General features: G+C 46.2%; 4 protein-coding genes and 2 non-coding genes across 7 annotated transcripts; 3 read left to right on the forward strand and 3 right to left on the reverse strand.

Moving 5' to 3' along the window:
- Positions 1 to 13532: 13532 nt before the first annotated feature.
- ABHD2 (abhydrolase domain containing 2, acylglycerol lipase) lies at positions 13533 to 127616 on the forward strand. Of its 2 annotated transcripts, XM_052659481.1 has the most exons (11): positions 13533 to 13659; positions 42090 to 42193; positions 45196 to 45395; positions 83528 to 83703; positions 87166 to 87333; positions 103954 to 104137; positions 112735 to 112827; positions 115990 to 116100; positions 117622 to 117691; positions 119175 to 119259; positions 121418 to 127616. In XM_052659481.1, exons 3-11 carry the CDS (start codon positions 45202 to 45204, stop codon positions 121612 to 121614), a joined length of 1278 nt encoding a protein of 425 aa, XP_052515441.1. In that variant the 5' UTR covers positions 13533 to 13659; positions 42090 to 42193; positions 45196 to 45201; the 3' UTR covers positions 121615 to 127616. The 2 variants fall into 2 exon arrangements, with proteins under 2 accessions (XP_052515441.1, XP_052515442.1); XM_052659482.1 differs by lacking the exon at positions 87166 to 87333.
- Positions 46775 to 46847, reverse strand: TRNAG-CCC (transfer RNA glycine (anticodon CCC)). The gene has a single exon. It is a non-coding gene; the product is annotated as a tRNA-Gly (tRNA).
- A 4953-nt stretch (positions 127617 to 132569) lies between the features above and the next one.
- RLBP1 (retinaldehyde binding protein 1) lies at positions 132570 to 143702 on the reverse strand. Its single transcript, XM_052660080.1, has 7 exons — positions 143675 to 143702; positions 143298 to 143426; positions 141133 to 141337; positions 139099 to 139277; positions 134781 to 134939; positions 133043 to 133153; positions 132570 to 132728 (listed from the first exon to the last, which is right to left on the reverse strand). Exons 1-7 carry the CDS (start codon positions 143684 to 143686, stop codon positions 132570 to 132572), a joined length of 954 nt encoding a protein of 317 aa, XP_052516040.1. The 5' UTR covers positions 143687 to 143702.
- A 15612-nt stretch (positions 143703 to 159314) lies between these two features.
- On the forward strand, positions 159315 to 219145 carry FANCI (FA complementation group I). The gene is made up of 37 exons (XM_052659434.1): positions 159315 to 159398; positions 164700 to 164772; positions 169306 to 169436; positions 169866 to 170022; positions 170103 to 170160; positions 171651 to 171692; positions 172019 to 172142; positions 172555 to 172640; positions 174190 to 174316; positions 177455 to 177544; positions 178180 to 178316; positions 181248 to 181428; positions 182770 to 182857; positions 188358 to 188488; positions 188954 to 189024; positions 189818 to 189932; positions 191434 to 191556; positions 195280 to 195348; positions 198803 to 198904; positions 199812 to 199982; positions 200059 to 200180; positions 200699 to 200863; positions 201430 to 201609; positions 206094 to 206260; positions 206592 to 206665; positions 207652 to 207768; positions 210143 to 210194; positions 211024 to 211151; positions 211251 to 211319; positions 211505 to 211598; positions 211882 to 212069; positions 213464 to 213517; positions 213600 to 213659; positions 216016 to 216084; positions 217591 to 217686; positions 217982 to 218092; positions 219019 to 219145. Exons 1-37 carry the CDS (start codon positions 159315 to 159317, stop codon positions 219097 to 219099), a joined length of 3987 nt encoding a protein of 1328 aa, XP_052515394.1. The 3' UTR covers positions 219100 to 219145.
- POLG (DNA polymerase gamma, catalytic subunit) lies at positions 218935 to 235143 on the reverse strand. The gene is made up of 22 exons (XM_052659433.1): positions 234393 to 235143; positions 231346 to 231541; positions 230301 to 230465; positions 230058 to 230204; positions 229830 to 229909; positions 228834 to 229016; positions 228574 to 228728; positions 228223 to 228349; positions 227072 to 227308; positions 226037 to 226157; positions 225799 to 225885; positions 225392 to 225499; positions 224493 to 224653; positions 223730 to 223783; positions 223516 to 223633; positions 222991 to 223126; positions 222647 to 222893; positions 221561 to 221683; positions 221275 to 221443; positions 220943 to 221151; positions 219967 to 220127; positions 218935 to 219443 (listed from the first exon to the last, which is right to left on the reverse strand). The coding sequence occupies exons 1-22, from the start codon at positions 235001 to 235003 to the stop codon at positions 219385 to 219387; spliced, it is 3654 nt and encodes a 1217-aa protein (XP_052515393.1). The 5' UTR covers positions 235004 to 235143; the 3' UTR covers positions 218935 to 219384.
- A 1146-nt stretch (positions 235144 to 236289) lies between these two features.
- TRNAR-UCG (transfer RNA arginine (anticodon UCG)) lies at positions 236290 to 236362 on the forward strand. Its single transcript has one exon. It is a non-coding gene; the product is annotated as a tRNA-Arg (tRNA).
- Positions 236363 to 287028: the final 50666 nt, after the last annotated feature.

Raw genomic sequence — 287028 nt, forward strand, 5'->3', positions numbered from 1 at the left:
CTATTTAATTCTGACTGTCAACCAGGTTTGGGATCTACTGATCTCAAATTTTAAAGCACACACAGGGGCTTCCTTGGTGGTTCAGTGGTTAAGATTCTGCCCACCAATGCAGGGGATACAGGGTTGGTGTTCTATCCCTGATATGGGAAGATTCCACACTCCGCAATGCTGTGGGGCAACTAAGCCCAGGTGCCATAACTACTGAGCCCAAATGCTGCCGCTGCTGAAGGCCGCGTGCCCTAGAGCCCGTGCTCCACAGCCAGAGAAGCTGTCACACTGAGAAGCCTGAGCGTAGCAACTAAAGAAAGCCCGTGAGCAGCAACGAAGACCCAAAAATAACTTTAGATAAAGAAGTGGCTAATAAAGTAAATAAATAAAAATAGAGCACATGCAAAAAAGATGGGAACATGACAAAACCAGAGACTGGATCACTGGGTCTGGGGTAGGACCTGAGGTCCCACATTTCTAACACATTCCCAGAAGCTGCTGATGCTGTGCACGTGTAGGTCACAACTTTGCTTTGAGTAGCAAGGCTTTGGGGGCTTCCCTGATGGCTCAGTGTTAAAGAACCTGTCTGCCAATGTAGAATATGTAAGAGATGTGGGTTCCATCCCTGGGTCAGGAAGATTTCGCAGGAGAAGGGCATGGCAGCCCACTCCAGTGTTCTTGCCTGGAGAATCCCCATGGACAGAGGAGCCTGGCAGGTTATAGTCCATGGGGTCACAAAGAGTCAGACAAACTGAGCAACTTACCACTCAGGCAAGTAAGCAGTGGTTCTCCCATTGGATTGTGCACCAGAGCTACGAGAGGGCTGGCTTTACCAGATTGCTAAGCCTCCACCCCCAGAGTTTCTGATTTAGTAGGTTAACAGGTAAGTAGGGCCCCCACTTTCTAGAAGAGTTTCGGGGGCCTCACACTGAGAATCGCTGCCCTAGGGGAAAGCATTCTGGCTTTGGAATCAGGCTGACCAGAGTCGAATTCCATCCCAGCAAGTGAACCACCTCCAGCAAATTCCTTACATGGTACTCCACTCTGACTATACAGTAGTGTCACTTGAGGAGCTTAAAAAATTTAGACACCAATGTCTTATCCCAGATCAAATGAAGTCAGAGAAGCTGGAATACCTAGAGTCACAGTTTAGGTGATTCTAATGTATAGCCAGAGGGGAGAGTCACTGAGATGCTTTGAGCCAGGCATCCCCAACCTCCAGGATCTAATACCTGGTGATCTGAGATGGAGCTAATGTAATAATAATAGAGTGAACAGTAAAGGTGATGTGCTTGAATCATCGTGAAACCATCCCTCCCACCCCCAGTCCATGGAAAAAATATTTTCCATGAAACCAGTCCCTGGTGCCAAAAAGACTGGGGATCGCTGCTTTGAGCCATGCTCCTCATCTGAAAATGAAGAGTGTGTGGGGATTAAGTGAAATTAAAATGTAAAGGACCTGGTACAAGGGAGGTATTACAAGCAGTTGCTATTACTTGTTCTTTCTCTATTGATTTCTTCCTTCCCTTCCACCTTAGAGGAAGGGTTATCTCCAGGCCTGTGCAAGATCCATCTGGTCTGCTTTCTTTTCCCCACTTTGACGCTTTGCTTCTGTCATTCAGTTCCGTTCATTTTAGTCACTCAGTCGTGTCAGACTCTTTGCAACCCCACGAACCACAGCACGTCAGGCCTCCCTGTCCATCACCAACTCCCAGAGTCCACCCAAACCCATTTCCATCGAGTCGATGATGCCATCCAGCCATCTCATGCTCTGTCATCCCCTTCTCCTCCTGCCCTCAATCTTTCCCAGCATCAGGGTCCTTTCCAATGAGTCATCTCTTTGCAATCAGGTGGCCAAAGTATTGGAGTTTCAGCTTCAGCGTCAGTCCTCTCAGTGAACACCCAGGACTGATCTCCTTTAGGATGGCTTCTGTCATTGACCCCACTCAAAAGCATCTTTTTTTTTTTTTTTTTTTAAATTTTTGGCCTCACTGCACAGCATGGGAGACCTTAGTTTCCCAACCAGGAATCAAACTTGCACCCCTGCATTAGAAGGTGGAGTCTTAAACTCTGGACCCCTACGAAGTCCCTCACCAGCATCTGAAGTCTATTTCCCATGGGCTTTCCCTATGTCTTTTAAAGTCCTCTGAACACCCTCATCACTCAGTCTTGCTGCCATCCTGTTTCCTACCCTTTCTCATGAATGTACTTGTCAAGCATGTGGCTACAGCTGGACCAATTCCTAGGTTCTCCTTAACCCCTGGGGAGGAGGAACTCATTCTCTCCATCCCTGACCCTAAATTTGACCATGTAGACATCCAAAGATTATCAAAAGCATTTGAATGGTCAACCCCAAAGGCCTTTTCTCAGTAATCATTCTCCTTTAATTCAATTGAACAAACATATTTAGTACCTTCTATCATTGGGGTTCAAAGATGAATAAGTCATCATTCTTGCCCTCAAGGTATGACTATAGAAGTAGCTATTAATGTAAATAGGTCAATAGTATTGATGAGATAAGAACTATGATATAAAGTGTGAACTGTGAGGATTCTTGACCTCAGCACTCAAACTTAGTTCAGGGTCTTGAACATAAATTTTTTTTTAATGAATGATTGAATGAATGCATGAACTCCACAGGAAGGTGAGAGAAGGCTTTATGAATGAAGTGACCTCCAAGCAGTGTCCCAAAGGATGAATAAGGTTTTCCAGGTAGAGAAGGGTATAGATAGGTCTTCCAGCTGAGGTCAAAGGTGTGGGAGCAAGAAATAGCATGGCACATTCCAGATACAGTGATGATGTAACTGGGTGACGTGGAGCTATGAAGGAGAGTGGGAGGAGGAAAGGCTTGGGATGGAAGGTGATTAGGAGGTGGAGGTGCAAAGAGATGCTGAGAAAAACCTCCTGTGCCTCCAGGAAGAGTTTGAATGTTATCACTCAGGTAATGGAAGCCATTCCTGGGTTTTATTTTAACAAGGGAATCAGTTGATTAGGAGTGCATTTTGAAAGACAGCCTGGCAGCCACTTAAGCTACTAGAAGAGGATGAAACACTTGGAAAGAGTATATGGGAGAGAAAAACAGAAGGCTGAGGACAGACATGTGGCTGAAGAGTCAGACACGGGAAGAAGAGTCCACAATACACGCTAACAGGGAATGTAGGGAAAACAGGGGTGCCTACCACCAGAGTCCCAGGCTACCAAGAAGTCGAGAAAGGGTGTCTGAAAGCTGACTGCAAGACGTGGCAGTAAATGGGGGCAATAGTGACCTTGTCAGAGCCCGTCCAGTGGAGCAGCAGGGGCAGAGCTAGAACTAGGGCAGTGGGCACTGCGAGACCACCCCCTCCCCGCTTGACCTCTATGACCACGCGCCTGCTCTCTCCTGTCTCTCTCTCAACGGAAATACAAACTTAAAAATATGAACCCATGGAATCAATTTCTTTGCCAGGGCATTGAGTGTTAGTTTTCTTCTTCTTCTTCTTCTTTTTTTAAAGCTTCTTATCTAAAAAATGTTCAGGGACTTCCCTGGTGGTCCAGTGGCTAAGACGCCATGTTCCCAATGCAGGTCACCTAGGTTCGATCCCCACACATGTACTCACTGCTGTATCTAAAATGGAGAACAAACAAGGACCTACTGTGCAGCACAGGGAACTCTGCTCCATGTATGTGGCAGCCTGGCTGGAAGGGGAGTTTGGGGAAGAATGGGTATATGTATATGTATGGCTGAGTCCCTTCACTGTTCACCTGGAACAATCACAGTATTGTTAACTGGAAATACACCAATACAAAATAATAAGTTTAAAAAAGACAGAGAGACAGGGTCAACACGATCAGGGCGACATGCAGGTGCCTGGAGTTTGGGATGCCTGAGGTGCGACTTGCGCTGAACTAGGATAACCAAATCCTCAGGCAGAGAAGATGAAGCCATCAACTTCAATGAAAGAGTAACCAGCCTCTGTCCCTGGCCCGTTCTCTCTCTTCACCTTCTCTATTGATTTTCCACTTGGACTCTGCTCTGGACAAATCAAATTGCATTCTTCCACTTAGAGGCCTCTGTCCCCGTGTCCTCCCCACTCCCCGAGTGCCATGACACCCTCACCCTGACCTCAGCCCACAGACCTTCAAGCCCCAGTTCATATCTCTAAGAATCAAAATCAGAAGAAATTGTTCCCTCTGTGGAATAATTGCTCATGATATCAATTACACTTTATCACTCACTACTCAGTCCTTTTTAGTGAGCTCTCCAAGTATTTCCCCTTTGGCCTACACAGGACTGGGCTCTCTGATTCTCTCTCTGTAATACTAAATGTCTTGCTCGGTAAAAATATTTGCTCTGTTATTAAATCCAATATATGGTGAAACCATATAGGGATTTCTGGCAGGATGTAAACAGCTTAAAAATAGCTCAAGAGCATGAAATTATTCAGGAAAGGCTTGTAAAGCACTTACTTAATGCACAAGTTTTACTGACTCCTTTGGAGTTAGCAGCATGAACAGCTCAATTTTTATTACTGTAATTAAGGATGACGTCAAGAAAAGGAATGCACAGTGACTAAGAAGTCATCTTTAGCCAATCACCTGTATTAATCACTCTGATTATGTATCTGATTATAACGCTGAAACAGCTTTTCATCTGTGTGCGTGTGTGCATGTGTGTGTGTGTGTTACATAAACAGTTACAGTCCTGGGTCCTACGTGTGTAAGTACAAGTGTCCCCACATTATTTATCATTCAAATTGAGACCATTTGAGAGTGAACAGGGGACACAGTTGCAGTGAAAAGGAAAAAAGGGGAATGAGTTTTTCTTTCTTTTCTTTCCCTTTCTGAGAACAAAGAAGACAAAGAGAACAGTGAGCAGGCTTGATCATTCTTAGTTTTCACTTTAACTATTCCTAATCTGTGGTTTGTAACTAAAGTTGCTTTTCTCAAAACTAACCTGACACTATGTAATTTACATCCTGCATTTAACTCAGCATGACTTACATTCTGCATCTGTTATCCTTTAACTCTGTGCTAATTGCATCCTGTACCTGGTGCTCACCTTTACCTGGGACCACCTTTTGTAGTTTTATTTTTTATCTTTTTGCATTTTTAGCCAGAAAGCCACAGTACAAAAATCCAGAGACAAACAGACCCAATTACTAGGCTACACTGGACTGCCACACTCAATTTCTGGGCTACCTGATGCCAGATAAGAGTTTTGAAACACAGCAAGAACAAAAAAATGCAAACCTTCATTACTTTGAGCCTTATCATTTATCTAAAGACCAGAGACCCAGGCTGTGGAAAGTCCCTCGGTCCCCTTGGGGCAGGGAGCCTAGCCTGCTGCGTACTCCTCTCCACTGGCTGAGAATTGAGGCCACCTTTCTTTTTCCTCCACACTCTGTCTCTGTAATTGTTAAATTTGGCTTCAGTGGGCAGAGAAAGCCAAGATTTGGGGGATAACAACACGGTTAAAATTCTACTGGGGCAGCAGGCATAAAACCAAGATTGTCCTGGACATAAAAGCACGCTGTGATTTGACCACAGACAGCTTCACAAGTAAGTTTAAGGAAGCAGTCCAAATCACAGACAGGGTTCTTGTTCAACCAGCCAGCAGGAAGCTTTACTGATAACAGAAGAGGCTAAACCGTTGAATTTCACCATAGTTTGTCCTCATGGAACTATTGAGTGTGGGAACTTAGATCTTCTAAGCAAAATTCATCTGGGTTATCAATCAGAAGCTAGCCAGGAGGCCTGGCCCTGGGGCATTCTGAACACATTGCCCAGACTTTACACACAGGCAGCACTGGGTATGAAAATAAAGTGACAGTGTTGGAGTCCTTAGAGCCTGAGCTACCTCAGGCCTTGAGGGGAATCTCAGGAACACCCAGGTTGCAGCCACAAGCTTTCACCTTTCCCTCAGAGGGATTATGCTGATGAGATCTAGTCTCAAAAATGTTAACTCATGGTGCGGATATAAACTGGTGCAACTGCTATGGAAAGCAGTATCGAAATTCCTCAAAAAACTAAAGATAGAATTGCCATATGATCCAGCAAGGGCTTCCCCGGTGGCTCAGCAGTAAAGAATCTGCCTGGCAATGCAGGAGACATGGGTTCCATCCAACATGTCCATCACAACAGCTGGACACAACTTAGCGACTAAACAGCAGCAACAGCAATGATCACACTCCTGGGCATACATCCAAAGTGAAAGAAAGTGAAGTCACTCAGTCGTGTCTGACTCTGCGACCCCATGGACTGTAGCCTACCAGGCTTCTCCATCCATGGAGTTTTCCAGGCAAGAGTACTGGAGTAGGTTGCCATATCCTTCCCCAAGGGATCTTCCTGACCCCGGGATTGAACCCGGGTCTCCCGCATTGCAGGCAGATGCTTTACCATCTAAGTCACCAGGGCATATATCCAAACGAAACTATAATTTGAAAAGATAGATGCACCTCTATGTTCATAGCAGCCCAATAGCCAAGACGTAGTTCACAATAGCCCAGAAATGGAAACAACCTAAATATCCGTCAACAGAGAAATGGATAAAGACGATGGGGCACATATATACGGACTATCACTCAGCCATGGAAAAGAATGAAATAATGCCAGCAACATGGCTGGACCTGTAGATCATCATACCAAGCAAAGTAGGTCAGAACGAGAAAGACAGATACATGTCACTTATACATGGATTCTAAGATATGCCACAAATGAACTTATTTACAAAACAGAAACAGACTCATAGACACAGAGAACAGACTTGTGATTGCTAAGGGGGAGGAGGGGAGGAGAAGGTTGGGTTAGGAGTTTGGGATTAGCAGATATAAACTATTATATATAGAATGAATAAACAATAAGATCCTATTGTGTAGCATAGGGAACTATTTTAGATATCCTGTGATAGGGCTTCCCTGGAGGTCCAGTGGTTAAGAATCTGTCTTGCAATGCAAGGGACACTGGTTCAATCCCTGGTCTTGGAAGATCCCATATGCCGTGGAGGAGCTAAGCCTACATAACTAATGAGCCAGCATTCTAGAACCCTCCAGCCACAGCTACTGAGCCCACGAGCTGCAACTACTGAAGCCTCAGTGCCTAGAGCCTGTGCTCTGAAACAAGAGGAGCCACTGCAATGAGAAGCCTGCACACCACAACAAAGAGTAGCTCCTGCTTGATTTCATGCAGCAACAAAGACCCACCACAGCCAAAATAAGTATTAAATAAGTCTTTTAAAAAATGTCCTGTGATAAACCATAATGGAAAGAAAGATGAAAACCCCCCTTAACTCAGTCCTCTGAACCTTCTCTGGTAAGGAGAGTCTGAAGGAAAACCTTCTCTTACCATGTGGCAGGTGGTAGATAAAACTAGCAAAAAAAAAAAAAAAAAAAAACCCTGCATGTGTTAGGGTGATGGGTAAATGAGAATTTTCTGTACTGTCTGTCCAATTTTGCTGTGAATCCAACATTATTTTTTATTTTTATTTATTTGGCTGCACTAGGTCTTAGTTGCAGCATGTGAGATCTTGTTCCCTGACCAGGGATTGAACTTGGGTCTCCTGCATTGGGAGCTCAGAGTCTTAGCCACTAGACCACGAGAGAAGTCCCCAAAACTATTTTTTTAGAATAAAGTCTATTCGGGACTTCCTTTGTGGTCCAGTGACTAAGATTTGACCTTCCTACTTGGGGAGTGTGGATTCAATTCTTGGTCAGTGAGCTGGGATCCCATATGCTTGATGGCCAAAAAATCCAACAAATATAAAACAGAAGCAATGTTGTAGCAAGTTCAGTAAAGACTTAAAGAAAAAAATAAAGTCTCAGTTCAGTTCAGTTCAGTTGCTCAGTCATGTCCGACTCTTTGCGACCCCATGAACCGCAGCACACCAGGCCTCCCTGTCCATCACCAACTGCCCGAGTCTACCCAAACCCATGTCCATTGAGTCGGTGATGCCATCCAACCATCTCATCCTCTGTCATTCCCTTCTCCTTCTGCCCTCAATCTTTCCTAATATCAGGGTCCTTTCCAATGAGTCAACTCTTTGCATCAGGTGGCCAAAGTATTGGAGTTTCAGCTTTAGCATCAGTCCTTTCAACAAACACCCAGGACTGATCTCCTTTAGGATGGACTGGTTGGATCTCCTTGCAGTCCAAGGGACTCTCAAGAGTCTTCTCCAACACCACAGTTCAAAAGCATCAATTCTTCGTCGCTCAGCTTCCTTTATAGTGCAACTCTCACATCCATACATGACTACTGGAAAAACCATAGCCTTGACTAGATGGACCTTTGTTGGCAAAGTAATGTCTTTGCTTTTTAATATGTTGTTTAGGTTGGTCATAACTTTCCTTCAGCAATACGTGAACCATGAACTTCCTGATGTTTAAGCTGGTTTTCGAAAAGGCAGAGGAACCGGAGATCAAATTGCCAACATCTGCTGGATCATGGAAAAAGCAAGAGAGTTCCAGAAAAACATCTATTTCTGCTTTATTGACTATGCCAAAGCCTTTGACTGTGTGGATCACAATAAATTGTGGAAAATTCTGAAAGAGATGGGAATATCAGACCACCTGACCTGCCTCTTGAGAAATCTGTATACAGGTCAGGAAGCAACACTTAGAACTGGATGGAACAACAGACTGGTTCCAAATAGGAAGAGGAGTACGTCAAGGCTGTATATTGTCACCCTGCTTATTTAACTTCTATGCAGAGTACATCATGAGAAACGCTGGACTGGAAGAAACACAAGCCGGAATCAAGATTGCCGGGAGAAATATCAATAACCTCAGATATGCAGATGACACCACCCTTATGGCAGAAAGTGAAGAGGAACTAAAAAGCCTCTTGATCAAAGTGAAAGAGGAGAGTGAAAAAGTTGGCTTAAAGCTCAACATTCAGAAAACGAAGATCATGGCATCTGGTCCCATCACTTCATGGGAAATAGATGGGGAAACAGTGGAAACAGTGTCAGACTTTATTTTATTGGGCTCCAAAATCACTGCAGATGGTGACTGCAGCCATGAAATTAAAAGACGCTTACTCCTTGGAAGAAAAGTTATGACCAACCTAGATAGCATATTCAAAAGCAGAGACATTACTTTGCCGACTAAGGTCCGTCTAGTCAAGGCTATGGTTTTTCCTGTGGTCATGTATGGATGTGAGAGTTGGACTGTGAGGAAGGCAGAGCGCTGAAGAATTGATGCTTTTGAACTGTGGTGTTGGAGAAGACTCTCGAGAGTCCCTTGGAGACTGCAAGGAGATCCAACCAGTCCATTCTGAAGGAGATCAGCCCTGGGATTTCTTTGGAAGGAATGATGCTAAAGCTGAAACTCCAATACTTTGGCCCCCTCATGAGAAGAGTTGACTCATTGGAAAAGACTTTGATGCTGGGAGGGATTGGGGGCAGGAGGAGAAGGGGACGACCGAGGATGAGATGGCTGGATGGCATCATGGACTCGATGGATGTGAGTCTGAATAAACTCAGGTCGTTGGTGATGGACAGGGAGGCCTGGCCTGCTGCGATTCATGGGGTCGCAAAGAGTCGGACACGACTGAGCGACTGAACTGAACTGAACTTTCCTTCCAGTGAGTAAGCGTCTTTTAATTTCATGGCTGCAATCACCATCTGCAGTGATTTTGCAGCCCCCCCAAAATAAAAAGTCAGCCACTGTTTCCCCATCATTTCATGGATCCTGAATTCTGTGACCACTACTTTTGAGGCACAGAACTTGAAAAATGAGTTAGCACTTAGAGAAATGTTCTTAAGTGAGTTCCTATAATAACTATGGCAGGAACTTCTCTAGCAGTTCAGTGGTTAAGACTCTGGGCTAATAAATAAATAAGGCACACATTTATTAAGAGCTAAATATGTGACAGGCACTGTTTGATGCACTTTACATCTATTAACTTGTTTGCTCCTCACAGCACCCCATGAAGGAAGCACAAATACCATCATCTGAATTTTATGGAAAAAAAAGTGGACACACAGAGGTGCAGAACTTGCCCAAGATCACAAACCTGGGAAAGGAGGAGCCAGGATTCAAGTTCCAGGGGAATAGATGCCAAATCCCACTGCTCTCAATCATTCAATAAGGATACAGGATGATGAAAACGACAGACTGAGTGAATCACTGACTGCCATAAGAGAATGAATAGAGCTCACTACCTGCTCTGACCTCTGGTGCCTTAGATCTCTCTGAAGACCTCAGCGACTTGGTCACAAATCCTGCTGAGAGACCCCAGGTGAGTTTAGAGTCAGTTCGCCTGCAGTAAAGTGATGGAGCTTTAGTCATTCTGGAATGTGAGTGGGTGCACACCCTCTCCCTCATTCCCTTTATAACAAGGCACTCTCATGCTTTCAGAAATGCATCTCATAGCCACGTGCTAACCAATGGTTACCGCAAACCAAGCCATCCCAGATTCTCAATCCCAGCAGGCTACTAAACTTAAAGGCAAAACTGAGTCCATTCTCTTCCCCTAATTGGCCTCCCACAGAAAAGCTTTATAGAGGGAAATCGACAGAATATGGCAAGAGCCAAAGCTGAGCAGAGGAAACAGAAACCAGAGACCAATAAGAAAGCAGTCCTATTTGTTGCAAATGGTAATGGATCATTACTTAAACCAGCCAGAGCTGCAAAGGAAAAGATGGTCATGTCCTTTCCCTTGTTCTTCTCTGCCTGGGCTCATTCTGCACCTCCCTTGGAGCTTCAGTGACACAATTGTGCTTTAGAATTCCTGAACTGGATGGACATCCCTTTCTGGAACTCTTGGCTGAAGCTTTGTTCCTGACCTGTGTGGAAAAATCCATTTGCACAATGATAAGTCTATCTGCAATCTACTCCCAACAGCTGCAATCTGTGGCTCTAAACCAAGCTGGAAAAGTCTTCCCGGATCTTGGGAGCCACTTCATGCCTTTCAGAGCCTAATGAAACATCTCAATCTCCTTCAGCAAACACCAGCAGGAGCAAACCTGTTCCCCCAGCACATGTACAGACATATGTATGGCCACCAAGCAGTACTATTTAAAGACACAACAACTGGAAAACTGTGGAACAGAACCAAGTGCACACACACACACACACACGTGCACATACACATGAACACATACACATATCCAACTGGCCACAGGTCTAAAGCTCCTTTCCTGCAAGCACAAAGTTTTAAAATTTTTATTTTATTTTTAATTAGAGGATAATTGCTTTACAATATTGTGTCGGTTTCTGCCATACATCAACATGGGTCAGCCATAGGTATACATATGCTCCCTCACTCTTGAACCTCCCTCCCACCTCCCACCCTATCCCGCCCCTCTAGGTTGTCACGGAGTACTTGTTTGATCTCCCTGTATCATACAACAAATTCCCACTGGCTATCTATTTTACGTACAATGGTGTATATGTTTCCATGCTACTCTCTCCATTCATCCCGCCCTCTCCTCCCCACAAGTCTGTTCTCTGTTCTCTACGTTTGCATCTCTATTGCTAACCTGCAAATAAGTTCATCAGTACCATCCTTCTAGATTCCATATATATGTGTCAATATATGATATTTGTTTTTCTCTTTTGGACTTACTTCACTCTGTATAATAGGCTCTAGCCTATTATAGCCTCTAGCGAGATTCATCCACCTCATTAGAACTGACTCTAATGTGCCCCTTTTTATGGCTGAGTAATAGTCCATTGTAAATATGTACCATAGCTTCTTTATCCATTCATCTATTGATGGACATCCAGTTTGCTGGAGGCACAAACAATTAACATAAAGAGTTAGAACTATGAGGGGGGTGGTCCCTCACTATAATCCTTTGAGTTTTTCTTTCCCAAAATGAAAAGAATATAGAGGAATAAATAAATGTTGGGGTTAAAACACTTTTTTAGGTAGCATGACAACAGAATGAAAAATAGAGCATCAGTGAAAGATTTTTTTTCTCTTCCTTCAACCTATATGTGAATTCTCTCAAAGGCAGACCCAAAGATCTGGGGCTAACTTCAGGCTTGAAGGTTTATTTCTGTTCACATTTTAGGACTTCCACACCTTCAGAATAGGCAAGGCGCTTCAGGAATTCCTGACAGATTTTATGCAGCAGTTTTGGGTCCAGTGCTGATTAGCCTTCCAAAGGATGAAACATGAGCCACTGCATGCTTGGATGGGTGAATAGGAAAAAGAAAGCTCCATTTTTCCTTGTCCTAATCCTGAAATGTGTCGGAAAAAATTTAACATTGATACAAATACCACTGCCCATCTCTGGCTAAATCACCATTCCCATCTCACCCTGTGCTCTCTTTCTTCCAGCTCTATGATGCTTTGGTAGGGTGGCCCTGTCTGCCCTAGAATAGTTGCCTTTCAAGTCAGTCAAGTGTTCTATTCTTGGTAAAAGCACATGCCAATGCAAAAGCAGTTTCAGACTCATAGAATGTTAGAGCTGGTTCTAATTCCATAGACCGATGTGTCAGTGAGTGGGGAACTAGTCTTGCCTGAATGCCTGCCTGCTCAGTGCCAGGCACTGTTAGTGTTTTGCTGTTGAAGTTAAGTCACTAACTCAAGTCCAAATCTTCTGCAACCCTTGGTGAGTAGCCCTCCAGGTTCCTTTGTCCATGGATTTCCCAGGCAAGAATACTGGAGTGGGCTGCCATTTCCTTCTCCAGGGGATCTTCCTGACTCAGGGATCGAATCAGGACCTCCTGTGTTGGCAGGCAAATTCTTTACCACTGAGCTACCAGGGAAGCACAGGGGGTTGGGGAGTGGAGAGTTATTAAATCTTCTAATCAAATACTGTTCATTTCAGTTGCCAAAGCAAAAAATCTGGACCTAAGCCGAAAGGTTAAATGACTTGCTCAAGGCCATGTAACCTGCACATACCATCAGAGTTCTAGTTATGATTCAAAAGGCCACATTCTTCCAGGCTGCCTTCAACTGGGCGAGGGTCGTCTTAAGGACAGAAAGAACAGTGGGACAATAACTGAGATCCACACTGCCCCGCACGTCCCAATCACACTTCCCTAGCTAGAAGAGGCCAGAGACGGTTACCTCCTCATCCTTTCCTCCCCTTGTGGCTTGGTGACTAACCTGCCTCCTTTCTCGTGGGACACGACCCCAAATTTTGCCCTGGTGTCCTGGACTACAAGTGAGTCCATTGGTCGGCCTGAAGCCTTCGGACCCAGCGTGCCTTCCTCCTCTCAAACCCAGACGACACTTGACTCTACCCCGCCCAGCAAACCAGCTTGTGGTCACAATTGCGTCCCTTTTTGCACCCCGCCTCAATCAGCATCATACAAGACCCATCTTTTAGCCCTCCTCTCTTTTCCCTGCCCCCTCCGCGCTGGCTTTATCCTATAGTTCCTTGGCCCATGGGCTAAAGACGTCAAAAATAACCAATTGTCTTGGAGTTCTTAGCTAAGGGCTCCGCCTCCGCTCTGAGGAGCAGGTCCGCTGACCAATGGGCTGCCCTCCGAGTGCAATGTGAGCGCGGGGCTAGCAGAGCAGCCGCTGGGCTGTCCAATGAACAGGCGTGTTTCCCCTGTTAGGGGCGTGGCAGAAGCGGTCGTCAGGGGCGTGGCGGCAGTTGCTTGGGCGGGGCCGGTAGCGGCGGGAGCTGCACTGGCTAGGGGTTCCGGCTGCATTTCCATGACCGCCGGCGACCGCCGCGGAGCTGCGGAAGCGCGACCGGGGGCGAGCTGGGCCGCTGTAGTCAACCAAGAGCAGGTAAAGCTACGGCCAAGCGAGCTCCGCTTTGCCGCGATCGAGCTCGCGATCAGTTGGGTCAAACCTCTGAGCCTCGAGATCCCTTGTCCTGGCTCGGCCCATCGCGCAGCTGCCTGAGAGCCCCGGTTCCTCAGAGAGCCTGTTACCTGGCGCTGCGGGGGTCCCTAGGGCCGGCGGGGAGGGAGGCAGCCTGGATCACATAGGGTGGGATACGCCTTCCTGAAAGCCCTTTGTCCCTTGAAGCTTCAGATACCGAGGTTGGGGACATCCCCGAATGCGGCCTCCCTACCGGCCACTGGTCCATCAGTGCGCACTTGGGGGGTCTGGCGAGGGGGCTCTGCCAGGCTTTGTGATGGAGATCTGGCATCCGCATCTGTAAGGAGAGGGCCGAGGAATCTGATTACAGCCCGAATATACGAAGGGTCTCTGCGTTTGGGGACTCCAGGGGCACACTCCTGACTGATGGGTTCACGTTGTAAGGAGGCAGCTTTTGACCCACTTGGAGGCGCACTTACTGAGCTCGGCTCCTTGCCAGGCACTGTTCTAGGCGCTTCGTGGTCTTTCCCCACAGTGAGAGCTGTCCAGCAGCACAGGCCCTGCTAGGCGGGGCAGCCGGCATCTCGACCTTGGAAGTGACCAGGCAGAGCCCAAGTGACAGCCACCTGCCAGGGATGCTTGGACCGGACTCGCAAGGGAGGACTGTGCCACCGACCTGTAAAGGCCCTTCTTCATGCATAGATGCACTCTGACTTTGAAGGCCTACCTCCAGAAGAATACTGCTGGGGCCTCACTAGTTTGAAAGAGGATGTTGAATTCATTCCTAATGAACTGGTGGTCTCACTCTCAAGAGTGGATGTTAGCAAAGAGAACAGACCATAGCCAGAAGATAAGGTTTATTTAGACATCACGAAACTCCTTCCTTTGAACTCTCTTAATCTTCCTGATTCTTCTCTGGTCGCTTCACCTCCAGTGTGTCAGTTTCACCTGCATTCCAGTAATTGGATCCAAAGGCAGGCTCCAAGATCAGACTCCTGAGAGATGGTGGGTGGGAGGGACAGTAGATTTAGTAGAGTTAATGTGACCTGGCCCAGAGCTTTTTGAGGGCCATTTCACTGCAACCACACAAAGCAGAGTCCAGAAGAGACCATACAGCCTCCCTTTCACTACCCTCTTTCATTTGCCTGAATGGAGAGGACATAATAATCTTCTGAAGGTCAGGAGACAGAGGAGGAACCTTAATAGCAAGTGTGCTGCCTGTTTTAGGGTGAATTCGCCTTTGACTAACCCAGTCAGAAAGCAGACTGGTCCAAACACTGCTGATTGCCAGCATGGACTTGTGGAATTTTAAAGCTGAAGACACCTTAGGTAGAGCTCATTTAATCAGCCTTCCCAATGCACAGGTGAGGGATTGAAAGCTTGGGGAGGTCTCAGGACTGACTGGTCATCACAGAACCATGACTGAAGGTTGATCTGTTGACCCTGGGTCTAGCAAGTGCATGACTTGTATTTCACTCCTAGCTACTTTTCTCACTCTTCTGAGTTGAAATTCTAGGGGTGGGGTGCAGAGACGTTAAGGGCACAGATTTTGAGGCCAAGGTGTCTGGATTTGAACCCTAGCCTTGCTTTTTACTGGCTATCACCTTGGGCAAGTCACTTAACTTCTCTGTGCCCCTGTTTGTTGTTCGCTCGACTCTTTGTGACCCCACGAACCGTAGCATGCCAGGCTCCTCTGTCCACGGAATTTTCCAGGCAAGAATACTGGAGTGGGTTGTTGCCATTTCCTTTTCCAGGGGATTTTCTCAACCTAGGGATCGAACCCACATCTCCTGCATTGGCAGGTGATCCACCAGGGAAGCCCGTACCTTTGCTTGTTCACCTCTGAAACAAGAAAAATAATGGTACTTAGATTAGAGGTTGTTTTGAGGTTTTGATATCAGAAGCAGTTAGAGCAGTGCCTGGCACACAATAAGCATTATGGATTTGCTAAATATGGTCTTCTATTGTCTTTTTAATCCTTATTTTCTTCATACTTACCCCCCAGTATTTTCTATCAGGCACTGATTTTTTCCTCTGCCTCCACTCACCCCGTTCATTAAACATATTCCAGATTTCATTGTACCACAGATGTCTGTGGGGTTTTCCAAGTAACATCACATTTTATTTCTTATGTATTGCTTATTTTTCTGTCTTTTATTGAATCAGGTAATTCATTGTCTCCGTTAGTCCTCTCCTTGTAATTATACTCTTTTTCAGACTCCAAATCTCGTTCTTGTTAAAAGAGGGAGAAAAACCCCTCAAAGTGATAAACAAAGTCCCTGATGATATCAGTCTCCACGGCATTCTTCCAAATATCTCTCCCCTCTGCTCGGCCCTTCGTCCCAGTTGTCAGTGTGATGCAGCGTGATTATAAATGGGTGAACATTTTTAGATTAAGATTTCATGAGCCACTGTATTAAGTGCTTTTCGGAAGTTCAGGGATCGTGTGTCAAATGCATTTAAGTAAGTTACTTAGTCATGGGAGCAGGGAGAGCACCAGCAGCCCCTGCCTTCCCTGGCAGAAGCACAAGTGTATGACTGATTCTTGCTGGTAATCTAGCTCTTTCGCTAATTTCACTGCGTTTTCCCTGTTCTTTTCTTGAGCTTGAAATAAACCAGATGGCATGGGGCAGTGGAATGGTTCTTTTCCTCTTGTGTTAGTTAGGGAAATCCCCTTTCTTTTTCTTTGCTTTCACCTTTACTTCCTTTATCAGCCTCACAGGTCTGATAAATATCTACTCTCAATCTGCCAGCCAGTTCCCTTTTCATCGGAAGATAACCTGTCATCTTTATTTCTTGCAGGAATCTGGTCACTTTTGGTTTTTCCCTTCTCTGTTTTTACATGTTTTCTAGAATGAACCAAAGATGATCATTGTTCATTGATTGGCACCTTCCTTACAGTTGATTCTGAGTTTGGGTTTTTGTTTGAGTTATTTTGTTTAGGACATTCTAGACCTCAGCCATCTTAATAATTATTGTAATTTCTTTGTGTATTAATACAGGCCCTTTTCTCTCTTGCTTTCTTTTCTCGTAACATCTGGGTGAAAGGGCTTCTCATTTGCTGTTGTTTCGTGTGTGTGTGTGTGTCTGAGTTTCTGGGTCATGTCCAACTCTGTGACCCCATGGGCTGTAGCCCTCCAGTCTCCTCTGCCCATGGATTCTCCAGGCAAGAATACTTACCTGGGTTCCATTTCCTTCTTCCATTTCCGCTTTTTTCTGGGAATCTCTGGCAGGGACCATGGAGAGTACAGTGGTTCCCCACCACCCTTGTCCCAAGCTCCTGTCCACACCTCAAAATAATTTCTTTGGTCCTAGGGAAGATTGTGGTGAAGTCTGTCTTATTCTTTGCCTGAAACCTGGCTCTTTGAAAAGCCCTAGGAGAGAGAGCCTTCTAATACAATGGAAGTCATGTGGCAGAATTTCTGCTACAACCTTCTGCTTACAACAGTCAGATTTTTTTTCTTTTTTTTTTTTGCAGTGTGGGTTTTGAGTACTTTTTGACCAATTCAGGAGTATAGATGACTGGGGCAAGGGTGTCTCAGCCTTCCTGTATCATCTTGGGCTGTACTGTCCCTAGAAACAGAGCACAGGGCGTTCAGGCCACCTATTCTTGTGCTCCGGCATGAGGATTTCATAGCGGCTCTGCATGTTCTAGCCTTTTTGGCTGGTGCTTGACGTTTTTTAACCCACAAGCTGCTATTTCTGTACTGATACCCTGCAGGTGCTGACATCTCCCTTCAGGATCATTTTTCCTATCTGCACGTTTGTTTTTGTGGTCTTGGCTCCAAGGCATCATGTTTTTGGATTATACGTTTTCTATTTATAAAAGGGCTGGTGTGGACAGGCCACCAGACCTATTGTTACCCATGAGGCTGGCGCACTGGACCCAGCTGGGTGCAGAGCCTGTGACCCAAGGACCTGTTTTCTGATCTTTTGCAGTAGTTAAGTAACAGCCAGGTAAAGAGCTTATTAAAGAATTAGAACTGATACCCTTGGGTTTGCCTGGTTTCTGATTTTCTTTTGTTTCCTTTTAAGCGGAGGTTCATTAAATTCAACAAACTGAGCATCTGGTGTGTGCCGGGAAGACAGCTGTCCAGATTAACAAGGGTGTTTGGTTTTGCTGCAGAAAGACTATTCTGGTGTTTTTTTATTATTATTATTTTATATTTTTCAGTGTTTTTAATGCAAAAAAAAATTTAGTAGGTAACGCATCTACGTGATGAAAGAAAACATTCGAAAGGCACAAAAGTGAGGCAGGAACTACATCTCTGTCCGTCCCTGACTGCCGCCACCTGAGAGGCACCACTGTTACTGGTTTTTTCATCCTCCAGAGGTGTTCTGGGCACAGCCAAGATATTTTATAACATCTATTAGCAAATCCATTATGATTATCTTTCCCTTTTACACAAATGGTAGCAGACGATACATGCTATTTGGAACCCTGCCCTTTTCCACTTAGTGTTTCTTTGCAGGACGGGAAGAGCTTCAGTATCCTTTTTCACAAAGGTGATCTATTTTAAATATTCAATTCTGTTTCCAAGGCTGCTAAGAACCATTCTTATTTAGGCAACAGCTTCACATGGAGATCCTAAGGCATTTCTGTGGATGTTTGAGGGCAAATATTTTTCTCCTCTATGTCCTATAGCTCTGAGCCTTAGAGGAGGCTAGGTGAGGGGGAGGGCCTCTCCTGAAGGTCCTCCTATGAAGGGAGAGTGGGGAACACTGAAAAATGAGCATTGGGCCTTAGGCCCTTGGCCTGCCCTCTGGGCAGAATGTGCTGGAATCACCTGGGAAAGCTTGCTGTGCTTTCTGTGGTCTCCAGGGAAAGCTCTGGGCCTTCCTGATCGGCCTTTAGGCATCTCTACCACATCTAATCCGTCTCCCACACCCCAGCCCCAGCTCTGTGTTCGCCTTAAGCATCAGAAGGGGATCCCTCCCTTCTTGACACAACTTCCTGTCTGGTCAGCTTTGTTAAGCCCTGGCCCTTCCTTTCTCTCACCCCAGGAAAAACCAGCTCTCACACCTGTGCCTCTGTGAAGCATCCTTCCCAAACAATATTTGGGAATATAGTTTTTTTCTCTCCTCAGAATTCTTTCCCATTCTCCATATCACTTTGTCATCTCCAAGGCCTCAGACTCACATGGCCTTGCTAGGCTCTTGATGATTACTCTAAAGAGAGTTTAGGGGGTCTTTGTGTTTGAATTTTCTCTGGCTGCAATTACGTTTTTATAACCACACTGATTTAAACATGGTCTTATGGTCCTTAGTGGCTTCCATCTTGCCTGCTGCTTTATTTTTCCCTTTTCTTTAAAATGTGCCTTAATCTTCATCTTGTTTTTATTTCCCTCCAAATCTAATTTAGAGTCACCTTGACCTTGCTTTGAATCTTCATAATGTCAGTCAGCCAGTCTAACGGAGAATTGTTGCATTCTGGTCTTTGCTCCTTGCTAGGCGTCCGCGTTCTCAATCAGTTGTGCCATAGCTACTGTGTGATGTAATATGAGAGGGGGTGATGTTATCTGTCAGCTTCTGGAGGTAGAATAGTTAGAAGCTTTGAAAAACCACCCCATTTCTGCATAGTCACTCTAGGCATGAATTTGTATACCGTTTACTTAGTCATGTCAGTGACAGCAGTTAAAAAAAAATCAGGAAGTCCAACACAGGATTGCCAAATTTTGCTTTTCAAATAGGGAAATAAAAAAGCTCTGTACTCTTCCATCATCACCATCATTTAAGAAAAGACATTTTAACACCAAAAATGGGGGAGGGTCCACCTCCCAGAATAAAGAGTAGCCTTCTAAACAGAACATATTTAGATTGATTAAAAAGGTGGAGGGCTTCTCTGGTGGCCTAGTGGATAAGAATCCGCCTGCCAGTGCAGCAGTGTGTGTTAGTTGCTCAGTTGTGTCCGATTCTTTGCGACCCCATGGACTGTAGCCCACCAGGCTCCTCTGTCCGTGGGATTCTCCCAGTGAGAATACTGGAGTGGGTTGCCGTTTTCGCCTCCAGGGTATCTTCCCGACCTAGGGATAAAACCTGGGTCTCCTGCGCTGCAGGCAGATTCTTTACCATCTGAGCCACCAGGAAAGCCAGTACAGGGGACACTGGTCAGTTGCTGGTCCCGGAAGATCCCAGATGTCGTGGGGCAGCTAAGCCCATGAGCCACAGTGAGAGAAGCCACCACAGTGAGAAGCCCAAGCTCCCCTCGAGAGTAGCCTGCGCACAGCAGTGAAGACCCAGTGCAGCCAAAAGTTGAAATACATAAATAATTGTTTGAAACAGTTTTGCTAATTGAAATTGAATCATGGCATTTGAGAGGGTCTGAAGTAGAGGATTCTATTCAAGGAAGGTTCCACTTTTTCAGTGTCCTTAAACAGCGCCAGCTTTTCTTCTGCTGGGAAACAAGGCCATTCGCTTAAGCTAACCTAGCTGTGGCATCATTTAGTGGAGTTTTGTGCCCAGTTTCTTTGAGGGGATACAGACCACACAGTGTCAATATGCGATGGTGCCATCAGAGTGACGCGAGCTGACTCATGGGAGTCAGGGTACGTTCACGCCTTCCATATGTTCTCTGGTAGTTCACTGCTTCGGGCTCGGCGCTCCCACTGCCAAGGGCCTGGGTTCAATCCCTGGTTGGAGAACTAAGATCCTGCAAGCTGTGGCAAAAAAAAAAAAAACAAACAGAGTGATGAAGTGCCATGTTGTAGTTCTTAAGGATGAGGCGTGGGGGAAGCCAGGGTGGGACCTCTACAGCTTGGAATGAGGCCCTTTGATGTGATGTCTTTCGAAGCATATGCTTACACATATTAAATTCTTGATGTAATATGTCAGGGGGTGGCTCATATTGTTTCTGAGATGCAATGTGACTTTTTATTTGCATCCCCATGGTACCCTCTGCTCTCCTCCAGCAGTCAGTACCGTGGCATTCCTTCTGGGTTACAGATATTTCCCAATCCAAGACCAAGGATATGTCCTTGATTTTCTTTGAGTTCTCCTTAAATTAAGAACACTTAGACTTTTAGAGTTCATGTTAATGATAACTGGTAATATTTTAAAGGTATGCCTGGATCACTGGGATGATCATATTATATTAGGGTCCAGCCAGGCCACCCTAGTACCTCTTATTACTTTTTTAAAAATTTTTAAAATTTCTATTTTTATTTATTTATTTGGCTGCACCAGGTCTTAACTGGACTCTTAACCACTGGACCTGGAGAAGGAAATGGCAACCCACTCTAGTATTCTTGCCTGGAGAATCCTATGGGCAGAGGAGCCTGGCAGGCTACAGTCCATGGGGCCACAAGAGTCGGACACGACTTAGCAGCTAAACAACCAAACAATCAAAATCAGCCACTGGACCACCGGGGAGGTCCCTCAGTGCCATTTGTGTGTAAATTTCTGATAAGTTAAAGCCAGGTTAACCTACTGTGAGAAAAACACAGAGACAAACTTAGTGGAGAAAAGATAGCGTCAGGTGAAGCCAAGTGTGCAAATGAAGGTGGACACAGGGGTTCCAGCAGAGGAAAGTAGTGTAGTCAAGTGTAGTCAATCTGAATTATACTCTTTGGGTAATTTTATTTGTATTTATTTGTACATTCATTTTAGTCTCCATAATTGGAAAAGTGCTAAGGTAAATTTATGTCTGGTTTTATGTTTATATATTTTAAGAAATAGTATAGGAAATAATAATTGAATAAAATAATTGAGTGTAAAGACTTCCCTGGAGATCCAGGGATTAAAACTCTGGGCTCCCAAAACAGAGGGTTCGAATTCTATCCTTGGTTGAGGAACTAAGATTCCCACATGCTACTCAGTGTGTCCAATAAATACATAAATTAGAGCTCCTTTCTTCTGGGGTCCCTGCATTTAAAAAAGAAAAAAAAGCAATTTAATGTAAGAATTGAATCAAAGGCAGGACTATTTTTTTTCCCATAGAGGGGCCCACGTGGCCCCTGAGTTTGAAATACCCCAGTGGAAATCTAACCTCATGACAGAGATTTCCAGTCGTGTTTGTGTCATGCATGGCTCCTTTCCACGTGCTTTTGTTGAACACTTTAGAAATACCTTTTGAGTCTGTTCCTTGTGTTTTTCACTTAACGAGGAGCAATGCATTTTAGCAAATCTCTGCATGTATTGTTTGGCATCCTGTTCACTTTTCTCCAGTATCCAGCTATGACATTACTGCTCTCAAAAAAGTCAGGAAAGCACAGTATTCCCAGGATGACGTGATTGCACTGAAGTCTTTTTTTTTTTTTTTTTTGGCCACATCACAGAGCATGTGGGATCTTAGTTCCACAACTGGGGATCAAACCCTCACCCCTGCCTTCAAAGCTCGGAGTCTTAACCACTGGATCTTCAGGGGCGTCCCTGCTCTGGCGTCTTTCGATAAACATTTACTGAGCCCTCTCTTCGGTGAGCCTCTACCATCCAGGCTCCTCTCTGGGGACTGGACACCCTCTGCCCCACTGTTGGCCTCTTGTTTGGCCCAGAGGTGGATTTCCATGAATGCTTGCTGAGCTTCCAGCTCCTCCCAGCTATAGCTTCCTGTGTGTCCTGGACTGTAGACTTCAGCTTCTCAGATTCCGAATCCCCCAGCTGCAATTCCCATTTCTATTCTGATCATGTAAATAAAGTGTTCACTCACTTTTGTCAATGACATTGAAAAATGTGCCCTTCTAAATAGTAAGATGATGGAAAATGCCAAGGAGATGATAGTCAAGCATACTTTTTTCCCAATTTAGAAAAGTCAGTCCCTTTCACTTGGTCTGTCATTAATGTCACCCATCACTCTATTTATTGCCTCTGCATAGAAAGCTGGATGTTACCCTGAAATTGCGAGAGAAATCTTGACTTTGCCACCACAAAGCCTGTGAGGGGAATGCAGATTTCCAGAAGGCCCTCTTTGAATGGGAGAGGATGTGCAGAGCTGCTGTCAGTGGAGCCAGAGGGATCAGGATGCATCCAGCTCTGTGAAAGCTCTCCAAGACAGACAGGTGGCTTGTTTCTCTGTATTCCTAGAGCCCTTCCCAGGCCTGGCCCAGGGTGGGTCTCCAGGCCTCAGACTCCTCCTCCCTGGCATTAGTAATAACTCACAGAACTGTCGTAAGCACCAAGTGAGGTAATGTCTGAGGACGCCCTCTGTAAACAATAAATTCCATCTAGGTCTCCACTGTCGACACCGGTGCACTTTGTGACTTGTTTGAGGATTAACCAGTGTAATGTATTAATATTTAGCTCACAAGCATTTGATTAACTGTAGAGATACACAAATAGGAATTTTGTTTTCATCTGGTTCTGCTCCTTCCTTTTGAAGAGACAGTGACTTGTTAGTTAGAATTAGCCAGAGAGCACTTACTGGATTTCAGAGTGAGGGTCTTCGACCCCTAATCTGTGAATCATAAACTTTATAAACTCTCTGGGGGAGCTGATAGACAAGCTACTGGTCAGGAATGGGTATGGGAATGTGTAGAATGTCTGTGATCTGCTCATCACCTGCATGAGATGGTTAAATTGGGGTTGCTGGTGATTACTCACAGGCAAGTTCAGGACCTGGACTAATCAAGCTTGAAGAGACCCACACTTTGGGCTCTGCCCTGGGACCCTCTAGTCCAGTTGGGTAAATCGATTCCCTCTTTTGCCACATCTGGTGGACACACCATTGCCAAGTCATCGTGTTTGCATCTGACGTTTTTGTGGTAACAGCAGGACACTCTATCATCCCCATTTTAATGGGTAAGAAAACTGAGGTGCAAAGAGGTTAAGAAACTTGCCCAAAGTCATACAACCAGTTAGTGGTAGGACTGTGATTCTGGACAGATCTGTCTGCCCCCAAAGCCTGTCACCCTACTGTGAGCAGCCTCACTACCCCGCCACCCCTACACACCTATGGGAGCATCTCCATGAAGCAGAAATCTTTGTAACAAGACTTATTCTGACCTATTTACACAAACCTGTTCCGAATGTCACAGATGTTTAAGGAAGCATTTTTCCATTTTTCTTAGGTATTAAAAATGATCTTGGGGACTTCCCTGGTGGTCCAGCGGTTAAGACCATGCACTCCTAATGCAGGGGGAGTGGTCAGAGATTCCTGGTCAGAGAACTAAGATCCCACATGCCATAGGGAACAGCCTAAAGAAAAAAAGATCCCTATTTTTTAAAATTCCATCAACCTCTCAATGTGGGTTAACCTTAGGATTAATTGTATTCAGATTTAAATTTTCTAGCTCAAATAAGCTTATGTCAGTTGGCAAAAGACATAGACAGTTTTGCTGCATTGGATGTTTTGGAGTAAGAAACAGGAGCCATGAGTCTTCTAACGGTATTTCAGTATTTATCTGAATGCCAACAATTAATGAGTAGTTTTCTGCCTACCTTCTCTTTGGGCATCTTTCCTTTCTTCTGCTACAAAGAACAGCCTGTTTGTTTGTTTGTTTTGCTTCAAGTTCTCTTCTTTTCCTTATTTATGAGCAGTTTCTGAAGTAGATTTATAATTCTCTGAACCTTTAGATAAACAGGGAGAAACATAAAGAGAAGCATGGCATTGGACATTAGCATGTCTGAGTGACGAAAATGGAAAACTTTCACTTAAATGGATAATTATTTTCCTGAACTTAAGTGTGTTCTTTCAAATATCCAAAAGCTCCTGACAGCCCACGTCACACTGAGCTTTTTCTCTTGACCCACTGTAGCATGGCGTGCATGCCTGTGTGCCCAGCAGTGAAGTCCTCTCTGACTCTTTGCGACCCCATGGACTGTAGCCTACCAGGCTTCTCTGTCCATGGGATTTCCCAGGCAAGAACACTGGAGTAGGTTGCATTCCCTTCTCCAGGGGATCTTCCCCACCCAGGGATGGAACCCATGTCTCCTGCATTGCAGGCAGATTCTTTACCACCGAGCCACTAGGGAAGCCCCTGTGGTATGGCAGTTACTCATACTGGCCTATATCTCAACCTAATGTAATAATCTCATGGAAAAATTCTGCTCAAGGACCAGAAAGGTGATGCATTAGCCCTTTTCCCCAGGTTCAATCCATTAATAAATATTTACAGAGTGCTGCCCCCTCCCTCACTCCCATGCTCCACACTCTGAATTGAAACTTGTATAGAATTGTACACTGAGGATTGAATTAGCAGGGCATGGACCAGAATCCCCAGCAGAGATCAAAGGGACATGAATCATCACTTTTATGTGACAGTGAGGCTTGCTGATTTTCTAGTCATGAAGAAGTATATGCAACACACAAAGGTAGGAAATGGGACTTTTTGAGGGCCTGGAGGGGATGGTCCTCAACTGAAGACTCCTGTATACTTCAGCAGACTGTCCAAAAACTACTGCGATGTCACGGCAGCTTGGGGTGATGTACATGAGGTGAATGACAATGCTTGTCCAACATCCTACGGGTCGGGTTACACCCACCCAAACAAGGGCTTCTCATATCTACCGAGGCACATCCGTCCCCCAGTGGGCCAGCCCACTGGGCTCCACCAGGGCACCATCTTCCAAGCTGTTGTCTGGAACTCCCCCTGGAAGTAAAGCCCTGAAGCTTCTTCCACAGTGACCCACTCCCACTGCTCCCAGGCCCATTCCTCCTGCCCTGCCTGCCAATTTCCTGGTTGTCCAGCGTGTTCAGGCCTTGGCTTCACTCCTGAGCCCAGCTTGAGGTCTGCACCCACCCCTGCTTTCCCTCTTTTCTGTCCCCTCCCTTCCCTGGATGGCTCTCTCCATCTGAGTCCCCCTCCTTCTTCTTGCCTCCTTTGAGTTCCTCCAGTATTCATAGTTGGAACTTTAGGATTTCATTCTTCATTATATATGGGTTTGCACTGTTTGCTCATTATTTCCTGGACGCCATGCATTGTACTTCTTTCATAGTCCCCATAGGGCTTAGAATGAAGCTGATGCCTTTGGTACCTGTGGGGAGCAGAGTGGAATGTCAGAAGTGGGATGTAGTTTTGCAAATAGCTCCCCCAGTGATACTGACCCTTTGGGTGGTGGGAGTGGGGTGTCTGTCCCCTACTTTTACAAAGTGAAAAGTGAAATTGTTAGTCACTCAGTAGTGTCCAACTCTTTGCAACCCCACGGACTGTAGCCTGCCAGTCTCTTCTATCCATGGGACTTGTCAGACAAGAATACTGGAGTGGGTTGCCATTCCATTCTCCAGGAGGATCTCCCCGGCCCAGGGATTGAAGCCTGGTCTCCTGCATTGCAGGCAGATTCTTTACCGTCTGAGCCACCCAGGAAGCCCCTACTTTTACAAACCACTGCTTTATCCTTGAGGGTGCATCCAGCTTATACAAGTAAATCAATTTTGGGGAAATGGGATCACTTTCCCAATAATGGAGAAACATTTCCCTCATTTCCAGTGAAATCTAACTTACCTTCCAGGAAACTAATGTTTGGCATCACACAGGCACAGGGAAAGCCCAGCAGAGGAAAACTGCCTGTAAACTGAGCTCGTGGCTGAGTCTCTGCTCCCTGGGAGGCTCACCTGCCTTGGGTGGAGGTGGAGATGGACTCAGATCAAATGCCTGCCTGAACAGGCAAACTTTAACCAAAACCCGAAGGAGGAAGGCTGCTGGGCGACTAGGAATAACAGTGGAGACTTGCCTTCAGGCTTTAAAGAAGGCAGAGAACTCTCACTTGCTTAGTGGGAGGACTGGGAGGAAAGTGCAGAACAACAGTGGGATGTTTGTGCTGGATGGACGAGGAGACAGGAACTTTTGAGGATGTGAGCCTCCTGTTTCTGTTTAGCTAAGACCCCAAAATATATCAACCCAGAGAGCTGCCCTTTTCATGTCAGAGCCTCTGAATTTTTATTCTAGATTTTCAGTGTCCTTGGTAGAAAGATCTGACGAAGTCAAGCTGAAGACTGCCTAGGGACCAACTCCCCTGTTCCTCATATGTTGAGAACTCCCTAGCTCGCTCTTTCTTTAAACAATTGTATTTATTTATTTTTGACGGTGCCGCCCCTCCTTGCGTGGGCTTCCCTTTGTGGTGGCTTCTCATTGCAGAGCACAGGCTCTAGGAGCATGGGCTTCAGTAGTTGTGGTGCCCAGGTTTAGCTGCTGCACGGCGTATGAAATCTTCCCAGACCAGGGATCGAACCTGTATCCCTTACATTGGCAGGCGGAGTCTTATCCACTGTGCCACCACGAAAGTCCTCGAGCTGTTTCTTTACATTCTTATAATCTTGAAATATATAAAAAGGCAGATTTCCTGTAAAAAGCTCTAAGCATTTTGCGAACCATGTCTTGAGTGTATCGGTATTTTATAACTACAAAGCATTTTCTTAACCAACATAATTTCACCAGCTTCTCTCCCTCCATAGTCTGTAAGGTAATCTCCCCTCCCCTACTTGATAGAAGAAAAAGTGAATCATGAAATGTAAGCAGTTCACTCAAAGTCACTTGGAACAACCTAAACTCAAACCCAAGCCCTATGACTCTAAAATCTGTGTCATTTGAACTGAATTTTTTAGACTGGACAAAGGTTCTGAATAGACGTTTTTTTCGAAGAAGATATGCAGATGGCCAACAAGCACATGAAAAGACACTCAGCATTGCTAATCATCAGATATATGCAAATCAGAATCCCAGTGAGACATCACCTCGCACCTGTCAAAATGGCTGTTATCAAAAACAGAACAAATAAATGTTGGGGAGGATGTGGAGCAAGGGGGATCCTCACGCACTGTTGGTGGGAGTGTAAACTGGTGCAGCCACTGTGGAAAGCAGTTGGAGTTTCCTCAAAAAATTACAAATAGACCTTCCATATGATCCAGCATTTCCATTTCTGGGTATATATCAGAGGAAAACAAAAACACTAATTAGAAAAGATATATGCACACCGATGTTCCTTGCAGCATTATTTACAATTGGATTTCCCTGCTGGCTCAGTGGTAAGGAATCCAGCTGCCAATGCAGGAGACTCAAGTTCAATCTCTGGGTCAAGAAGATCCCGTGGAGAAGGAAATGGCAACCCACTCCAGTATTCTTGCCTGGGAAATCCCGTGGACAGAGGAGCCTGGCAGGCTACAGTCCATGGGGTCACAAGAGTCAGACACGACTTAGTGACTAAACAACAAAAATATGGATGTGGTCTAAGTGCCCACCAATAGATGAATGGATTAAGAAGATATAGTATATATGCACAATGGAATATTACTCAGCCATAATAAAAAATGAAATCTTGCCATTTGCAACAACATGGATGGATCCAGAGGGGTGAGATATGCTAAGTGAAATAAGTCAGCCAAAAACAAAACACTATATGATTTCACTCATATGTGGAATCTAAAAAACAAAACAAATGAAGAAACAAAACAGAAACAGAGATAAAGAGAACAAACAGGTGGTTGCTAGAAGGGAGGCGGGTGGGGGGAAGAAAGAAATAGGTGAGGGAGATTTAAGAGTACCAACTTCCAGTTGCAAAATAAATGAATCACTGGTGTGAAATGTACGATGTGAGGAACCTAGTGAATGACTGTTTAATATCTCATGTGGTGATATATCATAACTAGATTTAAGGTGATCGTTTTTTTAAAGTATGGACATATTGAATCACTTGGTTGTATAACAGGAAGTGATATAGTGTTACAGGCCAGTTTTACTTCAAGAAAGTATGGGCAAACTCATGGAAAAAGAGATCAGATGTGTGCTTACCAGAGGCAGGTGGCAGGAGGAGGGGAAATTGAAGAAGGGCAAAAGGTACAAACAAAGGCCATAAGATTAAAAACACTAGGGGTGTAATATACAACATGATATATGAAAGTTGTTCAGAGAGTAAATTCTAAAAGTTCTCATCACAAAGAAAAGTTTTTTTTTTTCCTATTTCTTAATTTTTGTTTCTGTATGAGGTGATGGAGCTTCACTGAACTTATCGCAATCATCATTTCATGATGTAAATCAAGTCATTATGCTGTACACCTTAAACGTACACAGTGCTATATGTCCAATACATCTCAATAAAGAATAAATGGAAGGGAAAAAAAATCTTTTGTCATTTGATTATACCACAGTGGCTCTTAGGGTAAACTTCAAAATCCCCAGAGAGGGCAAGTGATCTACTCAGAGCTGCACAGCACAGCCCATGCTCAGAGCAGGGACTAACACCACATTACCCCCGGAAGTACGTCGTGTGGAGACGCCAATGGGATGGGATCCCCTTCCTCTTCTGAGAGCCAGAATCCAGCACATCTGGGTCCTTCCACTTGAGCTGTGACCTGGACTCTGGGGCCGAAGCTCTGTTTAGCTCTCAGAAACAGCAGAACCGATGGCAGAGGCTGGGTAGGGGCCCCCTGGAGGCTTGTGCAGCCCCAGAAGGGTGACTGTCTCGAGATACCCTGTCCTTCATTTTTAGCCTAGAGGCCTGAGTGTGAGTCAGTGCTTCCTATGGGTCTGCATTTAGCTGGTGGATTTTGTCTTCAGGGACTTGGGCACTTGTCTCTGTGGAATCCATGTGATCTTTAAGCATACTGCTCCAAGCCTGCAGGAGATCCTGTGTCTAGTCCCAGAGCCCGAGCTATATATTAATAAAACAGAAGTAAGTAAAGCATGCCTTATACTGCATACCCTTGCCCCTAGAACCTTCTCTCCCTCTTGGAAGGACAGGGAGCCCAGAACCTTTCTTGCTTTCTAGGCCAAGCCCCGAGGGGAGCTACTGTTCTCACTACTGGCAGAAAGCTGAGCACCAAAGAATTGATGCTTTTGAACTGTGGTGTTGGAGAAGACTCTTCAGAGTCCCTTGGACAGCAAGGAGATCAAACCAGTCAATCCTAAAGGAAATCAACCCTGAATATTCATTGGAAGGACTGATGCTGAAGCTGAAGCTCCAGTACTTCAGCCAGCTAATGCGAAGAAGTGACTCATTGGAAAACACCCTGATGCTGGGAAAGATTGAGGGCAGGAGGAGAAGGGGCGATCAAGGGTGACATGGTTGGATGGCATCACCAACTCAATGGACATGAGTTTGAGCAAACTCTGGGAGATGGTGAAGGACAGGGAAGCCTGGCGTGCTGCAGTCCTTGGAGTCGCAAAGACTGAGTGACTGAGCAACAACAATGGGCAGAATTCATCATCAGAGCCCAGAGCTGGGAGAGGCCAGGAGTGGATGAGCCCAGCCTGGCCCTGTGGCCATGCGAGTGGGCAGAAGTGTCTCATCCTAGGGGAGGGGCAAGGGGCTCGACCTGTGGGTTGGTTCTCCTCACAGACCTACTTCTTGCTGCCTGCGTGGTGACAGGCAAGCGTGAGGATTATAAAGGGCCGCACGGTGTCGTCATGTTCCTATTACAGGTTCAGAGTATGTGTCTTAGCCAAGTACTGTGCACCAATCTGGCTCTGGGGCCTTTGGGACAGAATGCTCAGGAATGGGGACTCCCGATTATTTTTATTTTCTCATTAACTGAAGGTGGCTGTAAGTGCTTTGTATTGCAGGTCTGGGTGAAACTTTCTTCTCTATTTTAGTGAGTTCCCCGGGGTCAATGATTCTTCTTCTTTTTTTTTAATAAGTTAGAACCTAGAGTTTCTTTTTAAATAAATATTTATTTATTTGGCTGCGTTGGGTCTTGGTTGCAGCATGTGGGATCTTTCTTTGGCAGCACACAGGTTCTCCAATTGTGGCATGCAGGTTTACCTGTTCCGTAGCATGTGGGGTCTTAGTCCCGTGACCAGGGAACGAACCCACGTTCCCTGCGTTGCAGGGGCAGATTCTTAACCACTGGACCACCAGGGAAGCCCCAGGGTCAGTCACTGTTCAGCCAAGGGCTGTGCCAGGCACTAGGTCTTGCCCTCCCACCCCATCCCTAGTTTCCTCCATCTAGAAGCTTGTTTGTTGGGTGGGATCTTTGCCGTTCCCATCACATGCCCTGGAAGTTTCTTCTGTTTAATAAATCCGGAGATGCCCTTCTCTTCAGTTGTACCTATCTCTTAAAAATTCCAGGGACTTCCCTGGTGGTCCAGTGGTTAAGACTTCACCCTCCAAAGCAGGGGTCGATCCCAGGTCAGGGAGCTAAGATCCTACATGCTTCCTGGCCAAAACATAAAACAAAAGCAGTGTTACAACAAATGCAATAAAGACTTTAAAAACGGTTCACTTCAAAAAAATCTTTAAAAAAATTCCAGTGTACTAGGCAATTGGATTTGTTGGTTTCTGATAAACTGAGGTTTTCTTTTGATATTACAGACTTGAATTATGGTATATGTTTTTTTTTTTAAGTGTTTTTAAAATTATTTATTTATTTAGGCTGCACTGGCTCTACGTTGCTGTGCATGGGTTTTCTCTAGTTGCAGTGTGAGGCTTCTCGTTGCAGTGACTTCTCTTGTCACGGTCTCTCGGACTCTCGGGCTTTAGTCGTTGTGGCATATGGGCTTAGTTGCCCCATGGCATGAGGGATCTTCCTGGACCAGGGATCGAACCTGTGTCCCTTGCATTGGCAGGGAGATTCTTAACCACTGGACCACCAATGATGTCCCACAGTATATGTTTTTAAATACAATGTTGGAGTTACCAAATCTCTCCATTAAAATGCCTGTCATATTAGAAAACTATTGGATCTCCATAGAGGAGACCCCTGGGTTTGAATTTGGGGTTTGTCCTCAGGTTGGCATTGAATGATTTCTTGACTGTAGAGAAAACAATTTTTCCTGTAATTTCATTAAGTGCTTTACTCATTGTCTTCCAATAGAAAGTGCTACTCTTTGAGGAAGGCTATTTGCTAATGGGAAAGGCCAGCTCCCTTTCGGTAATTTAGTAAATGCATGTAAAAGGGCTCAAATCAACGTGCCTGCTTAACTGGTGACACAGTCTCCAGCTATTTTTGGTTTCAGTTCAGTTTAGTTCAGTCGCTCAGTCGTGTCCAACTCTTTGCGACCCCATGAATCGCAGCACACCAGGCCTCCCTGTCCATCACCAACTCCCGGAGTTCACTCAGATTCACGTCCATCGAGTCAGTGATGCCGTCCAGCCATCTCATCCTCTATCGTCCCCTTTTCCTCCTGCCCCCAATCCCTCCCAGCATCAAAGTCTTTTCCAATGAGTCAACTCTTCACATGAAGTGGCCACAGTACTGGAGTTTCAACTTTAGCATCATTCCTTCCAAAGAAATCCCAGGGCTGATCTCCTTCAGAATGGACTGGCTGGATCTCCTTGCAGTCCAAGGGAATCTCAAGAGTCTTCTCCAACACCACACTTCAGAAGCATCAATTCTTCAGTGTTCTGCCTTCTTCACAGTACAACTCTCACATCCATACATGACTACTGGAAAAACCATAGCCTTGACTAGATGGACCTTAGTCGGCAAAGTAACATCTCTGCTTTTGAATATGCTATCTGGGTTGGTCATAACTTTTCTTCCAAGGAGTAAGTGTCTTTTAATTTCATGGCTGCAGTCACCATCTGCAGTGATTTTGGAGCCCCCAAAAATAAAGTCTGACACTGCTTCCACTGTTTCCCCATCTATTTCCCATGAAGTGATGGGACCGGATGCCGTGATCTTTGTTTTCTGAATGTTGAGTTTTAAGCCAACCTTTTCACTCTCCTCTTTCACTTTTATCAAGAGGCTTTTTAGTTCCTCTTCACTTTCTGCCATAAGGGTGGTGTCATCTGCATATCTGAGGTTATTGATATTTCTCCCGGCAATCTTGATTCCAGCTTGTGTTTCTTCCAGTCCAGCGTTTCTCATGATGTACTCTGCATAGAAGTTAAATAAGCAGGGTGACAATATACAGCCTTGACATACTTTCTTTTGTGAAACCTATGGGTTAGTAGTCACTCCTGATACTTAAGCACAAGGTTCACACTTTCTCTCATAGGATGACTTTGCTCTTACTAGACACTTGTAGGACACCTTCTGAAATTGCAGCAGGATGAATGCATGAGCTTATGACTTTGTGGAAGAATATGGTTAAATGAAACATCACTTGGGTGAGTTTTCACAAAAAGGCAATTTCAAGCTCTCCATTTTGAATGCAACTGAGAGTGAGGTTAGCCTAAATGTATTTAATCATTTGGAAATCCCCTTCTCTTTACCAAATTGCATGTGACTCAGAGCATTCCCTTCCTCTCATAGGACCTGATTTGTGAGGAACTAGCAGTTGGATCTTCCTGTCACCACCCACACCCCAGCACCATAACCTGGTCCCAGGCCGCCAGAGCTGGTCCCTGGTTTGATCTGCTGAAGGAAAGGGCCTGGGTACTCAATGCTTAGTGTTCAGAAATCAATCAATTAATTAATCAATGCGTCTTGGCATATCTGGAAAATACAGTTACCCCTGTCATTGCCAGGGTTCTCCATCAATTTGAGGCTTGAGGTGGTGGCAGTGGTGAGACGCGGAATTTCAAAACTGGGTTACCCTGAAGACTCAGCCCACAGAACTCTCCCTGGGAGGAGGACACACAGGATTGGAACAGCCTGGCTGTGCTGAGAGGCAATTCTCTGAGCTGCTGGCCGAGGCACTGACCCAGAGAATTGAAATCTCACTGTGAGATCAGAATGGGGCCGAAATCAGCTCGGGTTATCAAGCATGCACACCTCTGGGTTGACTAGGACATACTTCAGAACCTTCCGTCTCAGTCCTGAGTCACTGAGCACTTAACAAGTGCAGAGAAACAGCTCCCAAGGGGTGGCCAGGCTTTGTCCCAGCAAATCTGCTCTGCGCGTGTTTCTCCCCTTCTGTGTGATTGTGTGTGGTGTGTACAACAGCCCCAATTTCCTTAGTTAAATGGCAGATAAAGTAGGGAGAAACTGGCCCTTTTCCTCCCTGCTTTTTCCCCAAATATGTCATATTGCCTCCATTTAGAGTTGACTACTTTTATCTAAGGGCTTCCCAGGTGGCTCAGTGGCAAAGAATCTGCCTGCCAATGCAGGAGACACAGTTTAATCCCTGATCCAGGAAGATCCCCTGGAGAAGGAAATGGCAATGCACTCCAGTATTCTTGCCTGGGAAATCCCATGGACGGAGGAGCCTGGCGGGCTCCAGTCCTTGGGGTCACAAAGAGTTGGACTGAACATAGCGACTGAACAACTTTTTTCTAAGTTGTCACCAAAAGGTGGACAGATTAGAATGACCTGACCACCATATGATATGGCCCTTGCCTTCTCATATACTACTCACAGGGCCTTCTGGAGGAAGCAAGCCTGCCCCAGGCTTACTGTGCTGGCGTGCGGTTTTATTTCAAGGCGTTGAAGAGGTTTGCTATGAAAGCCGAGCAAGAGTAGATTTACAGGCAGGAAGGAGGTGCAGTTGGAGGAATGGTCTCTGTGGGAAAGGAGGGGTCCCTTGGCAGGAGAGAGGGCATATGTGTCAGAAGTAGAGGTCCAGGCTGTGGACTGCCAGACCCTTTCAGCATAAACGAAAATGCACCTTGGAACTGTTCATGAACCTTGGTGATGAACATTTACTATCCAGAGATTTATTAAGTGTGTAACACGATTCTGCATTAGAAGAATCGAAAGTGTGTCCTGGGATTAATTTGAAACTTGTTGGAAGAGCCCAGGCAGTGGATCCACTAGTTATTTCATTGTTGATGAGGCCTCTGTGTCAGTTGGGAAAAGAGCATCTTTCGTGGTACTTGCTACCTGTCAGATTAGTGTTTACTAAGGCGAGATGGAGGAGAGTTTAATGGTGGTGATGGGGTAGCCAATATTTGGGGTTCATTTACTGTATACTGACTTTCCTGGTGGTTCAGTTGGTAAAGAATCTACCTGCCCATGCAGGAGACCCAGGTTCAATCCCTGGGTCTGCAAAATCCCCCGGAGAAGGAAATGGCAACTCACTCCAGTATTCTTGCTTGGGAAATCCCATGGACAGAGGAGCCTGGTGGGCTACAGTCCATGAGGTTGCAAAGAGTTGGACACGACCGACACTTAACTTACTGTGTGTCAGGGACTGATTTAAAATTAACAGCTTTGGTTTGCAGACAAGGCCCACAGGAGGGAAGAAATGTGGCCCAAAGACAAACACCAGACCTGGGAGGGTCAGGGTTTGACACTGGGTCACCTTACTCCAGGGAATGAACCTAAGCATTATCTACTTCAACCAGACTGGATTTGAAAGAGAGAAATCCTTTAAGAGTTTGGTTTCGTTCTCCTTGAGGTGTATTTGACGCGGGACCCATGTCTGTGTTGAAGTTTGCTCGTCAGGTCCTTTGGATGGCCAGGAAAAGGGGGCCCTCCATTCCCAGCCTGTGATATTTCATCTCTGGGCTCCCTCACTTCACTTCCCTAGAACAGAAGAGGAAAGGATGGTCCTAACAGCTGAATCTCAGAGGCAATGAGGCCAAGCCAGTGAACACTTGGGCCCAGAGTACAGTTTGTCGTGTGTTATGCAAGTAGCCTGGGAGTATCGTGTTTTTATTATGGTTTGTATCAGTTAGAACTTGTCTGGGTGACTTTGGAAAGAATGTGGCAATGGTTCTCGTCCACCTCTTCAGGACAAGGGTGTGGAACAGCTGAGTCAGGAGAGGTGCTTTGGATCTGTTCTGTCACAGTTCTGGAGGTTAGATGTCTTAAATCAGGTGTCAGCAAGGTTCTTTTTTTAAATGAGTTTTTATTTTTTTAGCCCCATGCAGCAAGTGGGATCTTAGTTCCCTGACCAGGAATTGAACCTGTGGCCACTGCATTGGAAGCGTGGAGTCCTAACCACTGGACAACCACTTCCCTGTTGCAAGGTTCTGAGAGCCGGCCAGGTTTTTCTTGAGAGCTCTGAGGGAAATCTGTTCCCTCTGCCCCTCCCCTAGCCTCTGGGGATTGCTGGCAATCCTTGGTGTCCTTGGTTCAGAGAGGCATGACCCTCGTGTCTACATCCATCTTCATTCACGTGGCCTGTCCTCTGTGTCCTGTGTCCAGATGCCTCTCTTCTTTCATGGACACCAGTTGTGGGATTAAGGGTCACTTGAACCAGTGTGACTGCACCTTAACTTGATCATATGTGCAAAGACCCTATATTCAAATAAGGTCGCATTCACAGTTTCCTGGTGGCTGTGGATTTTGGGGGAACGGTGTTCACCCCATTATTACCAGCCATTGAGTCTTCTACGTGTGCGGTCTCTGCTTGGTGCTTTTCTCCTTTTCTTCAGTGTAAGTTTTAGGTTTTCAGTAAACGTTAGTATTCCAAGGCTGAAACCCCACTCATGGAGTTGGAATGAATAGGATGGAATTATTGGCGTAAATGGCACAGCTGAAAATATATTACTGTTTAACTTTTTGCAGGAAGAACAGAGGCCCTGAGGGTTGTTAGTTCTTATGAGTTTCATTGTTTAATGGTCCACAAAGTAGACTGAAAACAGGGCTGTCTCCTGTTACCGAGCACAGAGAGAGTGTTTCCTGTGCTCTGAAGCCAAGGACTGCAACTCTATCCCTCAGAATCTCAGAAATTTTGAGCTGAGAGAGACCGTTGGCATCATCAACTTCTAATCTAGTCCTCTCCTTTTACAAATGAGTTCTTTAGGGCCCAGCAAGGTTAAGTGACTTCTTCAAGGTCACCAGCTAAGAAGGAGCAGAGCAAGCACAAAGACCCAGGTCCCAGACTGGGACATCTCTCCTGGAATCTGTACCTCCATCTGAAAATAACACCCTTCGTCATGGGGGAGCAGTGAGAAGCACAGGCCCTCGCACCGGTGGTGTTGGAGGTGCCCCAGCGTGTCTTAGAGACCAAAGACGATACTGAAAGTTCTTTTCCTGTTGAGCCTTTGGCAACACCTTGGATTACTTTTTAAATGTCAAGACGACAGATGGAATTTTAACTATCGTTTACAGCACCAAAATCCCGCTCATAAAAAGACTGTGTTAGGGGACCTCCCTAACAGTCCAGTGGTTAGGACACCAAGCTTCCACTGCAGGGGGCATGGGCTCCATCCCTGGTCAAGAAACTAAGGTCCTAGATGATGTGTGGCGCAGCCAAAAAAAAATAGAAAAGAAAAAAGACTGTGGTGGGAGCAGAGAAATGTGGGGCTTGGAGTGAAGGAAGCACTGATCAGGTGCACCCGTAGGTGGGGTGGGGAAGGGAAAGTGTCTGCTTTCCGTCTAATGCATACTCAGCCCTAGGCTGCCAGAGGTCCATGGTAACTGAATTTCACTTGCCCAGAAAGGGAGAGGGGACACACAAAAAGTACGTATGTGCTTAGTCGTGTCCTACTCTTTGCGAGGCCATGGGCTGCAGCCCACCAGGCTCCTCTGTCCATGGGATTTCCCAGGCAAGAATACTGGAGTAGGTTGCCATTTCCTCCTCCAGGGGATTCTCCCAACCCAGAGATTGAACCCGTGTCTCCTGTGTCTGCTGCATTGCGGGCCAATTCTTTACCCCCTGAGCCATCGGGGAAGCCACCAAAAGTTCACTAGAAGCTAAGTTTGATATGGCTGAGACAAGTGCAGAATATTAATTTTTAGTGGCAGGTCGAACTTAGAAAGAAAGAAGACCATAAAATAAAATGCAGTGAGAGAAATGAACATGAATATCAAAGAGTTAGTCCACAACTGCCAGTTAATTCCTGGTATAATGTATACAGTGCACATGTACGCATGCACACACATAAAGAATCTCCCTCACACAGACTTACACACACACTTCTTCTAAATCTACACTTCACTAAGGCCCAGTTCTAATTCTAGCTGCGCCATAAGTCCTTTCCCCACGTATTTTTTTTTTTCCTGGACTACTTATTCTTGTCCCCAAGTTTCTAAAGTCACTGTAGCCCAAATGCAGACTTCTTTACCCCCCAGCTAAAATGAGAATTCTATTTGATTGTGGTTCTACACAATGCTTAGCACAGTTCCAGGCATACCGTACATAGGTCCTCAGGTCTTTAAGTCCCCTGAAGTTCAAGGAAGGTGGCCCTAGCCATGTACAGTAGAACCACCCTGCTTCTCGGAGCTTCAGCTCGAGGCTCCGCATTTGGACCATAATAATTAGAAACCTCTCATAGGATTGCCTTCAGAAATTAAATCCAATTTTAAACCCTTGGTGTTTTTAAAGGGTTGAGGAAATTAATTCTCTACTGCATTTGCTATTAAAAAATCTTGTAGGAGGACATTGCCTGTCACATTACTCAAGGTCCCCTTATGTAAAGTCTTGAAGAATTTTTTTTTTTAAATAAATTTGTGCCAGAAAAATCCCTCTTTTCTCTGAGTGTCTTCCTGGGAGATAAGGGTGTAACATATGTGCATTTTGGAGACTCTCAAGTCTAGCTAGGTTTCCCTTTTCCCCCTGGCAGTCAGAAAGCTCAGATACAGTCTAGACTTAGTCACATGCTCAGTTTTATACATCTTGACGTAGGTATTCTCCTTGTTCAGAATTTCTTTTCGTTTTAGATTTTGTTCATTGCCATTTTGAAGCTATTTTTGGTAATAAAAGAAATTGTAGTCATTATGAATTTTGGAAAAGAGAAAGAAAAGTTTGCCTATGCTTTAATAATAACCCAGCCAGGGGAACATCCATGAAGATTTAGGGAGATAGTAATTCCTCCTGTGTAATTAGAAATTACAGACTGAGAGAGTCTAGAAATAACAGTGGTTGAAACGTGCAAGGGTTTATTTTCTCACAGAAAAGAAATCCTGAGGTAGGCAGTCTAAGTCTGATGTGGTGGCTCCATGGAATCATCAGGGACCCCGGCCTCTGTCTTTCTCCTCTGCTGTCCTCTCAGTGTGGCTCCTGGAGCGACCTCATGGTCCCTTCATGGCCCAGGATGGCTGTCGGAGTTGCAGCCCTCTTGCCTGCATTCCAGGGAGGCAGGGAGGGAAAAAGGCAGAACAGTTAATGCCCTGCCTTTCTAGGCATCTCCCCAGAAAGCAGACCAGCCCCTTCAGAACAGGCCCACATTTAGTCACGTGGACTCTCCTACCTACAACATAAGTTGGGATCTGTAATTGTTTTTTTCTAGCTAGGCACGTTTTCTAGGTTTCTGTTCCGAAGAAAGCAGAGACTTCTTTTGTTCTTTTTTCTTCCGGGCACTCCACAGGGCATATGGGATCTTAGTTCCCTGACCAGGGATTGAACCTATGTCCCCTGCTTTAGAAGCATGGAGTCTTAACCACTGGACTGACATGACAGGGAAGTCCTGGGACTTCTTACTGGGAAGCACTCAGCAGTTAACTGCATTTCTGAATCTTTCTCTGTGCACATCCATCCAGTATTCATTTGAAGCTATCTCAAATACTTTGTGGAAAGAGTAAAACTGCAGGAGGCTTCCCTGGTGGTCAAACGACTAAGACTCTGTGCTCCTGATGCAGGAGGCTCGGGTTCAACCCCCGATAAGGGAACTAGATCCCACATACTACAACTAACAGTTCATTTGTCCCAGCTAAGTGTTCTTTTGTTTTAACTAAAGATCCTACATTAAAAAAAAAAAAAAAGAAACCACATGCCACAACTAAAACCCAGCACAGCCAAATAAATAAATAAATAAAAATACGCCTTTCCATAATTCTTTTGTATTAACTTACCATTTATACATATACTGATAGTGTATGTTTTGAATATTCAATCAACATAGACTTATTCAGGGCTAGTAGGGACCTTGGTCTTCCCTGGTGGCTCAATGGTAAAGAATCTGCCTGCTAGTGCAAGAAATCAGAGTTTAATCCTTGGATGTGGAAGATCTCCTGGAGAAGGAAATGGCAACCTACTCCAATATTCTTGCCTAGAGAATCCCATGGACAGAGGAGCCTGGTGAGGGCTACAGTCCTTACCATCGCAAAAAACTGGACATGACTCAGTTACTAAACAACAACAACCCTTTCCCCAAGGGTTGCATATTCGGATGCCTATAGCAACCATTCAGGTACCATCAGTGATTAAGGAGGTCAAAGATCGTTGTTGAGGACCATGTGGAAACGGTGGCCACCTGGAGAGAGCACACTCTGTCTAGAGGGTCAGCCCCACTCAACGCCACTCATTGCTGCCACGTGAGAATGCTGCATCAGTTTCCCAAACCTTTGGATTTTTTTTTTCTTCTCAAGAGAAACCAGAGATTCAGATTTTTATCTGCAAACTCCTGGTGTTTATAACTTTGTTCAGTTCAGTTCAGTCGCTTAGTCGTATCCGACTCTTAGTGACCCCATGAATCGCAGCACGCCAGGCCTCCCTGTCCATCACCAACTCCCAAAGTTCACTCAAACTCACGTCCATCGAGTCTGTGATGCCATCCAGCCATCTCATCCTCTGTCGTTCCCTTCTCCTCCTGCCCCCAATCCCTCCTAGCATCAGAGTCTTTTCCAATGAGTCAACTCTTCACATGAGGTGGCCGAAGTACTGGAGTTTCAACTTTAGCATCATTCCTTCCAAAGAACACCCAGGGCTGATCTCCTTTAGGATGGACTGATTGGATCTCCTTGCAGTCCAAGGGACTGTCAGGAGTCTTCTCCAACACTACAGTTCAAAAGCATCAATTCTTCGGCGCTCAGCTTTCTTCACAGTCCAACTCTCACATCCATACATGACCACAGGAAAAACCATAGCCTTGACTAGACGGACCTTTGTTGGCAAAGTAATGTTTCTGCTTTTCAATATGCTGTCTAGGTTGGTCATAACTTTTCTTCCAAGGAGTAAGCGTCTTTTAATTTCATGGCTGCAGTCACCATCTGCAGTGATTTTGGAGCCCCCAAAAATAAAGTCTGACACTGTTTCCACTGTTACCCCGTCTATTTCCCATGAAGTGATGGGACCAACTTAGCAGCTAATAAATTCAATTAAAAAAAAAATGCCAACCAAATGCAGTGCCATCCCATGGGTTGCCAGTTTAAGGTCTCTGATCTGGCACGTCCCTTGTTTTTTAGTGGACAGCCAAGCCCTGGAAAGGTCAGGTGGCTTGTGATGTGGCTGGAGACATGCTCCTTAGTACCCTGCCCCTGCCCCCCCAACAAAGCCTGGTCCTCTGTGTCTAATTTGTCTCAGAATAGGAAAAAATAATAAATATTTGAATTTGAGCAAGGCTACTGTGAAGGTTAATTGAATCTCCCCTCCAACTGGCTTTCATTTTCTTTTTAAATCATTTCGGTTTGATGGAATCAGAAAAAAACTGGGCTTGAATCCCAGCTCTACTATGTTACAGCTTCATGATTTTTTGCAGGCTCTTGGTGTCTGATTTGTGTTTTCCTCTACCATCCACTTTCGTTCTTATTTCTCTTTTTCTTACTTTTCCTCTTTTCAAGTAGCACAGCGTGGTGGTTAAAAACACGCTTTTTGAAGCCTGATATGTATCTTAGTTTCTCTACCTGCTACCTGTGTGACCTTGAGCAAGTCCCTCAAGTTTTCCATGGCTCAGTTTCCTCATCGGTTGTCGTTGTTCAGTCGCTCAGTCATGTCCAACTCTGTAACCTCATGGACTGTGGCACGCCAGGCTTCCCTGCCTTTTACCATCTCCCAGAGCTTGCTCGAACTCATGTCCATTGAGTCGGTGAAGCCACCCAACCATCTCCTCCTCTGTTGCCCCCTTCTCCTCCTGCCTTCAGTCTTTCCCAGCATCAGGGTCTTTTCCAGTGAGTCAGCTCTTCCCATCAGGTGGCCAAAGTATTGGAGCTTCAGCTTCAGCATCAGTCTTCCAATGAATATTCAGGGTTGATTTCCTTTATGATTGACTGATTGGATCTCCTTGCAGTCCAAGGGACTCTCAAGAGTCCTCTCATCTGTATAATGGAATAATAATAGTACCTACCTCAGAGGTACTCTTAAAAGCATCAGGATGTGTTTTACATGAAATATAAGGGGAGCTCTGTAAACACTGCTGTCTCTCCCCCTCCCCGTTTCTCTTTTTGTTTCCTCTGCTGCTTTGGAAGCCACGGGTCTTTAACCCAGAGGGCCCGGCTCTGGTTCCCCATCTCACAGTGAGCGCTTTCAGCCCTGAATGGCCCAGCACAGCCAGCCTCCAGCCCGCAGTAAGCCCCAGATCTGGCAGGTGCTATGGCTCCCCACTCATTACTTTCAGTTCTGTTCCATTTCTGGAACTGCATTTTTGAGCCCATCTGTGCCCTTTTACTTTTCTCAGCTCCTATTTTTTCTGTCATTTCTGTATATTTGGAAGAGATGAAACAAGTCAGCTGCCTGCTATCTCGACCTAAACCCGGCTAAATTATTTCATCAGTCACACAGAGATGATCCTTGTCGTCGTTGGGTATCTCTGGAAATGATGTTATGAGATAAAGGACAAAAGCAGCATGAGTTTACATTAGCCAGAGTTGTGAACGCGGCAGATAACTCGTCCTGGAAACCACAGAGCCCGCCGGTCTGTGGGTTCACCAAGATTTCCGCCAGCAGGTCTGGCCAAGAGTGCGTCACATATGTTAATTAAAGAAATCGTTTTGGGTTTTTTTTTTCTAACGAATTTAAATGCAAAAAACTTAGACTATGCTTATATTTCAATTAAATTGCTTCTTTCTCAACCTGTAAAATGTCACTATCCAATCTTTTCAGCTTTTAGGTTAAATCGAATAAGAGATCTGACCTGACCAGCCCAGCTGTTCAACTCTTCTTCAAGATCAATTTGTATTCGCAGCAGAGAAGAACTGGTGACGTAGGTACGTATTGGCGAAACTCTTATTTTTGCTTCTTCTCCCTACCTTCCCAACATTCATAAGTGGTGAGTGAAAGTGGGGGTGGAGGGACTTATTTTATGTTTTTAATTCAATGTGTCTACTCTAGATCAGCCAGAAAACTGGTCAAGCCACTCAGTGTGCCTTCTCCTTTCTTTGCAATTAAGAGGACAAGGAGGATGTCTATTTCAGTTTCATATCACCAGCATCCTGCCAGAAAAACTAGAAATCCTCCTAGGTTTTGGTTTCAGCCCCCTAATCACTACACTTAAAAGTCTCTATGAAAATTAAGACAACACTATTTCAATCAACTGTACTTCAGTAAATAGCAAGCTGTGTCATCTTGGATATTTGTTTCGAGTTGGTTCAACTGGCAGGTGGCCGGGTTTTGGAGATATGAGGACAAGGACACAGGTGGGACCGCTAGAGCATCTTTGAGTGTGGTGTTGTGTGCTTGCTTAGGTCACAGGCCTCCTGGAGAATCTGATCATATCTGCAAGCCCTCTTCCCAGAAAACTGTACAAACACACACACTTTCACACATAATTTCAGGAAGTTCCCAGAAACCCACAGGGGACCTATGGATCCCAAGTTAAAAGAATCCTTGTTTTAAAGGTTTGGGGAACAGCCTTTGAGAGACATGACCCCAGAAGTTAAGTTTTAAGGAAACTGTCAGCTCATAAAAGGTCAAAGGTTGATGCAGCTGAAAAGTATATTCTGAGATTCAGCCTTGATTCTAAACCATGCCAGATAAATTAAAAAAAATTATTTTCTTGCCCTGATGGTGAGTTAAGGAACTGGGTTCTTTTTTTCTTTCCAACTGGACTATAGTTGATTTATAGCGTTGTGTTGATTTCCCATGTACAGCAAAGTGATTCCATTATACATATACATACATTCATTATTTTGTAGATTCTTTTCTCATATAGGTTGTCACAGAATGTTGAGTCGTGTTCCCTGAGCTATAAAGTAGATGCTTGTTGGTTATCTTATATATAGTAGTGTGTGTGTGTGTGTGTGTGTGTGTGTGTGTGTGTGTTTATCCCAAGTTCCTGATTTATCCCTCCCCCACTCACATTTCCCGTTTGGTAACCATCAGTTTGTTTTCAGTATCTGTAAGTCTGCTTCTGTTTTGTAAATAAGTTTATCTGTTTCTTTTAAAAAATTAGATCCCACATATGAGTGATATCATATATCTAAAAAATTAGATCCCACATATGAGTGGGATCTTTGATTGCCTTTCCTCACTCAGTTGGAACCCCCTGCCAGAGATGGTCTGCCCTGTATTTGCCACAATCGCCTTGATTTTAGCAAAGGGCTTCCAAGACCTCTCTGGCCTGACCGTGGGTCTCAGCTGAGTTCGTTTGGTTCTGCCCCAAACACATTTTTGAGAGATCGTTTCGTCCTGCCTCTTTTCTCTGTACTGCTGGCCACTGGGCTTGTCCTGCTGTTTTCAGCAGAGGCTACTTGAAACCATTCCAGGGGAAGCTGTTGCCATAGCGACCTTGGCTGCCAGGAGTTACCATTTTCTTCTTTTTGTTAGCTTGTGGTTTCCCTGAGTTTGAAGGTAACGGCTGATGTTCTGATTTCCTTCAGTGCAGCGAGGAAAAGACTGGATTTTTGTTATTGTTGTTGGTGTTTGTTTTTTTTAAAGTTTGGAGGGATATATGTGAGTGTGTGTGTATGTGTTTTGTGTACAAGATAAAGCTACCTGAAAAGATGAAAAACTAGATATGCGTGTATATTTTCCATACTCCAGTTTTTAATTTTGGTCTAGCAGTTGAATGGTGGTCCACTTTTAGCCCAGTTTTGGAGACTAATGACTATAGGCAGTTGCCTTCAGTAGGGGGAAAAGGTGACTGAGTTCCATTTCACACCGCCTGCGACTCCCAGGAGTAAAGACCTCTGGGAGCTCGGCTTAGTCTGAACTTGACTCTAGCGCCAGGACTGCCTCCAAGGAAGCAGGTGGCTGAATCAGGCTCTTCTTGCTCTGAAAACAAAGGTGGGGCCCACAGGCATGACAGCCACACCTGGTGGCCACACAGTCCCATCTCTCGTCTGTCCAAGGCTGTAAACATGACACCTGATGCACGGCCGGGGCACCAGGTGCAGGTGAAGTCTGAGGAAAGTCAAGGCTGCCTGGTAACAGAAATCAGAGCTAGTCTCCTGGTCCCTCTTGTGCCTTTCCAGCTGGACTTCTTTCTCCTGCTCTCATCAGGTTTTATTTATTTCTTTTTTAAACTTTTGGTCCTGCCACACTGCATGTGGGATCTTAGTTCCTAGACCAGGGAGGTCAGACCTGCACTGCCTATGTTGGAAGGTGGATTCCTAACCACTGGGCCACCAGGGAAGTCCTCTCCTACGCTCAGCAGGACGCTATTCTCAGCATTTTCCAGTTTGCCCATCTTAGAAATAAATGTTCATTTGTTGTTTTCAGTTGCTAAGTTGTGTCTGACTCTTCGCGACCCCATGGACTGCAGAACCCAGGCTTCCCTATCCTTCACTATCTCCCAGAGTTTGCTCAAACTCATGTCCATTGAGTCTGTGACACCATCCAACCATTTCATCCTCTGTCACCCCCTTCTACTCCTGCCCCCAGTCTTTCCCAGCATCAGGGTCTTTTTCAGTGAGTTGGCCAAAGAATTGGAGCTTCAGCTTTAGCATCAGTCCTTCCAATGAACATTCAGGGTTGATTTCCTTTAGGATTGACTGGTTTGATTTCCTTGTAGTCCACGGAACTCTCAAGAGTCTTCGTTGGCACCACAGTTTGAAAGCCAACACCCAGCCCAGTTTATCAGTGCTCAGGATTTTTGTGACGTGGGTTGTTGCCAGTTCATTGGCGGCTATAAGGGCACTGATAGGAATCAGTCAGGGTGGGTTCTGTGGGCCCTTCTGGATTGTCGCCGTTCCCCACTGACTTTGTCTCTGTGTGGTGAGGTCTTCCCTCTATACATGCTTCTAAACCCACCTGTGCCCCTGCTCCCCAGATCAAGATGAACGCCATGATGGAGACCTCCGAGCTCCCGGCCGTATTTGACGGGGTGAAGCTGGCCGCGGTGGCTGCCGTGCTGTACGTGATTGTCCGGTGTTTGAACCTGAAGAGCCCCACAGCTCCGCCCGACCTCTACTTCCAGGACTCGGGGCTCTCGCGCTTCCTGCTCAAGTCCTGTCCTCTCCTGACCAAAGAGTGAGTAGCCCTCAAACCCACCTGTACACCTGCCTGCTGATCTGCCTGTCATTGCACTGTTCAAAGAAGAACCTTCTCCCCATGGGTCCTCAAGGCATCTAAGTGAACTAGTGTCACTGATGGTAAAATAGCCACCAGCTCTGTAGGAGTCTGGCGCTTGAATCCTGGTGGGTAGGGGACGACTCAGATCTTTGTTGCCCGAAGTCATCCTTTCTTCCACAGTGCGGTGTCATCAACCATGTCAAGGACTTTGCAGAAAACTGTTGTCGTTTTTAGGTGGATGCAGAAAACTTGGACAGTATTTTGCGTGTGTGCGGACTCAGTCATGTCCGACTCTGTGTGACCCCATTGACTGTAGCCCACTAGGGTCCTCTGTCCGTGGAATTTTCCAGGCAAGAATACTGGAGTGTGTTGTCTCTTCCTTCTCCAGGGGATCTTCCCAACCCAGAAATCGAACCCGGGTCTCCTGCATTACAGGCAGATTCTTTACCACCTGAGGCCAGTTCTAAGATGGAAGTCTTCCTGACCCCAAATAATTAATGAGAAAAAAAAAGCATAGGTTTCTTGGGTACCTTTGGTCTGCCCTATTGAAAAATATACATTAGCTAAGAGAATCCACTCTAAGAGAAGGTTTTCATTCCAGTTCAGTTCAGTTCAGTCTCTCAGTCGTGTCCGACTCTTTACGACCCCATGAACTGCAGCACTCCAGGCCTCCCTGTCCATCACCAACTCCCGGAGTCCACCCAAACCCATGTCCATTGAGTCGGTGATGCCATCCAACCATCTCATCCTCTGTCGTCCCCTTCTCCTCCTGCTCTCTATCTTTCCCAGCATCAGGGTCTTTTCCAATGAGTCAGCTCTTTGCATCAGGTAGCCAAAGTATTGGAGTTTCAGCTTCAACATCAGTCCTTCCAATGAACACCCAGGACTGATCTCCTTTAGGATAGACTGGTTGGATCTCCTTGCAGTCCAAGGGACTCTCAAGAGTCTTTTCCAACACCACAGTTCAAAAGCATCAATTCTTCGGTGTTCAGCTTTCTTTACAGTTCAACTCTCACATCCATACATGACCACTGGAAAAACCATAGCCTTGACTAGATGGACCTTTATTGACAAAGTAATGTTTCTGCTTTTGAATATGCTATCTAGGTTGGTCATAACTTTCCTTCCAAGGAGTAAGCGTCTTTTCATTCCAAGTGAACCAGATTTCCCTGCAGAAGCCCCAGCTCTGTGTTTTGGAGGTGACGGGTGAGCACAGCTTCTGACAGAAGTAAAACAGTAGTTGTGAAAGAGACAGAATCTGTGTTCCACACCACACATGCTGTTTATTTCCAGGAGACGGATTTGACAGGATCTTCATTGAGGCACGTGGAATCTAGTTCCCTGACCAGGAATCAAACCTGGGCCCTCTGTATTGGGAGCACAGAGTCTTAGCCACTGGACCACCAGGGACGTTCCTGAATGATTCTCTTCAAAGGGCAGATGGGCATCAGAGAAACCTGAGAGTCTGGGCTCTTACTTTGTCCTCTTTGGTTGTCTAGTTCATTTCCACAGCCAAGAGTAAAGAGCTGTGGGCTATGGATATTTTGGGCGTCTGTGTACAGTTTGCTTGTTAGTCGTAATGCCGTGACCTTAAAAAGCTGTAATTAAGTTGAAAGAGACTTATAGCTCAGTTATATTCCCTAACACCTGTGAACTGCCATGTACAATATAAATTGCGGTGAACTTGGACCCGTCCCTGCTGAGGGGATTCCACGCCATAGTGGGCTCCACAACTATGATCAAGGGCGTGGTGTTCTTAGTAAGCAGTGTTTGCCATGGAAACTCTCCTCTGAGGAGTGTGCACAGCATTGGTGTGTTTTCAAAATCATCCAGCGTTTTTCTTCCATGTTTAATTTAGATAATTCACTCATCTGAACTGGCAAGGAACATTTGCACCCCCTACTTTCAGATGGGGTGGGATGCAGCTGGATCCAGTTCCTGGGTCTCTGTTTGTAGAGAGCTTTTGAAAAACCAAGGTGTTAAAAAGCCCTATGAGATTATAGGCAGATGAGTACAAATTTCCACCCAGCATCAGTTCCTGAGTAATTAGAGGAAGCCCTGGGAAAGCTTCTCCCCTCTAGGCTCTTTGGAAAACATCACATAAAGTTTCAGTTAGTCAGTCGCTCAGTCGTATCTGACGCTTTTGCAACCCCATGGACTCTAGCCCACCAGGCGCCTCTGTCCATGAGGCAAGTACACTGGAGTGGGTAGCCATTTCCTACTCCAGGGGATCTTCTCGAGCCAGGGATCAAATCCGAGTCTCCTGAGTCTCCTAGGTTTGATTTCACACTAATTGTTCAAAGCATTAAAAAAAAAACAAACTGATTTTTTGCAAGGTTTTTCCTAACCTGGTTTCTTGGTTTCCTTTGAAATACAGCCTGGAGACATAAGTCCAACAGTTTCTCTTTGCTTTTTCTTCTTCCTGTACACTTTCTTGATGACCCTATCGAACTTCAAGATTGGATTTGTTTTCCTCTCATTTTAAGGATGGGGAGATGAGGAGTAGTAGAGGGGGGGCCTGGACCCAAGTCTGTGACCCCAGAGCTGGCTCCTTTCTTGTCCACAGGGAGGGGGAACAGTGACCTTTCTCGGGGTGCAGGCGAGGGACGGGAAGCAGAGAGCAGTAAGGGGCCAGTCTGAGACAAAAGTCTTTAGCTGGGCTAGCCCTGGAGTGGCCTTCCGATTTCTGCATGACCCTCTTGCTATTTTAATCATTGTCGGAAGCTGGTGGCCTTGATGTTTTTTCTCTGTGTGGCCTTTCTGGCAACAGCCTTCTGTGTATTTGAAGCCGAGCTCAGGAAGCTTATCTGTTATGGGTAAAAGTGCTTCTCCCAGGACTTTGAAGATTTTTTTTTCCTACAGGAAGCCTGTCTACAGCCTTCACAAACAACTGTCTCGGCTAAAAATTTCACTTAACTGATTTAAAACAAGCTGATGGGGTTATTCAGTAACCCTGACGGAAAGCAGCCGGTTAATCATGACTTACGTGTGAAATCATGGACATAGCCTTTTGATGTTCTGGTACAGGAAAAAAAAAAGTCGGTGAAAGGTGAACAGTGAAAACATGTTAGGAGAACAGGGATTTTTTTCCCCCCTCTTTTCAGCGTTACAGTCAGTTTTTAAGTCTGTCTTGAGATCACCTACCCAAAGATACATCAGAAATGAATTTTTCAATGTCTCGAGGGAAACTTTTCTAAGGTGAGGTGATAAGTCTCTTGTTCACTTAGCAACAGGTCAATATTTACCTAGTGGTTCAATTTTTGTTCTCAAAAAGTGTTCGATTTCAGTGAAACAGGCAGACTAAAAAGCTCGAATCAGGATTATGAGAAAATTTAGATGGTGATACAGATCTCCATTTTTTTCTCAAATAAAAAATTTAAAGCATGTTTGTTTTTTCCTAAACGGAGAATAAGGTGAAAAGTCTCCTCCTCGGGGATATACATCACTACTATGCTGGTCATCATGCCTGCTGGGTTTTTGCTGCTGCAGATCATTTCCCCCAACAAAATCAGGGGCATATGTAGCATTTGGTAACCTGCTTTAACACTTAGCATACCATGGGGACTTCTCTGGCGGTCCAGTGGTTAAGAATCTGCCCTTCCAACACAGGAGCCAAGGGTTTGATCCCCGGCGGGAGAACTTAGATTCATAGGCCCTATGGTGTGGCCCAAAAATTTAAAAACAAACAAAAAACAAAACAGTATGCCATGGACATTTATCCACACTACTACATATCTTCTAACATTTGGTTTTTAGCAGGTTCAGAATTCTGTCAACTGTTCAAGTTTCCTAATGGCTGTTGGCCACAGTGGTGCAGAGAAAAAGCCTTCATCTGAAATGTGGATTAGGGTGCAAACTGAGATCTTCTTCTAAACAAGGTGGACCCCTGGACCACGTGACAGGCCCTCTGGTCCTTGGTTTCCTTGTGTGTGAAATGAAGCAATCTTACAAAGCCCCTTCTCATCATGAAGGTGTGACCAGACAGTACTATCCAAGAAAGCATCAATTTTTTTTTAATTTGTACATGTGGCACACACTACATAGACTTCTAATGCCCCAGCTCTTTGTTGGGGTGAATGACTCAATGACTAGAAGTCACAGAGGGTGTGAAGAGATAAACATTCTAGAGTTCTGCTTTACATATATCTCTAGTTTTAAGCTGTGAAGAAAAGGCTGAATGTTTCTGATGGTAGTTCTTTAATTGTAATGCATGAGAAAAGCCAGGGCCAATTGACCCCATCATTCTAGCTGTGTTTCCTGCCCTTTCTCCCATCCTAACTCGGACTGAAGCATCCCAGTGTGGCTTGGAAAATGAGTTGTGCTATGGACTGAATTATGTCCCCCCAAAATTCATATATTGAGGACCTAACTCCTTATATGATCATATTTGGAGATGGGGTCTCTAGGAGACTATATGGTCTAGATAAGGTTGTATGGGTGGGACTTTTATGATAGGATTAGTGCCCTTATAGGAAAAGGAAGAGCACCAGTGCTCTGTCCGTATCATATAAAGACACAGTCAGAATGCGGCCTTCCACAGGCCAGGAAAGGCGCTCTCACCAGGAATCAAATTGGCTGACACCTTGATCCTGGTCTTTCATCATCTAAAATTGTGAGAAATAATTTCTGTTAGTTAAGCCAAAAAGATAAGTAAAAATAAATGAGTAAAATGAAACTGGCCATTCTCCTGCAGTACCCTTTCAACACCAACATCCTCTGAGTCTAGGACCACTGCGTCATCACCAAGCATTGAAAGAGTTTCTTAGAAGGACCCTGGGTTGGGAGCCCTAGTGACCAGGTAAGGACAGGAACCCAAAGAGAAGGGTTTTCTTGTGTATCTGCCCACTCCTAACCATTCTCACCCCCTTTGCTCTAGGACAAGGGGACGCTGGACCCCGTGGACCTTTGCTTTTTTAAGGACTTTGTTGAGCTATCATTTACATATGGTAAAATACACAAACCCTAAGTATACAGCTCAGGGCCTTTTGCATATATATTTACCTATGTAACTGCCACTCCCCTGTGCTTCACAGGAATGTCCCAAGTCACCTCTTGCCTCTGACCCACTTTGTCACTTTACCACTTGAGTTGGGTTCTTTAAGCAGGCCAGCACCCAGAGTGCAACACTGTGACCCTAGCCTATCCTAGCCTCACCACCCATGGCATTTTGCATTGCCCATTAAGTGCCTGCCCCTTAGGCGCTCGTCCCTGGCTCCCCCAAATCTCTTCTTTCTCTCCACCAAGATGCCTTCTTACCCTGCAAGAAAAACTTAACTAGCATGACTTCCCTGGTGGTCAGAGAAGACTCTGAGCTCCAATTCAGGGGGCCAAATTCCCTGTTTGGGGAACTAGATCCCACACGCTGCAACTAAGAACTGGTGCAACCAAATAAATACATTTTTCTTTTTTGAGTATGTCAGAAAAAAAGAAAAAACTTACATAGCTTCTATTCTGAGAAACTTTGCCTGACTACCCCCAGCTCCTCTTCAGTCAGAATGAGAACAACATTTCCATGGGATTCTTGTTTGGAGTCTACTCTCGTGAATGAGGAGAGAGTACACTCCAGACACCTCCTTTGCTTCTTCCTGCCCGAGTTTCCCCAGCATGTAGCTTCTGTGTCCATTCAGCATATTTCATCTTTTTCTGTAGGGCTTCCCTGGTGGCTCAGTGGGAAAGAATCTGCCCGCCAATGCAGGAGATGTGAGTTTGATCCCTGGGTAGGGGAAGATCCCCTGGAGAAGGGAATGGCAACCCACTCCAGTATTCTTGCCTGGAGAATCCCACGGACAGAGGAGCCTGGTGGGCTACTGTCCATGGGGTCGAAAAAGAAATGGGCAATGGGTTGGACATGACTTAGTGATAAACAACAACAGTCTTGTTCTCTAGAGGTTCGTACCTGTCTCTTTTCTTCACCAGTGGAATATATGTACCCCAAATCAGGATCCATAGTCTTGACCAGACAGAACAGGATTCTAAGCCATTCCAAGTCTTAAATATAATGCTGCTTGTTGACCTTGCCCCTTGTTTTCCATAGACAGGTGTAGTTGAGGGATGTTCCCATTTTGGTTTGGTTTGGTTTGGTTTCCCACTCCAGCTTAAGCAATCAGTGCTGCTCAGGGGCGCTTCAGGGAATCAGGTGTACCTTCAGCTCCGAGCTTAGGGCTTCCCTCGTAGTTCAGTCAGTAAAGAATCCGCCTGCAGTGCAGGAGACCCAGGTTCAGTCCCTGGGTTGGGCAGATCCCCTGGAGAAGGAAGTGGCAACCCACTCCAGTATCCTAGCCTGGAAAATCCCCTGGACAGAGGAACCTGGTGGGCTGCAGTCCATGGGGTTGCAGAGTTGAGCACGACTAAGTGACTAACACTTTCTCAGCTCTGACCAAGTTTTGCTTATTAGGAAGTCACTGTGCTGTCTCTGAAAGAGGATGGATTGGTTGTTTGGTCTTAAGTCAGGGCACACCCAGGTACATCCAGAAAGGCGGTTTGCAGCCTCCGCCCTCGCCTTGTAGTTCCCATCACCAGCCCTGGTTTAGAAAGTGAAGACAGGAGGCAGGCGCCCTGTCTGTGGAAGCTGTTATTAGAATGCATACATTCCCTCTGAGAATCCAGGCTTCTACTTTTTCACTCATTAGTGGGCTCGTCAGTATGGATCGTGCTAGAGCTGAAGATGAAGGCTCCTAAGAAGACTGTGATGGAGCACTTAGCTAGTAGACAAGCCTAAAAACAGATGACCAAGGTGTTTTTATGAGATGCAAGAGGCATCTGTGAAGCCCTGCACAGTCCAGTGAAGGGACACAGTGAGGTCTAATAATCAACCATATGCTTGTGGGTCCTTTCTTCCCCAGAGGCAGAAAAGGTAATAGCTTCCTTCTGTAACCCACTGCTGCCTGTATTAATAAAATCTGGATTTTGTTACTCTCCATGGGTTTGAGAGACACCTGAAACTTGGAGTAGAGGGTCACACCCATTCCAGCACCAAGCCAAAAATACTAGCTGACTCATCTCTGCCAGTGGTGCCCTTTCTGAGCACTTCCTCTTTGAAGCTGCTTCAGACACTCATCAAACAACAGCAGAAACCCTGTGACCTTTCCATGGATTGTAGTGGGTTCATCTTCTGTGTTTTTTTTTTTCTTTTCTATTTCTCTCCTCATTCACGAGAGTAGACTCCAAACAAGAATCCCATGGAAATGTTGTTCTCACTGTAATTAGCCCCTATCTTCGTTTCCTGCCAGTGGTCATTCGTTAGTCTGGGTTAATGAACATCGGAAGATTTACTTCTCTGAGGCTCTGTTGTTGGGAGGTATTTTCAAAAGATCATTTATTTTAAAGCCATTTCATTGTGGGGAAAAAAAATTTTTAGGGACTTTCCTGGCAGTCCAGTAGTTAGGACTCTGTTCTTCCTGCAGGGCATGGGTTGCATCCCTGGTCTAGGAACTAAAATCCCATATGACACGTGGTATGGCCAGAAAACAGAAACAAAAAATTTTATTGGTTTCTGCACACCTGTGCTTAATTATTTCTTCTCAGAAGCAATACCAGTTCCTTCCCTACGCAGGCATTCACACTCCCTTTCTAGCAGTAATACTCACTTTTCTTTTATTTATCTCCAATAAAGGCCTTTTTCTATACATAAAAATACCATATATATATATATATATATATTTTATATATATACGTAGTTGCTGTTGTTTCGTCGCTAAGTCATGTTCAACTCTTTTTCGACCACGTGGACTGTAGCCATCCATGGGATCCTCCAGGCAAGAACTGGAGTGGGTTGCCATTTCCCACTCCAGGGGATCTTCCCAACCTAGGGATTGAACCTGCCTCCTGCATTGTCAGATGGATTCTTTTTTTTTTTTTTTCAGATGGATTCTTTACCACTGAACCACCGAGGAAGCCATTCACACATGTATATATCTGTGTGTGTATATCTATATCTCCTAGTATACCAAGGACATATTAAAAAAAGTACAAGTACTCAACAGAAAAGCACTAAATTCAGATCAGTCTGATATTGCAATATACGAAATTATTTTCCAGATCTAAAGAACAAAGGACTCAGTGTGTAAATTCCTACTCCCCTTTGCATCTCCTGCCTTGCCTCCTTTTTATTTTACCGTCTCTTCTTAGTGGTGGTGTCACAGGGGAAGCTAGGACAAGAATCTTGGATGTGAACAATTGGTGTTTTCTCAGTCTTAAAGGAAATCATGCAAAAGCAGCTCCACACGTTCCCTTCCGGTCACATTGCCATCCCTGGGCCCCTCCTGGGTAGAAATTCCGGAGCCAGCATGGCTTATTTATAGTGAGTTAAAGATGAAAAGAATTTCATTATCTTGGACTTAAATTCTTAATTCCTTCTTGTTCACAGAGACATTCCAAATCAGATTTAGATCCTTTCCTTCTTGGCTGCACACTCAAGCTTTGTCCTTTTTATAGGATAATCTCCTAATTGCCAGGAGCCTTAATTCTATTGACCTGATTTTACCCATTTTAAGAACTGTGCAGATATTTCCAAAGATGCTTGTGGTAAACCATTAACAATTGATAAGTGGATCTGGCACGCTCTAATGGGCTTACTATGTACGCACCAGACCTTCAGAGCACATTTGTTGAGAAACTTACATTGCAAGAGAGTCCTTGAAAGATGAAAGACTCAGAAAGCATCTCTGTTGAGACTGATAATTGGTGGTTAGCTCCCGTGAGGTCGCCTTTTCAGGGGCCTTCATCTTAAAATGGCTTGTGTTTTTGATGACAGTGGCTCAAACCCAAGCTGTCAAGGTGAGAAAGTTGAATTGCTAAAGCTGGGTTACTGTCCTGTCATTAGGCTGACCAAACATCCCGATTTTCCTGGGACTTGATAGGGTTCCCAGAGTATGGAACTTTCCCACTAAAACCTGGGAAAGTACCAGATAAACAGGGATGCGTCGGTCACTATCTGTTTGTCACTGTCTTCTGTGACCAGATGGTGAGGTTTTCGTAAGTGGGTGCGATTAGGGGTAAGTGTTTAGTTCGCCAGAGGTCAGGTGTAATTTAACCCTTGGATGTTGCCCACCTGTACTGTCTCTGCCCTAGCAGCTCAGTTATCCAAGAGACCAGGAGGAAAGTGCTGCCGCCTCTGAGGCCTCTTGTATTGACTTAAGACAAGAAAACTGTGAGACCGTGGAGAGATTCGTCCGCCTTCCTCTAACCTCGGGACAGGTTGTAGCCTCTTGTTAGAGACTCTGTGCCTTTGTGGAGGAATTGCTGAAAGCTGTAAAAGGTTCAGAATCTAGAATATTTGAAACTCTCTTGATTTGGTTCAGATGGAAAGAACATCTACGTGCCATCCACTCCCTAAAAGCATTCATTTTCAGTTTCTAAGAATGTATTACCTACCTGTTCCCCTGTTCATCATGCTTGAGTTTATCCTTTGGGGCCCTACCATGCCTTCAAAAAGGGAAAAGAAGCACGTGCTACAGCTGATTCTATCACATGGTGTCAGACCCAGCACATCTGGATGGGCCGGTGGGCCTCTGCTTTGTGCCAGGCTGGCTGCATTGCCAAGTCACTTTCTCTTTCAGTTTTTTCCCAGACTAGGCTCCAGGGTCAATCTTTGTCCATCAGTCAGCCTTAATTTTATTTAAACTACTTTAAACCTAATTTCCTCTATGGGATTTGCCTGGGATTCGGTCCACTTTTGTGGTCCTTCTCGATATATAGTTGACTGAAAACAGGTCCAACATCCAGGAGCAGGAACAGGCTTCATTTTCTAGAAACTGTGAAATTTCCAAGCGTAGCCAACTTTTGTCAGTTTTTCTTGTTCTATTGATCCTGTAAATTTATTGCTAACGAATTTTGATCTCAAACTATTCCTTTTCTCTGCCAGCTCCCTGGCACAGCTCCCCTCACTGCGACAGTGCACTCGATACTACGTACGCTTTATTAATAAAGTATAATTAAGACAGCAACTTGATTTTGAACGTGTGTTCTAGGGACTTCCCTGGTGGTCCAGTGGTTAAGACTTCACCTTTCAATGCAAGGGGTGTGGGTTCGATCCCTGGTTGGAGAGCTAAGATGCCACATGCCTCGTGGCCCAAAAACCAAAACATAAAACAGAAGCAATATTGTAACAAATTAAATAAAGACTTTTAAAAATCTTAAAAACATGTTCTAGAGGGTTCAAGTTAGGGATCGAACCAGGGTCTCCTTATTGCAGGCAGTTTCTTTACTATCTGAGCCACCTCCAGGGAAGCCTCCTCTGGAGGGTTAATAAATATGGTTTCTAAACTCTAACTGCCCTCATCAACATTCAGTGGTGTGGAGGGTAAAAAACTGACTGCCATTTTACTTCATCTTCATACAAAGCAGCAGCAAGTGACGCAACCAATTTTGGAAGCCCAGTCCTCTTCAGCCACCTCGAGGATGCCTTCTGTGCAAATGGAGCCTGTTGGGGGGACGGGGTTTTAGGATCAGAATCTGCTAAGTGGTATAATATTAATTCAAGGTAACCATCTTCCAGGGTTTTTAAGGAAACCTATCCCTCTGTGAAATTCTGGAAAGTGAAGCTTTTACTCCTACAGAAAACGGTAGTCCTTGACTAATCGATGTTTCAGATGGTTGGATAAGATGCCAACCCTGTCACCACTCCCAAGTGACGGTCTGCCAGACTGAGCGGCGCCATCGCCCAAGGGCCATGTCCTTCTGGGAGTGCGTCCTCTGCCCAAGGTGACTCCCAGTGGTACCACGTCCCCATGAGCCTCGGAAATGAGTCAGCCCTCCTGGCAGCTTGTGAACCAGCCTAAGTCTCCACCCTGTGCCGTCTCTAATCATAGAGTGAGGACCCAGTCTGCGTGGGTGCAAGTTGGACGGCTTAACTTGTGACGTGGCCAGTAAGAGTCTGTAAGCCGGAGCATTTGGGAAACCTTCTCGCCCGGAGGTCAGCAGTTGATCCCTCCCAGAAAGGGAGAGGTCCATGAGAGGTGGCAGGTTGTGTGTTTTCCATCTTTTGCACTGGGTACTAAAGCCATTGCCAACCAACCCCACTTCCTTGTTGAACGGTGGTACCAAATTCTCCAACAGTGGCATTTTCAGCCAGATAGCAAAAGCTTGAACAGTAATTCCTTTTCTTTTTTTTTTTAAGATTTTAAAAACAGTTTTATTGATTGATTTATTTTTGGCTGCCCTGGGTCTTCGTTGCTGTGTTGGCTCTCTCTAGCTGTGGCGAGCAGGGGCTGCTCTCCAGTTGTGGCACTCCGGCCTCTCCTGCTGTGGAGCACGGGCTGTAGGGCGCATGGGCTTAAGTAGTTGCAGCTCCTGGACTTAGTTGCTCCAAGGCAAGTGGGATCTTAGTTCCCTGACCAGGGATGGACCTTAGCGCCCAGAAGTGAAAGAGCTGAGTCTTAATGACTGGACCACCCGGGAATATTTTAAACTTGAAATCCACCAAGCCATAACAATACAGACTTTTCCTTCCTTAGTATTTCCATAAAGGACAATTCTTCTTCTCAGTGGACACACAAAGATATATATATATATATATATTTTAAGTTAGTCAATTAATATAGAATAACATGCTCTTCCAGTCTGTTCTTTTGTGTGCACACCACACTCACCCCTTCCCTTACACGCAGAATCCTTCTGCTCGTATTTCTGTCTCCTCTGTCTATCAAAATCCTCTTCATCTCTCAAGGCCTCCTCACATCCTAGCTCTTCCAGCATTCTCTAACCTTTACTCTTCTTCTGTCTCTTTGGCTCCTACTTATCAGCAGGACTATAAATGATATCTTTTCCTGTGTGTATCTCTCTTCACCCTCAGCTGTGTTCTGAGAGGCTTAAGGGCAGAAGCCATCTTAACATTTTCTGTATTCTCTATGGCCACTGCTTTGCATAGAGTCAGTGCACTCTGACACGTATAGGTTGTTTTGGTAGGAACCCAGGTGATTAAGGGTCAGAATGAGTAATTCAGATAAGTGATTAAGGAGTGTAGAGGAAGAAGGAGATGGTGCTGTGGCGGCTTGGATGAAGTTTTGTGGGATCCTGAAAGATGAGTTGGTTTGGAAAGAAGACAGAGCGGTTGGCATGATCATGAGCCAGTGAAATCCATCATTTAAGCAGGTACTTCCGGTAGAAGACTGCCTTTGCTCCCCAGGCCAACGCTCTTCACCCACCCACATTTGTTCCTTGGTCCTGTTGGCCTTCCAGCCAGCCTGCCTGTGTAAGGAGATGATGGACGCGCCATCGACTTGGCCTGTTTCCTCATTGTCACTTTTGCCCTGCCCCCACAGCCTCTCTTCTCCTGTTGCCCATGTTCCAGGATCTTTATTTGGCTAGACTTGGACCATCTGTCTTGCGATTCCCAAACATTTCTTTGATGCTCTTTGTTTAGCATTTGGGTCTGCTGCTGTCTCTGCCCTTTGTTCTCTGTGCCCTGGATTTTGCTTGCTAATGTCCTTTGGCCCCGTCACTGGCCTCATCTCCATATCTGCTTCCTGGCAAGCTCCTTGCTGGATCCCTATGCCGTGATCCAGTGTGACAAGAGCTGTCTGATTACAGCAGACAGCCCCAGGTCACCAGGGGAGAAAGAGGAGTCTCAGATTCCCAGAAAGGAAGTGTTGGCACTTGATCCCATGAGCGCTAGTGGAGGGAGCAAAGGGAAGGATGAGACATGCTCCAGAGGCCTTTCAAGGTAGAATCAATAGGTGCTGGTAGATAATGGAATAGCCTTGAGTGGTTGGAGGGAAGGGCTGAGTAACAGAAAATGCCAAGATTACTGAGCAGTTGAGAGAAGAATAGAGCCATTGACACAAATAAAGGAGTCCAATGGGGAAGCTGCTTTCTCAGGGAAAGTCGTTTAGTTTGGGACAGTCTATGCGACATGCCTGGGCAACGAAATTTAGGTGTGAGCTTAAGGCCAAGTGGTTCAGATGGTTAAGTGTCCACCTGCAGTGCTGGAGACGTGGGTTCGGTCTCTGGGTTGGAAAGATCCTCTGGAGAAGGGAATGGCAACCCACTCCAGTATTCTTGCCTGGAGAATCCCATGGACAGAGAAACTTGGCAGGCTACACTCCATGGGGTCGTAAAGAGTCGGACACGACTAAGCAACTAACACTTTAAGGCCAGGCATGCAAAGTCCAGAGCAGCTATCAACAGGGGAGAGAAAGGCAGATGGGGAGAGAGCTGAGGACTGATGGCCGTGGCAGGTGAGGGTGGGAGGAAGAGCCAGTGAAGAACCAGAGATGGGCAGTTCTTGAGGAGTACTGGGAGCCCCAGGTGTCACAGAAGCCGGAGAAGGAAGACTTTGAAGCAGACCATGTCAGAAGCCACAAAAAGGCAGGAAAAGGGAGGGCTGACCAAAGACCTTGGGGCTCAGCCAGAAAGAAGCAGGGATATTTGAGGATGAGTTTTCTTTCTTTGGGGTTGTTTTTTTTTGTTTGTTTGTTTTTAATTGGAGTATAGTTGCTTTTGGGTTTCCCTGGTGGCTCAGCAGTAAAGAATCTGCCTGCCAGTGCAGGAGATTCAGGTTCAATTCCTGGGTCTGGAATTGACCTGGAAGAGGAAATGGCAACCCACTCCAGTATCCTTGCCTGGGAAATCCCATGGGCAGAGGAGCCTGGCAGGCTACAGTCCATGGGGTCCCAAAAGAGTCGTACAGGATTTAGCGACTGAACAACATAGGTGCTTTACAATGTTGTGTTGGTTTCTGGTGCACAGCAAGGTGAGTCAGCTATACATACACATATATCTCCTCTGTTTTGGGTTTCCTTCCCATTTAGAACAGACCACATAGCGCGAGGCTGAGTTTTCAGTAGTAGAGTCAGAAATGAAGTCAGTTCATAGAAACTGCAGGAGAAACAACAACAACAAAACAAGTGTGGTAACCAAAGCTGAGAGGGGAAGGGGGGAAATAGGAAGCTAAAAGCGAAAGTAAAGTCACTCTTGTTAGTTGCTTAGTCGTGTCCGACTCTTTTCGACCCCATGGACTGCAGCCCACCAGGCTCCTCTGTCCATGGGATTCTCCAGGCAAGAATACTGGAGTGGGTTGCCATTTCCTGTGCCAGGGGATCTTCCCCATCCAGGTACTGAGCCCGGGTCTCCCACATTGCAGGCACATTCTTAACCATCTGAGCCACTAGGTTAATCCTAGGAAGCTAGAGGAGAAAGCCAAACTGGATGAAGGTCTTCCCCAGGATCAGGAAGGTGGGTGCTGCGGTGCCAGGCAGAGGGAGAAGTTAACAGCTATTGCTCATGGAGCTCTGGAGCCCAGCTCTGTGGCAAGACCACCTGGGTTCTCATGCCAGCTCTTCCCCCGCCTGGCTGGGCCACTTCCCCTTGCTGAGTCTCTGTTTCCTCATTTGTTAACTAGCACTTGTCTCATAGGTTCAGTATGAGAAACAGCATGTGAAATGGTTTACAGTCTGTTTAGCATGTGTAAGAAGTCAATAAGCATATATTGCTGTGAGTGTTGTTATTCTCTACCTCTGTCCTCCAATTTTTAACTCATAAGTAAGTGCAACTCAACAAGGTAATTGACTTGAGCAAAGTTGCAGAGCTATCAGGAATGAGATTGGACCCTGGTCTCTCTGACAACCTGGTTCTTGTTGTTTTCTCTCTGCCATGTGTCATGACTGCCCAGTATTGTGTCCAACACATAGTAGGTGCTCCACAAATGTTTACTGAGTGAAAACAAGAATACACAGATCACAAATAAAGGAGCAAAAATATTAATTCCACTGCTATGAATCTAACACAAAGAAATCATTTAAACAAAGAGAGAACTTCCCTGGTGGTCCAGTGATTAAGAGTCTACCTTTCAATGCAAGGGACGTGGGTTCCATCCCTGGCCTGGGAACTAAGATTCCCCCATGCCTCAGGGCAACTGAGCCCACCTGTCCCACCTGCCACAACTAAGACCCAACACAGCCAAATAAATATTTAAAAATAAGATAAACAAAGAGAAATGCTGAAAGGCTTATTAAAAGTGGCAGATTGAACACATATTTACCTTCACCTCTTCTCGAATCCCCACTAAAATGACAGCAAAGGAAAACACGGCACGAATTTTTAAGAACGTAGAGACTAGAAGGGGGGATGGGGGCAGATGAGTGGAAAGGAGACAGACCAGTGGTGGACACTAAGTCAGAGAAGCAGAGAAAGCTGAAGCCCAAGCCTGCAGACTGGGAACTCCACAAGAGTCAGGCTGATTTGAAAGCTCAGGAACTAGAGGCACCTCTGAGGTTGGGGTGTGAAATATGTCTGAAACCACGAAGACTGATGGAGAGTCCCCCAATCTCCTCCTATCCCACGCAACCAAGTGAGCACCCTGCCTCTGCCTGTTGGGAGACTGGCAGACTGAGAGCGGGAGTGAGGTGCCAGGTCATAGCGTCTGCCCACAGAAAGTCCCAGCCGTGCCTAGGTTCCCCAAGGAGTTGGGAGGACTGCCCTCTGGGGAAACTGACCTGCCCAAGAGAGAAGTCCAAAAGACCTTTATCTGGGGGTCCTCTAACAAAGGAGCTGGCACCCACAGATTGACAGGCCCTGCTTAAGTAAACAGATAGCTGGGCATCAATTTTCCTGCCACAGGAGCAGACACAACCAAGAGTCCCTGGACATTCGAAGAAAATCTTGAACATGAAAGCCAAAGATATAAAGCAAGCAGATGAAAGGCTAGGGAGGAAACACAATGGGAAGGAACCAAAGTAAACTTGAGAAAACCTGTAATGAGCATAAGCAGAGGGAAGAGAAAATGTACATCCTTGTGGCAGGAAGAATTGCAACATCAGGGAACAGGAAGAGCTTTGGGAGCACAAATGAAGATTAATAAAGGAATTAGGGGAGATTAAAGGAAGATCTCTCCCAGAAGGTAGAATAAGAAGACAAAAGATGGAAAGTGGAAGAGATATTAGAGGATCAGTCCAAGAAATCTAATATCCAAATAATAGTAGTTCCAGAAAGAGGCGAGAGAAAGTGGAGGGGAAGAAATTATCAAAGAAATATCCCAATATCCTATAAGTATGAAGTGAAGTCACTCAGTTGTGTCCGACTCTTTGCGACCCCATGGTTGTAGCCCACCAGGCTCCCAAAATCCATGGGATTTTCCAGGCATGAATACTGGAGTGGGTTGCCGTTTCCTTCTCCGAGGAATCTTCCTGACCCAGGGATCGAACCTGGGTCTACCCGCATTGTAGGCAGATGCTTTACCATCTGAGCTGCCAGGGAAGGACCTAAAAACTCTTAATTGGAAGAGCCTCTAAAATTCTAGCTCAGAGAAACAGACCTAATCAAGGTTCTTTGTAAAACTTTGAACCACTAAAGCAAGATCCCCAAAATTTGCAGAGAGTAAAGAATTAGATACTTTGGCCTCCTGATTCAAAGAGCCCACTCATTGGAAAAGACTCTGATGCTGGGAAAGATTGAGGACAGGAGGAGAAGGGGGCGACAGAGGATGAGATGGTTGGATGGCATCATCGACTCAGTGGACATGAGTTTGAGCAAACTCTGGGAGACAGTGAAGGACAGGGCAGCCTGGCGTGCTGCAGTCCATGGGGTCACAAAGAGTCAGAAATGACTGAGCGACTGAGCAACGACAAAAGAAACAGGACGCACGTAAGGACCAGGCATCAGCAGAACGCCAGCTCTCAGTGGCGGATCAGAAGCTGGAGGACAGAGGATCGAGGCTTCAAACTCCTGAGGTGTTAATAAAATGGCTTTTAACTTAGACTTCCATACCTGCCAAACTAAACCTACTGTGAAGGTGAAAATAAGACATTTTCAGGGACTTCCCTGGTGGTGCTGTGGCTAAGACCCTGTGCTGCCAAAGCAAAGGGCCCAGGTTCAATCCCTGGTCAGGAAACTAGATCCCACACACTGCAACTAAGACCCAGCACAGTCAAATAATTTTTTTTTTTTAAGTCATTTTCAGATATGATGAGTTGGTCTCAAAAGGTTTTTTTTTTCTCCCCAACTTACTCTTTTGCAAGAAACTAGTCAAAGCTATTGTTGTTCAGTCTCTAAATTGCATCCAACTCTTTTCGACCCGATGGACTACAGACGCCAGCTACCCTGTCCTCCACTGTCTCCTGGAGTTTGCTCAAACTCACGTCCATTGAATCGGTGATGCCATCCAACCATCTCATCCTCTGTCGCCCCCTCCTCTTCCTGCCCTCAGTCTTTCCCAGCATCAAGGTCTTTTCCAATGAGTTGGCTCTTTGTATCAGGTAGCCAAAGTATTGGAGTTTCAGCATCAGTCCTTCCAATGAATATTCAGGGTTGATTTCCTTTAGGATTGACTAGATTAATAGAAGCTGTTAGTAGAAGCTGACCTCCACCAAAAGAAGGAAGTAAACGAAGGCAGAGTAGCCATGGCATCCCTACTGCAGGAAAGAGGCCAAGAGGCCTCACAGGATGGAGGCCCTTTCAAAGGGGTGTGGGGGCAGAGAGGTCTTGAACAGTGTCTCCAGGATAAAGCAACACTGGTGATGCCTGATCTCTTTGTCCAGTGGTCAGGGAACTAGATCCCACACGCGACAATGAAGATCAAAGACAACCCCCCCACCCCCGCCATACTGCAACTAAAACCCGATGCAGCCAAATAAATAAATAGTTTTTTAAAAGGCATCCCCAGTGGAAGCAGAAGCACTATAATGCACGGTTAAGAACGTGGGGTATCAGGTTAAGAGACACAGAGTTCAAATGCAAGGTCTGCTGCCTACTGTATCTTTGGACCCTGCTTCCTGGACTATAAGGAGAGGTCCTGATAATAAATGTTGCTGTGAAGGATAAATTGTATTATGTAAATGTGCCCATAGAAGGTACAAGATAAATGTTTGCTCCCTAAACTACAGCTAATAAACAGGTTAAAACTGTATGCAGTCATTCAGAACTTAGTATTATAACTATATGTACAAACAGGGATTAAGTGAAGAAAGCAGAAGATATTAATAAAATTATATATCAAGAGACCAATATTATAATTATATAAATACTCTTCAAACAGATACAGGTAGAAAGGAAATGAAAAAAATAGAAATAGTTCTTGTTCTGTAAGGGTTGTGAGGATATGGATTTTCTTTTAACTTTTGGCTTCTTCTAACTGTTTCAAATTGATATGAAATAAAATGAAGGGACTGTGAGTATACATTTCATCCTCCATAGTTTTGAAAGTCGTTTGTAGTTCATTTGCTAATAATAAGGATAGGCAGTGATGCCAGCCACTGTCTTTTGAATCTGTCCTTCATGTGTAAAGAGAGATGTGCTTTGCTTTAGCAGAACTTTCTAGAATATGCTTATCTGTACAGTTTTGTGATGCTCTCTTGTCACACGGACAAGAATGAAGGTTCAGTGCCTAAGTTGCCGTGAGTTTTCACAAGGGTGGAGCTGTTGACTAGCTGAGGAAATATTTTTCTGTTCTCATGTCATAGGAAAGAGCTGCCATTTCATCAGGGCTAAACCACAGCCCTCAACAGTGGCCTCTTTCAGCTCTTTGGAACCGCGTTCCTCTTACAGAAAGCTCCAGGGCAGCTGCATCATTTCCTTCCTTTTACATTTCTGCTCAAGAAGCAGTGTCTGCATTTCCCGGTCGTTCTCTCATCACCCAGGAGCGTCCATGACCTCGCTCTGTCCTTCAGTGTTTGCCTGGCCATCGGTAGGCTCTGAGGTTCATCAGGGTAAATTTATAATAGTCACACGCATCATAAACATCCTTAACTCCTGGGTAGCGTATATTTGTTTTTAAAAGACGGGTTACATCCCCATGAAGAGACTCCCACAGACATCATCCAGTTACCTTCAACCGATGTTTCCAGTTTCTTGACTGTTTTTCCAGACATATTTTTAAAATTTATGTTTTAATTGGAGCATAGTTGCTTTACAATGTTGTATTAGTAATAGTTTCTGCTGCACAGCAATGTGGATCAGCTCTAAGTATTCATATATCCCCTCCCTCTTGTGTCTCCTTCCCAACCCCTGATGCCCACCCCTCTAGGTCATCACAGAAAACACCAAGCTGCGTTCCCTGTGCTCTGTGGCACTCCCCTCTAGCTCTCTGTTTACACACGCTACTGTATATATGTCAGTACTACTTGCTCAATTCATCCAGACATATTTTATGCAAAAACAGTTACACAGACACACACTTCTTTTCCTCTTATTGCACAACTAGTAGTACGCTATATACGCTTCTGCACTTGGTTTTTCTTCATGAAATACCACCGAGAGCTTCTTCCATATGAATGTAGGAAGAACTTCCTCCGTGTATGTCTCAGCTGCTCAGTATGCCATTAGTACTGCCAATCTGATGAGTAAAAAAGTGTTTTCTCACTGTGTGTTTTAATTTGTATTCCTCCTGTCAAAGAGGCTGTGCATTTTTTTTACATCTAAGAACTATTTTTATTTCCTTTTCTGTTGACCTTCTATTGGTAGCCACTGCCCAGTCTTCCAGTGGTCATTGGTTTCTTCAGAATCATCTGAAAAGATGATTTTTGTTTTGTTTTTACTTGGGCAAGATTTTTATTTTCAAATTATTGGTGATACCAATAATGGTTATACCAATGGTACTTACAACATTTAAAAAAATCTGCAAATAGAATACAAAACAGTGGAAACAAGTTCTTAACGTGTGATTGTAGTTACCTTTGGTATAAATTCCTCAATCTAGAAGACAGTTGATGATCATACCTTTTTCAATTATCAAATCTCCTAGACAGGCTCCTGTTTTGAAAAAATGTATTTTTTCTTCCTTTTCTTTTAGAATGTATAAATATTTTCCTTCTGTAGTCTAACTATGCATCCTTTTATTTCTGGGGGGAAGGGACACCTCTGTCTCCTATAATATCACTTAAAGTATATTTTTTAACTCCTGTTAGTTTTCTCTGTATTACTTTAGCCCAGAGATCTTTGGATGGGGTAATGGAAACTAGTTCTGTAATGGATCCTTTATGTATGATGGAGATTAGCCCTTTGTGGTATGGGCTGCAAATATTTGTTCTCAGTCTGCCATTTGTTTTTGTGACTTTGCCCATGGTGGTATTTGCCATGCAGATTTTTTTCCTTAATATTTGCATAGTCAAATCTTTGGATCGTTTCTTTTGGCTTCTGGGATTTCTGTTTTCCTTTGAAAGATCTTCTTCATTGTGATGATTTTAAAAACTGCCAGACTTTCTTTGGGGTCTCCCTGGTGGCTCAGACGATAAGGCATCTGCCTGCGATGCAGGAGACCCGAGTTTGATCCCTGGGTCAGGAAGATCCCTTGGAGAAAGGCATGGGCAACCCACTCCAGTATTCTTGCCTGGGAAATCCCATGAACAGAGGAACCTGGTGGGCTACAGTCCGGGGGGTTGCAAAGAGTTGGACATGACTGAGAAACTAACAGTTTCTTTTCTTTCACTAATCTTTCTTTGGGCACATGTATTCTTTCATTTCCTATTTTAAAGTGTTTGATCTCTCTGGGATTTGTCCTGATATGAAGGGTGACTCCAACTTAATTTTTTTCTAGATGGCTACCCTTTGCCCATAGCCACTTATTGAACAAGCCATCTTTACCCCATTTATTGAAGTGCCACCTTCCTCCTACTAAATTTCCTGGATGCATTTAGGCATATTTCCAGTCTGTTCCACTCTGTTGATAATCCTGAATATACATCATTAGCAGATTTGTAGCTTTTAGATACGTTTTGCTGTGGGCAGAGGGGATGGTACTAGTGCCTTGTCACCTTGACTATTACAGCTGGTTCTTTTTTCCCATATGAACTTTAGAATGCTTGTTTAATTCCAAATATACAAATCCTGCTATTTTTACTGTGTGTCTATGACATTTATAGATAATTTAGGGAGAACTGGCATATTTGTGATGCTGAGCTTTCCCATGCAAGCGCATTTGTTCTTGTTTCCTAAAGCCCTAAAGAGCTTCATACACTTTCCTTATTATCTCCTTTTCATGTCTGTGAACTTCCTGGGAACAAGAACGGAGCCAGATTTTGAGTGTAGGGTAGTAACAATGATATATGTATATTGCTGACCAAAAAAAAGCATATTTTTAATTAACTAGTTTAAGAACCTGTCTTCTTCTAATGTCAGTTTGCCATTTTTTGAATTATTTTCTACATATCAAGGAAAGGCAAAATACATGCTGTTGTTGAATGTTGATACTTTTAATTCTTACAGTAATCTCTTGATTAAAGTGCTCCTAAAAGGGCACTCCATGTGGATAATCCAGGAACCTCACATTTCGGTATTCCAGTTCCCCCCACACTAGGAATAGTAGCAGATATGATGTGACATTTCAGCTCTTATCTTCCCTCCTGTCTAGCCCTGGCATAAATTTTGAGGTGACCTTGGCCTGAGATGTGAACAAAGAGGTTGGGCGAAGAGCAGACTATTGCTGTCTCTGTGCCTGTCCTTCAGACAGATGACGGGTGACCGGGGAAGTCAGGGGCAAAAGGAAAGTGTTCCGTGTGCTGCGTGTCACTACAGGTCCAGTGTGGTCAGCAGAGGCAGCTTTTCCAGAGCCATTTATTCATTTTTCCCTTTTGGCCACGTCGCATGGGTTATGTGATCTTAGTTCCCCCACCAGAGGTTGAACCTGGGCCCTCAGTAGTGAAAGTGTGGAGTCCTAGCCACTGGATCGCTAGGGAATTCCCAGAGGCAGTTTTTTTCAAATCCACGATTTAGTAATAAGAAAGGTGAGGTGGGGGAACAGTTTAGCATCTTGGGTGCCAGACTCCAGGAGCTGTGATGTAGTCTCCCAGCAGAAAAGTGGAAATGTTAGTTGCTCAGTCGTGTCCGACTCTTTGCGGCCCCATGGACTGTAGCCTGCCAGGCTTCTCTGTCCATGGGATTCTCCAGGAAAGAATACTGGAATAGGTTGCCATGCCCTCCTCTAGGGGATCTTCCCAACCTAGGGATTGAACCCAGATCTCCTGCATTGCAGGCAGATTCTTTTCCATCTGAGCCACCAGGAAAGCAACTAATATTTGACTGGTTATTGCAGGATATTCCAAATATCATTTAATAGGTGATATTTGTTGGTGGAACCCCCAAGCCTCCTGATAAACTACAAGCCCACGTACAGCATAGTGTCCAAACCAGGTCGAGATATACATGAGGAGAGAGGACTGAGCTTCCTCCCTTCTATGTACAGAGGCTGGTGACCAGAGCTAAATGTGCAGGAAGATAATGGGACCAGAGACATTGAACATGTGAGTACAGTTCAGAGGGGTTTTAATTGGTTTTATTTGGACTTTAAAATTGAGTTTATTTTTCCTCAGAGTAAAAAAATGTGTGGTTTCTTTTTAAGTGGTTTTTTGGTCACTCATGAGCTTCCCCAGTGGCCCAGTGGTAAAGAATCCATCTGCAACGCAGGAGACTCGGGTTCAATCCCTGGGTTGGGAAGAGTCCCTGGAGGAGGAAATGGCAACCCACTCCAGTATTCTTGCCTAGAAAATCCCGTGAACAGAGGAACCTGGTGGGCTACGGTCCATGGGGTCGTGAAGAGCTGGACAAGACTGAGCGACTGAGCCCACGTGCACACACATTGTCACTCGTGTGCTCCTTCCTGCTAACATGCGTTCCTCGTGGCTTGCACAAGGTACATAATGGTCCAGAGATGTGCCAAGGTCCTGTATATATTTAGAAACCAGGCCTAGGAACGGAAGCCGATTTCTCTGTTTTCTTCAGCCACTTTTGGTCACTTCAGGCAAAAACAGCCCTCTCTGCACTGAAATTTTTCTGCGCACCATCCTGTAATTCAGGAACAGAGCAACAACCGTTTCAAAAATGTAGCGTGTGACAGCTGTAAAGAGGAATTCACTTCCAGTGGGGGAAAATGCTGTATTCCAAGCACACTGCTGATGAGCCTATTAATGGGGCTTGGGGAAGCTGAATGTGCCATTTTGGGATAAAACGCCCAAGATGTTGATTTCCAAAGCCAGTGATGAAGTCCCTTCCCAGCCTCAGCCTCGCGTCCCCAGCAGGACTGGTGTCACGTGGGGCAGGGTCTCCTCCACGTCTGGGCCTCCTGCAAAGAAGGGCCCTCCAGGGGGCTGTGTCCTAGCGGAAAAGGGTGAGGTCCAGTGTGGGGAGAGCACAGAAGACCTGCTGGCTTTGGGCCAGCCAGGCTGGATGCAGAAAGAGAGGGGGGACCCAAGGGCTCTGCGGTAGGAGCAGCAGCAGTTCTGTGTTCAGGGTCTGTGAAGGAGAGGCTCTGGTAGTTCAGGATCCAGAGCAAGTGTCTGTAGGATGTTCCCCTAAACTCTAAAGGGCTCTGCCCCTTCCCCCCTCCTCTGTGTGGACACAGGCTTGTGCACACACACAGGTGCTTACACACAAAGGCCTGACGTCAATGTTCTGACATCTGGAGCTGCCACAATCTTCACTCCCGATGTCCTCCCCCACCCCACCCACACCTGCCCCAGTGATCCTTGTCTTGATTAATTTATCCTCACTCAATTAAAGCAGGTAAAAATGATTCCCCAAACCAGACACCTCTCACCTTTCCAGAAGTACCTCCAGCCTCTTGCTCTACCATCCCTCTCCTGGGTCTCACTATCTTCGGGGAGATATTCAGTATGAGTTTATTAACACTCTGGCCCCATCTTGAAATAATCCATGTAAGTATTCAAGTTAATTACCCCATAGATGAATCTCCTGCAGGAAAAAAAATAAAAGCTTCACTAACCTGACGTAGTTGGTTACAGTTGTGAAAAACATGTAAAATCAAAGAAATTTCTTTTGTTTAATGTGTGCTTAGAACACCAAAGAGAAGTCCCAACAAATTCAATTATCAGATTGGAAAAACATGATTTAACCTAACATTCTGCCAGTTGATCAGAGAGAAAAGAGCTGACACAAAACTGTTTGGTGTTTTAACTCATAGATGAGGGAGTTGAGAAAGCTCAACATTCAGAAAACTAAGATCATGGCATCTGGTCCCATCACTTCATGGGAAATAGATGGGGAAACAGTGGAAACAATGTCAGACGTTATATTTTTGGGCTCCAAAAGCACTGCAGATTGCAGCCATGAAATTAAAAGATGCTTACTCCTTGGAAGGAAGGTTATGACCAACCTAGATAGCATATTCAAAAGCAGAGACATTACTTGGCCAACAAAGGTCTGTCTAGTCAAGGCTATGGTTTTTCCTGTGGTCATGTATGGATGTGAGAGTTGGGCTGTGAAGAAAGCTGAGCGCTGAAGAATTGATGCTTTTGAACTGTGGTGTTGGAGAAGACTCTTGAGAGTCCCTTGGACTGCAAGGAGATCCAACCAGTCCATTCTAAAGGAGATCAGTCCTGGGTGATCATTGGAAGGACTGATGCTGAGGCTGAAACTCCAATACTTTGGCCACCTCATGCGAAGAGTTGACTCATTGGAAAAGACCCTGATGCTGGGAGGGATTGGGGGCAGGAGGAGAAGGGGATGACAGAGAATGAGATGGTTGGATGGCATCACTGACTCGATGCACATGAGTCTCGGTGAACTCTGGGAGTTGGTGATGGACAGGGAGGCCTAGCGTGCTGTGATTTATGGGGTTGCAAAGAGTCGGACACAACTGAGCAACTGAACTGAACTGAACTGAACTGAACTGGGGGAGTTGATGCATCTGGAGTGTGGCATGGTAAGAACAGCTCTGGACAGAAGGCAGAGGTCTGTGCTCTAATCCTGACTTCCTGATGCCAAGCAGGTCAAGACTCTATTTTTCTCATCTGTAAAGTGGGGGCAATACCATCACTCAGAGATGTTGTAAACACTGCAAGACATGACCAGCCCAGTCCTTTATCAGCGGTTGGAAGCTCAGAAACTTGCCCACTCTCTGGAAACAGACTCCGTGTCTTAGTTCAGGCTGCTGTAACATAATACCATAGACTTGGATGCTTAAACAACAGATAGTTACTTCTCAAAGTTCCAGGGGCTAGAAGGCCTGTGATCAAGGTGCCAGCAGGTTTGTTTCCTGGTTTGTTTCCTGGTTTGTTTCCAGGGCTCTCTTCCTGGCTTGCAGGTGACCCCTTTTTACTGTGTCTTTGCATGGCAGAGAGAAAGAGAGCAAGCTCTGGTCTCTCATCCTCTGCTTATAAGGACACCAATCCCATCATAGGGGCTCCACCCTCATGACTTTGTCTAAGCCCAGTTACATCCCAAACATTCCACTTCCAAATACCAACACAGGTGGTAGGAGAGCCAGGTAGGGCTTCAGTATGTGAATGTTGCGGGGGAGGGGGACACAAACATTCAGTCCTTAACACTCCCCATCAGGTACTGAGTTAAATTGGTACTTCTCAGTCATGTGACTCAGTCTGCCCAAACATCCCCCATCCTGCCTTTCTGACCCTGGTGCCCACGCCTCCTCTCTGTGAGTAGTTGTCTATGTTTCCCTCATGTGCTTCCACCCCCGGGATGTGAGCTGTCTAAGGTCAGGCACTGTGTCTCGCTAACCTCTGAACTGTATTGACTCAACATGTAAGAGCCAAAAAAAAAAAAGCAGGGCGCGGCTGGCTCAGTTTCGATGACGTCTCTGGTTGGGTCCCAAGTACCAGCCACGCGCTCCTAGAGCCATTTCTGGTCCATGTGCTCACTCTCCAAACAAATCTCCTGGTCAGAATAAAGGTCATCTCTCTTCTCAGTGGTCAGATATTTTTGCTGAAATGGAAAATTTGTTTTTCTTTACCTGAGGCTGTGCTCTGAGGGCCTGTTGAGAAGAGCACTCTCTGCAGAGGCTGAGCGAAGGGCCCCCAGCACCTGCCCCAACCCCTGGCTGGCATCTTGGCTCAGGACCAAGGAAGGACATTATCAGCCACTCGAATGAGAGGTTCCCAAGAGAGAAACAGGAGCAGCTGTGAGGCAGTGCCCTGTGGGCCTGATGTGAGGGGAGCTCGTCCCTTGGGAGGGTCTCCCAAGGCACCATGACCCCTCCCTTTCTGCCCCTGCCACTGAGGCGTTCCCTGGGATTGGGCTCTGCAGAAGGAGAGCGAAGCTGAGGGCAGACTGGAGTCTGTGGAGTGAGCCGCTGGGTTGGGAACGCAGTCAGGGCCATGGACGGGTTGGGCCTCCAGCCAAGTGCTGTGTTCACAGATGCTGACATTCAAAAGTCACCAACCCTTGAGAAGGTGTCGTTCATTTTACCAAATGACCTTTTTTTTTTTGAATTGGAGTATAATTGCTTTAAAATGCTGTGCTAGTTTCTGCTGTACAATAAAATGAATCAGCTTTATGTATACATATAATCCCTTCCCTCTTGAGCTACCTCCCACCTACCCCCATCCCATCCCACCCCTCTAGGTCATCACAGATGACCCTTTAAACCTAAAGAGCAAGTTCTAGGTGAATCCCCGAGGTGACCGTGGATGCCTGGGAGAATCCTGCAGACAGATCTGCTCAGTGTCTGGAACTTAGGCAGGGAGTAAACTAAGTTACTGCTTCCCAGGTGGCTCAGTGGTAGAGAATCTGCCTGCAATACAGGAGATACAGGTTCTATCCCCGGGTCGGGAAGATCCCCTGGAGGAAGAAATGGAAACCCACTCCAGTATTCTTGCCTGGAGAACCCCATGGACAGTGTAGCCCCCTGGCAGGCTACAGTCCATAGGCTGACAGAGTCAGACATGACCTAGCAACTGAGTGTGCTCAAACAGAATTACTACTTTAAAAAAAAAAATGTTGTTTGCAATATGTAAATTATTACTCCAATATGCTTTCTATTCTTCAGTTGGAGTTGTATCATATATATTGGGTTGGCCAAAAAATTCATTCAGATAGTGAATATGTTGTTCAATACAGTTCTTGGTGTACATGAAAAAGTATGTATTTTATTTTTACTTAAAACTGAACTAACTTTTTGGCCAGTCCAATAACTCAACTTGCGTAGATTCAGCTCTTTATATCAAGAACGACAGACACTTACACACACACACACACACACACACACACACACACACACACACACACTCTTCCTTTGTGCTGGTCCCGCAGACATCTTTACTCAGACGCACTCAGCCCCATCTTGTGTAGGTTGGGAGCTTCACAGCCCCACCAGCAGTGGCAGGGCCTGTGTGCTTCTCCTGCAAGGGAGGAGCATCATGCTATGTCCTTGCGTTTAAACATTTGGGATTTCCTGGTTTCACAACACAACCCTAACCTCAGGTCACCAGGGCCATCTGCGTTAATGCCGTCCCAGCCACCCGCCCGGCACTGGACGAGAGCTGCTTGGACTTCATGGACAAGCAGTGTCTTCCTGCCTGTAGGGTATTCAGAAGGTGATTTGACTTTAGCTGGTGCTTTGAACGTTTAATTTGAAAATCAGACTACTGGTGAGACGTGACCCCACTACACTAACAGAATGGCCTGCGGAGGAGAGAGCAAAGTTGAAACAGGAGGGATCACTTCGGAATGACCCCTTTGCCATGACTTGCACTCTCCGAAGACCCAGCATGTGGTCCGAGCCTTTGTCCTTTCTCCTGGGTGTCGCCAGCTTCTGACTCAATAAGTGGATTTATATCAGGAGTAGCTACCAGGGCTCCCCGTGTTGCTAAGAAGCCCCTGATTGGCCATAGCCTTAAAAACCGACAATTCTGGAATACGCATATGCTAATTTGATGTATTTTTAAAGCTAGAGAGTGCCTGTTGACTAAGATATGTTAAGGTTCATTTGCACTAGTTCTCGATAACTGTAATATTTTTAAAGGATGACTAAAAGAATCATAGGAGTATCTGGAATGAAAATATCTCTTTTTCATCATCGTGCCTGTTTTATCATCCAGATCAGCACTAGACACAGTGGATCAAGGTCTCAGTCGAAGTCCCGACTCTGCCCTTGATTAGCACAGTGACCATGGCTAAACTCTGGGCATCAGGGTCCCCATGGTTGACAACAGCGACCCATTGCACAAACTTGGTATCAAAGGCAAACGAAAACAAGATCGGACTGTGCAGCACAGGGAACTCTATTCAATATCCTGTAATAAAGCATAATGGAAAGCAGTATGAAAAATAATACATATATATGTGTGTAACTGAATCACTTGGCTGTACAGCAGAAACTAACACAACATTGTAAATCAACTATACTTTAATTTTTAAAAATTATTTCATTTGGGACTTCCCTGGCAGTCTTGTGGTGCTTTCAATGCAAGGGGCATGTGTTCAGTCCCTGGTCAGGGAAGAAAAAAATCCCACATACCGCATGACCAAAAAAAAAAAAAAACCAACTTTTTTTTTTTAATAACAAACAGCCCTGTGATAACATAAATAAAAAAACAGTTACAATTATTCTTAAGAATAAAATTTTAAAAGGCAAGTGAAATCCTGTACAGAAAAGATTTTGACAAATTGTGAAGTGCTGTAAGTAAATGAAATGTTCTGCGTTGAAAGCAGGAAATAAATGTGGTGATGGAACCAAAGATATTCCTGACTCCTTTGGAAAAGCCTTGGGGGGGAGGATCCTTAATGTGCCTAAAGTCATGGAGGGTTTCAGTCCTGGTGATGTTTCTTTGCTCTAGTAAGCTTCCAGACCTCTGTCTCCACAGATATCTCATTCTTGCAGATAATTAGAGTCTGGTGACTCTTCCCTCCCGCTTCCTTTTTCTCTGTGAAATCACTGACCTTCCTACTTCCTTATGATGGCGGAGAAGCAAGACTTCTCCTATGACTCCCACGGATCTCCACGGCCCCCAAGTGGACCCTGCACTGGGGATCTTGTCTTCACTGCCTCCTTACTTTTCAGTTCATATCATCTACTTTGGTGGTTCTGGTCTTGTCTGGATCGAGCTGGGAAGAAGGACCTCTAGTTGGGTTCTAACCACCTGCACTCCCACAGGGAGAAGGCTCAGCAGAGGTTGAACCCAAGGACATTTTAAATGCAAGTACTTTCATCAGAGTTACGTTACCATGAAAGAATTTTAGAGAACCTATCTTTAGGAACAAATTCTACCGAACCAGTTTGGTTTCATGTTGATTTTTAAAAATATAATACAATTGAATTTGATCTCCGTCAGGTTTATTTTCCATTTAACTTTTACTACAAAGCTTGGATTCAGTTTTTTGTTCATATTATGTGTTACTGACCATAGCTTCCTCTATAGAAAGCTCTCTTGTGGCTTTTCATCAAGACCAATTCTCTAGGTTAAATTTTGCAAGTCTAAATGCTTTTATGAAAATGGGTTCTTTTGTCAAAATTTAGACAATGCAAAATAATTGTTGTTGTTTAGTCACTAAGTCATGTCCCACTCTGCGACTCCGTGAACTACAGCACATCAGGCTTCTGTGTCCTCCACTGTCTCCCAGAGTTTGCTCAAATTAATGTCCATTGAGTAGGTGATGCTATCTAACCATCTCATCCTCTTTCACCCCCTCCTACCCTCAGTCTTTCCCAGCATCAGAATCTTTTCCAGTGAGTCAGCTCTTCACATCAGGTGGCCAAAGTATTCGAGTTTCAGCTTCAGCATAATGTAGTATCCAACATAATACTAAATTATACCACATGCCATTTTAACTGTTACCAATTTTACTCTGATTTGATTCTTTCTACTGGTAGTAGCCAAATTATGATTAATATTAGAGATAGAGATAGAAGCAGAGATGGAGTGGAAGGAAATAGCCTGGAGTCAAAATGGTAGGGCTTTTCAGTGCCATTAATCATTAGGGAAATGCAAATCAGACCACAGGAGATGCCACTTCATACCCACTAGGGCGGCTGTAATAATTTTTCTCATGGAAAATAACAGGTGTTGGCAAGGATGTGGAGAAATTGGAACCCTTGTATGTTGTTGATGGGAATGTAAAAGTGTTTCAGCTGCCATGGAAAACAGTTTGGAGGTTCCTCAGAAAGTTAAGCACGCAATTACCAGATGACCCAGAAATACCACTCCTTGGTATTTCCCCAAAGAATTAGAAACAGGTATTCAGTCAAAAACTGGTACACAAATATTCATATCAGCACTGTTCATGATAGACACAAGGTGGAAATAATCCAAGTATACATCAACAGATGAATGGATAAGCAAAGTGTGATATATCCATGCAATGAAATACTATTCAGCCATAAAAAGAATGAAGTGCTGACACATACTACAACATGAATTAGCCTCGAAAACATAATGTAGGTGAAAAGTCACAAGACAAAAAATCACATATTGTATGGTTCCATTTATGTGAAATATCCAGACTGTACAAATCCATAGAGACAGAAAGCAGATAGAGAAGTGGTTGCCAGGGGCAGGGGGAGGGGAGGAAGTGATTATGTAACGGGTGTAGCCTTTCCTTATGGAGTGGTGAAGTGTTCTGAAACTAGGGAAAGGTGATAATTCCACAATGTTGTGAATGTACTGAATGCCACTGAATTATAGACTTTGAGGTGGTTAATCCCATGTTGTGTGGATTTTATGTCAAAAAGATGAAAGTGAAAGTCACTCAGTTGTGTCCAACTCTTTGGGACCCCATGGACTATACAGTCCATGGAATTCTCTAAGCCACAATACTGGAGTGGGTAGCCATTCCTTTCTCCAGAGGATCTTCCCAACCCAGGGATTGAACCCAGGTCTTCCGCACTGCAGGCAGATTCTTTACCAGCTGAATCACAAGGGAAGCCCAAGAATACTGGAGTGGATAGCCTATCCCTTCTCCAACATATCTTCCCCACCCAGGAATCGAACCGGGGTCTCCTGCATTGCAGGCAGATTCTTTACCAGCTGAGCTACTAGGGAATCCCGGCAAAAGATAGTGGGGGCAAAATGACGGGTTATGTAACATGTATTAATTTAAGGCCAGTAAAATCACTGACCAGGAGTCATAAAAACTCTACTTGATGTCTCCTTTAAAGAAAACAACACCAACTTTATATATATGATACTTGCTTTTATAAAGACAGGTGTGTGTGGGAAAAAACACACTTGAGCAAGTTGCCTGTTTCTGAGCTATGCTATGTCATAAGTGAAGCAGATACTTCAAAGTAGATACATTTGAAAATAATGGGAAAATACTGAGTTGGGACCAGGTTTGGGGAACAGGAACAAAGAGAAAGGGGAGACTTTGGGAGAACTAGAAGAAGCATTGTGGTTTGATGGGGGCTGTGGGGTGTCAGGGGCACTGAAAAAGCCTCCTTTTTAATATTATTTATTTGATTGTGTCTCTTGTGGTGTGTGGGCTCCAGAGCAGGCAGGCTCAGTAGTTGGGGCGCATGGGCTTAGTTGCCCCGTGGCATGTGGGATCTTAGTTCCCCAACCAGGGATGGAGCATATGTCCCCTACATTGGAAAGCAAAGTCTTAACCACTTGACCACCAGGGAAGTCCCTGAAAAAAAGCTCCTGAAGCAAAGACAAGTCCAGCTAAAAGCCTTGAAAATGATGTTTGTCACTTTTCTGCCACCCAGCGTCCATGCCTCCTCTCCAAGGGCACACACATTTCCTTTGGGGGGACGTTCTTCTCTCACAATGCACATAAGTAGTAATTCAAGGTGCCCTGCCCACCCACTCTGAAATTCCGTGCTTCTAGGCGTCTCCCTCCGGGGACATTGGCTCTTTGCAGGGAGTGATACTGCTGACTGTGTAAAGAGCACATTGCTTGAGCAGCCCCCTGGTTTCCTTCCTGGATCTGCGCTCTTCAAGCCTGCTCCGGCCTCTCGTCCATTTGGGGGAACATCCCAGCATCCCTCTAACATAAGAGGAGTTAAGTTAGTCGGGGCTGGGTTGTTGCTTTAACCAAAGTATCCTGTTTGATACAAAAATAAAACCCCAAGAAGTAACTGCTAATGGGCATTTGGTTCACTGGGAAAGACTTGGTGGGGGAGTTAATCTCAGACAACATATCCTGAACATCTGTTGTGTGCCAAGCCTGGAGCCAACTTGGTAGAGAGGTGCTGGAGAGAATCAAAGGGAATAATAGCTAAGTCTAGGTCCCATAGCTATAAAGTGGTTTGATCTATTAATACATCCAAGGGACCCAAGTCCCATAAGGAAGAATTGGTCACCCACAGATTTAGGGCAAAGATGAGCATTAGTCAGCTTTTTTTCCAACTGTCTTATAAACAGCCCAGCAACCATCTGTCCTTGTTCATGTGAACTCCATCTGCCCAAAGGTGGTGTGTTTGTGTGTGTGCCTGTCAGGAGGGATGTGGGTGGGAGGGAGGTCTAAATTGTCCCTTGAGTGCTTTTCCTTTGGGCAATTCTGTTAGTATAGCCAGATGTTGATTATAAGTATGTTCAGAAGATAAAGACATACTGGCCTCTAGATTTTATTGTGGTCTTCCAACTTCTTTCTTAGTAACAGGATTCATTAACCACTGACCACAGCACGACATTGGACAAAATACCATCTAGATAAGTAAAGAAGTAGAAGACATCACTTCAGCTTCCTGGGAGTCAGGAGGAAAACATGCCCAGATGCTAACTGTTGAGAGTAACTTTTAAAAATGTAGATATGAATGCAAATTTGTATAGTGAAAACTCAGTATTGAAACATGAAGCAAGCTATAAAAGTTTTACTATAAGACAATAAATACCTGAATAATGGAGAGATACACCATGTTTTTGAATGAGGCAAGTCAAACTGTAAAGATGTCAATTCTTCCCAAAGTAGTATGTGTTTGGTGTGTTTTCAATTTTAAAATCCTAAATTTTTCATAGAGCAAGCTAATCCTATAGTTCATCTGGAAACTAAAATGCCAAAAGTCTGCCAAGAAAATGTTGAGTGAGGTAGGCCTGTACTATCAACTCTCCAAATACTCCATAAAGCTATGTTAATTAAAGGGATACCATATTGGCACAAGAATAGACAAAGAAATCGATGAACCAGAATAGAAAATGCAGAAACAAATCCAAATATTTCATTGAGAACTTGGTATATATATAAAATGACAGTCAAAAACAGTAGGGAAAGGATGGGCCATTTATGGTGTAAAGACAATTAGCTGTCAGGAAAAAAAAATGAAATCTTCACATCATTTTCAAAAATAAGTGGATTTAAAAGAGTAATACATTTTTAAAAACTATAGGAATAACAGAAAGAAGTTTTGGGAATATACTTATAATTGGGTGTTGGAATAGTTTCTTTCTAAACAAAATGCAAAACACAAAGCTTTTAACAGAAAATTAACAGATTTAACCACAACACACAAAATTTATATAAGGTGAAAGACAAAATTAAAATATGCAATACAGTACATGGTAGTTAAAAGAAAAAAGGAGATGTTTCCAGGTGTTAAGATCCCAGACTAGTCCTTTCCCACTTCCACACTAGCTCTCCTCCCCCAACCCCTCCATAAAGGGCAGGGCGGTGGGTGGGGATGGTGGGGCTTGGGCCTTACAGCTCTCCTTTCTGCCTCTGGTCATCCCAAGCCATGGCTGTGAGAGTCACCTCATGATGACTGTAGTAGGTGCTTAGCACATGCTTGTGAAGTTAATTAACACACGCACACACATATAAATGGGATAGACTGGGAGAAAACCGTTGCAAAATATAATATATATAATGACTTAATGTAGGGATGATAAAAAGGAAAAAAGAAAAGTATGATAGAAAATGGATGAAGGATATGAATAGACAGTTCCCAGAAAAGAAATACAAATTGCTAATAAGCATATGAATCAAGGAAATGCAAATTCAAATAAGAAACTTTTGGCCATAGATTGGATCAACCTTAAGAAACACAAATTGAAGTGAAATATCCTTTTTTTGCCTATCAGAGTAGCCAAAATGTGAAAGATTGATAACACCAATTATTGATGAGAGTGAAGAAGACAGGTACTTTCATACACAATTGATGGGAATGTAAATTTGTCCCTCTTTTGGGGAAGGCAGTTTGGTGATACAATAACATTTAAAATGCACATAGCTCTCGTGTGTGTTTTTTTAAAAATTTATTTATTTCTGGCTTCCATGGATCCTAGTTGTGGCTCTCAGGCTTAGTTGCCCTGTGGCTCGTGGTATCTCTGTTGCCCAACCCAGGATCGAACCCAAGGCCACTGCATTGGAAGGTTGATTCTTAGCCACTGGACCACCAGGGAAGTCCCAAGCTCTAGGTTTTATTTCTCATCCTCTCGGCCCCCTCCGTATTTCCCCACATCACTGTGTAGTCAAGGCCCGGCTTCTTTATTGCATATGCTGTGCTTAGTCGCTTAGTTACATCTGACTCTTTGTGACCCCGTGGGCTGTAGCCTGCCAGGCTCCTCCGTCCATGGAATTCTCCAAGCAAGAATGCTGGAGTGGGTTGCCATTCTCTTCTCCCAGGGACCCTCCTGACCCAGGGATCGAACCTGTGTCTCCTGAATTGCAGGTGAATTCTTTACTGTCTGAGCCACCAGGGAAGCCCCTCTTTATTACATAGCACCAGGCTTCCAAGGAGGTACAAGAAGAAGCTGCCAGATTCCTTAAGGGCCAGGCCCAGATCTGGGCAGAAGACCTCCCACCACATTCTACCGGTCCAAACAAATCACAGGCCCGCCTGGACTCACAGCGTGTGCAGACGTTTCTAGCTCCTAATGGGAAGAGTGGCTTTCGGGGACAGAAATAGGTAGAATTATTGGCAGCCGTATTTTCGGATGAACTATCCCATAGGTAGTTAGAGTAAAACATATTCCTCCATGTATTATTTCAGCAGCATTTCTTAAATGTTTCCATATTCGTACACATTTCAAATGTTCCGTTGTTTCGGTCCAGATTTCTTCACTGAGCTAAACCATGTAACGAGGCACCTATTCTAGCTTTTCATTTCTAAATGTTTTTCTTATGATCTGTGGATTGGTTATATAAACAAACAGAAACACACAGTAAAGCTCCACTACAGTAAATGCTATGCAGAAACTCAATTTCGTAAGCCCTCGTGTTGTGTTACCGTGAAGTTAATTAAAGACAGTGTTTCATCAGTAGGTGGTAGTGTCATAAAATGATAGATTATGAAACCTTCTCTGTGCACAGTTGACTTTACACTGAAGGTTCCAGATGACCCTGAGGCAGTCGCTTATTCTCATACACACACACGCATGCACATATACACACACGACTTGAGAATTTCATCCCAACCCAGTCTGAGAACAGTGCTAAGTAGCCTCAAAAGAGATCAGCAGCCAAACCAATCATGCCACAGCCAAGGTCACGTTATTCTGATGCATATGATATTTTAATCATATCTTTATCTTTTCTGAGGGCTTCCCTTGTGGCTCAGCTGGTAAAGAATCCACCTATAATGCAGGAGACCCTGGTTTGATTCCTGGGTTGGGAAGATTCCCTTGGAGAAGGGAAAGGCTACTCACTGCAGTATTCTGGCCTAGAGAATTCCATGGACTATATAGTCCAGGGGGTTGCAAAGAGTCGGACACGACTGAGCGACTTTCACTTTTCACACCAGTGGGTCTATACTCTTCATCCGCAAGTCCTCTCTACATGTTTAGTGTGTGTGTAGTGCCGTGAGGACAGACACGGGAGAATGAGCCTGGCTCCTGCAGGTGGCAAGCAGGAGTGTTCTTGAAAAGAGTGTATTTTAATGAAGCCTCAGGAGTGCCGGAATGGAGTTATGTTGCAGGGTGCTTTGCTGGGGGGCGCAGAGAAGAGGCAGCTCCCCCAACAATCTGATTGGAAGTGACTCTTGAGATACAGGTAGTATCTGGGTAGGAGAAAAAATTGGATGTAAAAAGAGAGAAAGAGGGACTTCCAATGCAGGAGACGTGGGTTCAACCCCTGGTCCGGGAACTAAGACCCCACACGCCACAGGGCTACTAAGCCCGCGTGCCACAGCTACTACAAAAACCACAACTAGAGAGAAGCCCAAACACCGCGACAAAGAGCCTGCTTGGGGCGACTGAGACCCAACGCAGCCAAAAATAAATAAATATAATTTTTTAAATGAATAATTATTTAAAAGAGAGAAGGAGAGAGCATTCCAGGCAGAAGAAACAGCCTGAGCAAAGGTAGTTGGGATAAAAATAGCTCCTGGGTGGAGCTGGGCTGGCGGTTCAGGTTTTTTGGAGCTTAGGCAGAAAAGGTGGGCAGGCACCAGAGTGTGGTGGGCCTCCTAAGCCAAGCTCCTGGGGCTCACGCAGTGGAGGACTGTGGCCAGGGTTATGTGTTAGTTATCCCTCCACTGGTTGGGGGATGCCAGAGTCAGCAGGAACAAGACTAGAAGCCAAGGGGCCACTTGAGGGAGGCAGATGCCAAGATTCAGAGGTGCTGACAGGACCTCGAATCTGGAGCATGGCCTCAGGGTCATCACATGTGTCGTGATTATACAGGAAATCTGTGACTAGCCAAATGGAAATTTTATTCTTTTGTCATCTTCTCTAAGATTATATTGTATTCCAAACAAAGAAGATTTTTTATTCCAAACAAGATCAGAAAATAAGTGTATGAAATTTAACCCATTCTTCTGACATTTTTAACCTCAGAACATTTCCATTTTTAATTTACATTATAAACAAAATTTTCTCCCAACTTTTCCTCCAGGAGCAATTGGAAGTTTAGTTTCTTGGACCACTCTCCCACCCCTATGCACAATTTATCGTCCAATTTAGTAGTCTGACGGTCATCCTCATCATTTTTCAACAGGGTTTGTATTGTTTAGCTGCTTATGGTTTTTATTGTTTAGCTGCTTAGTCATGTCTGACTATTTAGCAACCCACTGCCAGTCTCCTCTGTCCACAGGATCTCTCTCCTAGGCAAGAATACTGGAATGGGTTGCTATTTCCTACTTCAGGTGATCTTCCCAACCCAGGGTTTGAACCCAGGTCTCCAGGTCTCCTGCACTGCAGGTGGATGCTTTATCACCGAGTCACCTGGGAAGCCCCTAAGTAGTGTGAAACCCTTCATAAATTCTATTATCTAAATCTTGTATAGTATTCAACTGTCCAATTGACTATTTTTATAGGCTTGCTTTCTGTTGCTGTTATAATCCGCTCATCTCTTATAAATGCTTCTGCCTGCTTTCCAAAGGCCATGCCCTCTGCACTGAGATTTGCACCTGTGGTGTAACATTGGCAAGTGATTTCATGTCCTTAGGTCTTAAAATACTCTTTCTTGTCCTCCCTGCCCCCACAAAAGAAGCATGTCTGGGAACTGGCTTACTTAAGGTGATAACTTCCCTTCTCTTAAACCTTGTGATGAATTAATTAACAGTTAATGAATTACCAGGAAAAAAAAAAAAGAGTAAATCTGGTTTAAGGAGAGGATCTAGGATCATCTGGTCTGATAAAAAAGATGGTCTTAAATCGGCAAACAAACATTAAGGTAAATTCTTAACAAAATGTTCACCACTGTGATACGCTACGGAGATGGATTGACGTCAGTACCAAATCCTGCTTGACCATCAAGCTGGGGCTCAAAGCCAAAGAAGAGAAACAGATAGCAGTTTCAGGAGATGGGATCATCTTGCAAACTGTGATTGTGAACTGTAATCATTTCTTAATTGTAACTTGGAGCACCTTGTTTTTCCCAATAATTAACTAGTTTGTGGTTTTTGCACTTCCCTCTGACGACCAGAGTCACTCTGTGTTTTCACGAAGGACAGTTGTTAGAGTGGTGCCGTGCCTTGCTTGTGCTAACAAGACTTTATCCTTCATTAATCCAACAAATATTTACATTGCTCTGCCCTTCCAGCACATTCTCCGAAGCATACAGTGCTGCCCCCCCAACACACACAGACACGCACAAGGCACTCGACAGACTCTCAGGAGCCTTTGCAGCCCTTGCCGGTTTAATAAAGGCAGCAGGTTTGTGTTCATGGGGTCACCCCTGCAGCTGTGACTGCCTTATTAGGGGAAGGCAAAGAAGTGAGCATTTAGTGTGCGTAGGCGCCTGCTAGCTATTTTATATACATTAGCTCAGTTGATAATGAGGCTAACCCTGTCAAGTAGCATGTGTTCAAAATGTACTAGTTGCTTTCTTTCTGTTCTACATTATGGAAATAACCCATGTTGAATTAATTAACACCTTCAATTTGAAATCCTGTCTATATGAGCATGTCCTGGTTGATTTCTAAAGCTAATCTGATGCATCAGTGGGAAAAGGAGTAAATCATGGCCTGGATGTAAGGTTGAAAAAAATATCCTGTTTGTGCTTAGTGGACAGAATTTGCCGGGGGTAGGGGAAAGAGTTTTTTAGAGCATTATTCCAAGAGTGTGGGAAAATTGACCTCTCCTCTCCTTCTTTCTCAGATACATCCCACCATTGATCTGGGGGAAAAGTGGACACATCCAAACAGCCTTGTATGGGAAGATGGGAAGGGTGAGGTCGCCACACCCATATGGGCACCGGAAGTTCATCACCATGTCTGATGGAGCCACTTCGACCTTTGACCTCTTCGAGCCCTTGGCTGAGCACTGTGTGGGAGGTAAGCTAGTTCAGGTTGTGGGATTGGGCCAGCACTCAGGGAGTGAACATTAATCCCTGAGAGAGCTCAGTATGAATGCTCAAGCCACTGACTGTCACCATCGCATCCAGGGGGCCCACAGGACAGCAGCTGAGGTGCTTCACTTAGCTACCGCCTGCAAGGACTGGCTCCAGCATGGGCTGGCCGAGTGCCTTGTAGGGCTCTGCAGAGAGCATTGTTGAATACAGTTTTTTAGTCCTCTTGTGAAATAGAAAGGTTTGTGTAAGAACTTGGAGCCCAGGATCAGATCTCTGGTTTGATAATGGCAACAGAAGCTGGCCTAGTCTCAGTGTTTCATATATACTATTATCTCATTTAATCTTCACAACCACCCTAAAGAGTCAGTGCCTTATTATCCCTACTTTACTGATGAGGAAACCAAAGCTTATAGATGCAGTGTAGCTAGTCTTCTTTGTTGGACAACAGCAGGTAACAAAGGCTCTCAGGTACCCTCTGCTCAGGTTTTCAGGGGTCTGGGACACCTATTTCTCAGAAACAACCGCAGTTTCTACTGCTGATAAAACTCTCATTGTTCCGTCCAGGCTGCACAATAAACAGGCATTAAAAAGCTTCACAATGAGGACTTTTGAGGAAGTGGAGTTACATGGCAGCATCCTCTGAATGTTGTTTCTACCAGAAGAGAACAATATTTTGATTTCTATAGTATTCAAATGCACCTGGTTTTTTTTTTTTTTTTTAATAGGAGCTCAGTAAATATTTAGGGGTAAATTCCAGTAAGTATATTATTATAGCTCTCAGTTATTTAAAGCACTTAGAACTGCTGAGTAGCTAGTGACAACGTAGCTTATGTTCCCTCTGACAGGAATACTTGTCCCAGACTTTCACATGACTGCTTCCTTGTCACTTAGCTCTGCGCTCCGATGTCACCTCCTCATAGGGATGGTCTCTGATCCTTCCCAGGAAATCCATCACACCTTCTTGCTCAGGTTCTTCATGGTACCTGCCAATCTCTAAACTTATTTGTATAGTTGTTTATTATCTGTCTGCTAGAATGTTGGAATCCTTCAGAGTCCAATAAACAGTCACAGAAGGAATGAATAAGAATAAGTTGGGTGTTCACAGGGTGTTTATGGTCTTGTAGCTGAGCTTTTAAATATTTACTTCTCTACCAAACCCAGTTAAGTATTTTTTCCCCTTGTATCTAATGCTCTGACTTCTTCTACTGTTGAAGCACAAAATTTAATTTAACCAGTCTGTCCTTCTAGGACAGAGGTGGAAAGCTGAAAAAGACAAAACTTTTATTTTTTTTTTTTCCAACTTGTCTCTGTCTTTCTATCACCCCTGTGCCCAGAAAGAATTGATGAAGGTAGTTCTGGAAAGCAGTATTTGCATCCAAGAAATGCTTTAAGGAAAGCAACCCTTTTTCCCCCCCTTTTTTGATTTTTTTTCTGACAACAAAAGGAATAAATACTCACTTTAAAAAATGTAGATAACATAGAAACTTTTTTTAAAATGAGAAAATAATCATCAATAATCCTACACCCTGCATACCATTGTTTAGAAACTTTTTTTAAAATGAGAAAATAATCATGAATAATCCTACACCCTGCATACCATTGTTAATATTTTGTTCCATTTACCTTCAGTTCTATGTAAAATAGAACTGAAAAATTTCAGTTACTACACATTATAGGTATATTTCCATATCTTAGAAGTCTAAAATGTCTTTAATACCTTTCTCGCTCCCCGGCCATCTTGGTGGCTGCTCTTGGTTGGGGGCGTCCCGCATCTAAGGCAGGAAGATGGTGGCCGCAAAGAAGATGAAAAAGTCACTGGAGTTGATCAACTCTAGGCTCCAGCTGGTTATGAAAAGTGGAAAGTACGTGCTGGGGTACAAACAGACTCTGAAAATGATCAGACAAGGCAAAGCGAAACTGGTCATCCTCGCCAACAACTGCCCAGCCTTGAGGAAATCTGAAATAGAGTATTACGCCATGTTGGCCAAAACTGGTGTCCATCACTACAGTGGCAATAATATTGAATTGGGCACAGCATGTGGAAAATACTACAGAGTATGCACACTGGCTATCATTGATCCAGGTGATTCTGATATTATTAGAAGCATGCCAGAACAGACTGGTGAAAAGTAAATCATGTACAATTTTTCTTTAATAAAACTGGCCAGAGCTTGTTTTAAAAAAAAATAAATAAATAAAATAAAATAAAATGTCTTTAATAACAAAAGTTTAATGATTGCTTAATAGTCTGCCATGTGGTCATGACATAATTTAATCATTCTATTTTTGAACATTTAGCTTGCTTATAATTTTGTTATTCTTAAGTAATCCTTTGATAAGCATACTTATTCATAAAATTTAAGGCAGGATTCCAAAAATTGGAATTTCAAGATTTATTAAAAATTTCAATGTTCTTTATATATTATTGCATAAGAATTTAAAAATTGTCTCAACTTTTAAAAGGAAAATTTATGATTAAATTTAATGACCTAAATACCACTTTTCTTTTAAAGAAAAATATGTATTCATATTTTCAAGTAGGTAGTTCATACTCATGGTAGAAAATTCAAAAGTTACTAAAGGACATACAGTAAACGTGTAAATTTCTCTCCCACCCACCCTTACACCCCAGTGGTACCAACTGTTAGGACTCATGTGTATGATTCCAGAGCTAGTGGATGCATTTATAAATATAGATGTCTTCCCCCACCCCTAAATGATAGTAGCATAGCATAGCCTGTTTTTGCATCTTGCTCTTTTCCACTTAATACTTATTGGAGAGCTTGCCTTAGCAGTGTATATTAAAATGTCTCATTATTTTTAAGGACTACATAATATTTCTTCATTTGGATATGCAAAAACTTATTTAACCAGACCCCTGTTTCTGGACATATACATTATGTTCAGATTTCTGCCGTTACTGCAGATGTATTGCTTTGTGTATGTACCATATATTTGTAGAATTAATACCTGAAAGTAAAATTGTTGGATCAAAGAAGTCTGTGCAAACACAGTTTTTTATTTTTTCTGTTCCTTGATTCATTCATACAGAATTTCATATAGAAACTAAGCGTGATGCTCAGAAATTTGTATGGTGGTTTGACAGAGGAATTTTATATCCGTTGACTCTAGTACTAAAAAATTGAGATTTGTATTTCTTCATTTTATTTTTCTAGTAAGTAATTTTTATTGTATTTTATTTTTCAAAAGCATCTGCCCTTATGGATTGGAACTTTTAAAAAACTGACCCTTCACCGTAAATAATTTGAGAAGCGCTGAAGTAGACAGTTCCAGCCAGAAGGGAAAGTTACTCTGTCTCAGAGAGTAGAGTGAAAAGATGAATGTTAAATTCTCTCCTACTGTTTTCTAAGCCAGTGAAGTGTAATTGTGTCCATTTACCACGTCAGTATTTATTGGCTGTCTCGGACTCTCCTCCACCCTGCAGATGACATTACCATGGTCATCTGCCCTGGAATTGCCAATCACAGCGAGAAGCAGTACATCCGCACCTTTGTCGACTATGCCCAGAAAAACGGCTATCGGTGCGCTGTGCTGAACCACCTGGGCGCCTTACCCAACATTGAACTGACCTCGCCACGCATGTTCACCTACGGTAAGCAGGGGCCACGGCCAAGCGGAGTCCCCCCAACCTTTTATTTTTTCTGTTCCCATTGCAAGTGTGGGGCTTCGTCTGCCTCTGCCTTACTTTTCTGAGTTTAGAGTTTGTGCCCAAGTGCAAGAGCTGGTGAGGCACACAGTTGTAACAGCAGGGCATTTAAGAAGCTATGCCTCCCAACAGCAGCTCAGGGGGGCCCTGGAACCACCCTCCTCTCATCCCATCTCAGGGGCAGGAGCTAAAACTCACAGGCGAAGGTCTTGCACAGCGCCCCCTGCTGGTAAGTTAATGCCCTTCACTCATCCCTCAGGACTCCTGTGACTGGTGGGCAAGCATTGTGATGAGGCTGGTGGATGCCATTGGGAAGGGAATCTGGTAGCTTAACAACCCAGTGGCTTTCAGGCTGCTTGAGGACAGGAATTAAATCTCATATTTAGATACATGCTTCTTGCCTTTAATTGAAGTCCTATGTTAGGTAAGGCTCTGTGTTATAGACTGCTCATTCTTGAATCTTACTTAACTCTCCCTTCAGATTAACTGTGAACACTCATAAATAATAAACTCTTAAAATATGTGTCTGTATATATGTACCAACCTGTGGGGTATTCATAAGTAAATCAATTATAATGTGTTTTCATGGGAAACAAATGAAAGTTATATCTATAATCTCACCATAACTAATTTTCTGTTTCTTCATCCTCCCATTCTTTGATCTACGTGTACAGTTTTTGAGTGCAGTGATAGGGTGTATATCTATGGTGACTTAATTTAAATAATTTTATATTCACTAACATAAAGATGCATAGTCATTTAATCTTTTTAAAGAGCCACCTTGCTGTGATTACCCCGTTATAGTTTATTTAACCATTCCTCTTTATAGTCGTTTAGGTTATTTAAAGTTTTTCAGCATTTTAAATAACGAAGCAACGAATACTTTTACATAGAATCTTTTTCTTCTCTTTAATGACCTCTTGGGAGTAAATTTCCAGGAGTAGAATTTTGGAGTCAGCATTTCTTATGCATGTTTATACATATTGTCAGATTGTCCTCTAGCAAGGTTGTTCCAGTTTATTCTGCATTTGGTGGCATGTAAGGGCAGGTAGGGAAGCGTGAGCAGGTTCACCTGCTCTGTGCCTGCCTAGGGGCTCCCCATTCCGCTCCTCCTTGGTGTGCACTCCCACCTAAAGACACCCATTTTACATACTCTCTTCTGTACAACAATTTGTTTAGTGGCTTGAAGATATAGGTGAAACCCCAGATTTACACATAAGACAGGAACATGGGACCCTGATGCTGGGAAAGATTGAGGGCAGGAGCAGAAGAGGGGGTGACAGAGGATGAGATGGCTGCATCACTGACTCAAGGAACGTGAGCAAACTCTGGGAGATAGTGAAGGGCAGGGAAGCCTGGCCTGCTGCAGTTCATGGGGTCACAGCGTTGGACACGACTTAGCAACTGAACAACAGGCACATGGGGAATAGTGAGTAAGTGGGAGACAGGTTTGGGTCCAAAAGATAGAAACAGAATCTAACAAAAATGAAAACAGTGGGGAATGATGATAAGGTCTGGGACTTCCCTGGTGGTCCAGTGGTTAATACTTCACCTTCCAGTGCAGGGGTGCAGTTTCAATCCCTGGTCACGGAGCCAAGATCCTACATGCCTTGCAGCCAAAAACCCAAAACATAAAACAGAAACAGTATTATAACAAATTCAATAAAGACTTTAAAACTGGACCACATCCAAAAAAAAATCTTAAAAAAAAATAAGATCCTGTACTTGGATATACAAATTCAACTTCACGAGTAAAGAATGGGGATGTATGGCTTGCTTGGCCATAGGATCTGGGATGGGAGCATGAAGTGCTAAAAGCATGAAGTGCCAAGAAGACAAGAAATACCGCGAGAACGCTGATCACGTGCCCAACACAGGGAACCATCCATTTCCCTTGGACAGAATCCCTCCCACTTCTGCAGCAGCCCTTGAGGTGGCTAGTAAGACTGTGATGGAAAGACTGAAGCCCAGAGAGGCTAGGTAATTCAGGCAGAGAGATAGACGCAGTAAGTAGAACAGGCAAGATGAGAGCCTGGATCTGGCCGCCCCAGCCTCCAGAATCCTCGGAGGAGAGCTGGGTGTGTGTGGTCCAGGCCCCTGCCCCACAGCGTGCTGAGCCACAGGGACAGGAGATTAGCTTAGGGGCATTCACACCCATATCCGGAAGTCTAGTGGCTAAAGGAGAAGAGAAGAGATGCTCAGTGTGGGATGTGGTCACAGAGCGGCCACCCTGGCCCTGCCACTGGCTGGCCATGTGTCCTTGAGTTTGCTTAACCTCAACTCCAGGTTCTTCACCGGCAAAGTGAAGATTACAATTTTACAATTAAATGTGGGTTACCAAGGACTTAGCCGGCAATTGAGTGCATAACATACAGCAACAGCTTATTAAATGTTCGACTTACTCAGATACTTCAAGATCCATTAATGCTAGTGAGAGATTAGCAGTGCTCTGTGTGGCCTAGATAAATAAGTTCTCCAGGGGCAGATGGGAGTATCAGTAATAATTACAGTACAGTATGATGAGTGCACCACTCGAGAGGGTCTGGTGGGCGCACCACCACGGTGTGGGGAAACCAGCCTCTTTTTCTGTAGGCAAGGAGTCATTCGTGGAAGGAAGTGTTCTCCCAGAAAAAGCATTTGCACTGGCTCCTCAAAGTGAGGATGGGGGATTTCCCTGGTGGTCCAGTGGTTAAGACTCCATGCTCCCAATGCGGGGGGCCCAGGTTCAGTCCCTGGTCGGGGAACTAGATCCCATGTTCGGCCACTAAAGATGTGGCACAGCCAAATAAATAAATATTTTTAAAAAATGGTGAGGATGGTTGCAGCTCATAGAGGGAAGAGCTGTAGGGGAAACAGTAGTACAGCTGCTTTTATGAGCATTTCACACCTAGGCTGGCCATCAGAAAGGAAGAGCCGTGGGATTAGAGTGCCTAACATGCAGTTAACAGCATGTGCCTAACATACAGTAACTCTGTGTGACCTCATGGACTGTAGTCCGCCAGGCTCTGTTTGTGGAATTCTCTAGGCAAGAATACTGGAGGAGGGTTTTGCCATTCCCCTCTCTAGGGGATCTTCCCAACCCAGGAATCAAACCAGTAGTAGTACAGCTGCTACTGGTACAGCTGCTTTTAAGAGCATTTCACACCTAGGCTGGCCATCAGAAAGGAAGAGCCATGGGATTAGATGAGTCCTTGTAGGGCCAACTCAGCCCCCACATTTTTCATAAAAATTTAACTGTTTCCTTCTTTGTTGTTTTCACCGTTTGCTTCATCAGAATTTTAGAAGTAAATTCCTATAGTGTATTATATTTTAGTATTATTTCAGAAAGACAGGTGACCTAGAAGATATGGGTGATTTTTCTAGCTGTGTTATTTAGTTCTTTCGTTTATCAGTACATCTTTGACCTGTTCAGATGCATTGTTTAACCATCAGTTAATAAGGTCAAACAAATGTGACCTTAGGTCAAAAATCTAGAACCCCAGTGCTTTGCTGAAATCCAAACAGAAACATCTTTGGTGGCTTTGAGAAAGTATTAGTGCTTTCATAAGTGCTGTTCATTCCGGGAGACAGTGGAGGACAGGAGGCCTGGCGTGCTGCACTCCATGGGGTGGCAAAGTATCAGACACGCTTAGCGACTGAACGACAAAGTGCTATTGATATGACTTTAGCTTTTCTCTGGTGGCTCAGATGGTAAAGAATCTGCCTGCAGTGGAGGAGATCCAGGTTTGATCCCTGGGTCGGAAAGATCCCTTAGAGAAGGGAATGGCAAGACTCTTCTCCAGTATTCTTGCCTAGAGAATTCCTGAACAGAGCCTGGCTGACTACAGTCCATGCGGTCGCATAGAGTGGCTCAGGAATAAGCAGGGAGTCTTAACCACTGGACCACCAGGAAAATCCCTCTACACCTAATATTATTCATTTTTAATTACTGTTGCTCTGTGATATCACTTAATTTCTGATAAGATTCACCCTGACTCATCACTTCTTCAGTGTGTGCTTTAGACTTTCCTGCTTGTTTATTAATTTTTTTTTTCCATTGAACTTTAGAATTATTTTGTCAAGTTCTGTGTTGAATTTCTGTTCCAGTCCAGATGGACGAGATTATGCTTGGAAACAACCCCCAAATCTCAGTGGTTTAAAAACAAAGATTTATTTCTTCCTCAGACAACAAATCCATCCTGGGCTGGCTGAGGGGTCCTGTGTCCCGTTGCCGTCCTCACTCAATGGCCCAGGTTCACCGAGCAGCTTCCAGCCCAAGCGACACCCAAAGCACACCACGTGGGCAAGCCTGACTTCGCATGGTGGGGGAGGCGCATTCCCCCCAGAGAGGGAAAGTAGATTTTGATGAATTCTAGCACACTGTATTACAATTTTTTTTAAAGGCTTTTTGATATGGACCACATTTTTAAGTCTTTTTGAATTTGTTACAATATCGCTTCTGTTTTCTGTTTGTTTATTTTTTTTGGCCGTGAGGCATGTGGGATCCCAGCTCCCTGACCAGGGATCGAACGCATACCTCCTGCACTGCAAGCATGGAGTCTTAACCACTGGACCCCCAGGGAAGCCCCTGTATCACAGTTTTGGAATAGGAATTTTATTGTATAAATTAACTTGGACAAGTTTGTTGTCGTAGTACTTTCTCATCCAGGCATGTGGGACTTCCCTTGAAGTCTTTCTTTATTTTTCCCATGAAGAACTTCTGGCTCTTAGTGTAGGTCCATGGTTATCTAGATTAGAATTCCCCTGGGGAACTTCTAAAAGATACCAATGCCAGGGGCCAGGCCCCAAGAATGCAAGGCCCCCCAGGGTGGAGAGCCATAGATGTAGCTCTTTCACATTGCTAGTTTCCTGTTCAGCTTTTCCTTTCAACGTTTTATTATACAGTTGTTCAAACTATGGAAAAGTGGAGAGCATAGTAAGATGAACTCAGGATAAACCCATCACTCAATCTCAACAATTTCTCAGCTTTGGGCCAATCTTATTCCATCCGTTAACCACCCCTTCCTGTGTCCCCCTTCAAAGATTATTTTGGAGCAAATCCCAGGCAGCCTATCACATCATCTATGACTGTTTCAGTGTGTGATGCTAAGGCACACGCACTCTTCGTTTTAATCTGCTAGGGCTACCAAAACAAAACACCACCGTCCGGTGGCTTAACTACAGAAACGTACTTTCCCGTGGTTCTGAAGGTAGAAGTCCAAGTTCAAGCTGTTGGCAGGTTTGCCAAGGCTTCTCTCCTTGGTTTAGAGATGGCTCTCTCTCTCTCTCTCTGTGTCCACATCTCTGTCTGCATCCTAACCTCTTATCAGGATACCAGTCAGATCGAGCTTCCCAAGTGGCGCTAGTGGTAAAGAATCCGCCTGCCAGTGCAGGAGACGCAAGAGACTCTGGTTTGATCCCTGTGTCAGGAAGATCCGCTGGAGGGGGAAATAGCAACCCACTCTAGTATTCTTGCCTGGAAAATTCGATGGACAGAGGGGCCTGGCAAGCTACAGTCCATTGGGTCACAGAGAGACAGACACGACTGAGCAACTGAACCACTGCCACCACCGTGTTGGGCTAGGGCTCACCCAAAAGACCCCAGTTTTACTTGACTACCTCTGTCTAGAAGCTCTGTCTCCAAACAGAAACATTCTGAGGTCCTGGGGCCTAGGACTTCTATATAGGAATTTGAGGGGGACGCAAATCAGTCCATGCCATAAACGTAAACCACCATCACACCTGAAACAGTATCCTTCACAGCCGTTCAGTTTCCCCAACTGATGTCTTTGTTTTTGTTTTTCCTTTTTAATTATAATTTTGCTCAGTTCAGGATCGGAATCGGGTCCCATACACTGCAGCAGGCTGAAAGGTTCCTTAAACCTCTTTCAAATCTCCTTCCCTCCACTTGTATTTGGCTTCCACTCACGTCAGCCTCCTCCGTGTGGGGTGACTGGATGTGACGTGAAGGAGGCGCCTGATCTCTGAGACATGCCACAGCCCACCCAGAACATATACGGGCACCGGGCACTGGCCCGAGGGCCCCGCTGACCTCAGGCTGCCCACGTCCTGTGCGGAAGGCCCTTCCCTAACCCTCGCCGGGTTGCTCCTTGTCATTCAGGCCTCCACCAAGATGGCACCTTCCTGGAGAGCCCTTCGAGACTGCCCTCGACCCACCGTTCTCATCTAATCCCCCTCTTCACGTCTGCCAAGGCCCTTATGATTTGGTGAGACCATGTACTTGTCTGCCTGTTTGTTTCCTGTCTCTCCATCCCCAGTCCCCCTCCACAAGCACCAGAGGTCTTTGTTCTCCTGCTGTGGCTCCCCGGTGCCTCTGCTTGGCCCCTAGAAAGTGCTCACTAGGTCCGTATCGCCTGGGTTAGGGCTGAGGTGTGGAATGTGAAATGACAGTTTTTCTGGACGGAAGGTGAGGTGCAGATGGGCACGTCTCAAACAGGTGTGTCTTGTGGTTGTGTGACTTGCCCTTGTGCAAACCGTGTCACTCTGGAGCAGATGGCAGGCCCTCCTGTCACGGAGATCCCCTTCTGGCCTTTTGAAATTGTGAGTTCAACCAGAGGCAAACTAAAGAGAGCATTAACAATAAGCCCTTCTTTTTTTCCTGTGTCCCACCCAGATCTCTCTGAGAAAATTGCAAAAAGCCTTTTCCTGCTTACCTACCAACTTTGTTCGAAACCACATAAGCACTATTCCCTTGTTATTGGGCATCCTTGCTGATGTGATTAGAAATTGTTGGCCCTGGATATCTCTAACAGAATTTCCTAAATGGATAACCGTATGTCCTTGCGACTTAGAATCACAGGAATCCTTCCTGCTGCCTTTGAAAACATAAATTCATTAAAGGGAAATCCCTCATGAAGTAGTTACCATTTATCTCTCATTAACAGTGCCAGGCACGTGCTGAGCATCCACGAGTGCTACTTCCCTTGATCCTCCTGATGCCTTGGAGGTTGGCATGAGTTTCCCCACTTGCCAGGCTAAAGGAGGTTAAGTACCTTCCCTGGGGTCACACAAGCAGAAAGTGGCAGGACCCGCCTTCAAACTGTGTGGTTCTTAACCTCAGCTCAGTGCCACCTCTGTCATAGTGTTCATTTCCTATTTGAGACACTGCTTATTAGAGTGAGGGGCTTCCCAGGTGGCTCAGACGGTAAAGAGTCTGCCTGCAATTCAGGAGACAGGGAACTCTACTCAGTACTCTGCAATGACCTATATGTGAACAGAATCTAAAAAGGAGTGGATATATGTGTATATATATAACTCATTCACCTTGCTGTGCAGCAGAAACTAACACAGCATGGTAAATCAATGATACTCCAATAAAAATTTAAAAAACAAAGTTGAGTAACTTGCTCCAGGTCACAAAACTAATGAATGGGTGACCTAAGATTCCCACTCAAGCTGTCTAGTCCTGGAGTCCATGCCCTTTTTTTTTTAAGCTTTATGCTTCATTATGTGTTTGGTTTTTTAAAATATTTTTTGTTTGTTTGTTACAACATTGCTTCTGTTTTATGTTTTGATTTTTTGGCCACAAGGCATGTGGGATCTTAGTTCCCCAACCAGGAAACCTGCACCCCCTGAACTGAACATTGAAAGGCAAAGTCTTAACTACAGGACGGCCAGGGAAGTCCCTTGGAGTTCATGCTTTTGAACAACAGGCTAAACAGCCTTTCTTTAAAAAAAAAAAAAAATTGTTTATATATTTCATTTTTGGCTGCGTCAGGTCTTAGCTGTGGCACATGGGCTCTTCCTTGCAGCCTGTGGGCTTCTCTCTAGTTGTGGCGCTCAGATTCCTGAGTGAGAGGCCTCAGTTGCTCCATGGCATGTGGGATCTAAGTTCCCCGACCAGGGATCGAACCTGCGTTCCCTGCATTGGAAGGCGGATTCTTAACCACTGGACCACTAGGGAAGTCCCCACACAGCCTTTCTGTGTAAGGAACTACATCCTGCCGATACTTCTAAGGAGTAAGGAAATAGTTCCCTGTCGGATATATTTTAGATTTAAAGCAAAAGAACAGCGAGAGCTTCTCAGAGTCACAGAAATAGGCCTGGTGGGTTTGAGCTCCATTTTTTTTTTTTAAAAATCTCACATCCTACAGACATTTCATGAGGGCCAGACCCCGAGATGAGAATACAGATGGTAGTCTAAGCCCCCTGCTTTCCTAAAGCTCCCCATCTAGTGAGTAACAGCTCAGCGTCAAGGGAAGAGGTTGGGAGACAGTCCCAGTCGGGCTGCACTTGCTGGCTGGGCTTTTCCAAAAAGAACGTTTACCAAACCGCACCCTTTTTAAGGACAGGAGCCAGACTTCTGTGTTTAATTTTCATACTATGTTAATCTCCTGCACCTAGTGGATCACTCAGAGATGCTCAGGAGAGGCCTGCGGAAGAAGGCAGTGTTTCAGAGTCTGCGTTCCCCAGTTGGGGAGGTCAGCAGTAATATAAAGGCATACAGCATGGGGTCCAGCAAATACCACTACGTGGCCATGTTACTGCCTTTTTCCGCCTTTCACTCTAAGTTTGTGTGTTCTGTGAGCCCTCGTAGACGAGAAAAGGTGGAAGTTCACTGGAACCTTTAAAAGGCCTAGCCTCTAGGTCAGCTGACCACCTGTGAACGCTCACAAGGGCCAATTTGAGAAGCTGTGCTTACGGAGCATAAATTTCTGTTTTGAATTTGGCCTGAATTCTGACTCTTTCTACATGTGGGGATGGCAAGGCCCCAGTGGTTATTTTGCAGTGCTTGCTTTCCAGTGGCGTAAACTTCAGAATTGGCTCCTTGCCAAATCTGGTGGGCCAGGGCTGGGGATGAGGGGTGGAGGGGGGTGGTGGTGGATGAGGGGGTCACACACCTCCATGTTACTGGCTTATTCTGTAGTACATGCGGTGTGTGCTTGCTAAGTCACTTCAGTCACGTCCAACTGTTTGTGACCCTATGGACGAGAGCCTGCCAGGCTCTCTGTCCATGGGATTCTCAGGCAAGAATACTGGAGTGGGTTGCCGTTTCCTCTTCCAGGGGATCTTCCCACCTCGGGGATTGAACCCGAGTCTCCTGTGTCTCCTGCATTGGTAGGTGGGTTCTTTATCACTAACTCCACCTGGGAAGCCCCAATTGTAGAGTATGTTTATTTAGCTATATTTTAACTTTCTAAAATTTATTTTCATTCTTTAAAAATAATTCCTCATCCCTTGCCTCAGAATAGTTCATAGATGTTTTTTTTTTAACCAGCAGAATTTCCCTTTTGAAGAATTAAATTCAGTGACATTATCTGATCTGACCAAAGACAAAATGTGAGGCCATTAGGATGAGTAGTAGAATCCACAGGGGTAAAATTTATCAATCTTTTAAATTTCTTATTTAAATAGGACTGGATCAGACTGGATCCATAACCCTGTCATCTGAATGAGATCAATGAATAACACTTGAACATCAAGGAACACCTAGAAGTCGTGAATATTTTTTGAAGTGTGTTTATCATACAGAGCCTAGTCTTTCATTGGAACACAGCAGTCGTGGACATGTGGGCTTGCTCTTTATTGACTCAACTAGTTTTCTAACCTGAACAGTGTTTGGAATATAAGTAATTTTGTCAGCGATACTGCAAGGGACCAGTAAATTCAGGAGGTATTCTGCTCCATCCTTCTGTCATTGGCTGAAGGCCGTATCCCAACAGTCCAGTGTTCACATTCAGAGCAGAGTACAGCTGGATCAAGTCCACCAGCCAAGGAAACAAACCGAAAACCAAAATGATCCAGTTGTGGTTATTCTGACCTCCATTTCTAAGACTGACCCTGGAAATGTTATGACCAGAAAGTTAAGAGCCAAGCAACAAAGGATCCATGAGTTTGATCTTGATTAGAGGAAAAAAAAAATGGGATTTTTTAAAAACAGTTGTCTATATTGTATGTTGAAAAGAATCAAAATAATAACGCCCATAAGGTGACCAAGTCTCTTACAATCATGAACCTCCTAAGAACTTATGACCAAACACCGACCTAGGACATTTTGGCATTGAAAATGGTCTCAAACTATTTACATTGCCTTTTCCTGTGAGTTTTAACAGTGAAGTGGGCTCTTCCCTTATTTCTAAACACTTGGCTTTCTTGCATTAGCATCAAGGTGAGCAGAGGTGGCTAAAATCACAGCATCGTGTTTTATTGCTCGGAGAGGGAGCTCATTAATGTCCATTTGGGTTTAATACTGGAATTGTTTTTGTATTTAAAACTATCTTTTGTAATCTCAATGTAAGATCAGAAAGCTGTGCCTTACTTAGAGTACAGTATTTCCATCTTAGAAGGGAGGGAGGCCCTGTACCTTGGGCGACCGTATAATTTAGCATCCCAACTGGGTCACTTTTGAGAGTGAAAGAGAACTTTCCTCATAACTGCATCAGAATAACAGACAAACTCTGAGGTCTCTCTCAGGCAAACCCTGCTATACAGCAAGCTGTAGAGATCACCCATGATCCAATGCATCTTGGCACCAAGACTTGCAGATCAGTGATTTCCTGTTATATTTTAAAATTGTTATTGATTTATCTATTCATTCTTGACTGTGCTAGGTCTTTGTTACTGCACTCAGGCTTTCTCTTGTTGCAGTGAGCAGGGGCTACTCTTCATTGTGGTACAGGGGCTTAGTTGTCCTGGGGCATGTGGGATTTTACCGAACCAGGGATTGAACCCATGTCGCCTGTATTGGCAGGCGAACTCTTAACCACTGGACCGGCAGAGAAGCCTGCAGATAGTGATTTTTAAGAAACTTCTACTTTTCCATAAGTTTCTCCTACCTACCGTTTCAATTGCTGCAGACTGTTCTCAATCGTATTCATGATTCCAGATGATAACCCAGAGCTGTTTTGCCTGTGGTACAGTTGTGTATAATAATTGCAGGAGGATGCCATGAGGTGGCGGGGTGAAGAGAGACAGAGGCTGAGGAAGCGAAGGCAGTGAATTTGCAGAAAGTCAAGCATCTCAGTAAAACATCTGACAAGACCATCTGCTGAGAGGACTCGAGCATCAGGAGAGTTCCCAGGGAGGGGCCAGAGTTTGGGATGTGTTCGGGGCCATCCCATTTGCACTTTCAGGATGAGATCTAAATATTTAACCTTCAGCTGGAAGAGGGCCATATTCAGCACCCTGTACCCAAGGAAACAAAGCCAAGAGCATTCATGTGTGAAAATCTTTGTTTGAGAAATAAAGACAAGGCCAGTTAACATGGTGGGCCAAAAGGGCTCTCGCGTTATTTCTACAGCTGTTTTCTTCCCTGGCTGACTCAACTTGGCAGTAGCTTGCCCACAACTCAAAGAAATGACTCACACACCTTCACTAGGAAAATGCTAGGGACTGCGAGGCTCCTAGCTGCCTGCCAGCAGAGCCGTGTTGCTGGCTAACCAGATCATACTCGGGGGTTAAATTTAGGGGGAAGGATATTTAGGTTCTTTTTCCCCCGATCCCCCGTACAGTCACACCGGGTGTTATTGTGTGCTCTCATTCCAAATGATTCAGACTTCCTCCTTACCCAGTTCACATTGTGGCACACCCACTACATGCCTAGCGTGGAGTTCACAGATGACTCAACGTCTCCATCCACAAAGAACACCAAGTCTGGTTCTTGTATTCCAGCCTACTGAGTCATGTGGGTGCCATTTTGAGGGAATATGGCTTTGAAATAGTAGCATTCAGACTGCCTTAGCCTCGTCTCTGTTTAGGGGTGGGAGGTATAAGAAAAGGGTCTTCCCTGTCCTCCACAGTTGGCCTTTCAAAGATGGGCCTGTGGGACTCATCTCTCTAAGGCCAGGGTGGTGGTGGTAGTGGTAGTCGCTCAGTTGTATCTGACTCTGTGACCCCCACAGACTGTAGCCCACCAGGATCTTCTGTCCATGGGGTTCTCCAGGCAAGAATTCTGAAGTGGCCATGCCCTCCTCCAGCGGATCTTCCTAACCCAGAGATCAAACCTGGGTTTCCTGCATTGCAGGCAGATTCTTTACAATTGAGCTACAGGGAAGTCCTAAGGCCAAAGTAGTGTCTCATATTTCATTGTGTCTTAAAATTGCAACAAGATTAGAGACCTCAATCTTGTTACTGGTGCTAATCCCTTAAGGATTAAATATGTAGAACCGCATTAAAATCTTCCTAGTATTAAAAAACAGATTGCTGTAGCTCTTAACACCAGGTTGGCCAAAAAGTTCGATCAAGTTTTTCCATAAGCTGTTACAGAAAAACCCAAACGAATTTTCTAGCCAGCCCAGTAAACACACCCAGGAAGGGGTTCCCAGACACTGAGGAACTGAAAGTGGTTGGTAACAGACATCGGGTGGAGATCTTGGGAGGACCCAGTGTCTACCCAAATGCTGATCCTGGAGGTGGGCAGACGCCATGTCTTTGCCTTTCCCTTGCCTGGGAGAGACAGCAGCCCTGCACAAACACCTAGCAGCTTGTCCAGGATTACGCAGGCCTGGCCTTTTATCCACATTAGAAGTGCTTGGATTGAATGAACTTGCAGCTCCTAAACGGAGAAGGCAATGGCAACCCACTCCAGTACTCTTGCCTAGAAAATCCCATGGATGGAGGAGCCTGGTAGGCTGCAGTCCATGGGGTCGCGAAGAGTCAGACACGACTAAGCGACTTCACTTTCACTTTTCACTTTCATGCATTGGAAAAGGAAATGGCAACCCACTCCTGTGTTCTTGCCTGGAGAATCCCAGGGACGGGGGAGCGTGGTGGGCTGCCGTCTCTGGGGTTACGCAGAGTCGGACACGACTGAAGCAACCTAGCAGCAGCAGCAGTTCCTAAAGCACCTACACAATTAGCTGTAACTGCTCCTCAGAATCCGTCTGCTGACGCAGGAGACTTGGATTTGATCCCTGGGCCAGGAAGATCCCCTGGAGGAGGAAATGGCAACCCACTCCAGTATTCTTGCCTGGGAAATGCCATGGACAGAGAAGCCTGGCAGGCTACAATCTATGGGGTCATAAAACAGTCGGACACAACTGAGCGACTAAATAACAGTATTTCATTCAGCATAATGTCCTCAAGGTTTGTCTTTGTCACAACACGTGTCATGATTTCCTTGCTTTTTTTTTTTAATTTTACTTTATTTTGCTTTACAATACTGTATTGGTTTTGCCATACATTGACATGAATCAGCCACGAGTGTACATGAGTTCCCAATCCTGAACCCCCCTCCCACCTCCCACCCCATATCATCTCTCTGGATCATCCCCGTGCCTTCCTTGCTTTTTAAGACTGAATAATCTTCCACCAAATACATGTATAACATCTGGCTTATTCATTCATCTGTTGATGGACACTTTTGTTGCTTCCACCTTTTGGTGGTTGTGAATAAAGCTGTCATGAACATGGGTGTCCTTAAATGATATTTCAAAAAGAAAAAAGAATTAACAGAATACCCTGTCTAAGCCCTTTACCTATATCATCTTACTTAGTCCTGACTTCCCCAGTTTCTCTAGGGGCCACCAGCTGGTATCATCCCTCCTGGGCACACTGGGCCCAAGTGCCCTCTCCATTCAGAAGTCTCCTCTGTGTTTCTGAATGGGTCTGCCTCCCTTGACACCTGTCCCTACGTCACCAAGAACATTTTACCCTGATCCCACAGAACATGTTGGCCGTCCCTCTGGACTGAAGTTTGTCTTTCCTTCTCCCCGCTGGCAAGGCGATCCTGTAAATAACATCTACTTGGTACTTTCCTTAACACCATGAATCATTGTACACGTGGGCATAGCATCCTGTTTTGTAGCCTAAGACACTGATCCTTAAGAGTATTGCTCTTGCTTTTGTTTTCCTCTGTGTGCGAACCGAGGTGCTCATGCACACCTTGAGTGTATGTTTTGATTTCAGTGAGTATGGGAGGGGCTTCTCAGCGCCCACCTCTGAAGGAGCATGGCACGTGCGTTTGGTAAATTGTCCCTTCCCTCATGGGCGCTACTTATGCTGTGTTTCCTCATACTGAGGGGCCTCTGGGAGCTTCTCTTGTTGTTCAGTTGCTAAGTCATGTTCGACTCTTTGCAGCCCCATGAACTGCAGCACACCAGGCTTCCCTGTCCTTCACTGTCTTTCTGGAGTTTGCTCAAACTCATGTCCATTGAATCTATGATGCCATCCAACCATCTCATCCTCTGTCGCCCCCTTCTCCTCTTGGTCTCCATCTTTCCCAGCATCAGGGTCTTTTCCAATGACTCAGCTCTTTGCATCAGGTATGCAAAGTATTAGAGTTTCAGCTTCAGCATCAGTCCTTCCAGTGAATATTCAGGGCTGATTTCCTCTAGGATTGACTGGTTTGATCTCCTTGTTGTCCAAGGGACTCTCAAGAGTCTCCTCCAGCACCACAGTTCAAAAACATCAATTCTTTGGCACTCGGGCTTCTCTGCAAGTAGCCAAAGAGAAGTCTGGCTTCTCTCTCTACACACACACCCGAAATACCTGCCGTCCCTCAGCATCGTCAGGGAACTGGTTCCAGGACCCTCTTGGACACCAAAATCCACGGATGCTCAAGCTCCTTATATAAAATGGCATAGTATTTGCATAAAACCTAGGCACATCCTCCTGTGTACTTTAAAACAGTGGTTCCCAACCTTTTTGTCACCAGGGACTGGTTTCTGGGAGTTGGTGATGGACAAGGAGGCCTGGCGTGCTGCAATTCATGGAGTTGCAAAGAGTCAGACACGACTGAGCAACTGAACTGAACTGAGGCCTCCCTGTCCATCACCATATCCTGGAGTTCACTCAAACTCATCCTCTGTCGTCCCCTTCTCCTCCTGCCCCCAATCCCTCCCAGCATCAGGGTCTTTTCCAATGAGTCAGCTCTTCACATGAGGTGGCCAAAGTACTGGAGTTTCAGCTTTAGCATCGTTCCTTCCAAAGAACACCCAGGACTGATCTCCTTTAGAATGGACTGGTTGGATCTCCTTGCAGTCCAAGGGACTCTCAAGAGTCTTCTCCAACACCACAGTTCAAAAGCATCAATTCTTCAGCGCTCAGCTTTCTTCACAGCCCAACTCTCACATCCATACTGGAAAAACCATAGCCTTGATTAGACGGACCTTTGTTGGCAAAGTAATGTCTCTGCTTTTGAATATGCTATCTAGGTTGGTCATAACTTTTCTTCCAAGGAGTAAGGGTCTTTTAATCTCATGGCTGCAGTCACCATCTGCAGTGATTTTGGAGCCCAAAAATATAAAGTCTGACACTGTTTCCACTGTTTCCCCATCTATTTCCCATGAAGTGATGGGACCAGATGCCATGATCTTCGTTTTCTGAATGTTGAGCTTTAAGCCAACTTTTTCACTCTCCTCTTTCACTTTCATCAAGAGGCTTTTTAGTTCCTCTTCACTTTCTGCCATAAGGGTGGTGTCATCTGCATATCTGAGGTTGTTGATATTTCTCCCGGCAATCTTGATTTCAGCTTATGCTTCTTCCAGCCCAGTGTTTCTCATGTTGTGCTCTGCATAGAAGTTAAATAAGCAGGGTGACAATATACAGCCTTGACATACTCCTTTTCCTATTTGGAACCAGTCTGTTGTTCCATGTCCAGTTCTAACTGTTGCTTCCTGACCTGCATATAGGTTTCTCAAGAGGCAGGTCAGGTGGTCTGGTATTCCCATCTCTTTCAGAATTTTCCACAGTTTCTTGTGATCACACAGTCAAAGTCTTTGGCATATTCAATAGAGCAGAAATAGATGTTTTTTCTGGAACTCTCTTGCTTTTTCGATGATCCAGGGGATGTTGGCAATTTGATCTCTGGTTCCTCTGCCTTTTCTAAATGCAGCTTGAACATACGGGAGTTCACGGTTCACGTATTGCTGAAGCCTGGCTTGGAGAATTTTGAGCATTACTTTACTAGCATGTGAGATGAGTGCAATTGTGCGTTAGTTTGAACATTCTTTGGCATTGCCTTTCTTTGGGATTGGAATGAAAACTGACCTTTTCCAGTCCTGTGGCCACTGCTGAGTTTTCCCAATTTGCTGGCATATTGAGTGCAGCACTTTCACAGGATCATCTTTCAGGATTTGAAATAGCTCAACTGGAATTCCATCACCTCCACTAGCTTTGTTCGTAGTGATGCTTTCTAAGGTCCACTTGACTTCACATTCCAGGATGTCTGGCTCTAGGTGAGTGATCACACCATTGTGATTATCTGGGTCATGAAGACCTTTTTTGTACAGTTCTTCTGTGTATTCTTGCCACCGCTTCTTAATATCTTCTGTTAGGTCCATACCATTTCTGTCCTTTATCGAGCCCATCTTTGCATGAAATGTTCCCTTGGTATCTCTTATAATACCTGATAATACCATGTAAATGCTATGCTTACGTATGGCCAATTTAAGTTTTGCTTTTTAGAACTCTGGCATTTTTTCCCCCAATATTTTCGATCTGTGTTTGGTTGAATCTGCAGGTGTAGAATCCACAAATACAGAGGATGGGCTGTATACTTACATTTCTGTCTGTCTGTCTCTCTCTCTTAATGCCTTGACACCCACTTAAGTAACCCTCCCAGCTCACATTTTCTCCAAACTTTGTTGCGTCTGAAATAACTAAGTCCTCTTACCTCTCTGTCCACAGGCTGCACCTGGGAATTTGGAGCCATGGTAAACTACATCAAGAAGACATATCCCCTAACCCAGCTGGTGGTCGTGGGCTTCAGCTTGGGTGGTAACATTGTGTGTAAATACTTGGGGGAGACCCAGGCCAACCAAGAAAAGGTTCTGTGCTGCGTCAGCGTGTGCCAGGGCTACAGTGCACTGAGGTGAGTGATCCTGGCCACGTGCTCCCACCTCCTCCTGCCACTGGTCCTCCAGTTAGCTTTCATTTATTGAGATGTCCCCAGCACACCAGACTCTGGCCCGTGAAGACCTGGGGAAATGCTAGGGCAGACTAAGCAGAAGTTTCTGGGTCTTGGTTTTACCTTGCTTTGCTTCCACATCGTATACTGGAGCGGTCCTGTCAGACCCCTTCAGCCTGGGATATGCAGCTGTATTTTGGGGGTCAGATCTGTAACAGAGTAAGCCAAAGCTCCCTCCTCTAATAGCTGCTGTTTCCATTTGGAGTCTCTGAGATGACTTACGTTCTTCATGTTCCAGGAATTTTGTAGGACTGTGGGTTTATGAAAACACAGGAGACTTGGCAAACCAGAGTCTGAGAGCTGGACCACCTTATGACCCCAACCTCTCCTACGTGCCAGAGAGTTGAGTCTCAGATGGCATCTGGAAGGGATCTGTAGAAACCGTTTAATCCGTGCCCTCACAGTCAAATAGTCATCTCTCTCAGCATCGCAGGATCACACAAGAGATGACCTGCTGGGTAGGGGTTTACTTCTCCCCTTAGTCCCGACAGCAGAGCCCCGCAGGATGAGTCCTGGGGGACACTGTTGTCTGCTCTGACCTCCCCGCCCAGATCAGTGTTGTCCTCGATCACTCCAGAGTCACCACGCACACACATTCACACATACACACACACACACATACACATACATACACATTCATGTACACACACCCATACACATACACACTCACAAACATGCACATTCATATATACACACCCACACACATACACACATACACTCACACACATACACACTCACATACACACACATCTCTCCACACTCTTTAAATGAGTTCATATTTTTCCCTATACTCACGCTTCATGATAATGTCTTTCATATTATAAATGGTTCATGAAGAAATCTAAAATCACACACACAAAAATAAAAAATAAAAAACAAACTCCCTGCCCCGATTGCTTCAGTCTAATACCACAGTCCCTGTAGACAGCGCTCACTTGCTGCCTCATCTGCATCTCTCGGTACCGTTTAAACCTATTTTGTCATTTTCTAATGGATAAGGGGCTATTTCTAAAAATATCTATTACTGGAATTTGAAATCAACAAATCCAAAGGGCAAATGCTGGCTCAGAATTCAGCCTCTGCCCAAGCCTTAAAGCTTGGCCAAAATGGAGAATTTAAATGTACCCCAAAGTAGACAGGAAACACTGCCCTGCTGGAACGTTTCCTGAGTTCTGGGGGTGAGGCCTGGGTCCCAGTTATCCTCACCTGCAGTATGGGGCTGATAATAGTTGGAACCTACCCTGTGGTGCCTCGGTGAGGGTCAAATGAGTTCATGAGAATGAACTACTTGGAACAGTACCAGGCACGTAGAAAGTTGTCAGTAACTACCAATTATCGCCATTATGCCCTGTAAAATGAGAAGTGAGCTACATCAGTGGATCACAAAGACCAGTCTAGAGAACTAATCACTTGGAGGATCACGATAAAAATAAATTCATTTTCTCAGGCCCCAGCCCTGGAGATCCTGATTCGTGAGTCTGGGGTATGGGGCCAGGAATCTGCTTTTGGACACATTTCACGGGTGACTCCTGAGGTGTTAGCCACGTTTAGCACTCGTTGGGCCCAGGGACCTTAGTGGTCTCTCCAGCTCTATTGCAGGCTAGGTTAGTCTCCTCATCCTCCTGTTGGGAATCCTCCCTTTAAATTCCCCTCTACACTCTGGTTTGAACCGGGACATGTTCCTTTGTGTTGACTTGGCTAGAAATACCCAACTCCCGATTCTCAGCCATGATGTAACCAGAGTTACCCAAATCCCCATCCTTGCCAGTAACTGGGATCTTAGAGCAATGAGCAGAGGGCCCCGCCCCAGGATCCCGGGGAGACCAACTCTCGTCTGACTAGCGGTCCAGTTTTTGGCCAGGCTTCTAGTGTCTGTAAAAATCAGAGTCCCTTCCTAAACCAAGCGTTGTCAAGTGACTAGAACACTGACTTCGTGTTCAGAGAGCACTGGGTTTGACAGGAAGGAGAATGTAGGGCAGGCTTGTTTTCCCCGTTTTTTAACGCACTCGTCAATTAACAGCCTTGTTTCATTTTACTGCAACAGCGCCATCTGCTGTTGGCCACGCACACGACTCGCACAATTGAGGATCCCAGGTGTGGGTTTAAGCTAGGAAGCTAACCAACATCTGTGAGGTGCTCTATGCACCTTGCAGACGTGGTCCACACCACTTCTCTTTGAGGCCTTAGAGATCTTCATATTCATAATCATTTTCACATCAGTCATCTGCAAAGAGGAGAGAAACAGGCAACTTTATCCTCTGGAGCAAAGAGATCCAGGCCAAGATCCTACACCCTACGCACAGGAAAACTGGAGGCAGATCAAAGAGACACGGTCGTCCTGTGTGTGCTGGGGCCGCTCAGGCTCAGGTCCCCTCAACGTTTTAATGAGATCTACTCGCCAGGAGACAGTGCCTTACTTTCAACCAGCGTAACCTTTTTTTTCCTGCCGAGGCTTGCGGGCAGTGAGCCTTTTCCACACTGGAATGATGGCAGCCATGCTTCCTTTACACGGAGGTGAAGCGGGGAGGGCCCATCTGCTGCTGCAGGGGCCACACAGGAGTTCATGCTTCTGGTAAATCCCTCCCCTAGTTGAGTCTCCAGAACCGCTCGTCGGTGATCCGTCCTCTCCCTCTGGCTTCTCATCCCGTAACGCACCTCCCCACTAGCTAGAGCCTGTTCTAGGCTCAGAAGCCAGCCCCCGCTTGCTGTAGTTAGCAGAGTCTAGCTGTTGCTAAACTAGCTCACGCTTGATGAGGTGCTGAACCAGCAAAGGAGGATGACAGATGTCCCCAAACTACATTGTATCCAGCAGACTTAACTCGTTCCCTCAGCACAAACAGCTGCCAACTAGCCCTGGAAATGTGTGTGTTCAGACTCAGCCTGACTGTCTGGTTTAATTAATCATTTAACGCTGTTAAGAACACATGCTGCGTGCCCTGTTGTTCAGTCATGTACGACTCTTTGCAACTCCATGGACTGTAGCCCGCCAGGTTCCTCTGTCCATGGGATTTTCCAGGCAAGGATACTGGAGTAGGTTGCCATTTCCTTCTCCAGGGGATATTCCTGACCCCTGGATCGAACCCACGTCTCTTATGTCTCCTGCATTGCCAGGCAGATTCATTACCACTGAACCACCTGGGAAACCCCTGATTAGAAATTGGGGCATCTTGAAAGAACTTTATTGGTTGAGATAGGTAGATATATGGATGGGTAAAGCACTTCTTGGAGCCATCTGCTTCCCAGGCTGACATTCTCTATCTTCATGAGATGCATGCCCAGGAGCCTGCCCATCCCCCAGACCTCTTCAGCTGAGGCCAGAATTCAGACCCATTCTTAACACCACCAGTTGGCCAGCTCTCCACTCACTACATGCACCCTTGTCTGACGAATTTCAACCACTAGCAGAAGCAATGAAAACACCACCAAGGCTCCCAGGGCGACCTCTGTCAGGCCTGAGATGGAACTGCCTACATACCTCACCTATAGAACAATCTTGGTGTGAATATTGCTTCTCTAATTCAACCTCCTAGTTTGACAGATAAGGACACGGAGGCTTGGAGAGGTGAAGGGGCTTCCGCAGAGTTTGGTGAACTACCCAGTGGGGTCAGATGGGCCATAGTTCCAAGTCTCTGTGCTAACTCATGCCCACCGGGAGGCCTGGATATCTTGTTAGACCTTCATCCCATCACCAGCCCCATTCCCTGGAGCCTGGTTCTGCCCCCTCCCTTCTCTCACTGCAGAAACATGGCATATAAATTGGAGCTTGGCTTCAGTGGGAGCTGAAGTTCCCAGTGAGGTTCTTGTTGGGCCGTGTGTGTAGTGGTTCCAGACCACTGCTGATCTTTCCTCAACCCTAAGAAATAGTTGATGAGTTTCATGGTTAATGGTTAAAACTGACTTTAATCTTCAGCTCTCCTCCACAGGGTAGATAATTTTCAGGAGATCATAATCCAAAAGATTTTATATTTTCTGACTTCTTCTCTTTCCCCTTCTTCATTATTATGGAACATTTCAGATATATACAAAATAAAAATGATGGGGTATTGGACCCCTGTATATATCCACTACCAGCTTCAAGCGTGCTTAACTTTTGGCTACTCTTATTTCCTCTGCACCTCATCCACACGTCACTCCCCTGTAAGCTGGATTATTTTGAAGCAAATCCCAGACATTATGTCATATCATTTGTAAATATTTCACTTGGTAGCACTAAAAAGACTCTTAAGAACTTTTTACTTTTAATTGGAGTGTATTTGCTTTGCAAGGTTGTGTTGGTTTCTGCCATACAGCTAAACCTGGTAGAGTCATAAGTGTACCTACGTCCCTTCCCTCTTGAACCTCCCTCCTACCACCCCTCTAGAGCACCAGATTGAGCTCCCCGGCAGCTTCCCACTAGCTCTCCGTTTTGCGTGTGATCATGTATGTTTCAGTGCTACTCCCTCAATTTGCCCCACCCTCTTCTTCCCTGCTGTGTCCACAAGCCTGTTTCCTATGTCTGCGTCTCTTATTTCTGTCTTGCAAATAGGTTCATCAGTATCATTTTTCTAGATTCCATATATATGCATTGATATACAATATTTGTTTTTCTCTTGAACAACGTTTTCTTAAACATAATCACAATATCGTCATCACACCAAAAGATTATTAATTCTGAATATTAACGTCATCCTGTTTGTAGTCAGTGTTCAGGTCTCCTTGACTGTCTCACAGAAGTTTTTTAACAGTTTCTTTGAATCAGAACCCCCATTATGTCCACACACTGCATCTATCGGTTTGTCTCTTCAGTCTCTTAGTCTATAGGTTCCCCTCTCTTTCATTTCGTCTCAGTTTGTTGTTGGTGCTGGTATTGAAGAAGTCAGGTCTTTTTTTAAAGAGATGAAATGAATGGGTTGTTTTTTTTTTAGTAATACATTGATCTCGATTATGCTTTATTATGGAGAAGGCGATGGCACCCCGCTCCAGTACTCTTGCCTGGAAAATCCCATGCACAGAGGAGCCTGGTGGGCTGCAGTCCATGGGGTCACGAAGAGTCGGACACGACTGAGCGACTTCACTTTCACTTTTCCCTTTCATGCATTGGAGAAGGAAATGGCCACCCACTCCAGTGTTCTTGCCTGGAGAATCCCAGGGGCGGGGAGCCTGGTGGGCTGCCGTCTGTGGGGTCACACGGAGTCAGACACGACTGAAGCGACTTAGCAGCAGCAGCAGCATGCTTTATTAAACTAATATAAAATTAAGTTCAGTCCCTTAATTTTATACTCAAAGGTTATCCCTTAAATATACTGAATGATAAACCAAAGATACAAGAATCACTGTTGGCCAGTGTTCACTGAGTGAAGCATTGGTCCCAGCATCTTTATTCCAGTCCCTCCTTGAGCCCCAGGCCCCCATGAGTCCCCAGAGCCTTTCAGTGAGTGGTTTCTCGGGTTGGGATGAGATGGTTGGGTGGCATCACCAACTCGATGGACATGAGTTTGAGCAAGCGCCAGGAGTTAGTTATGGACAGGGAAGCCTGGCATGCTGCAGTCCATGGAGTTGCAAAGACTTGGACACAGCTGAGCGACTGAACTGAACTGAACTGAACCTCCGGGGTTATTCAACCGAGAAACCCACAGAACTGAAGCATCTTCTCATAGCCCAGGTTTATGATCAGTGCCCCCTCCCTTCCCCACATCTGTCGTCCCTCTAATATGAAGTAATACTAACAAAAACGGTTGGAAGGTCAGCAAAGGGAGAAAGGGACGAGGGCAAGACTGTTTCTTCACTTCTAGACTGTTGGCTTTCTGAGGAAGGGGCTGTTTGGGTCCAACGTCAGAGAAGGGGGACCCCCCACCCCCGGCAGCAGGCTGCAGTTCACAGACTGGGTGACACCCTTCTGTGACACCCTCACAGACCAAGAAGCAGGTGCCCGCAGCCCTGCCGTAGCTGGGGTCCTGCCTGAGGTGATCTGGCCCGTCCTTTCTACTCATGAAGTGTTCGAGGGGCCGCCTCCAGCCCCCTGTGGGTTTATGGAGTGACCTTTTGGCTTTTGAAAGCAATGTTAGTCTTCACTGTGTGCTTTAGCCCGTGTTTTATGAGCACGTCACAGGCCATTAAACCCACAAACCCTTTCACTTTTAACTTCCCACTAGCTCTTATTTTTCAACTGTGATGTTATGGGGAGTGTTTGCTATGCCAGAACTGAAGTGTGACAGCTTTTGGGAAATAACTTTCATAACTCCCTGGGTTTATATATGTATATATGTATACATATATGTTTTATTTGTATTTCTTTGATTATATTTTTTAATTTAATCACAGCTTCTTTTGTAAATTGTTTTGGTCATGCCATTACGAATATTTTTGCTTTTATTATTTAAATTTATTTATTTTTAATTGGAGGATAATTGCTTTACAACATCGTGTTGGCTTCTGCCATACATCAACATGATCCTTGTTTTTGTTTTTTTAATACCTATGAACCATCCTTTCTCTCAGGAGTCCTCTCTCTGGCCATCTGGGAAATGAGACTATTGTGGGCATAGTGACACCCAGATTCATTCCCAGGGTGGAGTCAGGCCTTGAGACCAGAAATCTGCAGAATAGAGGTTAGCAAGGACGCCATGGCAGCTGTGTTTGGGTTCACACCCAAGGGAAGAAAGCCCAGAGTGGGGAGGGCTGACTGGCAGCCTGGGAGTCACCACCTTGGTGTTTGTTCACCTGACATGTGGGCAGGGAAACCTGGCCGCAGAGGCGAGCACAGGAGGCTGGCCCTGCGGTCTCCTCCCGCCACACAGGTTGGTGATCTGAGCAGGGACGCTTGAGCCACCCCAGCCTGGGTCACACTCAGCCATACCTGACTGCTCTGGTGGGACCTCTCTGAGTCCCTGGTCTCCTGATCTGGAAGTGGGGATATTACCTGTCTAGTGACCTCCCTGGAGAAAGAAATGGCAACCCACTCCAGTATTCTTGCCTAGAGAATCCTATGGACGGAGGAGCCTGGTGGGCTACAGTCCATAGGGTCGCACAGAGTCAGACACGACTGAAGCGACTTAGCATGCAGGCATGCATTGGAGAAGGAAATGGCAACCCACTCCAGTATTCTTGCCTGGAGAATCCCAGGGATGGAGGAGCCTGGTGGGCTGCCATCTATGGGGTCGCACAGAGTCAGACATGACTGAAGCGAGTTAGCAGCAGCAGCAGCAGCGATCCCCCCACCCCACATCAGAAGGCTTTGCTTTGCTGACCACACACTAGCTCTGGAGGCAGAAAGACTCAGGACCACCCCCACAGCCGTGCCTAGAGGGGGCAGAGGGCCTCGATACTTCTCCCTCCATTCCTTGCCCCTTAAATATTCTAAGACTAATCAAAAGCAAGCTCAACTTATATGATTTTCCTTTGCCTTGCAAATGGCAACAAAAGAAGTATTTTTTTTCCCTTCCCATTTTTTAAAAATTGTGTTGAATGATTCTTTAAATCCTCTAGTGCTTTACAATTTAAAAAGTTTCAAGTGCCATTTGCAGAGACGTGGATGGACCTAGAGACTGTCATACAGACTGAAGTAAGTCAGAAAGAGAAAAACAAATATTATAGAATATCACCTGTTCGTAGAAGTCTAGGAAAGTGGTAGAGATGGCCTTATTTGCAAAGCAGAAATAGAGATACAGATGTAAAGATCCAAACCTATAGACACCAAAAGAGGAAGGGGCAGTGGGAGGAACTGGGAGATTGAAATTGACACATATGCACTACTATGTATAAAACAGGTAACTAATGAGAACCTACTCTAATAGCACAGGAAACTCTACTCAGTGCTCTTGTGGTGACCTAAATGTGAAGGAAATCTAAAAAATTGTGCATGTATATGTACATACAGCCGATTCACCTTGTTGTACTGCAGAAACTAACACAACATTGTAAAGCAACTATACGCAGTAAAAATAAATTTTAAAAGTTTCACACACATGATTTCGTATAATCCTATAATAAGCCTTCCACCCATATTGCCCATTCCCCTTCCCTCTCCCCACGGATAACCACTCGTTTATTCTGTGAGTCTGCTTTTTTTAGTTTTATTCGCTAGTTTATTGTATTCTTATATATTCTACACAAAAGTGATAAAATGAAGCGTTTTTAGGTTTTGCCATGCGCTTATCTGCTCCACACACCCTGTCCCTACGCACAGTCCTGTTATTAAGCCAGAAGAACTTGCTTGCAGGGTAGAAAGCCAAGGAGAGAAACTGTTCAAATGACAATCGAAGCAGGTCCTGTGTATGACAAAGACCTAAGAGATGGAAGAGGGGGTCAGGAGTATCACCAGCAAAGCCCGTGGCCCCAGAGACCACTTGGGCTGGGGCCTCTCGCTGAGCAGCGTTCATTTACTTAGTGTTCGGGTGACTCTGCCCTTAGTCTGAGGACCACGTGCTCAAGCCCAGGTTCCCACCGAGGGAGCCAGCCCCCTCCAGGGGGGCTCCTGCCCCCGGCAGCCCCAGCCTCTCACTCTTCCCTTGTGGCTCTTCCAGGGCCCAGGAGACCTTCATGCAGTGGGACCAGTGCCGGCGTTTCTACAACTTCCTCATGGCCGACAACATGAAGAAGATCATTCTCTCGCACCGGTGAGGCAACTTCCCCTCCCTCAGGAGACAGACAGTACCTTTGTGGGGTTTTTTTTGGATGCAGCAGGTCTTCGTTGCAGCCTGCAGGATCTTTAGTTGCAGCATTTGGGATCTAGTTCCTTGACCAGGGAATCGAACCCCAGGCCCCCTGCATTGGGAATGTGGAGTCTTAGCCACTGGACCACCAGGGAAGTCCCCCAGACAGTGCCCTTCTGAGCTTATTTCACTAAACACCAAAATTCCTCTTTCTCTAGGGAAAAAAAAAAAAGAAGGCAGGGTTGGTACAGATTCTCTGCTGGCTGCTTTGTGATTTGGTTAGAAACAAATTCGTCCCAAGCTCCCAAATTAACCATGGAAGCTCCATATTTTTCAAAAAATTCAAGAAGGAAGAGAAACAATTTCCATACCATTCTTTCCCAAATGAGAGCCTTCCTGGGACTTCCCTGATGGTCCAGTGGTTAAGCCATCGAGCTTCCGATGCTGGGGACACAGTTCAATCCCTGGTCAGGGAGCTAAGATTCCACATGCAGCCCCCCAATTTTTTTTAATTTTTAATTTTAAAAAAGCAAAGTTAATTATTTTAAAAAATGAGGGCCATCCTGAGGGTGGCTTGTCACTGTGGAGGAATGTTTCTCTTTAGGAGGCTTTTGTGCTTGGGGGAACCCAGAATCGTTCTCTGCTGGCTCTTAGGGGTTCTGATCAAGCAGAAGTGGGACGGGGATCCCACCACTGGGGCCAAGCATGGTGTCCACATTCACCACACCCTGCCTGCCCATCTCCTGCTCAGAGTGCTTTGATGGGTTAGCCCCTGACAAGTGCTAAGAGCAGCCCCTGGCTGGCAGTAGCACTCAAGGAATATTAGTGATGATTTCATCACTGTGACTATCCTTATCCATATGGGTTCTCCCCCTTCCCCCACATGCCTCCCTCCCCCTCCAGCTGGAGCGGGCCACTCAGAGATCCCCCGTGCCCCCAGGCCTCTCCCGACCCTCTTCCCATCACCTCTGCTTGTCCAAACCAGCGCACACCTTTGAGGTCCATCTCTGGTCTCTGCATCCGTGAAGCCGACTCCTTCCCACTAGTTGTTTTTCTGCTGTTTCTCCCCCAGTGTGAATCCTGCACCCATGAACCAAACAGGAAAGCACGGGAGGGCTCGGGCATGTTTTGATTCGCTCAGAGCCTGGTACACAAATGGGCACTCAAAGAGTACCATCTTAGGGGGCTTCTGAGGCCATCCTAGGAAAAGCAATCTGTCTGAATGATCAATTTCTTATTCTCTTTTTCTTAGCAGTTAAAAGAAAATGCTGTGCTGTCCAGCCAGCCAGGCACCCCACTGGGCTTCCTGTGGGTGGGGTTCCCATGGCGCCTGGGCTGGGGTAGTGCTTACAGGCCCCTGGGCAGCCGGGCAGCCAGGTGTGTCCCCAGGCTGTGGTGCTGGGTGGGCGGGGACCCGCAGACACGCACGTGCCCCAGGCTGGCCTTCCCCTCAGCTCTTGGTGTGTGAGCATCAGTTGTGTGCCGGGCTCTGAGTCAGGTGTGGCTCGGCTGAGGTTTGGATGGGTCCAGGGGTTTGCTGAGGATCCACAAGGGGTGAAAGCAGGCCATCAGACCCCAAGTCCAAGGCCTCTGTCTGGCTTCCCACGCCTCTGGGGTGGAAGGTGAGCTCCTCCCAGGGAACATTTGTTTTGCAGCCGGGCCCAGTCTTGCCATTAATTAATGAGTCCAGAAAGGCCATCGTGTAATTCTTAACAAATTGGGAGAGTCCTTTGGATGTGCTCTCAGTGTATTTAAATTTTTTTTTAAACTTACCACAGAAAGTCTCGAAACATCTCGAAATTTTCAGGACCCTTCATTAGAATTTTTGTTCTCCCCACCAGCATCATCTTTCCTTTCTCAAAATTTTTTTCTAGTTTTATCAGGACACACTTTAAATTGGGAATTCTATCCTTTAAGTATATGATCTTCCTAATGCTCTTTTTTAAAAAAAAATTTTTTTTTTTTAAGAAGTTGGTTCCTTTCCTTGGGAAGAGGTGGTGACTGGCTACCAGAACATTTAGTTTCTATAATGAAATTTTCCCACTGTGGAGCCAAACCTCAACACAAACTCAGTCAGTCTTCCTTTAGCTGTGTGAGTGACAGCTTTCGCTGGGAATGGACATCGAAATGTGCTCACTCTGCTCATCTTCATGCTCATCCTCTCTGGATGGATCATTTTCTTAACTAGAAATGAGTAGTCTTCCGATACGTTGTTGTTGTTCAGTCGCTAAGGCATGTCATACTCTCTGCACCTCATGGACTGCAGCACGCCAGGCTCCTCTGTCCTCCACTTCAGAGTATACATTAGCTTTTTATATAAAAAACAAACTGTGAGATGAATGTTTGATGGGGAAATTTTTTAGTATTTATTCTTGTTTACTTATTTGGCTGCACTGGGTCTTAGTTGCGGCATGCAGGATCTTCTCATTTTGGCCTATGGGATCTAATTCCCTGACCAGGGATCGAATCTGGGCCCCTGCCACTGGGAGTGTGGAGTCTTAGCCACTGGACCACCAGGGAAGCCCCTACATTCACTTTTTAGCTAAAACACATTGGAAAGTGGTTGATTTGCCCAAGTGCTGAATGAGTTAACCATTATCTTCCCTGTTAAGTGACACCAAGGCTCACAAAGGGAAAGGGGTTCTGCCGAAGGGAGCAGTGGCAACACCAGTGTAAAGTTGGGGGTCCCCCCACCCCTGCCTTTGGTTGGCTGACAGCCCACCCCCAGGCCACAGAGCCCATCCTGAGATCTCTCTGCAGGGCCAATTTTGAAATAGTCATCTAGGCTGAAGCCTAGTCCTTAGTTTGTCTAACTGCCCCTCACAAGGAAAATAAGGTCTTGATATTCATTGTTCTCCGGGTCTTCAAAAGTCTATAAGCTCATCCTCTGGGACTTTCCGACGACTGAAGGGATTTATTTGTAAGTTATCCACGTCCGCTTTGTCACAGACTCTCTCCTGACTTACGTCTGAGCCAGGAAGCAGGCTCAGCTGTGGCTGTTTATCATGTGCTTTAAGAAACATTTTTCTTTTCAGCTTTACAGAGGTATAAGTGACAAAATGGTAAGTTATTTCATCGTACAGCATGCTGATTTAACATCTACTTCTCATTCCGTTTGTCTCCTAGGCAAGCTCTTTTTGGAGACCATGTGAAGAAACCCCAGAGCCTGGAGGACACGGACTTGAGCCGCCTCTACACAGCCACGTCTCTGATGCAGATTGACGACAATGTGATGAGGTGTGCCCATGGCCCGGGGTGGGGTGCCAGGCGAGAGGTGGCGGGCCAGCACTGCCCAGCGCCAGGGGTTTCCTCTGCACACTTTGTGTTAAGGTTGTTTTTTTTTTTTTTAATGCCCACTGTTTAAAAACTGAAGATTTCAGGACTTCACTGATGGTCCAGGGTTAATATTCTGGCTTCCACTACAGGGGGCCCCTTGGGTTTGATTCCTGTTCAGGGAACTAAGGTCTCACATGCCATGCAGCATAGCCAAAAAGTTTAAAAAAAAAAAAAAAATAACCCTGAAGATTTCACAGAGAAATGCAAATTTCTAATGTCTCTTAAAAAATAGGAAGATGCTCTGAGCACTCATTCTGCATTCCTGCCTTGCCCAGCTGAGTGTAAACAGGAGAGCTGGGGTGTGTGCACCCTAGTTGTCCGTAGCCCTCAACTCTGGGATGGAGATCAGATGTCACATAAACGGCATGTGGCAATGGAGTAAAAGGAGATGGAAATATTTCCTGTACCTGTACCTGCCCATGCCTCTATCCAAAGCAGAAAAACCAGAAGTAAACCGAGAGAGCTGGGTGTTGCAAGAAAAATGGACAGAGCCTCTTCCTTTAGGGGCATGAAGACACTTCTCTCTGAGTGTAAAACCAAACCTCACCCACTTCGCTCAGGGACCCTCTCCCTGCCCCACCCTCTCCAGGCACCTGAGGTCACCCCTTTGACAGTGTCTTCTTTCCCGGCACCAGTGGTTTCTGATTGAGGGAGGTTAGCCTCACCTGGAAAGGTAAAGCTGATCTCTGACCTCATCATTCTCTTTTAAAAACATCATCCTTTTTGTTTAATGATCATTTGATGCCTTCAGATGTGGCCTAAAGTTCATCCAAATTAGATATTAACCTGAGGGTATGGGTTCTGTATTTACCTTCCTTATGAGGTTTTAGTAGCCTTCTTACACCAAGTAACTTTGACATATGCCCATGAATATGCCCAGTTACTCAGAGGAAATGGAAGTTGCTGGTATGTTCAACAGACAAGAATGAATTATACCCACGCTCACTTACCATGGCGTGCACAGCTTTACTGTGGTGCAGATGCTCTGCTGGGGCTTCTGCTGTGGCCCAGACAGTAAAGAACATGCCTGCAATGCCGGAGACCTGGGTTTGATCCCTGGGTTGGGAAGAGCCCCTGGAGAAGGGAAAGGCTACCCACTTCAGTATTCTGGCCTAGAGAATTCCATGGGCTATACAGTCCATGAGGTCGAAGAGAGTCAGACATGACTAAGCAACTTTCACTTACAGAGAAGCTCAGAGAGGTTAAGCCCTTTGTCTAAGGTCACATAGTAAGTGACAGAACCAGAACTTGAAGCTAGATGCCATAGCTGGGTGTTCTTAACCCCTAACTCTGGTACCTGTGTGTATCCTACTGATATGATGTGTTAGTGTGGGAACCGGCACAGTAACATATCAACTCAGCATTCCAGTCTTATTCCAAGTGTTGTTTTGTCTTTTTCTTGTATGTGTGTGTGTGTTCCAGGAAGTTTCACGGCTACAACTCCCTGAAGGAATATTACGAGGAAGAAAGCTGCATGAGATACCTGCACAGGGTGAGTGGCCGCAACTCAGAGAGCAGCATCTCAGAATTCGCATCACTCCACCCAGCTCCACCCACTGTATAACAAGCCTCCCTCCTCCGCTTCCCTGGTGGAAGCTCAGCCGGCATCTGGCTCCATCCGCTCTAGTTGTTGACTTGAGTTTATTATCGAACAAAGCCCTGCTCCTCTGTGGCCTCTGAGTAGTAACCCCAGAGCGGTCCCTTAGCCCAGGCTACTCCCCAGTCTGTGTGAAAGCCCTTATAGTCACTGCCACATACCTTTTTTTCCATATGTCCTCCTTTGATAGTGTCATCCAGCCTGGTTCCTACTGTGGTTCCTCATAGGAAGCCCATGTAGATTTCTTACAATCCTAGGCTCTTTTGGGTCATTGTGTCTTTCATTAGTGTGGTGCCCAGGACTGAACTCAAAATTCCTGCCCTGATCTGGCAAGCACAGAGCAAAACAGATGTCTTTCTGTATCCAAATGGTAGAGAAGCATGTCTTTGGTCAAAGTGGATTGGTTTATATTAACGGAGTTGTCAGCAGCAACGATGAACTTTGTATTAAATCAAGCTTGTGGCCGATCATAACCACTATGCTTTTTTAACCTGAATCACCACCAAACCAGTGTCTCCCTTTCTGTCTTTGATCAACTGCTCTTTTTACTCAAACACAGGACTTCCCATCTATGCCTGTCAATGTCCACCTGTTAGTCTGGCCCACCACTCCCCCAGCTAAAGCAGCCCATTGTGAACGGCAGCTCTGCCATCGTGTCATGTCAGCCACCCCGCATACTTTAGCATCATCATCTAGGCCTTTCACGTCTTCATTTAAGCCATTACGGAAATGAGGAACTGTCCAGAGCCAATGTCAGGGGCCTCAAGGTGAGGCAGCCAGTCGTTACAGTTCCTGAGCATGACTGTTCAGTAATATCTGAGCACCCCCATCAGCACCATCTCCGCTAAGAAGAAAAAGGACACTACTGGGTGTTTTGCTAAAGTGGATGTTGAACGCACAGCTGCCAAGAGCCTCCCAAGATCTACCAGCCTGCTCCTGTTTTCCTACCTTAGATTCTTCTAGAAAGGCTCCTTTGTCTGCAATGAAGCAGACTCCTTTCTTTCTCCCCACAACATATATTGGATGACCATGTACATAACTCTGTAAAGTTGTTTTTCTGAAAGATATGGCTAACCTGAGACACTGTGAAGAGGATCAGAAATATGTTGCCTGCTGGCGAGTACTGTAGAGTCTTGAGCCATGCTCCATCAGAGCATGTGGGTTACCTAGGACACCACGCATGGCTCCTGTGCGTGCCTGCCAGGCTGCAGTCCAGCGGCCACTGCCAGGGAGCACCAGGCATCCTTAGTCCATCCTTCAGCAGACCCTCTTCCCTTTGCTTCAGAAACATGTCCAGTAGTATATTTCAGCCTTGGATCAACGGGAACTAAAAAAAGAGAATTGATCATTTAATCCTGCTTTTATTTCCTTGTTTCAGATTTACGTACCTCTCATGCTGGTGAATGCAGCCGATGACCCCTTAGTGCACGAAAGTCTTCTAGCCATTCCAAAATCTCTTTCAGGTAAGTGTTTCTTCCCGCCGCGCTGTCAACCACATAGCAAATTACCACAGTACATCACCTTCACCATGCTGACATCTCCTGGATACCAGAGCATCTTATGGCAGTATTTTTATTTAGTCTAGCCTGAGAGGCCTGGGGCTGTGGTAGAGCCTGTGTTGAGCCTTTCATGTTCTGTCCTGGTACAAGAGACAGGATCCTCATTTATAACCACAACCCAGAGTTTGGGGGAATCCCCTGGTATCCTATGAAATTATTGCCTCAGGGATGTGACTCCATTAGGTCTGAGAGTTTGACTTAAAGAGATATTTAGACTTAAAACTTTGACCTGAAAAGGAAAAAAAAAAAAAAGTCAGTTCTGCTGCCTCTTGTGACAGACAGCCTCCCTGTCCACTTTGAGGATAAAAATATAAGCCATTGAAAAAGTAGAGAAGGTCACTCATGGGAATACCATCGTGTTTCAGGCTGGCACGCCCTCATGTCTTGCTAGGTAGGAGCGACAGAAAGAACTAGAAAGAGGGAAGCCGAGGAAATACGTGGGTCACAAACCACAGTTACTGTGCGCTGTCATTCAGAGCCCTCGGACCAGACCTCCCGGCCCCATCCTCTGTGATTGTTCCCTCCTACAAGCATCAGTGGTAACCAGAGGGGAAGGGGTACCCCTGATTCTCTCGTGACCCCCAGGTAAAGAGTAGCTAATGCAGCAGACAAGGGGCCGACGCCCGGACAGGGCTCTGTTCTCCACTCAGAGCGAGTGCACGTGGCGCAGGCATGCTGTGTGACGGAAGCTGTTGCCTGTCGGCCGCCTGTCAAACCACACGCTCCCTGCACAAAAACAGCCATGTTGGCAGCGGCAGGAGGACACAGGCTTCCTTCTGCACATCTAAAGTAACACCCACAGCACTCGCGCTATCATACAGAAACTGATGAAACAGCAGCCGAAAGGGAAGAATAAAGGGATCAGACAAGAAAAGAGCCCTGCAGAGCCAGAAATGCAGGTGCCAGGAAGCGCCTCAGAGGCCTGGAGCAGCCAGCAAGGGGCCCCTTGTCACTCATCCCCCTGGGAAGACGGATGCTCTTTGTGGTACCTGAATGCACCCGGCTGCCCGTTTTTGCACGTCTTCAGTAATGGCTTTACTAGCCCATGTGGGACTAGCTTAAACACGGACTCATAAAGTCAAGCTCCAGGTTTGTAATTCTCAGATGACCATTTATCACGTGAGGTTGAGAGCCTGGGCAGCTTTTAACACAACTTGCAGCTTGATGTTTTAGTCTTGCAAGATAAAGTTCTGTAGTGGAAAATCATTGGCTCCATTGAATTCATCTGGTTCTTCAGTCAATAAGAGTGTGTTAGGAATCTGTCCTCAAAGTCTGGGCCCCACCAATAGCATCAGCATCACCTGGGAGCTTGTGAGAACCGCGGAGTCTCAGCTCCTTAAATCCAGGCCTGTTAAAGCCAAACCTGCATTTTAAGTCAACTGCCTGGGTGATTTGGGGTGGCCAAAAAGTTTGTTCAGATTTTTAAGATGGTGCAGAAAAATCCGAATGAAATTTTTTGGCCACCCCAATACTTGGCTGTACGGTTGAGTCACCTGGGAGTTTTAGCAACACCAGTGCCTGGGTCCTCCCTCTTTCACCTACCAACCCCCAGTTCCATCCCACCCCTGCCCTCACATCAGAATCTCACTGGTCTGAGTGCAACCTAGGGACCTTTATTAAAAAAAAAAAAATTTAGTTGATTCTAATAGGCAGCCAAGTTTGAGAACCACTTAGAGTTCTAAGGATGTCCTAGATGGCAACCCACTCCAGTATTCTTGCCTGGAGAATCCCATGGACAGAGGAGCCTGCTGGGCTATGGTCCATGGGGTCACTAAGAGTCAGACACGACTGAGCAACTAAACCTAAGCCAGTACCCGTTCTACCGCAAAGCTAAGCTGCTATTCCTAAACCTGCTTGATCTCACCATCTTGCCTGCCCCCACCAAGTCAGCACCCGCCCCTACCGCTGGTGAACGAGGCGGAGGGGGTGGAGATGCCCACTTAGAGGGGGACACCTGCGCCCTTGGGGCAAGCCTGGGCCACCCTGGCCAGCTCACCCTCCCACCTCCAGCCCCGGAGCCGGTCAGAGGGCAGTGACTCACTCAGCCGCCTTTCTCCTGCAGAGAAACGGGAGAACGTCATGTTTGTGCTGCCCCTGCACGGGGGCCACCTGGGCTTCTTTGAGGGCTCCGTGCTCTTCCCTGAGCCCCTGACGTGGATGGATAAGCTGGTGGTGGAGTACGCCAATGCCATTTGCCAGTGGGAACGCAACAAGTCGCAATGCTCCGACACGGAGCTGGTGGAGGCCGACCTGGAGTGAGGCACCCCCCGGACTCTGGCGTGCTCCAGCCGCCCTCCTCTGGAACTCTCATCCCTCACCGGCTGTTTTCAGGTTTCCCATCTCCCTCAGCGACCTGGATCTGACCTCACACCATCAACGGGGACCACCCGCCAGGCACACACGCAACCTGAAGTGGGTGGCTGTCCCTGGGAGCTCCAGGCTATTTTTGTGCTTAGTTACTGGTTTTGTCCATTGCATTTGTTAGCCATGGTGACAAGCGACAGGGTTCTCACCCTGCTGTCCGGTGTCAGCATCGGATTGCTTTCAAGCCAATTACATCTAGTTTCCCTATTAAAAAGCGTGTCTGAACAGCAGTTTTGCTTTGCCAATCAAATTTTCCCCAAGAGCAGGGAAGGATGGATGTTACGCTGTGGCAGTTGTATGTGCCCTGGACTTAGACCCTAAATAGAGCCAATGCTGTAGCTACAGTTCTGCTTGGGGGCGGCCCCCGCCGAGAGTGTGGTCTCTTACATGACAAAATTCCGTTGAGTCAGAGGCCAAGTTTCTCCTTTACGCATTCCTGACGATAAGAGTTACCTGAGGCGCTTGTTACAAATTCAGCCTCCCACGTCCCTCCCCTTGGAGGTGTTTCTGTGGGGCTGGGAAGGGGCCTGGGATTTTAATTTTTGACAAGTGCCCCAGGTGATCCTTATCACCAGGCGAATCCGAGAAACCCAGTGGTGCAGAACCTCTAAATTAGAAACGTCTTGGTAGCTCATGGTATCTCGTAGCTCCCCGGAGCCTCTGAAGCAGTGCACCTGCCCTGATGTGATAGCCATGAGCAGTTTCAGCGAGGGCCTGGGCTGGTGGTGGAGACTTCAGGCCTGCCTCTGCCTCTCACTGGCTATATGACCCTGGACAAGTCCCTTTGAACTTTTCGTTCTTTACCTGTAAAATGCAGGAGCGGCTGGACCAGGCAGGTTGCCGAGATCACTACCAGTTCTAAAGTTCAATGACAAACTCAGTTTACTGATGTTTGAGAGAACTCCTCTCCAGGGGAGCCCAGGAGCTATTCTAAGCATGTCAATATCATCATTTGCCTTTTTTTTTTCTTTTTCCTGTCCCTTATTTCATATAAAGTGGTTTGGTTTTGTTTTTTAAAGTACTCGTTTTATTTTTTTTTAACCCAGTTCTCTCCAACTCTGGCTTTTGATACCAAACAGTTCAAAGGTTGGATCTGAGTTTGGAGAAATCACTTTTCAACTGAAGAGGGTGTGATTTTGGAAACCGGATTTTTAATTGAAGAACTTATGTCTGTAGCCTATTGGCTACAGAGTGTGTCTTCTCAAATGAAAAGCTCACACTGTGTTTCAAGTACTCCTTTCCTTCAATCCTGCGGTACTTGAATAGCTAAAAACCCTGCACTTTGAAATAATCAGCAGTTGCTATCTGAAACTGAACAGAATTATGACTGAAATGACCTAGATACTTTAAAAAAAAATTATTTTCCCCCCTGCTTCCTCTACTTTGCTCTAGGACAGACAGGAATGTTAATAGTGGATTTTTGTGTGGATATTTAAGGGGTAAAGGGAGCCATATGAGGGCCTGGGTGTGGATCCTCTTGGTCACAGGTGGTTGTAGTTTGGGCATCGGTCATAGTCACGTGACAGTCGTGTGTTGTTTTCTGACCATCACCAGGTGATCCTAAACAGTAACATCAAAGACCGCTGTTATCTGAAGAGACTGAGGCTTCTCTGGTCTCGACTTGGCTTCGGTTTCTGTCTCACACACACACAGATTCATCGTCATGACTTTCCCCCCAGGTTGTTATTTTTCAAGTGCACGTCTCATTCACGTGCTTTTAGCACAGATCGGCACTTTATCTTCTGCCCCTCGATTTGGAAACTCGTCTCTTCCCCCTCTATTACTTTTCCCTCCAACCCTCAACCGCAGCTGTAATCTAGAAAATTCACAGTCATGTTTCCCGCTCCTACCTTCCTGACTCAAGACTTTTTGTGAAATCAGATAAACGAAGCAATAACCTAACGGGGCTGAACTACCATCCCAGGAAGCAAGAGTCTCCTTTTCGTTTGCCTTAGGACACACCCCTCAATCTGTTCCAACTATATAGCAGCCAGGTACCAGCTCCATTCAGGAGGAGAAAACAGTCCGGTTGTCACACACTTGGCAGAGACAGGGACAGGAGTCCCTGGAGCCTGGTGTGCCCAGCAGTTCTGTTGACCCACGCAGGAGAGGCAGGGCTCAGAGCATTCCCTTTGTTGCTGGACAACCGGATTTTACCCCACACGACCGTGGGGGGCCATGCACAGCTGAAGTCTTTTTAGCGTGTGACTCTGAATGGCACTTTTTAGCTCACATGAAATCAACTGAGGCCTTTTGTTCGAGCTTCAGGCTCTCATGCATGGAAATGAGAGTGTAACTGTGGCCGTCTTACAGGAAAATTCTTGTTTGTTCCTGAATGGGAGCACAGAGGCATTCAAGCCTGATAAACAAGGGAGTAGCACTTTATATGTCGGTCAGCTTTTTCCTCCCTCCCGCTTGCCTGGCTTTTCTGTTCATTTCTGATGATAATGTGGCAGCTCTTCTTGCTCCTGAGGTCCTCTTGGGGCTAACACAAGGCTGAATTTTCAGAGTGTTTGAATATTATATTTTAAAATCAGGTTAAGGACATAAATTGCAATGGCCTAGACAATTCTGTTGCTGGAAGAACATGTTAAAAAACCAAGCAGGCTTCTAGCAACATTTTTCCAAGTTTTTCTCCCTGCCTGTGTAAACAGTTTTGAAGACAACAGTGAGTGACTCATCCCAGTCAAGTTAGGATTGTGCATGTTCAGTCACTCAGTCCTGTCTGACTCTTTGCGACCCCATGGACTGTAGCCCGCCAGGCCCCTCCGTCCATGGGATTTCCCAGGCAAGAATACTGGAGTGGGTTGCCATTTCCTCCTCCACGGGATCAAAACCCCGTCTTCTGTGTCTCTTGCATTGGCAGGTGAAGTCTCTACCACTGAGCCACCTGGGAAGCCCAAGTTAGGATTATCTGACTTGAAAAATGGTCTCAGGTCTTCCTGATGCACTTATATCAGTAGCGAGTTTAACAGTCTTAAAGAAAACCTCTTACCTTCTCTGATGTGAGTCTGTACCAATGATTCCAGGGCAGAATGAAGACAGAAAGTTATTTGTTGTCACTGTATTCCTTGAACCTCCTGCAAGCATTTCCCATATACCTTAGAATGGGAATATACTTGCCAGAGGAGCATCCTTTCCTGACTTGGTGTTAATGTAACCAGGGTCCTGACACTTGGATTCTTCTCCTGTCTCTAATTCACACTGGTCTGTGGGCCATCTCTTCCCCTCTCTAAGCCTCGGTTACCTTACCTTAGACCATCTCTAAGTCCACTTCATCTGTTTACACGTCCTTAGCCAGAACATTCCCAACTGGCCTTCTACAGCCCTTGTAAAGTGGACACAGATAAGTCAAGGCTTCGGGCCTGTCTTGAGGGGACTTGGAGAGAGAGATGAGCTACTGCATTCAGCCTTTACTGGTGAAGAACCTTGATTTTGCCCAAAGCCCCGTGTCCCCAACTGGCTTCTCTTCAGAGCCTCCATTGTCCTCCCAGTAGCCTTTCTGTCCCGAGGGCGGTCTTATGACAGGGACAGGTGCCGACCGTGGGAACAAAGCGAATATCCCCGTCATTCTGTGAGACTTGGGCAAGCATAGAGCATTCCCAGGGTAGGAATCCTTCCTGCTCAGACTTCCATTCTCAAACTGCAGCCTTCATTAGAGCTGAGATTTCTGGATAGTTGAGTTTGTCTGCCTGGCATCTGAATGAGAGCTCTCTTTGTCACTGTGTGGCTCATGATCCATTTTGCCAGCGCCCGGGAAACAATACATGTGTTCTTGTTTGTGTTTGCCAGGCTAGCAGATGTCTGAGCTCTGAAGGGCTTTTCTTTTCCCATGGCACTGATTCTGACTTAGCGCTGAAGATCACTGAAACATCACCTTGAGTTCAAAGAACTCTGGTCTTTGTCCTCCGAGGTAGGACAGGACAGTTATCATATTAAGCATTTTGCTGCAGCGTCTGCTCACAATATCAGCTGGAATCATTTTTCTTTGCCCAGAAAGCCTTAACTTGCCTCTAGAATATCCCCTGGTAGGACAATGCTATTTGGCTGCAGAATTGAAATTCTCCTGCTAGATTAGTCTGTATCAAAGCCACAGCAAAACCAGAGAATGTTACATTAGGCACCTCCCACCCCTTGACAATTAAGAGCAGTCTGGAACTGGCCACACACCTGGTCTCTGATGTCTTTCTTCCTTCTTGGCCTCATTCTGTAGTTCAAAGATTAGTTGGATCCTTCCAAAAGCCATGAAAAGTGGCAAAAGCCTGCGTGTGGCATTTAGCGGCCAAGCAATTGAGGGAAAGGTGTTCTCCCCATGTTATCAAAGCAGAGGAAAGTGTCCCCCACCCCACCCCACCCCCACAACTTCCCTGGTGGTCCACGTCAAGACTCCACACTCCCAGTGCAAGGGGCAAGGTTCAGTTCCTGGTCAGAGAGCTAAGACCCTGCATACTGCAAGCATGGCCAAAAAAATACAGAAGAAAATAGCCACCACCAACCCCCTTCATATACTAAGATAGCTTTTGCCAAATTGTATTTGAAGGGGAGCAGGCAGTGAGAACTGGAATGCTGTCCAAAACTAAAGCTGCTTCCTCTTGCGTGTTCTCTGCTGCTGCTGCCTCGGCCGCTGTACCCCAAGCACCCCCTGCCGCGCAAGTGGCCCTCAGAGGCAGGCTGCAGAGCCCGGCTCAGCGGCGGTTCTCACACCCCAGGACAGTGGACAGCTGCCCCTTTTGAAGGAGCCAGCCCCTCCTTCCCAACACATCATGTTTTCTGAACCATGTTTTTCCCAGCATGTATGTGGATAAAACATTCATCTATCTCTAATGAGTAAGCTGAAGTTAATTTTGAACCGCTGGATTGTCTTTTTAACTCAACTCCTGTCAATTAGTAACGAAGCCTATAACCTGCCTTCCCTCCCTCCTGGTGTCCCCATTAGCCAAGAAATCCATTGCCGCAAGTTAGGGACCGACCACCTATATAGCACCTGCAGAAATGCCCTTCATTGCCGTGGGGCATTCTCCTTCCAGGCCACCCACGTGCCGCGGCCAACAGTCCCGTAGCACGACGGCTGTGCCCCAGTCTCAGCGCCAGTCACCTCCTCCCCAGGCTGTTTGTGGGGGGTGGACCGAGTTCCTGGGCAGGCATGGGAGTTAGGTTTCCTTTGGTTTTTGTTTGGGGCCCCTTTAGTCTTCCTAAAGCACAAGTCCTTGTAGACTCCTGTCCCCTCTTCTCCACACCGGTCTCAGACGATCTGGGTCTTGCCCACCGCCTCAGGAAGACCTTCACTGTACCTGAGCTTCTGATTTCTGCCACTGCAGCTGCCTTAGTGACACCAGGGGCTGGGGGGGTGTGGGGGTGGGGGAGCCAGTTTGCATCTCCCCCCTTTCCTGGTTAGACTCCCATGAACCACTTTCTGTTGGCAAGATGTGCTTCCAGGTTGATTTTTGAGAACCATCACTTACACATTCCTAAATTTCTGTTTTGTTTGATTTTGGTTTCTTGGTTTGTTTTGTTGTTGTTGTTGTTAATTTTCTGAAACTTCAAATGCTGCCCTGAAAATAATGTATTTTTGAGTTTGTGTTCTGAAGGCCTCTGTGCTGCTGGATTTGGGGGTGGGGGTGGGGGCAGGATATAGGATCCTCCAGCACTGAGGTGTTTAAGATTTGCAACTAGCAATGCAATTTTTTCTAAATATGAGGCTATTTACCTTTATTAAGAAATTATACTAAACAGTGGTGTCCTTGATCATTTTATGTTCTCATAAATTACTTTTGGTTCTGTTTTGATTCTGTGTGGTGGTAAACAAAGATCATTACAAACAAAAGCTGTAATTTTGTTATCTTTGATTCAATGGAATTTCTTTACTTAAAAAAAAAAATAAAAGACTAAAAATGTGACCTGGCTGTGCAGTCATTTGTAGTGGAGATTTTCTATCTGTGAATAAAAGGATTCTTCTTGGGCTTGCCTGGTGGTTCAATGGGCTAAGACTCAATGCTACCAATGCAGGGGGCCCAGGTTCAGTCCCTGGTCAGGGAACTAGCTCCCACACACTGCAACTAGAAGACCCTGCATGCTGCAACGAAGACCTGGCACAGCCTAATTAATTCATTAAAATAAATTTTTTTTAAAAATAAATAAAAGGATTCTTCCCATGTCTTCACCAAAGCACGAGCCTGAAAGAAGTGGGCAAAATACCAAATTCTCATCACAATTGACTTTAACCTGGCCTTGCAAATACCAAAGAAATGACCAGCCCACAGGTGTCTTTACAAGCCCATCCTGTCTGGGAAGACAGCCAAGGCCTGGAAAGAGTGAGATAATCAGCATTTTAAACACTTGCTCTATAAAGTGAACCATGTAGACAGAATGTAGGAAGAGATGTCAAAGTGATAGTTGTCACACATGATTCACAAGCTTTTCTAATAGTGTTCTTTGAAAAGACCAGGTGAACATGACCTAAATTAAGATGATATTGGGGTGGTTGAGTAATAGTGGTGTTTTCTTCTTTATATCTGTCTGAGTCGAAGCTAAGGGTCTCCCAGGGCCAAGTTCTGGCCCAGCCAGGAGAGTTGTGGTGGCCCATGCTCCCCCACCCCAAGGACCTTGCACTTAATCTTCTTCCTTCCTTGGTCTTGCAAAACCTTTGACAAACTAAGTAGGGAGAGGAGAGTTGCTTTTGGGGGACATACATCAGCAAGATCCAAGAATGCTCACGGACAGAGGATCCCGGCGGGCTACAGACCATGCAACCCATGGGGTTGCAAAGAGTTGGACACAACTGAGCAAGTCATCAAGCTTCCCAGGAGAATCAATCAGCAAGGAGGTTGCAAACCCCTGCCTTGGAAGCTCTGATTGGTTATGTGCATTCCCCTAAGGATCTTATTAAAATGCAGACAGTGATCCAACAGATGTGGGGTGGGGGGAACTAAGATTCTGCATCACTAGCAAGCTCCCAAGTGGAACAGACATCCCCTCCTGGGACCGCACTTTGAGCAGGAAGGCTCCCGGGTATCCTGTGAGCTTCCCCTCCCTGTACTGCTAAGCTACCTCAACACCAGAGCCACACCCACAATGGAAAGTATTATAAAAGGTGGTCCAATTCACCCTGAAGGTGACTCCTCAGCTTTCCCAGGTTAACGTAAGAGCCAGCCAGGAAGACTTTGCCAGGACACCCGGCAGCATTAGCCTCCTGCAGCATCCCTTAGGCAAACTTGAGACTCTAAGAAGTGGCTGGTCTTGCTCAGAGATTCTTTGAAGCTGATGGCCCATTTCATTACTGAGACCTCCACCCTCACCTTAACAAATGCTTCCATCTGCAAAAAGGCCTTTCCCCAAAAGGCCACATGATGCGTCACTGTGAGCTCCCGACTTTGCTGTTTTGCTGTGTTCAGCCACGTCCAACTCTTTGCGACCCTGTGGACTGTAGCCCACCAGGCTCTTCTGTCCATGGGATTCTCCAGGCAAGAATACTGGGGTGGGTTGCCATTTCCTCCTCCACAGGATCTTCCTGACCCAGGGATGGAGCCCGTAGTTTCCTGCGACTCCTGCATTGGCAGGCGGATTCTTTACCTACTGAGCCACCTGGGAAGCCCTCCCAACTTTTGCTTGGCTCAAATTACTTTCATGTGCAGAATCCCTGCCTCATCCCAGATGTCTCGGAAGGAAGGTGTTCTGAGCAGCAAATGGTTATCATGAAAGTCAGGTTTTGTTATCCCCTTTCCCATATTTGGTGGCTTTCAAGAGTATTTTATTGTCCCTCTAATTTTCTCATGAATGAGGGGGGCGGTAGTCACTTGTAGGAATCAGCAGCTCAGATTTTGGGAAACTGAGCACATCAGATTTTAACATTAACCTTCATGGTCTTCAGGCACCTGCTCCCAAAGGCAGCACCACTTTCCTGGCAAGGTCTGGCTCAGCCTGCCCCTGCCCAGGACTGCCATGGACATCCATGGACATGGAGGAGCAGTATCAGGGCACGGCCAGCAGGGGGCGGCGGCAGCCCACAGTCAGAACCGACTTCCTCAGAAAACCCCAGCGGCTTTTTTGTCAAACCATTCTTAAGCCAAGTCTCTAGCCCTGCTGACTTTAGCAGGGACTCCAGCATCCCATTTGGATTTGAGTAAGAACCAAACGTATGGATGTGAGAACCAAATGTCATGTATGGAGAGCTGCATCATAAAGAAAGCTGAGCACTGAAGAATTGATGCTTTTGAACTGTGGTGTGGAGGACTCTTGAGAGTCCCTTGGACTGCAAGGAGATCTAACCAGTCAATCCTAAAGGAAATCAGTCCTGAATATTCATTGGAAAGGCTGATGCTGAAGCTGAAACTCCAATACTTTGGCCACCTGATGTGAGGAACTGACTCATTTGAAAAGACCCTGATGCTGGGAAAGACTGAAAGCAGGAGGAGAAGGGGACGACAAAGGATGAGGTGGTTGGATGGCATCACCAACTCGATGGACATGAGTTTGAACAAGCTCCGGGAGTTGGTGATGGACAGGGAAGGCTGGCGTGCTGCAGTCCATGGGATCACAAAGAGTCGGACACGGCTGAGCGACGGAACTGAACTAAGCTGAAGAACCAAAGCTGCCCCCAAGAACCTCTGCCTGCAGTGACTGCATATCCTGGTCTCCTTTGTAAGTGAGAGTGCCCACAATTAGGGTGGGGCGAGGAGGGCTTCTGGCAATAAGGGACCAGGGGAAAGAAGGGAGTCATCCAAGAGGAATCAGCCAGGGTTTTCCCCAAATCTGGGACACAAGTCTTCTGCAAAACAATTATAAGTTTAGCTTGAAAGCTTTAACTAAGCTCATTCCTTTAATCTTTTCAGCTCAGCCTCATCCTCTCCCCGCCTCTACCAACACCTGTACTGCCGACTCACCAGTGCCCTCTATCTTGGCAAATACAAGCCCCATTCTCCCATCACTTGCCCCCCGCAGTGTGCTTCTGTCCTCCCCCTGGACACAGCCTTCTTAGCTCCAGATATTCTAGATCTCTCGGGCATGAAGCTGCAGAGCCCTCTTCAATCAGGGCAGCTCCACTCTTTTCAGGCTTAATACTAGAGTTCCATGTAAAGTTTGATTTGGAAAGGCTTCAGGTTTTAAAGGATTTGAAGAAAGGTTTGGGAGAAATCCTCACTGGTCGTGTATGCTTGCTCAGTCACTTCAGTCATATCTGACTCTTTGCAGTCCCAGGGACTGTATCCCGCCAAGCCTCCTCTGTCCATGGGATTCTCCAGGCAAGAAAACTGGAGTGGGTTGCCATGCCCTCCTCCAGGGGATCCTCCCAACCCAGGGATCAAATCTAGGTCTCCTGCATTGCAGGTAGATTCTTTACCACTGAGCCACCAGGGAACCCTCTTCACTGGTCAGCCACCCATAATAACTTCCTGTGGTTCTTCCTCCAGCTCTGAGGTTATATGTGTATCATTTAAGAAAATAGAGATTGTTGACTGTGAAAGTGATAAAGGAGAAAGTTACTCGGGTGATGAGTATACACTACAAACCCCAGAAATGAAAGAAAAGATACAAAGAATGAATGCATATATATGCACAGTCACATATAGGTGTACATGTACACAGCCACACTGGAAAACAAGAAAGAGAATTCAGTGGCTTCAGAGGAATTTCCAAAGGCATGAAAGCAGAGGGCACTGGATTGAACCCACAGGTGACGGTCCTGCACCAAACGGTGTGCACAACACCAGGGTGTTTCTTGCTCAGACGGAGCAGGAGCAGGGCAGTCTTGGGATAAGCACTGAGGCACCTCAGTGAGAACAGCCAGGCCAGTCGACCCTCACCCATCACCACAAGCTGGATAACAGGAACAAGGGTCTGTCTGAGTGGGAAGGTCAGTGCAGGACCTTGGGAGAAGAATCAGTCAGTGCCTCTGAGCCCCATGCCCAGAAGAAGCCAGACTTTCCCCAGGAGGGTGCAACATGCCCAGCACACACTCAGAAATCACCAGACGGAGGAAAGCCAGCTCCCCAGAAAGAAAAGCATGCATGCTTGTCTAAATATGCAAAGCTTGAAAGTAGAAGCTCACTGCTGTAGGGTGAGACTGCAGACAAAGAAGAGCTTTCACCATATAACTTGAGGACTGGGAGAGTGCTCAGAGAAGACCATCTGTAAATCTAAGCAAAACCATCCGTGGAGGCAAGGGGTCTGGAACAGACAGCTTTGGTGGAGGGACTCCACAGACAGAAGCAGGGGGAAACAACTGCCACCCTGGAAGGAGGTCCAAGCTCCTGACCATCACTGCATACATCAGAGGAGGAGGACCCAACCACTCCAAAACGGAGCCACGTCAAGAGTGCTTCCACCCCATAATTCAACACGGAAAACCTTTCACCTGCCTACCAGCCACTAAGGTCACCATACTTGCCAGATCCTCTGGACTCATATCCCTCCTCATTTGGGCTGAGTAACTAACACTTTTACTTTACTCCTCTTTTATCTTTTATTTTTTGTATTTTTAGGGAGGAAGAGACCTTTAAAACCAGACTCCTTGCCTATTTTCACAGATCCTAAACAGTAAAACTCTATTACAAAGGAAATCATTCAGAAACTTGATTAGAGTCTTTGAAACTCAACCCCATACCAAGTCTGTGTCCTAAAGCTTCAGAGGCAGTAGAAATAGAACTATCCTCACTTTTTCATGTTCAGGAAATTCCCCTGCTTTTTTTATTGGCCCCCAGCTTGGGAGGAGAATGACATCTGAGTTCGCCCAAACTTAGGAAGGTTCAGAGAAACCACAGTCACCCCAGGAAGCCCTTTTCACAGCATTCTGGATCCAGGGCAGTTGAGGAGAGGCCTAAGGATGCTAACTACAGGTCAGATGGCAGGAGATGTTCTCAGAAGGCTGTGTTCTCAGTTTGGTCCCGAGGACCAAAGAGCTGTTCAGCTACGGCTTTGCCATCATACTTGGGCAGTGTACCCCCAAAGTCGGAGGGCAGGATGTCCTCGTCAAACTCCTGGTAGAAGCCGGAGAGGTCTTCTCCATGGACAAATACCTGCAAGGAAGCAGAGGAAATGGGTCTGAGCAAGGGGGTACCCTAGGATGAGGCTGGGGGAGAAGAGGAACAGGAGGACAAAGGCACGCGTGCCATCTCTGCCTGGTGATGTCCTCAAAAGTCCTCCTTGCTGTGCTGTCCATGGGATCCACTTAGTTCCAAATCTTCATACAGAGCCCGAGGAGGTGGGATTCCCTCCTCCCCTACCCTCGTCCCTCTTGTCTCCTGAACCCTTTCCTGCTACGAGCCCATTCACTCACTCACCCACACACCAGACGATCAGTGGGCACCTTCCTGTGCAGCTATGCACTCACCCTCTGGAGCAATTTGCTCTTCAAGAAGGGCTTGACCACGTTGTAGGTGGTGGTGAAATACCAGGGCTGGTAGATGAAGTGGATGGCTTTGAACCGAGCTGGGAAGGAATCCTGCAGGGACAGACAGCACCCCCACCACACAGCCCCATGACCTCAAAGGTTCCCACTCACTTTCCCACTACACTGCCCCTCCCCATGACACAGGACAGAAGGATGCCCCAGAAGCAGCCCAACCCTCTTCCTGCTGATGCACAAGACTCTGTCATTAGGTGGAGTGGAAATGGAAAGGTAGCCTTGCTTGGCTTTTAGGTGACCAAGTGTTTTTCAAATCCACCTGCCTGCTGAGTAGACTACAAGCTGTGATAGACCAGAGGGATGCTATTGTCGTGCCTCATTGCCCTGATGCGCAGAGCCGACTCATTGGAAAAGACCCTGATGCTGGGAAAGATTGAAGGCAGGAGGAGAAGGGGACGACAGAGGATGAGATAGCTGGATGGTGTCACTGACTCGATGGACATGAGTTTGGATGATCTTGGGGAGATGGTGAGGAACAGGGAGGCCTGGTGACCTGCAGTCCATGGGGTCACAAAGAGCTGGACATGACTAAGTGACTGAACAACAATTGTCCTCCATCCCCTCCCGTGACCCTTACCTCCCATCTCTCCTTTCCAAGGCAAAGCAGATTTAAGATTAGATTCAGTTTAGTTCAGTTCAGTCACTCAGTTGTGTCCAACTCTTTGCAACCCCATGGACTGCAGCACGCCAGGCCTCCCTGTCTGTCCATCACCAACTCCTGGAGCTTGCTCACACTCGTGTCCATCAAGTTGGTGATGCCATCCAACCACCTCATCCTCTGTCGTCCCCTTCCCTTCTTGCCTTTAATCTTTCCCAGTATCAGGGTCTTTTCCAATAAGTCAGTTCTTCACATCAGGTGGCCAAAGTATTGGAGTTTCAGCTTTAGCATCAGTCCTTCCAATGAATTTCCTTTAGGATTGACTGGTTAGATCTCCTTGCAGTCCAAGAAACTCTCAAGAGTCTTCTCCAGCCCCACAGTTCAAATGCATCAATTCTTCAGTGCTCAGCTTTCTTCACAGTCAAACTTTCACATCCATACATGATTATTGGAAAAAACATAGCTTTGACTAGATGGACCTTTGTTGGCAAAGTAATGTCTCTGCTGTTTAATATGCTGTCTAGGTCATAGCTTTTCTTCCAAGAGGCAAGCGTCTTTTAATTTCATGGCTGCAGTAACCATCTGCAGCAATTTTGGAGCCCAAGAAAATAAAGTCTGTCAATGTTTTCATTCTAAAAAAGGATTTCAGATACAACAGTATATAGGAGTGAGTTGTCATGGGGCATTAGTGCTATCTCTTTCTCAGGATAAAGTCACATGCAGAGGGAGACAGCATGACAAAAGGGGACAGAGAATGGGATTCCAGGTCAGAAGGTGTAGTTCAAGTCCCACCTCTGCCCTTGATAGCAGTGTGACCTTGAGAAGTCACTCAAATCTCTGAGCCTAGGTTTCCAGGTTTGTAAAATGAAGCAGCGAGACAGGGAGAGAATGTTTTTAAAGAGTAAATGAACTGATGAATGTGAATACGTGGCAAACTGTGGATCACCGTGAAGTGTTTGTGGTTGGGGTTGTGATTATCCAGCATCATTAAACCAGAAAACCGGGCCCTGCCTCAGTCTCCCGACCCGTGACAGGCTCCTGCAGGACAGAGTTCTGAGGCCTCACCTGGAGCATGTCCACCATCTTTCTGAGATCAGAAGGCCGAAGTCCGGCAGCCTGCTGCATGGTGAAGCCCTTGAAGTTCTCAATGATGCAAAAGCCATTAATTTGAGTCTCCTCATTCTCTAGTAGCTTCTCCAGGATGAAGCAGTATGCCTGCAAGATCTTGGGCACAAAGTGAATGGGCTGTAAGATCCAAGCCATAAGGACAGCTAAGACTCAAGGTCCTAAGAGGAGCGCTTCCCTAGTGGTTCAGTGGTAAAGAATCCATCTGCCAGTGCAGGAGACTCGGGTTTGATCCCTGGTCTGGGAAGATCCCACTTGCCACAAAGCAACTAAGCTCTTGCGCCATGACTACTAAGGCTGAGCGCTAGAGCCCGGGAGCCACACTACTGAAGCCCATGTGCCTAGACCCTGTGCTCCACAGCAAGAGAAGCCCCTGCAATGAGAAGCCTGCACGCTGCAGCTGGAAAGTAGCCCCCACTCTCCGCAACTAGAGAAAAGCCTGCACAGCTGTGAAGACCCAGCACAGCCAAAAGAAAGAAAATTTTAAGAACGGTCTTAAGGGAAGAGCTATACCAGTGAGCAAATTAGAGGTAATCTGTCACAGGCTTGGAGCTGGGACAGTCCACCTCTCTGAATGTATCCCAAGAAAATAATCAAATAATCTTCAGCATCATATCCATGGTTAGATGCCACAGTGTCTATCCTTATACCATTGTAACAGTGGAACAACCTACATGTCCAGCAATAAGGGACTGGTGAAATTATGGCATATTCACACCACGGGGTATTCTGGAACAGTGATATATAAGACTAATGATACAGAAAGATATCCATTCATGGTATATTATTGTAGAATACGATCCATGTTTATAAGAAAAAATGTGTACGTCTGTATGCATTTGCATGCATGTATGTTTCTAGGTTTCTCCAAAAAAATAGACTTGGAAGAATGTCAGTGGTAGAAATCTCTGGATGGTAGAATTCTGGATGATTTTAAATTTGTGATTTTTTTTTTTTTGTATTTTCTAAAATGAGTGGTATCACTTATGTAATCAGAAAAAAATATTTGTAAGTCTCTTCCTTAACAGATACATGTATGCTTCAGTCCTAAAACCAATATCTTATTCAGTAGCAGACACTACAGGCATTCCTAGTAGGATCAGGAACACAATAAGCATGCTTACTTCCCCCACCAAAGAAGTATTGACCAATGTGTTCAAGTTTTTTTGTTGTTGGTTTGTTTTGTTTTTGTTTTATTCAGGGGCATAAGAACTAGAAAAGGAAAGGAAAAATTTCCTCTAATTACAGATATTATGATAACATTCTTAGGAAATCTGTGTATGACTAACATAAATAACAGGAAAATTCAGTAAAAATACTAGGATATGAAACTAAGAGACAAAAGCAATAATCTTCATAGATGCAAAAAATAACCAATTAGGAGATATAATGGCAGAGAAAGTTCGACTAATAGCAAAAACAATAAAATAAATACTTTAACGACAAATGTGCGTAAGGATTGAAAACTGAAAAACTTCTGGAAGCTCAAAATGTATTCATAAAAGGGAAGGCACCCCCTTTTTGTGGATGGTGCCACTGGCCATGGATGTTGCTTTCATACTGACACTGATTCTCCTCGTTTGTTATTTATGTTAATGTTACTCCAATAAAAATCTCCTGACATTTCTCCTAGAGCTAAACAAGTTAATTCTAATTGTTTTAGGGAGGGTAAACATGCAAGAATAGCTAGAAAAGACCTGAAAAAGAGAAGCATTAAGGACAGACCTAATCCCAAAAGATATTAAACATTCTATACTGGACAAGGAATAACAGACTGGTTCCAAATAGGGAAAGGAGTACGTCAAGGCTGTATATTGTCACCCTTCTTATTTAACTTATATGCAGAATACATCACGAGAAATGCTGGGCTGCATGAAGCACAAGCTGGAATCAAGATTGCCAGGAGAAATATCAATAACCTCAGATATGCAGATGATACCACCCTTATGGCAGAAAGCGAAGAAGAATTAAAGAACCTCTTGACGAACGTGAAAGAGGAGAGTGAACAAGCTAGCTTAAAACTCAACATTCAGAAAACTAAGATCATGGCATCTGGTCCCATCAGTTCAGTTCAGTTCACTTCAGTCACTCAGTTGTGTCCAACTCTTTGTGACCCCATGGACTGCAGCATGCCAGGCCTCCCTGTCCATCACCAACTCCCATAGTTTACCCAAACTCACGTCCATTGAGTCAGTGATGCCATCCAACCATCTTATCCTCTGTCATCCCCTTCTCCTCCTGCCTTCAATCCTTCCTAGCATCAGGGTCTTTTCAAATGAGTCAGTTCTTTGCATCAGATGGCTAAAGTACTGGAGTTTCAGCTTCAACATCAGTCCTTCCAATGAACATTCAGGACTGATCTCCTTTAGGATGGACTGATTGGATCTCCTTGCAGTCCAAGGGACTCTCAAGAGTCTTCTCCAATACCACAGCTCAAATGCATCAGTTCTTTGGTGCTCAGCTTTCTTTATAGTCCAACTTTCACATCCATACATGACTACTAGAAAAACCATAGCCTTGACTAGATGGATCTTTGTTGGTAAGGTAATGTCTTTGCTTTTTAATATGCTGTCTAGGTTGGTCATAACTTTTCTTCCAAGGAGTAAGCGTCTTTTAATTTCATGGCTGCAGTCACCATCTGCAGTGATTTTGGAGCCCCCAAAAATAAAGTCAGCCACTGTTTCCACTGTTTTCCCATCTATTTGCCATGAAGGGATGGGACCAGATGCCATGATCTTAGTTTTCTGAATGTTGAACTTTAAGCCAACTTTTTCACTCTCCTCGTTCACTTTCATCAAAAGGCTCTTTCATCTGCATATCTGAGGTTATTGATATTTCTCCCAGAATCTTGATTCCAGCTTGTGCTTCATCCACTGATCCCATCACTTCATGGCAAATAGATGGGGAAACAGTGGAAACAGTGACAGACTTTATTTTGGGGGGCTCCAAAATCACTGCAGATGATGACTGCAGCCATGAAATTAAAAGATGCTTGCTTCTTGGAAGAAAAGTTATGACCAACCTAGACAGCATATTAAAAAGCAGGGACATTACTTTGCCAACAAGGGTCCGTCTAGTCAAAGCTATGGTTTTTCCAGTAATCATGTATGGATGTGAAAGTTGGACTATAAAAAAAAAGCTGAGCACCAAAGAATTGATGCTTTTGAACTATGGTGTTGGAGAAGACTCTTGAGAGTTTCTTGGCCTGCAAGGAGATCTAACCAGTCCATCCTAAAGGAAATCAGTCCGAAATATTCTTTGAAAGGACTGATGTTGAAGCTGAAACTCCAATACTTTGGCCACCTGATGTGAAGAACTGACTCATTTGAAAAGACCCTGATGCTGGGAAAAATTGAAGGCAGGAGAAGAAGGGGGCGACAGAGGATAAGATGGTTGGATGGCATCACTGACTCAATGGACATGAGTTTGAGCAAACTCCTGGAGCTGGTGATGGACAGAGAGGCCTGGCATGCTGCAGTCCATGGGGTCACAAAGAGTTGGACATGACTGAGTGACTGAACTAAACTGAGCTGATACTGTCTCTATAATTAAAGTAGTGTGGAGCATGAAAAGACAGACCGATGGTACAGAGTAGAAAGTCCAGAATTAGATCCAAGTACCTATGAAGATGCAGAATATGATAAAGATGGCATCTCAAGTCACTGGGGGGAAAGATGAACTTTTAAATACATGTTGTTGTGACAACTAGATGGCATTTTCTAAAATAAGTTTGTACATTTTCTTTAAGGCTTGGTGGCACATGCCAACATCCTCCCCAGATGAACCCTATATCCCCAACTATGACAGCTCTCTTAAGGGCTTGGCAAGTGAAATCACACACATACACAAATGCAAAGAACTCAGGCGCTTAACAGATTGGAACCCATGCTTTCCAGAATCTCTCCCATCCACAGTCCACTAAGCCCTATTCTCTGTGTTGCTCCCAGCTTTCAGCATTTGGCAGGGTTGGTCCCAGCTCATGGCCCACAACTGTCACTCCCATTCGGTAGGGATGCAGGGGCAGCCATGTACTGGCCAGTGGGCCCTGCCTGCAAAGCTGCTGGGTTTTCTAGCTGCCATGGCACATCCACAGACTTCTCTTCCTGCCTGGAAAGGGCTTGGTGCCATGAGTTTACCAGGCATTCCCTCACAAACCTTGCCTCCTGGGGAGCCAGGAATGAGGTTCCAATGGAGACCAGATCTAGAGAAGGGAACCCAACCCAGAGGGTGGCAGGGAACCAGGCGAGCCCCCACTGACCTCATCAAAGGTTATTTCTTCGGAGTCCCAGTTCTCGATATTGAAGAGCATGACTACTCGGCCATACTTGTCCCGAGTGGAGAGGACACCAGGGTAGCCAGCCTCAACGGTGCAGCGGATGGCCTCCAGGGACAGGCTGTCGAAGAGCTCTGGGTACTGCAGCCGGAAGTTCACGTAGCCTGGCAGAGGGGGAGCAGAGGAGGCCCCTCAGGGAGCCAGCCCCTCCCAGGGTGGCACATGGTGGGCATGCAAAGACCTGGGCTTCTGCCTGGCTCCTCATCTACATGCTATGTATAAGCCGGCAGGGTACTCAACCTCTCTGTGCCCCAAGTTTCCCCTCCAAAAGATAGGAGGATAATACTAGCCTATCTCGCCAAGTTGCTGTGGTAATCAAACAAGATTCCAGGTACACTACAGTCTAGTACAAGGAACTGTACTCAAAGTTGTGTGGCAGCCTGGATGGGAGAGGAGCTCTGGGGGAAGGATGGCTGAGTTGCTCTGCTGACCACCTGAAACTATCACAATGCTGTTAATTGGTTATATCCTAATACAAAATAAAAAGTGAGAAAAAATGCATGAATTTTTCCAGGTATGAATGCCATTAGTAAACTGTACAAACGTAAAGTATAATCCTAAATCAGAGGACAGCTGCTACTGGTTATTTTTCTCTTTCCCACGAGTAGAAGCACAGGTGTTTCAGTTGGGCACAGGGTTAGCTGAGCAGGGGTCGGGAAATGACCCCCAGATAAAATCCAAACCCCAGGCAGGACACAGAGGTCCCTTCTAATTTCAGCGGAACTTCCACCAACCCCATCCTGAGCCATCCTGAATGGGTCCCTTCTTCTCTGCGGTTGTCTCCTCCACCAGACCCTGGAGGTGCCAGGCCCAGAGAGGAGTTTGGGAGGCATTTGCCAAGGGAAAGCCACTGACCTCCTTGCTGTTCCTCCAACACCCCAGGCACCCACCACCTAGTGTTTGTCCTTGCCGTACCCTCTGCCTTATTGCTCTCTCCTCGGGCTTCGCACTTCTTTCTAGTTTTTCTTTGAAAGTTCCCTTTGCACTAGAGCCTTCCTAATCATTTCACCTAAAACTTCAACCCCTCAATCCTTTATATCCACCTCTTGTTTTTCTCTGTATATTTTTGTTCGTCTGGTTTGTTATTTCTACCAGTAGACTATCAGGCCCACGAGCGCGGACAGTTCTTGTCTACCTTGTTCTCGGCTGCATCCTTTGGCCTGAAACAGCCATTGGCAAAGAGCAGCAGTGAATTAACATTTGTAGAAGGAAGGAAGGAGTTAGGAGAAGGACTTTCCTGGCAGTCCAGTCGTTAAGATTCTAGGCTCCCACTGCAGGGGGGCAGTGGTGGATATCTAGGATGGGGGGGGGGGGGGACCTAAGATCCCACAGCCATAAAAACCCCAAAAGGAATAGTGAAAAAAATTTTTTTAAGAAGAAGGAGAATCATTAGGCTGCTGAGCGCCTGCTCAGACACCGTTCCCTCCAACAGCACCAAAGACTTGATTCCCTTAGGACACTGTCCTGGCCAGGGAGGTTCCCTCCTCCAGGCTCACTCCCAGGGCAGGCACCATCTTCGATTCCACTCTTTGCGAGGTTTGAGTACCTGCGAGGAATCAGGCCCATACCCACCTTCCATGCAGCACTCCAGAGCCAAAGCCTAGGAGGGGCCGGTGGGGACGAGGAGGGAGCAGGGGTTGGAGAGGAAGCTCTCGCATCTTGGGCTCCCAGTTTGGGTGGCTAAGTTCTGCCCTTTGAGAGTGGAAAGAGGGGCCGGATCTCTAGGAATCTGGTCCTGCCAGACTCACGCATTTGTCTGAACTGAAAAGGATCTCGAGACTATTCAGTTCACAAACCCATTTTACAGATGAGGAGAAGGAGGCTCAGATACAGTCACTTCATAGAGCATGGGAGGGAGGTGGAGTGGCCAGTCTCCTCAGTGCCTGGATGAGGGTCCACGCCACCCTCATGACCTTCCTCTCCCACTCCCCAACCCCCACAACCTTCTTGGGGCCTCACCTCTGAGCAGCTCGTAGGCGCGCCCCACGTCGAACTTGCGCGCGCGGATGAAGCGCAGGAAGAAGGCGCTGTCTTTTCCCTGCACCCTCTCCGCCACGGCCACGGCCAGCTCCTGCCCCGAGGCCGCCTCCGCCTGCACCAGCTCCTGTAGCTCCCGCACTGCCTCCTCCCGGGTCTCCTCCTTCTCATTCAGCTCATCCTTGGCCTGGAGCAGGGGCGGGGCGCAGGCACAAAGTCAGGTAGGCGCGGTTTGGAAGTCTCCTTCCGGTGCCAGACCGGCTGATGGGCAGAGGGCATGGCAGGTAGTGCCATCGCTCCTCTGCCCACGAGAGCATCAGCACTGGCAGCCCCTCAGACTGCCCGTTATATTTGGAGAAAATTAGGTCAAACTGCTCATCCTGGGTTTGTTTGCAGGAGACAGCCAAAGGTCTAAATGTTTCTAACCACAACAGCCTATGCTTACTGGAGCCCTGAATTAGCACACTGCTAAGTCCTGGGTGTTCTTCGGAAGGAATGATGCTAAAGCTGAGACTCCAGTACTTTGGCCACCTCATGCGAAGAGTTGACTCATTGGAAAAGACTCTGATGGTGGGAGGGATTGGGGGCAGGAGGAGAAGGGGACGACAGAGGATGAGATGGCTGGATGGCATCACTGACTCGATGGACACGAGTTTGAGTGAACTCCGGGAATTGGTGATGAACAGGGAGGCCTGGCGTGCTGCGATTCATGGGGTCACAAAGAGTCGGACACGACTGAGCGACTGAACTGAACTGAAGTCCTGTAGATACTTTTTTTTTTTTTTTTTTAATGTATTGATTTGTCTGCTCTGGGTCTTAGTTGCAGCCCTCAGGAGCCATGGGGTTGCAAAGAGTTGGACATGACTGAGAGACTGACTCACACACATTCGAACTCCTAGTTGGGGCATCTGAAATCCTAGTTCCCTTGACCAGAAATAGAACTCGTTCCTCTGCACTGGGAGGGCAGTCTTAGCCCCTGGATGACCCCGAAGTCCAATACATGATGTTTTTAAATCTTGGCCACAGTCCATCACAGAAAGGTTGTATTCTTATCCCTCATTTCTCAGGGTGAGCAGATTGAAGCTCATAGAGGTCGAGATATTCTTGCCCAAGATCACCCAGGTAAAAAGAGTTGAAGTTGAAACTCCTGATCAGGTTGAACTGTTAATTGCTTCACTGTGCTGCGTCCCAGGTTCATTTCTGATCTTCTCAAAATTAAAGATACCATTAATTAACAAAAACAATTAAAGATACCAGTCAGATGGCAGCCTGCCCTCTCCCTCACATTCCTCCCCTTGGATGAGCCTGGAGAAATCCTTAGCATGCCAGGGGCTGTTCTTTCCTTGGATGGCATGAGGGGCGAATGTAGGTCTGGGGGAACTCGAAGCAACTTTCCCTTGAGATGCCCAGGGAGCAGAGATGGAAGCCAGGAGCCCAGGGCCAGCTCAACCCCAGGCCAGCTCTGCCACAGTCTGATCATCTCTGAACTGGTCCGACAACCTTCTTTCATAGATACCAAAGACAAGACCCAAAGAGGGAAAGCAGTTTGCTCAAGATCACACAAGTTGGAAGTCATTGTGATATTAGGACTTGGGCCCTTTCCTATTCAGTTGGGGGCAGCAGTTGTGTCCATGCTCTCTAAGGCCATTGCAAATCAGGGTTCCTCACGTCTGAGTCCAGGATGATCCCTGGTCCAGAAGCCTTACGTCCCAGCCTTGGTTTCAAGGAATGCTATAGATGCCATAGTCTTAGAATAGGGTGGCCTGGATATCTGGTCGACCCAATTGCTACCATGGCCCTGACTTTCAGAATAGCCCCTAGAACAAGTCACTCCTTTAGGTTCAGAATGACCCGGAGGGCTGGTACTGGACCCCTTCTACAGGAGAGAGGATGTTATCACTATTCCCTTATGTTGGGACTACCATGATCGTCCAGTGGCTGAGACTTGGTACTCCCAATGAGAAGAACCCAGGTTCAATCCCTGGTCAGGGCACTGGATCTCACATACCATGACTAACAACTCCTGCATACCACAACTAAAGATCCCACATGCTACAACTAACCTGGCACAGCCAAATAAATAAATCAATATATTCCCCCTTGTTGCCTCCCTACCTGTCCCTTCACACACCCCCAGGCCTCCTCACCTTCTGCAAGGTGTGGCGGGGCAGCTGGCTGCACGGGCCAAAGACAGGTCCATGGTCTTTGGTAGTAAGCCTCTCCAACTGGGCACGGAGCTCCTGTTCCTCTTCAGGGACCATGCGGAATGTGCCCGCCTGAGGAGGGAGAAGCCCCCATCAGCCTGAGCAAGCCAGCCAAATGGGTCTGCTCAGACCCCAAGCTAGCGCTTTTGCCCAAGGTCACTGTTGAACTTCCTCCCTGCAGGGGGGGTCAGGGACCACCAAGAGGTTTGAGGCGTGACTGCCCATAACCCTGAGGAGAGCAGACAACAGAGAAGCAGGGAGGAAGAGAAGGAAGGAGGGAAGGTAGACAGAGGGGAGCCCCAGGGCACGGGGGTACTCACCCCCTCTGACATGCTGTCTCTGGAAGACTGGGAGTGCTGCAGACAAAGAAGGAGCCCACTTCGTCCGTCCTGGCCTCTCAAGACAGCCTCCTTTCTAGGGGAGACATGGAGAAGTTCTTCTGTTATTGTCTCAGAACAATGAATCTCAGACTTCTGAGTGTATCAGAGTAACATGAGGCATTTGCTAAGCATACAGATGCCTCGGCCGTGTGCCTGACTCTGAATTGGGGACCAGACATCTGTTTTTCAAAGCAGTACCCCAGGGACTTCCCTCATGATCCAGTGGTTAAGACTTCGCGCTTCCAGTTCAGGGGACCCGGGTTCAATCCTTGGTTGGGAAACTAAGATCCCACCTGCCATGTGGCGCAATCAAAAAAAACGAAGCAGCACCCCCAGTGGCCCTGAATAAGGTGGTTCTTCGGCTACACTTTGGGAAACACCCCTCTATACCTCGAACTTCAGTTCTTAAAATGAGATGGCCCAGCCAGGGAGAAACTAGAATAGGCTTCCATTCTTGGTTACATGGTCACTGAGGGATAAGGCAATCCCTCTTCCCATTTGTGTCCCTCTTTTTCCAGTCCCAGGGGGCACCTGAGAAACTCCCCATCCTAGTGAATGGCCTTATTCCAGTGAATTCACTCTCTGAAGGGATGATAGCTAGTTATATAACCATAACTGGATGTGTGTTCAGTGCCTTGTGGTGCACTTTTCAAATCCATTGTCTGGGAGCCAGCATTATTATATCCATTTTACATAAGAGGAAACAGGCCCAGGAGAGTAGGTGATTTGTCCAAGGTCACACAGCCAGATATAGCCAGGGATCAGGACTCAAGACCAAGCTGTTACTTTCCATCAGCACCAAGAGGCAGCCTGTTGTGGCAGAAGTCAGATCTGGGTTCAAATTCTGTCCTTCCACTTGCAAGTGATGTGATCTAACCTGAATCGGGGTTGTCCCCTATAAAGGGGAGGTGGAAGGTTATGAAGATTTTATTAAATAATGTACACAGAAGCAGTGGGAGGCCAGCAGAAAAAATTTCATCCTTTGCCCACATGACATCCCGTTGAGTATTTTTGGAGACAATTCGATTTTCACATTTTCCCCTCTCCTACCTAAACATCCCCAGGCCCATCACCATTCCACTCCTGCCTCCGACCAGGTTCCCGTCGGTCAGTTCTGTCACCTGTTCACTGTTGATTAGTGGCAGAGGTGGGACTTGAACCTATGTCTGCCTGACACCAAGACTTTTTTTTTTTGACACCTAGAGCCAAGACATCTCCAGGCAAACTCTTAGGACAGCAGGTGCCACAGAAAACCACACTTTATAGTCAGAGAGACCCAGGTTTGAATCAGCCTTTGTTATTTATCACCCATGTAACTTTAGGCAAATAAAACCTTTTGGAGCCTCCGTTTTCTCATCTGCAAATTAGGGATAATAGCCACACCTACCAAACAGAGTAGTAATGAAGATCATATAAGTTCTGTAGGGTACCTAGCACAGTGTTTTGCTCTGAAACATAGTTCCCCTTCTCTTTCTTAGCACCATCCTGATCATTACCCCAGCTTGCAGAGAGAGGCTTAGAAGATTCCAGGGAGTATCTGAGGATCTTCCATCTCCCGCCTGTCCCACTCCACAGCCCCAGCAGAACAGGGAAGTTCTGGGGGCTGTAATCCACCACCAGGAATAAAATCGAAGTCAACTTTCTGAGATATAGACTTCCAAATATGCAGGAAGATATATAAGATAGACTGAAATGCGACTGTGCTCTCACTTCGGTTTTGCTGGAACAGAAATGGCAAGGCTAATAGAACTCCCTGAGCGAGCGGCTCAGACGGGAGAGACAGTAGCTAGACACCCCCAGAGAGTTAAGCAGATCATCACAAGATCAAGGGTCTTAGAAATGAAGGGTTAAAGTCACTACAGCAACTCTTTTTAACATATGCCCAGGGATGGGGGAGGAATTGGGGGGAGAATGGATACGAGTATATGTATAGCTGAGTTCCTTCCCTGTTCAACTAAAACTATCACAACATTGTTAGTTGACTATGCCCCAATACAAAATAAAAAGGTTTTTAAAAAATAAAATAAAATATGCCCAGGGGACTTCTCTGATGGTCCTGTGATTAAGACTCTGCGCTGTCAATGCAGGGGATGTGGGTTTGATCTCTGGTTGGGGAACTAAGATCTGACATGCTGTGCATGGTCAAAAAATTAAAAATAAAATATGTCTAAACTAGTAACTGTGATTTTAAACTATTGATTTATGAGTTGTATACATGGAAAAAAAAACCCACCCCTCACTTCATGTCAAAGCTATTCCCTGCCATCTAGGCTTGCCAGATAAAATATAGAATGTCCAATTACACATGAATTTCAGATGAACAAAAAAGTTCTGAAGTGTTTAAGTATGTGCCATACAATATTTGGGACATAACTTATACTAAAAAGGGCTTCCCAGGTGGCACAGTGGTAAAGAATCCACCTGCCAATGCATGAGATGCAAGAGACTCTGGTTCAATCCCTGGGTTGAAAAGGTCCCCTGGAGTAGGAAATGGCAACCCACTTCAGTATTCTTGTCTGAAAAATTCCATGGATAGAGGAGCCTGGCAGACTATGGTCCATGGGGTTACAAAGACTGACAACACAAACACTTACACTAAAAAAGTATCTGTGGTTCATCTGAAATTCACATTTAACTGGGATCCTGTATTTTTATTTGCTAAATCTGCCATCAGGTTGGTCGGACTCAACCTGAAGAATGGCCAGTTGGTTTCAGTTTTGGGGGCAGCCTGGAATGTGGTCTCCCCACCACAAACTCCTCACCCTAATCCTGAGCTTCCTGGCCCAGCCAGGCCCCTGCTACTGACTTACCTGACAAGTTAGCAGCTCCTCCTTGGGACACCTGGTGCCTGTGTCCTCCGGGAGCCTGGAGGTTGCCTCTGCTGGGGGCGTGGTCCAGTCAGCAGGCTGGGATTACTGGGTCACAAGGAACTTCTCAGGGCCCACAGTTTCCGTTTAAATCAGGCTCACAGGGAGGCCCAGATTGGGGCAAGTGACGCACCAAGGGGGAGAGGGGCTCAGCTTGGGCCTGGCTAGAGCTCCCTCAAAGCCCTCCTTTGTGTGTGACTGCTCCGGAGTTCCTGCTCAGCCATGTGGAAGCCGGGCCATGGGGGTGGGATCTAGGTCAGTCCCATTCTCTCCTCCCCTTCCTCTCTCTCATTGCAGAGGGGGTCTGACAAGCACTCCCTAGGGTAAGACATGCTGGAGACGGAGGGAAAATTGAAATGTGATCATTGATGAAATGACAGTGGCAGAGAATCTGGGCTGGTCACCCTCTCCCTGAGCCCAGCAGTGCCTGGCATGGTAGGGCAGGGAGCAGGGCCCACTGGGGAAGGAAACTGGTTAAGGCTTCATGGGGAAAGGACAAGACCAGGCTGACCCACTTCTAGGCAGTGGTGTGCAGTGATAAGAACCTGCTTAGGAACCAAACTGCCCCCCTCCAGCACCTTCTAGCTTCAAGAAGAGACTTCACGGCTGAGTGACTCAGTTTCCTCCTCAGAGAAGTGGAGATCATTAGAGGAAGTCCTATTCCCCAGGATCTCAGAAAGGGACTGTATTTGGAGATACAAGAGGTAATTATGGAAAAATGAGGTCATCACGGTGGGCCCTAATCCAAATCACTGGTGTCCTTTTAAGAAGAGGGAATGTGGACGCCGACACACACAGAGGGAAGACGGCGTGAAGACCCAGGAAGAAGGTGCCGTCTGCGAGTCAAGGAGAGAAGTCTTAGAAGAAACTAGCCCTGGGGACTCCCTGGCAGTCCAGTGGTTAGGACTCTGCACTTTCACTGTGAGGGCCCAGGTTCCATTTCCGGTCAAGGAACTAAGATCCCAAAAGCCGCATGTGGCATAACCAAAAAGAAGAAGAAAAAAAAGAAACCAGCCCTGCTGACATCTTGACCTTAAACTTCTAGCCTTCAGAATTGTGAGAAAATGAATTTCTGTTGTTTAAGCCGCTCCGTCTATAGTACTTTGTTAGAGCAGCTTTAGCAAACTGATAGAGATGCGTCCTTGGATTTCTTTTTTTCCCCAGGCACTTCACAAAGTGTGAGGGCAATAATAGAAGGAGGCGGTGGTGAGAGCTCAAGCTGCCCTATAGGAAGGAAACATAGAGACCCCGGAAGCGTGCATGTGTGCTCAGTTCATGTCTGACTCTGCGACCGCATGGACTGTAGCCCACCAGGATCCTCTGCCCATGGAATTTTTCAGGCAAGAATCCTGGAGCAGATTGCCATTTCCTTCTCCAGGGCCTCTTCCCTACCCAGGGACCGAACCTGAGTCTCTTGCATTGGCAGGCAGATTCTTTACCACTGAGCCCCCGGGAAGCCCAGAGACCACAGAAGAGGCTGTGTCAGAGCTGGATGATGGGAACTTCCCTGGCAGTCCAGTGGCTCAGACTCTATACCTCCACTGTAGGGGAAACGAAGATCCTGCACGCCACATGGTACAGCCAAAAATAATAATACAAATTACAAAACAAACAAACAAACTGGGTGATGGACTCCATCATGAGGAATATTCCTTTCTACCAAGAACACTTTCGGGTTGATGGCACAGCCCTGACCGGAGTGGGGATTTTCAGGATGCCGACAGGCCACAAGGCCCTGTGTGAGGAGCAGACCTTTCTGTGGCATTCTTCTGCTCACAGCCCTTCTGTGCCTCTGCCCTGCCCCTCCCCGCTCCCAAGAGTCACGTTCACGTCCAGCCTCTCTGGCTGGAACAATGGTGCCGCTGTGTGAGTGGGGACACGCCCTGTGCAGGCTGCAGTGGCAGACCCTGTGGGCTCCTCGGCTCTCTCTGCCAGGCTAGAGGCACAGAGGGAGGGGCTTGCATTCGCCGTGCCCCCATTCTGTACTGCAGCAGGGGCTTTAGCAGCATTATCTGATCCAGTCCTTTCTGATGTGAAGTAGAGAGTAAATCCCCTCTTTTCACAGAACAGGGAACTCTGAGTCCCGAGAGGTGAGGGGACCTGCCCAAAGCCACACAGCTGGAAAAGAGTCAAGTCCTGGTTCCTCTAAAGCCCTCTCATTATTCATCGCATAAGGCTGCCCTCTTCTCCAGAAGTGAGAGTGACACTGGTGTGACGGCCCAGGGAAGTCACACCTGCCCCCAGCTCCTGGGGAAGGTGATGTGGCCTCCTCTTCTGGGGAGCAGCTTCTGGGGGCAAGAGTCTGGTCGCTGCCATTCTCTCTTGGTCAGTACTAATTCCCCTGGGCCAAGGAGGACCCCAGCGAGTGGCCAGGCCTCAACCCCCCCAGCTTTGAGAAGTGGGAAAACCCAGGTTGAGGGACATTCTACATCTTCCTTAAAATTACACAGTGGTGATGAGAGTCCCTTAACTAGTGTGGGCTGACCCACAAGGACTGGCAGTCACCTTGTGCTCTAAAAAGCTCCACAGAATTCCCTGGCGGTCCGATGGTTAAGACTCCATGCTTCCACTGCCGTGGGCCCTGGTTCAGTCCCTGGTCAGGGAACTAAAGATCCTGCAAGCTGCATAGTGTAGCCAAAAAATAATAATAATAATTAAAAATAAATAATAAAAAGCTCCTGTACTTAGACATAGACATAGAGAACAGATTTATGGACACAGGGAAGAAGAGAGGGTGGGATGTATGTAGAGAGTAACTGGGAAACATACATTACCATGTGTAAAACAGATAGCCAATGGGTATTTGCAGTTTGACTCAGGGAACTCAAACCAGGCTCTCTAAAGACCTAGAGGGGTGGGATGGGAAGGGAGGTGGGAGGGAGGTTCAAGAGGGAGGGGACATATGTATGCCTATGGCTGATTCATGTTGATGTTTGGCAGAAACCAGCACAATTCTGTAAAGCATTTATCTTTCAATTAAAAATAAACTTTAAAATCTTTATTTAAAAAAAGCTCCGGTGTTTCCAAGAGGCATGCTCATTCATCCCATGAAAAAGGGTCTGCCCTGTGGCAGTGGAGGAGAAGGAGGTGCCAGAGATGAAAGTAACGAGAAGTAGAAGAGTGAAATCAACCAATATGTTGTTCAAAGAGTATTTTCAAATTAGTAGGTTTAACAGTATGTGGCGGCTCAGCAGTGAAGAATCCACCTGCAATGCAGGAGTTGTAGGCAACTTGGGTTTGATACCTGGGTCAGGAAGATCCCCTGGAGTAGGAAATGGCAACCCACTCTAGTATTCTTTCCAGGAAAATTCCATGAACAGAGGAGCCTGGTACAGTCCGTGGGGTCTCAAAGAGTCGGACATGACTGAACACGCACGCAACACATCAATACAGGGAAAGACCAGTTGGTGCTTTCAGATGGCAGGTCGGTTTTAACTTCCACCGCTAAAGAAAAACACACACGTATTTGCTATGGATTGGATGTTTGTGTCTCCCACCAGGTTCTTACATTGAAGTCCCAACCCTCGATGTGTTGGTAGTAAGGGCCAGGTCTCTGACAGGTGATTAGATTTAGATAAGATCTTGCCAGTGGGATCCTTGTCATGGGATTAATGCCTTTATTTAGAAAAGGAAGAGACCCAGGCCAAGCTTGCTTGCTCTCTCTCCATGTGAATACGTGGAGAAAGGCCTCAGGCACATAATGAGAAATTGGCCAATCTGCAAGCCAGGAAGAGGGTCCTCACCAGAGCTTGACCAAGCTAGCCCCTTGATCTCACGTTTTCAGCCTCCAGAACTGTGAGAAAAAAAAAGTCTCTGGTTTAAGCCACCCAGTCTATGGTATCTTGTCATGGCAGTGTGTATAGGAAGGAAGGCATAGAAAGGGAGAGGATAAAGATGAGTTTGAGCAAACTCTGGGAGACAGTGAAGAGCAGAGAAGCCTGGTGTGCTGCAGTCCATGCGGTGGGAAAGAGACGGACACGACTGAGCAACTGAACAACAACAAGGACCAAGTTCAGAGAGGGGGAAGTGGCAGTAAGTGAGTTTCTTGCTGAGAAGATGGAAGAGAAAAGGATTCAGTGCTCCAGCAGAAGTACTAGATATAGCCAGTTTGGTTGAACACTCTCCCATCACTACAAGAAGCCAAAGAGAAGAATTTGTGCTGATGACCGTGAGTTTAAAGATTTGGTATAAAGTTCAGTTCATCTGCTGAGCATAAAGGAGGAGATAGGAAACTTTGAAATAATCTTCATGAAGAAAAAATGGTTAAACTTAATTAGGGAAGATTGGCTGTGTTGAAGCCTTGAGATTGGTGACAATGGCTTTTTCTTTTTTTTTTTCAAATTGAAGAATAGTTGATTTATAATCTGTTAGTTTCAGGTATAAAGCAAAGTGATTCATATATATATATATATATATATATATATATATATTGCTGTTGTTTAGTCGTGAAGTCATGTCCAGCTCTTTTGTGACCCCGTGGACTGTAGCCCATCAGGCTCCTCTGTCCATGGGATTTCCCAGGCAAGAGCACTGGAGTGGGTTGCCATTTCCTTCTTCAACGGATCTTCCCAACCCAAGGATTGAACTTGTGTCTCCTGTGTTAGCAGGTGGATTCTTTGTCACTGAGCCACCATATAGGCCATATATAGGCCATTTCTTTTCCAAATTTCTTTTCCTTTGTAAATTATTAAAAAATGCTGAATATATTCCCTGTGCTATACAGTGGGTCCTTGGTGATTATTTATGTATAGTAGTGTGTTTATGTTGATCCCAAACTCCTCATTTATCCTTCCTCCCTCTTTCCCCTTTGGTAACTGTAAGTTAGTTTTCTTCGTCTGTGGGTCGACTTCTGTTTTGTAAATAAGTTCATTTGAAACTTTTTTTTTAAGAGTCCACATATAAGTGATATCATATGATATTTGGTTTTGCCTGGCTTATTTAACTTGGTATGATAATCTCTCAATTCATCCATGTTGCTGCAAACGGCATAATTTCATTCTATTTATGGCTAATATTCCACTGTATTAATGTGTACATACCACATCTTCTTTATCCATTCATCTGTTGATGGACATGTATTTTGCTTCCATGTCTTGGCTATCATAAATAGTGCTGCAATGAACATCTGGGTGCATGTATCATTTTGAATTATAGTTTTGTCTGGATGTATGCCCAGGAGTGGGATTGCTGGATCTTATGGTAACTCTATTTTATCTTTTTGCCACACTGCAAGGCTTGTAGGATCTTTGTTCCCCAGAGATTGAACCTATGCCCGTTGTATTGCAAGCTGAGTTCTTAACCACTAGACTACCAGAGGGGCTACCCTGGTGGCTCAGTGGTAAAGAATCTGCCTGCAATTCAGGAGACAAGCTTTCAATCCCTGGGTCAGGAAGATATCCTGGAGGAGAGCATGGCAACCTACTCAAGTACTCTTGCTGAGAAAATTCCATGGACAGAGGAGCCTGGCTGGCTACGGTCCCTGGGGTTGCAGAGCTGGACACAGCTGAAGCGACTACACACGCATGAGATCACAAGGGAAGTCCCTAAGTCAAAATTTTCATTTTGAAATTTATTTCATTGAAATAATTTAAAAACCTATTTTTCTAAGGATGTGTTCATAACTTTGCACCCATTTAACAAATATCTGAAGCACCCACTATGTGCCGCTTCTCTAGACACTGGGAATACAAACAGTGAGCTGTTAAATCTCTGAACTTAAGCCCTTCTAAATCAGAATTTCTTCAGAGTGAAGTCAGCTGGTTCTTCTTAACAATCCTTTGAACTTCCCAGATAGTAATATCTTTTTCAAACCTTGGCCATTTTTAAGTATACACTTCAGTAGTGTTAAGCACATTCACATTGTCGAGAAATAGATCTTCAGAAGTTTTTCATCTTATAAAACTGAAACTCTACACCTACTAAACAACAGCTCCCAAATCCCCCTTCTCCCCAGCCCCTGGCAACCACCATCTACCTTCTTTTTGTGTGTGTGTGCTGCACCACGTGCGGTATCTCAGGTCCCCAAACAGGAGTTGAACCCCCATTCCCTGCAGTGGAAGCTCAGAGTCCCAACCACCAGACTGCCAGAGAAGCCCCTTCCATTCTAATTTCTCTTTCTTGGAGTTTGTCTCCTTTAGATACCTCATATGAGTAGAATCATACAGTGTTTGTCTTTTTGTGACTGGCTTATTTCACTTAACATGTCCTGTAGGTTCATCCATGTTGTAGCATGTGATAGGATTTCATTCCCTTTTTAAGGCTGAATAGTATTCCAGCTTATGGATATACCACATTCTGTTTATCCATTCATCTGTTGGTGGACATTTGGATGTCCAAATGTTTTGGTGCACTGGCTTAGTTGCTTTCTGGCATGTGGGATCTTCCAGGATCAGGGGTCGAACCCACGTCTCCTGCATTGTCAGGTGGATTCTTTACCACTGAGCTACCAAGGAAGCTCCCTCTTCTAAAAAAAAATTTTTTTTTTATGTGCTACTTTGATTATTCCCTCAAGCAATGTCATCCTTAAACCCAGGCAACTGGAGTGCTTGGACTTAGTGGTGCCTCAATGGCCCCCTTCTTTGATGATGATGAATCCAAGGAACTTGAAGGGTATATCCTCTGAAGCCCACATACCCTCTTTAGACCATGCTTGGGATACCTTCCCAAACATCTCCAAGCTCAGTCTATACAGACTTCTTCCTAAGTTCACCCTCCCCGGAGTGGACCTGTTAGTGTGTACAGCCCTGGGCCCAAAGGTAGTCAAGGGTAGCCAAGGGCAGCTTTCAGGGAGAGATGTGGTGTGGATTTTCAGACTGAGTGTCCACGTGCAGGCATATGAAGGCCCTTACACTGCAGGACTGAGTGGGAAGTGACAGGGGGCCTCCATTTGTACTTTTTCTCTGGAGCCCTGCAAATCTCAGCAGCTATAATATTATTACCCAAACATGAACCAGGTCTGCAAAACATGTAGTTCCAACGTTGCAAACCTGTGTTTAACTGGCTGTATTTTTTAGAATCAGTGTATACCTAGCTGCCCAGTGTATGGAGTCTAGGCGGTTGAAGCAGATGGGTAAGATTTGTTGCTTAGTAAGGAAGTTTGCACCAGGGTGGAAAACTGTCATGAGTCTAAGTCTGTTCTCGTCCTTTGCATACATAACACCCATGAGCACTAATAGTAAATACAGATGATACGTTCATGCAAAAAGAGGAGGCAAGCCCCTCTAGTTGTCAATGCCGGTAGGTAAATACTTAAACAGGCAATGCAGCAAGTGCACCTGGGAATGCAAAAATAGAAGCTGAAAACGAGCCTGTTTGAGCTACACAGACACACAAATTCATGGCTGCTGGCCCTTCCCCAGAAGCATCCTGGAAGGGTGGTTTTGTGGGAAGGACACAAGGTAAATTCTCTTCCTTGGAAAGCTAAGGGAGTCCCCTCAGGAATAATCTTCCAACTCAGCTGCTGTGCTTTAGCCACATGTGTTTGTGTTTAGTCGCTCAGTTGTATCTGACTCTTTGCAACTCCACAGACTGTAGCCTGCCAGGTTCCTCTTTCCATGGGATTCTCCAGGCAAGAATACTGGCATGGGTTGCCATTCCCTTCTCCAGGGGATCTTCCCAACCCAGGAATCAAACCCAGGTCCCCTGCATTGTAGGTGAGTTCTTAACCGTTTGAGCCACCAGGGAAGCCCTCTTTAGCCACACATCACAGTTCAACACTGGGCCAGGGATATGGTAGAAGTAATAAAGTGCTTACGAAGGACTGTGAGCAAGTAGTAGACAGCTGAGAGGCATTGTTCTCCTCCAGTAGCAATATTTCTTCCAGAACTGGCCAAGTAGATCCATTCCACCCCTGGGGACTGGGAGTCAGTCTCCAGACTGAATACCCCCCCATCTTAGCATTCCTTCCAATGCCATCCCATGGTCTCACACTTGGCAAGTCCAAGTCTAAAAGCCACATTATCACCCTCAAACTTGCATCCTTCCCTGTGTGTCGGTTCATTGGCAGTATCACCCACTTCCACCCCTGTCACTCAAGCCTAAATATTCCTCAACCCCTCCCACCTTCTCCCAAGCCTGGGCCACCACCACCTTTGTTCAGGACAATTTAGAGCCTCCTAAGGGGATGGCAACCCACTCCAGTACTCTTGCCTGAAAAATCCCATGGACGGAGGAGCCTGGTAGGCTGCAGTCCACGGGGTCGCTAGGAGTCGGACACGACTGAGCGACTTCACTTTCACTTTTCACTTTCATGCATTGGAGAAGGAAATAGCAACCCACTCCAGTGTTCTTGCCTGGAGAATCCCAGGGACAGGGACGGGGGAGCCTGGTGGGCTGCCGTCTATGGGGTCGCACAGAGTCGGACACGACTGAAGTGATGCGGCAGCGGCAGCGGCAGCAAGGGGATCCTGACTTCAGTCTTCCTCACCTCCATCATCTCTTTTGAATAATCTCTGCATCACTCACCTGCCAGAAATATCGTTCCGCAAAGTGAATACAATAATGCCCTTCCCCTTGAGCTGTTCCTCACTTGCTCCTGATGTGAAAAAGACTGCTTTTCCACCTCCATCCAAAACAGCTGTATCTCCTGAGCCAGCCGGGGGCTTGATTGCTTGTTGCCATCGGACCCTTTGCACAAGCTGTCCCTTCAACCTAACACAGGCTCTCAAACCTCTCCTCCATTGCTCTTTGTTCTACTGTCAGTTGTTTATTTTACAAATATTTACTGCTTTGCCAGTGGTGGTGGCTTAGTTGCAAGTCTTGTCTGACTCTTGCAACTTCATAGACTGTAGCTCAGACTTTGTGCTAAATGCTGAGGTTTTGCATGCAATAACCCCCCTAGCCACATGGGACTTACATTTTAGGGCTGTCAACTGAAAGAAAAATACAAAACCTAAAAGTGAGTTAAGTTTTATCCAGGGATCTTACACAGAACAATAACCCAGGAAACAACCTAGCCCTTAAGGGAGGATATATATGAGATTTTTTTGCAGCGGATGGATGGGTGGGAAATCCATCCATCAAATTGAACGTCAAAAGATAACAGATCATACACAAAACCCCAGCCATTTCAAGTTAATGACTTAAATGCTCTTCTCTGTGTAGGAAGATGCAAGAATCTGGTTGGGTCGCTAAATCGCGACCAACTCTTTGCGACCCCATGAACTGCAGTACCTCAGACTTCCCCGTCTTTCAGTATCTTCTGGAGTTTGCTCAAACTCATGTCCACTGAGTCAGAGATGCCATCCAACCATCTCATCCTCTGTTATTCCCTTCTTCTCTTGCCCTCAATCTATCCCAGCATCAGGGTCTTTTCCAATGAATCGGTACTCTGTAACAGGTGGCCGAAGTATTGGAACTTCAGCTTCAGCATCAGTCCTTCCAATGAATGCATTTAAATTATTCCTCAGATGTGCATCTTCACTATCTAAGGATCAGTACATTCCAAACACAGAACGTTTCCTGTTTTCCCCTCAGGCACACTGAGACCAGAGACTGCAGTGGCTACAGACTTGATTCCTGCAGAACAGGAATTGCACGCAACATTTATTTTTCGTTTACAGGGGCAACTGGCATCTCCTCTGGCACAAGGAGTAGGACGCCTTTCTCTCCCTTCCAGGCACTTCCATGCAACAAGCCATTACTTGATTCATTGCCTCTCTCACTGACTCTTTCCCCAGTAGTATACAAGAAGGCCTTAACTGGTCAAGACATCGTGGTGACTATGCCCAAGCCACACTTTCCCTGCTCGTTCTGAGGTCCCGAATTAGCGTTCGGAGATTGTGCCCCCCACCACGACTTTGAGTGGGAACGTCCCAGGAGGCCACAGCTCCCCCCCTCCCCAGTTGTCTTAATGGTACGCTCCAAGCACGAGCTCCCGGGTACCGGAAATAAGCCGCGGGGGGGCGGGGCCCGTTGCTCAGGGTAACGGAAGGACGGAAACTGAAGGTTGAGCGGGTTTTTTGGAATTCGGTGGCTACGTTGAGGTGGAAGTGACCAGCTAGAGGAGCTTTGCGCGTTGCAGGGGACGTGGGACTCAGCTCCCGGGAGGTAACGGGTCCCGGAGGACAGGACGGCGCCCCTTCCGAATGGCGTTCTGGCGTTTTCCTTGGCCCGAAAGAGTCTGTGCCCTGGGGTCTCCCGTTGCGGCCTTTAGCTTTTCCCGCTCCTCGGGCGGCCTACACCTTTGGCCCTCTGGTTAAATTCTTCCTCTCCTTCAGCGTTCAGCTCCTACGTCTGAGACATTTCTCTAAACCCATTTCGCCTTTGTAGCTCGGTCACAGCGACCATCCCCAGCTGCCTTGTTTTGTAGTTTCTCTGTGTTCGCTTCTCGCTCTCCGAGAAGCCCGGGTGCTAAACCCGCGGCGTCTCCCTTCCGCGGTGCCTCACTAACCTCAGGGCCTCTTGACAAGGAGTCTGCTATCCGCACTGGGACTTAACAGCCACCTATCTGTGTGCTACTCAATTCTGGTTTTAGGACTAAGTTAGCAATGTACCTGCTGAGATAGAAGGAGTCCAGCATCTTCCCTTTAGGGCTGGACGTCTCTTATGGTTGGTATGTCTTTTCTGAATCCTCTATTACCACTCAGCCCCTAATAGCGGGGCTAATCGTAGGTAAGAGTCCCCAGTAGTAGGTAAAAGCATGGGTTTTGGGGTCTGGAGTTGGACAGACTTAGGTTTCAATTCTACTTCTGCAACTTACTAGCCTTCTAACCTTGGGGGACGTTCCTTAATTTCTCTGAATCCCAAAAGATCTTCATCTGAATTGGGAGTAATAGCACCAACCTCAGAGGACTGGTGTGAGGATCAATGTCATTTTTCCCACAAATATTTATTGGGCACCTATTATGAGCTAGGTACTGTGCCAAGTCTTGGAGATTGAGTGATAAACAAAACCAGAGATGGCCCCCAGCCCTCCTGGAGTTTGTGATGGAGTGGGGGATGTAGTTCTTAATCTAACAATAAGTGTAATGTTAAAAGTGTGGTGATGGTGAGAGATTACAGTTCCTTTGAAAGAATGTAATAGGGGAGTGTTTACACTGAGCTTGTAAAAGAGTGTAGGATTGAGCTGAGACCTGAAGGATTTTTAGGAATTAACAATAAAAAGATTGATGGGCAGGGGATGAAACAAGGGGTATTTATTTTTATATAAATTCCAGACAGAAAATCATGTGGAATTGTCTGTGGCAGAAGGAACTTGGGGGTTTGAAGGACTGAGCAGATCATTGTAGCTGGAATATAGAGTGATGAAAGGGAATTAACATGGACCAGACCTTTATATCCTGATGTCAGGATTTTGGACTAATAATGGAAAACCACCGAATAGTTTTTAAGATGAGGATGAATCACAAATCTGGTTTGTGTTTCAAAGACATTTTAGCTGCTGGGTGGGGAATGAGTTAGGAAGCTGTGTAGTAGTTCAGGTGAGAGATGATGGTGACTTTGGAATAATGTGGCAGCAGTGGATCTCAGAAGTAGACTTGAGAGATGTTTGGGGACATAGGACTTGGTAGTGGATGTGAAGGATGAAGGTGAAGTGGTTAAGAATGTTGCCCAGATTTCTTGTTTCAGCAGCTGGGTGGATGATGGTATAATTTAGGGAGATTGAAAACAGCAGGAAATATAGGAGCAGGTTTTCTTTCCAGCAGTCTGCATTGCCCTCTTCTCGTAATACTCCCATAGCTACTCATTACTCACTAAATCCTGTCTGCCTAATGTGCTTCCATTTCACCCTTTCCTTTGTACTCCCCAGAGTCAGCCCCCAACACCAGCCTTTGTCACTACCACTAAAATAGCTCCCAGTAGCCTCTTAGCCTCTGCTCTTCCTCCTTATTCTCTCCTTGCTTTAATCTGCGCATTGATGCCATATTTAGTTTCCTCAAACACTGTTTCAGTCTTGTCAGATTCTCTTTTACTTCAGAACTTTTTGTCACTATTACTTACAGAATAAGGTCTAACTTCCTTAATTCGACATTTAAGATCTTGCACAGTTTAGCCCCACCCTTTTACTAGCCTTCCTTCTCACTGCTCCATTAGTTGAACTCTCTACCTCAGGATACGTACTCATTTTCCCCGAGTAAGTTTTTCGGATTCTCTTATGAATGCCTTTGTTGACAGTACTTTCCTTCCCAGTAATGTACACCATGTGGTTCTGGTGACTATCTAAATTTAATCTTTAAATTCCAGTTCAAGGTTTCCTTTGCTGGGAAGCCTGCTTGATGTTTGAGCACACATTTATTTCTTAGCCTTGTTAACTTCTCATTTATTTTTATACCATTTAATTGGTATAAATGCATTTACAGTGCTATTGCTTTATTCATTTATTGTGTATGTGTAGATAATTATATATATTTGCAGTACTGGTAAATGACAGCTTTGTTCTAGGTAGCATAATGGGTAGATACTAAAAAAGGTAGCATAATGGGTAGATACTAAAAAAGAAAATGTGAACAACTGAATTATGAGATGACTTGATTAGACTACAGCTTTCTAATAAGGAAATTCCAGGGGATTCTCTAGATTCTTTGGTCTGGCTAAGAATCACCTACTCCTACAGTTGGTAGTCCTTAGCCTGTTGAGTACCCATTGTGTATATAACATATTTGAAATACTCAGTTAACAAGTAGAGAAGGGAAAAAATCACAATTTTGTTTACTTTTGGTAGTTTTATCCAGCCCTTGATATTTTTCCTTTTCAGTTCCTTGCTGTGTGCAACAATGGACCAGAAAATTTTATCTCTAGCAGCAGAAAAAACAGCAGATGGCCTACAGGAATTTCTTCAAACCGTGAAAGAAGATGATGTGAGTATTGGGAAGCAAGTTCTGCCAAAAGCAGATGCCAGGCATGATGACAGATGCAAGGGACGTGTTAGAATTAATTCTGCCACTTCATCTGTCCCCCACTCTCCTTAGGAGACAAGGGTTTATTTGATAACAACTTATAGATGTAAAGAAATGGGGGAGAGGAAGAGATACGGACTACTTAAGGGCATTTGTGTACATTTATACAACTGTAATTTCTTGGGAACATACAGTTTAATGAAATCAACCCAATTTGAGATGGAATGCTTAAACAGATCAGTTTTCCTAAAAGAAAAAAAGTTAGCAGTTATACTTCAACAAAAATACCAGGCCCAGATAGTTTTGCAGGAGGCTTCTACCAAACCTTTAGAGATCAGAGGTAAGAGCTAGATAGTCCCAGTGCTACACAAATTGTTTTAGAGCGTATATATTACATAATGTATGTACATACATAAGGGAAGCTTCCAAGTGCTTTTTATAAAATATAACATTGATGCCCTAAACCTGGTAAAGACAGCTTGAAGGGGCTTCCATTGGTGAAATGTGAACATCAAAATAATCAAGTTCAGTTATGAATTATAAACCACTAAAATAATAAATCTGTTAGTCCATATTGATAATAAAAATAAATAAATGGTGAGAAAGGTTCTTGCTTACCATAAAGTTAGAAAATCGTCATTTGGCAACAGTCATGATCAAGATTAGATCAGGCAGAAGCTGCAGTGGATGCTAAATGCAGGGAGAAGTTTTTCGAACTTTTTATTTTGAACTGATTTTAGACTTACAGAAAAGTTGTAAAAATAGTAGACTTTCCATATAGTTCTCTCCCCAGTGTTAACATCTTACATAATAATTTCAGCAAAATTTTATGAACCAGGAAGTTAATATTTGTACAACACCTTTAGTGAGGCTAAAGACTATTTGAACCCTACCTGGTAGTTTTTTCACTGATACCTTTTTTTTTTTTTTTAATGTTCCAGAATCCCACTCAGGATCCTACACTGCACTTAATTGTCATTTTCCCCTGATTTTCCGCAATCTGCAACTGCTCCTCAGTCTTTCTCTGTCTTTTGAGAACACTGAAGAGTTTTGATCCATTATTTTGCTGAATGTCTGATGTGTCTCATGGTTGGACTCAGGACATGCATCCTTAGCAAAAAGACCACAGAAAGGGCTCCATGCCTTTTCACTGTGCGTCATATCATCGGGCTTGTGATGTGTCATACCTGGTGGTGCTGACTTTGAGAACCTGATATCAGAGGTTGCTGCTGGGCTTTTTCATTATACAAGAGAAAGTTAGATGAGGAACACGATACTTGCATGGTCTTAAAAGTTTCTTCCACAAACTGCATACTGGTTGCAAAGGGAGGGGAAAAAATAATTATAAAGTGGGAAAATCAGGCAACACATTTGACTGGGTGATCAGACTGATACTGCCAGTGAAGGACAGATGGTATCACATGCCTCCAGGTGTGATACTCCAAGAAGGACACAATATGACTTGTATTCTGGCCAAGAATACATAAACTCAGTCTACTCATGAGGAAGCATCAGACAACAGAGAATGAGAAATGTCCTGTCTTATAAAAATCTATTTTGACGGTGCCATTAACTTGGTAGTTCCAGTCTGTCCACTAAACGAAAAAATTTTAAGCCTTCCAACATAGCAAGGATACTAAATCTTACTTGGGGCTTTTCTGGTGGCTCAGATGGTAAAGAATCTGCCTGCAGTGCAGGAGACCTGGGTTCCGTCTCTGGGTGGGGAAGATGCCCTGGAGATGGGAATGGCTAACCCACTCTAGTATTCTTGCCTAAGGGAATCCCTTGGACAGAAGAGCCTGGTGGGCTACAGTCCATAGGGTCGCAGAGTCGGCCATGACTGAGTGACTAACATACACTTGGTTTACTTTTGCATTTTAAAATGCAGTGGAAAGGTGACTGAATAAGGTCAAAAACGAAGACCGCAGATCATTTAACTAGAGGGAGGAGGAGTGGAAGAGAGCTAGCATTTGTTTAGAACCTGCTGTGCACTAGCCCTGTGCAGGGTCCTCTCTACCTGTCATCTAATGTAATCCTCCTAACAGTGCTTTGAGGTAGGGCATAGACACACATAACAGAGGGTAAATAACCTGAGGTTGTAAAGCTAATATATGGCAAAGCGAGGATTCATATCTGGGTCTTCTGATTCTGGGGCCAGTTTTTTCCCTCATATGCCACATTGCCTTCTCTTAAAACTGAATTTTTTCAAGAAGAGTCAGGGTTTCTCAGACTTGGCACTGTGTATATTTTAGAGTGGCTAATTCTTTATTGAGGGAGGTTGTCCTGTGCATTGTAGGATGTTTAATAGCATCCCTGGCCTACACCCATTAGGTGACAGCACCCTTCCAGTTATAACAACTAAAAATGTCTCCAGGCATTGCCCTGCATACCCTGCCTAGGGTGGGGGATGAGGGAGTTGCCCCTGGTTGGGAACCTCTCTGTAATAAGGGTTATGTCAAGGGCTATGGGAGGTTCCAGGCGGAGCAGTCAGTTACTTCCTTATTAAGTATTTAAGAAGGGAGAGATGAAATCCAGTCAGAAAGACCAGGCACATGTAGAAGAGATCAAATTCAGTGTTTTATTGGTTTTGGCCTCTATGATAGTCCTTTGTCTGGATGTTATTAACCTCATCTTCTCAGGTTTTGCTGGCTGCTGCTGGTTAATTGCGAATGTTTGTGCTTTTTTTATCTTTACATTTTCTCCCTGGATGATCTTACATGTTCCCATTGACCTCTTTACTCTCTGAGCTCTACTTTGGCATATCCAGTTATCAACTTGACATCTCCACTTGGATATCTTAGAATAGTAGTTCTGAGCCCCGCATCAGATCTGCTAAATCAGAAACTGCAAGTGGAGGTCTCTGTTTTAACAAGCCCTCTGGAAGATTTAGATGCTTGCTTAATCCCAAATTTTCACCATGTCAGTAAATGGTGTCACCATCTACCCAGTTAGTTGCTTAACCCAGAAATTTGAGTTCTCCTTGATTTCTCTTTTTCCTTTATCACCACAGCCATTTCACTTCTAAACCACGAGGAAATCTGTCTTTGTCTTGGTCCATTCAGGCTGCTATAACAAAATACAGTAGACTGGGTGACTTATAACAACAATTATTTCTCATAGTTCTGGAGACCGAAAGTCCTGGATGATGGTTCTAGTATGGTCAAGTGAGTGCCTTCTTCTGGATTTCAGGTTTCACATTGTACCTTCATATGGTAGAAGGAGCCTGGGAGCTCTGTGGGATCTCTCATAAGAGCCCTAATCCCATTTGTGGGAGTTTCGTCCTACCTATTCACCTGGCAAAGTCTCCACCTCCAAATACCATTACAACGGGTCTGAAGAGTCCAACACGTGAATTTTGGGGGACATAAACATTCAGACCACAGTAAAGTCCTCCTGATCAAGCTCTCAAATATATCTTCAGTGTACCAATTTTCAAATTAAGATGGAGTTATATCCCAATAAACCCATTTTAAGTTGAAAATATTATACATTGAAAAATATGGTAAATCGGAAATGCATTTAATACACCTACCAAACATTGTAGCCTAACCTTACCTTAAATGTGCCAAGATTAGTCTTCAGTTGGGTAAAATCATCCAACAGCCTGTTTTTTAATAAAGTCGTGAATATCTCATGTAACTTATTGAATACTGTTCTGAGAGTGAAATACTGAATAGTTGCATGGGTGCAGAATCATTGTAAGTGTATTAGTTGTTTATCCTTGTGATCCCAAAGCTCATCACTAGCCCAGGAAAGGATAAAAATTTGATATATAATATCTACTGAATGTGTATTACTTTTGCACCACTGTAAAGTTGAAAAATCATAAGTTGATCCATTGTTTTAAGTTGGGGGCCACCTGTACTTCATCTTACAAAGTACTACAAACTGCAGTAGCTACTTATTTTTACAGTTCTGAGGACTAGAAGCCCAGGATCACAGTGTTGGCATTGTTGGTTCCTGCTAGGGCTGTGCTTATCCGTTTCATGCCTCTCGCCTTGCTTCTGGTTGATTGCTGACAGTCTTTGACATTCCTGGCCTCATGTCACCCACCCATGGTCTGTGCCTTCATCTTCACATAGCATTCTTGCTGTGTATGTGTTTCTGTCCCAAGTTTCCCATTCTTCTAAGGACATTAGTCATACTGGATTAGGGCCTACCCATATGACCTCACCTTCACTAATTACACCTGCAGTGACCCTGTTTCCAAATAAAATCACATTCTGAGGTGCTGGGGATTAGAACTTAAACATCAATTTTGGAGGGGAACACAATTCAACTCATGACTTCTCTGATGATGTCAATGTAGGCCATTATCTCTCTTGATCACTGTAGCAATCTCCTAGCATATTTCTGTTTCACTCTTAAACCCTTCCACAGTGTATTTTCTGCCACAGGAGGAAGACTGATTTTTTTTTTTTTTAAAACATCTATCATATCCCCCTCCTCTTTCTCTTTAGTTACTTCTGTTGCATTTCGACAAAAATCTGAACTTCCTACCATGGCCTACAAGATTCTTATCACCTGGTTCTCTCGAAATTCATCTTTTGCCACTCTTCCTTACTACTTTTCATCCAAATTGGTCTTCTAAATATTTTTTCAGGCCATCCAACTTGCCAAACTCCTTGCTCCTTCAGGACCTTTGCGTGTAACAATGCCTTCATCTGAAGTGTCTTCGTTTTCCCCCTTTGCATTACCAGCTTTTTCTCATCCTCCAGTCCTCTGTATGGAAATGTCCTCCACCTCACCTCCACCTCAGAGAAGCTTTCTCCCTGACTACTCTAGTGGAAGTTGCCTCCCTTTCCTCAATTACTGTCTGTTTCAGGCTTTTCAACCATTTCTTTTTCTGATTTTTTGTCCTGTTACCCTTTTTCCTTCTGTCCTACTGTAAACTGAGTCAGACTATGTCTGTCTTGTTCATGTCTTATCTAGCATTGTATACCTAATGCTGAGGAAGAAGAACATATTCAAAGAGTATTTGTTGAATGAATGTATGTCCCCAAGAACATAGCTCAATACCTAGTGCTGATTAAATACTTAATAAATGTTTGTAGAATGAACGTATGAATAAATTTCGTCTTGACAGCCCAGTATCATCTTACAATCCACCCTGCTATAATGTGAATACATATGTGAATTTTTGATGCCTGGACCTTCTGAAAGATGATTCTGACAGATGAGTGTTTTTCATATTGTGAGTTTAGGTCATTCAAATAGGGAAATTGTTGCCAGACTTGTACCTTTTCCGTCCTTTCTTTGTAGCTGACTGACCTCCTTCAGAATCAGGCAGTGAAAGGAAAAGCTGCTGGAGCACTACTGAAAGCCGTCTTCAAAGGTAATAATAATGCCACTTCTCTCTGGGTTCACTGGTACGTTGGTCTACTTTTGGCTCCTATTGCTACTTTTCGTATTGCTTGAAGCCCCACTGAAGCTTTTCTGTTTGGGGGATTTTACAGAATCAATAGCACTATCTTGTGGACTTAAATAATTTTTCTAAGGCAGGTAGAAGTAGCTATCTGAGATTGTATTGCTAGTTTTTGAACCTGTAAAGGGTGTACTTCATAAAATACGGTTTGGTTTAGTTGTGCTTTTAAGCTTGTGGAGAATGGCAATGTTTAATACTTAATCTGTGTTTAACAAGAGGCTAGGGAGCTCTGAGTTAACAAAATGGAATATCGTAGTTGACTTGTTTAGAGATGCTTAATTCCCAGTGGGGAATATTTGTTTCTGTATCTTGTACAAGGGCCAGTTTTATATTGGTGCAGATTGTAACTCACAATCATTTTATAAATTGTAGTAGAATAAAATTCTATAAGCACAAATTAAAAGTGGCTTTAGACTCTTAGCAGGTTATTTTAACTTGTTTTATTTTTCTTACCCCCTCAAGTAATTGGGTCTTGCCTTGCAAGGGTTCAAAAACACAAATTTAAAATTTGGAAGCTTTTTAAATGACTGTTTTGTAGAAATATCAGAGACCAGGAAGTAACGGAGAATCAGGAGCTGCTGCCTCTGTATACTAAGTGAAAGTTATAAGAGTAAAACTGGGAACAGATTATCATGGCTCCCACTTCTGTAACTAACCTTATTTTTACCTTGTTTAAAATCATAGATTTGGAAATCTGAGTTTCAAAGTAGCATGAATTATCAAATATTTATGGAAACTGCCTCATAACTATTTTAATCCTGTTAAATCAGTGCTGTGAAGGACCAGTAGTTAGCTAATGATGATGTTTTACAAAATTGAGATATAATCCATAAATTCACCCTTTTAAAGTATACATTATTTTATTGAGATGTAATTGACATCATAAAATTCACCCACTTAAAATATCAATTCAGTGGCTTTTAATGTATTCACCAAGATGCACACCTGTCACAATTTTTGAGTATTTTTATTATCCCTGAAAGAAACCTTACATTCCTTAGCTGTCACCTCCTAAATTCCTCATCCACTCCAGCCCTAAGAAACCACTTATCTGCTTTCTGTCTATAGATTTGCCTATTCTGGATATTTCATAAAAGTGGAATCATACTATATGTGTCCTTTGTGACTGGCTTCTTTTACTTTCTGTAAGGTTACTAAGATTCATCCATGTTGTAACCTGTATCAGTATTTCATTTCTTTTTATTTGTTGAATAATATTCCAGTATCAGAATAGATCATACTTTTCCATTCATGAATGGGTGGACATTTAGGTTATCTACACTTTAGCAATTACGAATACTGCTACAAATTTTTGTGTAAACACATTTTCATTTCTGTTTGGTGAATATTTAAGAGTAGAATTGCTGGGTCATATTGGACACAGTGAAGCGACTCAGCAGCAGCAGCAGCAGCGTGGTGACTCTGTGTTTAAGTGTCTGAGGACTGATGAGCTGTTTTCCAAAGCTTCTACATCATGTTCCCATCAGTACTGAATAAGGATTCCCATTTCCCACATCCTCTGTCAACACTTGTTATTGTCTTTTTCATTCTAGCCACTCTGGTGAGTGTGAAGGGGTATCTTAATTGTCGGTTTGATTTGCATTTTGCTGATGGCTAATGATATTGAATATCTATTCTTGTGCTTACTGACCATTTGTTTGTCTTTGGAGAAATGTGTGTTCAAATTGTTTGACCTTTTAAAAATTGGGTTGTCTTTTTATTACTGAGTTGTAATATTTAAATATTCTAGATACAAGTCCCTTATTAGATATATGAATCACAAAGTTTTTCTTCCATTTTAGGTTCTTTCCATTTTTTTAATGATATCTTTTGATGCACGAAGTTTTAAATTTTGATGTCTACTTAATTTTTTGTAGCTTGTGCTTTTGGTTTTTATCTAAAAGATCATTGCTTAATTCAAAGTTACAAAGATTTATACCTTTTCAAGATTTCTTAAAAAGATTTCTTGTGTTTTCTTTTCAAGATTATAATCTTAGCTTTTACCTTTATAACTTTGATCCATTTTTGAGTTAATTTTTGTATGTGATGTGAGGTAGGAGTCCAGCTTCATTTTTCCCCATTTTTTTCCTTCTTTTTAAAAAATATTTGTGTATTTATCTGGCTGTGGAATGTCTTCGTTGCAGCATGTGGGATCTAGTTCCATAACCAGGGATTGAACCTAGGCCGCCTGCATTGGGAGCACAGAGTCTTAGCCACTGGACCACCAGGGAAATCTCTCTTCCCATTTTCAGTAGTACCTTTATTGAGAATCAGTTGCCCATAAATGCAAGGGTTTATTTTTGGACTCAGTTGTATTCTCTTGATCTACGTATGTCTCCTTGTGTCAGCACCACACTGTCTTAATTAGAATAGCTTTGTGGTAAGCTTTAAAATTGCGAGGTGTAAGTCCTCCACTGTTTTCTTTTTTAGAATTAGTTTGGATATTCTGGGTCCCATGAGTTCTCATACGAATTTTAAGATTAGCTTGTCAATTTCTGCAAAAACGGAAACTGGGTTTTTGGTAGGGATTATGTTGAATCTATCTATGAAAAGTATTGCTATCTTTATATGTCTTCCATTAATAAATATGGTATATCTTTCCATTTACTTAGGTTCTTTTTCATTTCTTTCAACAAGATTTTGTACTTTTCAGAGTACAAGTGTTGCACTACTTTTATTAAATTTTTTCTGAAGTATTCTTTGAGTGATATTGTAAATGAGATTCTTAGTCTTCTCATTGTTCAGTGCTAGTGTATAGAAACACAGTAGATGAGTATATTGATCTCATATCTTGCAACCTTTCTGTACTTGTTTATTGGTTGTAGTAGTTTTTTTGTGGATCCCTTATAAACAAAATTATGTCATCTTTAAATATATGTAACTTGACTTCTTTCTCAATCTAGATGCCTTTTATTTTTCTAATCCAATTACCTTAGTTGGAACCTCCAGTACAATATTGAATAGAAATGCTGAGAGTGAACATCCTTGTTTTTTTTCCTGATTTCAGGGGGAAATCTTTCAGTTTTTTATTAGTAAGTATGTTGTTAGCTGTGGGTTTTTCATGGATGCCCTTTATCATGTTAAGGAGTTTTCCTTTTATTCCTAGTTTGTTGAGTGTTTTTTTTTTTTTAATCATGAAACAGTACTGAAATTTTCCAATGCTTTCTCTGTATCTGCTGAGGTGATCATGTGATTTTTATCCTTTATTCTATTTATGTGGTATATGAAATTGATTTTCATACATTGAACCAGTATTGTGTTACTGAGTTAAATCCAGTTTGGTTAGAGAGTACAGTCTTTGTTTTATGTTGCTGAGTTTAGTTTGCCAATATTTTGTTGAGGATTTTTGCATCTGTAGTCACAAGGAATATCGTTCATAGTTTTCTTAGAATGTCTGTCTGGTTTTGGTATAAAGGTAATACTGACCTCATAGACTCAGTTTGGAAATGTTACCTTCTCTTCTGTTTTTTTGGAAGAGTTGCTGTTAATTCTTTAAATGTTTGGTAAATTCACCAGTAAAGCCATTTGGTTCTGGACTTTTTGTAGAAGAGGTTTTATTGCTAATTTAGTCTCTGTTTATAAGTCTGTTTTGGTTTTCTATTATCTTAGTCAATTTTGATAACTTTGTGTCTTTATAGCAATTTGTTCATTTCGTATGTTGTTTATTCTATTACTTTATTTTATTTTATTTCTGCAAGATTAGTAGTAATGCCATTCTCATTCCTGATTTCAGTAATTTGATTCTTCTCCCTTTTTTTCATGGTCAGTCTAAAGATTTTCAATTTTGTTTATTTTTTCAAAGAAAAAGATGTGGTTTCCTTGATTTTTATTATTCTTCTATTCTTTCTTTCATTTATGTCTGCTCTTATTTTTATATTCTTTTCACTTGGTTTGAGTTTAGTTTCATCTCTTTATAATTCCTTATGGTAGAAGTTTGGGTTATTGATTTGAGATCTTTTTTAAGATAGGTATTTACAACTATAGGTTTCGTTTTAAGCTCTACTTTAGCTGTAGCCAGTAACTTTTGGAATGTGTTTTTTTTCCCATTCATCTCAAGGTATTTTTCTCTAATTTCTTGCTGACTTCACCCAGTGATGATGTTTTGAAGTAAAGTATGTTACTTAATTTGGGTTACTGGATCCCAGAAAAGCTTTAAGAAATATTAGAAGGTGTTCCTTCTTCTGCAGTATAAAATTATTTTAAAAATTAATGGCATGGATGGAAGTGTACAGAAAAGGTGGTATTTCAGTTTTCTGTCTAAATTAAAAGACTTTTTCAAAGCTCCTAAATATTGCTGTTTTAAGTACCATAGTAAGTATTTTGATAATTCTGTTTCTATATTCAACTGCAAAGCTGTTTGTTATTCCTGTTTGCCCTTCAACCTTGTAAGACTTCTTCCTTTTTTCTTTCTTTGTTTCTGTACTACCTGTTTAAAACGATAAGGTTTACCCTGTTCTGAGGAAGCTGGAGCTCTTAAGAGACTTAAGATATACAGTTGTTGTATCCAGTTGTTGGAATCAGGGGATTTACAGAAAGAAGTAGCATCTGAAATCATAGGATTGCTAATGCTGGAGGTGAGATGGAAAACAAAAACTTTTTTGGTTTTGGTTGGATTTGGAGTGGGGTTGGTAATTTATTGAGGGAGGGAAAATGTAAATGTCCCAAACCCACCATAGTTCGTACTTATAAGTAAGAACTACCGTTTTAAAACAACATAGCCGATGAAGGAGCCATAAACCACCTAGATGTTTATGTTACGTTTCCGGTATCATGGACATGTGTCTCTTTCGAGAGCTGGAATATCTAAGAACATCAGGGAACTGATAGAAGATCCTGACCTTTTGAAATCCTTTACCAGAGCTGAATGATTCCCTGAATCACTTTTAGAACCAGTTTTGGGCTTCAATGCCAGTTCTGTCAACTCAGCAAAAGACTGATTTTTGGAAAGAGGTATCAAACATCTAAATATTGCTGAATGTTTTTTTAATCCCATGAACTTTTAGGTTCACCGTTTTCCAGGACAGTTATTGGTTGAATTAGCCAATGAGTTTGTTAGTGCTATCAGTGAAGGCAAGCTAACAAATGGAAAGTCTTTGGAGCTGTTGCCCATCATTCTCACTGCCCTTGGTACCAAAAAGGAAAATCTGACTTTTGGAAAAGGTAATTTTTCTTCTGGTTTTAGTGGCTCTTTCTCTCTTCACTTGATCGGGTTTATTCTTCAGTGTATTTTGCATTTCTAGGTGAACTAAGTGGGGAAGAATGTAAGAAGCAGTTGATTAACACCCTCTGTTCTGGCAGGTAAGTCCTTAATAATATGAAGAACTTTTCTCAGGACTACAAGTCACCAAAAAAAGGAATATCATTTTTTTGAGAATTTATATCACTGAAGTTTTAGTCCTTTTTTTCGTTTATGATTTGCTGCTATAAAACCATTTAGTCTGTGATCAGTTTTTGAGAGAGGTTATTTGCTGTATTCTTTGTTCTAACATTATACACATAGTCTCTACTTACTTAACTGTCCATCTTAACGCAGCAATTTAGCCCTATAGTATTATTTGGAGTCCCAGGGTCTTCAAAGCTAGAAAGTCACCTTGGCACTATCTTTTATTTTGGGGCAGGGGGGATATTTTTTTTGATATATTTTTTTGAATGTATTTTTAATGATATTTTATCATTAAACCTGGTATTTGTATCTTTAAACCTGAAATACCAGTGTCTACGCTAAGGAAAAACTGCATTGTATAAGAAAGTCTTCATACATGAACATTTCAGTACAGAAATTTGTGACTAACTTAAGGATACAATAATAGAAATGTGTAAATTGTGGTATGTAAGCTATGAAAGAGCCACTCCATGCAATTTATACCCATTAAAAATGAAATATATAAAGACATATAGCGAAGATGAAAGATCTTTGTGTATATATGTGTATATATATAGTAAATCCTTATACATATTTATGTATACTTTTATATATATATTTATATATATATATAGTCTGAAATGAATAGAATACTAAGTTATATAATACTGTGATTATACTTCAGTATATTGAAAGGAACTAGATTATCCAAACCAGAGATAACTGCTTTCATGGTTCATAAGGTCTCTTACAGAAATAATTTTAAGCATGTATCAGCTCATGTATGTTTATCCATTTATTAGTTCTTAATTACACAAAAGTTTATTCATTCCACATTGTAATGTACCTTTTATTTTTCATTTAACACATATGTTCATGTCAGCATATCCTGCTTTACATCATTCTTTTTAATAGTTCCATAGTATTCTGATATTTAGCTAATCTCTTAATTGTTATTCAGTTTTTGCCAATAAACAATATTGGCTATTTGGGTTTTTGATAAAAGATGTTGCAGTTAACATTCTTTTATGTCTGGGTGACCTTTTATAAGCATGTACATGGGATATATTCCTAATAGTAAGCTGGGTGGCTCTTTGGTTATGTGCATATTTAAAGTCGATAAGTAGTATTGCCAACTTGTCTTCCCAGAAGGATTATATCAGTGTATGTTCCACAAAATAGTATGTGAAGTGTTTGTTTACCAAAATCTCACCAGCATTGAATGTCATCAAGCTTTGATTGTGCCAGTCCGGTAGGTTAAAAGCTGTTATTTCGTTGTTTTAAATGTCATTTATTAGATGTTATTTCCCAGTGGCAGCAAATCAAACTTGAAATGGCCCTAATTCTTTTCTTCCTTGCTAATTTTACAAAGTAACATGTAAATAAGTTAAAACAACATAAACTTTTCTTTTTCATTTTTAATCAGATGGGATCATCAGTATGTAATCCGACTCACCTCGATGTTCAAGTAAGTATCATCATTCCCTTCTTTTTTAATCCTGCTGTGAGAACTTAACTGCTAGAAATTGAAATGTAGTAAGCTCAAATACCACTGTTCCTGAGTAAGAGTATTTGATACCTCTGTTTTCTGTTACAAGATTTCCCCCCACCCTTTTTTGCTTTAATTTCTTATTTAAAGTATAACTTTATGTTTTTTTTCCAAGATGACTTTGCTGAGGTAAGGTTATTGGTTTCCTTTAAGGTTCTCCATTAGAGAAAAATCAAAAGAGGCAATTAACAATATTCTGATATCTCCCAAATTAGTCTGTAACCTTTAGAATCTTTGATCCACAGGGCTGTCCCTCTGACTGCAGAAGAAGTGGAATTCGTGGTGGAAAAAGTGTTTAAGGTGTTCTCCAAATTGAATCTTCAAGAAATACCACCCTTGGTCTATCAGCTTCTGGTTCTCTCCTCAAAGGTATAAATAAAATATTTTTTTAAACTCTGGTATAATGACCAATTAGTACCATTCAGCTTATTCATACTCTTTATTTTATGTACTAGGACATAGAAACTTTCATTTCACGTGTGACAATTTGGTCTACTAAAAATGTCATGGTCCTCAGCTAGAGTGAATGTGTATTATCTCTGGTCTCGTGTGTGTGGTAGGAAGAGGGGTGAAGAGCTCTGAAAGGGTGGATTGTAGGCCCCTTAGAGTCTGATATTAAGATGTATTTCAAACTCAATTTCAAAAAGTGTTTTTATGAAAGTGTTCTCTAAATTCTTAGTGTGAGTCTAGCTTATAATTTATTTAAATTCATACTTGAAAATTCTTCAAGCTGAAAAGTACTTTAACTTGCCCTTATTTATTTTGTTTTATTCTTTTTCAGGGAAGCCGAAAGAGGGTCTTGGGAGGAATCATAGCTTTCTTCAACAAGCTAGATCAGCAACACAATGAGGAAAAAAGTGATGATGAGTGAGTCAAAGAGTATAGAAATAAAATCATTTTTCCAAATTCATCATCTCATTATCTAACTCTTCAGTCCCTACCTTCCCCTCAGTATAGAATTTTGCTAGTCCCCTTAGTTGCTCAGTAATAAAGTTTAAAAAATAGTGTAGTCTCCTCAACTCTTTTATTTTAATCTTTCCTGGAAAACAGCATTAATGACTCTGTAGTTACAGACTTCAAAGTGTTTATTCTGTGCCAGAAGCTGTTGGACCTGGGACAGTGATGAACTAGTCAAAGTTCCTGCTCTCATGGAGAAATTTTAATGAGAAGAGAAAAGAAAAGAAATGGCAAGAAAAGTATTAGAGTGGAAAGGGCTATGCGTAGTTTCAAGCGGATGATGTGACTGTGACAGCGTAGCTACGTTAGGTTGGGTGGTCAGGGAGACCTCTGAGAAGGTGCTGTGTTACCGGAAGCCTGGAGGATAAGAGCCGTAGTATATAGCTCAAGGAAAAGAACTTTCTCAGTGGAACAGTTAGTCCAAAGGCAGGACACAGCACGGTATGGCTGGAAAAGAGTTTCTGAAGCAAATATTTGTAGAATGCTTGCCGTGTGCCGAGTGCTGTTCTTAGCACTTTAAACTTCACAGCAACTCCATTTTGTCTCTATTTTATGCATGGAGAAACCAAGGCACAGAGAGATAAGGGATTTCCTGGGGTTATATAGCCATAAATTGATGGAGCTGCGATTTGAACGCAAGCAATTTGTCTGCATCATTTGTGCTTTTAATCCTATCTCAGTCTACTAACCTGGAATAACTTTTAAGTTATTTTACTTGAGCAGTTGATGAGAAGTTGTTCTTGTGTATTGAGTTAGGAAAGACTGACAGAACAAGCAGGTTTAGAGGAGAATAAGCTCAGTTTTTACCATATAAGTTTGAGATATGTATTAGTATTTTATATGAAGGTGCTGAGCAGACAGTCTGGAGTTTCAGGGAGAGGTTGGGACCAGAGATACAGATTGGAAGGAGCTGAAGCCTGCAGGCTCTTTAGGGTCCCTGGGGAAGTTGTGAAAAGAGAAAAGGAACCCAAGATTGAACTTTCAGAGGCATTCTACCACTTGAAGGATGAGCCAGCACAAATAATTTGAGGCCAGTGACAGTGCCCCAGGAACTAAGAGAAGAACATGTTTCCAGAAAGAAGGGGGCCAACTGTGTCATATCTACTGAGGCTTTAATTAGGATGAGACTTGATTATTGGTTTTGACAATGTAGAGGTCATTTGTAGCCCTTGCAAGGATAATCAAATAGCATTGGAAGGGAGGTTAGGGAGGGCACGGAAGCCTAATTGAGTTGGATTTAACTGGGGAGAGGTAAACAAGTGGAAATAATGACCATAGACAGTTCATTCAAGAAGTTTCATGAGAAGGAGCAGAGACTAAGACAGTAGATTTTGTACTTTCTGCATGCCTCCAGTGATCCTGTTAGCTCAGCCTCAGTTTTTCTATTCGTTCATATGAGCAAATGCACCGTTGTCTCTTGGTCAAGCTATAGCTCAAACCTTTCTGTTGAATCTTTTAGGTACTTGGATCTTGTTACTGTACCATTGGATGAACTTCGTCACGTGGAAGGCACCATTATTCTACACATTGTGTTTGCCATCAAGTTGGATTTTGAGCTAGGCAGAGAACTCCTGAAACACTTAAAGGTAGTAACCAGACTCTTAAGGTGATCCAGGATCTCTTTATGAAACAAGGATGTTTGAACTCAAGCCTCTTTTTATGCCTTTTAATGGCTGGAAACCAATACATAGAAATACTGTACAGTGACCCTGGGTCTAGAGGGTCTCTTTTTTAACTTTGAAAGTGGAAGATACATGATACCACTACATTTTTAAGCAAGTCCCTTTTTAAAACCAAACCTTAAGTGTTCTAGTGTTTTTCTGTTTGTTTTTTTAAAGATGAAGACTGTTCTGTAGGAAACTCAAAATTTAGCCTTAGCTCCATTATTATATGAACTTCACTCTTGACCTGTTTCCTTATCTGCGAATTGGGGAAATTGTCTCCTCCTCATAGTAAATCATGGAGTTTTGTGGAGCTAAGTCATTTTTAAATTTTTGTGAAGTAGTAAGGTAAAAATTAGAAATGTTTTGAACTCTAAGTATTGTGCTACATTTACCTTATCTCACCTCTCTCAAGTATATTTTTTCTGAACCATTTAAAAGAAGAAATAGTGACACTTCAGTGCCTGAATATTTCCCCATGTGTCTTGTAAGATAAGGACTAATACCTTTTTATTGAATTTTTTAAGAATCCTGCCCAGTTTTCTTCTGTCTCACATTGTCAGGTTTGTCTCATTGTCTCCCCATGATTAGATTCAAGTTAAACATTTTTGGTGAGAATATGTCACAAGTGCTGTTGTGTTTTTTCTCTTGTTGGAGTCAGCAAACTCTCTCTGAAGGACCAGATAAACTATTTCAGGCTTTGCGGGTCACATGGCCTCTGTCACTGCTGCACCACTCTTGTAGCAAGAAGGCCGCCGGAGACCACACATGAATGCTTGAGTGTGGCTGTGGGCCAGTGGAACTATATGGGCACTGAGTTTTAATTTTATTTAATTTTCATGTGTTATGGAATACTATTACTCCTTTGACTTTTTTCCCCTCAACAATTAAAAACGTGAAAAGCAGTCTTAGCTCATGGGCTGTACAAAAATAGGTGGTGAGCTAGATTTGTCCCAGAGGCTTTATTTTGCCATCACTATTCTATTGCATCACGTCAAAAGGCTTATAGTATCAGGCAGTCTTAGCAAAATCATTTTATTAAGACAAGGACCAGCAGTTTTCTTCACTTGCAAAGATAAATGTTTCCCTTTGTAATTAGAAATTAATCCATGGGGTCATAATTTGAGACATGTGAAAATCCTTTCCTTAGCAACCTTTCACACAGTGGATTTTGTTTTCCCATCTATTAATGATTCTTGTCCTAAATCAGTAATTATACTGGGAGTTGCAAATGGTAGAATTAAAATCAGAAGTTTTTATTGGTCATTCCTTCTAGTTGGTTTTCTGTGAAAAGAGCCCCACACCTCCCTCTATTTTTTTGAATATTGTTATGCAACCATGAACCTTTTAAAATTCCATGTACTCACAAACAGTACCCAGAATGATCCATATTTGGCCATTTGGATCCCTGAGGTTAGCTTATGTGTCCTTCTGACATGGCCCCGTTAGTCTTGAGCACTTTCATGGCATAAGCTATCCAAAACACACTTGTACTTCCTTTATTGCATCTGATTTCTCCAAGGAGCCTCAGGTCCCTTTTGTAGGAGAAGATATTTAAAGACCAAACGTGAAAAGTAGCCTTTAAAGCTCCTTTATCTTCTCTGTGTCTATTTACTCTTTTTTTATTTAGGTTTCTAGTAACTGTTCTTTTCAAAGAACCAGCTTTGTATTTGTTTACTGCTTTATTTTTGTTTGTTGGTTTTCTGTTTTATTCATCTTTGATTTATTTTTTTCTTTTGTTGTCTACCATTTCTTTTAGGGCTCAGAAACCTACTTTTTAACTTTATTGAGTTACAATTTATGTAATGTAGAATACACTCATTTTAAAGTATAATTCAGTGATTTTTCATAAGTTTACCCAGTTGTGCAACAATCATCATCATAATTCAATTGTGGAACATTTTCATCACCTTGTAAGATCCTTCATGCCTGTTTCTATAGATTTACCTTTCCCAGACATTTCATATAAATGAAATCATTTAATATATAATCTTTTGTGTATAGCTTCTTTCATTGAGGATAATTTTTCAAGGTTTTTAATCCATGTTGTAGCATTTATCAGTATTTCATTCTTTTTTGTTGTTGAATAGCTTTCCACTGTGTGTGTGTGTGTGTGTGTGTGTGTGTGTCCATTGATCAGCTGTCCACCAGTTGATGGGCGTTGCAGTAGTTTTTACTTTTTGGCTATTATGAATAATGCTGCTGTGAATATCCAAATGCATGTCTTTGTGTAGGGACATATGTTTTTCATTTCTCTTGATAGATACCTACCAGTAGATGGGTTTTGTAATACATTTATGTTTATATTTTAAAGAAACTACCAAACTGTCCTCCAAAGTGGCTACAACATTTTACATAGCCACCAGCACTGTATGAGGACTCCTTTTTTTCCCACATCCTGGCCAATATTTGTTACTGTCTGTTTTTTTATACCTGTTCTAATAGCTATAAAACAGCTTATTGGCCATTCTAATATCTTTGGTATTGCAGAGTCAGACATGACTTAGCAGCTGAACAGCAACAATGATCTTTGATGAAATGTCTACTCAAATCTTTTCCCCATTTTTTGATTGCATGGCTTAGATAGTTTTAAGATTTCTTTGCATATTATGGGTACAAGTCCTTTATCGTGTATGTAATTAGCAAATATTTTTTTCAGTCCTTGGCTTGTTTCTTAATGGTGTTTCTTTTGAAGCACCAGAGTTTTTATTTTTAATGAGGCCCAGTTTATCAGTTTTTTACTTACATAAATTATATTTTTGGCATTGTATCTGAGAAATCTTTAATCCAAAGTCTTGAAGATTTTCTGCTGTGTTTCATTTTAAAAGTTTTTATAGGTTTTTTTTTTTGGTCATACTGTGTTATGTGGAATCTTAGTTCCCCAACCAGGAATTGAGTTGGAAACACAGAGTTAACTGCTGGACTGCCAGGGAAGTCCTGAAAGTTTTGTAGTTTTAGCTCTTAGGTTTAGCTTTCTGATCCACTTAAGGACCTGTTTTTAAGTAGGATATGTTATATTTTTCAGATGTAAGTTATGACTTCTTTTCGGTTTGTCTGTTCTAGGCAGCACAGCAAGGAGATTTCAGCAGTATTTGTCCTTTCAGCATCGCCCTCTTGCTCTCTGTAACAAGAATCCAAAGATTTGAGGAACAGGTATTTATGAGTGACTTTTGATTTCCTTCTGTAGTTGATAAGGAGTATAGTAGCCTGTTTATCCTTGCCTAAACAATTTCACTCGCATCCTGCCAGCAGCAAATTCCCCTGTAAGAATGTAGGCCCACACTCTTCTCTGGGAGGTGCTTGAAGATTTCTTCAGATACTTGATTTATACTTCCGTTTCCGACTATGTGGCAAGCCAGGGCCTAAGATGGGAATAGCAGTTTGAACATCACACAGTCCAGGTAGCAAGAATGGCAAGTTTAGCTGGGTATTCATAGCAGTCATATTATGTTGTAGCTTTCTAAGAAATATTCCTTGACCAAGTTGAAATTAATGAGAATAGGTTATTTGCAAGAATGAAAATATAAAATCCTTTACCCTTTTTTCTCATATGTGTTTCCCTGGGTGTGGGTGATATTGATTTTTAGCCGTTTTTCTATCAAGTCAGGCATGTCTTCAGCTCCTTGAAGTTCTCACTGAAAGTTATAATTTTTGCATCATGCTCATCTAGTGAAACAGTTGTAGGGATATGAGTGTGTGGCAGCAAGTAGGAACAGTTACAGGGTTAAGATTCTTTAGTATGGGCTATACATTTTTGCTTCATTTTCCTATTTCTTTCTTTATGTTAGGTGTTTGACTTTTTAAAGTCTTCAGTTATAAAAAGCTTTAAGGATCTTCAGCTTCTCCAAGGCTCAAAATATATTCAGAATCTATTTCCTCATGGATATTGTATTTCAACCATGATCTTGGAAGTGGTAAATAATAGGTAAGTTTATGAACCATAAGGTTTGTAAGCTATTTAGTGCTAGAAAATGCAGTGTGGTACCATACTTATGGCCCATCAGAGAAAACTGTTGACTATAGCTGTTGACTTCACATATCAAGGTTTAAATCCCTTAAAATTGATCAAGCAGACTTCCCTGTATCAACAGATTCTTAAATCCCAAGGCCTGATTTCTTGGCCACCTTGTTAGCAAGAATACGAAACTGAAGTAGGTACCTTTGCTCCTTTCATGCTGTTACTACTCTGTTGGTCTAAGTCTTCATTGGCTTTTTAGGTAAATGAAAAACAGTTTTGTTTACTGTAACTGTTGGAGTTTGGGGCTGATGGATGGAATTGAATTAGTAGTTTTAGACAACTGATTAGCAGTTTTAGGCAAATCTATCTTTAACCAAATAGAAAAAAAAAACTGGTTACCATCCTGGTTGTTATTTTCATGGTTAATGTTGTATTTCAGAATATACATCAGCTGTTATAACAGTCTTTACTGAGTCATGCTTTTTTTGTGGTTTTGGTTTGCTGAATTTAGCTCTGTTGACAATTTCTGTGCTTACCTGCAGATAATTTGAAGGTGCAAAACATTAATGTACTAGGAAAAAAATCACCTATGAACCAATACAACTTCTAGGTTATACTTACTCCCGTCTGTACCAATCACATGTGAACTCTTTCACGTTACAGTTAAGACATTTTGTAGCAAAACGGATTGTAACTGCCTCTTCTCTCCAAAATGAGAACTTATAGTGCGTAGCACAATTTCTCCACTTCCTTCTTGTTCAACATTATTACTAACAAGCAATACTTACTTAGACTTCATTATTTTACTGGTTTCTTTGTTTACGTTTATCTTTTGAATCTTATACTTTAGCCCATCTGATTTCTGCTTGGTGTTTGGTATCCCTTTCCGCTATAAGGATTCATGTATTTCCTCTTGAAATGTTTTCTTCTTCTATTTTTTTTGAGTACTCTCCTTTTTCTCTTGGAATATCTTGCTCTGTATACTATGTCTCAATTTTTCTTTCATACTTTCTGTATTTTTGTCTTTTTATGTCAAGTTCTACAAAAATTCCTGGGACTTCGCTTGTGGTCCAGTGGCTAAGACTCCATGCTCCCAATGCAGGAGCCCTGGGTTTGATTCCTAATCAGAGAACTAGATCCCGCATGCCACAACTAACACCTGACACAGCCAAAATAAAATAAAAACTCCTTAGTTCACTCTTTAGTTATTTCTTCAGTTCTGCGCATTTTATTCTTAGGCCATCTGTTGAGGTTTTCACTCTATCCATCATGTTTTTTATTTCCAAAATTTCTACGTGGTTGTTTTTTCATAACAGTTTATTTTTTTGTTTCCTGCGATGATAATCTCTTTTTTCTGAGAATATTCATTAGACTTTTAAAATCTTCTATTTGTTCCATTAATCTTTTCCTGTAGGGTTGGTTCTCTTTGTTGAGTTTGATGTTTCTCTTTCCTGGTGGTATTGTTTTCTTGTATTTGGTGACTGCTTATTTCGTTATTATTGTGTTTGACGTTCCCCATTAGTTTGTCTTGAGAGTGCTGTATTTATTTAACACACTCTACCTCAGTGATTTGAGGATAGCAGTAGGATGTACCAGGGGCTAATCTTCTAGGTATGGTGTCTCCCTAATCCTCCAGCGTGTTGCCATCCTCTCCGAGTGCTGCTCTGCCTCTCAGGCCTCAGATGCAGTGAGGTTTTGGAGAAGAAGGTGGAGAAGGCTGCTGTGTACTGAACTTCATTCAGGGGTATCCTAGCCAGTCACCACAAAAGTTGCCCCAGGGTTCCTTCCAGTTCCCAGCATAGCTGCCCTTGGCATCTGCTTTTGGAGGCACCCTTTTAGTCTGCATAATGTTGTCTATGATTTCTTCTTTCCTTCTGTTACTTTCATTTTTTAAGGATTCCTTATAATTTCTAGACAGTCAAAGCACCTCTTATTTTTCCATGTTATCATGGATTGTATGCATGCACCACATATAGACATTCACACATGGTTATATCTATCCTTTCTGTCATTTGTGGGTATTTAGGTTGGGAAAAATGGAGCATGTACTCATTTTATTATCTTGATCCCAGATCCCTAGAGTGTGACTATTGTTAAAATCTGTCAGAATGTTATGAGAATCTATTCACAACTGTTTCCTTTATTGTTTAATGCTGCATTATAATTTGTTGCTGTTTAGCAGGTAGATGTAATCATATAAAGGTTATTATAAACATGATTTCCACTATAGTGGGTAACATTAAGTGGTATAAAATCACCAGGGATTCTCTTGCTTTCCAAAGGTTGGTTGGTTGTTTTATTTCATGCTTTTGAAATCTAGTCATTCATCAGTCCAATTCCTACTATAAATATGAATATGAAATAAATATGAATATAAATGTTCCTACTATAAATATTTACCGAGTGCCTTCTATATGCCAGAATTTGTGCTAGGCTCTATGAACAAAAATATGACTACACTGTGCTGTCCACACTGATTGAGAGAATCTCAATCTAGAGAGGAAGACAAACTTGTAAGCATATGTATATAAGTGTTGTTATTGGCATGAGGGGAATAGTAGAAGCAGAAATTCACATGTAGTCATGAAATCTTGAATGGCAGTCTCTAATGATCTGTACACTGAAATATTCCAGTTTCTTCCATATGTTGCTTCATGTTCCATAGTTTCTGGATTTTCATGGTGATCTGTCGGTAGAGATTGCTTGCCTACCAATTCCCCATTACTGATCCTTCAAAAATTCAGATTTTTGCCAGATTAAGGGTACATGAAAAGGAAAGACTCGTGTGGAGTGTTGGTTATACAGGTCAAGTTTGGGAAATGTGTAACATGGCAAAGAATGTAGAGGTAAGGTATTCTGTAAAGGTTTTCTTCCTAACTGAACTTTGTTTTCCTGCAGTGTTCATAGTTGGGATCATGTTACTCAGGGCTTGGTAGAATTTGGCTTCCTTTTAATGGATTCCTATGGGCCAAAGAGGATTCCTGATGGAAAAACTGCTGAAACCAGCTCAGGTCTTTCTAGAATGCCAAACCAGCATGCTTGTAAGCTGGGAGCTGATATCCTATTGGAAACTTTCAAGGTGAGACTTGAGTTTAGCAACCATTCCCTCATTTTTTTGTATTATATTATAAATAGGGCATTCACCTGGGAGTTTGGGGGACTGGACAATTTGAGTATGTAGCAGTTTCCCAGAACAGAAACTGGGATAATAGTTGAAACATTAATAGATGCAGTTTGATGAAATACTTGCTCACTCTTTATCTGAGTTTCTCATCTGTTCTAATTTCTGTTCTTTCTGACCATTTCTTAGAAGTTTGAATATAGATTAACTTCCTTATGATTTCCTCTTCTTCCTCTAGCAGTAAATCATTTCTGGATTTTTTTTATTCCCTTACACAAAATATAATATTTTAGGTCACTGTAGAACATCAAACTTGAAGAATCATGCCTATTGGTTTATTGTTTTTGAAGAACCCCAAATGGAAAATTCATATTCTTTTAATTCATTACCATATTATGACTGTTATCTCAGTCTAAGTAAGATCATATCTGAGGCTAAACAAATTTGCTTTGCTAGTGATTTCTCTAAGTCACCTTGACATCCATTCTTCAGTGTATCTACACACCAAAAGTATCTGCTAACAGTGTTATGTGGAGGTCATTTTAAATGTAAATCTGATGTTCTGATCCAGAAGTGAAGTGAATACTATATAATAGTCCTTGAGGGTTGTGTGTTAGATACACATGACTGTTTAACAGTAATCTGATTTAAAAACATTCTTAGAATAAGAGACTTAATATTTTTTGTTTTAAAATTAGTCTTTTTTTAAAATCAAGGTTCTGCTTGGTTCACACAGTTGTTGGCTTTGTCACGGTGTCGGTAGAACATAGAATTTACTAATAATCAAATTATTAGTCCAGAGTCTGAAAGAAATCAGTCTCTACTGAAAGTAATCAAGTTCAGGTATGAAATTTAGCTAAAGTTGAAGTAAAAATTCAAACAGATCTTTTTTAAGGCAACTACTCTGCTTCTAGAAACTGAGGACAGGGTTGGTGAAGATTTTCTAGATTTTCAGGGTTTTTTATGGGCTTTTAATATGAAAGTTGTGCATACTGTCAGAAATATGGACATTGACATATAGTAGATACCTAGGTAGAATTATTCCTGTTTGCTGTTGGACCTTACATGTGATCTCTCTTTTAGGCTAATAAAAGTTTGCCTGGTTAATGAATCATTTGAATATAGGATGAGAGTTGAATTGAATGATTCTTTCCAGATGATCCACATAATGTTTGTCTTTGAAATAAGCAGTCCAGTTTTACCCATATTGAAACTATTCTTTATTCTGCCTAATAGATATTAATACAGTTGTAAGCTGAAGGTCACCAAGGAATATTTTATTGATTCTTTTCCTTTTAGATCCATGAGATGATCAGACAAGAAATTCTGGAGCAGGTCCTCAACAGGGTTGTTACCAGAGCATCCTCCCCCATCAGTCATTTCCTAGGTATTGAACTTTGAAAGGGTGGAAAAAGTTGTCAGGAATAGTTTTATTTAAATGTCATAATGCTTTGGATCCTGGGAAAAAACCTTAATGATATAGTAGATTAATGCAACATCTTTGATTATGATGCCAGTAAAATATAAATTCATTTATATTGTCTGTGGTTGTCAAGAAGGAAAGGAGCGTATAACTAATGAGTGAAACTTCTACTTTGCATCAACTTTCTCTCTTTTTTGTTTTAATAATTGTCAAGTGAGTGCTGTCCTTCTGCTGTCTACTTATTGACCTCCCACTCTCTTAACCCTTGACATTCTGGCTTCATTGGTCAGAGTGACCAGTGGCCATTTGGTGACCTCTTTGGTCTCTTTGGTGACCTCTGAATTTTTTGTTTTTTTAATACATATTTCCTAATGCCTAAATCCACTCATCTTAATCACCAGCTTTCTTAATTTCCTTTTCATTCTGCACTATTTATAACTCTCCTGAAGGTCTCTGATAACTGTAATAGTTTGCATCTTTTATCCTGCCTGTGCTCAGTTTTTCTTTCTTCTTAGAGATTGGTTTTCTTTCTTCTATCCTTTCTTCTGTCCTTAAATGTCAAGGTTCTCCAAAGTTCTGTGCTTGACATTTCATTCTACTTCTTTTCTTTCTTTACATTCAGCTTTACTGAAATACAGTGAGGTATAGTAATGTACACATATTTACAGTATGACAGTTTGACTTTTGGTGTATGTGTACACACGTGAAATGGAAACTGTCACCACAGTCAAGAAGAACATATCTGTGTGTGTGCTAAGTTTTAAGTCATGTCCAACTCTTTGCAACCTCCTGGACTGTAGCCTGCCAGGCTCCCTGTCCATGGGATTTCCCTGGCAAGAATACTGGAGTGGGTTGCCATGCCCTCCTCTAGGGGATTTTCCCAGCCTGGTTGTTGAACCCTTATCTCCTGCATTGCAAGCAGATTCTTCCCCTGCTGAGCCACTGGGGAAGCCCATGACCCTCCCTGTCTCCCAGGAATGTTCCCTGGCGCCTTGTTCTGATTTGTTCTTGCATCTCTTTTCCTTCCCTGACCTCCTATCTAGTCTGGTCTGCTTTCTGTCACTATAGATTTTAAACATTTTGTATAAATGGAATCCTACAATATGAACCTTTTTTTTTCTTTTTCCTTTTGGTTTGGCTTTTTCAGCATAATTTTGAGATTTTTCCAAATCCTTTGTCAGATACATGTTTTGCAAATATTTTCTCATAGTCTGTGGTTTGACTTTTAATTTTTGTAACAATGTCATTTGAAGAGCAAATATTTTTATCAGTTCATCAATTTCTTTGTATAGTTCCTGCTTTTTGTGTCATGTATTTAAAAAATTTTTTTGCCAAATCCAAGGTTCCTAAGGTTTCTCCTATATTTTCTACTAGAAACTTTATATTTTCATCTGTTGTACTTAGATGTATGATTCAGTTTTGTTAAATTCTGTGTATGGTGTGATATAACAGAGTTCATTCTTTTGCTTATGGCTATCCAATTGTTCCAGCACAGTTTTTTGAAAAGATTATCTTTCCTTCATTGAATTACTATGGCATCTTTATTGAAATCAACTAACTATATAATGTGTGGATCTGTTTTAGGAATCTTCTATTCCAGTGAGCTATGTTATGTCTTGATTGCTATAGCTTCATATTGAGTCTTAGAATCAGTAGTGTAAGTCCTATAACTTTGTTCTTTTTCCAAATAATTTTGGCTATTCTAGGTCCTTTATATTTCCAAGTAAATTTTCTAATCAGTTTGTCAAGTTTTATAAAAAGTCTGCTCAAGTTTTGATGGAGATTGCCTCAAATCTGTGGATTAATATGGAAGAGAATTGGCATCTTAACCGTATCGAGTCTTCTAACTCATGAATACAATATATCTCTGCATTTATTTAGGTCTTCAATTTCTTTCAACACTGTTCTATATTTTTAGTGCGTGTATCGTGTATCTTTTGTCAGTTGATCCCTATTTCATTTTTTTGACACTGTTGTAAATAGTATTAAAAATTTTTTCAATTTGTGATTGTTAACTGTTGTCACGTAGAAATAGTTGCTTTTTTAAAGTTGACCTTATCGCCTGCAGCCATGGTAAACCCATTTATTAGTTCTAGTAGCTTTTCAGCAATTCTTAAAGATTTTTTACATAGAAATCACGTTATCTGCAAACTCAGGCATTCTTGTTATCAGTGATTTGTCTTTTTTTCTTTATCAATTTGGCTTAGAAACTTGTCAGCTTACAGCCTTTCAAAGAATGAGATTTTAGTTTGAATTTTCTCTGTTGTTCTTTTATTTTCAATTTCACCAAATTTTGCTTTTTATTATTTCCTTCCTCTTGCTTGCATTGGGTTCATTTTGCTTTCTTAAAGTGGGTGAAAAAAATCAAAAGAAGAATATTTCTTGATACATGAAAATTTTAGATTTCAGAGTCCATAAAATACAATAGTATTGGAATACTGTATTTATCAGCAAGAAGTGTATCAGTTTTATTGATTTTTTTTCTAAGAACCAGCTTTTCATTTCATTGAGTTTCTGTTGTTTTCCTGTTTTTAGTTTTATTGATTTGTGTGCTCTTTTGGGTCCTTTCTACTTCTTACATCGGGCTTAGTCTGGGCTACCTTTGGTTAAATGTGTGTGTCATTAATTTGAGGTCTTTCTCTTTTCTTTCAATACTGGCATTACACTGTAAATTTCCCTCTGAACTTCGCTTTAGCTGCATCCTGTAAATTTTGTGTTTTATTTTCATTCCATTCCACATACTTTTTCATTTGTCTTGTGATTTGTTCTTTAACCCATGGGTTATTTAGAAGTGTGTTATGTAAGTTTGGTCTGCTAATTCTATCACTGTGTTGTTTCTGATATGTTTTTGTTGATTTATGTTGTCTTCATCATGAGTTCTGTTTTCTCGCTTCTTTGCATCATTAATAAGTTTTGATTGGATGGCAGACTTTGTGAGTTTCACATTGTTGATTTGCTGAATTTTTTTTTCCTTCCAATATTCTTGAGCTTTAAGTTCCCTGGTGGCTCAGACGGTAAAGCGTCTGCCCGCAATGCGGGAGACCTGGGTTTGATCCGTGGGTTGGAGAGATCCCCCTGGAGAAGGAAATGGCAACCCATTCCAGTACTCTTGCCTAGAAAATTATATAGATGGAGGAGCCTGGCGGGCTACGGTCCATGGGGTCGCAAAGAGTCGGACACGACTGAGCGACTTCACTTTCACTTGTTTCTTGGAAAGTATTTAATCCTTTTGATGATTATTTCTATGTTGTGCTATGAAAGACCAGACAGCTTTTAATCTAGGGCCAACTTTATGCTACAATTAAAGCAACGCTCCTTGTGTATTATGAAGTGTGTACAGTGTGGGTGTTGTGAATGTGAACTGTTTCTTGCCCTTTATGACCTCAGAGAATGGATGTGCCTACTCCTTGCCAGTAACTTTTAGCTTTACTCAGGTCGTTTTTTCACACGCATGTACTGACTAGCACTCAGCTCACATACAAGGAGAGCTCCCTGCACATCTCCAAGGTGCTTTCACTGCAGCCCTTTCCTTTCTAGTGCTAGCTGCCTTGGCTTTCCTGAATTCTCAACTCTGTCTCTTTAACTCAGGAAAACCACTGGGTTCTGAGTTTTCTCTGCTCTGTGTTCCTGCCTAGAAGCTCTCCAGGCAGTAACATGGGACAATTACAAGCCTCTCCTCATGTGTTTCCCACTCTCAGGGATCATTTTCTGTACTGCTTATTATCTAGTGTTTGAAAATTATTGTTTCATATAATTAGGCTTGTTTTGTTGTAGGTGTTTAAAGTGAAGATAACTCTGGTTAGTGTTACTCCATCGTGGTGGAAAGTGTCTCTTTCTCTTTTTATACACTCTCTTACCTGTAAATATCATCACCTCTGTTCTCAAGATTTCAGTTGGTTTTTTTTTTTGGGGGGGGGGGGGTTTGTGGGAGTGGCTCCCAAATCTTTATGTCAGGACTATTTGCTTAGTTCAGTGCCTGAGTGCCTTCATTCCTGCTAGCTGTTTTCCATTTAGCTTTTTTTTTTTTTTTTAATTTTATTTCAAATGTAATACTGTTTCCTTCAAACAACCTCCTCTTTCCTTTGTTCGTATTTCTGTTATGTGAAACATGGATGTCTGAGTCCCAGAGGCTAGAATTTCTTTTAATCTTCTGGAATACATTTGGTACCTAAGTTCTCTCATTCTTTCCCTCATAGTTTTTATCTTCTTTTTTGTACCCTCCCTTCCACACACAGACATCAATTTGTCTAATTCCCAACCTTATAACCTTCCATTTAGACTACTGCGACAGCTTCCTAACTGGTTTCCCTGCTTTCTTTTCTTTCTGCAGCAGTTCACCCTGCAAATTACTACCAGAACAGTATTCCCAAAACATCTGTCTGTCACCCAGAAATCACTGGTACCTTCTTTCATAAATTACCAGGTCTTTATCCTCTTATTTCAGGTTCTTGATGGAATACCCTGGCTGCCCAATGGTTAGGACTTGGTGCTTTCACTGATGTGAACCTGGGTTCATCCCTGGTTTTGAAACTCAGATCCCAGATGCCACAAGGCATGGCCAAAAAAACCCAAAAAAGTCCCTGACAATTTGAACCTCACTTTCCAACATTAACTTCCGTTATTTACTTTTCTGAATCCTTCACCCCACCTCCACAGAGTTCCCCACCATCCTTTGAATATGTCTTACACTTACTTACCTTCCTGTACTTTTACTTGGACTTTTTCCTGTTCCTTTGTGCATTCTTTAGAATCTAACTTAAATTTCCTTTTCCTCTTTGCTCACATAAAGCATACCATCCCATAATGATCACTTTCTTTACACTCCTATTTAAATTCTCTTCTGTTTCATAGACAGTGAACAATGTTTGGAATTATTAGATACTTGATATGATTTTGTTACTTCTTTCATTCTTTTAAAATATTTTTTTCTTGGAAGGTGGGAGGGAGGTTCCAGAGTGGGGGAACTTAAGTATACCTGTGGCTGATTCATGTTGATGTATGGCAGAAACCAGCACAATATTGTAATTACCTCCAATTAAAAATAAAATTGAAAAAAAAGAAAAAAATTTTTCTTGATTTTCAACTAAATTATCATTCTTGAAGGAAGAGAGACCATGTTTTGTATTTCTGTATATTCCTTGTAGGACCATATAATTATGCTTGTTTATAATAAAAATTAATAAATATTTATTGATTTATTTCAGCTTGGAAATATGAAGACAATGTGTGCTGGTTGTTCAGGCACTATAATGAGTTTCTTCCAGTCTTAGACATAAAATTTTTGAAAAGTATCTGGTTACCATTGACCTTTCAGTATATAGGATCAGCAGAAATGTATATTACTTGACTTACTTGAGAAAGGAGCAAAAAACTTTTTTACCATTTCTTTTTCCATATTTATGTTCCTTTTATTTAAAACCTCTTTAGTTATTTGAGGCAACTGATCATAGCTTCCGTTTTTCAGACCTACTTTCAGATATCATCAAGTATTCACCGTTAGTTCTTCAAAGTTGCTCATCTAAAGTTATAGAAACTTTTGACTATTTGTCTTTTCTGCCCGTTCAAACCGTACAAGGACTGCTGAAGGCAGTGCAGGTAAGTCTTTTGACTCCTAAGTAGCTCATGAGCAAGGTTGAACTGTTCAGTGGAAGTCTGATGTATTTCTTCATAATTACATATGTATAAGAAATCCTATTTCCCTTGATTCTAAGACAGAACTTTCTATTAAAAGAGCAGAAGTACTGAGCTAGGGTCTGTTTTCCAAGTTTATCCCCTCTTCATAGTACTTTCTCTCTCCTTTGATTCTGTTTTGAGTCAGTGAAGTAATTGAAAGGCTCTTAGGAAATTATTAATGGAAGACAATAGATATAAAGGTATTCACGACTAGTTTCAGTTTAGCATTAGTATTAACTGTCCTTATTACTAAGTGCAGTAAACATAGCAGCATGTTTATAAAACGGAACCAAGCTTTCTTAAGCCAAATGGTGACAGTATTGAATAGAAATGTGCTAAGGCTAATAAACAGATTGCTGTTTTTAACACTGATTCTTCCTCTTTCAGCCCCTTCTCAAAGTCAGCATGTCAATAAGAGACTCCTTGATACTTGTCCTTCGGAAAGCCATGTTTGCCAGGTATGTAGCATCCCCTGAGATCCTAGGAAGTGACGCTCTCTAATGTTACCTAAAGTCCTCTCTGCAGTCACCTCTAGTACAGCAGTCATGCAAATTCCTAATGCACGATCGAGATGACAGTACCATCTCTTAAAGGGTTTATGAGATGAGTACTGTGGAAAGAATTTGCTACTTTAAGGATAAAATACCAAATTATTATCACATTGTCCATATTATAGTACACTCGTGGGTATTCAGAGGAGCAACTAGTAAGCAGCCAAATGCTATTTATCCATGTTGTAGAGCTGACAGTTTTTGTTAGTCCTTTCCCAAAAATGTGTGTGATAGGCCAGCATTGTATGTTGTCGTCTCAGTAAGATGAATCGTTTCTCTGGATGGAGGGTTTATAAGTTGCCAAGCACTGCACTCCTCTATGTAGAAGGGAAGTCTCCTTTAGACTCAGAAAATCAACAATTTCCTTTGCTGTTTAGTACTTATGTTTGAGTTATCACTCATTGTGCAGCCTCTCAGGACTCTTGTTCTCACTGCCCGCAAAGGCTGGTCAGCAGGATAGAGAAGAGTAGAGATGGTGTCATGAGGTTAAGTAGATGAAAACTTCAGCTGAATTCCTGTACTTCCTAAATTAATGTGAACAGCTATGCCTTATTTTAAGTATGTTTATTTTGCTCTGTTCTTCATTATTAATGCACAGTCTTTTTCTGTTGAAAACTAACTGGGTTTTTCTGACACAGAAGCCTATTCCTATGAAATCAGTACTGTTTGGTAACTTCTTCTCTGTCTGTTCCTGAGCTAGCCAGCTTGATGCCCGAAAATCTGCAGTTGCTGGGTTTTTACTGCTACTGAAGAACTTCAAAGTTTTAGGCAGCTTGTCGTCTTCTCAGTGCAGTCAGTCTATCGGTGTTAGCCAGGTAAGGACTTTTTTTCATACCAGCTTATGTGTGCACTGATGCAGGAGTTGATGATGTAAAGATTTTTTTACTTGTGTTCTGGTTGTACAGATGATCCTGAAACTGAGGGTCTGACGATGATAATATCAGCCATCACTTAACTGATGGCAAATTTGCTGTATGTTAAACTGCTTTTCAGTATGGTAGCCACTAGCCTCAAGTTGGCTCTTGAACTGTGTGTTGATTGACATGTGGCTAATTCAAATTGAGTTGTGCTGTATATATACGTAAAACACACACACTGGATTTTGAAGACTTAGTGTGAGATAAAAGTGTAAAATATCTCATAATTTTTTATTTTGATGATGTGTTGAGATAATATTTTGGCTATGTTGGGTTAAGTAAAATATTAAAATTAATTTCACCAATTTCTTTTTACTCTTTTGATTTGGCTATTAGAAAACTTAATGTTATATATACAGCTTGCATTTGTAATTTGTATTGTGTTTCTAATGGACAGCACTGAGCTAGACACTGTGCTGAGTGCTTTATGTTTATTTTCTCATTTAACCTTCACAGCAGTCCCCTAGCTAATACTGTTACTGTCCTCAGTTTTAATAGTTTATTTATTTGCACACCTGATAAAACCTATAATCTAAGAAAACAAAGCTTTTTACAATAATTTGATAATCTAGGCTTTGCAGCAGTAAAATTGTCTTTGTTATTTAAATTCAGTACTAATAAGATTTGTAAATAAGAGACATCTGTATAGCAGTTTCTTTAGGAATCCTTTATTGCTGTTACAGCAACTCACCACTTTTGTTTATAACTTATGCCATAGATTAAATATTAGGAACACTGGATATCATTTATGTATGGTTAATATCCCCATTTTAAGTATAGGAAAACTGAGACTGAGAGAGGTTAAATAATTTGCCCAAAGTGATATAGCCAGTAAAGTGTAGAACTAGGATTTGACCTCAGTCAGTATTAACTACCTCACTAAGATGCCTGAAGTAAGGATTAGGGTTCTTGGTCTGTAATTGCTGAAATTATTATGTAAATCAAACAGGCAGTATTATTCTTTGTCATGTCCATATCTAAACAAAACTACCTGCCTCTAAACCTCTCAGGAGTTCATGGAACCCTCAGAAGAGCTCAATTCTTAGCCATTTAAGTAAAATCAAGTTTATTATGACTACTAAATTCTAGTGGCATGAAATAATCTGTGTGCCTTCCTAAGTAGGTGACTTAGGAATATTGTTGTACCACATTGCCAAGGAAAATCTTAAGGAATGAGAAAGTTAATTTTTTTTAAGTGCTTGAAAATTCTTATTCCAAAATGGAATAAGATACTTATCGTGGCCTGATAATGATTATAATGTCTGCCTCAGCTCTGGGTTTTGCCATATGGGGAAAGCTAAATGTAAGATTCTTTGACCAAAAATACCAGCTCATTTTACCCCTTAATGGAACTATTACTCAGGTAAGATCTACATGAACTGACCTCTCTTCCTTTCAGGTCCACGTGGATATCCATAGCCGTTACAATTCTGTTGCCAATGAGACCTTTTGCCTTGAGATCATGGATAGTTTGAAGAGATGCTTAGGTCAGCAGGCTGATGTTCGACTCATGCTTTATGAGGTAAATCAGTAGGGTGAAAGGGATATAGCACTCCATTCCCCAACTCCACTGATCCTTTTAATTTTAATAATTTTTCTTATCAGAGTACAGTGGATATGCTCTTATTTAGTGCAGTGGGGACTACTAGTTGTTGATGCTTAGCCAAAAATTCATTGAAGGTGAGGAAGCATAAAGAATAGTTGAAACATGTTAAATGTTTTCATTTGAAATATATTTAAATGTACTGTTAATTTACCAGCATTTTGTTTTAAGGAAGAGTTCTTTTGCTTTTGAGTATGAAAAATACTCCAGATTAGTCTTAGTAGAGAAATCCTCTAAATGTGTTCAGTTTTTTCCCTGTTTTTAGAATTGTCTTACCCCTCCCCCAATCCATCAGAAATTAGTTTTACAGATATTTTTATTAAATATTTTCAAAACATTCAACTTAGTTTTCATAAAAACAACTTCTTGGGGTTTTTTTGTTTGTGTTTTTAGTGCGTTTTGGGGTTTTTTTGGCCATGCTTGCATGCCTTGTGGTATCTTAGTTCCCTGACCAGGGATCGAACACACATCCTCAGCAATGAAAGAGCAGAGGTCTAACCACTGAACTGCTAGGGAATTCCCCCAGACAGCTGCTTTGTCATTTTGCTCTTGGTTTCCAACAGTTTACAGAATGTCTTGAGTAGATTACATAATGACAGTACAATTAGCAAAAAATGAGTGGAACAAATATTACTACTGACTTATAATTAGGATATAATTCAGCCAGTGGAACAAAAGTCTGCAGTCATGGGAGACTGCAGTACAATTTCTAGCATTTAGTATGCTTTGTGCTTCAGCACACATATTTCATAGGATGGAGAACATTAGATAATCTAGCAGGTAGATGAAGTGCAAGTCATTTCAGAGAACAGGTATACTTTCATTTAGCCTTTTTAAAATAGCGTTTATTGAGCTACTGTAGTGGCCAAGCACCATACCTGACATTGGATTTTTCAGGTTTATTGTAAAAAATATAGAAAGTACTTTGAAAAAAAATTTTGATTATTACTAGTCCTACCACTCATATGCATACTTACACAAAATTGGAATCATAGACTTCTCTAGCTTTTTTTCTCTTAATATTATGCTGTAAGCATTTCCTATTTTATTAAATGTTCTTTGCCACATGATTTTGAATGCTAAAAAGTGCTCTTTATGTATACAGTAATTTATTTAACTTTTTTCTATTTTGGGGGCATTTTTAGGGCTTCCAGTTTTTCACTATGAATATTGTTGTACCACATTGAATGTTTGACAGTAATGTACCGCTGTGAATGACCACATTGGTGGGTTAAAGATAGAACATTTTAAAGTCTATAGCATATGCTGTCAAGCACTGAATTTTTTTTTAATGATTAAAAATACCTTTGTTTTAACATTTGTGATGAAAAATCTCAGACACTCTTTGCAAATGAGGATTAGAGGGGAAATTTCTCAATTTAATAAAAGGTGTCTATGAATCCTACATCTAATTTAAATAGTGAGAGAACTTAATGCGTTTCTCCTCTGGTCAGGAACAGGATATTTGTTCACAAAACTTCTGTTCTACATTGAAGTGAAGGTCTGATCCAATGCAACAAGACAGGGAAAAGAAATAAAGGCTCATAGATTTGAAAGTACGAAGTGAAGCTGTCTTGGTTCACATAGTGTACATAGACCATACAAAAAATGATACAGTAAGTCTACAAAAAATGATGTAGTGAGGTTGTAGAATACAAGATCAGTAACCATGTAATACTCAATTACAGTTCTGCTTACTAGCAACAAACAGTTCAAAATTGAAAGTAATATTTATAATAGATGGAAAAGACTTAAGGAGAGGTTCCACAAAGTATATGCAAGATATGTACACTGAAGACCTCAAAATATCACTGAGAGAAAGAAGAGTTAAATAATTGGAAAGATATGCAATGTTCACAGAATAGAATGCTCAATATTGTCAGTATTTTTAAGTATCAGAAAGATCTGTAAATAGAGTGAAATCCCAGGCTTTTTTGGTAGAAATTAAGAAGTTGATTCTAAAAGTTATATGGAATGTAAACCACCTCTAAGATGAACAGCACAATTGAAAAGTATAAAGTTGGTCAGTAGAGTTTTGACAAAGATCCCAAGGTAATTCAATGGAAAGAGGATAGTCTTTTTAACAGACAATGCTGGAACAATTGTTGTATTGGGGGGTCTTCCCCAAAGCCACCTCTATTTAAAAATTTCTTTAGGAGTCATAAAACAGCATATATTTGTTCTCATGACTAAGATTATAGTTAAGGATACAAAGCAAAAAATAGCACAAGGGAGAGGCTCATAGAGTAAAGTCCTCAGGAAACCAGATTCCTCTTTAAGAACATAAACTATATTGTTTATACAGTTTAGGCACAATAAGCTTCTCACTGTTTCGGGAGTTTTATATCAGTATAAGAAACTGTTTATCAGCCAGATTCACAATCACCAGCCAAGGGCTAACCTTGGGAGCAGACCTTACCAAGGATAGCAGTCTCAGACTACTAAGTTAACTCTTCTCCACAGTCATCTGTATTAAAAAGAAGAAACCCTCAACCCTTATTTAGCTCCAAATTTAAAAAATTAGCTTGTAATGTCTCATAGTCCTAAATCTGTTAGGATTATTGGTATTCATTTATTCATCAAAGACTTAAGTCAGTACTTTTGATTTGTAAAAACTCTATGTATTATTAACATAAATACCTTTTGTCATACTTGTAAGTACAGGCCAGATTGCCATTTGCTTTTTTTTTTTTTAATGATAATCATTTTAGAGCTAGAAATTTAGATTTTACAGTTTGGTTGTAATCTTTACCTTTGAGATACCTACTATCTCTTTTGTGTAGAGTCGGTATCCTTCCAGTGAATATTTACTAGCATTTTCTTCTATTTTTTTAATGCTTTTGTTTAACTACTTAATTCTTGTGCAATTTTTATATTAATATATTAAGACCCAACTCTCCCCAGATTAGCCATTTCTTTTTTCAGGTATAATATATTGCCTCTTTTATGTGTACTGAGTCTTTCTGTTTGTATGCTATGCCTTTATTTTTCTGTAATTTTTGTGCCAGGACCACAACTTTCTTTTTATTACCATTATACTTTTATAAAATATCCTAATACTTATTAGGGCTGATCATCCTTTGTTTTTTAAAAAAAAAATGGGGGGATGTCAATTCTCATTTTCTGTTTCTCACTGGTGAACTGTGTAACCTCTTTCTCAGGATCCGAAAAGAAAAGCCTCCCCAGGATTTTAATCTGAGCAATTTTAAAATAAGACTGGGAAATTTTGGATGGGAAGAAATGTCATAGTCATTCACATTAGGGTGCTTAGGTCCAGGAGGCACTTTTGAATCACTGGAGACTAGGGGGAGTGCCCTAAAAAGGAAGGCTGCTAATGTATGATAAGAGGAAAAAATGAGGTCTGGGAAGGGGAAAAGTACTCCAAAGCCAGATGAGACCTGATGTCTAACAGTTGTGAGGATTATGGTCAGTTTATAATCCAGTTCTCATTGTCAGAGATCTCATGTTAGTGTAGGCCAATAACCTAAACTTTCTGAATTATTTCTCCCTCTAGCATATATGGCCTCCATCTTTTTTTCAGGGAGCTGAGAATAGGTAAAGAAATACAAAGATATTTTAAAGTTAAGATTATCCAAATCAGTAGCAACTCTGATGGCTTATTTGTCCTCTGATTCCTTTTAGGGGTTCTATGATGTCCTTCGAAGGAATTCTCAGCTGGCTAATTCAGTCATGCAAACTCTGCTCTCACAGGTAAATTATATTTTCATGGATATAAGGGAACAGGTACCAAGGCATTAAATAATTGACATTTTTCATAATTTTCAAAATATAAAATAATTCCCAACTAGTCCACTGGTACATTGCAAACATGCCTAGGGTACATGATGCTATTTCATGTTGTTTTAGTTTAATCACTGTTTATCTGTCTACCATATTGCCATCATCTGACAATTAACCTTCTCAGTTAACATCCTAAGTCAGAAGGACATTTTGTAGAACCATTTATACAAAGGCCATCAGTGGTAGTATCTGTTATGTTTATTTCTGATAAAGAAGAGTGATTTGGAGAAAACAGTAAAATATTGACATTTCTTAATCTGAGTGACATATTCGTGAGTGTCTATTAGGTTATTTTCTGTATTTCTCAGCTTTTTTAAAAAGCTGCAAATTATGAAATAATTTCAGAGGACCATCAAGATGAGAAGAATTTAGCTCAAGAGTTTCTAATGTGAATAAGACCTTTTTACTCTTGACATTTATTATTATTTATTTGAATTAGTGTATTCACAAAGCGCAACCATCACCGTAGTCAATTGAGAACATTTTATCATCTCAGAAAAAACCACACCATTTAGCTACCCCCCAATTTTCCCATCCTCCCTCAAACCTTCTACCCCTAAGCAATCATCAGTCTCCTTTTTCTCTCTATAGATTTGCCTATCTGGACATTTCATATAAATGGAGTCAAACAATGTGTGGTCTTTTATGACTGACTTCTTTCATTTAACATGATGTTTTCAGGGGTCATCCATATTGTAGGGTTCATCAGTAATCCCTTTTTATGGCTACATAATATTTCATTGTATGATATATATATATATATTTTTTAATACATGTTGAGAGAGTTCAAGAGACTATTATGTACCAATAGTAATAGCAGCAGTACTTGATGTTTAGCACTTACAGAGGGCCAAGCAATTTATGAATGGTGTATGGTGGGTGATTTCATTTAGTCCTCACAAAATCCTGTGAAATAACTGCTTAGTTCCATTTTACAGGTGTGTGTTTTAAGGCTCCAAGAGGTTAAGTAATTTAATTTGCCCAGGGTCTCACAGTTAATAAGTGATGGAGCTAGAATTTGAACTCAGATCTTCTGGCTCAAGAGCCAAAGCATGTGTTTCTCCTATTTGGAGTTGATTAAGCTATTTGGACCTTTAAGTTGATGCTTGTCACCAGATTTGAGACATGTCTGTTCATTATTTCATCAGATTATTTTTTCCTATCCCCTCTTTCTCTCCTTTCCTTCTGGGACTTCAGTGGTATATATATTGGAATGCCTGATATTGTTCCACAGATCTTTGAGACTTGGTTCATTTTTCCTCAATATTTCTACACTGTTTTCTTCAGATTTTATATTTTCTCATAATCTGTCTTCAAGTTTACTTTCTTCTGCCATTTCAGTTCTGTTGTTTTACTCTTGAATGCATGTTAAATTTTATCAGATGCTTTTCTGTATCTGTTGAGATGACCGTATGATTTTTCTCCTTTAATCTGTTACCATGGTGAATTATATTATTTGATCTTTTAAAAAAACATTGCATTCCTAGAATAAACTCAAATTGATTATATTATCTTTTTTATACACTACTGAGTTTGGTTTCCATTTAGGACAGACATATATGTGTACAAGAAGGAATGGCCTATAATTTTCATTTTTCATACTGAATTTCTTTGGTTTAGTATGAGCTTAGTAAAGTGATTGGGGATGTTCCCTCTTTTTCTGGTTTATGTAAAGTTTGAAGTTTCCTTTATTCCATTTCCTCCCTTACTTGTTTCAAAATTAAACACTTTCTTTAAACTTTCAGCTGTATTGTCTAATGATTTAGACAATCTTAATTGTAAAATAACCCTATATTTGAAGTCATGTGAATTCTAGCCCCAGCTACATTTGGAGACTAACTTATGGTTAGAAAGTCCCTGAGGAGACTTCTCCCCCTTCACCTGAAGTCAGAGGGAGGTAGGTAGGTACATATCGCCCCACTATCTTCCTCCATGTGGTGGATTTATTTTTTAGGTTCATCCAGTAAGGATATCCGCTTTTGAGAATTCCAGCTTTCTGTGAAGGTCTCTGATACAATCTCTCATACAATCTAGATACAACCTCTGATACAACCCCATGTGGACCCTAGGCTTTGTCTTTAATTTCATGATTCCTTTTACTTTCCTTTCATCTTAGCTATCTATTTAATAAATGTATCTATATAAAGATTTTAATGCAGTATTTTTTTATTGTTCTTTACCGTGAGGGTTTCTCTAAACCCTAGTCCACCATTTTGCTGTAAATGGAACTTCTTTCCCTCTCGCTCTTCCTCCTTTTTTATGCCATTGCTTTGTGCTAATTCTGCTAAAGAAGCTCCATTTGAAAGTGGAGAAATGATTGGAAGGTCTTACACTATTTATCAAAAGTTTTTCAATGGGCATTGGACCTGATCTTATATAAAATTTATATCTTGTTAGTTATATTTTATCTTTCAAGCTAATGATCAGTGCATCTACGTTTGCACGTTAACATGGCAAGTTATGACTGAAAGCGTAGAGCAATGCTTCCCAACTCAGGTTAGTATGTGCACCAATAAAATTATATAGACTCCAAAAGTTAAGAAGAGGAAAATGGCAATTAACATTTTTTTTTTTATGAACGTATAGTTGATTTGCAATGTATTTGTTTCTGGTATACAGCAAAGTTATTCAGTTACATATATATTCTTTTTCATTATGAGTTATTACAGTATATTCAATATAATTCTCTGTGCTATACAGTAGGATCTTATTTATCTATTTTATATATAATAGTTTGTTTATGCTAATCCCAAAGTCCTAATTTATCCTTTGCCCACCCCCTTTCCCTTTTGATAACCATAAGTTTGTTTTCTGGGTCTGTGACTCTATTTCTATTTTGTAAATAAGTTTTATTTGTATCATTTTAGATTCCACATATAAAATAGTATTTGAAGCTCCTTACATGTGTTAGCACATTTAATCTTATACAAATGTTTATGCTTATATTAATAATACCCTCGTTTCACAGATGAGGAACCAAGACATCTACCTTTATTGAATTAATAAGTAGTGGTACCGGGATTTTAGATTCAGTTTGACTCTGGAGCCTCTATTCTTAACAACCAAATTGTACTGAAAGTGTTTGATAGTCTATACAAATTAAGTAACTGGTGTAAGAGAGCATGGTGTTTTATAGGAGAGGTGATGAACTGGACTAGGAAAGATCTGTCAGAGCACTGCCTGATGCAAGGGCAAAGGAAGGATAGCGTTGGGCCAAAGCAACAGATTTTCCTGCAGTGTTCTTTGGACAGTTGGGAAATAATGTCTTAGAAAACATTCAACATTAAAGTTGCCATTAGCTTCATCAATTAAAAAAGTGAAAAGCATTCATGAGCCGTGATGTCTTTTTCCTTCCCATACACAGTTGAAACAGTTCTATGAGCCAGAACCTGATGTACTGCCTCCTCTGAAATTAGAAGCTTGTATTCTGACCCAAGGAGATCAGGTCTCTCTACAGGAACCACTGGTGAGCCTTTCTTTCCTCCTCCCATAACCATTATTTTTACTCTTAAGTAAAACCACCAGCCCTGTTGATATAGTTGAGCTTCAGAAAGAGATGACTTTGTGAAACACCTGGTACTGCCAGTGAATTTCTACTCTTGACTCTTCCCTGACCCATCACCACCCTGGTTCTGGTGGCGAGATATCTGCAGGTCAACACTTGACTAATAATCAAGGCATCCAGCACTTCTCCCAAGGAGCATTTTACCTCCCATTAATGGCTCTTTGATTGCAAGTACTAAATAGATATACTTTAGAATTGAGAGAAGGAGGTTACCCAGAAGCAGATGAACCCAGGAGATCTGCTTCATTAGTCTGGATTATATGATTTAGGCTGAGCTAGAACTGGCATTCTGTTGAACCTTCAGAGGAACTGGGACAGGTTGGTTTTCTATTCTCGTCTAGCTTCAGAAAGACAGGGAAGAAAGATAGAAACTGAAACTCCTGAGTGACTTAAAACAGGTATCCTCAGCCTAGGTCAGAGAAGCTATGGTGGTCTCCCAAAGATTCCCTCAAGCTAAACTCATGTGTTTAGAATAGCCTCTGGCTCTCAAAGGTGCTGGAGAGGATTTAATTTCACAACCTGCCCCCTTGGTATTTGTACCAGATCAGAGATAGCACATTTGATGTTACATTCTTAGGTGTCAGCTACTTGTGAAGCCAGTGCCTTTGGGAAAGGCCAGAAAACAATGCCTCTGTTAGTTCAATTCTTTTTTTCTGTTTTGTTTTGTTTTGAACTCCAGATTGACTTAATTTGTGATGCTAATGAATAACTTATTTAGCCTTATAGACAAGGATTATTTGTCAATTATCAACAGTTTGATAGGTTATCCTTTAACAAGAGTATTCAGTTATTATATTTTCTTCTACAGGACTATCTGCTATGTTGTATTCAACACTGTTTGGCCTGGTATAAGAGCAGAGTGGTACCATTACAGCAAGAAGAGGAGGAGGAGGAAGAGGGGTTCTACCAATACTTAGATGATATGTTGGAGTCGATTACGAATAGAATGATTAAGAGTGAACTAGAGGACTTCGAACTGGTAATTGCTAAGTCTAAGCTGTGTTGAGTAATGGAGGTTTTTAGTAGCTTATTAATTTTTATCTTGTGTCTTTTAGGACAAATCAGCAGACTTTTCTCAGAGCACTGGTATTGGCATCAAAAATAATATCTGCGCTTCTCTTGTTATGGGAATTTGTGAGGTTCTAATAGAATATAATTTCTTCATAAGTAATTTCAGGTAGGGTGTTACTGTAACTCTACTTATAGTTCGTTTTGTGTGTGGGAGTGTGTTTTCTTAACACTAACAGTAGGCTAGGTATGAAAAGACCATAGCCCATGACACTATCTCTTAGATGGACCTCTAGCCTAAGACCAAACTATGTTCTTTCTACCAGGGAACATCAAAGCACATCCAAACAGGCTCGTGAATTTTGTCTCTCCATCAGGCTTTACTTTATTGAACATTCCCCAGACCTTCAACATAACAACCCCTGATTTTAGTAGAGAAATTTTGATTGGTGGTACTATTGAACTTTCATTCTCTGCAATGACTGATACAAATAAAGGAGAAAAAGAAATGACCCAGATTGGTGTTACCTAGGAGTACTGTGTTAATAGTGAAGATCCATTCATTTGTAATATTGGGTCTAAAGTATGACATCTAAAGAAGTATTGTGATTTCCTTATTACTGTTTTGAAAGTAAGCCATAATATTCTGACACCTGTCCTTGGTGGTCTCTTTTTCCTTTTATGCAGTAAGACTAAGTTTGAAACGATTCTAAGCTTATTTATGTGTTACAAGAAGCTCTCTGATATCCTTAACGAAAAATCTGGTAAAGGCAAAACGAAAATGGCCAACCGAACAACCGATAGTTTTTTGTCCATGAAATTTGTGTCTGATCTTCTCACAGCTCTTTTCAGGTAAGGTTCTAACAAAGAGCTTAAAGACAGCCTTAAGGTGAAGGTAAAAACACCTACTGAGGGTCACTGATATGACCTAGTTTGGAGTCACAATTCTTAGCATCTATACAGTAAAAAGTAAGTCAAGGGGGTTGTAATTTTCTTGAAAGCAGAACACACAGGCATTTAAAGAGATGCTTTGAATTACTAAAGGGAACGTCAGAAACAGTGAACTAGTGGATGAAACACAGGAAAGATTCCAAGAAATCAACCTAAGTAGCATGAAAAAGGGGAAAGAAAAGCTTGAATTTTAAAAAAAAGGCGGGGGACAACCAAAAAATCACAGAAAGTTAACTAAGACTGACCTTTAAATTTCATCAAAGTTAAAGGATTGAGGGAAGGGGGAGAAAGGGAGCTAATACTGAGAATAATATTTGTAGAAAGACAGCCTTGGCAGTGACTCGGGCATGGGCTGCTGGAGTCTGTCTTTTAGAGCTGGTTGGGTGCTATAGTGAACTGTCCAATAGAAAACGTAATTTCAGGTCCCAGTAGCAGGGGAATCTTTCTGTCTCCTTTTTCCTGTCTAGGGACAGTACCCAGAGTCATGAAGAGAGCTTGTCTGTCCTGAGGTCCAGCAATGAGTTCATGCGCTACGCAGTGAACGTGGCTCTGCAGAAGGTCCAGCAGCTGAAGGAAACAGGGCATGTGAGTGGCCCTGATGGCCAAAACCCAGAGAAGGTCTTTCAGAACCTCTGTGACATAACTCGGTAAGCCCCACGCACCCTTAGAGACCTGTTCCACTTGCTGTGGCATCTCCAGGAGAGGAAATCAACGAGGGGGGTGGGGAGAGGAAAGTGGTTTGAAGTTGGGTAGGGAGGAAGGTGATTTGAAGTTGGGCATACCCAAAGGTGGAAGTGCAGTCACTCACTATGTTGGGGTTTTTTCCTAGTCCTGTTTTGGTGTGGATTGTTGGCCACATATAAAATGTTAATCTAATAGCAGGAATAAGAAGGGATATTACATAATGACTAGATAGTTCATCAAGCGGACAGAACAGTTTTAAATGTATATGTACTTAACAGCACCGAATAACAGCTTCAGAATACTTAAGGCGAAAACGGTAATACTGAAGGAGAAATACACAAATAATAATCTACCTCTCTCAGTAATCAGTAGAATTAGATAGAAAATCAGGAAGGATGTGGAAGACTCGAACAACACTATCATCCAGCTTGACTTTAATCAATATTTATAGAACATTAAGTAAGTATTTAAGATAGTGAGGTATTGCCAGAATCTAATCAGTGGAACAGATGGTTCAGAACTAATCCACACAAGTATGGTCTTTGGATTTTTGACAAAGGTGCCAAGGAAATGGAACGGAGAAAGAAAAGTCTTTTCAAACAGGTGTTTGTGGAACAACTGTACAGGAATATGTGGAAAAATGAAATTAAAAGATGCTCTTTGGAAGAAAAGCTATGCCCAACCTAGACAGCATATTAAAAAGCAGAGACATGACTGTGCCAATAAAGGTCTGTCTAGTCAAAGCTACGGTTTTTCCAGTAGTCATGTATGGATGTGAGAGTTGAGCTATAAAGAAAGCTGAGTGCCAAAGAATTGATGCTTTTGAATTAATTGATGTGTTGAGGAAGATTCTTGGGAGTCCCTTGGACTGCAAGATCAAACCAGTCCATCCTGATTTCCATTCAGGAAATCAGTCCTGAATATTCATTGGAAGGACTGATGCTGAAGCTGAAACTCCAATACTTTGGCCATCTGATGTGAAGAACTGACTCATTGAAAAAACCCTGATGCTGGGAAAGATTGAAGGCAGGAGGAGAAGGGGAAGACAGGATGTGATTGGATGGCATCACCGACTCGATGGATATGAGTTTGAGCAAGCTCTAGGAGTTGGTGATGGATAGGGAAGCCTGGCGTGCTGCAGTCCATGGGGTCACAAAAGAGTCAGACACGACTGAGCAACTGATGTGAAAAAAATTGGACTCTGATCCATTTCTCATGATATAACAAAATATTGACTTGAAATGAATCAGAGGCATAAGTATAAAACCAAATACTGTAAAACATCTAGAAGACAGAGAAACCTTTGCAACCTTGTTTTAGGTAAAAAATTTCCTAGGTATAAAACCAGAAGCACAATCAATATTTTTTAAAAATTTAACTCTGTTCCTTGAAAAACATTCCTAAGGAAATTTAAAGACAAGCCACAAATTAACAGGAAATATTTGCAAAACACGTGTCTGATGATGGACTGGTAACCAGAGTATATAAAGAACTCAAACTTGTTAAGAAAACAGTCAAATTGAGAAAATGGATAAAGTGTTTTAACAGAGACTTTACCAAATAAGATGTATAGGTGGCAAATAACACGAAAGGGTGATCAAGATAATTAGTCACTAGGTTCAGTTCATTTCAGTCGCTCAGTCGTGTCCGACTCTGCGACCCCATGAATCGCAGCACGCCAGGCCTCCCTGTTCATCACCATCTCCTGGAGTTCACTCAGACTCACGTCCATCGAGTCCATGATGCCATCCAGCCATTTCATCCTCGGTCGTCCCCTTCTCCTCCTGCCCCCAATCCCTCCCAGCATCAGAGTTTTTTCCAATGAGTCAACTCTTCTCATGAGGTGGCCAGAGTACTGGAGTTTCAGTTTTAGCATCATTCCTTCCAAAGAAATCCCAGGGTTGATCTCCTTCAGAATGGACTGATTGGATCTCTTTGCAGTCCAAGGGACTCTCAAGAGTCTTCTCCAACACCACACTTCAAAAGCATCAATTCTTTGGCGCTCAGCCTTCTTCACAGTCCAACTCTCACATCCATACATGACCACAGGAAAAACCATAGCCTTGACTAGACGGACCTTAGTCGGCAACGTAATGTCTCTGCTTTTGAATATGCTATCTAGGTTGGTCATAACTTTTCTTCCAAGGAGTAAGCGTTTTTTAATTTCATGGCTGCAGTCACCATCTGCAGTGATTCTGGAGCCCCAAAAAATAAAGTCTGACTCTGTTTCCACTATTTCCCCATCTATTTCCCATGAAGTGATGGGACCAGGTGCCATGATCTTCGTTTTCTGAACGTTGAGCTTTAGGCCAACTTTTTCGCTCTCCTCTTTCACTTTCTTTTTTTTTTTTCTCTTTCACTTTCATCAAGAGGCTTTTTAGCTCCTCTTCACTTTCTGCCATAAGGGTGGTGTCATCTGCATATCTGAGGTTATTGATATTTCTCCCAGCAATCTTGATTCCAGCTTGTGTTTCTTCCAGTCCAGCGTTTCTCATGATGTACTCTGCATAGAAGTTAAATAAGCAGGGTGACAATATACAGCCTTGACGCACTCCTTTTCCTATTTGGAACCAGTCTGTTGTTCCATGTCCAGTTCTAACTGTTGCTTCCTGACCTGCATACAGATTTCTCAAGAGGCAGGTCAGGTGGTCTGGTATTCCCATCTCTTTCAGAATTTTCCACAGTTTCTTGTGATCCACACAGTCAAAGGCTTCGGCTTAGTCAAATTAAAATCACAATGAGATATCACTAAACACCTTTTTTTTTTTCTTTTTAAAATTTATTTATTTTAATCGGAGACTAATTACTATACAATATTGTGGTGGTTTGCCATACATTCACATGAATCAGCCATGGGTGTACACGTGTTCCCCATCCTGAACTCCGCCCCCCCTCCCCATCCCATACCTCAGGGTCATCCCAGTGCACCAGCCCCGAGCACCCTGTCTCATACATCGAACCTGGACTGGCGATCTATTTCACATATGATAATATACATGATTCAGTGCTATTCTCTCAAATCATCCCACCCTCGCCTTCTCCCACAGAGTCCAACAGACTGTTCTTTACATCTGTATCTCTTGCTGTCTCGAATATAGGGTCACTGTTACCATCTTTCTAAATTCCATATATATGCGTTAATATACTGGATTGGTGTTTTTCTTTCTGACTTACTTCACTCTGTATAATAGGCTCCAGTTTCATCCACCTCATTAGAACTGATTCAAATACATTCTTTTTAATAGCTGAATAATATTCCATTGTGTATATGTACCACAGCTTTCTTATCCATTTGTCTGCCAGTGGACACCTAGGTTGCTTCCGTGTTCTGGCTGTTGTAAACAGTGCTGCAATGAACATTGGGGTACACGTGTCTCTTTCAATTCTGGTTTCCTCGGTGTAAACACCTATTAAAATGCCTAAAAGTTTAGATTGACTATACCAAAGTGTTGTCATGGATGTGGAAGAATTTAAACTCCTGTTTTTTGGTTTTTAATATTCATTTATGTATTTGTTTTTGGCTGTCCTGGGTCTTGCTGTGCGGGCTTTTCTCGAGTTGTAGTGAGCGGGGGCTACTCTGTAGTTGAGGTGCCCAGGCTTCTCATTGCAGTGGCTCCTCACGTTGCAGAGCACAGGTTCTTGAGCACACAGGCTTCAGTAGTTGCAGTTCCTGGGCCTTAGAGCACAGGCTCAAGTAGTTAGTTGCTCCACTGTATGTAGGATCTTCTAAGATCAGGGATCAAACCCATGTCTCCTGATGGGTAGGTGGATTCTTTACCACTAAGCCTCCAGGGATGCCCAGAATTTAAACTCTGATACACTGTTGACATAAATGTAAAATGGTGCAGCCACTTTGGAAAATAATTTGGCAATTTCTTAAAAAGTTAAGCACACACCTATCATACGATACACCCATTCCACTCCTAGGTACTTACCCAAAAAAAATGAAAGCAGATGTTCTTATAATAGTTTGTGTATAGTAGTTTTATCTGTAATAGCAAAATCTGGAAACAACCTAAAGATGATAAATCGGTGACTATGCAAGCTGTGGCACATTCATACCGTGAAATACTACTCAGCAGTGAAATGTGACAGGCTGCCGGTACGTGTGACAGCATCGGTGAACCTCAGAGCTACATGCTGTTAGCAAAGCCGGACTCCAAAAGCTGCGTAAGGAATGATACCACTTTTATATGATAGTTTGTAAATTGTAAAACCACTGGGACAGGAAACAGATCAGTGGTTGCCTGGGAAAACAAAGAGAATGAACTGACTGCAAAGGAGCACATGAGAACTTTTGGGGTGATGGAAATACCTAGATTGAGGGGGATGAGTACAGGACTGTGGATGTGAGTCAGCAGAGCCATACAGTTACAGGATGGGAATTTTACTGTATGTAAACTATCTCAGTGAACTTGACTTTGAAAATAAAATCTCTTTTCCCCAGGGTCTTGCTTTGGAGATACACTTCAATCCCTACCTCAGTGGAAGAGTCAGGAAAGAAAGAGAAAGGAAAGAACATCTCGCTGCTGTGCTTGGAGGGCATACAGAAGATACTCAGTGCCGTGCAACAGTTCTACCAGCCCAAGTGTCATCAGTTTCTCAAGGCTCTGGGTGGGCATTTCAGTTTTGATAACTTGGCTTGATCTGAGTTTCTCTTTCTCAACCAAACCTCTCGATTCCAGTTGTTAGCCTAGCAGAGGACACCTGCGAAGAGTCCCAGTGTGGCTAAGGAGTGACATCTAGTGGATTCAGAATTGCCACTTACTGGATTCCGTTTAACCACAGATGGGATTGGGAAACTGAACATAGCCTTAAGAAGCTGCTGAATGTTAGGAATATAATTAAAGCTGTCTTCAGACTTTTTTGGCCTCCTAAAATTTTAGCTTGGCAAAAAAAAAACCAAGCCCCTTTCAAAGCAGATAGCATTCTTTTCCTTTCCTAGATGCTGCAGATGAGGAAGAAGAGGAGGAAGTCAGTGTCAGTCAGAGAGCAGCTTTCCAGATCCGGCAGTTTCAGGTGAGACACCTAGGAGACTGCTGTGCTTTGGGACTATTACCCAGGACAGCTGGTGGGAACGGGCAGACCGTCCACAAGTAGGACAGCAGTTTTTTCTGGGTCATCATTCAAGCAACTTGACAGCTCTGAGAATGAAAGATAATGCATTTAAAAGCATTCCAGGAAGGATGTGTGTCAAGCCACCCCAATCTACAGCACTCATTGCCTCTAGGAATCACTGTTTGAGCTGATATTATACAAAGAGCTGGCCAGGAGCCCACTCGTGCAGGGAGTGTAACTTGGCTTTGTCTGTCAGATGGTTCTAACCACTAGTTGTCATGTATCAGGATCTTTTATCCCAGAGGATTTCTTTAATGTTAAAGTTCATATCATGTGCCAGAAACTGTTCAGGTGCTAAAGATAAAGCAAGGAATAAGAGACAAAACCCTGCCCTCACAGAGCTTACGTTGTAGTGGGAAGAGACTGACGGACCAAAGACTGTTTTGGGTGGTGAGAGAGGAACAGAGAAAGGGGAAATGGAAAGTGTGTAGGGAATGCCAGTGCTGGGGTATGGTCTAGCCCTCAGGTCAGTGAATGGGCCTCAGAAAGTTGTGAACCACCCAGACCAGGGTGCACTGGAATTCTGTGGCGATCAGTGATTTGGACACAGCTCTTTCATTGGGCCCGTGTTCTGTCCCTTGTTAGGGAACTAAGATCCCACAAGCTGTGTGGTGCAACCCAAAATAAATAAAACGGGGTGCACAGTTCATTCCTAATGTACACGTGGCAGGGGTTTGGAGGAGTCCACAGCGCCCAAGAGAACACTCAGACGTCTGATCTCAAACAGGGTAGGAGACTACCTGATCGATCCAGGTCTTATTTCCAGATTTTATCCTCTTGGATTTTTGGTATTTTTGAGTCATTTCTGTCTCAGCCTTAAGAATCTCCGGCTAGATGTCTCTTTGCTAGTATCATGTCTGCTAATGTTTCTGTGTATCCTTTCTCAGAGGTCCTTGTTGAATTTACTTAGCAGCCAAGAGGAAGACTTTAAGAGCAAAGAAGCCCTGCTTCTGGCTACTGTTCTCACCAGCTTGTCCAAGCTGCTGAAGCCCATTTCTGCTGAGGTACGAGCTCCAGTCAGTCCCACTCTGCATCCCCCAGGAGGCCAGAATACTACATTTTACAGTGTACAACTAAATGTCGTCTCGAAATCTGGCTAATTTAAAATCATGTATCCAGTTACGCTCCTGAATTAATATAAGATCTGTAGGATGTACCCCCCGCCCCGCCCCATACATAGTGTTTCTACCATGATGTAGTTACTGCTTTTGTTTATTTGGCCACTGTCGAGGGTAAACAATAAGCACTGTAAAAAAAAAAAAAAAAAGTCGTTTATCTGTGGGGCTTCAAACCTTCTGGTGTTTCCCTACCCCCTTCTAAGATGAAAGTGTGTTAATTATCAAGGTAGTGGACATTCAGCAGTTAACTTTCTCATCAAAATTACCGGATTCTGAGTTTGGGGGATATTCAACAAAAGGTGATAAGTCAGAAAGCATGATTATAGTCCTAAAATAGAATCTGTTCTACCCAGATAGATTTTAGGTATATGCGCTTAAGTCTGCGCATATACACGAAGAATATGTGTACCCACATGAGCATTGACACATGTGAAATAAGAGAAGCTATATTCTGTGGGTCTGTTCCATTCAGGAGTAATTTTCCTAAAGGATGATAAAGAGAGTCCTTGAGAGCCTAGGGCTGTGTGGTCTTCCCACATCTACTTCCTGACCTGTGGGGAGACAAGTTGAGAGTGCTGAGGTGCAGGCCTCCTTGTGTGAGCCCTTGCTTTTAGGAAGAGCTAGCTGGACTACAGCCTGGTATGTTATGACATTTGAGCACTGAAAAAGCAGACTTCATTTTCTGTCCTAGTTCCAGGTAGCCCAAAGAAAATCCGCATTGCTACTTATTTTATCCTAGATTGGAACAACACGTCCCCACTTTACTTTCAGCTTCATTCTTTCATATTGCTGCTTTTGCTGCAAGGAGCCCAAGACTAGGAAAGAAACACAGGGAATTGGAACATGGGGACAGTTGAAGGAAAATAGATTTGGAAAGGCTAATATAAAGAAGAATTTTTAAAATTTTACCACCCCTCATAATTTCGGGTAGTGTGTCTAAAATTTTTTAATTTAACTTTGGGTAATAAAGTTCAATGATTTGAAAACCAGACATTATAAAAAAATTTGCAGGAAATGGTCACCTTTCTATCATAAGTGTCCTCCATCTGTTCAGTTCTTCTCTCCCAGTAGGTAAATATCTTTTAGTTTCTTGTGTAAAGAGTTCTTTTATTCCTGTACAGCAATATGAATATAGCTTCTTATGCCCAACCCTACCCTCTTCACACAAAAGCTTTTTTAGCATCCTGCTTTATTTATTTATTACATTTAACACTGTATTCTGGACATCTGTATTCTACAGTAATCACTGTATTCAGGGAAATATTTTTATATCAGTTCACAGAGAATTTTCATTTAGCCTCTGAAGTTTTTTTTTCCTGACAGATCAAAACCTGAATTCTTACTGGTCATTTTACCTTTAAACATCACTGCATTTCAGTGTCTTGGTGGCTAGAAGCCTATCCCAAACAACTGCTAAAGCAGAATGCTGCGTGTGTGTCTAGCGAAACACGACCTACTAGTCCAAGGCCTTAAGCTTCCCCAGCTCTTTTCTTTTGCCCCTTTTCTTTTTTTTTTCCCTGCTCCCTTTTAACCTCCTGTGGCCTCTTGGTTCCTAAAGGCTAATTTGACTGTCACTGTGGCCAGGATCTTCTTCTTCTATGCCTCTATTAGCTTACTGTCCTTAAAAGATGTCTCAGATGCAGAGAGTACTAGGCATGGGAAGGGGAAGAAGGGCACTTTAGCCCCAAACCATGGTGGAAGGGGCCAAGGAAGCTCAGATAATAGCCCAGACCCCAGGACCTTTGGCCCTTAATGAGGGCATTTGAGAACTGAGTCATAGGCTATATTTAAGAAAAGAATCAGTAATTCTTCTCATAACTTTGGACTTTTTTATGCTATTTTTCAGTAGAGTACCACTTTAGATCCAGGCACAAGTTTTAGCAGGTGATTTGCTTAGACTTGGAAAGGCCTAGAGCTCTCTTCGGAGAAGGCAATGGCACCCCACTCCAGTACTGTTGCCTGGAAAATCCCATGGACGGAGGAGCCTGGAAGGCTGCAGTCCATGGGGTCGCTGAGGGTCAGGCACAACTGAGTGACTTCACTTTCACTTTTCACTTTCCTGCCTTGGAGAAGGAAATGGCAACCCACTCCAGTGTTCTTGCCTGGAGAATCCCAGGGATGGGGGAGCCTGGTGGGCTGCCCTCTGGGGTCGCACAGAGTTGGACACGACTGAAGTGACTTAGCAGAGCTCTTTCAGTCTGATAGCAAACTAGGTAGGTCTGTCTTTTGAATGTTTCCTTAATATCTGAATGATCTCTAGTTTGTGCAGATGTTAACCTGGACATCTAAGATTTGCGCGGAAAACAGTTGTGGTAAGTTTCCTGCCATATTTCCTTTTTCGGCTTTATATAAAATGATCAGCACCAAACAACATTTAGAAAATGACACATTCACCAGAGTAGCCAAAAGGAAGAAATACACAAAACCAATCCCAAGGGTTGGTAAGAATACAGTGCAGTTGAACCTCTCATTCACTGCTGCTGGAGGTGTCAGTTGGTATAACCACTCTGGAAAATTGTTTAGCAATACTTAACTACTAAAATTAAACATAGGCTTACGATCAAGCAGTTCTACTCCCAGCATAAACAGGTGGAAAATTCTCACAGCAGTACTGTTCTAATAGGCAAAACCAGACCCAGACGTCTGTCAGCAGTCGAGTGGATCAGGGGGTTGCGCTGCATGCACACAGTGGGACACCGTGGCAGTGGGAATGAACAGCCTCCACTGACTCGTGGCATGAAGGAGTCTGGCGCACACAGCATTCAACAGATGGCAGACACAGACAGAGTACTTACTGCATGATGCTACTTAGATAGAGTGCAAAGTCAGACAGGACTCCATGTGAGGGTACAGGCAGAATGACAGTTTCCTTGGTGAGGGGAGGGGTGTCCTGGGGTGCTGATATTTCTTGACCTGTATGCTAGTTATATGATGATAGTGACCAGTAAATGGGAAACATCCCCCTCATTTGCACCTGTGGGTCGAAGTGTACCTTTGTGGGCCAGCTGCCTGGGCTGAAGTGTGTGCAGTATGGGGATGTTGTGCCTGAAACATGACAGGCTAGCATTCCAGCTAGGCACCCCCACCTGCTGCAGGACTGACTTGGATTATAAATGAATTTTCTTTCCTTCCTACTCCTAGAGGATGCCTCCTTTTGCAAGGGCATGCTGAGTTTGCTCTTCAGCCTCCATGTTTCGTATAAGAGTCCTGTTAGTCTGCTGCGTGACTTGTCCCAGGATATCCATGGACATCTTGGAGACATAGACGAGGTACTGTAGTGAGCCTTCAGTATGGCGCCCCGAGTTGGGAGTAGAGGCCAGGGGAACAGCCTTAGTGTCATTACATCTCACCTCTCTTTCCGTTCCCAGGATGTAGAAGTGGAGAAAACAAACAACTTTGCATTGGTGAATTTGAAAACAGCTGCCCCTACTGTCTGTGTAAGTGTTGATCCTTGACACTTGGCAAATAGCCTTGTCATCCCTTCCATTTTATTCCCTGTGAGGAGTGAATTACAGTGGCTAAAGTCCAGAGGCCTGTAACCCACCCACGGGTAGCTGTGGCTATCATGTTACACCAGCAGCTGTGTTCAGTGAGCCATGCCAGGCGTTTCTTTCTTTCACAGCTGCTTGTTCTGAGTAAAGCTGAGAAGGTCCTAGAAGAAGTGGACTGGCTGATCACCAAGCTTAAGGGACAAGCAAATCAAAAAATCGTATCAGGTAACATGAGTTGAGGGAGGGGTTCCAGGAACTGTGATCAAAGGCAACTAAAATCTGAACTGGAAGAAACCTAAAGGCAGAGCCCCTGAGCTCTGCTCATTTGTGCTAGATATCCAAAGTAATGAAAGTAGAAGGTAGTGTGGCTTATGACAGCATAATTACTAATGTATTCTGCCTCCGGACTTCCTAGTTAATGATGTTTAGTTGGTTTCTAAATCTCTTTGACTTGAACTAGAAAATAAGGTCAGTTGGGTTTGAAAGTGCTAACTTCATTTCCTTTCAGAAGAGGCCTCTTCTCAGGCAGCCGTAACAAACCGTCCCATGGAGAAAACCACCATCATACAGTTGGGAACTCTGCTCACATTTTTCCACGAGCTGGTGCAGACAGCCCTGCCATCAGGCAGCTGTGTGGACACCTTGTTAAAGGACCTTTGCAAAATGTACACCACTCTTACAGCACTTGTCAAATATGTGAGTATCGGAGAGTCGATCACCACCATCATTCTGCCCCACCCAGCTAGGACACTGCCCCTGGTGCTGAACACCCTAGTGCAGAGCCCATGTCTACATCTCTGCAGGTCACAGTTTGACCAGTAGATGGCAGGTTTCTCCACAGGCCTGGAAATAACAGTTGAGGCGTAATTCTAAATCTGTTTTTAGAGCTCCATATTTCTTTAGCATATGAGTATGTTGCTCATATGATTGAGTATAATGAATGTAAATGCCTCTTGATTGTGAATCCCTTTTCAAACACCTTCTAAGACTCAGTCTAAACTTTAGTTTTAGAATTTAATCTGATTCCGGTTACACAAAAAATTAGACAATTTCAGACCAGTCTGGACACCGAAAGGGTGTTTGTCCTTTAACAAGTAGGTGTTAAATGCCTCACAGGTCAGGTACACGAGTAGGGAATAAGTTTATGTTTTGAAAATACAAGGTATACTTGCCCTGAGTTTAAGTTAATGCTTCTTAGTATCCGTTAACAAGAAACTTTTTTTGTATTTGCAGTATTTTGATTCTCAGCAGACATTCAAGAGTGCTAGGAACTACGTAATTTAGTTTCAACTCTAACAATGACCCACATTACTTAGGAAGGCACAGACAACCCAAGAAAGATGGTGGACCGCCTCACACCATGTACCCAAACAGCAGCGCTGCCATTTCTGAGAAGGTGCAGCTCTGGCTATAGCGTGTGGCTAACTAGCTTCTGTGGTAGAAATACTGAGAACCTCTATAATCTTTATTGGTTTTTTCTAAAAGAAAAACAGCAAAGTCATTGGCTTTCTAGATGCAGGGACTATCACCCTGAAGGATTTTTAAAGCAATAAATGGAACAAGTCAGAAACATAAATCTTTCATTGCCTCCTGTCTGGGAAGGTTTGGAGCTTAGGGGAGGAAAAAAAGGAAGCCTGGAGTCTTAAGATTCTCCATGAGTCTGGGTAGCTTATTTTCTTTTTCTCTCTCCAGCCAGAGCAATAGTCATACACCAGGTGCTCACTGAGGCACTACCTGTAGTTTCATGGGACATCTATGTAGGAATAGCATTCTAAATCTGGATTCCCAAGTGGCTCAGTGATAAAGAATCTGCCTGCCAATGCAGGAAACGTACAAGATGCGGGTTCAGTCCCTGGGCTGGAAAGTATCCCCCGGAGTAGATAATGGCAACCCACTCCAGTATTCTTGCCTGGGAAATCCCATGGACGGAGGAGCCTGGTGGGCGACAGTCCATAGGGTCGTAGAGTTGGACGTGACTGAGTATGCATGCATGCAAGATTCCAACACTTTTCCCTAGAACTTTATGAAACCTTTGAGAGAAGTGGGTGTCCTGCCGTTGCCTAATACTGAATCTTGGAATCTTTCCTTAGTATCTCCAGGTGTATCAGCGCCCCACAGGAATTCCGAAAAATATGGAAAAACTGGTGAGTTGAGAATGCCTTGCCTAGGAATGGGGAAAGCATCTTATTCCTACAGTTATATTGATTTCTTTCTCCTTTGCTGCAGGTGAAGCTGTCTGGTTCACATCTGACCCCTCTATGCTATTCATTTATTTCGTATGTACAAGTAAGTGATTGTCTGTATCACAATGTATCTTCAAGTGAGAAAGGGCTCCTTATATTCCCAGGGGACTGATCACTCACCTGAGCTGAGCGTATATAAAGTTTCTTCTACTTAAAATAAGCCAGAGGTGTCCGTTTGAGAACACGCCAAGGCTTGAAGTCTTTGCAGAAGGAAAATCTTTAAAAAAAAAAAAAAGAAAGTGTGATTTAGAGAGAAAAAGTGTTTGGTATGCTTGCACTCAGAGCAGAGGAGAAACATGCATCCTTAGGCTCGGTGACTTGGTTTGTTTCTGGGTGATTCCAAACCCATTCCTTTGGGAATGTGAGTGAAGTAGTGGCAGGCAGTGAGGATAAATGAGGTGCCTTGTGGAAAGTACTTAACACAACACCAGGCAGGTGTTCTCTAAATATTTGCCGTTCCAATAAAATGAACATGACCTTAGAGCATCATTTCCCAAGCTGTCAGACATAAGGCCAAAACCAGAAAGGTTAAGATTCCAAGCTTCTGATACAGGGGCCGTGGATTTGATCACTGTTTGGGGAACTAATATCCCATGTGACGTGTGGTACAGCCAAAAAAAGGGGCAAAGCTGAGGTTCGAACTGGGTTCTTTAACTCCATGACAGTAGTCTGCAAACTTTCTGCAAAGGACCAAATGGTAAATGCTTTAGGTTTTGCAGGCCATAGAGTCAACTGTCACAACTAAACTTTGCCGTTGTAAAATAAAAGCAGCCATAGTCAATATACAATAAATGATCTTGGCTGTGTTCAATGAAACTTTTGAAAAACAAGCAGTGAGCTGGATTTGGCCTCTTGGTTGTAGTTGGCCAGCCTCTGTTTTGGAACCATACTTGATACTCACTGACATGTAAAATGCTGGGAGGTTTGGGGTTTTGTGTTTGACCCATTCTCAAGCTTTTCTTCTGCTTTTCACTAGGCACCTTCTAGACTATCTTTTTTCTACATTACATAAAAACTGGTTTATGTGTTCTTCCTTGGATATTTCTCCCCTTCTCGATCTTGACTTAAAGCCTTATTTGACAAGTCAGCTGATCCACAGGCACTTTTTGTCTTTGTGAGATGTGCTTAATGAGTCAAGAGCCCATGGTTCCATTAACTCCCTCCAACTTTTATCTAGAAATCTGGGTTGCATTTGCCACATCTTTCAAAGAGCTGCTTATTCTCTTTTAGCCCCTTCTTTTTTCCCATAGCCTTGGATCTCAGTGAGAAGAAAGCAGTGAAAGCCATTGCTCCAAAACCCGTAGTTTAGCATCCTGCTCAGGACTGTATACCTTCCAAAGATAGTTCTCTTCCCACTGCAGTTTTAGTCCTGCCTAAATCAGCAGAAACAGGCCGTAGCTGGGATTGATTTAGGGTTTCAACAAGGTCCCATCTGGGGTACAACTTTTAGGAAGATGGCTCACTTCTTGTTTGGTCACATAAGTTCTACTGCCTGTGCTGCCTCTCAGCCCTCCCCTACCAAGTATTCGCCCTCCACCCTGCCTTCCAGGGCCAAAAATAAGTTTCTTCACACCAGCGTCTCTGGGATCCCTACATTTTCTTATTTCCCAGAACATGCCATGTGGACCAAGCCTCCTCTCCCTCACAGGGCTGTAGCAGTGTGGTTTCTCTCCACTTGCAGGCCTCTGTTTCTAACTCTGCTAGCTGTCCCATGGGCCGTGGCCTGTCACTCCTAGAGGGCACAGAACTCCCCTTCCAGGAGGAGGTTCCTGTTTGTGCACCTCACACGTGGGTGGGCTCTGCCTCATGTGGCTCTGCTCCCCTGCCGGCTCAGAATCCTGTGCTTCCTGGTCCCCTTCACGATTCTTCCTTTCTCCAGGAGCTCTTTATTTTGATTCTCTGCAACGTAGGGAAACAGTGTTTCTATGACCTTTAAACCTTTTATGGAGCCTGTAACCACTTGTCATGTGAGACACATGGCTCTGAGAACAACCTCTCCAGCCTCCTGTCTTCTCTCTAGCCCTTCTAGCGAACATCCCAGTAGGGAACACCTAGTCCTACTCCCCCCTTGACAGTTCTTTCGTAGCTCACGAGTCCCTTGGCTGCCCTAGTGTAAATAACGGTGGGTCCTAACCTCACTTCCATGTGATAGCCGTGTCCAAGAGCAAGACTGTAAATCTCCCAACAACAAAAGCAGAAAAATATCTGAGGATTATAAAGTGTCCCAGAATGTTTCCCATTGTCCAGCGTCTGCTTCAGGATAATCTCTTCACCCAGACGTGGCCCCCTTACGAGTTCTGCTGTTACTGCTATAATCATCGTATTAGAAAATTACCACTAGCCTGGTAGCTCTATAGATAAACCTTCAGGAATGAGAGGACTTGTTTCCTTTTCTTTAGAACAAGCACAGTAAGAGCCTAAAATGTACAGGAGAAAAGGAGAAAACCGCTGCTGGCCCCACAGCCATGGTAAGTTGCTGACGGTGATCAAGACGTGGCCACTGGGAATTCCCTGGTGGTCCAGTGGTTGGGACTCTGCGCTTCCACTTCCGGGGGGGCACCAATTTGATCCCTGGTCAAGGAGCTAGGATCCTGCATGCCATGCAGTACAGCCAAAAAAAAAAACAAGGTTGCTGATGAACCTTGAAAATACATTAAGTAAAAGAAGCCAATCGGACAAAGCCTACATGTTATATGAATCCATTTATATAAAATGCCCAGAAAAGGCAAATCTAAAAAGAAAGATTAGTGGGGAGCAGGAGTGGTTAGGGGGATGTTAGAGAAACTGGGAAGGTGCCTGCTAAAATGGGTATAGGATTTCTTGTGGGGTAGGGTGTGTGAAAATGCTGTTAAGTTATGGTGATGGTTGTACAACTCTGTGAATGCACAAAGAAACACACGCAAAAAAGTATGCAATATAATGGGTAAACTGGTTGGTATGTGAATTACATCTCAGTAAAGCTGGAGGAAATGGGCTTCTTTGTGTATGGCTGCTTCTCAGTTCATGGACTTTGTTCAGATGGAACATCTTTTCTCTCTGTATATGCTCGATTCAGGAAGTACCAGGAAATCTTGAGCTCTTCAAAAATAGAAAAAGCTTATGATAACCACTGGGAAGGAGCTGATTTTAGGAAAAGTTAGTGAGTGCAAAAGGTACCCCTTAAAGGATGTAAAAGATTGGTGCCGGAAAGTGGGTTCTCCAGGGCACTGCTGGCAAAGTAAGAACTGAGTCCTCTCTCAAGGGGAACATTTGGCAATAACTGTTGACATGCACCAGTCTTTAATGCAGCAATTCTACTTGTAGCATAGAGAAATTGTAAAAGCCTGTGTATATTCAGTCCTAGTAATGTTTTAAGTAAAAGTGAAATATTGGGAAAACTAAGATGCCCACTAATAGAGAGCTGGCTTTTATAGTATATTTATACTGTAGAACACTATGCAGACATGAAAAAATACAAAGCTAAATGTTCAGATACAAAATTCTGAGATGTTAAAGAAAAAAAGATGAGAACAGTGTCTTCATTTGTTGTTTAAAAACATGTCTATATGCATAAGAAACATACGGAAGGATCTACAAGCTACAATTCAAGGTGAGGGGAAAGAGAATCGCAGCAGTGAAAATGCCTCTGTAGACTAGAGCGGAAACAGAACCAGTGCAGAGTGGGCTCATCATCACAAGAATCCCAAGTCAGAGAGGCAGCCAGACACCCAGACACGGCCCTTCCCTCAGCCAGCCTCTAAAACACAGGTTTAGGAGTTACAGGTAGAAGGATTAATTGCCATCTCCATTGGCATTTAGGTCGTTTGATGAACTGTCAAAAAAATTCTTAATGACTGGTGTATAAGTAAAACTGCATTTCACTGGCAGTCAGACTGTCTTTCCCTCAAAGCCACGAGCAGTTCTGCTACGGCAGTTTCAGAGGACTTCACCACCTCTGAACCCCAAATCTAGGTCTTCTCTTCTTTGCCCTGTAGGCCAGAGCTCTTCGGGAAACCAAGCCAATTCCTAATCTCATCTTTGCCATTGAACAGTATGAAAAGTTTCTCATCCACCTTTCTAAGAGGTCAAAGGTAAGCATACTCTGTTGTTTTTCTACTGATTTCCACTTACCCTGTGAGGGGGTACCTGGCAAACTGAAGCAACACAACTGCGCTGGGTCGGGGGTCGACTACGTTTCTTTTGTCTCTTTGCTATTTCTGATCTGATGGCCTGACGTCAAACACTGACACAGGGAACCTGATGTGAAGTCTAGTGGGTGTGTGCTTGCTTCTCTAGGAACTGAAGGGTTTATCAGGGACGGCTCAGGCCGCCCTGGGCAGGTTTTATTGGTAGCAAACTGTGCCTGTGTTTACAATCCTGTCCCAGGTGAACCTGATGAAGCATATAAAGCTCAGCACCTCACGAGACTTCAAGATCAAGGGAAACGTCCTGGACGCGGTTCTTCGGCAGGAGGAGGAGGAGGATGAAAATGAAGAGGTCAGTGCCTGCTCTGACTGGAGTGCAGCAGGCTTCAGCTGCCCTCCTGGCCGGTTGTCAGCAGCCTGTCCGGGAGCAGCCACAGAGAAAGGGCCAAAAGGTGGTCAAAGACGAAAACAAAACTAAGCATTCTCAAGAGAAAGGTCGTAAACAGTGAACCACCCAAGAAGTTTCCCAGGCTTGTATACCTTTAGGATGGACATTTCCAGGAAGGGGATGTTGAAAACAGGGTCTTACTGTGGGTCTTCTCCCCATAACCCTTTAAACCATTGGAAAATTATAAGCCTAAGCCTTCTGGCTCAGAAACCAGTTTTTCCTCTTCTACCATGCTCTCAAAGTAGGGCCACTATTCTGAATGAGGGTCAGCACATTTCTTAGCCTCCTTTCCCCTCTGCTGAGACTGAAGGGAGAGGAACAGACCTGTCCCAACGGCACGCCGTGAGCCCTGCAGCATCTCTGAAGCAGAACCCTGTGTTTCCTTACCTCTGGTGCCTAGAATTTCTATCACCTTACGCATATCCAAAATAAACTGGAAGTTTACATCAACCACCCTGGATTTCTAGCTTCTCAAAAAATTCTGAATCCACATTCTTCCGTTTACCACACTCTAAGCTATAACACACCTGGCCCTGTCCACTGCCTCTGCCTGCCTGGCATTTGAGTTCAGGGGAGTTCTGCAGCATCTCGATGCCCCTTCTCTGTCACCGTGCTCCCTGCATCATTACAGAAGCCCAGAGGGGAGGAGTCAGCACCACCTCGCTCTACTGCAGAGCTCGCCCCATCACCAAGTCCCCTCCCGTGAGTGGGGCAGGGGAGAAAGCATGACCAACACAGGCTTTGATGAGAAGATAAAGGATTTCTGCTTTTATTTCCACTGCCTCTGAACGGGCTTCTCACATTACAGCGTTACTTCTCTCCCCTTCCAGGGCACTGCATCAGAGCATGAGGGGCAGAACAAAGAACCAGCCAAGAAGAAAAGGAAAAAAGAAAAGAAATGCCTGAGTTAATGTGAACTTTGGGGATTCTGCTTTCTTTTTACCCAACAAGCAACAATGCCCCCTTGTCCTACTGCCTGCACCTCGTTGGCGTCTTGGTTCTGAACTCAACTGCACCTTCAGTTTAGAGGCAGTCATTCTTGGCAGGCCCTGCTACTGAAAAATGGCTGGCCTGAGGCTAGCCCTTTTGCAAAAAGCAGAGCTGAAAGCCTGAGTTTTAGGAGCCTGCGCTGCCCCAATGAAGCTCCATGGGAGCAAATACAGAGCCTCCAGGCAGGGCTATAGTCCAGGCTGGCTTCATTTCTCCAGGGAACCTTTGGTGAGTTCAATTATCTGGTAAATATCCAGCGCTTCACCTGAAAAATAGTGCAGTTTGTTAGGATGCCCCGTCATGAAGCAGTCAGAAGTGAGAAAAGCTTAATGTTAAGGTCAAAAAGGATTGCCAAGAATGGTAGGGTCATATTTGGGGAGGGTCTGTTTTCTTTATAAAATAAGTTTGTCTTAGATACATTTTAAATAGACTTTAAGCTTTCTAATTTACTTGTTTGGCATTCAGAGCATAATTTTGTCACCTAAGAACACACTGTGACTTTTAAACAATAAATCTTGTTTAAATCTTCTATGTGTGTGTGGCTGAAGAAAGAAACCAGAGTCAAAACACTTCATTTACTAGGAACACCTTCCTAGAAACACATGCCTTTGTGATCCAAACATTATGCTCACTTTGGACTCAGGGTCTGTTAAAAACCAAAACAGCCCAGTACACAGCACAAGAGGAGGGTTATTAGCCTCTAGTGCCCCGAGCCTCTGTTGTCCAAGACCACTTTCTAGTCCGCCTCCCATCCCATGTGTAATAAGGAAGGAAGATGGTGTGCTCACCCTGGGGAATCCCGTATCGCCTTTCCATCCCAGTTGGGTTAGAAGGGGTTTTACAATCCATGGTCACTTCCTTCCTGAGGCACTGGTCAATATCAACTGTACTGAAAAACGCGACTGACTGGGGCAGGTCATTCAGGCCCAGATTGTGGGCAAACATGCACCTGAAAGAGACCCCATCTCCTTTCAACAGTCGTGTCCCTGCTATAACAAAGGCCCGTCTCCAGGAGATGACCTGCAGGGCCTGCCCAGCCAACTGTTCAAGCCAAGAAAGCTGAAGGGCTAGCACGGCCCTCCACCCAGCAGCCCAACACCTCCTGCTGAGATACTCGCGTACAACTGTGGACTCAAAACACACCTTTTTTCCCACTTTGGTCAGAAGATGAGGGCAACAGTAGTGATCGTTGTAAACATTCATTATATACCCATTAATCAGGACAGGCCACAGTTCCCAAACTGGTTCTTAGTGGCAGATCAACATGGAACTGTAACATCAGTTAATCCAAACATAAACTAGAGGTTTTACTACAAGAAAATTCAACTCTATGTATACTTGAGCTTCCCTGTTAACAATGTTTTCTGTTTACTAACAATAACAAACTTTTGGCACTTAAGAATAAATGTTTACAAATGAAAAAGTATCGAAATTTTCTGTGAGTTGAGAAAAGCCTGTCATTTGATTTTCAGAACAAAGGTGTATTCTGAGGGGAGCACAGTTTGAGAACTCTCTCAGCCTACTCCCTGGGCTCTCCCACCTCCTGACCACCCGAGTGATCGAGTCTGGCAATACACTTTCAATCTCCAAAAATCTTTTCTAAATATTGAGCCAGTCTTTCTAAGACTTCTCAGTTTTTAAAAATCAGAGATAAAAGTGGAAACTTATTCCTGGGGGGATGAAAGTCCAGACTGTGCTCAGTGTGGTCCAAGCCCCATGTATCTGGCAGATGCTCAGGCCGGAGGAGCCATGGGCCCTGCCTACCTGGTCAGGAGGTTGGTGATTTGCAGGGCGAGGGCTGCGCGGTATCGGTCCTCCTCCCGCACCAGGTAGCGAACCTCATCGTGGATGCTGATGCAGAAGCGCCCGTCAATGGCAAACTCCTCGAACAGCCACTTCATGGCCACAAGCATGAGGTGCAGGTAGTCCACCGCGGAACTCTGCACCACCCAGTTCACTCGGCTGGTCATAAACTGGGGAGGGAAGGCACAGGTGAGGAAGGTCAGACCACAAGCAGCTCCCTCCCGAGCAGCAGGTGGCACAGGAGCCCTCCCCTCCCTGAGGCCCCCGTTGCCCCGTTCCGAGGGCAGCGGTACCTCCCCGCGGACAGCACAGGGTTCCAGGGCCCGGCTGATGCGGCAGCCCAGCACCGGGGTACGCGGTATGTCAGATGTGGCAATGCTCTCCAGCTTGTTGAACATTTCTGACTCTGTGCCCCCCATCCAGGCTCGCTCAGCAACCACCTCCCACTTTTTCCATCGCGATCTGGGGAACGAAGAGGGGCAAGCTTTGTGTTCCAACATTATCAGAGCAAACGCACTCCAGCTCTCCCCGGGCCAGCCCAAACCCTCCCACTGACATGAACACACAGAAGGTTCTCACTTCTTCGAAGCTTCTCTCTGGATCTTGCGCAGATCCTTCAGGGAAACCCAGCCATCCTCGGTCCTGTCCACAGGGAGGTCCAACTCCTTCACCAGCCACTCACCCTCATCTGACAGCCGGTACCTGGGAGGCAGCGTCACAACCGTCACTCCCATGGGAATGCCTGTTCTGTGCCAAACCCCGGGCTAGGCGTGTTCAACACCACTCTATTTCCACAACTGCCCTGGGGTCAAAAGGCTCAGAGATGCTAAGTGACTCTGGGATCACACAGCAGGCAGAAGCAGAGCCTAGACAGGATCCCAGGATTCTGTGGGCTACCTGAGGGTAGCCCGAATAAAGGACAGAGGACCATTACTGTCCTAAATCTTCAACCCTGCACTGCCCAGTGACCGACAGGTGTCATGTCAGCCCAGCAGGCAGCCAAGGCTACCACCCTACATTTTGGGGTGGGGGTGGGAAGAGCATTTAGAAAGGCAGAAGACAGGACATACAGCCAGGCCTGGCTCACTCGTCTCGGTCCCTGCTGCCCAGACTCCCAGCTTCACTGTGGCTTCAGACGACACCGGGCTAGTTCCCTGCTGGCCAGTCATGTCACTCACCCGCTCAGAGGTGCCACAGGCTTTCCCCACCCACCCTCAGTCCACATCATGAAGCCTTCAAAGGTCTCCATGACTAAGACCCAGCCATCTCTGTTGCCACTGCCTTGCCTGCGCCAGTACACGCTACCCTAGTGCATCCCCCCAGCCCCGTCTCCCTCCTCACCTCCCAGGACAGGACAACACTCTGCTCCCCCTCTCACTTGCTCTCATGCCCTGTGAGCCTGTGGGTTTGCAAACCCCATACTACTGTTTATTCTGCAGGAGCACAGCAGGCACCCTGCAACCACTCAGTGATAACAAATGCACAGCTTTATGAGGAAAACGGACCGTGAAGCGAGCACACATCACAACCAAAGGACAACCCACCTGGAGCTAGGTCAGAGATCATATGAGGGCTCAGGCAACAGGAAGGTCAAAAAAACAGGTGCAGCGAAGACAATAAAGCAAGCCTGAGGCCCAGGGATGGAGAAGGGGGGGGGACACTCACCGGCGGAGGCCCTTGGTGACCGCATACATCTGCTGGGCCTTCTCAGCCGCCTCCTGCCGCGTGAGTCGGTGGTTGAACTGCATGAGCAGGCGCTCAGCAAAGGGCTGCCCGGCCCCATAGATGCGGCCGTAGTTGATGATCTTGGCATGCTCGCGGCTGATGCCCACGGTGGCCGCTGTCTTGCTGTGCAGATCGGTGCCCCTGCTCTTCCTACCCTGCAGGGTCATCCAGCCGAAGGCCGTGCAGCCTGGGGGCAGGGCGACAGCGAGAGGCGGCTTTGGAAGTGCTCCGCTGGCCAGACATCAGGCCGCCTCCACTCTGCTCCAGCCCTGGCTCCCGCTTACCGTGCATGCCGGCAAAGTGGGCGTCTCCCAGCACAGCTGCGATCCATAGCTCCTGGGAGTCCACGTCGGCACCCACGAGGACGTAACCGGGCGGGGCCTGCACCATGGCCTTCAACTCACTGCCTACACGGTCAGGCTGTGGGAAGAGGGAGGTCATACCCCACGTAGGTGGCCGGTGAGACTCCTCTCGCTCACCCCGGGGCCTGACTAGACTGAGATGTGGTGGCCCTTCCCAAGGGCGTGGTTTTAGGGAATGCAGCCAGCTCTGCCAGTTCTAGGTAAAGATCCCCTGCCCCATGCCTGGCTCACACTCAGCCCCATTGAGACACCACAAAAGCTGTGCCACACATGCCTGGCCAGGAGCAGGTGCCCATAACTTATCTGCCCAACAAATGGAAGGGCTGTGATGCCAGATTTGGTCTTGAGTCCCACCAGACTCAGATCTTAGTACAGGCCCATTGCAACCCCAGCTTCTTGAGACAGGAGAGGAAGGCCAGGGAGACCAGACGCACAAAGAGCACGCACCCGGGCATTGCTGGCAGTAAGCCACGTGGGCTCCACGGCCCGTCGAGTGATGGTGCCGGCCGTCACCACCTGGGGCAGGATAGCCCCGTAGCGGCCTTCCTCATCGTAGTTGGCATGCCTGTGGGGGGGAAGGACCTGAATCTCCGCAGCTGGCTTTGGTCTTAGGACCCGCCTCACTCAGCTTTCCTGTTCCCACAACCCCGATAGGACATACCTGGTCACGGCCCGGGGCAGCGCAGACCGGGGCAGCCACACCACCATCTGGGAGCTGTGGGGACACGCTGCTGAGCACAACCACGGGGGCAGAAGCCACCCCCTCATGACACAGCTCTCAACCCCCTTGCTCCGCTGCATGCCCTGCGTGCCCGGCCTCAACCCTCTCCACTGACCTGACCTGGGCTGGGCCCTGCCATCTACCACCCAGGAGCACAAGCCCTCAGGGAGATGGCCAGGCAGCTAAGGCCGCTTCTGCCCGCATCCTGGGGTGACCATGAGGCACCCTGCTTCAGCCCTGCCACCACTGCCTCCTCCACGCTCAGGGCAGGCGTCAGCAGCCCTTGCCAGACTCTCCTCACAGGAGCGTGCTGCTGGCAGCCACCTCCGCCGTGGAACTAGACTTTGATCCATCTGCCATTCCCAGCCTAGGATCCAGCCCCCAACACAGCTTACAGGCCACTAGCCCTTCACAGAAGGGGCCTCACAGGGCTGGGAGAGGCCTTCGGGGACCTACAGTACCACTCTTCTTACATAACAAGGAAACTGAAGCTGGAGAGGGAAAGAGCCTGGCCCGTGGGCGCACAGCACCAGGACCACAGAGAGCCTGGCCTCCAGACTGGGTGAGCCCTTTACTGTAGTACAGGCTGTCGGGGCCAGGGGTTGTGGGGGTGGAGAGGGGGGAGGGGAAGGGATCCCAGGAGAGCAGTGACCTGGTCAGAGGCATGGATAGCAGCCAAGTCTCTGCCCTCCCGACAGCCCACCTGATACGCTTATGGGCGTTCCTCCAAAATGAGATCATCTTATTGATTTCCAAGGCCCGGGGCCCGCTGGCGCCTCCCGGGCCAGCCTGCAGGCTGCCGTCCTCCATCTTGGGCAGGAAGTCTTTGGCGAAGGGGCTGCCCACATTGCAGCTATTGCCATCCTGTGGAGGGCAAAGAAAGTGGGGTCTGGAGGTGTGCGGCAGATCCCCAGTGCCCGAGGCACTGCCCGACACTGAGCCCAGACTGCCCCACGAGCAGAGCAGTCTGGGGCAAATCCCTGATTGCAACATACATACAAACACAGGCGCGCGCATACACATACACATTCACACACAGGCGAACACCCAGCCCCCTCCCAGGAACAGCCACCAATCACCAGATGTGGCACTAGGCCCGACACGCCCCATGTCAGTTTCCTCTTTTTTCTTGCCCTATGTCATGACCCCTTGCCACTCAATTTTTAGGAAAAAAAACAAAGGCTCAAAGACATCCCTGGTGGCTCAGATGATAATCTGCCTGCAGTGCAGGAGACCCGGGTTCAATCCCTGTGGGGAAGATCCCTTGGAGAAGAAATGGAAACCCACTCCAGTATTCTTACCTGGAGAACCCCATGGACAGAGGAGCCTGGCGGGTCACAAAGAGATGCCCGATGTCATTTTTCTCTTTTTTCTAGCCCTATGTCATTTAACTGTGCCACCAGGCCCCTTGCCACCCAATTTTTAGAAGAAAAACAAAGGCTCACAGAGATGGCAACTTTTGTCCAAAATCATGCTCTGCCCCTCTACTCCTGGCATTCCCATAGCAAGGCCGTCTCCTGGTTTGAGTCACTCTGCAGGCCTACTATGTGCCCCAAGTGCAGCAAGAACACCACGAAACCGGGTGTGAACCAGCACACACACCTTGTGAGGCAGCTTGAAGAACCAGCAGCCGGGGATATCCACGTCGTTATAGGGTCCGTTGCCATGGTGATAAGCTGGCTGGCTGGCTTTGGGGCCACCAGCAGCAGTCTGTGGGGGCCACACACCTAGATCAGGCCCTGTTCCAGCACCTGCGTTCAGCGAGGGCCATGGGGTAGGGGTGGGAAAAGGGCCTGAAACGGCATGCAGCTGGGAAACGACAGGATGGCCACGCGGTCTCAGGCTCCCTCTCGGGCCTCCAACAAGGGTGGGGCTGCCCAAGGGCGTGGCGGTCATCTCCCAACCCCGCAAAGCCTCGGGAACTGAGGGGGAAAGCACTACCTGGGCGCAAGAGCAGGACGTGGCCAGCCAGCACCCACCCAGAAGCCCTGAGCAGGCGCCCAGCTCACCGGAGCCAGCGGCTGTCCTGCAGCTGCCTCTCGCGAGTTCTCCATCTCCGCCTCAGCCTCCACTTCCAAGCAGCCCAACTCTTCCACCTGGAGGGGCCCAGGTACCAAGCGAGTAAAGCGGGGGGCAGGGCTGGCCCACGCCCGCCAGCCCCACTCCGGGGTGAGGGAGCAGACGAGTGCCTCTGGCGCCCGGCCCCCACCCAGAGGCTGCCCGTCCTGGGGCCCGCGCCGCCCTCACCGTCTGCCACGTGGCGCCGCTGTCGGACAGCAGGAACTCCTCGGCCAGGTCTGCCCGCGGCGGCTCCAGCTGCTGCTTCCCCTGTTCAAGACAGTGCTTCCTGTACAGGGACTCGATGGCTCTGCGCAGAGAACGGCAGCCGCAGCCTGATTACCGCGGGCCCCCTCCGGGCCAGGCCGCCGCTGGGTGCCTTCCACCGTTCCCCGTTCAGTCCCCGGAAGCGGATCTGAGGCAGGAATGGACAGCATGCTCCCTGGCTCACAGACAGCGAGTGACAAGCTGCAAACGACAGCGCGCTGCTGGCAGGCTGGGCGTCGAGGCCCGGGCCGACTCAGGAGAAGAGCGTGCGGGGAGGAGGGCAGCAGGGAGTCAGGGCCAGGCCCGCCCCAAGCTGGCTCCTGCCCGTGCACCCACTCTTCAGCTCACAGGCACAGGCGACCCCCATCCCTCTGTCCTCAGGCCCCACAGGCAGGTCAGACTGCCCTGCCGAGCCAGGACCCTCAATTCTGGGCCACTTCACACACTATGGCTTCTCCCCAGCACCTGCCTGTCAAAAGCTCAAGGGTTTGGGTTCTCAGACAAGAGACTAACTTCCCCATGGCCTTTTCTTCTGCCAGCTCTAAAATGAAGATAACCACCCTGTCTCATGCGGCTGCCTGGGGAACAAACGAGGGAAGCACCGTAAAGGATTAACACAGAATATAACCAGTGCTCAATACATGACACTCAAAGGAGGCACACAAAGTCCGTGGACCCATCACGTTCAACAGCCCTCCAGCCTGCCCTCTACGTGTTCCTGTGCGGGCAGCTGGGCTGCACGCTCCTTAGCAGGGCCTTAGCCCTTCCCACTCAAACCCCACGCCCTCAACTCCACAGGGCTCGGAGGCCTGGACAGAAAGACTGCCACCAAAAAAGAACTAGAAGCCAGACGCTCCGACTCAGGCTCCTCACCCTAGCCTGAGCTGGGCTTGGCCTCTCCAACAAGGGGAAGGGTCCCGAGATGCCAGCCCCTTCCTCCCCGAGCCAGAGCCTTACGTGTGGGGGCAGGCCACCCCAGCCGATGTGGGGGCACTGCCGGCCGGCACCTGAGCCAGGTTGTCCCGCCGCCCGGGCACCAGGTAGCCCCAGCCATGCTGCTCCGAGTAGTGCAGGGGGAAGCCGTCCCAGGTCAGCGCCATGAGCTTAGGTGTGACCCGCATCTGGAGGCTGAGGAGACTGGGGCCAGGGGTCCACGCAGGGTCATCGAGCCGGGGACACAGCTTCCGATACCACCTACACCGCCAGCAGAGAGCGTGTCACAGCAGTCAGGGGAGGACAGCGTGTAACGAGGAAGGCTCTCTCCATCCATGACAATGCCCAACAATCCCAAGGCCTGCTGGTGACCTCAGCCTGACATCACCACCCCCTCCCTCTGGGACTTAGCCAGGACCCCCATGGAGGCCCCTAGAATAATTCAAATATCCCCCAAGGACAGATCCTCTGTCAGCCCCCTGTTCCAGGACCCATACACACTGCCCAGGGCAGGACTCCTCGCCAAGCTCCACTTCACCAGGGAAACTGCCCAGAGCAGTGCACCGGTCTGCCCGTCTGCTGCTCCAGAAGCACACCAGGGCCTCCAGCGCTCCATCCCTCACGGGCTGCTCACCAGAGCCAATGCCAGAGCAAGGCAAGTGAGGCACTCAGGGCACGGATTCAAGGCGGCCTCCTCTCAGGGAAACACAAAATTGGCCCCTTGCTGTTCAGTCTGGATGCCCCTATTTTCCCATCTCTGCCACTTTGTGGGGCAAGAATGAAGGTCATCTCCTCAAGGAAGCCTTCCTTGATTTCCCCAGGCAGAGTTTTAGGTTCTGCCTCGACACTGATGACTCTCCTGTCTCATGATGGATATCAACTCCAGCGCAGGCTGGCTCTTCCCAGGGAGAAGCTACTAGAAAGGAGTTGTGCTTCTCCTTGCCCCTCAGAGGCTACAGTAAGGCCCAGAGCCCAGCAGGCGCTTAGTGCACTTGTAGTGAACAAGCCCAGTGACCCGGGGGTGAGAGCAGGACCGGGAGAAGGCAGGAACAAATGGCAGCAGGTTAGCAGGGCGCATATGCATGCTACCCGCTGTGCTGGGGCCCAGAATACGGCTGTCTCGGGGTGGAGGGAGGGATAGGGGGGCTTCTGGCCGTGTGAGGGGAAGGGCTCACCCTGGGTGTCCAGGAAGGTGCTGGGGCCGCTGGGGCAGGAGCTCTGTGGTCCCCCTCAGCTGCTCCAAGCAGGTGCGGGCTGTGACACCTCGCTGGAACTCTTCCTCCTCACTGGGGGGGCCGGGGTCTGCACAGGGCGGGGAGGACAATCAGGACCGGGGAAGGGTATCTCAGAAAGACCCTCCCAGGACCTGCCCAGCGGTCCAGTCCAGTGGTTCGAACTCTGTGCTTCCACTGCAGGGGGCATGGGTTGTCCTCTGGAAGGCTGGAGCCACCACTGCCAAGGGACCCCCGGGTCCCAGGCCCTTCCCAGGGGCCCTCCCTTCCCCGCCTCCCGCCCATGTTCCCCACCTTCCTGATCCCTGGGGTCCCCAGGGGCTTCAGCCCCCTCGACAGGCAACTTGCTGGCTGCGGCCGGCTCCCTCCTCTTCCCCTTCTTCGCCTTCTTCTGCTTGAACTCCTGCACGTCCCACTCCAGGTCCCAGAGCCAGGGGTCCTCTTTGTACCTGCACAGCCAGTTCACCAGGGCAGGGCTAAGGCCACGCCAGAGGCCAGGTCTCCCGCTGCCTGGCCCCTGCAGGGGGACCCTGCCCACCCAAGGGCCTGGCTACCTCTCTCCCGAGAGCAACTGGCAGGCGTCGTTGGCCAGGTCCATCAGCGACTTCTTCATCTCCCGCTGGAGCTCCTCGTAGGTGCCCTGTGCCTCTGCCAGGTAACGCTCCCAGTTCTGGTTGACGGGCAGGTAGGAGACACCCATCTCCAACATGCCAGCCAGAGTCACCGGGTGGGGACACCTTCAGGACAAACACCAGGGCTGCCATAAATGACCACGGGAGGCAAGGCTCTGGCTCAAGCCCTGAGCCGGCCTGGCAATCCTCAACCCAACCACCCCCATCAGAGAGACAGGGGTTTAAACTCCAGCTCCCTCCTATTTCCCAGCCATGAGACCCTGCATAAGTGACTTCATCTCTCTGAGCCAACGTTCCTTCATCTATAAAATGGGGACAATATCATTCCGTCCTCAGGGATAATGTGAGGATGACAGCTCACAACAATGGAGGTGGCTGCCACCTGCTGAGTCATGACCAGGAGCCAGACACTGTGTTAACAACTCCATACACACGAAGTGTCATACCAGAGCCTTACAACTGGAGCAGCCAAGCGTGCCTGTGTGTGCTTCACAGACAAGACCACTGAGGCCCAGAGAAACCAAGTGCCTTGCCCAAGGTCCTCTGAGCTGGACCGGACAATTAAGATCAGAACCGGGTTTGGCTGAGGCTTCCAATTCTGACCGCATCATCAGACTGACTCACTAGGACACATAACCAAGATGGACGTGAAGCCCTTAGCTCAGGATCTGGGTTCAGAGAGGGCGCTGAGCGGACCATGAATAAGCACAGCCTGGGTCCTCCCCTCTGGGACTCTGTAGACACCCGAGAGTCCAAGGGCCAGGTGGCTAGCCCTGGACAGAGCAGCTCTATGCTCTCGGGCCAGAAAGGCTGAGGGCCCCAGCCTGAGAAAGGCCCAGCAGTACCTGGCTACAATGGGCCCAGGTACCACCGGGAACCCACTGACCCCCAGGGGTTCCCAGAGGGGCACTCCCTCACCTCTCCAGGAAGAGCGGAAGCTGCTGCTGGAAAACCTCATAGGTGGCCCACACGTCCTGGGCACAGTACTGCATCAGGTCCTGGCACAGGCGACAGGAAGGCGCAGGGTGCGCAGTCATCCCACTGCTGCCGCTGGGGCCCAGGGTCAGGTGTGGCAGCTACACTCCCAGGGTCTCTCCGGGCCTGCCCCTGCCCGCACCCCCAGAGCACCCCGACCCCCCACCATACCTGGAAGTTCTCACGGATGTCCTTCATGTTGCCCTTGACAAACAGCTCGCGGGGCTCCTTCTCCAGGCGAGGCCCCCCCACGTAGAGGCCGTGCACGTCTGCCAGGTTATTGACACTGCTGATGTCCAGCCAGTCCCAGGACGAGATCTGGGGGCCAGAGCAAGGGACATGGCAGGTCAGCGTGGCCTTGAGCCAGATGGGCAGGCTTGTGACGGCGTCCCCCCACGCCCACTGTACCCTCACCGTTGGGCCGTTGGCTCTGCTCTGGGACTTCTGGCCTCGTTGAGCAGGGGGCCGGGCCTTGTGCTTGCCCTGCTTGGCGGCCATCCACAGACTGCGCTGGAAGCTGCTCAGCCCTGAGATGGCCATGTGCATGCTCATGGTGTCCAGGAAGCGCATGTGGGAACCCTGAGGAGTGGGGAGAGGCTGCAGCAGACGGGCCTGCCCACCTCACCTCAGTGCTTCAGCCCACCAGCCCCACCACAGCCCTCTTCCCAGCACACAGCTGGATGCTCAAGGTGCAGTGTCTTCAAACTTGCTCGTGCTTGTTCCTCCACCTGTGAGGGGCCTGCCTTCTAGATCCTAGCCACCCTGGAAGGCACAGGCCAGGCTCAGTCCCAACACAAGGCCCATCCCAGCAACAGCACTGAGAGGCACCTTGGGAACAGAGGGGCCTAAACCAAGCCTTCCGTGCTATCAGGCATGGCTGCCCCGCCCTGCCACTCACCAGCTACGAAGCCCTGGGCAAATTAACAAGGCTGTCCAAGCCTCAGCATCTGCAGCTGGAGGCCAAGGCTGCTCCCACCTGCCCCACCTCCTGGGGCACTTTCCACAAACTCAAGAAGTGCCTCCACTATGGTTCTGACATGTGCACTGTTCAAACTCTCTCAGCAATCCTATGATGCAACTTCTGCTATCTCCCTCTTTTTACAAAAGAAGAAACTGAGGCTCAGGGGTGTCAAGAAGCACATGCTACTCACCAGTGGCTGAGGCAGGACGTGTGCCCAGGCTGTGGGGCCCATGGCCTCCAAAGCCCAGGTCAAGCTCTAAAATACTGCACAGACAAGGGCCATTAGTACTGTGAGAGCTCAGGTCCTGTGCCAGGGATCCTGGGGACCCACGAGCTGGGCACAGGGACCATGGGCAGGGCTGGTCAACAGGGGGCCCTGGAGTTGCTACAAAGGCGATGGAGGCACTAGCCAGGACATGCAGTCCTTCCCCAGCCACTGAGAGCCGGGCTCTGAGCCCACCCTGAGCCAGGACCTGCACTCAGCCCTAGGATCCTCACCTGGATCAAGTACTGCTCCCGGATGTGGGCTCGGTCGAAGGATACATTGTGCCCCACCACTAACCGCTCCTGCTGGTCTCGCTGAGCGGGGCCGCTGGCACTGGCAGGGACCTCCAGGGGAATGAGGTCAGCCGGCGACAGCTGGCTGGTCCAAGAGTAACGCTCTTCCACCAGCCGCCGGCTGCACCAGGAATACCTGAGGAGGTGAGAGGTGGGCAGGCTCAGCCCAGAGACGTGCATGCCCCGCTCCACAAGCCCCACTACACACCTTCCACCACATGCAGGTCCTGCACTAGCAGCTGGGAACACAAGGGGGACGAGGTCTCCTAACCCTCACAGAGCTGGAGGTCGGGTGGGGGGCTGTCGGGGGCCGTGCTGGGAGTGAGGAAGAGTTACAAAGCCTTCTTTACTTCTCCACCTCCACAGAGAGGAAGGCAGCTACGCGCCACAGTCCCCAGTGTCCCGGACGGGCATGCAGCCTGGCCGTCAAGATGTCTGTTAGGTCCGGAGCTCACCAAGTCGGTGCTTGGCTCTGAGGTATCTTAATGAATGTTACCGACCCCTCACATCTATGAGCACGAAACAGCTCATGTTCAAAGAGCTAATAAAGGGGACAGATAATTATAAAGTTATAACTTTTACAATTATAAAATTATAAAGTTCCAAAGTGGAACTTTTTTAATTGAAAGTGGCAAAAAAAAAAAAGACAAATGCTGCACATGTGTACAGGATGAATCATCTGACGGCTGGAAAGATTCTGAACGACGAAGAGCAAGTCACGCACCTTGTAGAAGGTGCTGGGCCTCTGAGCAACCACCCTCAGTGACAGACCAAGGAAAGTGCCAGAAAGGAGGAGATGTATGCACATGTTCTAGAAGTATGTGCTGGAGCTGGCGGGTGGGGTGGACAGGGGGTGAGTGCTGTCTGTTGGGGGCCTGACACTGACTCGGGAAAAGGCTGGAGTTTGCTCAAGATCCACAAGGATAAGTGAGGGGAAACGGCCACTGAGCAAAAAGCCTCTTGTGAACCATGGATCACGCCAAAGGGTCAAGGCCACTCAGCACCAAAGTGAGTGACGAGGCCACCTGTGTGGCCACCACAGCTGCAAACAAGCTCCCTGTGTCCCTATGGAGGGGAGGAGGGGTTATCTGTCACAACAATTAATGACAAACGTAAAACTAGTTTCTCTCGGGGAGGGCATTACCACCAAAAAGTGCTTCCTAATTTTAAACCTGGTGAGATCTAACCCACACCCCAAATGATGGGAAAACGCTCAGGAACTCGAGTTGCAACCTCTTTCCCTCTCAATTCAGCATGTCAAAGCCCTTAATAACACGGAAGAAAAGGCTGAAGGATGTCAAATATCAGAGGCTACGGGGATGATAGGGACTTTGGTTGCAATAAAAAGCCAGACTGGTGTCAAGATCGGGGTCTGCAGCTGTGCATGAGAGCCATCTTGTTAAATTTTTGTGATAAAAAAGAAGAAAGCCAAAATGCAAGAAAGCCAAAATGCAAACACCTTTGGCATATTTAAGATGAGTCAGAACCAACCAACACTACACTTTCCCTGTGAGCCTCAGCTTGCCACTGACAGCCTGTGCAATGTCCCTCCGGTCTGATGACCAAAGCCCTCACCTGCAGCCTTTGGGAAGCTGCCCTCTGGCCTGTGCAAGGCTTCTCCCTTCCACCGGAATCTGTGGGCTGCTCAGGCATCTGACGTTACACAGCCAGGTGCCAGGGATGTGCCGAAGTTAAGTGGGCTGCTGTCAGGGCCCCAGCCTCCCACTCCCCGCCACAGTCAGGCTCCCAGGAGGAAGGCCCTGTATGAGCCCAGTCCTCGGTAATGACTTCCACTGCCAGGCAAACTGAGCGGCGCCCCCCAGTACCACTGGCAAGAATGGTATGAGAATGAGAGAATGATGGAAAGGACAGGAAGAGAAAGAGGTGAACAGTCAGGAGAGGAAGAAGAGACAAGAAAAAGGGGACTAGAGGTAAACTGGCCAAGAATGACCCAAAGATCGAAAAACAGTTCTTATCACTGGTTTCCTAATTTCCTTTCAGCCACCACAGCCTACTTTATTTTCTCAAATGATGGACAGTATTCCCTCTAGTTTGACCATCAAGTTACATAGTAAGCTCTGAGATTCTCATCTTAACTGGAACTAATCAATAAGGAATCATCTGGTTTTGCTCTTTTCAGCCGTTAATGCCTACCTTATCTATTTAGCCATGTTTTCACCATTTTCAACTGCATATTTAACATTTCGCAGCTTTCTTTACAAAGATGTAGCTTCCAATAGGAATAAAGAAACTGCCAACTTTTTTTTTTGCTGGCCATGCCTGAAAGCATTAAGGTTGTAAATAGTATTTTAATCCTGGAATGAAGAATAAAAAAGGGGAGAAACAGTACTGCCATCATTGTTTGAAAAAGAAACTTGGGTAGCACTTAGAAAGTTACTCAAAAAGAAGAGTGACTGGATATACATTTGGGGGACCAAAATGCCTGCAGGCCTACTTGGGAGGCTGGGGGATGGAAGAAGTGTTTCTCAACTAGGGGTGGTCAGCAAGGTGTTAGCTGAGGGGAGGGGTATTTGGAAACTGAAATGGGGCGGGATTTGGTCTGGCACTTAAGGGAGCAGCTGGGGACCCTAAGTGTCTTATACTGCCTGGGACATTCCCATCAAAGGGAAGTTTCTCCTGCCCAAAATAACCACTGACATCCCCAAATAGAAACACTGTTCAAATGTCTTAGACTAACTTTTCAGGAAGCTATTAGGGGAAGGGGTAAAGGAATCAAATCAAGGTAATCTCAACTGGTCTCCCAGTCAGCCTCAAGTACAACATATTACTGGGACTCTGCTGAGCCCGTCACCACCTGACACTCGCTAGGGTGTCCTTTACCATCCTACACCTTCCCCACCAGAAAGTAAGCTCTATCAAAGCTGGGGTCGAGCTGATTGCAGTCCCTGGAAACTCCCCCGCCAGACACAGAGTGGGGCCCCCCCACGTGGGCTCAAGTCCCCTGACCCTGGCCCCTCCCTACTCACCAGGCCGAGGGGGATATGGCCACCGCCAACGTGGGGCAGGTTCCCTCTGCCAAGCAGACCTCCACGTCGAACACCAGGGCCCGCTCCTCGGGGATGGCCACGGGTTCGGCCTCCCCCGCGGGGCCGTACCGGGTCCAGCCCTCCGCCCAGGCCCAGCTCGGGGGCCGCGGGGGCAGCTGCGCCTGCAAGAGCGAGTTGGCCGCCTCCAGGTAGGGCAGGCTCTGCTTCTGCGCCAGGAGGCGGAAGTGCTGGTCCAGGCTGCCCCCGAGGAGGGGCGGCAGGCGCAGCTCCACGTCGGGCAAGGGCGCGGCCGGCTGCCCCCAGAGCCCGTGCTTCTGCAGGTGCTCCACGCTGCGGCGCACCGCGGCCTCGTCGGGCCTCTCCCCGCCGGGCCCGAAGATCTGCTCGTGGAGCCCTCTCGAGAGCATTTGGATGTGCAAGGGGTTGTGCCGCAGCTGCCCGCCCACCGAGGATGGCACAGGCTGCGGCGGCGGCGGCCCGTCGCTGGGGACGGGGTCGGAGGCGGAGCTGGAGACCCAACGTCCCGGAGCTGGAACCAGGCCTGGCCCGACGGTGGCGCCGGCCACCTTCCTCCAGAGCAGGCGGCTCATGGTGGGTGCAGGGAGCCCCCCGGTGGGCGTCAGGACACCTGGCTTTGGGCTCCAGCTTGGCAGCGTTCACTGGCTGAGAGACGTGGAGAGGGACACGTCCTGTCTCCGCTTTCCTGCCAGGGAAACGGTTCTGACCATGCCTGCCTTCCACCCACAAATCCTAAAGGAGACAAATGATGTAGTGTTAGCAACTACATGTAAGCACCTGCGATCTTAACAGCCCTCCTTCCGCGAGCCCTGCCTGCGTCCCAAAGCAGGGTGCCAGGCGCCTTTAGGTTGCATGTTCTCAGTTAATCAAGCAACCCTGGGAAATACCAATACCCCTCGGAAAACCGAGGTTCAGGTTAAGTTCATCAGAGAAGGAGGCGGTAGTGGTTAAGAGCGCAAGACTCTGGTGGGGACGAGGGTTTGAATCCCGGCTCCAGCTCTTCCGAGACGTGTGACCTTGGGCAAGCGCCTTGGGCCCATTTCCCTACTCTGTAAATTGGGGTGACTGGGTTCTACCGGTCATACAGGACTGCTGTTCGGGTGACACACAGGGCGAACCTGCCGCGGGGCACGGCCCTCGGCAAGTGCTCTGCAAACGGTGGCTGCCGGTGCCCCCACCGCCGCAGCCCGAGGGCCTGGCGCCCTTAGGGGCCGGTGCCCGGGTTCGAGCCCGCCAGGGGGGCTGCAGTCCCGCGGGAGCCCCACCCCCGCCGGAGCCCTGGCCCAGCGCGCCGCAGGAGCCCTCGGCCGCCAGCCTGAGCCCGGCGGCCGCGCCGCGGTGCGCGCTGGGACGAGCCTCCGCCCAGCTCAGGGCCGCGCTCCCGGACTGGAGAGGGAGGGGCCGCGCCGCCGCTCAGCGACCCGGCCACCTGCCCCCCAGCGCCGAACCCGCCGGAAACCTCAGTCCGCCCGGTGCCTCCCGGTCTGCGGCTCCCGACCCCAGGCTGGCGACGCCCCGGCTCCCTCCGCGCGGCCTGTGCAGCCTCGGGGTGGCGCGTGCCCTCCACCCGAGCGATCCGCCTCGCTGGCAGGGGCAACTTCCCGTCTGTACCCCGCTAGGTCCCGCGGCTACCCGGGAGGCAGGCGGGAGACTCCTAGCGCGACCAATAGGAGAGCCACAAGTAGACCGGTCCGCCCGTAGGGGGGGAAAGAGGACTTCCGGGCGGACCTTCCCCTGCGGAACTCTGGGAACCAAGGTCCAACCTCCCCTGCTCAAGAAGCAGGTAGGTTGGTCCCAGGCAAGCTGGTGGGCGGTAATAATGCTTTTTAGATTGTCCAAAGAGCACTAGCTAGCGGGCGGCCGCGTGGCCTAATGGATAAGGCGTCTGACTTCGGATCAGAAGATTGCAGGTTCGAGTCCTGCCGCGGTCGCGATGGAAAAAGTTGCTTTTTGGTATTATCCTCTCTTAGGAATTTAAGTAAGAGGACCGTATGGAAACGCTGTTGCCGATTATCACCCCTCGTTGATATCTGGGAACACTCAAATCAGACGAAGTAACTGCACCTGCATCCCACCCGGCAGTGTCCTTGTGAAACTGTTTCTCTACCTGTTACAGCTACATGGAGGTGAGCGGAAGTGGTGGTCCATTTCTAAAAACGTACCATCCGTGTTCATACCCTCACACTGGTAGAGAAGCAGGAGCATCCTTTGGGGGAACCCCGATTTTAAATCAACCGGACCCTGGGTGTTCATTGGAGGGACTGATTTGAAGCTGAATCTCCAATACTTTGGACACCTGATGCGGAGAGCTGACTCATTTGAAAAGACCCTGATGCTGGGAAGGATTGAGGGCAGGAGCAGAAGGGGACGACAGAGGATGAGATGGTTGGATGGCATCACCGACACAATGGATTTGGGTTTGGGTGGATTCCAGGAGTTGGTGATGGACAGGGAGGCCTGGCGTGCTGAGGTTCATGGGGTCGCAGAGTCGGACACGACTTAGCGACTGAACTGAACTGAACTGAACTGATACGTGGGAATCATAGAGATTCACATTTGAAGGCAAGCCCCTTCCCTCTCTTCATCCTGGTCAATTCTGATGAGTAAAAATACTGCCTTCCCTTGAAGCTGAGTCTGTCGCCAGATATTAAGCTCTCATCCAACGTGTCTGAGGAGAAGGCAATGGCACCCCACTCCAGTACTCTTGCCTGGGAAATCCCATGGACGGCGGAGCCTGATGGGCTGCCATCTATGGGGTCGCAGAGTCAGACACGACAGATGGGACTTAGCAGCAGCAACAGCAGCCAACGCATCTGGCTCACCCCGCCGGCCGGAGGGGTCACCAGAGGTAGCCTTCCATCTTCGCGGTCTCCTGTCTGCATCCACCGCCTGTTGCTCCAGGTGCCTCTGATAAACTAAAGTGCTGCAGAGAATCAGGCCCACGAAGACGACGAGAGCCTGGAGGCTGGATCCTGGAGGCTCGGCCACGTGGATGAAGAAAGTGAGGCTGGGAGAGGTTTGAGACACGCCTGAGGACACACAGCTGATAAGGGACAAAATTCAGGCCTCGCAGAAAGTCAGCCCCCACTTCCTAGGCCGTAGGTGTGCCAGGACACTCTGAACTGACTGACTTGAGAAAGGGACTTCAGTATTTTTCAGGGGTGTGGTTTGGGGACACCCAGGGAAAGGAGAAGGTGGCAGCAGAGGATGAGATGGTGAGAGAGCATCACCAACTCAATGGACATGAATTTGAGCAGACTCCTGGAGATAGTGGAGGACAGAGGAGCCTGGTGCGCTGCAGTCCATGGGGTCACAAAGAGTCCCATTCGACTTAGCCACTGAACAAGGGGGAAAACACGCTGCCCCGCTGGTCCTGCGAACTGATCACGCCCAGGGAGGCAGTGAGAAGCCCCAGAACAAGGCTTGAAGACTGCACAGTAGCACTGAACCTAGATCCTTCCATACATTTCCCCTTTCTTTAGTTTTAAGTATGAAACCTTGTTTATACATTGTTCTAGACGTATTTAGTATATATACTGTGCTGTGTGCTAAGTAGCTTCAGTCCTGTCCAGCTCTTTGTGACCCTATGGACTGCAGCATGCCAGCCTTCTCTGCCCTTCACCATCTCCTGGAGTTTGCTCAAACTCATGTCCATTGAGTCAATGATGCCATCCAACCATCTCATCCTCTGTCATCCCTTTCTCCTCCTGCCTTCGATCTTTCCCAGCATTAGGGACTTTTCCATTGAGTCAGTTCTTCTCATCAGGTGGCCAAAGTATTGGAGCTTCAATTTCAATAGTACCAAAGCGGTCATTGAGTAGATTGAAGGAGATGCTACTCTAAAGCATTCAGCTTGGTTCATTTGGCAGTGGTAGCTTTTGTTAAAGGCAGAACAGTGATAGTTTCTATCTGAGGCAGAAACTGCTGAAGCTGGGCTTGGCATAGATAACACAATAAATAATTCTTCACAATAAATAGTTCTTCCAATAAATATTCAGGGTTGATTTCCTTTAGGACTGACTGGTTTGATCTCCTTGCTGTCCAAGGGAATGATACCTGAGAAACCACATACATTTCCCTACAATTCCTTGGACCTCTCCTCCCACAGAGCAAGAGACAAATTCATTAGGAACCCCCTGCCCAGAGGGAAACACTCTGTACTTTCTTGCAAAGCACGAATCTCAGGTGTAACAGAAGCTGATTTTTTTTTTTAATCTCCCCTTTCCACTGCTGTTAAATACCCAGGAAGACTGACCTTGTGTCTCATTGGATGCTCTGCTCCAGGACCTGGCTGGAGCTTGGTAATAACTACTAGCATATATTAAGATGTCCGATTGTGGCATCTAAATTAATTAATCCTTGCATTAACCCTAGGATAGAGATTCTGTTATTATCCCCTTTCACTGATGAGGACACTGAGACCCAGAGAGATAAAGTAGGGAACCTAAAGCCCTACAGCATGTAAGTGGTAGAGCTTCCCCAAGATTTGAACCCAGGGAGACCTGCTCTACTGTGTTATTTGGTGACCACCCACTAACCCTGAAAGCTGAGGACCCCTGCTCCTAGGCTGTGGGCCAGACACAGGCTGAGGCTGGAGATGCAGGCTGGGGCGACTCTACATCACTGTTGCTGACTAAGGGATTCTCCAGTTACTGCCTTCTCCTCCACGGTCCCTCTAGGGAGCTTCCTTCCTGATGACCTTTTTGTGTCATCTATGCCAAGCCCAGCTTCAGCAGTTTCTGCCTCAGAGAGAAACTATCACTGTTCTGCCTTTACCAAAACTACCACTGCCAAATGAACCAAGCTGAACGCTTTAGAGTAGCATCTCCTTCAACCTGCTCAATGACCCCTTTGGTACTATTGGTGTGCGAGTGCTAAGTCGCTTCAGTGGTGTCCGACTCTGTCTGACCCTATGGACTGTAGCCCACCAGGCTCCGCTGTCCATGGAATTCTCCAGGCAAGAATACTGGAGTGGGTTGTCATACCCTCCTCCAGCCGATCTTCCAGACACAGGGATCAAACTTGCGTCTCTTATGTCTAACTGGCATTGGCAAGCGGGTCCTTTACCACTAGCACATAGGTACTATTATTATTTGATTTTTCTTTTAACTATATTTATGGGGCTTCCTAGGTGGTACTAGTGGTAAAAAGCCCGCCTGCCAAGGCAGGGGACATAAGAGACTTGGGTTCAGTCCCTGGGTTGGGAAAATCCCCTGGAGAAGGGCATGGCAACCCACTCCAGTATTCTTGCCTGGAGAATCCCATGAACAGAGGAGCCTGGTGGGCTACAGTCCATGGAGTTGCAAAGAGTTGGATGCAACTTAGCATGCATGCACACAATACTAGTTTATTTCAATATTAACTATATTATTAGGGTGATTATATTACTATAATAGTTATATTAATATTAATTATATTAAAGTAATAATTTGGGGTTGACTAATTGAATCTTAGAATAGAAAGGTACGGTTGATGTTCTTTGTTTTTTTCTTTTTAATACCCAGAATTTCTCCTTTTTTTAAAAAAATTTCTTTTTCAATTGCAGGGAAATTGCTTTATAATGTTGTGTTGGTTTCTGACCTACAACAATGTAAATCAGTTATAGTTATGTATATATCTCCTCCCTCTTGAGCCTCCCTCTCCTCTCCCCATCCCACCCCTCTAGGTCATCTCAGAGAACCAGAGGAGAAAAGAAAGTCTCCAGTAATAAGTATGATGTTGACTCACTTATCCAAAAATCATACAGTCAGTGCAGGGCCTGGATTAGGACCCAAGCACCGTATGATTCCCAACCCACCAGGCATTTCTTCGAGCCCACTAAACACCCCACGGGCAAGAAAGCAAGTTTGAAAAGACAAAAAGCCAGCCCTGATCCTGGGTTTGCTACTATCCCGCCCCAGAGTGACTGGCATAAGATCCCAGGTCACAGCAATAGCGGCCCTTCTGATATTTGTCGGAAAGCAAATGTGAGTTTATTTTTTCAAAAACATTTTATATTTGTATCTGAGTGATATAGGTCTTTTTTTTTTTACTTTTTCTTTTATATTGGATACAGGTAATCAACAATGGTGTGATAGTTTCAGGTGCACAGCAAAATGACTCAGTTACGCATATACATGCATCTATTCTTTTTCAAATTCTTTTCTCATTTAGGTTGTTACATAATATTGAGCAGCCTTCCCTGTGCTATGCAGTAGGTCCTTGTTGGTTATTCATTTTAAATATAGCAGTGTGTACTACATGTGAATGTAGCAATATTTTTCATGAGACTGCCTCCTTGGTGCTTGACCAGTGGGACCCCCCCAAGGAGCTGAACGAGAGGAACAGGATGAAGCAGTGGGTAGGGGAGGTGTCTTAACCAAATATTATTTACTATGCAGTTCATGGGCCTCCTCATACATAAACCGGGACAGTTATAGCATCAGCACCATGAATCTGCTGTGAGGGTCAAATGAGTTCTAAGTGTAAAGCTCTGAGAACAGAGCCTGGCCCAGAGTAATCGCTCACAAAATACAGTGTGTGATTATTCTTACGTCAGCACCTCCGTAAAAGCTGTACCAGCATTATGAGCACCTCCAGGGCATCTGTCCCTGAAATAACAAGGCCTTCACTTCCAGGCTTCAGAAGGCAGAAGGCAACCATCTCTCTTGAGCTGTTTCTAAGCACATGGTAAAGGGAGTCGAGTGCTCGTTTGGGGTCAGCTCCTGTGGAGTCCCAGGTCTCTGTCTACCGCATGTGGGATCACCCTGGCATGGATGTAAAAATCGGGATGACACGCATAGGCTAGTTTCAAAATGTGCTTCATATTTCAGAGGGGCAACTGTTTTCAATAATCACTTACTTGGCTGCATCGGGTCTCATTGCAGGGTTTTGTTGCATCATGTCCGATCTTTCGTTGCAGCACATGGATTCTCTCGTTGTGGCACAGGGGCTCCGTGGTTGCGACCAGCAGGCTTGAGCACTCATTAAATATTTGCTGAATAAATGCTTGAGCGTTTAAGAAATATACCTTTAGCTAAATTTCACTGAAATTTCGCCAGGCCAGTATACAAGATTCTTCCATTTGCAATGTGCTCTGCAGCTGTTAATTTCACCTTAGCTGCACAGCAATTTATGATACTGGAGCTATCTCTGATACAGAGAAGCATTTAGAAAGAAAACTATTTATTCCTACCATAAGCTGAAAATTATCACGTCATAAATATAATTTCAACATATACGACTATATAATGGCTAATTTATATATTTAAAATACATTGAATTATAATTTAACATATACAATTTTAAAATAACAAACACCAGTAAGAAATTCAACTGATTTACAAAAACCCATGCCTGAGGGCTTCCCTGGCGGCTCAGTGGTTAAAGAATCCACCTGCCAATGCAGGGGATGCAGGTTCGATCCCTGATTGGGGAAGATCCCACGTGCAACTAGGCCCGTGTGCCACAACGAGTGAGCCTGTGGTCTAGAGCCTGGGAGCCACAGCTACTGAGCCCACTCGTTGCAACTGCTGAAAGCCTTGTGCCCTAGAGCCCGTGCTCTGCAGCAAGAAAAGCCACCGTGATGAGAAGCCCGTGCCCCGCAACTAGAGAGTGGGCCTCACAGCAACAAAGGTCCAGCACAGACAAAAATAAAGTTAGTTTTTAAATCCTTAAAAAAAATAAACCCACTCCTGAAAGTAAGTTCTTCCATCAGAAGAATGAAATGTTACGAACACTCTGCAGAAAGGAGGCAGTTAACATATCTTAGCTTAAGATAAAGAGGAGGTTCTGGGTCAACAAGACAATTTCATTTCATATATATATATATATATAATGGTAATATTAATCAGCTCCAGGCATCTCAGTCCACATGTGCACACCACCAGAAAGGCAACTGAACTGCCTTCTCTGACAGACATTAGCATCCTTACACATACTTCATATACTAAACAAATGCCAACTTCGGGAAGTGACAGTTCTACAAACTGCTGGGGGAAAAAAAAAATCCCCACAAGGATCCATCCTAGGGGCCATGGCATCAGTGCCGTGTGTCCGTCCAGACAGAGAAGGGCAAAACCCTCAGTTCCTGAAGGATTGAAATATCCATGTGCTCTGAGCCCTGGCAAAGGCCCTGTGGCATGTTTTGCCAGCTGCAAAATTGCAAATCCCACTTCCTAATCTGTTAGATCTCGGCCTTGCCTGGCTTGGTGAGCAGCGACCCCTGCAGGGTGAGGACGGCACAGAGCCTGGACCTGCAGTGGCCACTCCACACGCCCTCCGGAGAAAGCAAATGGGTTTCCTGCCGTTTGTTTATCTCTAAAGATTTTATGCTCAAAATATAAGCTGTGGGATTAAAAGAAATGTGTATTTCTCTCCTGCAGAGACATTTCCTGAGGAGTATGTTGGATTGAACTCTTACTTTTTTAAGCTAATTTTTTGGAGTATAGTTTCTTTACAAAGTGATGTTAGTTTCTACTGTACAGCAAAGTTAATCAGTTATATATATATATATATACACATATCCTCTCTTCTTTTAGATTTCCTTCTCATTCAGGTCATCACAAACATAGAGTAGGGTTCTCATTAGTCGTCTATGTTCTACGTCCTATCAATTCTGTATATATGTCAATCGCAGTCTCCCAATTCCTCCCACCCCGCGTTCCCTTTTAGTGTCCATACACTTGTTCTCTATGTCTGTGCCTCTACTTCTGCTTTGCAAATAAGGTCATCTGTACCATTTTTCTAGATTCCACATACACGCATTAATATACAATATTTGTTTTTCTCTTTCTGACTTACTTCATTCTGTATAACAGTCTCTAGGTTTATCCCATCTCTGCAAATGACCCAATTTTGTTCCTTTTTGTGGCTTAGTAATATTCCATTGTATACATGAACCACATCTTTATCTATTCCTCCACTGATGGACATTTAGGTTGCTTCCATGTCCTGGCAAAGCTTCCCTGGTGGCTCAGATGGTAAAGAATCTACCCACAGTGCAGGAGACGTGCATCAGGAAGACCTGGAGGAGGGCACGGCAGCCCACTCCGGTATTCTGGCCTGGAGAATCCCATGGACAGAGGAGCCTGGCAGAATACAGTCCATGGGGTTGCCAAGAGTTGGACACGACTGAGCAACTAACACTTTCACTTCATGTCCTGGCTATCGTAAATAGTGCTGCAATGAATACTGGGGTGCATATGTTTTTTTAAATTATGGTTTTCTCTGTATATATGCCCAGTAATGGGATTTCTGGGTCATACTGGGCTAAATTCCAAGCACCAAGAATTTTTGTAGAGACAGTCTTGCTCTCCTATTAAAAGAGGACACACCCCATCCCATCCCAGTAACAAACAAGGTTTAAGTTATTCATTCAATGGGGGAAAAATGAGAGCAAGACTCTCTGAGAGCAGGTTTTCTCATGTAGGGGAACATCTCTAGTACCCTACTTTTGGAAGGAAATGGTCATCCTACCTTGCCATTTAATCGTCAGGGTTTCGAGATTCTGTCTGCTGTCCTTCAGGGGAAATGACGGACATATTTGGTAATTGTAATATGCCATTCAGTTCGGACTGGTGTGGCTATTTATTTACTCCCTGCTTTGTCCCAGAAACACTTTAAGGTGGCAGAGGTTAGTTGTGCTGGAAAAGACCATGATGCTGGAAAAGACTGAAGGCAAGAAGAGAAGCGGGTGACAGAGGATGAGATGGTTGGATGGCATCACTGACTCAATGGACATCAGTTTGAGCAAACTCCAGGAGATGGTGAGGGACAGGGAAGCCTGGCATGCTGCAGTTCATGGGATCACAAAGAGTCGGACACAACTTAGTGACTGAACAAGGTTAGTTGTGATCAGGTAATTATTAGTTAGAGCGTAGAACCAGGAAGCAGCTCAGGTTAGTGTCTGGTGGCGTCAGCAGCCACAGGGGAGGGGATCCTGCCAGAAGGTGCCCAAAGACTTGCCATGCCCAAAAATCCACCCCTCAGGAAACCAGCTGTGCTCCCCTGACCTCGACTGACTGGGCTCAGGCAGGTACCCAGCCAAGGTAGCTATGGATCAGCCAAGTTTGAAAGAGACTAGATGTCAATGCAGTGAGGCTTAGCCCACAGGGGTGATCCAAACCAGACAGTGACCAAGTGTCCCTGCTGCATCCTATTTCAGGAAGCGTGAAGGGGCCCTGGCCATTTTCATCTGAGAACACAAGAGGCCCGAGGTCACCAGATCTACCGCTGTACCCCTGTGAGTGATGCAGAATTGCAGGCCTGGCTGTGACTGTGGCAGGAGGGTCACTTTGCTGGAGGGTCAGTTCTGGAAGTTCATTCCAGAGGCCCAACTAAGAGGCTACCCTCCAGCCCTTCCCAAGATTTGTAAGCACCTAATTCCCTGTGCTAAGTCCCTTGTGTATTAAAATATCTGGAAAGGGAAAGAATTGAAACATATACATTACCGTATGTAAAACAGATAACCAGTGCAAGTTTGATGTATAACTCAGGGCACCCAAAGCTGGTGCTCTGTGACACCTGGAGGGATCAGGTGAGGAGGGAGGTGGGAGGGGGGGCTCAGGATGGAGGGAACACACGTATACCTATGGCCAATTCATATTGATATATGGCAAAAACCATCAAAATGTTGTAATTATCTTCCAATTAAATTAAAAAAAATCTGACACTGAAGCTGAAGCTGTAATACTTTGGCTACCTGATGTGAAGAGCTGACTCATTGGAAAAGACTCTGGTGTTGGGAAAGATTGGGGGCAGGAGGAAAAGAGGGCAACAGAGGATGAGATGGTTGGATGGCGTCATCGACTCAATGGACATGAGTTTGAGCAGACTCCGAGAGATAGTGAAAGACAGGGAAGCCTGGTGTACTATAGTCCATGGGGCCGCAAAGAGTTGAACACGACTGAGAGACTGAACACAGCAACAAAAATATCTGGAAAGCTTTGTTTCCTGAAACTGAACGCTGACTGATGCCAGGACCCTCCTCTGGGCTCCCATCACGCTCTCTGGTATGGATCACACAGCCATGGTGTGCTTAAGTTCCCTGCTGCCCTCATCCACCCCAGCCACAAGCTCGCTGAGAGCTGTGTCTGGTTTCCCTTATATCCCAAGCACCCAGCACAGAACCTGCAGGAAGAAGGTGCCCAGCCAGTATTTGTTGCATGGACCAATGAATCTCCCCGGTGAGAATAAATTCTTTTTCACCTTCATAGCCACATCATTCAGAGTAGGAACTAGGAAACACTCTGGCTATTTCCTGCAAGAGGAGATTTGGTACAGAACTTCATCAGCAAGAATAAAGATGGCAGACGGGCTGGCAGAGTGGGTGTCTCGGGTGACTTGCTTCAAGGTCACACCACGGCAGCGGGGGTCCTGGAGCCAGATTCTAGAGGGAAGGAGGCCACTGTTGCCACGGCTACCACTGTGGCTGCTGCCACAATGCGAATCCAGCGACTAGAGAGTACCACGCCGAGTTGGGCTGCGACAACCATCATGTCAGCCAGAGCATGCTGGTCTGTGCGGAGGCCACAGGAAGGCGGTCCCTGCCTCTCTCTGGCCTCTCAGGCCTCTCATATGTGTGTCTCACAGGCAGAATATAAATTACAGCCAGAACCCCAGCTGCAAGGGCCTCTGGGAGCTGCACGCTGGCTCCCAGCATTGAGGGAGCTGTTTCGTCGTTACCCTGGGCCTGACCCATGCTCTGAGGACAACAAGAGCTCCATTGAGGTTTCTGGCCAAGTTCTCACACAAATTTCTGTGGGTTCCCAAGAATGAGGATCTAGGAGAGGGACTGCTGGGCTACTCCTAAAAAGTGCCAGCAAACCACCCCCCACCCCCTGACCCCTACTCACAGGAGTCGAGAGGCAGCAGGAAAGAGCAGCTGAAGGCCTGGCCTGAGGCACCTCAGCTCAGGAACCAGTGACCTCTTAGAAGGCAGAGGACACAAGCGGGCGGGAGGGCAGGCCTGGGTCAGGCAAACAGAAGAATTCAGAATACTTTGCTGGGGAAGCCTGGTGGCCCCAGACAAGGACTATACCCCTGGTGTGGGGGTCCTGGGCAGGCTGTGTAATCCCAGGACGACAGGGCTCAGCTGCCCCTCCCTGTGTTTGCAGAGAGCCTCGGTGACTCCCAGATGGAAGCCAAGGCCACTGAAGTGTGACTGGTGTGTGAGGGGGAGGAGCCCAGGGGAAAACGATGGCCTCACTGCAGGGTCAGAGAGCACAGGCGGCCGCCCTGACCCACTGGCACAGGGCTCCTCACCCCTCACCCATCAAGGTGCGTGGGGTCTGGCTGTTCTGCTTCGGGGCCTTCTGAGTGGGTCAGGTCCCCTCGACTACCCATACCTGGTAGACGGCAGGGTCTGACCACCCAGTTTGGGTGCTTCAGCCTCCTGCCAGTCCTGGGTCTGAAGGGCTGTGAAGAGCCCCCGGGGTGGGGCAGGCCATGATCAGGTCAGCCTTAGAAATTGGACCCTAAGCCCCCCAGCAGCCAGGGGTGGGAAGGGGAGGGCGTTGTGGAAGCTGCTGACACACCGCAGCGCCAGGGTCTGCCACGCTTCTCCCAGGGCTCAGCTGGGGAGGCCGGGTCCACCAAGAAAGCAGGCACATCCAGGGCCTGATGGGAGCGACAAACCCCAGCGCCTGGTTCTCTTCTCTTCATGACCTCCCCTCCACCCTGGGCATCCTGAGGGGAGCGCTTAGGGCTCCTCGCCTTCCCCCAGAATGCAAGAAACTGGCCCCGTCAATGCCCCCAGGCGGGACACAGGGAGAATCTTCACTTCAATCCTGCGGTAGCTTTTGAATTAAAAAAAAATTTTTTTTAAGTATTTATTTATTTGGCTGCACCAGGTCTAAGCTGTGGCGTGTGGCGTCTTTAGCTGTGGCATGCAAACTCTTATATGAGGCATGTGGGATCCAGTTCCCTGACCAGGGATCGAACCCTGGCCCCCTGTGTTGAGAGCGTGGAGCCTTAGCCACCAGACCTTTAGAGAATTCCCAGCTCTTGAATGTTGAACGATGAACTTGTTATTGTTCAAAAATAATACTAAAAAGAAAACTAAAAAGGAAAGAAGTGATTAAAGAGAAAGAGAAGTGATTTTCCCCTCCATATATTATTATTATCTCCTCCCATGGTTAGGGCTTCCCTTGTGGCTCAGCTGGTAAAGAATCCACCTGCACTGCAGGAGACTGCAGTTCAATCCCTGGGTTGGGAAGATCCCCTAGAGGAGGAAAAGGCTACCCACTCCAGTATTCTGGCCTGGAGAATTCCACGGACTACAGTCCATGGGGTCGCAAAGAGTCGGACATGACTGAGCGACTTTCACTTACTTCCATGGTTAACATGCATTCGACGTAACTGCAGGCGACAGTCAAGTCACTATGTTTCCTCAAGCAGGTCTCTTCATGCCATACTTCCCCCCCACCCTGAGCACACACCTGGCTTCCCACAATCTGCCTATGTGTGTGTGCAGTTGTGTCCAATTCTTTGTGACCCCATGGACTGTAGCCCGCCAGGATCCTCTGTCCATGGGATTTTCCAAGCAAGAATACTGGAGTGGGTTGCCATTTCCTTCTCCAGGCAATATTCCCAACCCAGGGATTGAACCCGAGCAAGTGGGTTCTTTACTGCTTGAGCCATGGATTCCCACAGGTAGTCCATAAAGATCTGCAGACCCCATCTTGGCCACAGGGACTGATCTAAAGTGGCAGATGAGTCAAAGGCAGCCCATCAGGCTCTTTGCCTGGAATTTCTTTAAACGGCAGCTAGAAGAGGGGGTCTTGCCTGGAAAATCCCATGGACGGAGGAGCCTGGAAGGCTGCAGTCCATGGGGTCGCTGAGGGTCGGAATCGACTAAGCGACTTCACTTTCACTTTTCACTTTCATGCGTTGGAGAAGAAAATGGCAACCCACTCCAGTGTTCTTGCCTGGAGAATCCCAGGGACGGGGGAGCCTGGTGGGCTGCCATCAGTGGGGTCGCACAGAGTCAGACACGACTGAAGTGACTTAGCAGCAGCAGCAGAAGAGGGGGTCAGGCCTCCAATCTGCTGCAGCTGTGCATCTGCAGTGTGGAGAAAGCTGGTCTGACCCGCAGGGAGAGGAGAGGAGAGCCGGACGAGACCCCGATGACGTCAGGTTCCTGAGGTCCTTCCCTTTCTGCGGTTTGGCTGGGAAAGCCAATACATTTTCCCTTTGTCTGCCAAAACTGGTGTGAATCAGGTTTCTGGTGCTTGCAGCTAAAAGAATTATAAATGATTCGTCTTGCCCTCTGTAAAATAAAGGGGCTAGACAGGCTGGTCTTGGGAGCGGGGTTGGGGGGGTGTCCTGGTAGCTTTGGTATCAGAGGTTGTAAAGTCCACACCCTGCGCCCTGGAGTGAGCCGGGGTGTGACCTGGATATGACACAGACCATCCCCCTCTGTGTTGGGTGGAATGGCTCATTCTTGGGACACTGCATTCAGAAGGATGGGCCAAATGACGAAAAGGTGTTTGGCCACCTTCTCTAGCCTCAGCCTGCCATCACCTGCCCTGCCACTGGGCCAGGAGATGGGGGAACACGACCAGAGCCTTTCCGAGTAGGGAATCAGCCCCTATTACTGCAGTGAAACCTCACAAGCTCCCTCTGGAGCCAAGGCTTCCCACTTCTAGAGAGGAGGGCTCAGGCCCGGGGAAGTCCAGCATATTCTTCTGGAGGTCACACGGCTTCAACAGGCGGTGTCAGGGTTCAAACTCCTTTTGTTCATAGGCCTCTACTTGGCCTTGCTTACAGGCTCAGTTGCTTTTGGGGGCAGTCCCTTAGGCCCTCCAGGCCAGACCCACCTAGGAGGAAAGGGGAAAACCCACTATCTTCCAGGGGCTTAGCCCCCAGAATTTTCCAAGGGCTTCCCTGGTGGCTCAGCTGGTAAAGAATCCACCTGCAATGTGGGAGACCTTGGTTCGATCCCTAGGTTGGGAAGATCCCCTGGAGAAGGGAAAGGCTACCCACTCCAGTATTCTGGCCTGGAGAATCCCATGGATAGTCCGTGGGGTTGAGTGAGTTTGACATGACTGAGTGACTTTCACTTAGCCCCCAGAGGCCCCAGAGCAGCACTGACTCCATGGATGTTGGGAGAAAGCATCACGGTGAAAGGCCTGAGCCAGTGGTGGGCCACATCCAGTGCTACGTGACTGCAGAAGGGGACCTCTAAGAACCATGGTCACTCATCTGTGAAATGGGGAGAAAATGCTTCCTTGCCTCCCTCACAACCAGCTGAGCCCTCGGGAGTGGAAGACTTGGGACACTGCCCAGCTCCCTGCCCTCGTCAGAGTTCTCTGTGCCTTGTGGACAGAGTTGTGGCCTCCCACTCCTCCAACCCCCTCACCCGCTGGCCACAGCCCAAGCCAAGGGCCCCCTCCATTTGAAGCGACTGCTTCCACTTTCACTCTGCATGGAGGACCAGGGTGGCAAATGGAATTAATAGCAGAGGTGAAGCACACCCACTCCCCCAACCCTTGCCAAGTAAGCAATATTTTTTCTCTGTTTACCACCCCTCCCCATTCAAAAAAAAAAAAAAAAAAACCCACAGATGAACTGTAGAAATTTTTCAAAATGTATCTTAATAAGTATACAATCCAGGACTTCCCTGATGGTCCAGTGGTTAAGAGTCCTCCTGCCAGGCTTCCCTGGTGGCTCTGTGGTAAAGAATCCACCTGCCAAAGCAGGAGACATGGGTTTGATCCTTGGTTCAAGATGATCTCACGTGCTAGGAGCACCTAAGCCCATGTGCCCCAACTACTGAGCCCACGTGCCCCGGAGCCTGTGCTCTGCAGCAGAGACACCTGAGCACCACAGCTACAGAGCAGCCCCCACTCGCCACAGCTAGAGAAAAAGCCTGTGCAGCAACGAAGACCTGCACAGTCAAAAGCAAATAGACACATTTCTTTTTTGAAAAGAGACCTCTTGGCAATGCAGGGGACACTGGTTCAATCCCTGGTCCAGGGATCCCATGCCCCGAGCTAGCAGGCCTGTGAGCCGCGGCTGCTGAGCCTGCACACCTAGAGTCCGGCTCGGCAACTGGAGAAGCCACCTCCATGAGAAGCCCGCGAGCCACAGCTAGAGAGCGGCCCCAGCTCACTGGATCCAGAGAGAGCCCACGCACAGCTAGGAAGACCCAGAGCAGCCAAAAAAGGAAAAAAGAAAAAAAAACCACAATCCATACCCGTAACTCATGGATTCTGTATTTGTGAATTCACCTGTTCTCTAGCATGTACTTGTAACCCCCAAGATCGAAACTTGTGGGATTTTCACGGTCATTCTCCAACATGGGCAGAGCTGAGAAGAACCTGAGTAGCCGGGTGCTGGTGTTTCTAGCTGAGGTCCTGTAAGACAGAGTTCTGCCTTCTCCTTTCAGCTCTCAGATCCCAAACAAGTGTCCTTTTGGTAATTTAAGCAGGATGATTTTTTTTTCACATTTATGCATTTTTTTTGTAGGTGATTTTGGTCTTTATAACGACCCCCAAACCTAGAGGTGAATGAAGTACCCTCAAGTGTTCTTAAGTGGACTCAGCATGCAATGGGCCTTAAGGCGAAAATACGGTCATTCAATTAGCTCTGTTCAGACATAAGTCATAGAGCTATTGACCCTGAGTGCAACATTAATGAACCAGCAGTACACATTAAAAAGATGTCTGTAAGTAGAAACATCCCCCCAAACAAGGCTATATACTTACCTATTGATCCACTGAGAAAACCGCAGTGACCCAAGGTTGGCAAGAATCCAACTCCACGTTACCCTAGGAGAGGTGGTTCAGCCTTCGCTTCTTCCCTGTTTTTGAGGGTCTTTACAGAGCATGACTACTGGATAATGAGCATGATCTGTTCTCTAATTTAGAGGGATGCCCGTGACAGTTCAATGAAGACTGAAGGTTGAAAAGTACTGACTACAGGATGACCCCATATTGTAAAAAGTACATAAACAAATAAAGCCAAGTTTTGGGTTTTTTTTAATCCTCCACCTCTGTGTTTTATGTTTGTTGGAACTCAGAGAAGAGTGGAGAAGTTCAACCTGACTTTCCTGGGGAAGAATAAGGGAAGAGGGGATGATGAAGTATTTTCTTTATACACCTCTGCTTTGTTATGAGAGGTGTGCATCACTTTTGTAATTTTCTGAAGTTCCATCCCTCCTCATACTGTTCATGGGGTTCTCAAGGCAAGAATGCTGAAGTGGTTTTCCATTCCTTTCTCTGGTGGACCACGCTTTATCAGAACTCTCCACCATGACCCGTCCATCTTGGGTGGCCTACACACGGCTCGGCTCATAGTTTCACTGAGTTAGGCAAGGCTGTGATCCATATGATCAGTTTGGTTAGTTTGTGATTGCGGTTTTCATTCTGTCTGCCCTGTGATGGATCAGGATGAGTTGGGCCATAAAAAATACTAGGCACTGAAGAACTGATGCTCTTGAACTGTGGTGTTGGAGAAGACTCTTGAGAGTCCCTTGGACAGCAAGAAGATCAAACCAGTCAATCCTAAAGGAAATAGACCCTGAATATTCATTGGAAGGACTGATGCTGAAGCTGAAGTTCCCAATACTTTGGCCACCTGATGCAAAGAGCTGAATCAGAAAAGACCCTGATGCTGGGAAAGATTGGGGAGAAGAAGGGGACGACAGAGGATGAGATGGTTGGATGGCATCATCAACTCAGTGGACACGAGTTTGAGCAAACTCTGGGAGACAGTGAAGGACAAGCCTGGTGTGCTGTAGTCCATGAGGTCGCAAGGAGTTGGACATGACTGAGCGACTGAACAAAGCTCCATGCAACTTCAAAAAAAAAAAACCAGCAAGCTCTTTCTCCTAGTGGCGGCACCTAGTGGGTACAGCTGGAATTACCGACATCACTGATTCTCCCTACCTGGTGAGGCTCATCATTTTATTGAGTTAGACAAGGCTGTGATCCATGTGATCAGTTTGATTAGTTTTCTGTGATTGTGGTTTTCTTTCTTTCTTTCTCTTCTCTTTTTTTGGAAAGTTGAGAGTTATTTTTATTTGGTAGGTATGTTTGGGACTCCAAGCCTGGAAAACAGCATCTTAGTAGCTCTGAGAAAACTGTTCCAAAGAGGCAGGAGGGGAAGTCAGGCTATATACAGGTTTGCAACAAAGGGAGCAGGCCATCTGAATATCAAAGCTCAGGCAGCAAGTTAAGGAATTTAGCATCCTATGTATGGGAAGATGCATTCTTTCTGCCCTCTGATGGATGAGGTTACCCATGACCCCAGCCCTTACCCCTAGGTACACCTCAGAACCTCTGGGGACATCTCACACGGATTCAAGGACAAGTCACACGGGTCTGTCAGTTCACCGAGGCCTGTCTGCATGCCACCTGGCCCCAAGCATGGCACCCTGAGTGCCTGGCTTCTCTGATGGGAAGATGGGGGGAGGTCATTCTCAAAACCACGGGGGAACGTGAGGGGTGGTCAGAGTGAGTGGGGCTTTCCTGATGTCTCAATGGGTAAAGAACCCGCCTGCAATGCAGGAGACACAGGAGACGTGGGTTGGATCCCTGGGTCAGGAAGATCCCCTGGAGGAGGAAATGGCAGCCCACTCTGGCATTCTTGCCTGGAGAATTCCATGGACAGAAGAGCCTGGTAGGCTACAGTCCATGGGGTCACAGAGAGTAGGACGTGACTGAGCATGAGGATGGAGTGGTTAAAAGCTGGGTTCTTAGCACTGTGTGACTGTGGATGAACTACTCAACCTCTCTTGGCCTCAGTTTCCTCATCTGTAAGATAGGGATACCAAGGTTATGTAGGCATCAAAATCAAACAAACTGCTTGGCAAATACCTAGTCCCTTACAATGAGGTTAGCTATTATTATTGTAGAGTTTGTAAACTTTCAGAAGATTCCTGTGATGTTGTGATTTGTATGAAATGTACATTTGGTCCTTATCCATGGTTCCTGGCCCACAGCTTTCATGGGAGAACCATGTGAGAGTCGGACATGACTTAGTGACTAATCATCAACAAGCCAATCTCAGTTCCTGAAATCACTTCACAGCTGTAAAAGTGAAATGTTTGTCTCATCATTCACAAGCCCCTTTCCACCACCACTGGGTTTATGCTAATGGGGTGACTTTTGGAAATCCTCTAGAGATGGGGAGCTGGTGGCCAGAGGAACCAACACTGAACAGAGGGGTGGAACTTTCAGTCTCACCCCTTGATTTCCAGGAAGGACAGTGAGGCTGGAGGAGGAATCAATCACCAATGATCAATGTATTAATCAATCCTGCATATGCCACGAAGCTGCCAGAAAAATCCAAAAAGAGAGGGTTCAGGGAGCTTCCAGGTTGACGAACCAGAACTCTTCCACATGCTACCTTGCTGGGCCCCAAACTCCCCAGACTTTTCGAGGACACAGGCTCCTTTATTCAGGGTCTTGTCCTGTGAGTCTCTTCCCCTGATTGTTGATTCACATTCTTTAATGTCCTTGGTAATATACCAGTGGTCTAGTGAATCAATGAGTTTCCTGAGTTCTGTGAGCCATTCTAGCAAATTCATCAAACCCAAGGAAGGGGTCATGGAAACCTCTGGTTTATAGCCAGTTGGTCAGAAGCCCAGGTGATGGCATGGACTTGCAAGGGACACCCACAGGGGAGGTGATCTCGCGGGACCGGGCCCTTAACCTGTGGAGTCTGATGCTGTCTCCACAGTGTCAGATCAAGTGGGATTACACGACACCCAGCTGGTGAGCAACAGATTGCCTGGTGATGAGGGGAAACCCCCTACACACATTAGAAACAGTGACCAGAATCCTGGTGGGTGGGGACTTCCTCAGTGGTCCAGTGGCTAAGACTCTGCACTCCCAATGCAGGGGGCCAGGCTTCGATCCTTGGCCAGAGAACTTGCTCCCACGTGGTGCAACTAAAGATCACACACACAGAACAAAGATTCTGCATGATGCAACTAAGATCCGGAGCAGGCAAATAAACAAATAGATGTTAAAAAAAAAAAAAAGGGAGAAGAATCCTCATTGGCGGGATTGTGGAACTAGAATCGTAGTTCCCAGAGGTCACATGCAAATAGCTTAGTCCACAAGTCCAGCCCAGGCTGTCTGAATTCCATTTAGACCCAAGCCGGTCCTCACCACCACCCCCACACTGACAAACAAAAAAAGAGAATTCAGGTATTCCAAGCCCATCACCCGGAGATAATCGCTGCTGACGCTTTGGTGGGTGCACTTTGTGAAGTTGCTATATTTGTCATTTTCGGTGTGAGCCATGCACCCACACCCCTGTCTGTCATCTGACACTATCGAGTGATTATTTTTCTGTGCCTGCATGTATTCCTTTACACAAGAATATTAGCGACTGCCTGGACACTCACTCTGCTGTTTTCCACTGATTCCTCACTTCACTTGGCCTTCCTCATTCCAGATGGTTTATTTGGATCCGTGGCCTCTGCCAAGGTGATGACTAACTCGTGAGCAGGGCTGGGAGCCGCCCGAGTGGCACAGAAGGGTGGTATTGCTGCCTTTCCCTTTAGCTGAGACGCAAACACCCACGGATGCCACCTGCACAGGCTGCTGGGAATGTGGCCCGAGTTTATGCCATAAAATCTGTCCTGATCTAGAACCAGCCTGTCTCCAGGACAGAAGGGCTTTGGACAGATGAATACAGGCCTTTGGGGGGATGTGTCTTATGACGTGCTCTAGCTAGGAGTGAGGCGAGGCCCACTGCTGGTCCTGGCTGGCCACAGAGCAGGGAAGGGGCAGGGAGAATGTGAAATAACAGAGCCTCTCTTCTCAACCAGGCTGAAATTGGGGCCAGTGTCAGCCTGGAACCGTCCAAGTTTCCAGGGTGAGTGTGGGACTTGAGGGCTAAAAGGAGCCGATGGCGGATTTCCAAGCACGTGCAGGGTGAGGACAGGTGGGTGTGGACCAGGAAATGACAGCGGGTCCTTCAGGGAGCCACACACACCAGGCTTCAGGCAAGGATGGGGGTGGGGACTCGGCGGGGAGGGGGAGCAAGAGAGTCCAGTGACCTGGTGACTAGGTAAGACCTGTGGGCGTGGACCACACGCCCTAGGAAATGGGTGGGCATGGTCTTTGCATGGTGATGACCCCTCTGTCCCAAATCCACACTGGCCCCGGCAGGCTGGGAATCAGGTTGCAGTGAGGTCCTCAGAGTGGGCTGTAATCCAGTCTGACTGGTGTTCTGATAGGAAGAGGGGATAAGACACAGACAGGGCAGAGGAGAGACCACGTAAAAACTCAGGGAAGAGAAGACAGCCATCCGCAAGGAGAGGGGCCTCAGGGGAAACCAACTCTGATTTGCTAGGTGCTGACTCTATTCCTGGAACGGTGTGGAGCACGCAAGATGCAGCGTGGATAGACTGACGTGACCCCTGCCAGGAACACTCTGCCAGTTCTTTTCTCCCTCCTCCTTTACACGGCGTGGGATCGTGATTATTGGTATTCTTTGGGGGGCTATTGAAGGCTGTTGGAGGTTACATGGGGCCTAAAGCTACCCCTTGGCCCACCTCGCCTGCTGGTGGCCAGGCCCCCTGCCTTTGTACCACATTTGGCCCCTACCCAGCCTGTCTGGTGCCCTCCAAAATGCATTCACTTCCTGCTGGACACTCGTAAGTGTCAGCCAGGGGCTTGTCCACTCTTTGGGACAACCAGATTTCTCAACATTCTTCTATGATCTATTTGGTGGTGGGTAGGGGGTGCATTCTGCACCACGCAGCTTGCAGGAACTTAGTTCCTTGACCAGGGATCAAATCCAGGCCCTCTGCAGTGGAAGCCCAGAGTCCTAACCTCTGATCACCTTTTAACAGACACAAACATCTCCTGCCCTCCCCTGCCAGCTGCACACACCACTGAAAATCAAGATCTTCTCCACAGACCCCATCAGAAGAGAAGATTTAGTTCCCTTTTACTCTCTATGGTTGTTTTGCCTAAACAACGAAGGATTTAATTTTTCTGAAAAGGTAATTATGTCCCAGTAATGGATATATTTATATTTTAAATATTATGATTTATTTGACTACATCAGGTCTCAGTTGCAGCACTCAGGATTTTTGTTGTGGTGCACAGACTCTCTAGTTGCAGCACGTGGGCTCAGTGGCTATGCTCAGGCTTAGATACTCCTCGGCATGTGGGATCCTAGTTCCCCAAACAGGTTTCAAACTGTGTTGGAAAGCAGATTCTTAACCACTGGACCACCAGGAAGACCCTGGATATATATGTTTCTTAGTGACATTTCTCCTTATCTAAAGGGGCTTCCTGGAGAAGGACATGGCAACCCACTCCAGTACTCCTGCCTAGAGAATTCCGTGGACAGAGGAGCCTGGTGGGCTGCTGTCCATGGGGTTGCACATGCATTGGAGAAGGACATGGCAACCCACTCCAGTGTTCTTGCCTGGAGAATCCCAGGGACGGGGGAGTCTGGTGGGCTGCCGTCTATGGGGTCACACAGAGTTGGACACGACTGAAGCGACTTAGCAGCAGCAGCAGCAAAGGGGCTTCCCTGGTGGCTCAGTGCTAAAGAATCTGCCTGCAATGCAAGAGACCGGGGTTCCACCCCTGGGTCAGGAAGATCCCCTGGAGAAGGGCATGGCAACCCACTCCAGTGTTCTTGCCTGGAAAATCCCATAGACAGAGGAGCCTGGCGGGCTACAGTCTATGGGGTCGCAGAGTCGGACATGACTTAGTGACCAAACCACCACCGTTGTTCTGATAGGCTTCCCTCCCCTGCAATATGCAACCCTGGGGAGGGTAAGCACTGGGGTGCAAATGAATGGCACCCCCTGGAGAAATGCAGCACCCAACCTGTGCGACTGTGCCTGGTGACCCTGGCTTGGGAGGAAATCCTAGCTAAACACGGCCACTCTACAAGCTGTCAAAGCTGGACTGTCAAGGTGTGGGGTCTGTAATCACCAAGACAGGCGGAGATGTCTGCAGACAGGGAGAAAGAGTGCCTGCCAGGCTCCTTCTGAAGCCAGAGCAAGGACCTGAGACTCCTTGTTTCAAGCCTGAGGGAGGTATCCAGGCCTTGGCTGGCATCCCCTGGCCTTCGCTGAGAGGGTGACTTCAATCACCAAAAGGGACAGAGAGGCAGCCAAATCACAAGGGCTTGGCAGAGAGAAAATGAGGGCATGAAAGCAAGGAGAGGGAGACCAGCAACCCATTAAAGAATAAAACCGGGAGGGGTCTGCACAGGCTGGATGCTTAACACATGAACATCAACATGGTTCTTGAAGCTCCAGATGAACTGTGGCCTGAGGGCATCCCTGTCTGTCTCCCCCAACCTCTTGACTCTGCTTACATACCTGCAAAAACAGGGTGCTCACTACCTCATCAGGAAGCCCATTTCCTGTTTGTGCAGATCAAGTTCCTGAAATCTCTGACTTGCATAGTCCTAGTCTCTCAGGATGCACTAAGAAGGAGAGGGCAGCCTGTGGTCCACAAGGAGGCTCCATTTTTTTTTTTTTTTCCTCTAAAGTACACCATGTGAGGAAATTTACAAACAATAATTCAAAGACTTGTTGCAGTCTCTAGAAGAGAAATGCCAGAATTTGCCACGGGAGTAATGAAAACAAGCAGAAATATGCAGAGCATTTCGGCAGCTTCTTATCTCTTGAAGGGTGCAGCTTCTAGAGATGTTGGTGCAGTGAATGGGAATCCACCTGTCAATACAGGGGTCACGGGGTCAATCTCTGGTCTGGGAAGATTCCACATGTGTGGGAGCAGCTAAAGCCCGTGTGCCACAGCTGCTGAGTCCAGGAGCTGCGACTACGGAAGCCCACACACCCTAGAGCCCATGTCCCAGAATAAGAGAAGCCGCCGCAACGAGAGGCCTGCGCACCTCAGTGAAGAGCGCCCCCTGCTGACAACTACAGGAAGCCCACGAGAAGCAACGAAGACCCAGAGCAGCCATCGATACAAGAGTAATAAAAAAGCAAGTCATTTATTAGAGATGCCGCTGCCTGTGTCTTCTGTGTTCGGAGCGAAAATGTGGAGATGAGTAAGACAGGACTTCTTCCCTCACTGGGCTCACAGTCGTGTAGAGCAAACAGATGAGATGTACAACAGAGTCTGATAAGGTAAAGAATCTGCCGGCCTATGTAGGTGAGGCAGGAGAGGCAGGTTCGATCCCTGGGTCGGGAAGATCCCCTGGAGAAGGAAATGGCAACCCACTCCAGTCCACTTTGCCTGGGAAATCCCGTGGACAGAGGAGCCTGGCGGGCTACAGCCCATGGGGTCGCAAAGAATTGGACACAACTGAAGCGATTAAGCAACAATAAAAAGTGCTGCCTGGTTTGTTTGTTTAACAACATTTGGATGATTTGAACAGGAAGTGGGACAATGCAAAACTATTACTAACAGGCGGTGTCATGTAGCGGTAAAGACCGTGGACTGTGGATTCACATCCCGTCAGCCACTGACTGACTACCTGTGATGGGGCAAATGACTTAACCTCTCTGTACCTCGGTTTCCCTATCTGTTGAATAAGGAGAGGAAGACCCTCTTGGAATAAGGATGGCTGTGAAGATTAATCATAAAGTGCTGGGACAGCACACTCACTCAATTATTGTTGCTGTTCAGTCGATAAGTTGTGTTGGATGTGACCCTATGGACTACAGAACGCCAGGCTTCCCTGTCCTTCACGATCTCCCAGGAGTTGGCTCAAACTCAAGCTCATTGAGTCGATGATGCCATCCAACCATCTCATACTCTGTTGCCCCCTTCTCCTCCTTCCCTCAGTCTTTCCCAGCATCAGGGTCTTTTCCAGTGAGTCAGCTCTTTGGATCAGGTGGCCAAAGTATCGGATCTTTGGCTTCAGCAACAGTCCTTCCAATGAGTATTCAGGGTTGATTTCCTTTAGGATCGACTGGTTTGTTCTCACTCAATTAACTGTTAGCAAATTCTCACCCCGTGAACAAATCTGAAAAATGCAAACCCTAAAACGTTTTAAACGTTAATCAATAAGCACATCTTTCTTGGGCTGGCTCTCGAGTGGAAGGCAGGCTGTGTTTCTCAGAATTGCCACACGGTGGCGCTACGCAGCAGGCGCAACAGAAGTTTCCGCATTACTCCGCCAGGTGTGATTCTTGCCAGGTGGTCAAGAGGGCCGCTTCCGCGAGATGTGCCCATTGCCAAGAGATGCCCACGCACACGAGGGAGGAAGGCCAGGCTTGACAAGAGGGTTTTTTTTCTGGGTCAGGAAGCAGTCAGGGGCAGAGAACAGAATCCTATGCCAAGCAGGCCAATGGATACAGGCTTATTGCAAGACTCTCCCGCCAGGGAGGGGCGGAAACCCTCTGAGAAAGTCTCAGGCCCTCTCATCCTGGAGCCCTGGGACCTCTTCTCTGTCTACTGGCTACATTCTCTTCTCAGCGTCTCTGCTCCCATTGCCTGGGCTGACACAGCATCCATCAGGCCGATGCAGACCTGCTCAGCCTACTCTCACTTCAGTGCTCAGGACAGACTCCACCTGGGCCAGAAATCAGCCTCAGGGGGCCAGTGGCCATGCCTGATATAATCAATGGATCATCACGGAGAAGAAAGAATGCAGGAGGTGCAGAAGTGACCACTTAGGACTTCCCTGATGGACCAGTGGATAAGAATCTGCCTGCCAATGCAGGGGACACAAGTTCGATCCCTGGTCCAGGAAGATTCCACGTGCACTGGGTCAACTAAGTCCACACGCCTCAACTACTGAGACCTACGTGCCCTAGATCCTGTGCTCTCCAACAGGAGAGGACACCACAATGGGAAGCCTGCACACTGCAACTAGAGAGTAGCCCCAGCTGGCCGCTTAGGCCCATCTGGTCTTTTATCTGAAGGGAGCTATGTCTGAGTCAGAAGGTTTTATGGAGGAGGTGACATTTGCCTAGAATCCAAAAGATACTCAGGAGAGAGGAGTATTAAAGGCAGGGGAAGGGTTGGTCACACAAATGTAGGGAGTGAGTGGTGCAAAATTGTGGGCCTTGGGGAAATGAAGACATCTGAGATGGTGGGAGTGTTGGGAACCCAGAAGAGAGGTCACAGATCAGGTCATGGGGGGAGCTTGAATGCTTCTGAGAAACTTGGGCTTTTATTTTGAAAGTAGCAGAACCCTCTGAAGGATTCTGAGCAAGGAGGAGACATGACCAACCAGACTGGCATCTTAGAAGGGTCCTCGTCCAGAAGTGTAGATGACATATTGGAGGGGGCTGAGTTCTGAACAGGAGCCCCAGCCAGGAGACCTCTGAAATGATTCAGGTGAAAGATGAGAGATGGAGGTAGGGTGGCATGCGTCTGAAGCTGAATCCTGGCTCCAGAAATTTCTAGCTGTGTGACTTCCAGCAAGTTACCTCCCCTCTCTGAGTTGTGTTCCCAGAGGCATGTAGTTGGAGCTCAGCTCTGCTGAATGCATGTCAAGAACCTATCAACACATGATCAGGCAGAAAGCAGAACACCATGCTTGCAGGGGCAGAGATGCTCCTACCACTGGGGGTGTGAGCTTAGACTCTCCAACTCCAACTCTCTTGGAACTCAAGACTCTCCAAACCCCAGGCTTTGCCCACAGATTCCACCGTTCCCTTGGCCCATCTCTCATTCCTCAGACCTAATCTCATTCTTCAGGGTTTTTGCAGAAGTGGGGAGGGGAAAGATGGGAAGTGACAAGGGGCACAGCTTGCCTGGCTGCAAGAACCCTGGGGGTGAGGTCCTGAGCCTGCCTGATCCCCCTCAGTCTTCATGGGATCTTCCCGAAGGAGGCCAGAATAGCAGAGACTCCAGTCCCAGGTAGAACAGGTGAGCTTTAGGCTTGCAGACTGGCTGCCTCACTGTTGTTCCCACTACCTGAGTGCCTGTTTCCCGTGAGAGGGCCCGGTGCACGCGAGCGGGTGATGTGCGTGCAGGCTGAGAAGACTAGAGGAGCCAGGGGTGAGAAGAGACAACCCTAAACCATCAGGCTGGCGCCCGGCGGGTCTGGAGGCTTTCCTGCCCGGGCCGCAGTGCGCCTGTACTTCCCAGGAACCGCCGCCAGAGGGCGCTGTTGGACAGCGCGCAGAGCCGCGCTCCGGAGGGCGGCGAGGTCAGAACAGTGAACAGGAGGACAGCGGACACACGGAAAGAACAGGAGGAGGGCTTAGGGTGGGAGGCCGGGATATCCTCATAACTCCTGCGTCCTGCAAGAGTGCTGGCATTGCATGGCCAGGTCTTGGGCGTGCGCGGGCTTCAGCCTCTCCAGCTTCGGGTCTTGAACCCTGTGGTAAGGAGGATGTCCAGGCGGCACTGCGCGTGTTGCAGCAGAGACGCCAGGGGCGCTAGTCTGGCCTCTCCGCCATCCATCTAGGCCGCAGTCGGTTCCTCGAAGTCTCCGCGTCCCTCCGCGGTCCCCGCCCCGGGGTCCGAGTCGCGGGGCTTCCTGGGAGAGATCGTGCAAATGAGGCCGCCCAACCGCCCTCCCTCCCTCCCTCCGCGGCCTGTGTAGACCACCATCCAGCGCCCTTCCTCTGCGCTCCCGGGCCCTTCTCCCGCGATAGGTCTGGTCCTCCTATCCCCGGCCCGCCTAAGAGCTCGTCTAACCGCTTTCCCTCCAGTTCTGCTCCTGGGAAGGGCGTGCCGATCCTCGAAATGGACGAAGCAGGTCGAGCCAGAGGTTTGAATGAACTCTGGGGCCAGGGGTCTATTCACCCTGGACTCGGGGACCCCATAGTCCTGGAGTAGGAGGGTAGGATGGGGGCTGCGGGAAGGGAACCTTAGGGAGCCAGGAAAAGACATGCTGACAGAAATCGACCCTTTCCTGGGCACCGGTTCTGGAATCTCGATGGTTTTCCCCGTGGCTTCAAGCTGAACTCTCAGTCTCTCCTGGGATTTTTCGGGGCTCAGAGGGCAAACACCATCCTGTAGGACCGGAAGGGACACTCGCTGGAGCGCTCTGTAGGGCCTAGGCATCGGAGTCCGATTCCCAGGCTCGCACCACCGAGCTGAGCCCTCGGAGGGGTTCGTGGGCACTCTCTCTCCTCTGGTCCTGAGGCAGGAGAGGTGAGGCCACTGGGGACCCCGCTCTGGCACCCTGGGAGCCTGAAAGTCATGCCTCAGACCGGAGCATCTCTCTCGTTCTTTTCCTAGTGATCTGAGAGAAGACCTGTTATGCTGAGGAGACGGGCCTTTGGAGGGAACACAGGGCACCTGGTGGGCACAGGACAGAGCTGATGTGCCCTTCTGTGCTTCTCCTCTAACACTGGGCTGCCTTTTTTCACTCCCTTAACTCAGGAGAGGCTTGAATCAACTGGAAGCTGGGGGTCTGGGCCGGGAGGAAAGAGAGGAAGGGAAATTTGGCTGCAGGAGAGCAGGTAAGCAGGTGGTTAAGTCGCAGCGGTGTGTGCTGGCTGTCCCCTCACTGCCCAGTGCTGAGGCCAAGACTGCGGCCTCCTCAAAAGCTGCCCCGGAGGGCAGATGACAGGGTCTCGGCAACCCCCAGGGTGAGAACCTGCAGGCTGGGACAGGGTCAGCAAGAATCATACTAGGCCTGCATCCGTGCCCATTCCCTCCGGAAGGGGAGAGACCCACGTAACCCTGGGCGGACTCTGCTGAGGGCTCCAAAAAGGGCAGCTGGGTGCGGGTGTGGAGAGGACTGGAGGGGGCCAGGAGCCCGGGTTTGGCGGGTGCCTCAATGGGCGGCAGGGACCCGAGCAGCGGCCTAATGGATTCAGGCCCGCTGGCAGGAGAGCGCCTGCCCCAGCTCTCAATAGCGGACAATGGAGTCCCGGGGTGACCCAAACAAAGAATTTGGAAGTAGTTAAACTGCAGAACACGTTCTGGGCCTGGGTGCCTCCTTTCAAAAAGAGCTCTGGGAGAAGAAAAGAAAGCACTGGGGAGTGGAGGGGGTGAGAAAATGCACAGGGGAAAAGTTGGTAGGTCTCCCTAGCTGCCGCCAGCTACCAGACGCCAGGAATTCAATAGGAAATGGGGGTGGGGGGAGGCCAAGTCTGCTGGATGGCAGGGAGAGGCTGAGAAAGTTCTCCTGGAGGAGGCTAGGGTTCCCCAGCAGGACTGAGTCTTTGCCCAGTGCAGGGATCCAGACTCCAGGCTTTCACTGTGGACCAGACTCAGGAGCTGGGCTGCCCAGAGAGGCTAAAAAAGCTTCTCTTGGACTTTGAATGCTAGAGCGGGGGCCAAAGGGTGGGCAGGGGGGATGGAGTGACTGGGCCCCGCCCTTGTTCTCCAGTAGAGATTCTAAATGTACCCTCTCTCTCTGGGTCCCTGTGTCTAGCCCTCTACCTCCCCGTTTCTCTCTGAGGCTCCTCTATCTGGAGGGGTCTTCCTCTCTGATCCTTTCCTGAAAGCTTATTTTTGTTTTCCTTTCTCCATCCGTTTCAGGAAGGATGGGTTCCCTCCCCATCTCGGCTCACAGGACCGCTGGCACTCCCCCCCCCTCCCCACAGGACCAGCAATTGAGATTCTTCTAATGAAAATATTTTTTTCTCTATCTTTTGCCTTGAAAGTCAGGCCTCTAGGTTAGGAATCAGGGCCATTTATTATTTTTATCTCATATTTTTCTAAATCTCATTCCCCCCCACCATGAACAGTCATAAAGCAGAAAAGGGGGGAGCCAGTTAGAAAAGCACTCAGTTACACTGCTGTCAAATTAATTTAGAAGAGAAACTGGAGAGGTTATGGAGACCAAAACAGTAAACAAAATGACGGAGGAAAATGGTCAGGAAATACGTTGGGGGTGGTGGGATGGGGAGACAAATCATCTTTCTCTCTTCCATCCCTTTTCCCGAGTTATTCAGGAAAGAGAGAAACGGGAAAGAAAAAAAGTGCTGTGGCGACCACAGCTTTGGGGAGGCAATGAATGCCTCTAGAATCGGAGAGAGCGCGCCCCAGTCAGGCAGCTCCTTTTTATGGGAGGCGCTCGGTTTGCAAGGGGTTAACAGCGTTGCTCGTGAACTTGGCCTGTCTGTCTGGCTCGTGATGGATGGTGAAACCCGCTGACAAGTTCAGCCGGAGGGACCTCCCCTGCTGTGGCGACGGGAGAAACGCACAAGCAGAGGGGACCCGGGACGCGCGGCCAGGGCGCGCGGGGGAAGACGGCGGTTCGGCGACAGGGCAGGGCGACCGATACGGCGCGCGGCTCTGCCTGCCCTCTCGGCTCCCTCCTTTCCTTAACCGCTCGCCTCCTTCCTCAAAGCTTTCCGACCTCTCCGTGGAGCACCAAAGTTTCCCGGGACTCCGCGCTGGGTGTCCCAGAACCCCCTGCCGGCCCCTGTGAGCGCTCTGGGCGAGCGGAACGAGGCTTCGGGAGCCAGCCTCTAAGGAGGCCGGGTTCAGCATTTGGACAGCGGCTCCGGGGCGCCATCGGCCGAGAGCGTGGAGTTTGTAGGTGCACAGCCCCGGGCGGGCCGGCGGGGAAGAGGAGGCGGAGGCCTTGGGCGTTGGAGAGGCAGGACCCAGGCTGGAGGGCTCTCTGAGCTCTGCACGGGACACGTTTCCCCATGCTAAAACATCCCTTGTGAGCTCCCACGGAGGCTCTGGCCTATCAGCGTGGATATCCTCACCCTAACCCACACTCGCGTAGGGAACCAGGTAAGACGTCCCCTTCCAGCACGGAGGGGAGACGTCCCCATCCTCCTAGCTCTCCATTCTCCCCGGGTCCCTGAGCTCAGAGCTGCCAGCGAGGCTTCCAGCCCGCTGCCTCCAGTCGTCGGCTCTGCACGAGTCAGGCGGCGTGAGAGAAAAGGAGGGCTCGAATGGCGCCGCGACTCCCCGGGAAAAGCTGGGAGGCGAGCGGGGTGGGGGCGCAAGGGCCGGGGCGCGGGGCTGGGCGCCCCTCGCCGCTTGCCTCCGCCCCCTCCATTCCGCACTGGTCCGGGTGAGGGGAGGGGGGACGGGGGGGGGAGCCGCGCTGACGTCACTGCGGGCCGTGCCCGCCCGAGGAGGCGGCGCTGAGAGCGGCTCGGAGCCGTAGAAGCCGCGTACCGCCGGGAGCCCCCGAACCACCGCTGCCACGCTCGCCTCCGGAGGCTCTTGGCCGTGCGTCCGCCGGGGCCCGGGCGCCCGGAGAGCGGCCGGAGCCGGGCCTGAGCCCGGGGACGCGCCAGATCAGGGACCGCGGAGCCGCCGTCCCCGCAGCCGCCCCACCCCCGCCGCCGCCTCGCGGGCCCCCGGCCCCCTTCCCGGTCCGTAAGTGCCGCTGCCGGCTGTGTGTCAGTGAAGCTGGGGAGCGTGGTCTCGGGCACCAGGGCGGTAGCCTCGCCTAGGGCAGCGTCAAGAAGCTGGTCTGGACTGGGAGAGGGGCCTGAGGCGCCCCTGCTCAGCCCCTTTGGGCAGCACGGGCGGCTCCAGGCTTCCCGCTGGCGCCGGGCGGGGTGAGGGGTGCGCTCCGACTGCGGGTGGAAGGCAGGATCGGCCTCTGGAGCCTGACCCCCACCTCCATCCCCAACAAATCACCAAGGCCAAGGTCAAGGGTCGTGGGGCAGTGGGAAGCGCCCAGAGGTGAGGACTTTGGGTGTGCAGGGAGGGGAGGGGCGCACGGCCGACGGAAGTTGTGGGATGGCCGACAGGTTGAGCAGAGGAGGCAATGTTTCCGAAGTGAGGTTCCCTGGAGTCCCCGACCCCCCCTTCCCCACCCCACCCCGCCCCTAAAGCTCCTCTTCCTTCTTATCCCTGCCTCCCATCTCACAGAAAACAATCCAGAAAGTGGATTCCTGGGAAAATATTTTAAGGAATATTGCAACCCACAGCATCCACTCTAGACAAGATTTATGGCAGGCTTTCCCCTTCTGTAATGGGAAGTTGTGGGGAAACCCTTTCTGCTCTGCTCCCTTCTCCATGCCCCAGAACAGGCCTCTTGGATCTGTTTGGGGGTGCCTGCAGCCTTCTCCAGCCTGGGTTCCAGTGAACTGAGAAAGAATGAGGGTGCCAGTGGAGGTTGAGGCTCTGGTGAGGGCCTTCTCTGGGAGAAGTCTGGGTGGGGGCAGCAGCCAGGCTGACCCCCCAGAAAAGCAGGGAGGTAGAAGAAGCTGGGAGTGGCTCCCAGCCAGTTCATGGGAACTGTAAATGCATCCGAAAAGACACAGTGTGATTCTTTGTGACTGAAAAACAGATGCTGGGGCTGAAAGGGAACTCCTTTCTGAGCTCCCCCTACCCCTACCCTGGAAAAGGCGGTTTCTCTAGCTATGTAGAGGGAGAGAATGAAGTTTGGAGGCCAAACTTCTCAATCAAGGAACAGAGGCCAGAAGGTGAGACAGGTGGGCACTGAGGTGGGGGTAATATGCAAAGCTCCACCACAGGAGCCTCTATCAGTGATGCTAGCTGGACCTCGGAGAGGGGAGCTGCTCTGCCCATATCTTTTCAGGAGGGCTGTTTCTGGGTTCCTGGGTCACCCCAGCACCCACACCCTGAATGTCTAAGCTTTAGCTGCTGAGGAAACGGAGGCTGGATGTGGCAGCCATAGAGAGCACCACAGCCCTGCTGACCATGTGGATATGAAGGTGATGTGGAGGTCCTGGGTGCAGGAAGCTGGGTCCATCCGAGGCAGTCCACTGTTGGACTTCCAAACTCCAGACAATAGGAAGATCATTTTAATCAAAGCTTGAGCCTGAGGGAGGAGGAAGGAAGGGAGGGAGTGGGGAAAGGGCACTCTGGACTTGGCCTGGGTTGTGACCAGGGATGTCGTCTCCTATTTTAGTCCCAGAGGAGCTCAGGAAGGGAGCACAAGATCCAGGCTGAATTTCAGGTCCGGTGGCTGCATCTGCCTGGGCTGGAGCTTGGGGAGCCCTGTGGGTCTCAGGCTCCCAGCCTCTGGATAAGGGCCAGTCTGGCAGCAGGAAAACGGGCCTGGCAGGCTGCTGGCTGGAGTCAGGACTGCTCGCTCTCCTTCCATGTAACCAGTTAACTCACTGTGTCTTAACGTGGGGGTCACACTCCTGTGGGGTGGTTAGGGCCCTCGCACTGACTGCTATAACGACCAAGAGGAAACAGTTGCTTGGGCCAAAGCCGACTTGGAGCCCTAGCAGCTGAGGTTGCCAGTGGATATGAGAACGCTTGTGCACAGAAGTGCCTGCATGAGCAAGGGACCTGCTACCTGCCTTAGGCCGGCTGCTAAATGGGTGCCTGGGCCAGGTTTTGGAGGAGGGGTTTTTGGGTTGCGTGGCTCTGCAGGGCTACAGGGCACATGTGGCTGAAGCAGGAATGAGCATTTCTGTAGATGCAGGTGTGAGGGACCCATGAGCCTCTCTGTCCTTTGACGAGACTCAAGTATGAAAAATGAAATCTCTGGACCTTGGGGGAGGTGCCTAGGAGGGAAGCCTCCTCTTGAGGAGTCACCTGCCAACAGGACTCTCTTCAGGGGTCGCTCCCTTTTTTCCTGGTAGCTGCTTGTGTCCCTGGAGCTTGGTTTAGGACTAGGGTGGGGGGGCGGGGGGGAAGAGGCTGAAGACAATCAGGGCAAAGGGAGTGGGGGCAAGAGAGACCCGGCCGGTGCTTCTCAGCACCATGGCCAGGGCCCAGCCGCACCACTGCCGCCTGCATCTCCCTGCCCAGCACTCAAGTCAGCCCCAGTGTGTGCTTCCCCATAAGGCCTGTGCTGGGCCCCTGGTGCCAAGGCCAGGGGCTTGGCGTGGGACAAAGCGTGTAGATGCCAGACCCAGTCCGCTGTGCAGAGAAGAGAGTGATCCGGGCCAGGGCAGATGGGGTTCTCCCCAGTCGGGCTTGGAATCGGCCTGCTCAACAGCCTGCCACCTCAATTGTCGGTGTCAGGCCCACACAATGCACCTCCACCAGATGGGCTCCAACCTGGACCATTTCCTGGGCCCCGGTGTAAGCTGTGCGTGGAGGCCGGCCACGAGCCTGAGGAGAACACGGTCAGCCCTGACCCCGAAGAGTGGTCTCCTTCCCCATGCCTGTGCCCTCAAGGTCAGATTTTTCTGTAGCCTCCTTCTTGGGAGCAGTGCTCAAAGGGCCAGCTGCAAGTGAGGTGTAGGGGTCACTCCTTCTGGGAGCATCCCGCTCAGGCAGGGCCTGGGACCTTTGCTGGCTGGCTTTACCTGCTCCCCGCCAAGGGACTCAATTTCTCAGAAAGGGTGGCGGATACGTGGCCCTGAAGACAGTGGCCTCTCGCATCTGAACTCAGTCTAAATCGGGCTTTTAATTCTTCCTCCCAGAGCCCCTACTCGCCCTCAGCAGGCCAGTTGGGCCTCCGGCGCCGCCGCTGTTACCGTGAGCCTCGCTGAGGAGCCATTTTGTGCAGCATCCTGGTTAAATCACACTCCGAGGGGCTCCTTCCTCGCTCTCTTCCCCCACGCTCCCTCTCTCCCCTTCCTCTCCCGAAGGTGAGCAGTGCTTCTCCACCCCTTCCTGCCTCTGCAGCCCCACCCTTCCCACCCCGGGGTGGCCCAGAGGACTAGGGCTCTGGAGGCCACCCACACACACACACCAAGAAGGGGAGATGGTGCGGGTTCCTGGAGCTGCTGGAGGAGGGGAAGCAAGGGGCGCCTCCCAATTATGGTAATCCTTTGGAATTAACTGTCTCAGGCCCAAATTCAGGTGGTTCCTTCCCAGAGGCTGCTGTCAGACGCTCTGTTCTTCCGTCCTTTGTGGTTCTGTCTAGTTCTTGTTCACCTTCTGGGGAAAAAGGGATGTATGTGCAAAATGGGATTTGGGGGGAGATATGTAAACACCAGGTCTGGTCTGGCAAAAGCGGACTGGGATTGGGAATGGGATGCAGGCTGCCTTGGATTTAGGTTCAGGATGAGACAAGTGGTGGGGAGACAGGAATTGACAAAATCGAGAACTTGGCAAAATGTAAATGTGTCCTGTTTTTAGGGAAAGATCAGGGAGATCAGGGATATTTAGAAAAATCATGAAATCCTTTCCAAGCCACCTGCTTTGGCCCTCCTGTTTGGAACACATCCTGTGGAGATTTGCCTGGCTGAGTGGCTCAGCGCCCCTGGATCCTAGGAAAATAGATCCTCATGGGTACCTCCGCACAACCTCCCCGGTGCTCTGCTCAGTGGCAGCAGTCTCCGGTCAGAGAAAACTGGTGTGTTGGCTGCTGAAAGTGGAGAATCCACCTGCCTATTCCATTGCCAAATCTCTCCCTAGCTCTTGGACTCACTACCCGCCCTGGGGGGTATCTGGGAGCAAATATAACACATTTTTTAGCATTTAATCTTTTGCCTCCCTGGGATGGCTGGTGTGGGAAGGTGAATCTCAGTGCCTACGGTTGGAGGGTGGCCACAGCATCAAGGAGGAAAGGGATGATGGCTGGAGTGAGCGAGAAAGGCTGCCCCTGGCCATGCACCTCTGGAAGGCTACAATGGGGCCTCCAGGTCTGTGTCAGGCTTACTTGGGGGTGACTCTGGGAGGTCCTGGGTGGTAGCCCCTTCCCCCGTGGAGCTACTTGCAGTGAGTAGGCCAGGCGGGTGCTGAGAGTCCTAGAAGGAGAGCCGAGGCAAAGCTTTGTGCTTTCATTTTTCAGTGGCACAGAAATGTAACCAGCATCGTAGTTCGGGCCAGGGACATCTCCAAGGGGTCGGGCACAATCAGTTGTACGTTCCCAGGCTTGCAGAGAGAGGAGGGACCCAGCAGCCTGGTACTGAGTGCCAGGGCCTGGCCCAAGTGTCGTACGGCTCCGGAGCCTCTGGGTGCCAGGCACACACCAATGGGTGGGACACCGACCTACGCGCACCAGTACATTTACTTCCTCCCTCCCTTCTCACTCAGTCTCGGCAGGCGCGTGGGCTGGGTCGACTGTGAGGGGCAGGGCGTGGGAGAAGGAAAGGGAAGTTAAAGGTGAAATAGCGCCTAGTCTCGGCTATCGGCCTCCCAAGCGCGTATCTCTGGCCGTTCTAGGGAGACCTTCACCACGCCCCAAGAGCGCGTCCCCAAAACCTGTCACCATAGCTCCCTAACTCTGCTGGTCCGCGGTGGCTGTCAGGCTCCTAGGGACTTGGGGGAAGGCAAAGGAGTTGGAGGGAGAGGCCAGACGGTGCGCACCCAGGCGCGCAGCCCCAGCGCTTGTGAGAGCAGAGGGGGCGCTCCCTGCGCTCGCGGAGGGGAAGCTGTGAACGCCGAGGCCATTGTAAGGCTGGGTGGTACGGAGCGCGGGAAGGGGGCTGGGATTTGAATGAGAGGCGGTGATTGGTCAACCCCTGGACTGACGTCACTTCCCCGCGGGGCGATTAGCCTGAGAGAGGAGGGCTGGCAGTCCAGAGCGCTGGGGGCGGCCGGGGCGCCCGGGGCTGCCGACGCGCGCCGCGCGGGTGCCCTCGGTGCGCCCCGGGGCGCCGTCGGAGCGGGCAGCCGGCGCCGGTTCCCGGACGGACAGCGCGGGGAGCCGGGCGGGAACGCTCTAGGAGGGCGAAGGAGGGAGGGGTGGAGAAGACTGGGCGGGGGCTGCCGGCCTCGGCTGTTGGGAGTCAGTGTGTCTGTGTGTCTGTCGGTCCCCTTCGGCTCTCCGCGTGCGCCCGCGGCTCCAAGAGCGGCGCCCGCTCCGGTTTCCGCGCCCGGTGGGCAGCGGCACGTGGGGCCAGCGGCGCGGCAGCGGCGGTGGTGAAGGGAGGCCCGTTTCTCTCTTTGGTTATCTAGCTGTATGAGTGCCACAGAGCCGTCATAAAGCTAGATAACCGAAAGTAGAAATGACTCTCACAACTTCTGCGTGCGAGCGCCCGTCCCGCCGGCCGCCCCGGCCCCCACCAGCCCGAGGAACCCGAAGAAGCCCAGTGCCGGCCCAGCGGACTCCAGCCCGGCGGAGCGGCCGCGCCCGGACCAGGTACCTGACCTCGGCTGTCCCCCGAGACACTTTCCGAACCCTGGAGGAGCTCGCCCGCTTTCCCCGCTCCTCCTCCTCTTTCCCCGCCCCCACCCATCCCCCAGCGCCGAAGTTGGAACCCCAAAGTGGAGCGGGCTGGGGGAAGGGAGTTGGGGTTGCAGAGGGGTCGCTGGCGGGGAAGGCGCCAGCCTTCGCCTTCACCCCATAAATCAGGCTGGAACAATCCTCTCCCGGAGCTGCGGACGGGGATTTTGGGATGCAAATGTGGACGGAGAGAGACAGTGGCCGGTAGGGGGTGGGAGTGGGGGGAAGTGAAAGGGTGGGCAGGGGGGCTGCCCTGCCGCTAACAATGCGCCCTTTATCGAATTATTCGACGAGTCAGTCCCTGAGCGTCATTAGCATACGGCTTGGGGGTTGCCGGAGCCTCGCCCCTCGGTGAGGTCAAGTTCTTGATAATTTGATCACTTTTCACGGGCTCTGGCAGCTGCCTTTGTGTGCAGTTGGGGGGTCTGTGTGCAGCGTGAAGCGGAGCAGAACCGGCGAGGAGTGCGCTCAATGGCTAGGGGCTGGGGCGGGGGGCCTCCCTCCCCGACGGGCCTGCTCTGCCCTGCATACAAACCGAGCGCTGGCCAGCCAGCGGGCGGGAAGGACGGAGCTCAACCCCGCCAACCTCTGCACTAGCCCTGGCTCGGCCATTCCTGCCCGCGCCTCCCCAACTTCCCGGAGTGGTTAGGGTGCAGGCAGGCTCCCGGCGCCTTCCCACTAGTCTCCCGCACCCCCCCCCCAACCCCTTTGGAACATAAGATGTATTACAATGTCTAGCAAATAAAAAAGCAATTGGGGGAAATCTGCATTCCGTTCCCATGGCAACCCAATGCAGCACACCCGGCCACTCAGGCTCCCAGCCCCTCTTAGCTGGGTGTGGGGGTGTGGGGACGCACCCCTGCTCACTGCATGGGTATCAGGCTCCCACACAGCACACAGCGCTGGGGTCCCTCCTGCGGTCCTCATCTGCCTCCGGTCACTTTCCTCCCTGGCAACTGACTTGTCCTGGAAGCCGTGGAACCTCCCGAGCTCCCAGGGATGAGTGGCTGTAGACCCAGCCCTGCACCATGCCATGCTTCAGAGAAGAAAGCAGCCAATGTGGGTTCAGATTTCCTGATGGTTTGGGGGGGTTTCTAGGAATGTACGTGTGTGAGTGCTATGACAGGCAGGCTGGAATGAACTTGAGCCACTGTTTAGACATGGCCCTCCATCCTATTACCCTTTTATACAGGAGGAAACAAATCAGGAGGCCTGGAGTGATTCCTGGAGGGTCTCCCAGCTCAGAATTGCAGAGCTGGGCCCAGGTCTTGTTCCCACCTCTGCCCACTTCACTCCCCAGACCATCTCCCTCAGGTGTTTATATGGCTTATCATTCCCATCATCTTACCCAGAACCTGCCCAGTCCTCTTTTAATTACAGAAATCTTTTTCCATTTTTTATCCCTGTAAGCCTTTTTGTTTTGTCTTTGCTTAACAAAAAAAAAAAAAAAAGAATTTTTTTAAATGGGTTATATGTGTAAAAGGCAAAAATTCAAACAGTACAGAAGGGAAGTCCGTCGGCCTTCTGGAGAGGAACTGTGAGGCTAAGATTAATGGTGGATGGAGACTTTCCACTACATCACCTTTTGAATTATGAACCACTTGAATGTGTTAGTTATTGAACATAAAATTAAAGAAGAAAACAAAAGATAAGGCAGGGAAGTTCAAGTTGTCCTCCCTCTGTCCCCCTTCTCCTCCCTAGAGATAATCACCAGCTAGAAGGTTTTCACAGATCCTGTGTGATACCCGCCTCCCATTTTTAAAGGCCAGTCTCCCCTTTTTCCCTGGGAAGAGGCAGGGAGGGGGTGGCTATCTTGTTTCAGGATCCTGGAGGCCACAGGCAGCATCACTGGGGTCGGCCCTCTCTTCTCAGCACACCTGGGAGTCTGTGCAATGATTGTGACCCCATTTCGGAAGAAACCAGAACAGCCCTTCCTGCCTCCATTCCCAGCCAGCTGGCCCTGGGTCCCGGGTTTCCATCTTCCCTTCCCACCACCCCTATCCTTTGCTATTTTGCAAGAACTAGTCTTTCTATTAGCCTGATGGCTTTGCACCTTCACAGCTGTGTCTACACAATTCAAATGAGTTTTTTGTTTGTTTGTTTTTAAACACTAGGGTCTCAAACCCTCTGGTCAGTCCTGAAATCTAGGTCAGGGGAGGAGGAGTCTGAGCAGGAGAGAATACGGTTTTCTTTCCGCTTATTACGAAAATTCGTTAATGCAAACCCCTGGGTCAGGGAAAGGATCATGGCGGGGCTTTGGCAGACAGAGAGCGCCTGCATCCTAATCTCCTGGACCCCAACCTACACCCACTAAGAAGTGCCCCTCCTAAAGAGGCCAACCTGCCGGATTTGGGCTTCAGGGTATGAATGTCCGGCCCTAGCAGAGCCATGCTGACATCCCCTCTGGACACTGAAAGCCTGAGGCAGAGAGTCAAAATCGATGCCTCACCCCATCAAACCTTATCTGGCTTGCCCGGGCCTGGAGGAGCCGGCTGGGCCTTGGCCCTTCTTGGCTCTTCTCTCCATGCCCCAGGGAGGCCTTCCCCCAAGCCTCCTCTGGCCACTAGGCTCCCCATGTTTGGGCTTCATTTTTGCGCCACGTGTCTGCTACCCACTCAAAAAGGCTTTAGGGAGCCTGAGAACGCAATTAAAGATGGAGCTTGGAAGCTGGGAGTGGTTGGTGTCTCAAAGATGCTCTTTACCTAACCTCTTTGATTTGACATCTATAACAGCGAGCTCGGTAAGGCCCGGTTTCTCGCCAAAGGTCGCACGGCAAGCCACTAGTAGGGCAAGGATCAGGGTAGCCGCCGTGGTGAGTGAGACGTAAAGGGTTTCCTGCTCAGTAGTCCACGAACTCCCAACCGAGAGTGCCTGCTGGGGCCTCTGCCCAGCGAATGAAAAGCTGGCATCCCTGGGCGCCGCCGAAAATCAGGCTGCGGCACGGCTAGAGGCCTGATCTAGGGTGGTCAGGGAGCTCTCCACGGTCGCGGGCTGACCTCCCGGGAAATGGGACCTGAGCGCGGAGGGAGCGAGGCCAGAAGGCCTCTCAGGGCCCAGCCGCGACGCTGAAAAGCATGAAGGGTCGGAATTAGGCGCTCATTTAGCGAGCGTTACTAATCCGAAGTTACAGCGCTAATTCCCTGATCCGGCCGCTCCCACACGCAGCGCTGGGATTAGAGGCGCGGCCGCCGCCCCGCCCCGCCCTCACACCCCCAAACGCGCGGGCCCCGCGCCCTCGGGTCTGTGGGCTCAGGGCTAATCCGCCGCGCTCGCCCAGCCCGAACGTGCCGTGCGCAGGGCGGATCCGGCCAGCTGGGGTGTGCAGTCCTGTACGCCTAGGTCGGGGAGAGGCAGGGAGTGGTCTGCTTCGAGCCCCGGGGCAGCCCCAGCGGGATTTATGCGTCCTCCAGGTCCCAGGCGACGCGGCGCGGTCAAGAAAACCGCCCAGATTTCTCCAACCCGGTTATGCGCACCCAGCGCAGCGGCCCCTTAGAGGCCGCGGCGCCATTTTAATAGCCTTCAGTTCCCCCTTGGCATTTGTCTTTCTCGTGTGTGTGTGTGTGTGTGTGTGTGTGTGTGTGTGTGTGTGTGTGTGTGTGTGTGTCGGGGTGTCTCGGTCCCCCATCCCGCCTAGACTTTAGCCCCCCTCCATCAGACTGGATGGAGTGACCAATCAGCTCTGGCCTAGGGTGGGATGCGCGTCACCATGGCGACAGTCAGGGCGCCCTGGCAGTGCCGCCCATCACAGAGGGTGAGTCTTCAGTCCGCCTGGACAGGAAGCTGGTGACAGGTGGGGGTTGGAGGAAGGCTGTGGCACCTCATCCTTACTCCTATCCCAGTTCAGCTTGGGTCAGGCAGGGGGAGAATGGATGATGTGGGCAGTGCCTTGGTAGAGACCTGAGCTTGTGCTGGGAATTGCTCTTTCAGGAGTTTTCCCATTCTTCCAGGTGGTGTTCCCTTCTGTCTCATCTTGGTCAACCTCTTACCCTCTTCTGTGTCTCTCTTCCTCAGAGAGTGGAGTTCTGGGGCTCTCAGAGATCCCCCCCCTCCAAATTGCCTTGCTCTTAGGTGCTGTGATTTGGGGCAAGTCACATCCTCTTAGATTTAATATCATCCATAAGGTGGGCTGGTGTGCAGGCTCATGTTGGATCATAGTGCACAGTAGGAGCTCTATCAATGTTAGACCTCCTTCTTTAGCAGGGAGGGCAAGGTGACTGGGGACAGAACTCAGGGATGTCTTCTCTGTCTGGGGTAGCCAAGTTTGGGTGTCTCATGGCTTCCTAGAGCCAGCTTTTCATCTCTCTTCTAGACAGCTGGGAACTGGAGAGGAGGGGAGGGTTTTTCAAAATAGAGTTGGGGGTGGGGGGCTGTGCCTGGAACAAAACCTTGGTCAGTGGCTCTGAGAATGGGCCGCTGCAGTTCCTATAGTGCTGGCTCCTTCCTTCCAGGCCGGTTCGGCTTAAGCACCACTTTAAGTGGTCCGGGCATTCACTGGCCAGCCCCTCACCGCAATTGAGCCGCAGGGGTTTGAAAAGAGGGCCAGGGCCTCAATGACAGGACCTTGGGCCAGGCTAATTGGTTTTGGTTCAAGGGGATACTGGATTTGTGAAAAGCTCCAAACTGCCTTTCCCACGCCAGAGCCAGGCCACGGCTTTAAGGAGACGGGCTTGAGGAGCTTGGAGCCAGGCGAAAAGGCTGGGAGCCAGGTGTCTCCAGCTGATGATCCTGCTCTAATGGCCAAGATATCCCTCTGGTTGGAGGTCAGGGAGTTGTTATAAGGCATTTCATGGGTGCAGGCAGGTTCTACTAACCCTCTCTCACACACATGGCTATGCCAAAAAAAGCGCCCCTTTATCTGCGCCTTTGGCACACCTTATTTGAGGAGCAGCCTCGGTTTTTCCCACTGCAATCATCCAGTAAGAGAAACCAGCAATCGCTGAGTTTTCATTCTTGACCCCAGAGCTGGACCAAATTTAGTCTGTAGACTGTGGGAGAATCCTGGTCTCTTCTTGAGGCAGGCAGTGGAGTTGGTCTTAAGGTAACCCACTTCTGTCTCTTGAAATGTCCTTACACCACCCTGAGTATGAGCAAGCAAGACAGAGATGGGAAACAGGGAACCTTGAGGTACTTTTTTTTTTTCCTATTATTTTAAAATGAAGGGTCAACTATTTCTTTACATTAAAAATTAAGCATTAATTGTATTGTGATAAGTCTATCATTATTGTAGATAATAATGTAAATGCTTTGGAGGCTTGTCTTGAGGTGTACCAGATATCTGTGTGTGTGGACCAAATGACTGAACATCTGTGTGTACAGTATACCCATTCGTGTATATATGTGATCTGTAAACTGAATCATACACTTATATGACAATCAGTTATGTTAAGCATGGCAGCAGGGTTAAGGAAGAGCCGTAAAAAGATCACTCCCATTTCAAACACTGCATTGATTGAGACCAGTTTTTCATGGTTCATTGTGTGTACTGGAGGGAATATTCCCAAGTAGTCACCAATGAAGGAAACCCTCTCTACCTTTCTTATTATTTTCCACATTTTGCACCATGTTTGCCCACTTGAAACGAAGGATAAGTAGGAAGAAGATACTTTTTCCATTTTTATTTCAATTTTTAATTGCCCAGAGCCTAATTTCTTTGGGCCTCTGCTGATTTGCATATTTGAGATTCATGTGTAAATATGCATGTGCGATGTGTGCATGCCTGGGCTTCCTTATCACAAAGTGTGCTCTCTTGGTGTTTAAATACACAGTCCACATCGATACATGATTATGGGCTCGCATATTTGCCTCTTCTCTAGAATTGGGTTAATTTTCCCTTCGCTAATCCTCAAACCCATTAAGTTCCTCATCCCACTCCCACCCCTGCCCCCACAAAAAAAATTGCAAACCCTATCACAGATCACTGGTCTCACCCCACTTCTCCAGCAGGCAGCTCTCCAGGCAGGGTGCTGGAGTGAAGGTTCCTATTAGGCAGACTTCATTAATGTTACCAAATATACCCCAGCACATTTACTCGTCTACTATGAAGTATTATCATAAATAATTAAAATTAAACTGCACTTGTCAAAATAAATGAACAAAGTACAGTTAGTGATGTCTTTGCCTTGATTTGCTGATTCACTAATTTGAAGAAAAGGAGGAAAAGAAAGGGAGAGAGGGAAGGAGAGAAAGGACAGACCTCCGTAAGAAGGGGAGAGGAACTGTGGAGAGAAAGCAGAGGGAGAGACCGAGAGGAGACCCCCCTCAGTCCTCTGCCTTTGGGTTTCCAGTCGTTAGGGCACTCGGGGAGGCTGGAATGCAGTCTCTAACGTCCGCTCCTAATGAATATTGAGGTGTGGATGTCGAAGGAGGGATTTCTTTGTTTACTGAGGAATGGCCATGGGAATGGGGGAGAGGATTGCCTTTGGGGATTAAGGAGGGGGCTTTGTTTTTATGAAGGGCCTTACTTCTTTTCTGAAGTTTTCTGCAGCTAATTGATTCAATTCAGACCTTCAACCTCCCTACCCAGCCAGCCCAGGCCCTGTGTCTGGGAGATGTACCCGGCTCCACTTCCCCATCTGCTCCGACCCCTTTCTCTACTATGACCCTTGAAAAGGGTGTGAACATTCACATCCAGGAGATCACAGGCTATGGAGAAATCGGTCATCAGCTGAGACCTTTGTGTGCATATGTTTGAGATATACTGCCACATACTTCTACACCTACATATATATTATTAGAAGTGAAATTTACACGTTGAAACAGCTATAGGTGTACAGTGCATTTACATCCATGTAACCAACACTCAAGACAGCATTTCCCTCATTCTAGAAACTTCCCTCCTGCCTCTTCCCAGTCAATCCCTGCCCAACCGTCTGCTGCTATCACCTACCAGGGATCTGTTTGACCCATCTAGTGTCATATGCATAGAGTGTGTGCCAGGACTTCTTAGATTTCATGTCTGTGGATGCGTCAAGTTAAACACGCTCCCCTTGAGTGAGTCCAGAAGCCCGACCTGTAATTAGATTTGTTTGGGTGGGGCAGCTGGATTGGGGTGGTCTTCCTTCACGACAGCCCTCATCTCACCTAAGGTCTGTTAACGATGGGGGACAGGTGAAGCTCACACTTGCCTTTGCAACTTGCTTCCCATCAGTAGCAGCCAGGAGCTGATGGAGAGCTATTAATGGAAGGTGCCGGCTTTGTGCTAATTAGAACTTCCTTTCGGTTTCCATCTGCACAAGCACTGGAGCCCCTCACTGGTCAGCCTCACCTCCCCCCGCCCCGCAACCAGCATGCAACCTAGTTTGTGTCCCCCCATGAATTAAGAGGTACTGTGAGTGGAGTTGCTCTCCTCTGTCTCTGGCCAAACCCGGGTTCTTTGTGTGTTGCAGGGATGTGCGGAGTGGCATTTCTCCAACCTTCTCTGTCTTGTTAGGGTGGGGATGGACTGCAAACTGGACCGGGGTGGGGGGCTGGGTAGCACGGCCATTGTCCCAAGTTAGGCTGGTCTCCCATTCTTCCACTTGAGTTTATTTTGAAAGGAACCTTTCTCCTCTGTCCCCTGGAGAGTGTGTGTGACTTCAGATTCTTGTTCCCTCCATTTCCCCTGTTTCCTAGTGTCTCTCCAGTCTGGCTGTACCCACCCCATCGCAACCTTCAGCTGCCATCTTTGCTGTGTCAGGCAGCTGAGGGTGGGGCTGTCTCCCTGGTCCTCTTCTGAAAAAGCCCAAACTTCCCCCTCACCATTTTGCTTTATCTTTCTTTCACCTCTGGTTCAATGGACATAATTTTTTAATTATTAGAAGTTGTTTCTTATAGAGGTTTCATAAAAAAGAGCGAGAGAAAGAAAAAAAAACATTAACGTCACATTAACGTCATTTAAAGAAAAAAAGCACCTCTCAGCTTGAAGGCTGGGGGAGTTATAGCTAGCTTCCTGTCTGATTATCAGTTGGGATTGAAATCTCTTGCAGATAAACAGAGACAGGGGAATTTCCTCATAACTCTCGTCTTTATAGCTCCTGAATCCCCCCAGGTCTCCACTGGGGTTATGTGTAAAAATATCATGCCCTCCTGCCCCTTCATCTCATTTTCTCCTGCTTGATATCTTGATTATAATACAGGTCACCCAATTCTTTGACTGTGTAGACTGGGATTTTAAAACTCAGGAGCGGATTAATGGCCAGTCTGAGGCTTTGCTAGGTTCCCTCAAGGTTCTGGACCCAGTCTAAAGAGGGTGGAAATGCCTCTGGGAGGGGGGGTGGCTGGGGGGCAGAAGGGTTGCAGAATTTCCCCATCACAGGTCATGGGGAGAGCAGGATGACACGTTCTCCTCTGTGACCCTTTCTGCCCCTCCGCGTGACAATTCTGAGTTGAGGCACTAGGGTGGAGGGCTCAGGACTATCCTGGAATGGGTTAATAATGCAGCAGTCTGGATTTCAGAAGGGCAGCAGCTGCGGGTGGGGTGGGGCTGCCCATGCCTGTGAGGCAGGATTTGAGGACATGCTTTAGCCATTACAACTCAAGTGTATCCTTGACAAGTCACACCATCTTTGTGGGCTTCTGTTTCCCCATCTGTGAAATGGGAATAATAGTCCCCACACGTCCAGGGGTCCTGTTAGAATTAAGTAAAATATACAAATAAAGCGCCTGGCATATGTAGGTGCTAAGTCAATGATAGCTACCTTCAGGGTCAAACCGGGGTGCACATGAATACTTGGATCTGAAATTCAAACCTCCACCTTCTGGAGACAGTGAAAGCACCAGTGGATGTCCAGAACCCCCTGGGAGAACTGACCAGTGCCTGCCATTAGCCCCCAGGCCCCTGAATTAAGAGGCGAAACAAGACTCCAAGGTGCACCCAGTTTTCTGGGGGATGGGGGGCGGCGCGGGGCGCTAGACCGTGTATAAAGGTCCAAGCTTGGCAGGCTGGGGAGGACACACCAATGTTTACAGACTTGAAGGGAGCAGTATAGGGATTGACTTTCTCGCCAAGAGGGCATAACCAGTTGGTCCTTGTCAGTTCGGGGGTTGGGGATTTCTAACAGTAGGCGCCTGGCATCCCAGCTCTGGCAGATTCTGAATCTCAGGATTCATGAAATCTGTGAGGGGAGCCAGGAGTGTTTTGGGGCGCTGTAGCCTCTGCATTAACCCAGGTGCCCCACTCACGATTCTCCATTTCTGGAGCTCCAGCTCTTAGAGACCCTCCTAGGGGTTCAAGGCACTCTCGCTGGTGGGTGGATGCTTGGCCCACTGGCCGTATGGAGCTCTGGGCCGGGCCGGAATCCCCCTTAGCCGGTACACCAGTGCCCCCTCCCCTCCGCCCCGTCTTCCCTCCTGAGTCCTGGGCAGACGAGTGAGAGACTCGCGCAGAGCGCCCAGAGGCCTCCCTGGGCTGTGGTCTTGACCTGGAGGACGCATATGCCTCTACCTGACCTTTGAGTGGACGCGGGCGCCCTTCTGGGCCGGCATGGGTTGAGAAGGGGAGGCGGGGGCTCCTGATTCTCCGCTCTGTTTTGCAGCTACTGCCCTGCAAGCGCTTGCCTCCTGGCGCCGTTCCGCCTGCGCTCGGCGCCCTCTTCGCCGGCACGAAGTAGCAGTGGGCACGGGCTCTGTCGTAGGAGGGCGCGCCGGAGGCAAGGTGAGTGGCCAAGAGCCAGGGAATGGAAGGAGGAGCTGTCCTCCCGAGCCCCACCTCTGCCCTGAGTTGTCTCCAAGAGCCGGCTGGCCGGCCGGCAGCCTGGGAGTTGGGCGATTCCCAGCTCGGGACGGTGGAGCGGCTGTGTTTTAACCTGGGTCAGCAGAAAGGCGACCCCTCCTCTCTAAGCCCAGATCCAATGGCGCGCGCGCGCACACACACACACACACGCCCAACGCCCTATGAGATGCCATTAACACACTCTCTGGCTTGCGGTGCTTTGTGATACAATTCGGCAGGGCTGGCGCGGAGCAGGCGGGTAGCACACAGTAGGCCTCACGTAAATGGCGGCCCTGACGCTTCCGGCTTTGGCTTCTTGGACACCCGGGCTCCCCCCCCTCCCCCGACACCGTCGGCTTTCTGCGGGAGGCCGAGGCCCCCAGTAGCCCGCGCCTTGGCCCTCCGCCTGGGAGTGCGCGGCTGGCCCGGGAAGGGTGCAGCTGAAGAAAATGGAGTCCCCGGCACAGACTCGAGGGCCGCAGCGGGGCGCGAGCCTAAGCTGAGCGAGACTCCTTTGTAAGCCTTCACACCTCGTGTATACCCGGGGCACTGCCTGGGCCTGCGGCCTTCGGAACCAGACGCGCCCGCGGGCCGCGCAGCGCGGGCTCTGAGGAAGGGGGCTGAGCAAACAGGAGGCCCTCGGGGCGGGCCGAGGTCGGCGGGAAAGGCGGCGGCGAGCCCGCAGCCGTGACCTCCTGGCAGGCGCCGAGACTCGGGTGGGGCGCGCTGCGGGGCCCGGGAGGCCATTTTGAGAGCGCGAGGAGCGGCGGCAAGATGGCTGCGTGGGCACCAGGTAGGTCGCGGCGTCGCGGCCCCGCCGAGCTCCTCCTCGTCCCTCCTTGCGCCTGCCGGGCCGCGGGCCCACGGAAGCGGGAAGCGCGTCGAGCGCGCCCGGCCCTCTGTGTCCCGGCCGCCGCTCGCCCCGGGCAGGCCCTCGGGCCTTAATTACCCCGGGGAGTGGGGCGGCTGGCGAGGGGAACGGCCGCCGTCCTCCTTCCCAGCTCCCGCCCGGACCTTCCGTCGCGGCTCCCCCGGTCCCCAGGCCGCTCCGTGCGCTCCCACCCGGCCGGAGACGCGGAGCCCGGCGGTTGCGCATTGCGGCCGAAAAAAGAGGCGCCAGGCCGGAGCTCGCCTCACTTAACCTGCATCAGACGGGGGCCGAGACGGCCTTCCCCCTCGGCCCGAGCCGGCTGCGGCAGAGCTGGAGCGGACCGGGCGGGACAGGGAGGTTATGTTGGAACCTGGAGCCGCGGGCCCGCTTCGCACTCATTTCTGACGTCCGGTTTTCTTGAAACGGCGAGGCCCGAGTGGCGAGCTCACCGTAGCCACTCTTCCCTGGACTGGCTGTGCCCCGGAGCGCAAGAGAGGGACAGAGGGGGCTGAGGAGCGGAGAGCCCCGCCGACGGGGGCGGCAGTCTCTCGGAGGGTCTCCGCAGCGCCGCGGTGGTGGGGGACAAGACGGGCCTGGAGGCACCGCTCTCATCATCCGGGACTGCTTCGGGGCCGTCGCGTCCTTCGCTGGCCAGTTGGAGTCACTTTGAGGTCGGCCCCTCCAGGTCTCGGCCCAAAAGCCAGAGCTATGGCTCTAATGCGCCCCCAACCCCGTCCACCTGGTTGAAAAATTTAAGCTCAGTCCTACCGCTGCCCTAAAGCAGGTTCCACGCTTATGCTTTTGTGCAGACTAAGAAACTCCAGTAATGTTCTCTGTGTTTGAGTCCTGCTTTGTGCCTGGCCCGCTGCTAAGCATGCATCGGAGTCTCAGCTTGATACATAAGGTGATGATTACTTCTTTGTGATTTTGGCTATATAGCTAAGATGTGGCAGAGCCAGGAGGTGGATTCAGGCCTGTCTTCCCCAAAGCCTGAGTTCTTACCCACAGACTGCACTTGCATAAATAACAACAGACTCATGGATTCATCTGTTGTGGTCTCATCTCTCAAACACACACCAAGCCTGTCCTGAATCCAAGCCCTCATCCCCACATCACCTAGGAGGGGTCACAAAAGAGGACTCTCCTGTCACCCCATCATCCCCAACCTCTTGGCCTAAATGTGTTAGTCGCTCCGTCGTGTCAGCCTGCCAGGTTCCTCTGTCCATGTAATTCTCCAGGCAAGAATACTGGAATGGGTAGCCATTCCCTTCTCCAGGGGATCTTCTGGACCCAGAGATTGAACTCGGGTCTCCTGCAATGCAGGCAGATTCTTTATTGTCTGAGCCTAAAACAGATGTTCTGATTTAATATTGTGATTCTGAGCCTCCTGGCAGCCAAGAGAAAGAAGAAAGCTTGATGATTAATAACCTTGTTCAAAAAAGGAAGCTTATCAGGATTTTTAGAGATAGGGACTTTTATTTCCTCTAGAAGATTTATAGAAAATTTAAGGCTTGGTGATTACATAGGTCAGCGGCTTATGTCACAGATGAGGATCCAGCCCAGAAAGATTCATTTCCCCCAAAGTCATGAAGTTTGCTTAGCGAAGAATGGAACCCAGGAGTCCTGATTCCCAGTCCAGTTTCCATCCTCTAATGAGCGGCTTTCGTGGGGTTCTCAGCAATGGTTTAGTTGTGTTTAGTGACTGCTCCATCCCCACTATAAATTTGTTTGCCCTGGTTCCTAGTGCTAGGCTGGTCTCCTCATTGTGGGTATCTGTGAATATCTGGTGGTAGAGAGACATTCTGGTTTCAGTCCTCTGGAGGGACTTTGTTTCTTGAGCATCCCTGAGCCCATGTATTGCCTAGACCTCTCTTGGCAGATGGTGTAAATTAGGTGATTTCCCCCTTTTGGTAGTTGTCCAGCTCCTATCACATTGTTGAACCTAACAGGAAGGGGCCACTTCTCTCTTGTTTTTATTTTGTTCTGGCTCCGTTGTGTGTGGGATCTTAGTTCCCTGACCAGGGAGTGAACTCGTGCCACCTGCAGTGGAAGCACGGGGTCCTCACCACTGGACCACCAGGGAAGTCCCTGGGTCATTTCTCTCTTGAAGGGACATGTCATCAGAGAGACCTGCAAGTGTCTTTTTGTGAAGTAAGGAGAGTTTTCCCATGGCCCCGGCACACACAGCTGCTATGAGACCTGGTGGACCCATTCTTTTGTCTTCTTTGGGTGCAAAGCCAGCCTTTCTGAGCCTGCTCAGGTTTGGTTCCTGCAGCTTAAGTGCAAGTCACAGACTGTGGCTCATCAGATCCCCAGAACTGATACAGATTAGCAGATTTCCATGGCTCCCAAAAGGTAGCCTTTGCACCCCTGGCATGATAACTGTTCGTGCTAAATAAATTTAGTGAGCATGTCATAGACCAGATTCTCTGGAAATTTGTACTAGAAAGTTGTCACCCCTGTGTGTGTGGTGGGGGGGAGTAGGAGGGGAAGTGGGAGGGGTCTGCTTCTTGGTGAGGAGCCCCCATGGAATCAGCAAGGCTCCAACAGACCCTATCCGTCTTTGGGCCAGCTCTGCCCAGGCATAGCAGAGTGGAGAGCTGAGGCCAGTCTACAGCTAAAGCCCCAGCTGTGGAAGAAAAACAGGGTCCAGCTCCCCAGCTTAGTTACTGTCTACAAGGATTAAAGGCCCCAAATAATGGCTGGCCTCTCCCCTTCTCCGTGCCAAGGGAAGACATGTAAATACAGCCGCACGCCAGCTTAGGCAGTAGATGTGTATAAATCGAATTTAGCAAATCAGATCATGGTTTAAATGCACTATTTAAAGCAGTCCTGCAGTGAAGCCTTTTACAAAGGGAATAATCATTTTGTGATGCTAATCATCAGCCTCCAATTTATCTCCTTTGTAAGTTCAGATGTTGGTGCACTGGGTGTTCTGAAATCGGGGCGCTCTTGTGCCGGGCCCGGGTGATGGCTGTCTGCCTTCTTTTCCTGACCTCTCATTTTAAATGGGTGCATGTCCCTGTTCTCACAGGGGCCTCAGGATGCTTGCCACTTAGTCTGATAGTCCTCATCCATCCCACTCATCTTTTTATAATTGGATAGAGGCCACCATTCAGCGGCTCCTGGCTCCTTTTCTGAGATTTGCACCCTTCCTGGGGGGAGATATAAGCCCTGCTGTTCTCAGGGTATTAGATAGAACCAGCTCCCTCTCTGATCTGAACCTTCTTTTGTTTCCCTGAGCTTCTGGTACCTCTGGGGCTAATCATAAAGAAGATCTTAGAGTTGACTGGACACGCATCAGCCTCTAAATTTAGTAGGTAAATTAGATGCAGGCGCCCACCCACTGAATAGACACTGTCCGAAAAATATTCTCCCGATTCACAGAGAAATAACTGAGGCCTAGATGTTCAAGTGACTTTTCCCACAAGTTAAAATCGGGGCTCAAAGGAGAACCTGTCTCCTAATTGCTATAAAAGTGTTTTATACACTGAGCCATAGTGCCTTTCTTTGCAGAGAAAATATAATCAAAGACCATCTGGGTGGGAGAGAAAGAATGAAGGGAAAGAGATGGATCAGAGTGGAATAAAGGAAGTGGGCAGGAAGCTGGGGGCCGCGAGGAGCCTGACCTTGCTTAGCTCACAGGCCCTGATATAGTGTCTTTGTCAATGCTGCCACTATTGGCGCGTTCCTCGGTAATTATGACTGTGTGTTGGCATGGCGACTCCGAGTAAGAAGACTAGAAGCACTGGGTAAATGCACGACTTGTTCTTGCCTCCTAAAGCAGAGAGAAGCTTTTGTGGGTAGTTCCTCCAGGGAGACGTGGTAGCAGAATCACCAGACCCGGGGCTGGAGTGTGGGTATTTACAGCCTGTAGGAGCCAGGTGGCCCTGCTCACGGATGCCACACACAGAGGTCCTCATCAAGACTTGCCTCCCATGCAGAGATCTCCCAGAACCTCCCGTCTGTTCCTTCCTGTTGGTCTTTGTTCCGGAGCAGAGCGCGTGATGTCAAGTATATCTATTTCTGCTCCTCTCCAGCTTGTCTATTTCAAGTAGGTTTAAATCGCAGGCCCCTTGGATTGTATTTATCATAAAATGATCTATTTCATAGGCCACAAGTATTTACCAGGAGGCTGAAGGGAAAGGCCAATGGGCCCAGCTGTAGCGATCGAGTTTGGGGCCTCCCTTTCTAACCCGGTGCCCTCTCCTCAGATACTGGGGCCACATCCTTCTCCAAAAATGGGGGCGGTTGCTGGAGTCAAGAGTTGCGCTGTCCAGTGTGCAAACCACTGTTGGTCTCATGAGTTGTAGTGAGTGCAACAAGCTGAAATGATAATACTGAGTTAAAATATGTTATTAAAGTTAATTTTAGGGAGAAGGAAATGGCAACCCATTCCAGTATTCTTGCCGGGAAAATCCCACGGACAGAGGAGCCTGATGGGCTACAGTCCATTTGGTTGCAAAGAGTCGGACATGACAGTGACTTGAGCATGCACACATGCAGCTTATATTAATCATCCCTTTACTATTAAAAGCCTCCTGCATTTAAAAAATTTTTTAATAAAAGTCAATTTTGGACTTCTCTGGTAGTCCAGTGGCTAAGACTCCACACTCCGGATGCAGGGGGCGCAGGTTCAGTTTCTGGCTTCTCTGGTAGTCCAGTGGCTAAGACTTCACACTCTGGATGCAGGGGGCGCGGGTTCAGTTTCTGGCCATGGAACTAGATCCCACCTGCCACAACTAAGAGTTTGCATGCTGCACCTAAGACCCAGCACGGTCAAGTAAATATTTAAAAAATAAAATAAATTGGTTTTAACTGTTCTTACTTTTTGGTGTGTCTTCCAGAAATTTTTAATTAATTTGACTTTGCCAGGTCTTAGTTGGGGCATGCAGGATCTTCAGTTGCAGCATATGGGTTCTAGTTCCCTGATTGGGATCAAACCTGGGCCCCCTGCATTGGGAGCGCAGAGTCTCAGAAACAGATATACTGGATCAGCAGGGAAGTATCTAGGAAATTTTAAAGTGATACATGCCACTCATATTTTCATTGAGCTAGACTAGAGAATTAAGACGTCTTCCAGCCCCAGCGCTCAGTAACTAATGCTGATCTACCCCTGAAAGCTCTCTGGCCATGAGATATCTGTGCATGGAAAAGCCAGACAGGAGGCCGGTACAGCCTTTTAAATGGGGATTACCCCTCAGTCCTTTGACGCAGAAGACCTGATG

Source organism: Budorcas taxicolor, chromosome 21, assembly GCF_023091745.1.
Source record: "Budorcas taxicolor isolate Tak-1 chromosome 21, Takin1.1, whole genome shotgun sequence".
Taxonomy (NCBI): domain Eukaryota; kingdom Metazoa; phylum Chordata; class Mammalia; order Artiodactyla; family Bovidae; genus Budorcas; species Budorcas taxicolor.

Excerpts from the sequence above, each read along its gene's own strand:
- ABHD2 (XM_052659481.1), top strand. The coding sequence starts at position 45,202 with ATGAACGCCATGATGGAGACCTCCGAGCTCCCGGCCGTATTTGACGGG. Across the intron at positions 87,334-103,953 it reads GCCACGCATGTTCACCTACG|GCTGCACCTGGGAATTTGGA; the intron begins GTAAGCAGGGGC and ends CTCTGTCCACAG. Across the intron at positions 116,101-117,621 it reads ATTGACGACAATGTGATGAG|GAAGTTTCACGGCTACAACT; the intron begins GTGTGCCCATGG and ends TGTGTGTTCCAG.
- RLBP1 (XM_052660080.1), bottom strand. Across the intron at positions 141,338-143,297 it reads CCCGCCACACCTTGCAGAAG|GCCAAGGATGAGCTGAATGA; the intron begins GTGAGGAGGCCT and ends CCCCTGCTCCAG. Across the intron at positions 134,940-139,098 it reads AAGAAATAACCTTTGATGAG|ATCTTGCAGGCATACTGCTT; the intron begins GTCAGTGGGGGC and ends TTTGTGCCCAAG.
- FANCI (XM_052659434.1), top strand. The coding sequence starts at position 159,315 with ATGGACCAGAAAATTTTATCTCTAGCAGCAGAAAAAACAGCAGATGGC. Across the intron at positions 201,610-206,093 it reads AACCTCTGTGACATAACTCG|GGTCTTGCTTTGGAGATACA; the intron begins GTAAGCCCCACG and ends TCTTTTCCCCAG. Across the intron at positions 211,152-211,250 it reads ATCTTGGAGACATAGACGAG|GATGTAGAAGTGGAGAAAAC; the intron begins GTACTGTAGTGA and ends TTCCGTTCCCAG.
- POLG (XM_052659433.1), bottom strand. The coding sequence starts at position 235,003 with ATGAGCCGCCTGCTCTGGAGGAAGGTGGCCGGCGCCACCGTCGGGCCA. Across the intron at positions 230,205-230,300 it reads GCAGAGCCAACGGCCCAACG|ATCTCGTCCTGGGACTGGCT; the intron begins GTGAGGGTACAG and ends TCTGGCCCCCAG. Across the intron at positions 229,910-230,057 it reads ACATCCGTGAGAACTTCCAG|GACCTGATGCAGTACTGTGC; the intron begins GTATGGTGGGGG and ends CGCCTGTGCCAG.